General features: G+C 44.0%; 8 protein-coding genes across 16 annotated transcripts; 2 read left to right on the top strand and 6 right to left on the bottom strand.

Annotated features, from left to right (window-relative positions):
- Window positions 1–3,749: 3,749 nt before the first annotated feature.
- mapk12a (mitogen-activated protein kinase 12a) lies at window positions 3,750–26,430 on the bottom strand. Its single transcript, XM_041890638.2, has 12 exons — window positions 26,177–26,430; window positions 9,155–9,284; window positions 8,712–8,770; window positions 8,219–8,330; window positions 8,068–8,097; window positions 7,848–7,895; window positions 7,132–7,246; window positions 6,713–6,784; window positions 6,356–6,435; window positions 6,189–6,267; window positions 5,807–5,980; window positions 3,750–5,319 (listed from the first exon to the last, which is right to left on the bottom strand). Exons 1-12 carry the CDS (start codon window positions 26,293–26,295, stop codon window positions 5,252–5,254), a joined length of 1,086 nt encoding a protein of 361 aa, XP_041746572.1. The 5' UTR covers window positions 26,296–26,430; the 3' UTR covers window positions 3,750–5,251.
- Window positions 26,431–28,721: 2,291 nt separating this feature from the next.
- selenoo1 (selenoprotein O1) lies at window positions 28,722–41,224 on the bottom strand. Its single transcript, XM_045223418.1, is given in 13 exon segments — window positions 28,722–29,251; window positions 29,483–29,639; window positions 33,030–33,215; window positions 36,415–36,483; window positions 36,485–36,581; window positions 36,801–36,990; window positions 36,993–37,009; window positions 37,012–37,127; window positions 37,182–37,250; window positions 37,775–37,972; window positions 38,110–38,313; window positions 38,511–38,643; window positions 38,646–41,224. Coding segments are annotated over 13 exon segments (2,055 nt in total). The 5' UTR covers window positions 39,085–41,224; the 3' UTR covers window positions 28,722–29,071.
- A 1,426-nt stretch (window positions 41,225–42,650) lies between these two features.
- On the bottom strand, window positions 42,651–51,675 carry trabd (TraB domain containing). Of its 2 annotated transcripts, none has more exons than XM_041891108.1 (10): window positions 51,611–51,675; window positions 50,594–50,670; window positions 50,161–50,230; window positions 49,651–49,817; window positions 47,499–47,639; window positions 44,820–44,930; window positions 44,464–44,603; window positions 43,987–44,159; window positions 43,498–43,594; window positions 42,651–43,347 (listed from the first exon to the last, which is right to left on the bottom strand). In XM_041891108.1, exons 2-10 carry the CDS (start codon window positions 50,615–50,617, stop codon window positions 43,167–43,169), a joined length of 1,104 nt encoding a protein of 367 aa, XP_041747042.1. In that variant the 5' UTR covers window positions 50,618–50,670; window positions 51,611–51,675; the 3' UTR covers window positions 42,651–43,166. The 2 variants fall into 2 exon arrangements, with proteins under 2 accessions (XP_041747042.1, XP_041747041.1); XM_041891107.1 differs by having other exon boundaries at window positions 51,635–51,675.
- A 4,644-nt stretch (window positions 51,676–56,319) lies between these two features.
- LOC121576987 (pannexin-2) lies at window positions 56,320–69,171 on the bottom strand. 4 transcript variants are annotated; one of them, XM_041890639.1, is made up of 7 exons: window positions 68,871–69,171; window positions 67,359–67,601; window positions 62,378–63,186; window positions 59,673–60,787; window positions 58,807–58,933; window positions 58,365–58,553; window positions 56,320–57,202 (listed from the first exon to the last, which is right to left on the bottom strand). In XM_041890639.1, the coding sequence occupies exons 3-7, from the start codon at window positions 62,604–62,606 to the stop codon at window positions 56,892–56,894; spliced, it is 1,971 nt and encodes a 656-aa protein (XP_041746573.1). In that variant the 5' UTR covers window positions 62,607–63,186; window positions 67,359–67,601; window positions 68,871–69,171; the 3' UTR covers window positions 56,320–56,891. The 4 variants fall into 4 exon arrangements, with proteins under 4 accessions (XP_041746573.1, XP_041746575.1, XP_041746574.1 ...); XM_041890641.1 differs by having other exon boundaries at window positions 67,516–67,601; XM_041890640.1 differs by having other exon boundaries at window positions 67,520–67,601.
- A 4,247-nt stretch (window positions 69,172–73,418) lies between these two features.
- mlc1 (modulator of VRAC current 1) lies at window positions 73,419–84,486 on the bottom strand. Of its 2 annotated transcripts, none has more exons than XM_041891109.2 (12): window positions 84,236–84,486; window positions 81,135–81,443; window positions 80,660–80,749; window positions 78,403–78,456; window positions 78,127–78,228; window positions 77,780–77,881; window positions 77,499–77,570; window positions 76,377–76,493; window positions 76,130–76,186; window positions 75,918–76,040; window positions 75,437–75,598; window positions 73,419–74,042 (listed from the first exon to the last, which is right to left on the bottom strand). In XM_041891109.2, the coding sequence occupies exons 2-12, from the start codon at window positions 81,366–81,368 to the stop codon at window positions 73,962–73,964; spliced, it is 1,194 nt and encodes a 397-aa protein (XP_041747043.1). In that variant the 5' UTR covers window positions 81,369–81,443; window positions 84,236–84,486; the 3' UTR covers window positions 73,419–73,961. The 2 variants fall into 2 exon arrangements, with proteins under 2 accessions (XP_041747043.1, XP_041747044.1); XM_041891110.2 differs by having other exon boundaries at window positions 81,135–81,433.
- Window positions 84,487–87,528: 3,042 nt separating this feature from the next.
- Window positions 87,529–247,903, bottom strand: LOC121576988 (ankyrin repeat and BTB/POZ domain-containing protein BTBD11-B). 2 transcript variants are annotated; one of them, XM_041890643.2, is made up of 17 exons: window positions 246,833–247,903; window positions 129,183–129,332; window positions 112,666–112,870; window positions 108,280–108,432; window positions 107,788–107,953; window positions 104,730–104,819; window positions 103,124–103,225; window positions 102,007–102,100; window positions 101,182–101,317; window positions 100,707–100,939; window positions 97,636–97,814; window positions 93,659–93,764; window positions 92,218–92,320; window positions 91,042–91,123; window positions 89,954–90,022; window positions 89,522–89,635; window positions 87,529–89,219 (listed from the first exon to the last, which is right to left on the bottom strand). In XM_041890643.2, the coding sequence occupies exons 1-17, from the start codon at window positions 247,698–247,700 to the stop codon at window positions 89,010–89,012; spliced, it is 3,060 nt and encodes a 1,019-aa protein (XP_041746577.1). In that variant the 5' UTR covers window positions 247,701–247,903; the 3' UTR covers window positions 87,529–89,009. The 2 variants fall into 2 exon arrangements, with proteins under 2 accessions (XP_041746577.1, XP_041746579.1); XM_041890645.2 differs by lacking the exon at window positions 103,124–103,225.
- A 3,727-nt stretch (window positions 247,904–251,630) lies between these two features.
- cry1b (cryptochrome circadian regulator 1b) lies at window positions 251,631–267,545 on the top strand. Of its 2 annotated transcripts, none has more exons than XM_041890646.1 (9): window positions 251,631–252,190; window positions 258,493–258,601; window positions 260,454–260,596; window positions 263,949–264,222; window positions 264,421–264,873; window positions 265,112–265,263; window positions 265,589–265,791; window positions 266,185–266,270; window positions 266,630–267,545. In XM_041890646.1, the coding sequence occupies exons 1-9, from the start codon at window positions 252,033–252,035 to the stop codon at window positions 266,648–266,650; spliced, it is 1,599 nt and encodes a 532-aa protein (XP_041746580.1). In that variant the 5' UTR covers window positions 251,631–252,032; the 3' UTR covers window positions 266,651–267,545. The 2 variants fall into 2 exon arrangements, with proteins under 2 accessions (XP_041746580.1, XP_041746581.1); XM_041890647.2 differs by lacking the exon at window positions 251,631–252,190 and adding an exon at window positions 257,952–258,380.
- A 4,641-nt stretch (window positions 267,546–272,186) lies between these two features.
- On the top strand, window positions 272,187–275,168 carry zgc:153031. 2 transcript variants are annotated; one of them, XM_041891113.1, is made up of 7 exons: window positions 272,187–272,291; window positions 272,439–272,523; window positions 273,025–273,074; window positions 273,353–273,461; window positions 273,682–273,808; window positions 274,113–274,228; window positions 274,437–275,167. In XM_041891113.1, exons 2-7 carry the CDS (start codon window positions 272,483–272,485, stop codon window positions 274,531–274,533), a joined length of 540 nt encoding a protein of 179 aa, XP_041747047.1. In that variant the 5' UTR covers window positions 272,187–272,291; window positions 272,439–272,482; the 3' UTR covers window positions 274,534–275,167. The 2 variants fall into 2 exon arrangements, with proteins under 2 accessions (XP_041747047.1, XP_041747046.1); XM_041891112.2 differs by having other exon boundaries at window positions 272,187–272,523; window positions 274,437–275,168.
- Window positions 275,169–288,358: the final 13,190 nt, after the last annotated feature.

The following is a 288,358-nucleotide window of genomic DNA, read 5'->3' as shown; positions in this document are numbered from 1 at the left end:
GACCTCAGACTGGAGAGAAGGTTCACCTTCCAACTGGACAACAACCCTAAGCACACAGCCAAGACAACGCAGGAGTGGCTTCTGGACAAGTCTCTGAATGTCCTTGAGTGGCCAAGCCAGAGCCTGGACTTGAACACGATCAAACATCTCTGGAGAGATCTGAAAATAGCTGTGCAGTGACGCATCCCATCCAACCTGACAGAGCTTGAGAGGATCTGCAGAGAATAATGTGAGAAACTCCCCAAATACAGGTGTGCCAAGCTTGTATCGTCAAACCCAAGAAGACTCGAGGCTGTAATCGCTGCCAAAAGTGCTTCAACAAAGTACTGAGTAAAAGGTCGGAATAAATTTGCCAACATTTCTAAAAACCTGTTTTTGCTTTGTCATTATGGGGTATTGTGTGTAGATTGATGAAGGGGGGAAAACAATTTAATCAATTTTAGAAAAAGGCTGTAATGTAACAACATGTGGAAAAAGTCAAGGGGTCTGAATGCTTTCCGAGTGCACTGTATGTACATGAAGGCAGGGTAAAGTGAACAGGCATCAGGATAGATAATAATAAGAGTAAAATAAAGAACAGAGTAGCAGCATATGATGTGTGTCGGTATGCGTATGTAGTGTATGTGAATGTGTGTGGGTTTTGTGTGAGAGTGTCAGTGTAGTGTGTGAGTGAGTGTGTATATAGTGTGTATACAGTATATAGTCTTGTGAGTGTGCATAGAGTCAGTCTTATGGCAATTTAGCAGTCTTATGGCTTGGGGGTAGAAGCGGAGGTGTTGTTGCCTGACCTCACCACTTGAGGCTGACCCATCTGGAAGTCCAGGATCCAGTTGCAGAGAGAGGTGTTCAGTCCCAGGGTCCCCAGCTTGGTGATGAGTTTGGAGGGGACTATGGTGTTAAATGCTGAGCTGTAGTCTATGAACAGCATTCTCACATACAGTGCCCTCCACTATTATTGGCACCCCTGTTTAAGATGTGGTCGAGGACTTCCAAAAATTCTCCTTTTTTTTTTAAACAACATAGAACCCAAATGCAAAAAAATAGAAAAATCCAACCTTTTATTTAAGTACATTACTTTGGTGGTAAAAAAAAAAATCACACATTTAGAAAAAAAAAACTTGAAATCATGTGTCCCACAATTATTGGCACCCCTAACAATTCCGCTGAAAATTTTAATTGATTTTTTTTAAAATATATTTTTCTGTAGTTGCTAAAGTTGGTCAGGGTATCTAGGAACTTTTAATTAGTAATACATGACTTCCTGTTTCCCTGGGGTATAAATATGACGTGACACAGAGGCCTAATTCTCTTACCCATTTGTCAACATGGCAAAGACAAGAGAACACACCATTCAAGTAAGGCAGATTTGTGTCGACCTTCATAAGTCAGGCAATGGCTACAAGAAAATAGCCACTCGCCTTAACTTGCCCGTATCTACAGTCAGAGGAATCATTAAGAAGTTTAAAACAACTGGAACAGTGACAAACAAGGCTGGAAGAGGTCCCAAGTTTATCTTGCCACAACGCACAGTGAGGAGGATGGTAAGAGAAGTAAAAAAAAGTCCTAAGCTCACTGTCACAGAATTGCATCAAAGAGTGGCATCTTGGGGTCACAAAGTCTCCAAAACAACCATCAGACGCTCTCTACATGCCAACAAGCTGTTTGGGAGGCATGCAAGGAAAAAGCCTTTTCTCACTAACACTCACAAACGTAAACGTCTGGAGTTTGCTAAGCGACACTGGGACTTCAACTGGGATCGTGTGCTTTGGTCAGATGAGACTAAGATTGAGCTTTTTGGCAACAAACACTCTAAGTGGGTCTGGCGTAAAACAAAAGATGAGTATGCCGAAAAGCACCTCATGCCTACCGTGAAGTATGGTGGAGGATCTGTGATGCTGTGGGCCTGTTTCTCTTCCAAAGGCCCTGGGAACCTTGTTAGGGTGCATGGCATTATGAACGCTTTGAACTACCAGGACATTTTAAATAAAAACCTGATGGCCTCTGCCAGAAAGCTGAAGATGGGTCGTCATTGGGTCTTTCAGCAGGATAATGATCCAAAACATGTGGCAAAATCTACACAAAAATGGTTCAGCAGTCACAAACTCAAGGTCCTCCCATGGCCATCTCAGTCCCCAGACCTCAACCCAATCGAAAACCTGTGGGGCGAGCTAAAGAGGAGAGTGCATAAGAGAGGACCCAGGACACTGGATGATCTAGAAAGATTGTGCAAAGAAGAATGGTCAAAGATCCCTCTCTCTGTGTTCTCCAATCTTGTGAAATGTTATAGGAGGAGATTAAGTGCTGTCTTGTTGGCAAAAGGGGGTTGTACAAAGTATTAACATAGGGTTGCCAATAATTGTGGGACACATGATTTCAAGTTTTTTTTTTTCTAAATGTGTGATTATTTTTTTTACACCAAAGTAATGTACTTAAATAAAAGGTTGGATTTTTCTTTTTTTTTGCATTTGGGTTCTATGTTGTTTAAAAAAAAAGGAGAATTTTTGGAAGTCCTCGACCACATCTTAAACAGGGGTGCCAATAATTGTGGAGGGCACTGTAGTTATTTCCCCTCTTGTCCAGTTGGGAGAGGGCAGTGTGAAGTGCAATTGAGATTGTGTAATCTGTGGATCTGTTGGGGCGGTATGCGAATTAGAGTGGGTCCAGGGTGTCTGGGATGATGGTGTTGATGTGTGTCATGACCAGCCTTTCAAAGCACTTCATAATTACAGATGTGAGTGCTACAGGGCGATAGTCATTTAGGAAGGTTACCTTGGAGTTCATGGGAACAGGGACAATAATGGTCAGCTTGAAACTTTGGGATTACAGACTGGGACAAGGAGAGATTGAAAATGTCAGTGAAGACACTTGCCAGCTGGTCTGCGCATGCTTTGAGAACGTACCCAGGTATTCCGGCGGCCTTGTGAGTATTAACCTGTTTAAAAGTTTTAACAAACATCGGCCACGGAGAGCGAGATCATACAGTCATCTGGAACAATAGAGGCTTTCACGCAAGACTCAGTGTCATATTCCTCAAAGCGAGCATAAAAGGCATTTAGCTCATTTTGGAGTTCTGCATCACTGGGCATCTCACAGGTTTCCCTTTGTAATCCATCTGCAACCCCTGCTACATACGACGAGCGTTGGAGCCGGTGTAATAAGATTCCACCTTCCTCCCGTATTGTCCTTTTGCATGTTTGATGTCTCGTCGCAGGTCATAACTGGCTTTCTTGTATGTGCCATGTCCGTGTCCCGTTCCTTGTAAGCGGTAGCTCTAGCCTTTAGGCCAGCGTGGAAATTGCCTGTAATCCATGGTTTTTGGTTTGGATATCTACGTACGGTCACTATGTGGACGACGTCGTCTATACACTTATTGATGAAGCCCATGACTGATGTGGTAAACTCGTCAATGATATCGGATGAATCACAGAACATATCCCAGTCTGTACTAGAAAAACTGTCATGTAGCCTCGTGTCTGCTTCATCAGACCACTTCCGTACTGAGTGCGTCACTGGTACTTGAGGGGACATACTGTAGGATCCTAGAGGTCAGGAAAGGTAAATCAAGACCACCTTGTTACATTCTGCAGTGTTGGTGGGAAATGTGAAATAATAGTAGTACCTATTTTACCAATCTTGAATGCCGGTTGTGCCGCAATACTGTGTACTGTAATAATCCCAGTCACTGTGCAACATTTCTAAATGCAATCTCAGTCAAATACAACTGTTTTGATGGCAATTATTGAACAGAGCGGAATCCCAGCTTTCCAGTGCTGTATGATTTATTTTTCAATTGGCAGCGTTTTACAATCTTGAGTGTCTGGCATGACAATTTAAAAAAGTAACCACGGGAAGCGTGTCAGCCATTCCAATGCATAAATGGTAGACCTATTATTCACTGTAAATACACAATTACACTGTATTAAACACTGTAAAAATCCCATGATTTTATTAGTGCCAGTGGGAGTTCTTTTTAGGACATTAAACAAGCAACAAGATCATATTTAGAGTCCGTTATCTAGCTAATGATTAGCCCACTGTGGTAAACAATGCAGAGGAGCAACCCCATTGCTTCAGCCATTTAGACACGATGCTGCATCAGACAGGTGACAATGCTTATTGCTAAAATAGCACACCTGCCTGAGGACTATGTACCTAAAGATATTGCTTTTCATCAATATGTTATTGGGCTCATTTCTAGAGGGGAACATTACATTTTAAACAGTTTAATATAAGCTATATGTCAACATTGAGAGGGGGGATGGTTTTATTTTGGTTTTCCAAACAATCAGTGTAAATATCCGATTTTATGGCTGGCTATAATATATGACACTTGTCCAGACTGCAAATGAAACATGAAATCACCAACAATTGAATATAACTTGCTTTGCTGTGATCCTGGTGTGCCACTGGCAAATGTACCTGAATGTCAAGACCTGGACTGGTACCCAGGCTAACTGCCTTCCATTTTTGAAGACATTGATTTTCATTGTTAGAGCGGCCACTTGAGTATCTGGTCAATAATGGATAATCTGTGGGTACACGCGATATCCCAATTTGGGGGGCGCTGCATCATTCATGGGGGACGACATGTTTATTGTTGCCTTGTTTTATTATAGGCAGAGCACTCACTGTATGTTCCCTTGTGACCGAAAATAAAACTTACTTTTCAATACATAAAAAAAAAGCAATATGGATTACATATTAGGGTTAGTAGCCTAATGGCATAAGATTTGCATAGAATTTTCTGGAACAAATGAGTTAATAAAAAATACATATCCAGTGTAAGGAAAATTACAGTAAATGGCAAATATACAAACTGTTTTTTTGCGCAACATTTTACAGGCTACAAATGTTTTTTATGTGTGTGCATTCCTTGGCACAAAAAGAATGTGAAATACTGCTTTTGTGCGTACCGTTTAGTAAATGGTTTTCAGATGTTGTTTGGCTGTATGCTATTGTTCTATCATTAAGGCAATAAGAGGGAATTATAAGGTTGAGGAAACATCAGTAGTGGTCACAGACACATTTAGACTACACAGCTACATACACAAGGAAACATCCTAGAATTTTTGTCAAATATGTCTTGACAAGGGCTTTATATAGGACGCAACAACACAGTGGTGTGAAAATGTCTGAAAAAGTACACACACACACACACAACATGATGGACTGAGAATGTTGATTGAACAGAGGATGACACACTTGTAAAAATGGTGGGAGGGGGGTTGTTTTCCATGTGCGATGCTTCATCTTACAGTGCGGTTTCCCTGGACTCTACCACTATGGGCTGGAATGACAGGATCTCTGTGAACGTGTGACCTGTAAACAAACAGAAGGAGGAAGAGAGAAAGAGAAGACAGATACATAACATGTCAGTGTTTACATACAGAAGGCTATCATTGCAATTCATGGAAGAGAATGAAATCCTGAAAATATGCGTATTGCAGTAGCTCATTGTAAAAACCATCAGCAACACATATAGCAAATGTAAGTCCCTGTTCCAGAGAGGCCTGACTCTGTCATACCAAACAAGAACTTGTCTGGATATCCTTTAAAAATGCCTTAAATAGTGGTTTAATGTTATAATGTTAACCAATGAAAACAAACTGGTCCCTGTTGACACCTCCTCACCTCTGTCCTGGGATCGTATTCATTAGGGCACACAGTAGCAAAACGTTTTGCAACAGAAAACGAGCGCTTCTAATGGACAAGTCCAGGTAATCCTCCCTGTTTCAGTACATTTTCTTCCATTTGGAGCCTAATGAATAAACCCTGGGTTTTGTCCCAGCCTTCCCCTCCTCCTTACGTTTCCACTGCTCCAGAGGCAGGTCAGAGTTGTCTACAGAGTGGTCGTATGGCTGGGCCTCAGTCTCCTCTTCTGGCTCTCTGTACTCTGAGAAGTATGGCAGGGCGAGGGCCTCTGCCGCCGTCACCCTACTCTCTGGGTCCAGCAGCAGCATGCGCTCTATAACTGTCACCGCTGGAGATGAAGGGGAAGGGAGATATAGAATAAAATCAAGTCAAATTTAATTTAAAGTGCATCATCAGAGTCTCAATACACCTAAGAGAGGGAATGCATACATCTAAACAGAGAGATAAAGACAGCAGACATAGGAACAGTAGACATTGTCATGACGATGGGATACTGCAGATTCACTATACATGACATATGATGGTAATAGTCTTACCCTGTGGGTTGACTTTGGAAAAGAGCGCCTGAAGGTCTTTCTTTTGCACTTTGGGAAGGCTTTTGACATAGTTTTTAGCCTGAGAAACAGAATGTCAGCATATTTAATCAGGGCCTATGTGCATGTAGACCTATAGTATGTGTTTGGCATGTAAGTACATTACTCACGTCCTGAGACTGCAGTTTGGTGATGAACTCCTGAGTGGGTGTCCCTGTGATCTTCATGATCTCAGTCAGCTGATCCAGGTCTGTGCTCCACAGGTCAAGGATCAAAGGTCAAACTACATACAAATGATATACTGAACATATCCTCATTGAGAAACACATTGCATCTAGAGTGAAAGTGAAACAAAACCACCTGGCCATGTTAAGGGTATAATCTGGTTCTAGTCAGTCAAACCGAAAAGTAAGAATGGAAGCAAGCATGATTCCAACATAAACAACATTAACCACAGTAATAGAGTTTCATATGTGTATTGTGCAACAGTGGATAGGAGGGCTCAGGGGCAGGTCAGATCAGGATACGGTCATTGCCTTTGAACAATGGTTTCCCTGACAGCATCTCTGCCATGATGCAGCCCACAGACCAGATGTCCACTAGGAAGAGAGGAAAGGGAGAGAATACTGTTAACTGATAGAAAGGACCTCCATTAACATGGCTGGCGTTTAAATCTGATAGAACCATGTTGAAGTGCATTTATCACTAGGCAAAATATACAGGCTAGAGCACCACCTTGTGGACATTCTACCATTCTCCATAGGCTTCAATGCATTCAGTTGACTCTGTCATCTATGCAGACCACTCAGATGAATTTACATCCTTATAAAACAGCTGATCCAAGATCAGTTGTCTGTATTCCAGTATTAGCCTTAACCATCAGTGGCTTAACAACATATCTGATCCTGGACCAGTTAAGAGGAGTGTTGCGTGGTGTGCTGCTGACCAGTCTGGGTGTAGTGCATCCAGCTGAGGATGACCTCTGGGGCTCTGTACCAGCGCGTCACCACATAGCCTGTCATCTCACTGTCTGCCTGCCGCGCCAACCCAAAGTCCAGGATCTGACACAGACACAACACACTCTTATTATTACTGGACATTACATTAGCATTTTAGTCATTAAGCAGATGCTCTCTGCATTCAACTAAGGTAGGTAAAACAACCACGTATCACAATCATTATAAGTAAAACATCCTTCAAAATAGCTCAGTCCCAGTAATCAATTGCACATCAATGGGACATTTCATGACAGCACTATACCGTTGTACCTACATCATACCAGCTATAACACTACAAAATACAATGGAAGTCATTATTGCTGCCAAACTGTGCTCATGCAGCAAACCATGACAACAAAGTCAACAGAGAGAAATGTTGTCTGTTGGTCTGTGCAAAGGCTATTAAAGATGCACTCTTGAGCTTTTGTATAATTTCAGCCAGTAGTTTTGAAAGTGGTGCTCACGAGCCAAAAGTTGTCCCTGTTTTTTTGTGTGCAATTCGTATAATATGTTACGAATCCAATTCGTACTATATGTTATGAATTTGTTGTGCTTAAGATCCTGGAGTGCATCTTTAAGCCACAGACTGAGTTATTGACAGTGGAGCTGAACACAGTGGAAAGTTTATTTAGGTTATCAGAGCACTGGGTGTGTGACTGTGTACCTTGAGCTCACATTCCTGGTTAACGGCCAGATTCCCTGGTTTGAGGTCCTGCAGATACAAACATTAAGTGGGTCATTTTGAGGGGCCACACACATGCACACACACTTGCATGACAAAGGCACTCACGCATGCATGCACACACACACACACACACACACACACACACACACACTCACACACATACACACAAACACACACAGGAAAAAGGAGATTCACTTACCCTATGAATTATGCCAGCAGAATGGATATACTGTAATAAAAGAATACAACAGGCATTTCCATCAATAAAATACAATATCAGGGTGTATACATATTTATATACATGTATGTATATAAGTATTTATGAGATTGTGTGTGGCTGTGAGACACACCTTGAGTCCCTTCAGCATCTGATAGACCAGGAACTGTACTTTGTCCTCTGAGAGCTGCTGTAACTTCATCAACTTCCCCAGATCGGTTCCCATGAAAGGCATCACCAGATAGCTGCGAGAGAGCGAGAGAGAGAGAGAGAGAGAGAGAGAGAGAGAGAGAGAGAGAGAGAGAGAGAGAGAGAGAGAGAGAGAGAGAGAGAGAGAGAGAGAGAGAGAGAGAGAGAGAGAGAGAGAGAGAGAGAGAGAGAGAGAGAGAGAGAGAGAGAGAGAGAGAGAGAGAGAGAGAGAGAGAGAGAGAGAGACAGACAGAGAGACTAAATGTCTACATATCTTCGCAATGACCAACCAACATGGAGAGGAAAGATGGAACTTTGACTTTGCTAAACATCCAGTGGTGTGGAATGTGGATATTGTGTCTCCAACTTCCGTATTTTCTTTACTTGAAGTTCCTGACCTATTGTGCCCAAATATGAAAACACAAAAGTGTACTCACAAATCATGGAATCTGTCTAAGGAGAGGTCAGCAGTGAATACATCCACAAGGCCAATCACCTAACCCCAGGGAGAGAATGAGGGAAAATAAACAACTTATATTAGGTTTTGATCAGGTTGTTACATAGCAGTTGGAGGGGAGACACAGTAAGACAAACACCCTATAGGCCTAGCTTACAGTATATTGCTAATAAGCCTAGTGTTTTTAGGGCAGGGATGCACAACTCTGGTCTTCGAGGGCCTCTCTGGTTTTCATCCTTGCCATTTAATCAGAGACTGTGTGTGGAGAGGATTACCCAAGGCAATCACTTAGGCTACTTGCTTGAAATTACTAAGTGTCACTCAGGGCGGAAAAAACCTTGAGGACTGCAACCCTTAAGGACTAAAGTAGTGCAATGAAATGGGATAAGGGTTGTTTTCGGACTACAGGCTTGCAAGTCTTACATTTTCATGTTTCATGTGTTTGAGCAGCCTCAGCTCCCGATAGGCCCTCTTAGCAAAGAGCTCAGACTGGAAGGGCCTGTGGAGCTTCTTGATGGCCACCTTGGTCCCTGTCCTGAAGTCCACTGCAGAGCTGGAGACAGACATGGAGATTGGGAGGAGGGTGAGTTGGAGGGAGAGAGGAAGAAAGGTACAAGGTCCTTTGGTTCTCAAATAATTTAAAACATACATTTTAGCTTTGAGTCCTATACAATTGGGGAATCAGGTTATTTCCGTTTTAACTACATTGGTCCCAGGCCTCCCACAGTGAAAAAGCTGAAATTCACTACCTTCTTTCATCTGTTTTACAATTTTCTTTTGCGGACAACCAGGGCTACAAGTAGAACAAAAAACAATTTGACATAAACAGTTGCATTCATGAGTTTTATTGACAAATGTCAATAAACAAATAAGGTCTGCCAAGCATAAGCCTGATAAAAAATTAAAAATAAGAATAAGAATGCTGTAAATACAGAAATTGTTTTCCACTGAGCAAACAATTTCTGTATTTACAGCATTCTTATTATAATCAGGCTTATGCTTGGCAGACCTTATTTGTTTATTGACATTTGTCAATAAAACTCATGAATGCAACTGTTTATGTCAAATTGTTTTGTGTTCTACTTGTAGCCCTGGTTGTCCGCAAAAGAAAATGGTAGTCAGTGACAACTGTGTGGAGTTTGGAGTTTGTGACAGAAACTATGTGAGCTTATTACAGTATTATAGGCACTATGTCCTGTCCTATGATCTTCTATGTAGAATAACCTCTTACCTTCTAACGACTATTTTGTGGCTTGTGATTGTCATAGAGCAAACAGTGCATGTTTGTGAGCATTTCAGCTCTTCATAGATGGCTCATAATAGTTTGTAGCTCAAACTGTTCGGACTTTACAGACGTTTTTGTGAGATGAATCATTTTCGGGATCCGCCCTTGTCTCACAAACATCGCTCTAGCTCTAACCTCGATTTGGATGAAGATTTCTACTTCAATGAGTAGGCGACACTCTGAAGAGAAAGAGACGGCGATATAGAGCCTGACGTGCGGGCACCCTGATGAAACTACGGAGGGGAGTAAATAATCCGCCTCAACCCTCTGTTCTATTGGCGGATGGAAAGTCGTGGTCAAAAGTTTTGAGGATGACACAAGTATTGGTCTTCACAAAGTTCGCTGCTTCAGTGTTATGAGATATTTTTGTCAGATGTTACTATGGTATACTGAAGTATAATTACAAGCATTCCATAAGTGTCAAAGGCTTTTATTGACAATTACATTAAGTTTATGCAAAGAGTCAATATTTGCAGTGTTGACCCTTCTTTTTCAAGACCTCTGCAATCCACCCTGGCATGCTATCAATGAATTTCTGGGCCACATCCTGACTGATGGCAGCCCATTCTTGCATAATCAATGCTTGGAATTGTCAGAATTTGTGGGTTTTTGTATGTCCACCCGCCTCTTGAGGATCGACCACAAGTTCTCAATGGGATTAAGGTCTGGGGAGTTTCCTGGCCATTGACCCAAAATGTCGATGTTTTGTTCCCCGAGCCACTTAGTTATCACTTTTGCCTTATGGCAAGATGCTCCATCATGATGGAAAAAGCATTGGTCGTCACCAAACTGTTCTTGGATGATTGGGAGAAGTTGCTCTCGGAGGATGTGTTGGTACCATTCTTTATTCATGGCTGTGTTCTTAGGCAAAATTGTGAGTGAGCCCACTCCCTTGGCTGAGAAGCAACCCCACACATGAATGGTCTCAGGATGCTTTACTGTTGGCATGACACAGGACTGATGGTAGCGCTCACCTTGTCTTCTCCGGACAAGGTGTTTTCCGGATGCCCCAAACAATCGGAAAGGGGATTCATCAGAGAAAATGACTTTATCCCAGTCCTCAGCAGTCCAATCCCTGTACCTTTTGCAGAATATCAGTCTGTCCCTGATGTTTTTCCTGGAGAGAAGTGGCTTCTTTGCTGCCCTTCTTGACACCAGGCCATCCTCCAAAAGTCTTCGCCTCACTGTGCGTGCAGATGCACTCACATCTGCCTGCTGCCATTCCTGAACAAGCTCTGCACTGGTGGTGCCCCGATCCCGCAGCTGAATCAACTTTAGGAGACGGTCCCGGCGCTTGCTGGACTTTCTTGGGCGCCCTGACGCCTTCTTCACAACAATTGTCAGATGGCAGATGGGGCGGCAGGTAGCTTAGTGGTTAAGAGCGTTGTGCCAGTAACCGAAAGGTCACTGGTTCTAATCCCCGAGCCAACTAGGTGAAAAATCTGTCAATGTGCCCTTGAGCAAGGCACTTAACCCTAATTGCTCCTGTAAGTCGCTCTGGATAAGAGCGTCTGCTAAATGACTAAAATGTAATGTAAATGTAATTGAACCTCTCTCCTTGAAGTTCTTGATGATCTGATAAATTGTTGATTTAGGCGTAATCTTACTAGCAGCAATATCCTTGCCTGTGAAGCCCTTTTTGTGCAAAGCAATGATGACAGCACGTGTTTCCTTGCAGCTAACCATGGTTAACAGAGGAAGAACAATGATTTCAAGCACCACCCTCCTTTTAAAGCTTCCAGTCTGTTATTCTAACTCAATCAGCATGACAAAGTGATCTCCAGCCTTGTCCTCGTCAACACTCTCACCTGTGTTAACGTGAGAATCACTGACACATTTACATTAACGTCATTTAGCAGACACTCTTATCCAGAGCAACTTACATTATATATTTTTTCATACCCCCTGTGGGAATCGAACCCACAACCCTGGCGTTGCAAACACCATGCTCTATCAACTGAGCTACATCCCTGCCAGCCATTCCCTCCCCTACCCTGGACGACGCTGGGCCAATTGCGCACCGCCCCATGGGTCTCCCGGTCACGGCCGGCTACGACAGAGCCTGGATTCGAACCAGGATCTCTAGTGGCACAGCTAGCACTGCGATGCAGTGCCTTAGACCACTGCGCCACTCAGGAGACTATGACACGATGGCAGCTGGTCCTTTTGTGGCAGGGCTGAAATGCAGTGGAAATGTTTTTTGGGGATTAAGTTCATTTTCATGGCAAAGAGGGACTTTGCAATTAATTGCAATTCATCTGATCACTCTTCATGACATTCTGGAGTATATGCAAATTGACATCATCAAAACTGAGGCAGCAGACTTTGTGAAAATTAGGATTTGTGTCATTCTCAAAACTTTTGACCACGACTGTACAATCACTGGAGAAGAAACTGGAAGAGCTCTGTTCGAGACTATCCTATCAACGGGACCTGAAGAACTGTAATATCCTATGTTTGTCGGAAACTTGGCTGAACAAGGACATGGATAATATTCAAACTGGTTTTTCTATGCATCGGCAGGACAGAATCGCAGCGTTGGGTAAGCTCAAGGGGAGTAGTGTGTGTCTCTTTGTTAACAACAGCTGGTGCGCAGGAAGTCTCGAGGTTCTGCTCGCCTGAGTTAGAATACCTCATGATAAGCTGTACACCATACTATTAACTGAGAGAGATTTCATCCATTATTTTTGGGGGGCTGTTTATTTACCACCACAAACCGATGCTGGCACTAAGACCACACTCAATGTGCTGTATAAGGCCATAAGCAAACAAGAAAATGCTCATTCAGAGGCGGCACTCCTAGTGGCCGGTGATTTTAATGCAGGAAAACTGAAATCCGTCTTACCTCATTTATACCAGCATGTCACCTTTGCAACTAGAGGTGAAAAAACTCCAGATCACCTTTAGTCCACACAAAGAGACACATACAAAGCTCTCCCTCGTCCTCCATTTAGCAAATTTGTCCATAACACTATCCTCCTGATTCCTGCTTACAAGCAAAAACTCAAACAAGAAGTAACAGCTCAACACGGAAGTGGTCAGATGAAGCGGATGCTAAGCTACAGCACTGTTTCGCTAGCACAGACTGGAATATGTTCCGGGACCCATCCAATGGCATTGAGGAGTTTACCACATCAGTCACCAGCTTCATTAATAAGTGCATCGACAACATCATCCCCACAGTGACTGTACGTACATATCCCAACCAGAAGCCATGGATTACAGGCAACATCCTCACTGAGCTAAAGGCTAGAGCTGCCGCTTTCAAGGAGCGAGACACTAACCCGGACATGTATTAGAAATCCCGCTATGTTCTCCAACTAACCTTCAAACAGGCAAAGCATTACAGGACTAATATCGAATTCTACTACACTGACTGACGCTCGTCGGATATGGCAGGGCCTTCAAACTATCACGGATTACAAAGGGAAACCCAGCCACGAGCTGCCCAGTGACGCAAGCCTAACAGACTAGTCATGGTAACCTGTCTAAATGTCTATCACATCGTAGCACTCACATCTGTAGCCATGAAATGGTTTGAAAGGCTGGTCATGGCTAACATCAACACCATCATCCCAGAAACCCTGGACCCACTCCAATTTGCATACCGCCCCAACAGATCCACAGATGACGCAATCTCTATTGCACTCCACACTGCCCTTTCCCACTTGGACAAAAGGAACACCTACATGAGAATGCTATTCATTGACTACAGCTCAGCGTTCAACAACATAGTGCCCTCCGAACTCATCACTAAGCTAAGGACCCTGGGACTGAACACCTCCCTCTGCAACTTGATCCTGGACTTCCTGACGGGATGCCCACAGGTGGTGATGGTAGGCAACAACACATCCGCTAGGCTGACCCTTAACACAGGGGCCCCTCAGGGGTGATTGCTTAGTCCCCTCCTGTACTTCCTGTTCACCCACGACTGCGTGGCCACGCACGACTCCAACACCATCATTAAGTTTGCAGACGACACGCCGGTGGTAGGCCTGATCACCGACGACGATGACACAGCCTATAGGGAGGAGGTCAGAGACCTGGCAGTGTGGTGCCAGGACAACAACATCTCCCTCAACGTCAGCAAAACAAAGGAGCTGATCATGGACTACAGGAAATGGAAGGCCGAGCACGCCCCCATTTACATCAAGGGGGCTGTAGTGGAGCGGGTCGAGAGCTTCAAGACTGGCTGCATCACCGCTTGGTATGGCAACTGCTTGTCATCCGACCACAAGGCGCTACAGAGACTAGTGCGGACCGAGATCCCTGCCATCCACGACCTCTATACCAGGCGGTGTCAGAGGAAGGCCCTAAAAATTGTCAAAGACTCCCACCACCTATGTCATAGACTGTTCTCTCTGCTACCGCACGGCAAGCGGTACCGATGCACCAAGTCTGGAACCAACAGGACCCTCAACAGCCTCTACCTCCCAGCCATAAGACTGCTAAATAGCTAACCAAAAACTACCCGGACTATCTGCATTGACCCTTTTTGCACTAACTTTTTTGACTCATTACATACAGTTGAATTCGGAAGTTTACATACACCTTAGCCAAATACATTTACTCAGTTTTTCACAATTCCTGACATTTAATCCTAGTAAAGATTCCCTGTCTTAGGTCAGTTAGGATCACCAATTTATTTTAAGAATGTGAAATGTCAGAATAATAGCAGAGAGAATGATTTATTTCAGCTTTTATTTCTTTCATCACATTCCCAGTGGGTCAGAAGTTTACATACACTCAATTAGTATTTGGTTGCATTGCCTTTAAATTGTTTAACTTGGGTGAAATGTCTCGGGTAGCCTTCCACAAGCTTCCCACAATAAGTTGGGTGAATTTTGGCCCATTCCTCCTGACAGAGCTGGTGTAACAGAGTCAGGTTTGTAGGCCTCCTTGCTCGCACACGCTTTTTCAGTTCTGCCCACAAATGTTCTATAGGATTGAGGTCAGAGCTTTGTGATGGCCACTCCAATACCTTGACTTTGTTGTCCTTAAGCCATTTTGCCACAACTTTGGAAGTATGCTTGGGGTCATTGTCCATTTGGAAGACCCATTTGCGACCAAGCTTTAACTTCCTGACTGATGTCTTGAGATGTTGCTTCAATATATCCACATAATTTTCCTTCCTCATGATGCCATCTATTTTGTGAAGTGCACCAGACCCTCCTGCAGCAAAGCACCCCCATAGCATGATGCTGCCACCCCGTGCTTCACGGTTGGGATGGTGTTATTCGGCTTGCAAGCATCCACCTTTTTCCTCCAAACATAACGATGGTCATTATGGCCAAACAGTTCTATTTTTGTTTCATCAGACCAGAGGACATTTCTCCAAGAAGTACGATCTTTGTCCCCATGTGCAGTTACAAACCGTAGTCTGGCTTTTTTATGGCGGTTTTGGAGCAGTGGCTTCTTCCTTGCTGAGCTGCCTTTCAGGTTATGTCGATATAGGACTCGTTTTACTGTGGATATAGATACTTTTGTACCTGTTTCCTCCAGTATCTTCACAAGGTCCTTTGCTGTTGTTCAGGGATTGATTTGCACTTTTCGCACCAAAGTACGTTAATCTCTAGGAGACAGAACGCGTCTCCTTCCTGAGCAGTATGACGGCTGCGTGGTCCCATGGTGTTTATACTTGTGTACTATTGTTTGTACAAATGAACATGGTACCTTCAGGCGTTTGGAAATTGTTCCCAAGGATGAACCAGACTTGTGGGGGTCTACCATTTTTTTCCCTGTGGTCTTGGCTGATTTCTTTTGATTTTCCCATGATGTCAAGCAAAGAGGCACTGAGTTTGAAGATAGGCCTTGAAATACATCCACAGGTACACCTCCAATTGACTCAAATGATGTCAATTAGCCTATCAGAAGCTTCTAAAGCCATGACATCATTTTCTGGAATTTTCCAAGCTGTTTAAAGGCACAGTCAACTTAGTGTATGTAAACTTCTGACCAACTGGAATTGTGATACAATGAATTATAAGTGAAATAATCTGACTGTAAACAATTGTTGGAAAAATGACTTGTGTCATGAACAAAGTAGATGTCCTAACCGACTTGCCAAAACTATTGTTTGTTAACAAGAAATGTGTGTAGTGGTTGAAAAACTAGTTTTAATGACTCCAACCTAAGTGTATGTAAACTTCCGACTTCAACTGCACGCTGCTACTACTGTTTACTATCTTTCACTTTATTCCTAGTTATATGTACATACCTACCTCAGTTACCTCGTAACCCTGCACATCAACTCGGTACTGATACCCCTTGTATATAGGCAAGTTATTGTTTCTCACTGTGTAGCTATTATTATTTGTATTATTATGTGTTTTACTTTTCTATTATTTCTCTATTTTCTTTCTCTCTACATTGTTAGGAAGGGCACGTAAGTACGCATTTCACTGTTAGTCCATACCTGTTGTTTTACGAAGCATGTGATGAATAACATTTGATTTGATTTTAAATATACTAATACAGTACAATTCAATAACCCAGCAGTCTGTAGCTCAAAGCCCTTCCCACCACCTATACACTTGGCCCTGCTGCCGCCAGATGGCACTATTATTCCTTAGGTCTTTTGTCATTTGGAAATGGACAAAAATGACAAAAGATGTAAGAAATAATAATGCCATCTGGCGCCAGCAGGGCTACTATACACTATTTCCCGGGCTACTATACACTATTTCCCAGCCAAACCTAGAAAGCGATGTAGTAGAACCAGTGACTTTATATATGAATGGACAAAGCCATCGATCACGTGACACCATTCATTCCTATGTGAAGACTCAATAGCGCATTGAAGCCAAATTAATGCGCAGTTTGAGCTACTCCAAGAAGTGACGTTGCAGGCTAACTCAGTGCTGCTCTCTCATTGAGTAACCTCGGTACTGTAGGCTGCCATCAGTAACTAAATTATCCTTATAACTTCTTATGTGTGCGATTTTTTTTAAATAATTGGTTCAAGGACATACATCTGGTGTATTACAAGCAATTATTGGTACCATGATTGTCTTCGAATTTTTTATTTATTTACATTAAGATTGCCAATTTTCCATTCACTATAATGAGGGATTCTGTTTTCTGCAAACAATGCATGCTGTACTGCGGTCAGCCTTTAACTTCCGTGGCTTCATTTAGGTTGTGGGCTCACATGAAATCGTGATGTGTCTATGTAGAATGAAGGTATAAATACGACAGCTGCATATGCATATTAGCCAATACATATGGAATAGCCTACACATATAGCATTCCTTGCAATACAATCTTCTCTAAAAACTGTTGTACAATGTGCTCTGCAATAAGATAACCCGTTTGATTTCTAAACCAGATTAGTTCTCAAATAGCAGCTGCCCAATACCATGGTGGGCATGCATAATATTGGATGCATTGGAATATAAGGTATGGAGAACGATAAAGAGCCTGTAGGATTATAGGAAAAGCAGTTGGGAAATTAATGTGTGTGTTTCAAATACTAAATGTTAAGTAAATGTGACTATATGTAGGTGGTTTAATTTAACTAACCTTCTAAAAGTTGACAGTGCCAAAATCTTGCTAATCCATTCATTATTCTATAACTATGACTGAGTGCGAGATGTTTTCTGTAACGTACGTTTCATGTGCAAGAGGGTTGGTTACGTTGCCACTTGACACTGCAGAAATATGTATTTGATGTTTATGTATTCTAATTGGTTGGTTCAAGTCAGATGTCAATAAAGTGTTATGCCATTGGTCATGCTTGCAGATAGGAAGACATCGCAAACATGAATTCTTCCCAGTCTGAAATTGACATGCATGTGTTAGGTCACATTCTGAAATACTGTATTATATTTTCATATTTACAATGTGTACGAGTTCACCATGTACATGTCCTGATGTGTGCATGTATATACAGTGCAATCGGGAAAGTATTCAGACCCCTTGACTTTTTCCACATTTTGTTAAATTACAACCTTATTCTAAAATTGATTAAATTGATTTTCCCCTTATCAATCTACACACAATACCCCATAATGACAAAGCAAAAACAGGTTTTTATACATTTTTGCAAATTTATTTTAAGAAAAACAACTGAAATATTACATTTACATAAGTATTCAGACCCTTTACTCAGTACTTTGTTGAAGCACCATTGGCAGCGACTACAGCCTTGAGTCTTGGGTATGACGCTACAAGCTTGGCACACCTGTATTTGGGGAGTTTCTCTTATTCCTCTCTGCAGATCCTCTCAAGCTCTGTCAGGTTGGATGGGGAGCGTTGCTGCACAGCTATTTTCAGGTCTCTCCAGAGATGTTTGATCGGGTTCAAGTCTGGGCTCTGGCTGGGCCACTCAAGGACATTCAGAGACTTGTCCCGAAGCCACTCCTGCATTGTCTTGGCTGTGTACTTGGAAGGTGAACCTTCGCCCCGTCTGAGGTCCTGAGCACTCTGGAGCAGGTTTTCATCAAGGATCTCTCTGTACTTTGCTCCATTCATCTTTCCCTAGATCCTGACTAGTCTCCCAGATCCTGCCGCTGAAAAACATCCCCACAGCATGATGCTGCCACCACCATGCTTCACCGTAGGGATGGTGCCAGGTTTCCTCCAGACGTGACGCTTGGCATTCAGGCCAAAGAGTTCAATCTTGGTTTCATCAGACCAGAGAATCTTGTTTCTCTTTGTCTGAGAGTCTTTAGATGCCTTTTTGCAAACTCCAAGTGGGCTGTCATGTGCCTTTTACTGAGGAGTGGCTTCCATCTGGCCACTCTACCATTCAGGCCTGATTGGTGGAGTGCTGCAGAGATGGTTGTCCTTCTGGAAGTTTCTCCCATCTCCACAGAGGAACTCTGGAGCTCTATCAGAGTGACCATCGGTTTCTTGGTCACCTCCCTGACCAAGGCCCTTCTTCCCCGATTGCTCAGTTTAGCCAGGCGGCCAGCTCTAGGAAGAGTCTTGGTGGTTCCAAACTTCTTCCATTTAAGAATGATAATAATATGCCATTTAGCAGACGCTTTTATCCAAAGCGACTTACAGTCATGTGTGCATATATTTTTACGTATGGGTGGGTCCCACTGTGTTCTTGGGGACCTTCAATGCTGCAGACATTCCCCAGATTTGTGCCTCGACACAATCCTGTCTCGGGGCTCTATGGACAATTCCTTCGACCTCATGGATTGGTTCTTGCTCTGACATGCACTGTCAACTGTGGGACCTTATATAGACAGGTGTGTGCCTTTCCAAATCATGTCCAATCAATTGAATTTAACACAGGCGGACTCCAATCAAGTTGTAGAAACATCTCAAGGATGATCAATGGAAACAGGATGCACCTGAGCTCAATTTCGAGTCTCATAGCAAAGGGTCTGAATACTTATGTAAATAAGGTATTTCTGTTTTTTTATTTTTCATAAATTAGCAAACATTTCTAAAAACCTGTTTTCGCTTTGTCATTATGGGGTATTGTGTGTAGATTTCTGAGGACATTATTATTATTTTTTAATCCATTTTAGAATAAGGCTATAACGTAACAAAATGTGGAAAAAGTCAAGGGGTCTGAATACTTTGCGAAGGCACTATATATATATATATATATATATATACACTAACGGTCAAAAGTTTTAGAACACCTACTCATTCAAGGGTTTTTCTTTATTTTTACTATTTTCTACCTTGTAGAATAATAGTGAAGACATCAAAACTATGAAATAACACATATGGAATAATGTAGTCACCAAACAAGTGTTAAACAAATCAAAATATATTTTATATTTGAGATCCTTCAAATAGCCACCCTTTGCATTGATGACAGCTTTGCACACTCTTGGCATTACTAAATGATTCCATATGTGTTATTTCATAGTTTTGATGTCTTCAATATTATTCTACAAGGTAGAAAATAGTAAAAATAAAGAAAAACCCTTGAATGAGTAGGTGTTCTAAAACATTTGACCGGTAGTGTATATACAGTGGGGAGAACAAGTATTTGATACACTGCCGATTTTGCAGGTTTTCCTACTTACAAAGCATGTAGAGGTCTGTCATTTTTATCATAGGTACACTTCAACTGTGAGAGACGGAATCTAAAACAAAAATCCAGAAAATCACATTGTATGATTTTTTAATAATTTATTTGCATTTTATTGCATGACATAAGTATTTGATCACCTACCAACCAGTAAGAATTCCGGCTCTCACAGACCTGTTAGTTTTTCTTTAAGAAGCCCTCCTGTTCTCCACTCATTACCTGTATTAACTGCACCTGTTTGAACTCGTTACCTGTATAAAAGAGACCTGTCCACACACTCAATCAAACAGACTCCAACCTCTCCACAATGGCCAAGACCGAGAGCTGTGTAAGGACATCAGGGATAAAATTGTAGACCTGCACAAGGCTGGGATGGGCTACAGGACAATAGGCAAGCATCTTGGTGAGAAGGCAACAACTGTTGGCGCAATTATTAGAAAATGGAAGAAGTTCAAGATGACGGTCAATCACCCTCGGTCTGGGGCTCCATGCAAGATCTCACCTCGTGGAGCATCAGTGATCATGAGGAAGGTGAGGGATCAGCCCAGAACTACATGGCAGGATCTGGTCAATGACCTGAAGAGAGCTGGGACCACAGTCTCAAAGAAAACCATTAGTAACACACTACGCCGTCATGGATTAAAATCCTGCAGCGCACGCAAGGTCCCCCTGCTCAAGCCAGCGCATGTCCAGGCCCGTCTGAAGTTTGCCAATGACCATCTGGATGATCCAGAGGAGGAATGGGAGAAGGTCATGTGGTCTGATGAGACAAAAATATAGCTTTCTTTGCTTCTTTTTTTGTGTTTCGAGGAAGAAGAAGGATGAGTACAACCCCAAGAACACCATCCCAACCGTGAAGCATGGAGGTGGAAACATCATTCTTTGGGGATGCTTTTCTGCAAAGAGGACAGGACGACTGCACCGTATTGAGGGGAGGATGGATGGGGCCATGTATCGCGAGATCTTGGCCAACAACCTCCTTCCCTCAGTAAGAGCATTGAAGATGGGTTGTGGCTGGGTCTTCCAGCATGACAACGACCCGAAACACACAGCCAGGGCAACTAAGGAGTGGCTCCGTAAGAAGCATCTCAAGGTCCTGGAGTGGCCTAGCCAGTCTCCAGACCTGAACCCAATAGAAAATCTTTGGAGGGAGCTGAAAGTCCGTATTGCCCAGCGACAGCCCCGAAACCTGAAGGATCTGGAGAAGGTCTGTATGGAGGAGTGGGCCAAAATCCCTGCTGCAGTGTGTGCAAACCTAGTCAAGAACTACAGGAAACGTATGATCTCTGTAATTGCAAACACAGGTTTCTGTACCAAATATTAAGTTCTGCTTTTCTGATGTATCAAATACGTATGTCATGCAATAAAATGCAAATTAATTACTTAAAAATCATACAATGTGATTTCCTGGATTTTTGTTTTAGATTCCGTCTCTCACAGTTGAAGTGTACCTATGATAAATATTACAGACCTCTACATGCTTTGTAAGTAGGAAAACCTGCAAAATCGGCAGTGTATCAAATACTTGTTCTCCCCACTGTATGTGTGTGTGTGTGTGTGTGGTACCTGTTAGATATTGGGGGCAATCTGGGATGTGCTTGTGTATGTTATTGCTGTAAGAGTGAGTTAGCTAGCATGCTCTAATTGTAGTGGTCGCATTAGCTCCCTGCTAATTCAGTTATTTCCATGCTAACAGACGAATCATTAATCTACAGCCGTCAACATACTGTTGTCCTGCACATCTAATATGCTTCCTTGTGTCTATCATCAGGTACTTACATTTATTGTATTGTGTACCATTTTTGGCCTTGTTGTTTGACTTGCATATACATTTGAATAAAGAACACCATCACAAATAGTGCTTCACCATTTATTGAGTACAGACACAAATAGCAAAGGCAGTATTTGAAGTATCTAAATATAGTGTAATCTACCAATCAATGTATATCAAGTCCCGTGGAGGGCACAATCTTACAATGTTGCAGTCCAGAAATGACAGCTTTACCATCTACACCAAAAGCCTGGGCTTCTGATGGAGACTGTAGTACTGTCATCAATGCATGCTTCAGTATTCCCTAGGAGCATTTGTGTGTCCAGGCCCCATAAGCGTATCAAAAGGATCCCACCCTGGTCACCAACGTAGCTGACCAATGTAGAGAGAGACAAGTTCCTTAGCAGAATGCAATCCAAAGCTTGTGCGGTCCAGAGATAAGAACTCTACCATCTATGACAAAAGCCTGGGCTCCTGACTGGGACAATAGAATTCTCACCACTGCATGTTAATAGTAAAATAATATGTTTGTCACCTGTCAAACCGATTCTAAATTCTATTTGGTATTTTCTGATGCACTAAAACAAGCACGTGTATCTGTAGTTGGTGTTCTTCAACTCTGAAATGTACTAGACTGTTTAAGATAAAATCCACAAAGAAGAGACAACAGGCAAACGCATATGTGGTCATAATGTTTAAATAGTGACAGCAGGGCTACTTCAAACTGCAGCAGGATGGTTCTCCTCATGCTTGGTGAATAGCCCTTGGTTGACCTATGGGAGCAGGACACAGGAGAGCAAAAGTGAGATACAGAATGAATCAAATAAATAATCACAAGTAATGTAGTTTGTGAGCTAGAAAATGAACATCCTGACAATCTGAGGCAGGGTGCTCTGCCTCAGATTGGATGTTTGTAGTGCTTGCAAACAAATCTACTTGTTATAACTAGCTAGCAAGCTAGCTACATTACTAAGCTTGTCGGGAGTCATTTTACAGGTTGCATTGATGGTATCACGTTTCTATAACTAAATAGTTAGATTACAAATAAATAAAAAATACTTTACCTGATAGCAGTTTTTGTCGGATGGAGATCTCGCTCGAGATGTCGCCAACTGTTTACTACCTTAGGTACGGATAACGTGATTGGCAGACGTGATCAGCAGAGATAGTACCATGGATAGTACACAAGTATTGATTGGTTTACAGTTTAATACTCGGCAACGTTTGCCTGTCCAGCTAGCGAACATAAAAATAAGTATTTTGTAAAAAAGTGCAAGAAAAGTGCAACCTTTCAGTATGGTATCAATACCATGATACAATGAGCTGAAACGAGACACCTACAATTCCCCACATGGTAGCTTGTCATTTTTGCTAGCTATCTAACCTTGCAGAATCATAACACCAATAATTTCATACAAGCGCCTTTTCGTCCACTTTCCCTCTCCTCGCCGCCTCTCCTTACCTTTGACCTTTATCAAAAGTAGGCAAGAGGACGGAGTAGATGACGGATCTCTTCTTTACTAATTTGTATTTTGACCAATCAGATCAGATCTGAAAAATATCAGACGTCATTGGTCAAAATAACAATTAGTGGATAAAAATATCAGAATTGCCTGTGTAAACGCAACCTTTGGAACGCTGAGTTGATCATGTGTTACAAATTGGCAATCACCCAGGGTTAGTACTATTCGGGTTCCTTGGGACGTCCATACCCTAAACCCTACCCTAAGAGGCAATTTATGCTTGATCTGAAAATGTGGTCGGAGGAGCGGTATGGATGGTGTGACTCAATTGCGAAGTCTCTGGAGAAGCGCAGAGGCCAAATTGAGCTGCGTACCGCATAGCCATGCCTCTCAAATTTTGTAACAATGTGGAGGGCTCCATATAGCATGGAGCGAGATAGCTGCCGAAAGGTTGAATGTATGCATCATTAGATTCATAAGAAAATCAATTCGTAAATGGTTAGGATTGTAAGAAAAGCCATGCATGAAACATGAAACGTACACGTTAAATTAGATCTGTAAACATACAAACCATATGTTATGACTATGAATTAACATTTACACATTCAATTCTTATTTTACGTCTCCCTTTACTCGGTTACAGATATTGTTTTTATACTTACAAACTTGTGGCAGTAATGTGGCATCTGTATTTATGATTTAGGCTAGGCCTATTCCGCTATCTAAATATACCATGCTGTTGTGCTATTTTATGCCCATATAATTGCATCAATTATTTTTATAGCCATGTGGGGCTACTGTGGTGATCATGTAACCTAATAAATCACACTTTTTCCAGTATTTGGGAGCACGGACTGTAGGCCTTATATTAGGCATTTTGACTGTTGTATTAGTGAATTCCACTCTGTATGTAGGCTTGTTATAGCCATTTGCGTTGCACAACCCCATCACGCAGAGGCTATAACCATATCAATAAATGAGACAAAACAAAATATTGATTAAGTCTTAGCTATAACCTGTCCTGAGCGAAATAGCAAAGGGTCCCAAATGGTCATAGCCTATTCATATTGACAGATCTGTTTTCCCTATCAGCCACTGCACATGCTTCTTCAACTATTTTGTTTAAAATTCATTTAGAGGCTATATTTAGAGGCCTGTGAGCTAGGGTCTCTTTTTAAGGGGAGCCCTATAATAAAAACAGTTATAAAACACAAATAGAGTTCTAAAATTATTCAGCATGACACCAGTACCCAAAATGATAGCCCAAATTGCAATGCCTACAAGTTGAAGGACTATTTTTTATTTGGATAGACCTAAATTAAACATTGAATTATTAAAGTCATAGGCTAAAGATCTTTGGAGAATTTCGATAATTTTGAATACACACATGGATTTCAATAAACAAATGGATAAGACTGTTCTATTCTCTTTGATTGAGTTCCTATTGCAACTCAGACAACTGACTGAATGGATGACATACTGACAGACTGAACTGAATGAAGGATGAATTAAATGCTTAAATATGTTGGAATGACGAGTTGCACGCATCATGCATGTTCTGCACTTTATTTGGCTAGTAGGCAAAATGACTCTATGGCTGTATGCCTCCAGAAGGGCATCTTCTGAGGCTGAGGGGTGATTTTCTGAAGGCGCATGGTACTGTGGTGCTGCATGGAGATCACAAGCTCTTCAACTGGGCGGCAGTGTCGCGATGGAGGGAATAGCCTATATGGAGACTATCTAAGACCACTGCAACAGAGTTATTGTAAAGTGTGGGAATAAGCTTATGCCAGACTTAGCCTACATTTAACCCCTCTCTTGTTCATTTCACAGTCCATATGTTCATGACCTGATTCAAATAAATAATGTCAAATTATTTTCAATTCATATTAACCCCTCCTACAGAATATGCTTTGGCAAGATTTTGAGAGATGAAATAAATATCCCAACATTCACTCATGGCTTTTCTTACGATCCTAACCATACCTACGTTCAACCTTTTGGCAGGTATCTCGCTCCATAGTATAGCTCCGCATTGACATGATTGGTTGACGGTAGGTAGGGGCGGGAGGTCCTGTATAAACACAAACTCACTTCCTTGACAACTTCCTTCACAACAGCTCTGTGCTGATCCGCGAAGTGCAAGAAGTATGAATGCCCTGACTTCTGCAGAGGCCATATCACGTCAATACTGCACGGCCAATGCAGACGTCGGAATGACCATGCAGCGCATTTTACCCTTACCATTTTAAATGTTAACTTCAATGGGGTTAACTAAGGGCGTCCCAAGGATCCCAGATTGCAAAGACCATTCAGCCAGCCGACACAACTCTGGATCCGCCCACAGAGTTAATCATTGATAACAACAATGTAACGACCTCATGCTGTGAGCCACACAAAAGTATTGTGTCTAGAGTGCAACGGCAATGGCAAATGATTTATAGCACATCTATTTCCGAGCGTTTATGATTATGTAAACTTTTGAGTTATGTAATAATAATAATACACGCTTAATTTAGTTTGAGAGTATCATACATATTGTCATTCTATAGGCATACATTACATGAGTAGGCCTATTGCAAAGACCAGGGAGGTTAGTCACAAATCAAAAGGCTGTGAAATTTCAATATGGGTTGATATGATAGAAATATTCACCATTAAATATTTCCCTTAAATAAGGAAGTGGCCCTCTCTTTTGTGTGAAACTCGAGAGGAGCTATAGCTTTTCTCTCGTTTTGTTCTACTGCGAAAAACCAAACCTTTACTAAATCAGGTGCGCTAGATTAGGTTTGGAGTGAAAATCTACAGGACGGTAGCTCTCCAGGAACAGGGTTGGAGACCCCTGCACTAAGCTATGTCAAAGTGAACCAAACATGTAGCCTACAGTTGTGACATCTCTTCCCACCCCAGTTGCCACGACACTTACCAGACTGTACCGTACGCCCCTGTCCCCACCTGTTTCAGCTCCCGGTACCGCTCCGGTACCTCCCAGGTGGTTTTGTTCACGTCCTGGCGACAGTAGCCAGGTCTGGTCCGGCTGGACATCTTATTTGACCTGATTTAACAAATATAGTACGTATCCCAAGAAGTGATTTCCCAGTTTCGTTTACACACCCATTGTCCTACCTATGCGTTCTTGAATTCATTCTCGTCACCGAATGCGCAGCGCGTCGACTGCGCAGCTTGCGCAGCTATAAGACGCCGCCTGGGGTCAACCACAGCACAGCCACTCCCGAGTCTCATGAAGTGTAGTGTATCAGGACATCCACTAACTGAAAAGGGACATGCATATATAGACCCATGCTGTATGCACAATATAAGTGCTGATTAGTGTTGTATGAGTTCTATTTGGATAAATAACTCAGACAGTGACAAGTTTGTCATTTTCAATTGTCTGCAGAGTAGAATATATTGTCAAGAAGGCACCCTAATCAATTCCTATTATTAGATAACTAGATCACCTGGAAGATCAGAATATCAATGGTATACAACAAGGATCGAATACAAGTACAATTGTGTGTAAGATGAATCATTACAGGCCTGCTTGTTGTTGCTACTGCTCCCTAAATGGCTTTCTGCATTGGGCGTTTTGAGATGTAGAGAAACCACTGTGTTCAGGGCTTGCTGGGACCTGTGCATTGAGGAGGCCCCAGGGGTACAGACATTCCTCACACTGCTCTGAGGCTGGTTTGGGAGAATCGCAATGCTGTGTGTAGGCCAGTTAGTGCGTGAGGAAGATACGAGATACACAATACCCTCGCACAAACATGGCAACAATTTTGGAAAATTAAGTGAAACAGAATTCTTGAAACACTGTCAAATCAAATGGCCTCAAGTCTATTTTCGGAATATTTTATGGTAGGTTTGGTGGGCTCTAGTATTTACTGTTTAACATGAGCAACATCAATCCTTCACATGCAAGGTTATGGAATCCAGGCATGAAGAGACTAGCTAGAATATAATGTCAATGAAGGATATACTGTTGTGCATGTGTAGGCCTATGCATGGGTGTGCACACAAAAAGACAGAATAATAGCCAACATAGATTTTTGTATAACTTTTTAATCGACTATGATTCACATTTTGAGAAAGCTCTCAGAAGATAATACATTTCATATCATATGTACATTAATAATAAATAAAAACACCACAGGTTATAACTGTTCTATTATAAACAATGTTTTTGCTGATCAATATGAACAGACTTACCATCTGTCACCTGACAGAGGTCCCTCTTTTCATCATGGTTTGACATGCTTTGAAGGGGGTAATGATAGAGATTTGTGGTGGTGGTCACAGTGGTTGAAATGTTCATTTATGAGTTTGATTCATATATATCTCAGAGAATTTACCTGGAGCCCAAGAGAAGCCGTTTGAGTAGTGCACATTGTTTTCCTTTTTCCTTCACAAAAATTGCCATAAGTAAAACCTTCTAACTTAAAAAACTAGAATATTTAACAATACATTACATTTAAGTTATGAATAGCTCAACTTTATGCCACAATATTACAGTTTCAAAGAAATTCAAGTGGCGCAGTGGTCTAAGGCACTGCATCGCAGTGCTAGCTGTGCCACTAGAGATCCTGGTTCGAATCCAGGCTCTGTTGTAGCCGGCCGTGACCGGGAGACCCACAATTGGCCCAACGTCATCCAGGGTAGGGGAGGGAATGGCCGGCAGGGATGTAGCTCAGTTGTTAGAGCATGGCGTTTGCAACGCCAGGGTTGTGGGTTCGATTCCCATGAGGGGCCAGTATGAAAAAATAAAATAATGTATGCACTCACTAACTGTAAGTCGCTCTGGATAAGAGCGTCTGCTAAATGACTAAAATGTAAATACGCTATAAAAGCAATTTCCTTAGCGTCATGACATCTCATTTGCATATCAATTCATTAAATTATTTATCCCAAGAAATTAAAAAACAACAATTTCCCAGGATTTCTTTGGCTTATATTTAGTTGACAATGGCAGTTTTGAAGCTTCCTGGAAAATGTATGCAATAGATAGAATGTTATCATGACCTACACGATGCAATGTGGTGTAGTAGTATTTGTGCAATGAAGCACCAAGTGGTCAGTGTTACAGTTGCTTTGACATAATGTTGACATTTATGTTATGTTATACTTGTGCGTGAAGTCCTTCGCGGCTCAATCAGTCACACACACATTATGTGAATCATTCTGTACAATTCAGATGATATGTAAATCATGTACATTCCCTTTCACACACACAATATTTGGTACATTGCGGTGATACTCAGTCTCTCGGACTCAGACAGGTCACTGTAGGACTGGACGTCTGGGACGTCATTCATAACCAGACAGCCAATAGGCTACACAGATCTACAGAGAGATCTGTATAAAGAGTATAGATCAGTGTTCTTCAATTCCGGTCCTGGAGGGCCAAAACACTTCTGTTTTCTATTTCTACCTGGTAGTTAATTGCACTCACCTGGTGTCCCAGGTCTGAATTAGCCCCTGATTAGAAGGAGAGGATGAAAAACAGAGGTGTTTCGGCCCTCCAGTACCGGAATTGAAGAACCCTGGTATAGATCAACTGAAGACAAATGATGATATTTCCATAAATGTAATTATCAGTTGGATCAAAAGTTGTTATTTCAGATTTCTGGGGTATCTATAGGCTGACTGGTTGACATAGGAGCATCTTACCTCATTAAATGTACCTTCCGTGGCATTACCCACCGAAGTAAAGAGAGTATGAGGAGAGAGGTAAAGGTATAGGTAAACAGAGGAAGGAAAGACTGAGTGACAGTCTCTATTGTACATATGGGTGGGTAGACTGTCAGGGAAGGGACTACGAAAATCAGGTGACACAGATTTCATTGGTCCAAACAGGGGGCTTGCTGTCATAGGGAACACGCATTCGGGATGCTGCCGCTTCTGCCCCCTGCTGCTCCGCCCCCCCCTGGCCCAGCCATCTCGGTTGCTCCAGACCTGGCTGGGTAGAGAAAGGCTTCTCCAGAACCTTCAAGACCCGCTGGACCTATGGAACAGATCACAGAGCGATGGGAGAAAGATAAAACTATGAGATGGAAATCCAGAGAAGCAAGTTAAGGGAGAGAGAGCATGTTTTTTCCATTGTGAGAATGCTTCTGTAATGGTGACATCGTTGTTTGGAATAATGCAAATGAAAGTCAAAAGGGAAGCGGTATTGAAAGTTTGGTCCCTATTACAGAATAACGAAGAACACGTGGAGAAAGGATCGGAGCCTGACCTCAGAGAAGTCTCCGTTCTCGGCTGCCTCTATTGCATTCTGGGCGATGTAGTTCCTGAGGACGTATCGTGGGTTGGTGCCGTTCATCACATTCACTCTCTCCTCCTGCAGTGCCTGGACGTCCCTTTGGCCCTCAACCTCCCCAGCCAGACGCTTCCTGCACCAGTCACAACACAGACCTGGATGACTCAGATAACAGGCTGGCACAGAATAAAAACACCTCTAGTGCAAACACTAGACCAAACTGCTCTTCTCCATGCCTAGAATTTCTCATTTACATTTAAGTCATTTAGCAAACGCTCTTATCCAGAGCGACTTACAAATTGGTGCATTCAACTTAGGATAGCCAGTGGGACAACCACCACTGGGGGAGGGGGGGTGAAGAAGGATTACTGTTAGACTATTCCAGGTATTCCTTAAAGAGGTAGGGTTTCAAGTGTCTCCGGAAGGTGGTCAGTGACTCCGCTGTCCTGGCGTCGTGGGGGAGCTTGTTCCACCATTGGGGTGCCAGAGCAGCGAATAGCTTTGACTGGGCTGAGCGGGAACTGTGCTTCCGTAGAGGTAGGGGGGCTAGCAGGCCAGAGGTGGATGAACGTAGTGCCCTCGTTTGGGTGTAGGATCTGATCAGAGCCTGAAGGTAAGGAGGTGCCATTCCCCTCACAGCTCCATAGGCAAGCACCATGGTTTTGTAGTAGATGCGAGCTTCAACTGGAAGCCAGTGGAGTGTGCGGAGGAGCAGGGTGACATGAGGGAACTTGGGAAGGTTGAACACCAGACGGGCTGCAGCGTTCTGGATAAGTTGTAGGGGTTTAATGGCACAGGCAGGGAGCCCAGCCAACAGCAAGTTGCAGTAATCCAGACGGGAGATGACAAGTGCCTGGATTAGGACCTGTGCCGCTTCCTGTGTAAGGCAGGGTCGTACTCTGCGAATGTTGTAGAGCATGAACCTGCAGGATCGGATCACCGCTTTGATGTTAGCGGAGAACGACAGGGTGTTGTCCAGGGCAACACCAAGGTTCTTTGCACTCTGGGAGGAGGACACAATGGAGTTGTCAACCGTGATGGCGAGATCATGGAGCGGGCAGTCCTTCCCCGGGAGGAAGAGCAGCTCCGTCTTGCCGAGGTTCAGCTTGAGGTGGTGATCCGACATCCAAACTGATACAGTGAGGGAAAAAATTATTTGATCCCCTGCTGATTTTGTACATTTGCCCACTGACAAAGAAATGATCAGTCTATAATTTTAATGGTAGGTTTATTTGAACAGTGAGAGACAGAATAACAACAACAAAATCAAGAAAAACGCATGTAAAAAATGATTTGCATTTTAATGAGGGAAATAAGTATTTGACCCCCTCTCAATCAGAAAGATTTCTGGCTCCCAGGTGTCTTTTATACAGGTAACGAGCTGAGATTAGGAGCACACTCTTAAAGGGAGTGCTCCTAATCTCAGCTTGTTACCTGTATAAAAACCACCTGTCCACAGAAGCAATCAATCAGATTACAAACTCTCCACCATGGCCAAGACCAAAGAGTTCTCCAAGGATGTCAGGGACAAGATTGTAGACCTACACAAGGCTGGAATGGGCTACAAGACCATCGCCAAGCAGCTTGGTGAGAAGGTGACAACAGTTGGTGCGATTATTCGCAAATGGAAGAAACACAAAAGACCTGTCAATCTCCCTCGGCCTGGGGCTCCATGCAAGATCTCACCTCGTGGAGTTGCAATGATCATGAGAACGGTGAGGAATCAGTCCAGAACTACACGGGAGGATCTTGTCAATGATCTCAAGGCAGCTGGGACCATAGTCACCAAGAAAACAATTGGTAACACACTACGTCGTGAAGGACTGAAATCCTGCATCGCCCGCAAGGTCCCACTGCTCAAGAAAGCACATATACAGGGCCGTCTGAAGTTTGCCAATGAACATCTGAATGATTCAGAGGAGAACTGGGTGAAAGTGTTGTGGTCAGATGAGACCAAAATCGAGCTCTTTGGCATCAACTCAACTCGCCGTGTTTGGAGGAGGAGGAATGCTGCCTATGACCCCAAGAACACCATCCCCACCGTCAAACATGGAGGTGGAAACATTATGCTTTGGGGGTGTTTTTCTGCTAAGGGGACAGGACAACTTCACCGCATCAAAGGGACGATGGACGGGGCCATGTACCGTCAAATCTTGGGTGAGAACCTCCTTCCCTCAGCCAGGGCATTGAAAAGGGGTTGTGGATGGGTATTCCAGCATGACAATGACCCAAAACATACGGCCAAGGCAACAAAGGAGTGGCTCAAGAAGAAGCACATTAAGGTCCTGGAGTGGCCTAGCCAGTCTCCAGACCTTAATCCCATAGAAAATCTGTGGAGGGAGCTGAAGGTTCGAGTTGCCAAATATCAGCCTCGAAACCTTAATGACTTGGAGAAGATCTGCAAAGAGGAGTGGAACAAAATCCCTCCTGAGATGTGTGCAAACCTGGTGGCCAACTACAAGAAACGTCTGACTTCTTTGATTGCCAACAAGGGTTTTGCCACCAAGTACTAAGTCATGTTTTGCAGAGGGGTCAAATACTTATTTCCCTCATTAAAATGCAAATCAATTTATAACATTTTTGACATGCATTTTTCTGGATTTTTTTGTTGTTATTCTGTCTCTCATTGTTCAAATAAACCTACCATTAAAATTATAGACTGATCATGTCTTTGTCAGTGGGCAAACGTACAAAATCAGCAGGGGATCAAATACTTTTTTCCCTCACTGTATGTCTGCCAGACATGCAGAGATGTGATTCGTCACCTGGTTATCAGAAGGGGGAAAGGAGAAAATTAATTGTGTGTCGTCTGCGTAGCAATGATAGGAGAGACCATGTGAGGATATGACAGAGCCGAGTGACTTGGTGTATAGAGAGAATAGGAGAGGGCCTAGAACTGAGCCCTGGGGGACACCAGTGGTGAGAGCATGTGGTGCGGAGACAGATTCTCGCCACGCCACCTGGTAGGAGCGACCTGTCAGGTAGGACGCAATCCAAGAGTGAGCAGCGCCGGAGATGCCCAACTCGGAGAGGGTGGAGAGGAGGATCTGATGGTTCACAGTATCAAAGGCAGCAGATAGGTCTAGAAGGATAAGAGCAGAGGAGAGAGAGTTAGCTTTAGCAGTGTGGAGAGCCTCCGTGACACAGAGAAGAGCAGTCTCAGTTGAATGACCAGTCTTAAAACCTGACTGGTTTGGATCAAGGTCATTCTGAGAGAGATTGCAGGAGAGTTGGCTAGAGACGGCACGCTCGAGAGTTTGAGAGAGAAAAGAAAGAAGGGATCCTGGTCTGTAGTTGTTGACATCGGAGGGATCGAGTGTAGGTTTTTTGAGGAGGGGTGCAACTCTCGCTCTCTTGAAGACGGAAGGGACATGCTATATTTCTAGAGCAGGTGAGTGCTAGGGATATACACACTGGTGGTGGAGGGGTGAGTAAGTCGCCTAGTGTCAAACACTGAGTTTGAGAAAGGGGTATGTTATGTAAGACTAAGTATGTAATTAAGACTACATTACTTATTTCTGACCTGTAGGAGGTGACCCAGGTGGCCCAGTCCTCCCTGTGCTTGGCCTTAACCACCTCCTCGTCGGCCTCTAGCAGCTCCTTCAGCCGGCCCAGCTTCTCCAGCTGCATGGCCATCGTCCTCCGTTCCGAGATCATCTGGAACAGGGGCGAGTTGTTCTGGGCCAAATGCAGCAGCATGGCCAACTCACTGAAGGGAGAGTGGTGTTTCAATGCAAAATGTCAATAAAAATGTGATTAAAAAATTTTCTAGAAGGGAGAAGCAGAGAGGAAAGAGAAAGAGAAGGAAGAGGCAGAGACTAAAGAGATACAGTGCATTTGGAAAGTTTTCAGACCCCTTGATTTTTACCACTTTGTTACTTTACCGCCTTATTCTAAAATGTATGAAATAAATAAAAAAATCTCATCAATACCCCCATAATGACAAAGTGAAAACAGGTTTTTATAATTTTTTGCAAATTTATAAAAAATACAAAAAGAAATACCATATTTACATAAGTATTCAGACCCTTTGCTATGAGACTCGAAATTGAGCTCAGGTGCATCCCGTTTCCATTGATTATCCTTGAGATGTTTCTACAACTTGACTGGAGTCCACCTGTGGTAAATTCAATTGATTGGACATGATTTGGAAAGGCACACACCTGTCTATATAAGGTCCCACAGTTGACAGTATATGTCAGAGCAAAAACCAAGCCATGAGGTCGAAGGAATAGTCCATAGAGCCCCGAGGATTGTGTCGAGGCACAGATCTGGGAAAGGGTACCAAAACATTTCTGCAGCATTGAAGGTCCCCAAGAACACAGTGGCCTCCATTATTCTTAAATGGAAGAAGTTTGGAACCACCAAGACTCTTCCTAGAGCTGGCCGCCTGGCCAAACTGAGCAATCGGGAGAAGGGCCTTGGTCAGGGAGGTGACCAAGAACCCGACAGTCACTCTGACAGAGCTCCAGAGTTCCTCTGTGGAGATGGGAGAACCTTCCAGAAGGACAACCATCTCTGCAGTACCACCAATCAGGTCTTTATGGTAGAGTGGCCAGACTGAAGCCACTCCTCAGTAAAATGCACATGACAGCCCGCTTGGAGTGTGCCAAAAGGCACCTAAAGGACTCTCAGACCATGAGAAACAAGATTCTCTGCTCTGATGTAACCAAGATTGAACACTTTGGCCTGAATGCCAAGCGTCACGTCTGGAGGAAATCTGGCACCATACCTACGGTGAAGCACGGTGGTGGCAGCATCATGCTGTGGGGATGTTTTTCAGCGGCAGGGACTGGGAGACTAGCCAGGATCAAGGGCAAGATTAATGGAGCAAAGTACAGAGAGATCCTCAATGAAAACCTGCTCCAGAGTACTCAGGACCTCAGACTGGGGCGAAGGTTCACCTTCCAACAGGACAATGACCCTAAGCACACAGCCAAGACAACGCATGAGTGGCTTCGGGACTAGTCTCTGAATGTCCTTGAGTGGCCCAGCCAGAGCCCAGACTTGAACCTGATCGAACAGCTCTGGAGAGACCAGAAAATAGCTGTGCAGCGACGCTCCCCATCCAACCTGACAGCGCTTGAGAGGATCTGCAGAGAAGAATAGGAGAAACTAGCCAAATAAAGGTGTGCCAAGCTTGTAGCGTCTGAATACCTATGTAAACGTGATACTTTTTAGTTTTTATTTTAAAAATGTCTAAAAACCTGTTTTTGCTTTGTCATTATGGGGTATTGTGTGTAGATTGGTGAGGGGGGAAAAAACTATTTAATCTATTTTAGAAGAAGGCTGTAATGTAACAAATTGTGGACAAAGCAAGGGGTCTAAATACTTTCCAAATGCACTGTATAAGACTAACAGACAAACACTTAGGTCAGTGGACGACGTCCATCCAATGGATTATAGGGATGTGACAAATGGAAACTTTTTCTTTATGTTTAGACCCTGCTCCTGAGTGGCGCAGTGGTCTAAGGCACTGCATCGCAGTGCTAACTGTGCCACTAGAGATCCTGGGTCGAATCCAGGCTCTGTCGCAGCCGGCCGCGACCGGGAGACCCATGGGCGGCTCACAATTGGCCCAGCGTCGTCCAGGGTAGGGGAGGGAATGGCCGGCAGGGATGTAGCTCAGTTGATAGAGCATGGCGTTTGCAATGCCAGGGTTGTGGGGTTGATTCCCACGGGGGGCCAGTATAAAAAAATATGTGTATTCACTAAACTGTAAGTCGCTCTGGATAAGAGCGTCTGCTAAATGACTAAAATGTAAAATGTAAATGTAATGTTTAAACAGCCATTTTCTGTGGGGTGGGGGGGGGGGGTTCCCCTTAAAACGATAAGAAAAATTCTTAAAATTCCACATGAATTTACAATGCTGTTGCCAGCAATGGTGTGGGTCTCACGGTGCGTCCCTTTCAGATGGTTAAGCGTTGCACCTGTAGTACCATTAATGTACTACAATTCCACCTCACAAAGTTTGTATTTCCTTCTCATTTAACTTCTCAAAGTATTGTCATACAGGACTTCACTGCTGTCACTTGCCTTTCTCTGCCATTTTTCCAACAGTTAACGACGATGACATAGTGGTGGAGCGTCGACTCCAAAATAATTGATTATTTGACTCCTTGCACATCGACTCCCATTGTCGACTCCCATTTCCAAGTGTCAAGATTAGATTCAGCTAGGAATCGACTCCTAAGATTCAGTATTTTTGGAACGGAGGATACTGATTAATTGCGTGACTTCCGAGAACACAAACACTCACATCTTTCATTGCGAGCTAGCAAGGGACAGAGAGGGTATAGGCAGGTCGGCCACCAGGCTGACAGAGTCAGAACCGTGCACTAGGCCTATTTATCGGCAATCAAAAGCTGTACAGTATCTCGCAATGGAATGATGTATCTCGCAATTTCTTGGCTTGCAATGTCTCGCAACCAGTGAAGAAGGGCCTATCATCAATGAATAGGCTAGGATACTGAGATGAGCGAGATGCAACACTCCGCTCTCACACAGTATCTGCGTACGTGCACAGGTTCGCTTCAAGCTGTTCAGTGTGGTAGCCAGGGCACCAACAAACAGCTGAGAAATTGAGCCTCGTGCTTCAATGCTCTTAGTTGTTGCGGAAATTGACTATAACACAGAAAATAATTTGTTTTGTGATAACTGCACTGTGATTTAATTTATTTGGGGGAGGAACAAACATTGTTTTTCAGTTACGGATTTTTCTTAACGTTAAGGATCCCAATTTCCTTTTAAACGTTCACACCCCTAATGCCCACTACTGCATTATTGACCAAATAGTTTTAGTCTACAATGAGAATGTCCCGCTACTCCAACATCAACGACCCAAGATCAAGTCAGCTTCAAACAAACCATTAACTGTTCTCACTGCTCATGTCAATCTATTCTCTCACTGTGTGTCCATGCTGGGCTTGTTGGCATCCTTGAGCTCCTCCAGAGAGGCACACTGCTCCAGGAAGAGGTATTGCCATTTTGATGACTCCTTCCTCTTCCTCCGCGTTGCCCTCAGTGGGAAAGGGAATCTGGCTCAGACAGCAAAACATGTTAGTGAAGTCTGCACCTACAATGGGGAAGGAAGGAAATGATCAGAGATTAAATCAGTCATGCTTAGTCATAGTGTAGTGTCAAAGCTGTTTTGTGTGAATGGTGTTACTGTGAGTCTCCTTTTTATGCATCTGTGTTGAGTGTACTGCGGCACATCCCTCAGTTCTCTTTGTCCCTCCTCATTCCCCTTAGCTTTGTTATGTACAATGAGTATGTAGTGTCTTTCTCTCCCTACCTGTGTTGTACATGGTCTGCAGCAGCTCAGTGATCAGCATCTCATCCTCTGGCTCTTCCTTCCTCAGCAGACCCAGCTTCCTCCTCATGTTGTCCGGGTAGAAGGTGTTGTAGAGGGGCAGGTACTCATCCAGGACAGACTCCGCCCGGCCTGAGGGCAGCTCTGGGTCCAGGGCCTCGGCCAGGTGAGGTGAGCCAGGTTCCAGCGGAGATGGCCGGCTGGGCCTGATAGGTGTAGCGGCCTGAGTTATCTGAGGCGTTGCAGATGAAGTCAGGATCAAACCTGCAGACAAGCGAGAGGAAGAAATAGACAGTGTAAAGCCAGATCCTTGTTTGAAATAATGTGGATCTAAGATGATCCTGTATACAGTATGTTAGGTACTGTAAATTACTGTACCTGTCCATGAGGACTCCATGGCAGAAGCCCACACACTGCCACTGGGCCACCAGCACGCAGCATCACCTACCACCAAGACACAGACGCACACAGAGAAGTGTCAGACTGGACAAGAGGAGAGGACTTGAGTCTACTGGTTTCAGTCATATCTTGCTTAGGTGATGGGTTAGGCAAAAATATTTTGGGATCGTATGCTGTGCTTTTGATAATCTTGACGAGGGATGTGAATGTGCTTAGCAATGCATAGTTAATCGCAAAACAATAACATCTTACATGTTACTACTTTGTTAATACCATTTAGCATTAGAGAAGATAATGAATTAATAGCAGTGTGTGCTAAGGCAGTCACACTCTCACTGTATTATGACTTCCTGTCACAGCAGGGATGAACAGGATAAGAGGATAGCAGTGTTCTTGGCTCCACAACAAAAAGGTGAAGGATAGAGAGAGCTCCAATGTAGGCCTACAGTTTGCTTTGACACAAAGTAGTTTCACTGTCAGAAAGGATAGCCATATTCCTTCAAATTCGTATCAGAGCATTATTGTATTCAGAATGAATGATTGATGCTTCACTGAATCTAGTGGTGTCCATGATTACCTCTCTGAAGAATGACACATTCCTCTCCACTCTGTCTGTGTGGTTCTGCTGGATCTCTGAGTAGAAGCTCTCTATGACATAATCCATCATCTGACCTCTGATCTCATCATGGCCATAGCTGGGTCCCTGCCAGCCTGTGTTCTCATCAGCCACCTTAAAGATCTCAAAGGACCCGAATCTGCACACACACAATGATCAGTGACAAATGTCCATATTGTTCATGTAATTTTGTCAAAACTGGGAATCACTCTATCAACACTTTGTTTTTGTTTTTAAACCTACTGCAGTGGCCAATGGATAGGATGTGATAGTAACCTGATAAAGGTGGGTGCGATGCGGAGGACCACAGAGCACCTCTCTTTGGTGGGGTACCCGCTGTAGTACACGTCTCGTACCACCTTGCTGTCGGAGGTCACCAGTGACCCTGCCCTGGTAGTGGGCACCCCCAGAGCGAACACCGCCTCGCTGAACAGAAACTCTCTGATACTGGAGCACAGCACCTTACGGCCGTCAGCTTGTCTGGGAATGAGAGAGAATTAATCATACAAACGTGTATTCATAATTCCATATACTGTGCTTCCAGAATGTGCACTGCATATGAAGAACAATATAGGCCAAGACACAATGCTAGCCAAAAACTGAGGAAATAGACTGAGGAAACAGATTTCATTAAAGAAAGTCATGCTTATCATGCAATACTGTGTAAACTGCCCCACCTGGAGTAGGGAGTCAGACCAGCTCCCTTGACCTGAATCTCCCACCCGCCACTGGGGTTCTCCCGCAGCAGCTCTGGCCTCTGGTCAGCTGGAGCCTTTACATCACCCAGATAGCAGGCTGCCTCGTCCCCTCGTGTCTGGCGAACGAGCCGAACTGGTGACCGCAGTAGCAGGCAGGCTCGGACCCTGCCATTACTTTGGAGCCACTCAGATACTTTGGGCCAAGCGGGTCGTTCAGAACCTTCTCGGCGTTCAGCCCAAGCAAAGCCAAAGCGTCATTAGAGACAGCCACGAACCTAGGCTTGACCACTGGCTGCGGCTTTACTCGGGAGAAACAGGCTCTTTCCACCCTTCACGGTCCAGGCTCTTCTGATGTATCCAGCAGAAGTTTCTTGAGTACGACGTTGTCAAACTCGAGACGCTCTAGCGGTGAACGACTGACCGCCAGAACCATGCCGTCCATCCCGACAGTGGAGAAGTATCTAACTACGACGAAAATAGCTGAGCGAAGAAAATTAGACCGTGCCAGACGAAATTTTAAAGCAGCCATCCAACTAAGGTCATCTGACGTCATTTACCATTTCATAACAAGACACGACGCTGTCCCAGCCAGTGGTCGCAGCACTTAACTACGGATATTTGTCTAAAATATTGTGCTACTCTATTATTGGTCCTACCGGAAACTTAGACGGAATTACATTGGTCATTGCATCCAAAAGAGATAATACAAAAATAAATTGAAACGTATATATTTTTTTTATATATATAATTTTTTTAATTTAAAAGTTGTATAGTTCAATACAGAATTTAGGCTTCAATATTTGGCTTGTTTACAATGATACTAGATTGAGGATGGGAATACAGATTGTCATTCACACACATCGTTTTCACTTGTCAACATACAAACACAAACTACACCAATACTGACAGAATGGTGCGGGTGATATAGGACCGCTGCATGCCCCCATACACATCAGAAACTACAGTATGTCGGAACATCTAGATATTAAATTATTGTGGTGAATGACCCAACAATTTTCTGACAGTGGTTTCCTTATTGGCTCAGCGTAAACTCAAACTGAAGTCTTAAATACACCCGCTGAGATAATCGATTGAGCTACAGCGGTAGGCTAAATTCCCAATATATTTCAATTATAAATTCTAAATGCATTGTAAGGGGCGATGGCTGAGATATGTAAATGTAACATGGCATTATCTCCCAAAAGTATATCTATCAGATAAACATTTCATTTTTGGGGAAACAGAATCCACAACCCTTTGTCTGAGGGTGTCACCCAACCTGGTCCTATCCAGCAGACCCAGACATACAGTATGAACAGACTGAGACAGGGAGACACAGAACAATGGAGGACAGAGAGAGATGAACAAGTCACAGCTGCAGCAGAGGCAGGCAATCTACAGGTCCAAGGCAGAATAAGGCGACAGCAGAATAAGGCGTTAACCACAACCAACCCTTCCCAGCTCCAATCGAACATAATCCCCAACATTCTCCATTCATTCCAAGGGATTAGGGAACAATCGGGCAATCGGCTGTACTAAAATCATGCATGTCGTAGAAGCATGTAGTCTGAAATGTCAGATGTTCCTGTACAAAGAGAGTTCATTGATGGCTTGTCGTACAAAGTGCATATTTTCTGATCATGTCCAGTATCTACCACCATCACGCAGAAAGTGGCAGTTTATGTTTTACAGCATACATGAAGGTGCCTCATTGCAAGTAAAGTCAAATATACAAAATGCCTCCATTTAAAATGCATTGCTTGCTTTGAGGCAATTTTACTTCGCCATCCTCTGCATATCTATCGTAAAAAATATCCCACATTAGCCCTCTGTTAAATGAAGTATGTAATAAGAGTTGGGGTCATGGTATTTTACCCTTCCAACTACAACCAATCCAAAACACACAACTGATCTGCCAGCATGCAGCATTCTTTGAAAAAAAAATAATAATAATAATAAATATATATATATATATATATATATATATATATATGCAATTCAAAATACCAGTACAAATTTGAGTTGGGCATTGCCTTCTACAGTACAGGTATTTACAACACACGTTGAAGCATTAGGTTGTACTGTCTGTATCAATCAGTATGGCTGGTTGTGTGTAACACCAACCAGCACAGATCAGTTTGCTTTGAGGAACAGTATATTGTGTGACCAGAGGAGAGAGGTAGTCACTATAACAGCAGACATAGCCTAGTCCCTGTGTTTACTTTCCTCAAACCTACCATGAGCCCTTTAAACAGCGATGGAGGAACTTAGGTGTCCATGTAGGGATAGCGCAAATACAATTTCCTACTAAAACCTTCTGTCTCTTGGCTAGGGAGAGAACTTTACCACAGCAGTGTTTTTGTTTGGGAAACTACAATGTAGTCAGTTACATACGTTATTTGGTAATATTTTACTTTTTGACTTGATTTTAAATGGAGTTAATTTGTTGAATTCCTTACTAGCCATGGGTGGAAATCTGTACCCAAAAACGTATAAAGTGCTGGATTTAAACATGGTCATTGTTAAAGCCTAGATGGTCCCATGTAGGTCCTGGATCCAGGATTAAGAGACCATATGAGAATGAAAAGTCATTAGTGGGGCGGTAGCTCTATGCTTCAACTATTGGGGTCCATTACTGTGCATTCGGAAAGTATTCAGACCCCTTGACCTTTTCCACATTTTGTTACGTTACAGCCTTATTCTAAAATTTATTAAATAAATAAAAATCCTCACAATACCCCATAATGACAAAGCAAAAACAGGTTTTTAGAAATGTTTGCAAATGTATTTACATTAGTATTCAGACCCTTTGCTGAGACTTGAAATTGAGCTCAGGTGCATCCTGTTTCCAACTTGATTTGAGTCCACCTGTGGTAAATTCAATTGATTGGACATGATTTGGAAAGGCACACACCTGTCTATATAAAGGTCCCACAGTTGACAGTGAATGTCAGAGCAAAAACCAAGCCATGAGGTCGAAGGAATTGTCCGTAGAGCTCCGAGACAGGATTGTGTTGAGGCACAGATCTGGGGAAGGGTACCAAAACATTTCTGCAGCATTGAAGGTCCCCAATAACAAAGTGGCCTCCATCATTCTTAAATGGAAGAAGTTTGGAACCTCCAAGACTCTTCCTAGAGCTGGCCGCCTGGCCAAACTGAGCAATCGAGGGAGAAGGGCCTTGGTCAGGGAGGTGACCAAGAACCCGATGGTCACTCTGACAGAGCTCCAGAGTTCCTCTGTGGAGATGGGAGAACCTTCCAGAAGGACAATCATCTCTGCAGCACTCCACCAAACAGGCCTGTATGGTAGAGTGGCCAGACGGAAGTCACTCCTCAGTAAAAGGCATACGACAGCCCGCTTTGTGTTTGCCAAAAGGCACATAAAGGACTCTCAGACCATGAGAAACAAGATTCTCTGGTCTGATGTAACCAAGATTGAACTCTTTGGCATGAATGCCAAGCGTCACGTCTGGAGGAAACCTGGCACCATCCCTACGGTGAAGCATGGTGGTGGCAGCATCATGCTGTGGGGATGTTTTTCAGCGGCAGGGACTGGGAGACTAGTCAGGATCGAGGGAACGATGAACAGAGCAAAGTACAGAGAGATCCTTGATGAAAACCTGCTCCAGAGTGCTCAGGACCTCAGACTGGGGCTAAGGTTCACCTTCCAACAGAACAACGACCCTAAGCACACAGCCAAGACAACGCAGGAGTGGCTTTGGGACAAGTCTCTGAATATCCTTGAGTGGCCCAGCCAGAGCCCGGACTTGAACCTGATCGAACATCTCTGGAGAGACATGAAAATTGTTGTGCAGCGATGCTCCCCATCCAACCTTCCAGAGCTTGAGAGGATCTGCAGAGAAGAACGGGAGAAACTCCCCAAATACTTGCATGCCAAGCTTGTAGCATCATACCCAAGAAGACTCGAGGCTGTAATCGCTGCCAAAGGTCCTTCAACAAAGTACTGAGTAAAGGGTCTGAATACTTATGTAAATGTGATATTCATTTTTTGTATTTTATACATTTGCAAAAATTTATAACAACCTGTTTTTGCTTTGTCATTATGGGGTATTGTGTGTAGATTGAAACAATTTCATCCACTTTAGAATAAGGCTGTAACGTAACAAAATGTGGAAAAAGTCAAGGGGTCTGAATACTTTCCGAATGCACACATACATATATATATATATATGCGCTTGGGGCAATAATATCTCAAAAACCTCAAAGACAATGTGCACCAAAATCTCCAACTTCAATGTTACATCAATTGGAATGTGGGGGATAGCAGATGTAATATAAATGGAAAAACATTTGTAAACCTTACCAAAATCCTTCTGTTGCCATTTTTCTTTTTAAATATACAAAAAGAAAAGAATAAGGGTACTGTCATGGTTTCTTTGGCAGTACTGTTCTGTGTTCCACAGGGACAAGGAGGAGAGGAAGGAAGGAAGGAAGAAAGAGAGAGGGAGGGCAGCTCAAGCCCTCGGACCCCTTACATCCATGTAAGTTCATAGGGTAGGAGGTGAACCTTTACCTCTAACCCCTCCTCCTGTCGATAAGGCCATTGGTGGTAGATGCATTGTTTTCGTATTAGAGGGGATCGTTCATGTCACAGGTATAGGAGAGGGGGCGGGGTCAAGCCGCTGCTGGGGGCAGTGGTCGCAGGTTGTCCAGTAGTGATTGGACAGCGGGTAGGGACAAAAGAGCTCTCCCCATGCCCCCTCCTGCACGGTAGCAGGCATATCCCAGAACTCCTATCACCCCAGCCTTCAGCACCGTGCGTAACATCCAGCCAAAACGAGACGGGGGCGCAACACTGACAGTCACACAGAAAAGCAAAAGAAAGAGGGTCAATATTAACTCATAAAAGTTAGAAGATGCCGAAATACAATGATTCTACTGCTCTATAAACATTACTAATAACTTGGTCTAGACTGCTAAGAAAGACCCACTCTCACACACACACCTCATGATCTCCTGAATGTTGAGCTCCTTCTCCCAGTTCCTCTCGATGCCAGGGACGTGGCCCATTCCCACCACTCCCACCACCACAGCAGGCACTTCTGTCACAAGAAACAGAGCAAATTGATCCAGCTGAAATGGCATCCATGTTCCCAAAATACATTGGTCTGTAACAGTCCATCTATTATGCATGGATACATTAGGAGTTTGAGGTAAAACTTAATTGCCATCATAGGCAGTGTGCAAAACACAGACACAATAACCCAGCTCGGCCATCTTTCAGAGTAAGGGTCCATTCAAACTGCTCACGGAAAACTATGCCAGAAAGTAAGCCTTTTCATTGGTTTAATTGCAATCTTGCGCAGACTACAACCAATTACCGTATATGGTAGTGTTTTTCCCACGAGCAGTGTGAACAGACACTAATGGAGAAACTTTTCTGTGGACTTCCTCAGGTGTAAAGCGAAACAGGCAGAGATGCTGCGATACTCACTCTGAGCATTGGGGGGCGCCTCCACACAGTGTGCGGCCTGGCGGAGTGTGTGTGTGAGGTAGATGTCTCGCTCGGCCACAATGGTCTGGTGGAGAGCGGGGAACTCGCCGATCATCTCTAGCATTGTCTGCTCCAGCAGGTCCTTCTGTTTGCACTTCTCCACATCCTCCTTACTGACACACAACAAACATATTACAATAACAAAAGCACAACAGCATTCTATCCACTAGGTTTAACCAATTCCCCAAATTAAATCCCAATAACTTATCATTTGTATTCAGGTAAATCAATTAAGCCCTATATAAATTAAATATATTATTAAATTGGATATTACTAAATACAGTACCACAATAGTAATATTTCTGCTCTAATCTTACTACATACTAGCCAAAGGAAATACTGAGAGGAAGTGTATAGTGGAGTAAGCTGTGGACTTAATCTAGACACTAGAGAGTAGTAACTGTCAGGTTAGTGTACCTGATGGGGTCTGACAGAAAGCACAGGCCCCATGCCAGTCTGGCTTTCTGCCACAGACTGAGAGCAGCGATGGCCCGCTTGAATGTCACCGGGATGGGCCGGTCCCCCAGGTGGAACCTGCAGAAGGGCACCCGGCCCGCCTGGGTGGAGAGAAGAGAGAGGGAGGGTCTTTACATAGAACCTTACTAATACTGTACACAGTGGGTAACATGTAAGAGGGTGTTAAGTTCAGTATGTTATGCTATGTGAGATAAGAACATTAGTGTGTATTTGAAAGTATATGTGTGACCTTCACCTGACACCTTCTGCGAGAACAAACCTGTGACCCTATTTTAGTGAGTGCGTGAGTGTCTCACCTGTTTGAAGGCCTCCCTGAACTCCCCTCCAGGAGCCATGCCCAGCTGCTCTGTGATGTGAGCCGACACTTTGAGCAGCAGGATCTGCATCAGGCCAGACATCACTCCATTCTGTGATGACATAATAAAGAGGGGGAAGGACAGATGGGAGGAGAAAGAAACAGGATATTAACTTACAGTTCTGGCTTGTGTATCTGTATACATAGACTTGTCAAAGGTGTTTCACACTGTGGACCATACTGTCTTGGTGCAGAAATTGAAGTGTATTGGGATTACTGGTCATGCTCTGGAGTGGTTTGTGAACTACCTGTCAAATGGAACCCAGTGTATTAAGGCAGATGGTTGTAAATCGGACACCATAGAGAGTTGTGCCTCAAGGATACATTTTAGGTTTATTATCTACATCAACAACATTGGGAGACATTGAGACAGTATACTACAAAGCAGGTTCAATGAGTTAGCCAGATAACTTCAATAAACAAACATAAATATATATTGATTTTCTGGATCATTAAGAGAGATAAACTTAGAGCTATTTTTGGTTGTTGAGTCAATTAGACCATGCCCATTTCATGCATATCTTTCTAAATAATGTAAAGTTATTCAATAGTATTTAGGCAAGTTAGCTGGCTAACTCGTTGATCCTGCTTTGTAGTATACCCCTCTGATGTACATTTTTATGCAGATGACACTGTTCTTTACTCAAGTGGCAGCAGTTTGACTTTCGCTTTTCAAAAAGCTCAAACAGCTTATAACATTATAAAACAGAATCTGGGCGATTTGAAGCTTGTTCTGAATTCCTCTAAAACAAAATGCATGGTATTTTCCAATACAAAACACTATGAAAATCATGTAATTACTACCTTGGAAGGACATTCTATAGAGCAAGTGAAGATGTACAAATATCTGTGAGTTTGGGTGGATGAGAAGTTGAGCTTCACCACCCATGTAGAGAACCTTGTCAGGAAACCCAAGCTGATTATTGGGTTTTATTACCGGCACAAAGCTTGTTTTTCCTTTGCTGCTAGAAAATAGTTGATTCGTTGTACTTTTCTCTCTGTGTTGGACTATGGCGATACTATGCACAGTGCATTCAGAAAGTATTCAGACCCCTTGACTTTTTCCATATTTAGTTACGTTACAGCCTTATTCTAAAATGGATTACATTTTTAAAAATCCTTGTCAATCTACACACAATACCCCATAATGACAAAGCGAAAACAAGTTCTTAGAAATGTTTGCAAATGTATTAAAAATAAATAACAAATACCACATTTACATAAGTATTCAGATCCTTTGCTATGAGACTCGAAATTGAGCTCAGGTGCATCCTGTTTCAATTCATCATCCTTGAGATGTTTCTACAACTTGATTGGAGTCCACCTGTGGTCAATTCAATTGATTGGACATTATTTGGAAAGGCACACACCTGTCTATATAAGGTCCCACAGTTGACAGTGCATGTCAGAGCAAAAACCAAGCCATGAGGTCAAAGGAATTGCAAGTACATTTCTGCAACATTGAAGGTCCCCAAGAACACAGTGGCTTCAAACATTATTAAATGGAAGAAGTTAAGAACCACCAAGACTCTTCCTAGAGCTGGCCGCCCGGCCAAACTGAGCAATCGAGGGAGAAGGGCTTTGATCCGGGAGGTGACCAAGAATCCAGAGTTCCTCTGTGGAGATGGGAGAACTTTCCAGAAGGACAACCATCTCTGCAGCACTCCACCAATCAGGCCTTTATGGTAGACTGGCCAGACGGAAGCCACTCTTCAGTAAAAAGGCACATGACAGCCCGCTTGGAGTTTGCCAAAAGGCACGTAAAGGACTCTGACCAAGCTTGTAGCATCATACCTGTAATTATGTCATGTCATAGTATTGTGTGGACCAGGGAAGAGTTACTAGATAAGTGGTTTGGGGCCATGGAGTCTATATTCCTTATGTCAAAGGAGATTAGTGATGTTTAGGATAGCATGATGGATGGACAGGATATACTGACTTGGGGCAAAGGGTAATAGCAACAGAGAAAGGGAGTGCCCATGATGGTTGCCAGATGTATGTGAAAGGAAGGATAACCAAGAGTATAAAAGCTGTGAGATTTGTGTGTGTGGGCAGTTCAACTGACAATGGGGGCAAGGCTATGTCCGTTTGTTAGATGAACCCACGAGCTCGTGATCAAATAAATACTTGGTAAAATCTCCACAGAATGTCTAAGTAAATTCTTGCATCCTCACTTCTCAATACTAGAAACTCATCATAACAATACCCAAGAAGACACAAGGCTGTAATCGCTGCCAAAGGTACTTCAACAAAGTACTGAGTAAAGGGTCTGAATACTTATGTAAATGTGATATTTCCATTTTTTGTATTTTATAAATTTGCCAACATTTATAAAAAACTGTTTTTGCTTTGTCATTATGGGGTATTGCGTGTAGATTGATGAGGGGGGGAAAAAACAATTTAATCCACTTTAGAATAAGGTACTGAGTAAAGGGTCTGAATACACATGTAAATGTGATATTTCCTTTTTTTTTTTATATACATTTGCAAAAAGTTCTAAAAAACTGTTTTTTGTAATCCATTTTAGAATAAGCCTGTAACGTAACAAATTATGGAAAAAGTAATGGGTTCTGAATACTTTCCGAATGCACTGTGTGTGCAAGCCTCCCCATAGTCGTACCTGTTTGATGGCCTGCTGGACCTTGTCCAGATTAATGTCCTTGGCCTCCTTCAGCAGCGTCTTCTCGTCCATCTTCAGCATGGACACCCTGTACTGGCACAGCTCCACCACCACAACGTCTGGCTGCACTGCACGGATCGTCTGAGGGAGGGAAGAGAGGGGGGAGAAGAAGGCAAGCAAGGGGGACAGGGGAGAAAGGGGGAGGAGAGAGTGGGAGGATAAGGAGAGGAGGAAAACAGGGAAAGGGGGTAGAGGGAGAGGACAGGAAGGGGAGAGCGGGGAGAAAGGGCGGTCAGAGAGAGAGAAAGCCAAAGGCAGAAGTACAGTGGGGAAAAAAAGTATTTAGTCAGCCACCAATTGTGCAAGTTCTCCCACTTAAAAAGATGAGAGGCCTGTAATTTTCATCATAGGTACACGTCAACTATGACAGACAAAATGAGAAAATTAAATCCAGAAAATCACATTGTAGGATTTTTAATGAATTTATTTGCAAATTATGGTGGAAAATAAGTATTTGGTCAATAACAAAAGTTTCTCAATACTTTGTTATATACCCTTTGTTGGCAATGACACAGGTCAAACGTTTTCTGTAAGTCTTCACAAGGTTTTCACACACTGTTGCTGGTATTTTGGCCCATTCCTCCATGCAGATCTCCTCTAGAGCAGTGATGTTTTGGGGCTGTCGCTGGGCAACACAGACTTTCAACTCCCTCCAAAGATTTTCTATGGGGCTGAGATCTGGAGACTGGCTAGGCCACTCCAGGACCTTGAAATGCTTCTTACGAAGCCACTCCTTCGTTGCCCGGGCGGTGTGTTTGGGATCATTGTCATGCTGAAAGACCCAGCCACGTTTCATCTTCAATGCCCTTGCTGATGGAAGGAGGTTTTCACTCAAAATCTCACGATACATGGCCCCATTCATTCTTTCCTTTACACGGATCAGTCGTCCTGGTCCCTTTGCAGAAAAACAGCCCCAAAGCATGATGTTTCCACCCCAATGCTTCACAGTAGGTATGGTGTTCTTTGGATTCAACTCAGCATTCTTTGTCCTCCAAACACGACGAGTTGAGTTTTTACCAAAAAGTTCTATTTTGGTTTCATCTGACATTCTCCCAATCCTCTTCTGGATCATCCAAATGCACTCTAGCAAACTTCAGACGGGCCTGGACATGTACTGGCTTAAGCAGGGGGACACGTCTGCCACTGCAGGATTTGAGTCCCTGGCGGCGTAGTGTGTTACTGATGGTAGGCTTTGTTACTTTGGTCCCAGCTCTCTGCAGGTCATTCACTAGGTCCCCCCGTGTGGTTCTGGGATTTTTGCTCACCGTTCTTGTGATCATTTTGACCCCACGGGGTGAGATCTTGCGTGGAGCCCCCAGATCGTGGGAGATTATCAGTGGTCTTGTATGTCTTCCATTTCCTAATAATTGCTCCCACAGTTGATTTCTTCAAACCAAGCTGCTTACCTATTGCAGATTCAGTCTTCCCAGCCTGGTGCAGGACTACAATTTTGTTTCTGGTGTCCTTTGACAGCTCTTTGGTCTTGGCCATAGTGGAGTTTGGAGTGTGACTGTTTGAGGTTGTGGACAGGTGTCTTTTATACTGATAACAAGTTCAAACAGGTGCCATTAATACAGGTAACGAGTGGAGGACAGAGGAGCCTCTTAAAGAAGAAGTTACAGGTCTGTGAGAGCCAGAAATCTTGCTTGTTTGTAGGTGACCAAATACTTATTTTCCACCATAATTTGCAAAAAAATTCATTAAAAATCCTACAATGTGATTTTCTGGATTTTTTTTTCTCATTTTGTCTGTCATAGTTGACGTGTACCTATGATGAAAATTACAGGCCTCTCTCATCTTTTTAAGTGGGAGAACTTGCACAATTGGTGGCTGACTAAATACTTTTTTTCCCCACTGTACAAGACTGACAATAGAATGGATTTCGCTGAACGAACTCAAGAGGCCAATCCAGGAGATATAGACCCATGACAATCATTTAAGGCCGGTTTCCCAGACACAGATTATACGCCTCGTTCAAAAATGTATTTGAATGGAGATTCCTCATTCAGCATACTTTTTAGTAACTGGCTAGGTTAATCTGTGTCAAGGAAAACAGCCCTTAATGCTTGCATGTCAGATTTGTTGTGCTCACCGTGGCCACGTCCTTCTTGCTGCTGTCACTGAAGTGGGCGGTGCCTACCAAGTAGAGCAGGCTGCCGTCTGGGGCAGTCAGCCGGGTGACTGTCTCAGGGAGTTCTGGGGAGGACTGGCGCCGCTGGGCACGCACCTGCCATAGCAGCTCCACCGCCTCAGAGTCCGCTATGGAGGAACCAGCCAGGGAGAGGTGGAAGGGGAGGGGGAGAGAAATAGAGCAAGTAAGAGAGAAAGAGAAAAACAAGAATGGAAAGAACCTTTAGTTCCTGCATCACTGAATTGGATGGCAGGAAAGACAACATACTTCGATATGCCAAAGGAAAGTGATTGTCAGATTTGGGTAGGGTACATGTTGTAGCCTACTGAAATAAAGAACACAAACAAGTTAGAACAGTAAAGGACAGTTCCCCTTTTTCTCTCACATGGGCATTGTGAAACAATATGAGCTTTTGGTGACAAGCAGAGGGAGAGGACAGGAAATAGATTTTAGGTAAATAAGGGCGCTCACAGAGTCCAGGGGGACGACTAGGCAGTGACTCATCTTCAGACGCATCTTCAGAGGGACCTACCAACTCATCCTAAAAAAAAAGTCAAAAAGCATATGTAGTCATTAAGTCAGATATAGTAATTCTAAAACTTTAAATGTCTACACATTTTTTGGTCAATGTGCTCAAGGGCTTAGTAGACAGATTTATTGCGACACTGATTCTTAGGCGATTAATATCTAGGCTAAGTACAAGAGCAGGACAAAATTCTAAGAATGTTTGTTTGTTTTGCCTAATGTATTATGATCAGCATAGAGCTGTGTACTTCAAAGATCACAGCTGTATGGACCATAACAGACGTGTGTGACGCTGTACTGTGTGCCTTTTTTAAATTATCAAAATAACAGCTGTCAAAGCATTTTGCAGTGAGCCATGTCCAGCAGTCCCCAAACTGACCTCTGAGTTGTTGTCTTGGTCCATTATTTAACCTTTGAGAGCTGGGCAAAAACTAAAGCGATGTCTCACTCTCCTTACTGAAATGGAAAGCAAAACAGGAGGAAAGAGTATGGTCAAATGTATTAATGCATTTAGCCAAATTCATCAAGTAGGTTTGTTGACCATAATTGCTTTTCTCTGCAATGCTGTCAGCTGTGTTGCTTATTTTGTGACTTAGCTAAAGCCCCAGGCCCCAGTTCAAGTTCCCCAATTGCTGACGTTTGCTAGCTAGATAACGTTATATGTGCAGTCTACCAAACCATAAACAAACAACCCATTCTCACTAGTTACTAGCTAGCTACCATCAACATGTATGGCGACATAGTTGGAAAATAAAACCGGTTAGCTAACGTTACCTGTCACAGGTAGCTAATTCTAGTAGCTAAGACAATTTGTGAGACAGGTTTTACTGTGACAGTAACGTTATAGTATATAGCCAAATATCATGAGCAAACTGCCTAACGTTAGCTTAGTGGTCCCTTTTTAGAGCCCGGTCTTGGCTAAACGCTCTCCTGCTGCATGTAGCTGCGTACTTCAACACGATTACATCATCTCCACACAAGTGTGTTGACATAGCTAGCTAGCTATCTTGCTAGTTAGCTAACCACATGCTACCAAGTCACGTTAGCTAGCTAGCTAAAGCTGTCAAACCTGCTAGCTAGAGACAAAAATGGACACGCTTAGCTAACATTCCCTTCGTTTCCACATATTATCTAGCTAGCTAGCCAAACTAGCTAATTAGCTAACATTATTCATTAAGTTAGCTAATGTTAGCAAGTTGGCCCAAATTAGATAGCTTACTGCTCAACGACTAGCTAGCTGACTGTTAGCTAGCTAACTAACAGCTGGCATATCGGTTAGTTGGCTAACTGCTGCTAACTACTTGGTAAACAAGGTTATATCAATGTGTAATCAAAATATAATAACTACAGTTTACAATGTTATATGTTAATACAATAAATACAAAATAAAACTTACAAGCTAGCCAACCTGTGCTCTCACCTGCAATTCGACCAATGTCAATGATGTGTTCGACTCGTCCGTTAACGTTGTCTGCTGGTACTTGTAGTTCAATTGAGATTTGAGTGCGTTGTTGCAATATGGATTTGTAGTTCTTATAATTTTGTTGTGTAAACTAAAGGCCATATAATTATATTTCTATGCATATGCTATTAATTACAGAAACATTTATACAAAGAACTCTTGTTCAAATTTTATTTTAACAAAAAAAGTTTATTACTCAGACTACATCATACAGTCACAGACAACTTTTGACTCCATCACCAGAAACACCACCCACCTTGCCTCAAGAAGTAGTGGGATCAAGTTGCACTGATTTGAAGTCAGTTTTGTGTCTTTCCCCTGTTTTTCTGGGACTAGGATTTGGGGTGGATAGACTGTTGATAGATCTGTGCCCAAGGGCATCTACCCAGACAAAGCCTCCAGGAACAAAACAGTTTCTTTCCCCAATCTGAGGTCACCAGAAAAAGTGTGAGGAGGAGCACTGCTCTATCAACATGCTCACACTCATAAACTTGTGCTACATATTTAAAGTGCCTTTGAATGCATTAGTGTGCTGAGTACATCAAGGGGATAGTGCGCCACAGGTCATGAAATTAATGTAATGTTTGTAATTTCTTATTAGGTAGACTACCCAGGCAGGTAGTTTCCCAAACCATGTATTTAGTGCATTTTAGACTGTGAACATAACAACACATCTATCTCATTGGAAAGTCAACTTTGCATTGTCACAAACCGTGTTAGCACAACATTTGTATTATAATTGTTCTAAGCCTTCTTCTCGTCACATACCAGTGAGATAGTAATATTATAAGGTTTCTAATCCTTTTTACATGCACATCATATGGCCCTTTTATACAAAGACATGTTTTATTGCCCAAGATGAAAGATTCACAGCATAGAGGAATCCTCAGATGTTCATTCAGAATACATGCGTGCTGTAGATTGTTCTGCAATCACTGTTCAGTTTAGGTTACCAATTGCTCAGACATACGGTTGATCGTGGTTGCTGCACATATCCCCTTGTTTACTGCATCATACCTGGTGAAAGGTGCTATTATATCCTAATAACAATTCTACTAACTACAGTACTCTAGTTTTCATTCGTTAATTTCAGGGGGCATTGTCTTTGGTGAGTAATGAGACACCACAATAACCAAGTGTTACTGATGTGGCATTGGACATGGGGTGCTGTTGTTGCTCTCAATGTGGTGGCACGTGGCAACGTAGGCCTATGGTGAAAAGGTAGGACAGTCAAAAGCAAAGCATTCAGATGCTGTACATTTTATTGTGTACAATGCTTTCTACATCTACGTATCACTTCACTTATTCTTCATAACTTCCACGAGAAGAGCTGGGGATGACTGCAATGTCCAGCACTCTCCCCGAATGAGTCCAGGTTTCAGTTGAAATGCAGTGATGGCGTAAAGACCACTGCACCTTGAAAGCTCATCAGTTCAGAGTAACTATCAGAGTCATCAGGGCACATAGGGACAATTACCTTGCCTGGATCATCATCGTCAAAAAAACAGTCACTTCCACTGACATTGAGAGGTGGAAGGTTTGGAAAACATTTCGTAGATCCATAGCAAGGAGGTTTTAACTTGAATGTTGGCAATAATGCATATGCTTGCCTATATTAATTAAAGTGAAGGTGTTTCTGAATTTGACATTTTTGTTTACACATGAAAATCCATCCTATGACTTCCCTAGTGAATGGATCAGCCAACCTCACCTAATAAGTGCACTAGTGGTGTGAGAGGAACCCATTAAAGGTGCAATCTGTAACTTTCATTCCCAGTCCAAAGTACTGCCTGTGCACTTGTTTGTAAACTAAAGAGGAACTTAAACGAATGCAACCATTTGTTTTTTGTTTTGCTTCTGGGCTAAATGTGCAACTGGTAAAACGTAAGTTGCATATTGCACCTTTAAGGAGCCCAATCTTTTATAAGGTAGGTGCATTCTCACTTTGCCTCTCTCTGTCTTCTGTGTGGTCAAATGACACTGATTAACTAATGGAACATTTATGTGTGAAGCACACCACAACAACCAAGATAGGGCTACATACAGTCTACAGATGATTTATGGTATGTAAAATGTTTTACAACTTATGCGCGTATATATTATTGCCACAAACAACATTATGTGATCTTTTGCATATATTGCAGTGCAGATTTTAAAAGAGTGTATTGCATTGGCTTTCAGTATACTTGTCTAGAGGGACAATAAGCAATAATATGAATGTTTTATGAACATGTTCTCATTTACATTTCTTTTACATTTTAGTCATTTAGCAGACGCTCTTATCCAGAGCGACTTACAGTTAGTGAGTGCATACATTTTTCATACTGTAGCTGTTGGTGAAGCAGTCTTTATGGAATTCTATACTGAACAAAAATATAAACGCAACATGTAAAGTGTTGGTCCCATGTTTCATGAGCTGAAATAAAAGTTAGCATAATTTTTCCATACGCACAAAAAGCTTATTTCTCTCAAATTTTGTGCACAAATTTGTTTACATCCCTGTTAGTGAACATTTCTTCTTTGCCAAGATAATCCATCCACCTGACAGGTGTGGCATATCAAGAAGCTGATTAAACAGTATGATCATTACACAGGTGCACCTTGTGCTGGGGACAATAAAAGGCCACTCTAAAATATGCAGTTTTGTCACACAACACAATGCCACAGATGTCTCAAGATTTGAGGGAGCGTGCAATTGGCATGCTGACTGCAGGAATGTCCACCAGAGCTGTTGCCAGAGAATTGAATGTTCATTTCTCTACCATAAGCCGCCTCCAACGTTGTTTTAGAGAATTTGGCAGTACGTCCAACTGGCCTCACAACTGCAGACCACGCGTAACCACGCAAGCCCGGGACCTCCACATCCGGCTTCTTCACCTGTGGGATCGTCTGAAACCTGCCACCCGGACAGCTGATGAAACTGAGGAGTATTTCTGTATTTAATAAAGCCCTTTTGTGGGGAAAAACTCATTCTGATTGGCTGGGCCTGGCTCCCCAGTGAGTCGGCCTGGCTCCCAAGTCCGTGGGCGTGGCCCTGCCCAGTCATGTGAAATCAATAGATTAGGGCCTAATTTATTTATTTCAATTGACTGATTTCCTTATGAACTGTAACTCAGTAAAATCATTGAAATTGTTGCATGTTGCGTTTATATTTTTGTTCAGTGCATTCAGACCGCTTTACTTTTTCCACATTTTGTTACGTTACAGCCTTCTTCTAAAATGTATTACTTTTTTTTTTCTTATCAATCTACATACAATACCCCATAATGATAAAGCAAAAACAGGTTTTTAGACATTTTTTCCTATTTATTTCCAATTTGAAACAGAAATATATTATTTATATAAGTATTCAGACCCTTTGCTATGAGGCTCGAAATTGAGCACAGGTGCAACCTGTTTCCATTGATGTTTCTACAACTTGATTGGAGTCCACCTGTGGTAAATTCAATTGATTGGACATGATTTGGAAAGGCACACACCTGTTTATATAAGGTCCCACAGTTGACAGTGCATGTCAGAACAAAACACCAAGCCATTAGGGCATAGGAATTGTCCGTAGAGCTCACAGACAGGATTGTGTCGATGCACAGATCTGGGGAAGGGTACCAAAACATTTCTGTAGCATTGAAGGTCCCCAAGAACACAGTGATTCTTAAATGGAAGAAGTTTGGAACCACCAAGACTCTTCACAGAGCTGGCCGCAAGGCCAAACTGAGCAATCGGGGGAGAAGGGCCTTGTTAGGGATGTGACCAAGAACCCAATGGTCACTCTGACAGAGCGCCAGAGTTCCCCTGTGGAGATGGGAGAAACTTCCAGAAGGACAACCATATTTGCAGCACTCCACCAATCAGGCCTTTATGGTAGAGTGGCCAGACGGAAGCTTCTCCTCAGTAAAAGGCACATGACAGCCCGCTTGGAGTTTGCCAAAAGGCACCTAAAGGACTCTCAGACCATGAGAAACAAGATTCTCTGGACTGGTGAAACCAAGATTGAACTCTTTGGCCTCAATGCCAAGCGTCACGTCTGGAGGAAACCTGGCACCATCCCTACGGTGAAGCATGGTGGTGGCAGCATCATGCTGTGGCAGGGACTGGGAGACTAGTCAGGATCGAGGGAAAGATCAACGGAGCAAAGTACAGAGAGATCCTTGATGAACCCTGCTCCAGAGTGCTCAGGACCTCAGACTGGGGTGAAGGTTCACCTTACAACAGAACAATGACCCTAAGCACACAGCCAAGACAACGCAGGAGTGGTTTTGGGACAAGTTTCTGAATGTCCTTGAGTGGCCCAGCCAGAGCCCGGACTTGAACCCGATCGAACATCTCTGGAGAGACCTGAAAATAGCTCCCCATCCGATCTGGAAGAGCTTGAGAGGATCTGCAGAGAAGAATGGGAGAAACTACCCAAATATAGGTGTGCCAAGCTTGTAGCGTCATCCCCAAGAAGACTCGAGGCTGTTATCTCTGCCAAAGGTGCGTCAACAAAGTACTGAGTAAAGGGTCTGAATATTTATGTAAATGTGATATTTCTGTTTGTTTTTTTATACATTTGCAAACATTTACAAAAACCTGTTTTTGCTTTGTCATTATGGGGTATTGTGTGTAGATTGATGAGGGGGAAAATCTATTTAATCCATTTTAGAATAAGGCTGTAACATAACAAAATGTGGAAAAAGTCAAGGGGTCTCAATACTTTCCGAATGCACTGTAGATGGTATTTTCTAAAATGTGTTTAAAAAGCTTCAAACTGTATGTCTTCCCTATTCTTTTTCATTAAGAGCTGCTTCCTCTCCAAGTCAACAACATGAGCAACAAATGCTCCATTCAACTGTGCAGGATCTACAAAGGTAGTGCTCCTGTCTGCATTTCAGTGAAGTCTTCTTGCTGCCCCACCCTGGACAAATCAAGTGTGGAGAGAATAAGAGCAGTCAGATGACTATGGGTAGATCAGAACACATTGAACCACTCTTATGCTCCATCTTGTTAAATCTTCATCACTCCAGCTACAAATTCTGGTTCAGCACCATCAGCACTTTCACTCAGTGCCTTCACCAGAGGAGTAGTGAGGTATGAGCACAGCATAACTGTGTGGTCAGAGGGACAAGGTGGCTTTAGGCAGACAGTGCTTGGCATGTGGAGGCATGGTAGTGGTGAGCGACATACATGTTGCTGTGTTGGGTTACATATTTCGAGGCGGGACGTGTGTGTCTTCTCCTCAGCACTCCCCAGCAGAGATCAGTTCCCCCCCGGGTCTCTCAGCTAGTCTGGCCCCCTGTCCTCTAGCCTCCTCTTCCTCCATACTGAGTAGCTGGTGCATACTGAGCAGCTGGTGGGAAGGGATCCGAGTGAAAACTGCAGGCTGGGCATCTTCAGGCTCCTCTTGCTCGATCAGGGGCTCTGTAAGGTGGCGGTCAGCGAGAAAGGGTGGGTTGGGGCTGGGAGTGGCACCGTTCATATAGGTGCTGGTGGGGACGGTCATTGTAGAGAAGACTGTGTTGGTGGACTCTGGAGTGCGACCTTTCTTTTCTAAAGAGAGAGAGAGAGAGAGAGAAAACAGAACAGTACACAGGCCCAGACTTTTTCCAGACCACATGACCTAACCCGGAAAAAACTTTAGACCCTAGTTATAGCCTACTTCTACACTCTTAGAAAAAAAGGTGTGATCTAGAACCTAAAATGGTTATTCAGCTGTCCCCATAGGAGAACCCTTTGAAGAACCCTTTTGGTTCCAGGTAAAAAAAAAAAAGGTTTCAATCTGGAACCTAAAAGGGTTCTCCTATGGGGGACAGCCAAGGAACCCTTTTGGAACACTTTTTTCTAAGAGTAGCCCAGGGATCATCAACTAGATTCAGCCGTGGCCCAATTTTTTCGTAAGCTGATGGTCGGGGGCCAGAACATAATTACATTTGTAGACTGCAAATTGACCACAAGAAGCCCAATCAGATATAATGTTTGACTAAAACATAATCATTTCAAACCTTGCTTACATTTGTATACGATCATTTTTGTCTCTATTATGCGTGGGAATACTTGGGAACAGATTTCTTTAATTAAAATCACTGATTTCCTGGTCTTTTATGTCCAACAATGAAAATTCTGCACACAATTATTATTTATTATTATTTATTTGCATTAAGTTAAGCATTCTGTTAGAGTGGGCTATTTTTCATATTTTTCTCCTTGATCTAAAATGTCAACAAGAATCAGGGGACACATTGTCACGCCCTGGCTCTGGGGACTCTTAAATGTTGAGCCAGGGTGTGTATATTTCGTGTTGTGTTTATTTCTATGTTTAGTTTCTAGATCGTTTAGATCTTTGTTGGCCAGGGTGGTTCCCAATCAGAGGCAGCTGTAGCTCGTTGTCTCTGATTGGGGACCATACTTAGGCAGCCTTTTGGCACCAGTCAGTGGTGGGATCTTGTTCCGGATAGGTATGTTATTTAGTCTACCTAGGACTTCACGTATCGTTTGTTTGTTGTTTTGTCATGTGTTAAGTACGTTAAATAAATATGTACGCTTATCACGCTGCGCCTTGGTCCGTCTCGTACGTAAACGATCGTGACACACATTTACATTTATATTTCAGTCATTTAGCAGACGCTTTTATCCAGACACATAAGTAAATATAGAATATGGTTTGGTTGCCTTGGTGACAGATCCCTCCTGAGATTGGGCATGGCAATCTTACCTGTGATAGAAGCGGAGACATGGACGATGGTGTGGGTGCCCTCGATGAACACCGCGTCCAGGGTGTGGTCTGGTGGCAGAGGCTCTGTGCTGACTGTCTCTACTTTGGTGGGCTTACGGATGGTCAGCATGTACGGGTGGACATCCAGGGAAAAGTTGCGACTATGCTTTTTCTCCATTGTGCTCATATCTGCAGTCGGCATTCAACAGATATGGTCAGCGGAGATAGAACACAACAGCAGGACCGAATAGTGCACACGTTGCACAACTTTATGTATAGCATGTGACATTCCAGAAGCACCTTTCTATGCAAAACCAGAGGTAAAAGCAGTTTTAGTCAAATATCCAAAATATAGTATTTTAGCAAAATTCTGAGTAACCATAAACGTTACCTTCCATTACCCTAATTTTCTACAGTAATGTCACTGCTCTCAGTACAGTACCTTTAGCAGAGTACTGTGTGCTCTTGCTTAAAGGAGCGACGTAGTTCTCTGCCACTGTTTTCCTCCTCACCGGTTTGGGCTTCTCAGGCTTAATGCTGTTCTCCAAACGCGTCATTGTCAGAGGTTCCTTCACAATGGACATGGACAGTTAGTAGAATTAGATTATTAAAGGGATAGTTCACTTTTTTGAAGTTTTCTTTACCTAAGGTTTTTCCAACTTAGTAAGGGTTAACTCGGGTTTTAACAAATTTAAAAACGGTTTGGATGAAACGACATCACCCTAATTAATGTGCAAAAAAGCTCAAACTTAAAAAGTGAACGATCCCTTTAACGGATATAACATTGTTAGATATGATTGAAATAGGTCCTCTGCCTTTAGAGATTGAATAAATTGAATAAACTCTGTGCTATCTCTTGCTGAGAGCCTCATTTCTCTATGGGCCTTTCAATCAGAAAAGGCCCATGTCAAGTCTTCTCAATAAACGCTGATATGAATATTGCTGATATTGCTCTTGTCCACTGAGTACAACCCACTGTACAGTAAGTGGTGCTTTGGTTTTTCAGCACAGTGGGTGAAGACTATTTTACTGCTTATATTAATTTACATGATTATCCTCAGGTATTAACCTGAAGGAAATCCACAGGTGTCTTGAGGCCGAGCAAGTGACAAGATGAATCAAGATAATTTGGGTCTAAAATCTGGAATCTCATTTTTTTCATGTGGTGGTAATTAGTCATAACATAAATAGACTTACTAGGTGTAATTTACCTTTAGACAAACATATGTCATTTCCAGCCCATTATAAGTGGCCAAAATATGCAGACCTTTGACAGGCAACATTTAGGCCTAGTGTATGGGGTCCTACCTTAAAGGGCTGGGGAAGAGGGTTGGAGCTGGGGATCCACTTCATCTTCTTGCGTGGTCGTTTGATGACCAGCGGCTCCCCTCCCAGCTCCCCTACCCCCAGGAGAGAGGGGTCCATATTGGGGTCTAGGGTCTGAATGCCTGAGTCCCTCACAGTGGGCGTGATATCTTGGTTAGACTGGGCCAGCGCGGCCAACAGCTGCCTCACCACGTTGTCATACATGAGGTCGCTCTCGTTGGTGATGAAGTCCAGGCGGTTGAGTGACTTGATGTGGTCACGGTTCTCGTTACAGAACATGGCCAGAATGTTGATGTCGCAGAACTGGGACTTCTGCCAGCGCCTCCGCGTCTTGATGCCCACCTTGTGCAGTTTGTCGAACACAAAGTTGGACTTGCGCACCACAAACAGGTGCAACAGGTTGACCAGGATGACGAGGTTCATGGTGCTCAGCAGGGCGATGTCCACGGCGGCCATGATGCGCTGCAGCTGCACGGCCGGCAGTTTGCAGTTGACGCTGAGCCTCAGCTCTGGGATGCTGCTGGAGTCTGGAGGCTCCCCCAGGGCACAGCTGAACTCGTTCTGGCGCTGGCGGTGCCAGTAGGCGCTCAAGTAGGAGATGGGGATGGAGCTGAGGCAGATGATGGCCAGGTGGCGCCCCAGGTACAGCTTGGCCAGGAAGTTGCTCTGGCCTCGTCTCTCCAGGTACTTCTCAAACAGGTTCTGCTCGGGGCTCTTCTCTTTCTCCGCGTTCTCGATGATCTCGCGTCTCTCTTTCTCAGTGATACCCGGTCCTTTGGACTGGATCTGCTTCTCAATTTTAGGGGCCCGGCCCTCGGCCGCCCGGTGGTAGCAGTTGTCGATCTCGTGAAGCAGAAAGTTGAGCTCGGAGGTAAGTCTTGTGGAGGCCATGAACTCCCAGCCCAGAGCAGGGATGTACATGATGCCAGCAAAGGCCAGCAGGGCGTAGGGCAGGAACTTGTGCTCGAACAGCGAAGGTCGAAGTTCAGGCTCCACCCCGGGCACGGCGTCATGCAGCTCTGTCCAGCAGTAGCCTCGCGCGTACAGGGCCTGGTCACGGGTGAAGTTGTGAGGCGTGTAGCAGTAGATCGACTCCTCTGAGAGGGAAAATATGGAGAGAATTAGTCGTCATAATGAGACAATACAACATGACTGATGGTTATGTACGTTTGTAATCTCTTTATAGTAAGTGAATGAAATGAATAAAGATTAGTTAAATTGAACTGTCAAACTTTTTACAGTCAGTCCTTATAATAATAATGTTCATTCTATAGATGTTTCCTATGTGGGGGAAAATACCATTGATCCATTTCATCCATATGTCTGAAGAGCTCTCAGGTTTCATTCATCTCTAGACAAGGACTACCTTGTTCATCTGATACCGATAGTGCTGATTCATGGTATAAAACCGAATGCAGAGGAGAATGAGGAGGAGGCACTTCAAGCGACACTTGTATTCCATCCACTCTTTCCCTGTTATGCTGAGCACGGTAGCAGCAAGGCCATTTGGCTGTCGACTGCCAAGGTCTGGATGGTTCAGGGGCAGATCTGTCCCTGAGGTGTTGGACCGAGCATGAGAACATTGCACACTGACTGCAGAGCGCTGAGTCAGGTGGCTGGGGGACGGGTACTGTGTCTGGGAAAAGGCTGTTTTTGAGGCTTGAGAAAGTTTATTTTATTGTTCTTTATTGTTCTTCTACTTATTTTAGGAGAGTTCAATCCACCAGAATGTGTACAATTTGAGGGCACTAACCAAGGACATCAATACAATAAGAATTCCATTGTACTTAAATGTAAGATAGTGCACATTGCACTGCTGTCATCGGTTGCTGCCATGGCACTTCAGAGGTTTAATCTAATGAGTCACATGGGTAACCCATGTTTTTGAGTTTTGGGGAGGAGCAGTGCAGAAAATGCAGAAATGGGCTCCCACCCTCCAATCCCATCCTATCCCGGATGGTCCTGCCCGCCCAGCGCTAAGTGAAATGCTCAATCACAGCTGGTTGGTGTTGCTATGCAGACAGCCTGACTCAGCATTGAGCTACCCCCCCCACCTTCCTCTCCTCTCCCTCTCCTTTCACCAGAGTGGCCCAGCCTAATGTCTGCACTGATCTTTCTCACATCAAACACCAAATACACTGCATACTTAACCCTCAACTCCCCAGATCTCTCTAAAAATTAACATAGAGCACCATAACATCCTGCTATGTTAGACATTCTGAATGCCAATGTTGTTGGGGCTTTGTCTGTGAGAGCAACCTTTGTTGTTGTTTTTTCAATATACCAATGTCATATTATAAATAACATAAAGCTACTACAGCTGACTACTTCAGTATCTGTGCTGTGTTCTGGTTCAGTGTTAAGTGATGAGACAACAACAACACATTAGGACAGAAAGTTCCCTTCCCAGCCTGCTGTGTGTGCTTGGTGTTTACAGCAACAGCACGGCACTGTCACAGTCCCCTCTACTGGCACTCTGCCAGACCTGGGTTCAAAAACTATTCTAAATATTTTAAATACTATTAGCGTTTGCTCTGGTCTGCCTGCTGTGCCAAATGGGTGGGGTTTGCAGGTTTGCAACTATTCTACTGGTTCAATTGCCCCAGACAAGGTCAATCAAGCATAGTATTTCAAATTATTTCAAATAGTATTTGAACCCAGATCTGCCGTCTGGCCGACCCACTGACCTGCAAAGTTCCTTGTGAAGACGAGGGTGACAAGCAGGATGGGGATAATGACGGTGCCGATGGTGACGACGCGGTCAAATGGTAGCTCTAGTTTGAGCTGGACCATGAGGCCGGCCAGCATGCCTCCCTTCTCATCCTGGGAAGAGCCAGGCAGAATCAACTCCTTCAGCTTCTCCCCCGCCAGCAGAGCCGTGGCCATGTCTAAGTTCTGCTCGAGGATGTTCTGCATCCGGCCTGAGAAGACAACAGGCTCCTCCTCCTCCTAGCTACCTCCACCCACTCACACACACTGGGCTACTTCCACACACACAGGACTGGCTGTCTCCGGGCCAGACCTGGTTATGTGGCTATGTAAAGTCAGTAATGGCTGGGTCTTGATGGACAGTCTCTTGGGTGTCTTGGGATCTTCACTGACTGTGAGTGGGACGTCCCGCCTTCTGCCCCCTCCTCCTAGCTACCTTTACTCACACTGTCACCACTCACACAGGACTGGCAGTCTCAAGGCCGGACCTGGTCACGTGGCGGCGCCAGGAACAGCTGGGTTTTTGATGGACAGTCTTGGGTATGTTCACTGACTGTCTCTTCCCACATTGAGAAAGGGCGTTAAGTTCAGTCAGTGGTTTACAGTGTGTTCCAGTTGTGCTGTGTACATTCTGTGCTTTTGTCCTCTCTCACCTTTACCTGGCCTCAGGTTGAAGAGAGGATATATGATCTTTCTCTCAGTTCTCAAAGAGTGTGGTTCCTGGCGGATGAGTTTGTAAGTTTGTACTGTATGCCCAGATCAACAGGGATACCTCATGTCCTTCCTCCTGCGAAAGACAGATTGGCAATTAGTTTCATTTAAACATTCAAAATGTTGGCCTTTTTATCTCAAAAAGAGACTGAAAAAATAAAACACAAAAACACAAGCTTAGTGAACATGAAAAATAATTGAAGTAAGTTATCTGGTTAGGTACCGCTTGCCGTGCGGTGGCAGAGAGAACAGTCTATGGCCTGGGTGGCTACAGGCTTTAACGATTTTCCGGGCCTTCCTTTCACACCGCCTGATATAGAGGTCCTGGATGGCAGGGAGCTCTGCCCAAGTGATGTACTGGGCTGTCCGTACCACCCTCTGTAGCGCCATGCGATTGTGGGCGGTGCTGTTGCCATACCAAGCAGTGATGCAGCCAGTCAAGACGCTATCAATCGTGCAGCTGTAGACCTTTTGAGGATTTGAAAAAAGTAATCTGAAGGGCGAAGTCACCCTCTCTGATGAGAAAGAGGACCTTGGAAAGCCTTACAAAGCTTGTCTGCACCAATGAGTACAAGGGCATGCGATTATTCACAAACGTGTTACAAAAAAAGGATTTGGTTCCTGGCTGAGTCAATCAATATTATCAGATTCCGATTTATATCAGTGATGTTATTGTTAGTCATATGACATATGCTCATGTTCTGCTCATTCAGTGTGACAGCAGAGAGAGCATGCCCCCATCCACATCGAGGGGGCCGCATTGGACAGGGTCAAAAGCTTAAATGACAACCTGAAATGGTTCCTTCACACAGACAGTGTGGTGAAGAAGGTGCAGAAGCGCCTCTTCAACCTCAGGAGGCTGAAGAAATTCAGCTTGGCCCCTAAGACCCTCACAAACTTCTACAGATGCACCACTGAGAGCATCCTGTCGGGCTGCATCACCGCTTGGTACTGCAATTGCACCGTCTGCAACCGCAGGGCTCTCCAAAAGGTGATGTGGTCAGCCCAACGCATCACCGGGGGAACACTGCCTGCCCTCCAGGACATCTACAGCATCCAGTGTCAAAGGAAGGCCAAGAAGATCATCAAGGACCTCAGCCACCCAAGTCACGGCCTGTTCACCCCTCTACCATCCAGAAGGCGGAGACAGTGCAGGTGCATCAAAGCTGGGACCGAGAGACTGAGAAACAGCTTCTATCTCCGCCCAGTACCCTGCCCTGAACCTTAGTCACTGTTCTAGCCAGCTACCAGCAGGTACTCTACCCTTCACCTTAGAGACTGCTGCCCTACAGTGCATTCGGAAAGTAGTCAGACCCCTTGACCTTTTCCACATTTTGTTACGTTACAGCCTTATTCTAAAATGGATTAAATTGTTTTTTCCCCCTCATCAATCTAAACACAATACCCCATAATGACAAAGCAAAAACAGGTTTTAAAATGTATTTGCACATTTAAGTATTCAGACCGTTTACTCAGTACTTTGTTGACGCACCTTTGGCAGAGATAACAGCCTCGAGTCTTCTTGGGGATGACGCTACAAGCTTGGCACACCTGTATTTGGGTAGTTTCTCCCATTCTTCTCTGCAGATCCTCTCAAGCTCTTCCAGATCGGATGGGGAGCTATTTTCAGGTCTCTCCAGAGATGTTCGATCGGGTTCAAGTCCGGGCTCTGGCTGGGCCACTCAAGGACATTCAAAGACTTGTCCCGAAGCCACTACTGCGTTGTCTTGGCTTTGTGCTTAGGGTCGTTGTCCTGTTGGAAGGTGAACCTTCACCCCAGTCTGAGGTCCTGAGTGCTCTGGACCAGGTTTTCATCAAGGATCTCTCTGTACTTTGCTCCGTTCATCTTTTCCGAGATCCTGACTAGTCTCCCAGTCCCTGCCGCTGAAAAACATCTCCACAGGATGATGCTGCCACCACCATGCTTCACCATAGCGATGGTGCCAGGTTTCCTCCAGACATCATGCTTGGCATTCAGGCCAAAGAGTTAAATCTTGGTTTCATCAGACCAGAGAATCTTGTTTCTCATGGTCTGAGAGTCCTTTAGGTGCCTTTTGGCAAACTCCAAGCGGGCTGTCATGTGCCTTTTACTAAGGAGTGGCTTCCGCCTGGCCACTCTACCATAAAGACCTGATTGGTGGAGTACTGCAGAGATGGTTGTCCTTCTGGAAGGTTCTCCCATCTCCACAGAGGAACTCTGGAGCTCTGTCAGAGTGACCATCCGGTTCTTGGTCACCTCCCTGACCAAGGCCCTTCTCCCCCGATTGCTCAGTTTGGCTGGGCGGCCAGCTCTAGGAAGAGTCTTGGTGGTTCCAAACTTCTTCCATTTAAGAATGATGGATGCCACTGTGTTCTTGGGGACCTTCAATGCTGCAGACATTTTTTGGTACCCTTCCCCAGATCTGTGCCATGACACAATCCTGACTCGGAGCTCTAGGGACAATTCCTTCGACCTCATGGCTTGGTTTTTGCTCTGACATGCATTGTCAACTGTGGGACATTATTTAGACAGGTGTGTGCCTTTCCAAATAATGTCCAATCAATTGAATTTACCACAGGTGGACTCCAATCATGTTTTAAAAACATCTCAAGGATGATCAATGGAAACAGGATGTACCTGAGCTCATAGCGAAGGGTCTGAATACTTATGTAAATAAGGTATTTAAAAAAAAAAAGATTATACATTTGCCAAAATGTCTAAATACCTGTTTTTGCTTTGTCATTATGGGGTATTATGAGAACATTTTAGAATAAGGTAGTAACGTAACAAAATGTGGAAAAAGTCAGGGGGTCTGAATACTTTCCGAATGCACTGTATGTACATAGAGTCACTGGTTACTTTTATAATGTTTACATACTGTTTCTTCCACTTTATATGTATATACTGTATTCTAGTAGCTCATACTACATAACTTATTTTTTTATTTTTCTGGATTATGTGTGTATTGTTATTTATTTATTTGTAGGTCTTTTTTAATTGCTAGGTTTTACTGCACTGTTGGAGCTAGAAACACAAGCATTTCGCTGCACTTGCAATAACATCTGCAATTCTGTGTACATGACCAATAAACATTGATTTGATTTGAAATCATCCCCCTGGAGCTGTGAGACATCATTATCTTTATTGAACACTATGTCTAACCTGGGGATGTCAAATGTTAGACTCCAGGACACCTGTCGTCGATGCTTCTTAATGCTTTGTGTGTGTGTGTGTGTGTGCAGATGTGCATGTCTGTGTGTGTGTATGTGTGTGCAGATGTGCATGCCTGTGTGTGGGTGTGTGTGTGCAGATGTGCATGCATGTGTTTGTGTATCCCATTGCCACTGCTGCACTCGGCAAGTGAGGAAGGGGTTGCTTCTGCTGCATGCTCACTACAGGAAGGTTACGTGAATGTCCTTCGAGAGGATTGTGATCACATCATCCCAGCTCACCCCACCGCAAACATCCCTCCCCTCTCTTTCTCTCCATCTTACTCTCTCTCCCTCTCTTTCTCTCCATCTTACTCTCTCTCCTTCTCTTTCTCTCCATCTTACTCTCTTTCCCTATCTTTCTCTCCATCTTACTCTCTCTCCCTCTCTTTCTCTCCATCTTACTCTCTTTCCCTCTCTTTCTCTCCATCTTACTCTCTTTCCCTCTCTTTCTCTCCATCTTACTCTCTTTCCCTCTTTCTCTCCATCTTACTCTCTCTCCCTCTCTTTCCATCTCTTGCTCTCTCTATCTCTTTCTCCCTCTTCATTCTCTCTCAATCAGGCATAAATAACTCTATTCCCTGAGCCACACAGAAGCAGGCCCATTCAGTCTGCAGATAGAGGGGAAGAGAGACTGTAATGATTACATTGTGCAAGGACAAAGGGACGGGAAACCTGTCTACTAACTGGATTGTTTGAATCATGACTTACTCCATAAAATGGCTTCCCGGACCATCCCCTCCCTGCCCCTAGCTGAGACCAATCATTAATATTATGACAATATGGTTTTCAGAGAATTATGCTCTATTATGCCCTCCAATAATACCGTTTCTGCTTTTTTACTGTTGAATGCACTCAAGCATTACATTTTTCAGCGTATGCATGATACAATTCATGATGACAAATGGAATATATCTGAGCATGACATACTGCAATATGTAGAATAGAATGAAGTTCATCTACTGTAAAAGTATCTGAAATAAATCATTGTTAGATAAACTGTCAACTTGTCAAGCCGCTAGTAATGAAACATTAGTCATATGTAGCGACAGTACTGACCTGTAAGGATGAATAGATAACACCCTTTTACTAAGTTTGAAGATATAGGTGTAGGGTGAAGTTGCCCCTAGATGCTGATCTGGGGTCAGTTTAGCATTTTCCCCACTAATAGCTAAGGTTAGGATTGGGGGACGGGAAGTTGATCTTAGATCTGTACCTACTAGGGGAAACTTCACCCCGGAGCGAAGATGCAGAGCAAAGGTCCATCTTTGTTGGACCCTTGGATCACGGAAGGAGAAAGCCCTGAGACAGAGGTGAAAGGGCTGGTTCAACTTGCGCACAAAAATGTCCTTAACATAAAACAATATTTTCTTTAGGCTACAGGTGTAGGCCACATTTATGGCCTGATGATTCTGGTAAATGTTTGTCCCACAAGTCCAAATATCTGGTTTACAACCAACAGTTGCCAATTGTAAATCAATGTAGTCTTGTAGGGGACAATATCACATTTCAGACACTCAGCTTCTGGCAGTGGTGAGCCCTTGGCAAAAGTCCTACAACAGTTTATGCCCCACAGTTGAACAGTGTTTAAAAGGGATACCCACATTCACTAGCTACAGTAAACCACATGTTTGGTTATAGCTGTCCCTGTTCTATAGACAGACTCTGTTGGTGTAGACTCACTTTTGCTGAAGTGGTTAACACAATTCACTGTATGTATAAAGGAAAGTGAGTGGAACTGTGTGATCTTTCAAGTACTCTCACCGGTCCTCATCATTTTGAGCATTAGTGAACATCCATTCCGAGTGTGATCCTGAATTTATAGATTGGCCTCCTTCCAAAAACCCCAGAACAAGCTACTCTTCTTGTAAAGTGAGCATGGCGAATGGTGTAATCTTACATCAACAATCCCCGGTATTTAACTCTAATTCAATCTGTTATAGGCTAGCCTTCTTCAAGTGCACAAAAAACAGGTTGAGCAAACTTAAAAAGACAGTTAGCCCTGCAAACAATAGCGATTAGGCTACCCATACTACACCGAATGTAACTCCCTTGCTAAACAAAAGGCTCCAATAACATAACAATGAAGCCATTGTGGTTATGCTTATATGCTACCTACAGGCTATCATATGATATTATAGGGTTTCCTCTACTAGTCTAGTGACATTTCCCAAGAGTCATTCTCAAACATGCCGCACTGTTGGTTCGACTAGTCCTCCACAGGCTATTGGCTACTTTACATCAAAGGAGCAGTGCACAAAACACTCTGCTGTAAGTCAACTAATGTGCACGCCGTTTCAGCACTTGGAGCGGTGGACAGCTCCTGAAATGTAGATAGGATGCTGAAGATCTGAGTGTGTGAGTCTGAGAGGGGTGTAGTAAGGACTCGTACTAGACTTTCAGATCTGTGAGATTCAATAGGATACCTGTATTAGCTGCAGTCCATCTGTCCATATTGGTGACATGCACTGGGAATTCAGGGTCCATCCATAAGGAAAATACATCAGCCCGAGAATCCACTGTGGATTCAAATTCGGCCATTTACACAAAGAGAGGAAATAATGTACTCACCGGTCCTGTGCATCCTCGGCGTGCTAAGAGTTAATCTGCAGTGCGGGCGAGTCGCTACAGCGTCTATCAGGGCACACCGGTTTGTTCTGCCTTCACCCCTCCTCACCCTCCCCTCCCGGTTTTGTCTCTCGCCTCTCTTCAGAACCAAAGATGCAATAATGCATTAGGATTCAAGTAATTATTGCTTCCACGCTCCTTGCCTAAATTGAAACGACAAATCCTGATTTAGATGTATCGTTGACTGTGTTGTGAAAACCCGGACAACGGGTTGTGATCTTTAGATAGGGAAACAAACGCGACACCTTGGGTGTTGTCTAAACGGGATCCTTGGGACGTCCCAACTCTGACGTCACCCCATTGAAGTTTAAATTTAAAACGGTTAAGTTTAGTTTAGTTTATCAGGATCAACATTAGCTACTGCACATGTAGCAGCTACTCTTCCTGGGGTCCACATAAAACGTAGGCTACAAATACATGACAAAGTATATTATAGACAAGAACAACATAATATATTACATTAAATTCCAAATAAAATGTTTAAATAAGAGTTATTTATTGGAAAGACTCCAAGAGACAACAAAAATACTATTTACACACAATTCATATATGCATATTCATATTCTTATATGCAGTACACTTAAATTTGATCTTTAGAATTAGGAGAGGCGCTGTGAAACAATATGTTTTTTATCTGTTTTCTAAAGCTAAACTTGCTTTTTGCTCAAGTAACCTCTGGTGGCAGAGCTTTCCATGATAACATGGCTCTATATATAACTGAGCAATGCATGATATCTTTTTTGGTTTGGGTATGGTGAAGAAACCATAGTAGCATGTCTGGTGGGGTATGTATGTCTGTTTGAAGTGTATGCAAATAGATTGTACAAGTGGTTAGGCATTTTCAACACACAAATGTTTCTTCAAAAGAATAGAAGAGAAGTAGTCAATTTCTCCTCAACCCTCAACCATGAAAGACTATCATGCATGTTGTTGATGTTAGTTCTGTGTGTGCAGTTAAGGGCAAGGCGTGCTGCTTTGTTTTGAGCTCAGGTGTGTGGTGCGTCTGGCTATTATATGAAGGCAGTTTCTGGCAAGACTCCCGTACATGTCAGATCGATAGCAAGCCAGCAAGTGGCTCTGCGAACGCGAAGCCAAGCCTAGGCGGGCGCGTTCCGGACTCCGTTCAAGGACAAGTCAGGTTACTAGCCGGTTTTCGCCGGTTAGGTGGCGCTCCTCACGACTGCATCCAAATATAGGGTCTCCTCTCCGCCACTGCAGCGTCGCAATGGTGACCAAAGAGACTAATGTGTTGTCACAAGTGGCAGTTGCTTGAGGCAATGTTCTTCTTTTTTTATGGATTGGACTTTACATAAAAAGGCTTCATCTATGTTTTGATCCGCTGGTGAGAATTGCATGCACTTTTGATGAATAGGCTAGGCTATGTGGACAACTACAAATACCTAGGTGTCTGGTTAGACCGTAAACTCTCCTTCCAGACTCACATTAAGCATCTCCAATCCAAAGTTAAATCAAGGGCGGCAGGTAGCTTAGTGGTTAAGAGCGTTGTGCCAGTAACCAAAAGGTCGCTGGTTCTAATCCCCGAGCCGACTACGTGAAAAATATGTCGATGTGCCCTTGAGCAAGGCACTTAACCCTAATTGCTCTGGATAAGAGCGTCTGCTAAGTGACTAAAAATGTAAATGTAGACTCGGCTTCCTATTTCGCAACAAAGCCTCCTTCACTCATGCTGCTAAACATGCCCTCATAAAACTGACTATCCTACCGATCCTTGACTTCGGCGATGTCATTTACAAAATAGCTTCCAACACTCTACTCAGCAAATTGGATGTAGTCTATCACAGTGCCATCCGTTTTGTCACCAAAGCCCCATATTCTACCCACCACTGTGACCTGTACGCTCTCGTTGGCTGGCCCTCACTACATATTCGTCGCCAAACCCACTGGCTCCAGGTCATCTATAAATCTCTTCTAGGCAAATCCCCGCCTTATCTTAGCTCATTGGTCACCATAGCAACACCCACCCGTAGTCTGCGCTCCAGCATTTATATCTCACTGGTCATCCCCAAAGCCAACACCTCCTTTGGTCGCCATTCCTTCCAGTTCTCTGCTGCAAATGACTGGAACGAACTGCAAAAAATCTCTGAAGCTGGAGACACTTATCTCCCTCACTATCTTTAAGCATCAGTTGTCAGAGCAGCTTACCGGTCACTGCACCTGTACACAGCCCATCTGTAATTAGCCCACCCAACTACCTCCTCCCCATATTGTTATTTACACTGTTATTTATTTTGCTCATTTGCACCCCAGTATCTCTATTTGCACATCATCTTCTGCACATCTATCACTCCAGTGTTAATACTAAATTGTAATTATTTTGCACTATGGCCTATTTACTACATTTGCACACACTGTATATAGATTTTCTATTGTGTTATTGACTGTATGTTTAGTTTATTCCATATGTAACTCTGTGTTGTTGTTGTTTTTATCGCACTGCTTTGCTTTATCTTGGCCAGGTCGCAGTTGTAAATGAGAACTTGTTCTCAATTGGCTTACCTGGTTAAATAAAGGTGAAATAAATAAAATATAAAAATATAAAAATGTCCTTGGTGCTGAAACAACAAAGAGCATATCAAGTGGGAATAGGCTATGATTTATCCTGAACAAAAATATAAATGCAACATGTAAAGTGTTGGTCCCATGTTTCATGTGCTGAAATAAAAGATCCCAGAAATGTTCCATACTCACAAAAAGCTTATTTATCTAAACTGTTGTGCACAAATTTGTTTACATCCCTGTTAGTGAGTATTTCTCATTTGCCAAGATAATCCATCCACCTGACAGGTGTGGCATATCAAGAAGCTGATTAAACAGCATGATCTTTACACAGGTGCACCTTGTGCTGGGGTGTGCCCAAGAACACCAAAGTAACCTGCCTAAATTTCTACCGACCCATGGCACTCACGTCTGTAGCCATGAAGTGCTTTGAAAGGCTGGTCATGGCTCACATCAACACCATCATCCCAGAAACCCTAGACCCACTCCGATTTGCATACCACCCCAACAGATGACACGATCTCTATTGCACTCAACACTGCCCTTTCCCACCTGGACAAAAGGAACAGCTACGCGAGAATGCTGTTCATTGACTACAGCTCAGCGTTCAACACCATAGTGCCCTCAAAGCTCACCCCTATGCTAAGGACCCTGGGATTAAACACCTCCCTCTGCAACTGGATCCTGGACTTCCTGACGGGCCACCCCCAGGTGGTGAGGGTAGGCAACAACACGCTGATCTTCAACACGGGGGCCCCTCAGGCGTGCGTGCTTAGTCCCCTCCTGTACTCCCTGTTCACCCATGACTGAGTGGCCAAGCATGACTCCATCACCATCATCAAGTTTGCTGACGACACAACACTGGTACGCCTGATCACCGACAACGATGAGACAGCCTTTAGGGAGGAGGTCAGAGACCTGGCAGTGTGGTTCCAGGACAACAACCTCTCCCTCAACGTGATCAAGACAAAGGAGATGATCGTGGACTACAGGAAAAAGGAGGGCTGAGCACCGACGGGGCTGTAGTGGAGCAGGTTGAGCGCTTCAAGTTCCTTGGTGTCCACATCACCAACAAACTAACATGGTCCAAACAGACCAAGACAGTCGTGAAGAGGGCACGACAACAGGTCTACACCTGTTGTATTCGGCACATGTGACAAATAACATTTGATTTGACAAATAAAAGGCCACTCTAAAATGTACAGTTTTGTCACACAACACAATGCCACAGATGTCTCAAGTTTTGAGGGAGCGTGCAATTGGCATGCTGACAGCAGATGTCCACCAGAACTGTTGCCAGATAATTTAATATTAATTTCTCTACCATAAGCTGCCTCCAACGTCATTTTAGAGAATGTGGAAGTACGTCCCACAACCGCAGACCACGTGTAACCACGCCAGCCTAGGACCTGATGAAACTGAGGAGTATGTCTGTAATAAAGCCCTTTTGTGGGGAAAAACCAATTCTGATTGGCTGGGCTTGGCTCCTCAGTGGGTGGGTCTGGCTCCCAAGTGGGTGGGCCTATGCCCTCCCAGGCCCATCCATGGCTGTGCCACTGCCCAGTCATGTGAAATCCATAGATTAGGGACTAATTAATTTATTTCAATTGACTGATTTCCTTATATGAACTGTAACAAATTGTTGCATGTCGCGTTTATATTTTTGCTCAGTATGGATTAAAACAAATGGTACAGTAATTCACAGCATTTCCAGATATTATTGAAGGAAGGAACTCAAGTGTTAAGCAATTCCCCACCAACAACCAAATTTGTTTTCTCACAGTCGCATATGACACTGCTATTTGCTGAACATTGCATCCCAACTTAAAAAGCTGAGTTGAGTATTTTGTGTCATTCGTACATTCTGACCACAAAGACAAGTCAATAGCATAGTCTTCTTGGTGCTTCAGCACGTGCCAGCCAGAAAAGGGGATCGATAGATATGATCATTCATAAAATGGTGAAGTGACATGATGGTATATAAACAGTTTTATTTGTCTACATGACAGGAATACAATCAACAACTGTATCTAAAAGGCACAATAGTTTATAGTAGAAAACTAAATGTCTGTTGTATACTGTATACAAATCTCCATGTCAATATCAATTAGACCTATAGCCCTATGTATAAAGATAACTACATATAGACAAAGAATACTAAGCTGCAAATACAATACAAAGAAGCATAAGAGTACCCAATTGCCTACAGTAAGGAGATTGATATAGCAAGTTTTAAAATGTAGACCTCAGAGAGATGTGAATGCTTATGACATCACACACTTCCTTCTGTATCCCTCCTCTCCATTCTCTCACTCATTTGTCCTCCTCTCGTCCTTGCTCCCCCTTTCTCTCCCTTTTTCATCTTGCATTCTTTATTTTTCCTCCTTCCTTTTTCTTTTCTCTGACAGTGAAACTGACTACCGGTATTCATTATTTCTTTTTTCTTCCTCTCCCCTGTCTGTCTGTTTTGTCCTCCTCCTCCTACTCCTCCTCCTCCTCCTCCTCCTCCTCCTCTGTTCACTGTGCCATTTGGACCACGACCGCCTTCCAGGCCTTGTCTTTGTCAAAGTCCCGCAGTGTTCCGTTGGATGCTTGTTGCTGAGTGAACAAGATGGAGGGAGGGAAGAGGGGAGAGGGAAGAGGGGATGGATAGGAAAGGAGAGGAGAGAAGAGAAGTTGGAAAATAAAATTGAGAGACAGAGCAGAGACAGTTATACAGTACTTTGTCACTGCAGTCTACACGCCGTCAATGCACAACATACTGTTTCTCCATGAATGACCAGCTTAGATATAAGCCTCACACCTCCTCAGACGTCAGTGGCATTCCCAGAGAGCTGGTGCATCTCTCACCTCAGTATGTCAAAGTATCAGTGACTCTTCATCAGTGACTCTTCATCAGTGAACCTTCATCAGTGAGTCAAAGAGCACAACATCTCATCTGCTAAAGATGTGTGTGTGTGCGTGCGTGCGTGCATGCGTGTTTGAGAGAGAGGCAGCAAGAGGGAGAAAGAGAGCGAGAGAGAAAGAGAGAGAGAGGGGAGAGAGAGACTGTATGCAGTGTGTGCAGCGCAATAGGAGAGTGTTGGTCCTAGTTCATATCTGTGGGAATCTTCATGTCAATGGGAATCTTCATGTCTATGGGAATCTTCATGTCTATGGGAATCTTCATGTCTATGGGAATCTTCATGTCAATGGGAATCTTCATGTCTATGGGAATCTTCATGTCTGTGTGAATCTTCATGTCTATGTGAATCTTCATGTCTATGTGTTACAGGAGTGGGTCGCAGTTCCGGAGCGACCCACTAGGTGTCATCCTCCGACAACCATAGCCACCTCCTCACTCACAGTCGGGACTAATTATCTGCCTATTTGTGTCACCTGTGGCTATCTGATTCACTTGTGTATTTATGCCCTCACTTCCCTGTGTTCCCTTGCTCAGTTTTCTCTGCTAGTTCCTTGATGTCAAGCAGTACGTATCAGTGTCGGATCACGTGACGGAGTTACAGGTACTCGAGAAGTGTTCTAGCTGTGTCATTGTGTTTTTCCAGTCAGAGCTAGTATTTCGTATTGTTTGCTGTCAGCCTGTTTTTTGGAGACCTATATGCTCCTCATTTGTTTCGTGTATAGTCCGTTGTTTTGTATCCTGGCTTTTGGACCACCAGGAAAGATCCTTGTTTCACCATCGTTGCCTACTGTCTATCCTGCACCGCACCTGGGACATACCTCACACCGACCCTTACATCTATGTGAATCTGCATGTCTGTGTGAATCTGCATGTCTGTGTGAATCTGCATGTCTGTGTGAATCTGCATGTCTGTGTGAATCTGCATGTCTGTGTGAATCTGCATGTCTGTGTGAATCTGCATGTCTGTGTGAATCTGCATGTCTGTTTGAATCTGCATGTCTGTGTGAATCTGCATGTCTGTGTGAATCTGCATGTCTATGTGAATCTGTATGTCTGTGTGAACAGCATCTACTGTATGTGTGTGTACCTCTGAGTGGAGGGCTGGGAGCTGCAGGCTGTCATCCCACTCTGGAGCCCCCATGCGGAGCTGGCTCTTGTAGGAGGCACAGTGCACCACTGTGGCCAGAGTCAGAACTGCCTGCACCAGCAGCAGCACCATCAGAATTAGCAGCAGGATCTCATACGATTGCTAGGGATACACACATACATATTGTATTGGAACACCATCTGAGTTACAACCACAGAGCCATTCTTGAGCATGTTGAATGTCTCTTTCTCAAAACTTTGGATTCACTCACTATCTGAGTTACAACCACCACATGAAAAGCTCTGTATGATTTTACATTTCATTGAATTTCTAGATGGTCATTAGTTATATCTTTTCTCAAAAATGTTGGACTCACAAGTGACAATGACTTTGAGTTGGAGGCTGACCTGAGGCAGTCCTACTGAACTCATCCTATTTACACAGACTCTACCTACAGTATCACGAGCACTAGGCAGCTCACCTTGGCTGTAGGCACCTCATGCAGGAAGATGTCAATGAAACTGAGCACACTGCAGGAGAGAAAGCCTGAGGCTGAGAAGAGAAGCGGGGACGTCACACTGCTGATGGCAATCAGCATCTCCACCTGAGAGGCGGGGGGGGGATAGATAGTCTTCAGTGGGGCAATGGTTGAGCATGACGCCTGTCCAGAATACATAACCTTTAGAAACTTACCAGACACTTGTTGGGGTATTCTGCCACGACATGGCTGGCAATGGCACTGGGGAAACACTGCAGAGACAGGGACCAAAATAGAGGCACAGGTGATTCAGTCTTTCACCCATTGCTGAGTCAGGCAGACTATTGGGTCATGCATAAAGACTGGGATGTGTCTGGAAACAATTTGTCTCTTTGGTGGGGTACAAAACATTTTGGAACCACTGTTATATAGACCAATTGTAACACATGCAGCTTAACTCACAGCCACTAAGATCCAGAAAAAGGTGACAGACAGGTATGGGCCAGGGAGCAAGAGGTCCATGTTGAGAGCGATGATACCACCAAACACGGACGAGATTCCTACTATCACCTCAATCACCTGTCAGAAAACAGCAGTGACTATTGGGATGCCATATCAACACTAGTGTAAGTGATTCCTACTATCACCTCAATCACCTGTCAGAAAACAGCAGTGACTATTGGGATGCCATATCAACACTGGTGTAAGTGATGAACAACAATGTAGCCGGTGTATGTGTGATGTTTCAATGTACAAACATTATAAGCCCCATATACTACCCACCATTGTGACCTGTACGCTCTTGTTGGCTGGCCCTCACTACATATTCGTCGCCAAACCCACTGGCTCCAGGTCATCTATAAATCACTGCTGGGCAAATCCCCGTCTTATCTTAGCTCACTGGTCACCATAGCAACACCCACCCGTAGTCTGCGCTCCAGCAGGTATATCTCACTGGTCATCCCCAAAGCCAACACCTCCTTTGGCCGCCATTCCTTCCAGTTCTCTGCTGCCAATGACTGGAACGAACTGCAAAAATCTCTGAAGCTGGAGACTCTTATCTCCCTCACTAACTTAAAGCATCAGTTGTCAGAGCAGCTTACCGATCACTGCACCTGTACACAGCCATTCTGAAATTAGCCCACCCAACTACCTCATCCCCATATTGTTATTTATTTTGCTAATTTGCACCCCAGTATCTCTATTTGCACATCATCTTTTGCACATCTATCATTCCAGTGTTAATACGAAATTTTAAGTATTTTGCACTATGGCCTATTTATTGCCTTACCTCCATAACTTACTACATTCGCACACACTGTATATATATTTTCTGTTGTATTTTTGACTTTATGTTTTGTTTACCCCATATGTAACTCTGTGTTGTTGTTTTTATCGCACTGCTTTGCTTTATCTTGGCCAGGTCGCAGTTGTAAATGAGAACTTGTTCTCAACTGGCTTACCTGGTTAAATAAAGGTGAAATAAAAAAATAAAAATAAATATCCACTGTTAGGAGTACATAGCAGAATGTGTAATGATGTGTCTCGTTCATGAACACAGAAACTCAGTGTCTATGTACTCACAGAGTAGGCCTTTAGAAGTCGAGTGGGAAAGATGGCTGGGCTCAGAACCACAGGACCGTCATACATCACTGGCTGAGGGAGAGAAAAGGAGAGAGAAGGAGGGGGAACAAAGTGGGTGAGAGGGAGAATCAGGAAGAGAGAGAACATACAGTGCGGAGGGAGTGGGAGAGAGACATGCAGACAAACAATCCTACACAGCACAGTACAAAAAACAGTACAGCCAACACATGCACATACTATATACTGTTTCCCAGCTATAACAATAACACACACACACACACCTTCCTGTGGCTACAGCAGTCCTCTGCAGAGCGTGCAGACAGGATGACTGTACTGGCCATCAGCACCTCCAGCAGAATCAGCAGGATGAGGTTAAAGTTGATCTGAACAACGGCAGGCCATGGGAGGGAAACAGAGGAGGGAAGAGAGACTGTCAGAGACAGGGAGAGAGATTCATTCAACATCTGTATCCTACAACACACACGTGGGTGTGTGTGTGTGATTATAATACAAGTCAGGTGTTAGCGTATTATGCAAACAAACTATTGAAGCCCCTTAAAGCTTTGCCTTACGGCAACTATATCTAGGGTACACACAGATGAGAAAATCAGATCGGCTGTAGACTCACATTGACAGCAGAGGGACTCAACACCAGCTTACAGCCAAACCACACCAGGCAGGTGGTCGTCACAGCAAAGGTGGACACAAATACCACCTGGAAATCTGACACCTGTCAATCCAGATGTACAATATATTATTAGCACCTGTATCACGGACATGTTGACAGTATTAAGGGGACATGTTGACAGTATTAAGCACTAACTCAGTGGCCCCTGGACAACATTCATGCAACAAATACACATTTGCTCATTGAGTAGTGTAAGCCTATTTGTTGTGTACTCACTGCAACATGATGGTTTTTGGCAATGGCAAAGCTGACAACTGCTGCCGGGATACTCTGAAACAAAGACACACACAAATATTAATCTCACAGAGCCAGATGAAAGTTTCTCATAATATTGCATATACTACTCTGTAGCTTTCAAGTCTGGCACGCAAGATTACACAAATATAGTACATACACTACCAGTCAAAAGTTTTAGAACACCTACTCATTCAAGGGTTTTTCTTTATTTTGACTATTTTCTACATTGTAGAATAATAGTGAAGACATCAAAACTATGAAATAACTAATATGGAATCATGTAGTAACCAAAAAAGTGTAAAACAAATCAAAAATATATTTTATATTTGAGATTCTTCAAATAGCCACCCTTTGCCTTGATGACAGCTTTGCACACTCTTGGCATTCTCTCAACCAGCTTCATGAGGTAGTCACCTGGAATGCATTTCAATTAACATGTGTGTATACAGAAGATAGCCCTATTTGGTAAAAGACCAAGGCCATATTGTGGCAAGAACAGCTCAAATAAGCAAAGAGAAACAACAGTCCATCATTACTTTAAGACATGAAGGTCAGTCAATACAGAAAATGTCAAGAACTTTGAAAGTTTCTTCAAGTGCAGTTGCAAAAACTATCAAGCGCTATGATGAAACTGGCTCTCATGAGGACCGCCATAGGAATGGAAGACCCAGAGTTACCTCTGCCACAGAGGATAAGTTCATTAGAGTTACCAGCCTCAGAAATTGCAGCCCAAATAAATACTTCACAGAGTTCAACATCAACTGTTCAGAGGAGACTGTGTGAATCAGGCCTTCGTGGTCGAATTGCTGCAAAGAAACCACTACTAAAGGACACCAATAAGAAGAAGAGACTTGCTTGGGCCAAGAAACACGAGCAATGGACATTAGACCGATGGAAATCTGTCCTTTGGTCTGGAGTCCAAATTTGAGATTTTTGGTTCCAACCGCTGTGTCTTTGTGAGACGCGGTGTGGGTGAACAGATGATCTCCGCATGTGTATTTCCCACCATAAAGTATGGAGGAGGAGGTGTTATGGTGTGGGGGTGCTTTGCTGGTGACACTGTCTGTGATTTATTTAGAATTCAAGGCACACTTAACCATCATGGCTACCACAGCGTTCTGCAGCGATACGCCATCCCATGTGGTTTGGGCTTAGTGGGACTATCATTTGTTTTTCAACAGGACAATGACCCAACACACCTCCAGGCTGTGTAAGGGCTATTTTACCAAGAAGGAGAGTGATGGAGTGCTGCATCAGATGACCTGGCCTCCACAATCCCCCGACATCAAACAAATTGAGATGGTTTGGGATGAGTCGGACCGCAGAGTGAAGGAAAAGCAGCCAACAAGTGCTCAGTATATGTGGGAACTCCTTCAAGACTGTTGGAAAAGCATTCCAGGTGAAGCCGGTTGAGAGAATGCCAAGAGTGTGCAAAGCTGTCATCAAGGCAAAGGGTGGCTATTTGAAGAATCTCAAATATAAAATATATTTTGTTTAGTTTAACACTTTTTTGGTTACTGCATGATTCCATATGTGTTATTTCATAGTTTTGATGTCTTCACTATTATTCTACAATGTAGAAAATAGTGAAAATATAGTGTGGTATCGCGTCGAATGCTGGTGGGTATTGCTGTCAATCAAAGAATCCGCTTAGGCTGCACCGTGTTTTAGAGGCTTTTATTAATATCACGAGGTTACAGCATAAGTTACAGACCCGCGATGTCTGGAGAAGTCCCGTCCCAAATTAATCTGAATGCTTCTGACTTTTCCTTTGTCTAACCCATACTTATAAACAATGGCAATAAATGGGTTGCTCCCTTTTTCGTCCAATCACCGGTCTCCCCTGGAGCGTCACCCTCCCACTGCTACATTCAAACTAAGATAAACAGTTCTTCTTTGTCCCTCAAGACTTGTCATAATCTTCATACACGACAATAGAAAAACCTTTGAATGAGTAGGTGTTCTAAAACTTTTGACCAGTAGTGTACACTCAATATTGGCTTGCCTGCGGTGCTGTGCTGTCTCACAGGCACCAGGTCCTAAATGTTTTTGTAATTGGGGAGATTTGTCTTTGTTATAATGAACATGATTAGAATCATGTGTCTCTGCTCTTGTAAGGGTCTGTCAATGGTTATATTTTGAAGCTACTGTACAAGTAACGATGATGATCATAATCATAATAACGATCATGAGGATCAGCCTGTTTTCAGACTCTGGTCAGCTGATAGCCACTCACCGAGCCTGCAGCACAGCGCAGGTAGTCCATAGCAGCAGGAAACACATTGCCCAGGTAGAGTGAGAAGCCTGCTGTGACCAACAGACTGCTCTGTGAACCACACACACACACACGCACGCACGCACACACGCACATACACACACACACACACACACACACACCACACAGTGGTTAGCACGTAAACTGCCTAGAGGAGAGTTCACTTACCAAAAGGTTGTCCCCTGTTCTCTTTTCTCTCACCCCTGGGAGTATGTTGTACATTCCCCCCTTTGAGGGATGATTTTATGCTCTTGTTTTTCTGCCTTCAAATCAGAATGTGAATGGAATAACCAGGTGTGTGGGCTCTCTCTAACCAATCAATGGCATTGAGTAATCAATTACAGTAAGTGCCTAGGACAAACCAAAACAGCAGCACTGTGTTTTTAGAATACCAGAGTTGTCCAACCCTTTAACTCTTGACCTCCCGACCTCTCACCCCAATGAGGACGCTGTAGAGCCAGGTCCTGTAGCTGAGGCAGGGGTGCATGGGCTTCTCAGAGTGGGCAAGCTGCAGGTCACTGGCCCTCACGTCCACCGTGTAGCTCTCCGGCCGGTCCCTCTCCGCACACCCCCGCCGGCCCACCGTACCCCCGCCAACCCCTCTCTCCAGCGTGGGCATCTGGGTGTAGCTGAACTCCTCCATGGCAGACAGATCGTCCCGTTGCATCATGTTGAGAGATGAGTGACAGCGCCCCCAGATAGTCAAATGGGACGGTCACGTTGGGTCTGAGGAACCTGTGTGTGTCTGGCAGAGCGGACATTAACCTTTTACTGCAGTGGGTTAAATCAAGGTCACACAAAGTGTTTCTTGGTAGTCTTAAACAAATCTACTTAGAAACAAAAGTATACACCTCATACACATGGTAATGGGCTTACAAAAAAAAGACACCTTTACCATGTCAGATATGGAGTTGAAATGTGTTTCAATTTTGAGTTTGTATCCCAATATTACACTTTATATACATCACAGAAGACTGAAATATAACTAGACTGAAAAAAAAAATATATATTGTTAGGGATCCCCATTTGCTGTTGTCAAGGCAGCAGCTACTCTTCCTGTGGTCCAAACACATTAAGGCACTTACATTGCACATAAAACAAAATATAAAAAAGTACATCATATAACATTATTACACGACTACATATCTACAATACAATGTATAATACCCCCATACAGCGTTATTTTAATGTAGGTGTGTGTAGAATGTTAGCGTTTGTTTGCATATGCACATGTCTGTACTTGTGTGTGTGTCTCTTCACAGTCCCCACTGTTCCATAAGGTGTATTTGTATCTGTTTTTTAAAATCTGATTCTACAGTTACCTGATGTGGAATAGAGTTCCATGTAGTCATGGATCTATGTAGTACTGTGCGCCTCCCATAGTCTGTTCTGGATTTGGGGATTGTGAAGAGACCTCTGGTGGCATGTCTTGTGGGGTATGCATGGGTGACCGAGCTGTGTGCTAGTAGTTTAAACAGATACCTCTGTACATTCAGCTTGTCAACACTTCTTACATAAACAAGTAGAGATGAAGTCAATCTCTCCTCCACGTTGAGCCATGAGAGATTGACATGCATATCATTAATGTTAGCTCCCTGTGTACATTTAAGGGCCAGCCGTGCTGCCCTGTTCTGAGCCAATTGCAATTTTCCTAAGTCCCTCTTTGTGGCACCTGACCACACGACTGAACAGTAGTCCAGGTGCGACAAAACTGGGGCCTGTAGGACCTGCCTTGTTGACAGTGTTGTTAAGAAGGCAGAGCAGCGCTTTATTATGGACAGACGTCTCCCCATTTTAGCTACCGTTGTATCAACATGTTTTGACCATGACAGTTTACAATCCAGGGTTACTCCAAGCAGTTTAGTCACCTCAACTTGCTCAATTTCCACATTATTCATTACAAGATTTAGTTGAGGTTTAGGGTTTAGTGAATGATTTGTCCCAAATACAATGCTTTTGTTTTTTAAATATTTAGGACTAACTTATTCCTTGCCACCCATTCTGAAACTAACTGCAGCTCTTTGTTAAGTGTTGCAGTCATTTCAGTCGCTGTAGTAGCTGACATGTATAGTGTTGAGTCATCCGCATATATAGACACACTGGCTTTACTCAATGCCAGTGGCATGTCGATAGTAAAGACTGAAAAATGTAAGGGGCCTAGACAGCTGCCCTGGGGAATTCCTGATTCTACCTGGATTATATTGGAGAGGCTTCCATTAAAGAACACCCTCTGTGTTCTGTTAGACAGGTAACTCTTTATCCACAATATAGCAGGGGGTGTAAAGCCATAACACATACGTTTTTCCAGCAGCAGACTATGGTCGATAATGTCAAAAGTCACACTGAAGTCTAACAAAACAGCCCCCACAATCTTTTTATCATAAATTTCTCTCAGCCAATCATCCGTCATTTGTGTAAGTGCTGTGCTTGTTGAATGTCCTTCCCTATAAGCGTGCTGAAAGTCTGTTGTCAATTTGTTTACTGTAAAATAGCATTGGATCTGGTCAAACACAATTTTTCCCGAAAGTTTACTAAGGGTTGGTAACAGTCTGATTGGTCGGCTATTTGAGCCAGTAAAGGGGGCTTTACTATTCTTAGGTAGCGGAATGACTTTTGCTTCCCTCCAGGCCTGAGGGCACACACTTTCTAGTAGGCTTAAATTGAAGATATGGCAAATAGGAGTGGCAATTTCGTCCGCTATTATCCTCAGTAATTTTCCATCCAAGTTGTCAGACCCCGGTGGCTTGTCATTGTTGATAGAAAAATAAAAAATTGTTACAAAAGGGTTCTTCGGCTGTCCCCATAGGAGAACCCTTTTTGGTTCCAGGTGGAACCAAAGGATTCTACATGGAACCCGAAAGGGTTCTACATGGAATCAAAATGGTTCTACCTGCAACTAGAAAAAAAGGGCTCCAACACTTTGTCAGAAGTACATAATCAGTATCTGAATCAAATGATAATTTATTGTCTGACATTCAGACACTTTGAGAAATCAGAATTGGGATCAAACGATAACTTAATTATCTTTGGTCCTTTAGGGAGATAAAATGGCTGCACAAATGGAAATAATAATTTATTTCCGTAAATTATCAGTTGATAAATAAAGATTTTGCACAAAGTGTCATAACACAAAATTGTTTTCTGTACCATTAATCTTGATTTCTTGAATCTTCTTTCCAATAAAAATATATTAGATCAACAAGATGTATTATGAGTTATATTAATGAAAGTAGTTCAGACTAACCAAAATCTGAGAGCATTATATACCTCTGAGTGAAAATGGTGTGTAGTAAAAATAGGTATAACTTTGAGCGGATAGAGGATAAAAAGGGGATATCAAGGAACAAGATCAATACAAAAGGACGTACGCACAAATAAATGTTCACACATCAATGAATTCTACAGTATTTCAAGAACAACACCCACTCCTTCTTGCCCCCTCTCTCCTACATGTCTCATCTGACTCAACCCCCCCCTTTTCACCCTCTCCTTCCCCTCCTCTACTCTCCCGTTCCCTCGTCTTCCTCTCCCACTCACCTGTTTAGTTGTCCGTCTTGTAGTATCTCCCCAACGTATCTACCCACAAGTTCTCTCTCAATGGACACACAGCAATTTTATAATCCCATATAGAAGACAGTTGTTTTTGTTGGTCGGAAGAAGTTTCTTCCCTCTCCCCCTCTCTCTCCCTCCCTCTCCCACTCTCGCCCTCCCTCTCTTTCTCTCGCTCTCTTTAGAAGAGAGAACAAAATTCTGGAGCTAGCTGTTTTCAAAGAGGGGAACAAAAACACATGCCTCTCAGGCTGCCAGCGCGTTCTGTGCCAGAGGCATACAGCCTATGAATGACAAAGAGGGGAGAGGAGAGGAGGAAAGGAGAGGAGGACGGGAGAGGAGGAGGGGAGAAGGGGCTCGCGCCAGGGACAGAGATAGATAGGGCAGACCACCTTTCCCTTCCCTCCTTCCCCCTTCCCTCCTTCACTCCTCCCCTCCTTCCCCCTTCCCCCTTCCCCCCTTCCCTCCTTCCCCCTTCCCCCCTTCCCTCCTTCCCTCCTTCCCTCCTTCTCCCTTCCCTCCTTCCCCCCTTCCACCAATTCCCTCCTTTTTCCTTCCCTCCTTCACTCCTCCCCTCCTTCCCCCTTCCCCCTTCCCCCTTCCCTCCTTCCCTCCTTCCCCCCTTCCCTCCTTCCCTCCTTCCCTCCTTCCCCCCTTCCACCTTCCCTCCTTCCCTCCTCCCCCCTTCCTCCTTCCCCCCTTCCCCCTTCCCACCTTCCCTCCTTCCCTCCTTCCCCCCTTCCCTCCTTCCCAACTCCCTTCCTTCCCCCCTTCCCTCCTTCCCTCCTTCCCTCCTTCCCTCCTTCCCTTCTTCCCTCCCATCTCCTCACACACTGAGAACATACAAACACATACTTCAGCTAATATACACAGTCAGGCCAAGATACTTGGTCACACACACAGGGACACACACATAAATTCCATAAAGTATAGGGACAAACAGTCACATACTCTATACTGAATACACACACATACACATACACACACATCCCATACAAAACACACACATAGAAAGAATAATCTCATTGGTTTAGTTAAATAACTCTGGGTTCTCCCCCCTAGAAGTTCCCCTGCTCCTTGCCACTGCCTGACCAACAGTAGCTAGCTACACTTCACAGTCCAGTAAATCAAGCTGTCTAGCAGGGCTTTAGAAAAGAGGAGACAGAGAGGCGTTTGGTTCACGTGATTTCCTGCCACATCTGCCACAGTTAATCTGATGGAAGTTCATTCCAGTGTTTCACATCAGTTTCCCCATATTACTTTTCCCTGAATTACATCCTTTTGAATAGAATGAGTGCGTGTTTAAAGTGTTTGTGTATGTGTGTTTAAAGTGTGTGTGTGAGAGAGAGAGAGAGAGAGAGAGAGAGTGTGATTTGCCACAACCAGGGATTCCATTCAGACTCTGAACAAAGCAGTATACTCTCAGCTTAATATTGTTCCTGGACAGCTGTTACCATGGATACTCTTCAACAGCTCGTCCACCCCTCCACCTTCCTCCGTCCCCTCTACACACACTGGACAATGCAACAAACGCAATACACTGAATGGCTGCTCAGTCTCAGTAAAGCATAGGCCTGTAGTGCAATACAGTACCATTCTGTATCTAAGGTCATAGCCGAGCACAGAGTTGTCGATCTGTCATGTCTGGGTTTTTAAGAAGTTTGAAACAGTGGAGAGTAGAATAGAATATTTTACATTTTAGTCATTTAGCAGACACTCTTATCCAGAGCGACTTACAGGAGCAATTAGGGTTAAGTGCCTTGCTCAAGGACACATCGACAGATTTTTCACCTAGTCGGCTCAGGGATTAGAACCAGCGACCTTTCGGTTACTGGCACAACGCTCTTAACCACTAAGCTACCTGCCGCCGAATATCATGTAATTGAATCCTTAAATGCCCCATAGGTGAATTTGCATGGCAACATAAGTAGACCTACATACATCTTGTGGGAGAGGACAAGTTCCTCTTAAAAACCTATCTATCCTGCAAATAGAAAAACATGCAGAGGAAACTAACCTGGGGTGTCATCATAGTCCTGTCATGTTGTACACATGAGGAGTAATGGTTTTATTGTGATTCATCATGTTGTTTGGCAGGCCAGATACACTTGGCTGCTGCTACTGACAGACAGGCAGACAGACTGGCAGCCAGCATGGTGGTCTCAATTCCATAACAAATAACTTCCAACTGCATGATTAATCTGAACAGTCTGTCACATAGATAAACAGCCAAGGGAGAAAACAATGTGGAGATGGACAAGAATAGAGTTTGAAGTCCATTATACAACAGTTCATTTATGCTAGCACTGTTCTGTACAGTAGAATCACAGATTCTTGACTAGAGAAGAGTAGAGCAGAGGACAATGATAAGCCTGTTTTCTCTGCACTGCTGTTACAATGGCATTGCTTCTCTCTTCTCCCTTTTATACTCCATCTCTCTTCTTCGTCTGAGTGTCTCTCTCTCTTCTCTCTGATTGGCTGCCTCTCACTCTCTTTTTCTCTCCTTCTCTAATGCTGACTACCTATCTCTGACCACTTGTATTCTCTCCCTCTAGACACAGGGCTACATGGCTAATAATATCACAATCCTGTTTGTATACTGCATTATTTACACTGTGCATTGTATGTGTTCCCAGCATTGAGCCCTGTATATTGGGCTCCAGCAGTGCTCTGCAGGCATTCTAGGCCAGAATCCAAACTGATATGCCCCCTTTCATGGAGTGAGACAATAGTGAAACGGATCATATCATGTTGGAGACCAGGCTAAAGGCATTCACATCTAATGATCACAGATGGGTTGAACAGTAGCAGCAAGACAACGTTGTCAGGATTGTAGTCTAAGGCTACATCCCGATTTTCCAACCTTCTCCCAAAATGTGCACTTGCACACGCACTGTCATGGATTTAAAACCATTGGATTGCCATAAGCATTGGCTGGAGGCAGTTTCCACCACTTTTAAATCCATGACTGGAAGACTGCAAGTGCACACTTTGGGAGAAGGGTGGAGAATTGGGATGCAGCCTAAAACTCATTAATTGTCTGTAGTACAGCTTGCTAAGTGTGTCGTTGTATCACAGAACCAACTCCTCAGCTTGGATCGAAGACAACCCTCCAAACCTTCCGCCATGGGGGATCCAGCTAATGACAGAACAGCAGAGAGTAAATCCACAGGTTCCAACAACAACTGGAGAACATTTACTCAGGTTTGAAGGTTTCACAGCAGGAAAAATAGTTGAGATTGTTGTCGAGCCAAGAATTGTACCAGTCGAGAGAGCATTCATATAATTCTTTATATTAATCTTTATAGAGGAAACAGATATTAAGTCACACATTTACATGTGGTTTCACAATGTCTGGAAAACACAGAAGACGCTTCCCCGGTTTAAGATTTAAGACCGGTTTAAGACCCTGTTAATATTTTGAACTAGGCCCCTAACCTTAAAGTGTCTCAGAGTATGTGTGCTGATCTAGGGCCTATTTGAGCCTTTTAGATCATAATGAATAAGATTAAACAGACAGGGGGGCCTGATCCTAGATCAGCACTCCCACACTGAGACACTTTTTTAATACAGGTCCAGGCCCTTTGTCGTTCTCTCCTGAAATGAAGACACCAGTACACTTCTACACATTTAGAGACGCATGCTGACAGTATCACTCCTCTACCCCTCCCACTCACTCTAACAGTCTCATGCCACTCTTAAACCAAACTGAACATAAACAAAACAGTCATTCTCGTGACATGCAACTTGAAACATACAGAACGATAACACATTGAAAAGAAGAGCGTTTTCTTTACAGCAATATCCAATGGTGAGACACATGAGAAGAAGAAACATCTGTAGGATATATACATTAACTTACAGGAAGAGCCTTAGCTCTGTGTTTTATTCACAATATTTACACATTTCTAACAGCGGATGAAGGAAGGAAATGTGTTCCTGTGTTCTCCAGCTTTCCCAAACGCAGTTTGAAGAATTTCCCAATACCTCACTCCTTCGCATGACTCCCTTGAAACATATAACCACATGACATACAGTATGTCCATATATCACTCTTACATTTAACAGACCTAGGTTCAAATACAATTTGACATCAAATACTTTTAAATACTGGGCGATTGACCTTGCCTGTCGCAATGGAACCAATAGATTAGTCGCAAAAGTGCAAACCCCACCCATCTGACACTCCAGGCAGACTAGAGCAAAAGCAGAAATTATTCGATTTCAAATAGTATTTGAACCCAGGTCTGCTCTTATGTTTAGTTTGGCTAGGTCCAGTCATAAATAGACTATAAAGCTATGTAGGATTGCAGAACAATTCTAAGAAAAGTACCAAGAATGATTCTGTCCAGAATACAAGTGGACAATGGCAGGTACGACTGCAGTCTGGAGACTAATGTCAAGGAGCGAAGCAATGTTGACTGGAGCTTTACAAATGATCCCAGATACACACACTCTTCTCACTGGGTCTCAGGGATATATATATATATATATATTGCTGTGATCAATCAGCTTTATTACAGCTCTACGGAAATGTAATTTTCACCATTTCTGAGGTTCCAGCGTTGTCCACTTTGCCTAACTGCTCGGACCTAGGCTCAGTAGGCTGCAGGGGAATGGCGATGACGTGTGTCAGCACAGCAAGTGATTCAACAGCATTTCTGCTGAGTGTGGTTCAGTACAGGTATGTATTGTACTGGGGACAATGGTGACAGATGGACAATTCCAGTCCCAGTAGCAGCTCAATCAATCAATCAACCAATCAGACGATGGAGCCCTTGGAGGAGGACAGGTGGATGGACTGTATGCGGATGCCAAGGGTCTTCTCCAGATCCAGGAGTACGTCCGTGGCGGGGCTGCCTGGGGGCGTGTCGTACAGCAGCGTTTTGAAGGGCTCCAGCTCGATCAGCACCACCATGTTCTTCAGGAAGTAGCCCTCGATGTAGGCAGCCAACTCTGGGGTGTCCAGGAACTGATAGAGCAAAAGGTTGGAGAACAGATGAGTGTTGCCTAGTTTGAGATGTATGCCTAACCTATACATGTTTGTTCACACGCACACACATGCCTATAGTGCATACTGCAGCAGCACAGACAAACACAGAGACACCTAGCAGGCAGGCAAGAACAGGCAAAGATATTTACACATGATCACACACACAAACGCACACCTACGGCCTCACACATGCATGGATAGACAGTAGACACGCACATGCAGACCCACAAACCCACCCATCCACATATACATACATTCTCAACTCAACTTGACCCACTCACCTTGGTGTGGGTGTAGATCTCCACACAGGTTTCTGTGTTGATGTTCTTAGAGCAAATGACCTCACAGTGCCTCTGCAGCGCCTCCAGCTGGAAGAACTTGGCCGCTGACAGCAGCTGCACACACCAGAAAAGAGGACAGTTATGGCCTGGTAGCAGATCTATTTGTGCTGCCTTAACTCCTGACCTATGGTCACAATGACACAGATTTGGGTCCAGGCTAGGAAAAGTATTAAACGTTGTTGGACATATTGTATTACTGCTTCTCACTAACTGTGACAGATAGAATATTAATCTTCTCATATCAGGAAGTATCTACATTGTACTTGTATCCACATTGACACATCCATATCAGTCTAGGTATCACTGCATCTTAGAGGTTATGACTCAGTATGACTGACAATGTCCAGAAGTGAGCCACTGTAACAGTCTTACCTCCATAATCTCTGTGTTTCTAATGTGCAGATGCTCCGTCCCACCGCAGTACAGGTATTGCATCACCAGCTGTAACAGTAGTGAGAACTGACGTTTACACAACGTTCACACAACATAGACTCAGTCAACCTGGAAATGGATTTGTCATGGGAAATAATCTGGGTTCTTTTTTTGTATGAATAGTCCCTTTTGAGAATGTATCACAATGTTATATGATATATGCAGTCCCATGCATAGACCTTTTGCGGAGCAGGTGCTCAAACAACAAAAACGGCACCCAAAAAAAGAATTTCTGCACGACCCGGTCACAGACTCGTTGAGCAATTATGACTTTGATTATTAAGTTACATAAAAGCAATAGACAGCCAAATCTTAATGGCTAATTAAACGACCAGTGACGGGGAGTAGTGAACTACACATAGTTCAACTAGTAATTGAACTACATTTTGCAGTAGCTTGGTGGTTGTTGAACTAAATTAAAATCTTGGTAGTGTTTTCAGTAGTTAATAACTTTTTTGCCATGTAGTGGTGTAGCTAACTACTGGAACTAGAAAAATATGGGTAAAGTAGGTAAGAATGTACTTTCTTTTTCAGCATCAGACCTACCTAATTCTCACTTGAAACATAGTTTTTGTGTTTAATAGGCTAAATGACACATTCTGTTAACATTTGACCCAAAAATGATCTGTTCTTGCAATTTGTAGTCTACGACATTTCAGATTTAGATATGATAATTTATCACAAAGTAGTTTGGATGTAGTGAACTACGTTTTCAAAGTAACTTTAGTTAAGTAAACTATATGTTTCTTAAGGGTAGCTTTAGTGTAGCTTAACTTCTTCCAGTGTGAAGTAATTGGTAGCATGGTAAACTATATTTTCAGAGTAGCTTCCCCAACACTGTAAATTACACATATTTTTCCCGAAAACAAAAGGGCACTTTAGAAACTGGAAGGGAAAAGGGGCATGTGCTCTGCACAAGTAGAGCTCTATCTGTGCACATGTCTGGATCTATGTATATATATGATTAAATTGTAAGGAGAAAACAGATGTCTAAGTAAACAGAATGGTTGTTTTCTCTTTGAACATACCAGGAATATGTTGTATTTGACGTGGCTGATTTCAATACATGTGTTTTCAGCAGCTGGTCTGTTTGCCAGAAGAGACTTAAACCTTGAGGAGGGGAGAGAGAAAGTAAGAGATAAATACAAAAGAGATAGAGAAAATGAGGAATTAGATACCTTATCTTGGTTGATATTACCGTAATAAACCTTGATTCACAATTGTTCCATTCATGGTCTTTACACTTCACCAATGAAAACCGTAATCACTGTTGTGATCAAGTCATACACTGTATTCTATGTTACAGAGTAAAACGTAATCACTGAAAGAAAATGGTGTATTTTACGGTATAGATAAGGTAATGGTTCACATCCATTTAAATGGGTTTTTACAAGGCCCTTGACACATACCACCAGATCTCCAGAACACGTCAACAGAGCATCGTCAAGGACATCAACCATCTTGTGACAAGCCCTCACTCACTGTATGACCCATCGGGTCAATCATCCTTAATGCCATGTGACAGGATCTGAAGTGAGAGTATTCTTAGGGTCCCAAAGGCCAGAAAAAATGACATTATGGATCAACACACTGACAATATTGACGCAGTCTCAACATATCTGCAGTCAGTCATATTTTTCATCATTGTGTAGCCAATGTGCAATCGCTAACCAGTTAGCTGTGTGTGTGTGTGTGTGTGTGTGTGTGTGTGTGTGTGTGTGTGTGTGTGTGTGTGTGTGTGTCAATGGTGTAAGCAGAGTACAGATGGCCCAGTATCCAGATCTATATGGTGAAACACAAACACATGTAAAATATATAGATCAAATGACCTCGACATGAATGATTTTCAGTTATGTATGGATAGTTGGGGACAGGAGTTTAGTGGCCTGATCAGGAAAAGCTCTCACTTGCCCTCAGATAGATTGGGTGGAATTTATACCATATCGCTTACATTTATCCAATCATTTCAGATCTAGGGGCTAGGGGCTAGGGGAAATGTAGGAATATGCCCAGATGCAGTTTAAGCCTATCCTAGATTAGAAATCATGAATGGAGAATCTCCATTGAAAGTGTGTTTTAGTCCAGGACTAGGTTAATCTGTGTCCGGAAAACTTGCCCTGTGTGTCTGTTGTCTGTGTGTGTGTGTGTGTGTGTGTGTGTGTGTGTGTGAGAGAGAGAGAGAGAGTGCAGTGCAGTGTTCTGACCTGCCGGAGGCAGTGAAGAGCAGGACTTTGTGGGCGTAGAAGGGCTTCCCCTCCACTAGGAAGGTCACATCTGACATATCCTTGTTGTTCAGGAAGTGAGGGTCTGGAAGGCATACAGATTCATCATGTATTCCAAGTCACTTCTCAATGTCCAGTTTATTACTATCTTTAGCCACTATGGCACATGTCTCTCTGTTCGTGTGAATCAGTGCAGTGTGATACCCTATATATTCAAAAGTATGTGGACACCCCTTCAAATTAGTGGATTTGGCTATTTCAGCCACACCCATTGCTGACAGGTGTATAAAATTGAGCACACAGCCATGCAATTTCAATAGACAAATATTGGCAGTAGAATGGCCTTACTGAAGGGCTCAGTGACTTTCAACGTGGCACCCTTTCCAACAAGTCTGTTCGTCAAATATCTGCCCTGCTAGAGCTGCCCCGGTCAACTGTAAGTGCTGTTATTGTGAAGTGGAAACGTCTAGGAGCAACAACGGCTCAGCTGCAAAGTGGTAGGACATACAAGTTCACAGAACGGGACCGCCGAGGGCTGAAGCGAGTAGCGCATACAAGTCGTCTATCCTCGGTTGCAACACTCAGTACCGAGTTCCAAACTGCCTTTGGAAGCAACGTCAGCACAAGAACTGTTCACCGGGAGCTTCATAAAATGGGTTTCCATGGCCGAGCAGCCGCATCCTAGCCTCAGTTCACCATGCGCAATGCCAAGCGTCGGCTGGAGTAGTGTAAAGCTTGGACTCTGGAGCAGTGGAAACATGTTCTCTGGAGTGATGAATCACGCTTCACCATCTGGCAGTCCGACAGAAGAATTTGGGTTTGGCGGATGGCAGGAGAACGCTACCTGCCCGAATGCATAGTGCCAACTGTAAAGTTTGGTGGAGGAGGAATAATGGGCTGGGGCTGTTTTTCATGGTTCGGGCTAGGCCCCATAATTCCAGTGAAGGGAAATCTTAACTCTACAGCATACAATGAATGCTATTCTAGACGATTCTGTGCTTCCAACTTTGTGGCAACAGTTTGGGAAGGCCCTTTCCTGTTTCAGCATGACAATGCCACCGTGCACAAAGCGAGGTCCATACAGAAATGGTTTGTCGAGATCGGTGAGGAAGAACTTGACTGGCCTGCACAGAGCCCTGACCTCAACCCCATCGAACCCCTTTGGGATGAATTGGAATGCCGACTGTGAGGCCTAATCGCACACAACATCAGTGCCCAACCTCACTAATGCTCTTGTGGCTGAATGAAAGCAAGTCCCCACAGCAATGTTCCAACATCTAGTGGAAAGCCTTCCCACTCCATATTAATGCCCATGATTTTGGAATGAGATGTTCGACAAGCAGGTGTCCATATACTTTTGGTCATGTAGTGTATATGTAGAGCTATTGCTACAAAGTGTTAAAATCATCATTCTAGTGCTCACCCAGGCGTGAAGTCTGTTTCCTTTTGATCTCTGTGAGTTTGGGGATGGGGTATGGCCCGTAGCACTGGGTGAAGATCACTGACAGCTGCTGGCTGATCACCTCATTCTAGAACATAACAGACAGGAGGGGTTAGACATCAGGCAGGTTTTATTCGCTCCATACCCACAATATATGTGTACTTAGATACAACACTCCATACCTGGACCCGTACAAATCAGCTGGGCTAGACAATCTGGACCCTTTCTTTCTAAAATGAGCCGCCGAAATTGTCGCAACCCCTATTACTAGCCTGTTCAACCTCTCTTTCGTATCGTCTGAGATCCCCAGAGATTGGAAAGCTGCCGCGGTCATCCCCCTCTTCAAAGGGGGTGACACTCTAGATCCAAACTGTTACAGACCTATATCCATCCTGCCCTGCCTTTCGAAAGTATTTGAAAGCCAAGTTAACAAACAGATCACCGACCATTTCGAATCCCACCGTACCTTCTCCGCTATGCAATCTGGTTTCCGAGCTGGTCATTGGTGCACCTCAGCCACGCTCAAGGTCCTAAACGATATAATAACCGCGATCGATAAAAGACAGTACTGTGCAGCCGTCTTCATCGACCTGGACAAGGCTTTTGACTCTGTCAATCACCGCATTCTTATTGGCAGACTAAATAGCCTTGGTTTCTCAAATGACTGCCTCGCCTGGTTCACCAGCTACTTCTCAGATAGAGTTCAATGTGTCAAATCGGAGGGCCTGTTGTCTGGACCTCTGGCAGTCTCTATGGGGGTGCCACAGGGTTCAATTCTCAGGCCGACTCTATTCTCTGTGTATATCAATGATGTCGCTCTTGCTGCTGGTGACTCTCAGATCCACCTCTACGCAGACGACACCATTTTGTATACATCTGGCCCTTCATTGGACACTGTGTTAACAAACCTCCAAACGAGCTTAGAATAGAATATGTGGACAACTACAAATACCTAGGTGTCTGGTTAGACCGTAAACTCTCCTTCCAGACTCAATGTTAAATCTAGAATCGGCTTCCTATTTCACAACAAAGCCTCCTTCACTCATGCTGCTAAACATGCCCTCATAAAACTGACTATCCTACCGATCCTTGACTTTGGCGATGTCATTTACAAAATAGCTTCCAACACTCTACTCAGCAAATTGGATGTAGTCTATCACAGTGCCATCCGTTTTGTCACCAAAGCCCCATATACTACCCACCATTGTGACCTGTATGCTCTCGTTGGCTGGCCCTCACTACATATTCGTCGCCAAACCCACTGGCTCCAGGTCATCTATAAATCACTTCTAGGCAAATCCCTGCCTTATCTTAGCTCACTGGTCACCATAGCAACACCCACCCGTAGTATGCGTTCCAGCAGGTATATCTCACTGGTCATCCCCAAAGCCAACACCTCCTTTGGACGCCATTCCTTCCAGTTCTCTGCTGCAAATGACTGGAACGAACTGCAAATATCTCTGAAGCTGGAGACACTTATCTCCCTCACTATCTTCAAGCATCAGTTGTCAGAGCAGCTTACCGATCACTGCACCTCTACACAGCCCATCTGTAATAAGCCCATCCAACTACCTCATCCCCATATTGTTATTTACATTGTTATTTATTTTGCTCGTTTGCACCCCAGTGTCACTCCAGTGTTAATACTAAATTGTAATTATTTTGCACTATTGCCTATTTATTGCCTTACCTCCATAACTTACTACATTTGCACACACTGTATATAGATTTTCTATTGTGTTATTGACTGTACGTTTTGTTTATTCCATATGTAACTCTGTGTTGTTGTTGTTTTTATCACACTGCTTTGCTTTATCTTGGCCAGGTCGCAGTTATAAATGAGAACTTGTTCTCAACTGGCTTACCTGGTTAAATAAAGGTGAAATAAATAAGCTAAATAAACCTAGTCTCTCCCAACACCTGCAATCCATTAGCAGGCCGGAGGTCAGCATTCATGCGAGAATTTGGTTCTGGGTTCCGAGATTACTCCATACCCACAATTTAAAAGGCATATTCATGTATAGATATCCACTACCACATTCACTCCCACATTTTCAAATATCACAAGTCACAGTAGCTCACAGTCAACCATTAATAAAGGCCACTTGCAGACATCAGGTGATCCACCCTTTATCTGTGGACGGGGTGAATATCACACTGATGTACAGTAGCTATAATGCTGTTTTCTGTGCTGTATACCCACACGACTATGATAAACATAATATGTCAGGCTTGAGTGTGAGACGTCTCTGGGGACAGAATGGGCCTCTCCTATCGTAGGGTGTGTCTGAGTCACTGTGTGTGGTACTAGGGCCTATGGGAGAGAAGGGAGAGGGGTAGTAGCATGCACACACCCGCTTCACACACGCGCACGCACACACACACGCGCACATACGCAACGGACCGGTGCGCTTTATAGAACAATTCCCCTGTGTATTCAACAAATCCACGCTAGCATGACGCCTCCAACATCAATTACCAGCCACTTCACTCCACAAGGAGGTTAATGTGTTTTTCTACTTTCCAGACACAGGTTAAGCTTGCGTAGTTGTACAAACAAAAGCTATTAAAATGTGTCACACGAATACCTGATGTATACCCTCCTGAGAGACACAGTAGAACTACATTTACATTTTTGTCATTTAGCAGACGCTCTTATCCAGAGCGACTTACAGTAGTGAGTGCATACATTTTTATACAACATAACACAGGCAAATTCTCATATCACATCATGAACAGAAAAACAAATGTACAAATGTTCTCTGTGTCACTCACTCTCTGTTGTGCGTCAGCCTTCCCTTGTGTGTGTTAAACAAGGAGGTGTGAACAGACCGGCACACACTCAGTCTGACTAGAGGAAGATGAATGTTCTCTACCTTTAAGTCACACATCATTAGCGGGGATATGACAGAACAAACAGTGACGGGGGTCCCTGGGGTCTCAGAGAGATGGGGTCACTGCCTCCGCCATAGATCAACCCTGACAGGGACAAGGGCGGCTGCTGGAATGGGACAGGAGAGGGCAATGTGTGTCTGTGTGTGTGGGCATGTTTGTGTCTGTGTGTGTCCACGAGAGTGCTCATAAGTGTGTGTTTGTGTGTGTGTGAGAGAGTGTGTGTGTGTGCGTAAGTGTGTGTGCGTAAGTGTGTGTGATTGCGTTTCTGTGTGAGTGTCCACGTGCATGTGTGTGTTCATCTGCTCTCTCTCAGCAATAATGCACAAACCCTACTACATGACAGGCCAAAAGTTAGACTGGAAATAAAATAAAAGGCATTCTATGGTTATACTTAAGATAGGAGAGTCTAGTTATAATATATTATTGAGATATTCTGTTGGATCTAATGCTGCAGTGAATCTTGAGGGGATAAAGAGAGAAGGGTGGGTTTTTCAAGACTGGGTACGTAAGTTAGAACCGGAGGGCATAAATCATAAATCAACGCACTAATTGAAATGGATTGGGCCTGCGTGATTCTGTCAGTCACTGTGAAGCTGAGGGCTGTATTATATAATCACAGGAAGACAAATAGGATGAGTTCCAAATGCCACCCTATTCCCTATTTAGTGCACTACGTTTGACCATGGCCCATAGGAGGAAATTAGAATAACTATAGGTTATTTCTTAAGGGTTGTGAAGCAGAGAGAAGACATGATTATCTTCACTGTCAGGAGAGAAAAGGAGACAAAGAGGGGGTTATGGGGATGAAGAGACACGGGACAGAGAGGGATTGTGTGTTGGGATCTGTCAACTTTCAAATATGGTTGAAAGTTGACAGAAAGTGGGATGTGGATATGGAGAAAAGCAGAAGGCAGATGGTGACATTTGCGCCTGACTCAGAGTAAGAGTGCTGATCTAGAATCACTTTTGCCTTTAAGATCATAATGAATAAGAGGGGGGGACCTGATCCTAGATCAGCAATCGTCTGAGACACTTTTTGAATAGAGGCCTTGATATTCAGTCACCTTGCTGGCTCGTAGGATCTGAAACAAGAGTGGCAGGCCATGGGTGATGAGCTCCTGTGTGTACTCCTCCTCCTCGATACAGCTGAACTCCTTGAGCAGGCCCTGGATCAGTGGTCTCCGGTGCTGCAGGAAACACGTCCGCAGAGACTCCAACCAGGTGTGCAGCGTCCATGGGACTCCTGAGACACACCAAGAGGCATTATGTATACACTCTTAGAAAAAAAGGTTCCAACATGGTTGTTCGGCTGTACCCCTAGGAGAACCCATTTTGGTTCCAGGTAGAACCATTTTTGGTTCCATGTAGAACCCATTTGTAGAAAGGGTTCTACCTGGAAGCCAAAAGGGTTCTACCTGCAACCAAAAAGGGTTCTTCAAAGGGTTCTCTCTTATGGGGACAGCTGAAGAACCATGTAGCCCTTTCCTGCAGTCAATGACCAAAAGCGCCCTCTTTGGAAACGAAAATCCTGTGTTTCTATGTCAAACAGTTTTGTTATATTTCAGTATTCTGTGATGTATATTAAGTGTAATATTGGGATGCAAACTCAAAATTGAATACATTTAAACTCTATATCTGACATGGTACAGGTGTCTTCTTTTTTGTGAGCCCATAACCATGTCTGTGAGGTGTATACTTTTGTTTCAATGTAGATTTGTTTAAGACTACCAAGAAACACTCTGTGTGACCCTGATTTAGCCCACTGCAGTAAAAGGTTTTAAGGCTCTAGATTGCACCTTGTTTTCTAAGAGTGTACATCCACAGACATCCACACACACATGAGACATCCCACCAATTTTGAGAAAAAACACTTTATATCAGAGTTCCCGCCTGCGCACAGGTTGACATTTATTGGGATGAATCTTGTCCTGGAGGCAGAGCTGAGTGATTGCCACTAGATGGGCCAGCTGCAAAGTCAAAATTGCCTATATATTGTAAAAATGCATGAATTTTTTGTTGTTGCTTTTTGGTCTTAATTTAAGGTTAGGCATAAGGTTAGCAGTGTGGTTAAGGTTAGGGTAAGGTTTAACATCTGATTGTATGAGTTTGTGGCTGTGCCAGCTAGTGACTACCCTGTACAGCTGCCTCAAGTACATGAGTCATCCCAATAAATTCCAACCTGCACCTGCTTCCAACTCCTCCCACCTGTCTACACTGATTCCTATTGTTAATATTGGCAGTCATCTTGTCAATAAACTATAATATCTTTGCTCAACGGTATAGGCTTTATGTGGCTTAAGTGAGGGTGATTAAAGTGAGAACACACTACCAGAGCTCAGTGCAATTAGGAGACAAAATGACAAAAAACACAAGGTTGTTACACAAACAGCCAGGCCTTCATTCAAGTGGAAAAACGACAACAACACAGGTAGAAAATCTATAGCTAGCCTCATGTGACTGGGACGCAACCTAATGACCCCGGCTATATGGATCTCTTAGATTACAATGTATAGGGTGAACATGTATATCTAGTATACTGACAAAGGCTGCACATACAGTGGTGTGAAAAAGTGTTTGCCCCCTTCCTGATTTCTTATTTGTTTGCATGTTTGTCAGACTTAAATGTTTCAGATCATCAAACAAATTTAAATATTAGTCAAAGATAACACAAGTAAACACAAAATGCAGTTTTGAAATGAAGGTTGTTATTATTAAGGGAAAACAAAATCCAAACCCACATGGCCCTGTGTGAAAAAGTGATTGCCCCCTACAACCTAATAACTGGTTGGGCCACCCTTAGCAGCAACAACTGCAATCAAGCGTTTGCGATAACTTGCAATGAGTCTTTTACAGCGCTGTGGAGGAATTTTGTCCCACTCATCTTTGCAGAATTGTTGTAATTCAGCCACATTGGAGGGTTTTCGAGCATGAACTGCCTTTTTAAGGTCATGCCACAGCATCTCAATAGGATTCAGGTCAGGACTTTGACTAGGCCACTCCAAAGTCTTCATTTTGTTTTTCTTCAGCCATTCAGAGGTGGACTTGCTGGTGTGTTTTGGATCATTGTCCTGCTGCAGAACCCAGGTTCGCTTCAGCTTGAAATCACGAAAAGATGACCGGACATTCTCCTTCAGGATTTTTTGGTAGACAGAAGAATTCATGGTTCCATTTATCACAGCAAGTCTTCCAGGTCCTGAAGCAGCAAAACAGTGAGGCCTGCAGCTCTTTGGATGAGTCGTCGCTGCGCTCTTAGGGTAATTTCGGTCGGCCGGCCACTCCTGGGAAGGTTCACCACTGTTCCATGTTTTCGACATTTGTGGATAATGGCTCTCACTGTGGTTCCCTGGAGTCCCAAAGCTTTAGAAATGGCTTTATAACCTTTTCCAGACTGATTACTTTCTTTCTCATTTGTTCCTGAATTGCTTTGGATCTCGGCATGATGTCTAGCTTTTGAGGATCTTTTGGTCTACTTCACTTTGTCAGGCAGGTCCTATTTAAGTGATTCCTTGATTGAGAACAGGTGTGGCAGTAATTAGGCCTGGGTGTGGCTAGAGGAATTGAACTCAGGTGTGATAAACTACAGTTGAGTTGTGTTATAACAGGGGGCAAACACTTTTTCACACAGGGCCATGTAGGTTTGGATTTTGTTTTCCCTTAATAATAACAACCTTCATTTCAAAACCTTCATTAAATATCTTTGACTAATATTTAAATTTGTTTGATGTTCTGAAACATTTAAGTGTGACAAACATGCAAACAAATAAGAAATCAGGAAGGGGGCAAACACTTTTTCACACCACTGTATCTATACTGTAATTACTGTGAAGGCCTACAGAATGTACATCTATTGATCATTTCCTGTTGCAAGTTCACAGACATGCAATTGACATGTTACTGATCTGGCCTATTGATAGTTTACTGAGCCTCTATACCAGAGGAGGCTGGTGAGGGGAGGACGGCTCATAATTACAGCTGTAATGAAGTGAATGGAATGGAAACCATTTGTTTGATACCATTCCATTCAGTCCATTCCAGCCATTAGCCTGTCCTCCGACTTAAAGTGCTACCAGCCACCAGTGATCTATACCATATAGATGGACTATCCCAATAAAGTGTTACCAAAGTATGTACTCACCCAGGCTGCGTATGTCGATGGTGATATCCACGTGTCCGTGTTCAGAGCTGTGGTACATGGCCTCTCTCAGGGCCTTGAGCTTGGCCTTGCCCGTCCGGACCAGGTCCAGCTGGGAGGGGCTCCTCTCCTCCAGGCCCCTCTCCTCCTCTGTCCCCTCAGCCAGGATCTCCTCCAGGGACAGCACGTCCCCCTTCCCCTTCTCTGTCTGGGACAGCAGCTTACGGAACACGTTCCTTTACAGGGAGGATAGCAGACAGATATATTTGTTAGTAGTGATAGTGGCGATAATGTAAGGTATGATGATGTCAATACAAGTAGATGCAATGTGCATGTGTGGGGGGTGTCCGGTGTGTGCGTGCACACATGCGAAAGAAAGAGAGATAGGCAGAGAGACAGAGGCGCAGAAAGAGAGAGAGCAAGAATGAGAGATGTGTTTTCTCTGTAAAGTGTTTTGCTCATACTATTTAAGTGTTACCTGTGTCCATGTGCTGCGGCTAGACTGTAGGAGTTCATGTCTCCCTGAGGGGCTGTAGAGATGCCATTACGGTACATAGTTCCCACCATGGGGTCTGCTCCCCTCTCCAACAGCAGACTGACCAGCTCAAAGTTACCTAGGGGAGGAGAATGTTGCAGGTCAAGTTCCGGGTCAAGTTGAGCTGAGAATGTGTGTATGAGGGTGGTTTGTTGCAGATGTTGTGTGCGTGTGTCAATCCATGCATGTGTACATGAGGCCGTAGGTGTGCGTTTGTGTGTGTGAACATCTTCGCTAGTGTGCCTACAGATGTAGGATCTTAATTTTATCACTTTTGTTGCTGAGAAGTGTGCAGGAAATGCAAACTTGTAGTGTATTCAAGGTTTAAAAAGGCTTTTAAAGTTTGTAATTTCCACTTAAAAATGTCAGAATTTACTTGCCCTAATGAAAAATGTATCAACCCCTACAAAAAATGTCCATTAATTGTAATCCACATAATAATTCACATTTCCTGTTGCTGCAGGATTATTATTTTCCTGCTGTAGCAAACTGGATCAAATTAAGATCCTACATCTGTATACCTGCAAGGTGTCTGTGTGTGTGTGTGCGCATGTGTACGCTAGATCTCCCTGAAAAACTAAACTGAATTATTTCCCCAATTTAGGGTCCTGAGATTTCCCTAGTCAGGTGGTCAGGCAAAACTCCAGGGCCTATTCATAACATCCCACTGCATCTTGTGGTTATTATCAGCAGTGCCATGATGTTGTCCAGGTTGGTTGTGCAAGGTCGGCTGCAGGCTGTCAGAGGCATGCTGTTCCAGCAGTGTACCTGCAGCGGAGGCCAGCTGTAGTGGGGTCTCTGTGTAGTTCTCCATGCCATCCTGTAGGGAGCCCTCTACGTTGGCCCGGGCATCCAGTAGCAGCTGTGGAAGGCAGGGGGTGAGGCAGGGGTAAGGCAGGGGGGAGACACGTGGAGTCAGACTTATCTTCACTCTCTGAAGGGTTGGTATGAGCATCAGTGGCCCATCACCAAGATAGACTCAGATAGTACAACCTGAACCACATACTGGATAGTACAATATTACAGCCTGGCAGAACAGATGGCTTGGGAAATGGAGTGTGAAATTATGAAACTGAAAAGCCCCCAACCAAATCTGACTGAACATTACAGGTGCTTAGAGAAAGTTCTACCCGAAAGAGCCTGGACACTAAATCTGCATTTATTCAACCACAAATCCTGTTTTTCTTCTTTCCGCCCAAGTGATTCCCATGTACTTCCGAAACCCCTTGATGAGGCTGTGGAAAAAGTCCTGCTACACCTTTTAATTTAAGAAGTAGAGCTAATTAGTTCTAGCAATTCCGTGGAAAGATCATTTCAATGTTGATGTATTGTGTTTGATAACCATTAGCAACGTGGACAAACAGATTGTCCTGTTTCCACTAAGTTAATGCAGTGTGTGCCACGTGCACTTAATCAGGAGGAAGTAGAGAATGACACAATCGTTCAAACTAGTACTTTTCTGACAATAAAATGGGACACGTTTTGGGACAAACACTCCTAAACATATTGAGTGTTTCCATTTCAACCAGTTTCCATTGGGTTTTCAAGCTCAGGTCACTTAGCATTCAATGACATTCAATAGACATAGAATTAGGAGAAAACACATTTGAGCTGTTATTATCACCATTTATGTCATGATAATAATAACCATGACACCAAGATTGGGGTCAATTCCATTTCAATTCAGTCAATTCAGGAAGTAAACCAAACCTCTAATTACAATTTTTCTCAATGCTTTTCAATTAGAAAAACAAAAATTCTGTTGACTTCCTGAATTGTCTAAATTAAATGGAATTGACCCCCACCCTGCATGACACTATATGATGCACAATGAGAGGTGAACAGACAGAAAACACAATGAGGTGAGAAAGGATGACATCACTACCTGCATAACAGGGACATGTCCATGTAACACGGCGAAAGTGAGAGGTGTCCCCTGGCGCGTTTCGGGGTAGACTGAGGGGTGCTTGTGCACTGTGTTTGGCACCTGGGAAGTCATCAGGGAGGTTCAGGGAAGAGAGATATAAAGCCATTAAAATTCTAGTCTATGCAGCAAAGACAAGCAGCTAAAGGAGGGAGTCTAAAGGAGAGCTGAATCGTATTTATTAGGCACCAAACGGGGGGGGTTGTTGTGATTGAAACAGGGAGGGTCTACTTGGACTTAAAGACAATAAAAAAGCTAATTTCTGTCTTCTGTTGTAAAATGTTTTAAAACGTTTTCCGTTGCATGACCTAATGAATACGACCCATAGGTAATTAGCTAGTTAGCCTGCAGCAAAAGCGGACATCCTGCTGGTTTTGTTGCTAAACCAACTCGATCGATTCTGTCTAGTTCTGCTTAATAGTGTAGTACTCAAAGATACTTTCCACTTTCCACTCTTTTCCAGCCTTGGTCTGTCTGTCTGGAGTCCAAGGCTGACCTAAGTTCACCTCAGTAACTAGACCACATCTCCTCTCAGGCAAACAGTCAATCAGGGGCTGAGACAACAACTGGGAGCACATGAATGTGAGGCTGTGAGCAGAGACCCGTGAACAAAGCACACACAATTCCCTCGAGCATCTCTCAGAGTCTCTGAAGCGGACACTCATTTCGAGCTTTTCTCTAATGGACTTTTCTCTAATTTGCTTTGCTTTAATTTACTTTTCCTGACCTTAATTACTCAGAGGATACGCAGAGGCAAAAGTAACACGTTTAATATTTTTGACCTGCTGTGTGCAGTGCTTCAGAAATATTGGAAGCAACAAACAGTGTCCTGTTGCCTAATCAATCACAACAGTCACATGCTCCATTTAACTTTATTTAGATGAATCATTATAACCTCAAAATAAGCAATTACATAATCCATCCTCAGCCTACTGGAGTGTTGTGTTGAGTGCTTTGTTCTAGGGTTACCACTATCATGGCCGACATTAACTCTGACGTGATGGCTGGTGGGTTACACAGTCATGAGATGACTCAACAAGACTAGGACCAACAGGCATAGGCCACCATTACTGTAAGTAGGCTACAACCAAAGATCCCCCAAAGCTTATCAGGGGCTCCTTGAGAAATGCCTCAAACATATTAGTATAGTATTTAATGTTCTCTTATCATTCTTCGTACCAAAGGCATAGCTAAAAGGTAAGCTTACAGTTATGTCTGTGTAATGAAATTGTAAACAGTGTGTCATTGAATTGTGTACAGTAAACAGTATTGTGGCCCGTGCCTCATGATTATGACCGTACCCTCTTCTCACTATACATACAGCATGGCAACAGGAGAGGAGGAGTGGGGACAGATGAGGGACAGCACAATCTGGGTTTTCTCCTGTCTCACACCACATAAATTAGAATGATCCCAAATCTGTTTGTGCTGACTTGTCAACTCATATGGTCATTGTCACGCCAAACGAGACAATGACCATGGGAGTTGGCAAGACAACACAAACAGATCTGGGAACAGGCTACATACAAATCATTCTACACAACATGGTGTTGTCATCATCACTGACCTCACTGTTGATGTCTGCTCCAGCGTCCAACAGCATCTGGACCATGGCCTCGTCCCCTCTCACACAGGCGTACATCAGAGGGGTCATCCCCTGATGTACATCAGAGGGGTCAGGGGTCAGAATATACATTGGTCACATTACAGTTAGGGTTTTGTTTGACAGATAGTCCAGATGTTCAGGGTTATGTGAGTTGAATAAAGCAGATATGAAGCAGATGTCAAGGATATCGTTTTTGTATGACAGTGGATGGTTGCTTTACACTGTCTTTACACTGTGAGTTTGATCATCTGGGTTCGAAGACGTACAGTATCTCCTGTGCCCCACAATGCTGTGTTAGCTCGCAGAGCTAAAGCCTAGGCATTACCTCGGGGAGCTAACACAAGTCTTCAGGTCTTAGACAAGGTTACTACTCATCATGCGAGTGTGGTTCACTGAACTACCTCCGTTACATGAGCACAGGTCAAAGCCATCAACACATGGCAACAATCCTCAGCTTGACCTGTATCTGACTTCTTGGATATGCTTACAGCACACTTGGACACCATGTTTGACATTTCTCCCTCCAGCCACTTTGATTAACTACAGTAGCGTGTGGCATCGGTCATGGAAAACTCAGAGGAGTAATGTTCTGCAGCTCCCTAAGGCACTGGGAACAGCCAGTGTGTTTCCACTGGGCTCCTCATTCAGTCTAAACATCAAAGACAGGAGGCAGTCTGGAGGGAATGAGTTGCGTTCCTCAGCTCAGAACAGCCTCAAACTAAAAACTGAAAAATTAATGTGGCTGGTACACTAGATGTGTGTGTGTGTGTATACACGTTTGACTATACTTGTGAGTACCAGAAGTCCTCACAAGAAGAGTAAACCAACTAAAATTCAGAGAAGTGATGACATTTTGCCGGTCCTAACTATTTTAGTCTTAGGAGTTGGGTTTAGGGTTAGGGTTAGAATTCTGGTTAGGGTTGGAATTAGTTGTCTCAATTGCAATGGTGCCCTGAAGACAAACATTCCATCAACACAACAACTAAAATATAAAAACTATAGACAGCTATAAACACATTACATCAGGTTATTACAACAAGTAATAATATGCCATTGTTTCCATGGCTGCTCGGCCATGGAAACACATTTCATGAAGCTCCCGACACTTCTGGTGCTGACATTGCTTCCAGAGGCAGTTTGGAACTCGGTAGTGAGAGTTGCAATCGAGGACAGACAATTTTTACACTCTACGCGCTTCAGCACTCGGCGGTCCCGTTCTGTGAGCTTGTGTGGCCAACCACTTTGCGGCTGAGCCGTTATTGCTCCTAGACGTTTCAACTTCACAATAACAGCAACTGGGGCAGCTCTAGCAGGGTAGAAATTTTACGAACTGACTTGTTAGAAAGGTGGCATCCTTTGACGGTGCCACGTTGAAAGTCACTAAGCTCTTCAGTAAGGCCATTCTACTGCCAATGTTTGTCAATGGAGATTGCATGGCTGTGTGCTCAATTTTATACACCTGTCAGTATAGTGTATGTTGGAAGCTTGTAGAGCAGAGCTTTGTAAACAAGAAGGGAGTAATGACGTGTTCTACGGGACTTTAGAGAGGTCCAGCCGACCTTCTGATACAGGATGCAGTAATGATTATTAAAACTTCTTCCTTCTGTTCATGGTGAAGCAAGATCTATTTCTAAAACAGAAGCCCACATTAAATCTTAGCTTTTTAACTAACTCATCAGTATGTTTTTTAAATGTTAGATTTTTATCAATCCAGACACCCAGATATTTATTGGCGGGAACGATGAGAGAGCCATCCAATGAGTGAATATGTAGCCCATCTGAGAAATTTTTCAGTGAATTAGAGAAAAATAATATATTTAGTTTTGCCCGCATTAAGTACAAGTTTAAAATCAACAAGGGCTTTCTGTAATTCAACAAAATCAGATTGCAGCTCTAACAACGCCTGGTCTACAGTTGGGACAATGGCATACATAACAGTATCGTCTGCATACAGATGAATATTACAGGATTTAATACATAGACCAATATTATTTATATAAATAGTAAAGAGAACAGGTCCCAATACCGACCCCTGCGGTACACTTTTCGTAATATTGAGGAAACTAGACTTGACACCATCAGAAAGCACACATTGTGTCCTGTCTGTTAGATAGCTCTTAAACCATTTGCAAGACTCCTTGTCCAGGCCCATTTCAGACAGTTTTTGAATGAGTAGGGAATGGTCAATGGTGTCGAATGCCTTGGAAAGGTTTATAAATAGGGCAGCACAATGTTTTTTATGATCTAGGCAATTTAACACATCATCTAAAACCAGACTAGTGCATGTTTAGAATAGCGTGAGAAGTTAAAAAAGTTATTCGCTGGGAGTTGGTCAGGGATTGTAGTACCTTGGCTTCGCAAAATAACTTGGGAGTTTGGGCAGTAATTATGTAAGTCAGAAGGATCTCCGCCTTTATGTAGGGGGAGGACGTGCCGCTTTCCAATTCTTAGCGAAAACACCAGCAGCAATTGTCAAGTTAAAAATACAGGTTAAAGGTTCAATAATGAGTGGGGCAGGGTTAGGGTTAAGTTTAGAGTTAGAGGTTAGGGAAAATAGGATTTTGAATGGGAATCAATTGTTGGTCCACAAAAAGTCCTCACAAGTATAGTAAGACATAGCTGTGTGTGTGTGTGTGTGTGTGTTGTCCCAATGGACTGATATGTGTAGGAGAGAGTGGGCAATACTGAGTTTCACACGTTCACCACAGAGAAGAAAAAAAGTAGCAGGTCAAATTGAGTTGAGAACATGGGTGGGTGGTTGTGGGTGTGGGCATGTATGTGTGTGTGTGTGTGTGTATCCATCCATGTGTACATGAGGCCGAAGGGGTAAGTTTATGTGTGTAAGTGTATAAGCATCTTTGCCAGTGCTTGCCTGCCTGCAAGGTGCCCGTTTGGTTTTGTGTTACGTCTGCTCGATGTACTGTGTGTGTGTGTGTGTGCGTGCGCGTGTATGTGCTTGCATGCATGCATTTGTGTGTGTGTGTGTGTGTGTGTGTGTGTATGTGTGTGTCTAACTAACCTGTTCACTCATGCTGTTGATGCCATCAGGCCCCAGCAGATTGACAGCCTGTTTCACCAGGTCGGTCCGGCCACAGTTGAGCATGCGGAAGCCCAGGTCCTGGAGGAACTTAGCCTCTGTGGAGGCTGCATCCAGCTTCCGGGATGCACAGAAACAGTCATCCGTCCTGGTAGGGAAATCACAGGTAAGGAAATCAATTAGCTGAATTTAGAGTGTTACACTGATTCTGGACAGAGATGATGTGTGTGTTAACTGATTTGTGTCAATGTGAGGACAAATAACAACTGTATGAGAGGTGTGTGTGTGCGTGCGTGTGGTTTTGTGTGTGTGTGTGTGTGTGCGTGTGTGTGTGCGTGAGCGTGCACATGCGTCCATACGTGGTAGTGTGCGTGCATGTGTGTGTGTCTGTTTGAGTTCATATTGTTGAGTGTGGGTGTTTCGAGCCTGCATGCGTGCCTGAGTGCCATGTGTGTGTGTGTTTCCATGCCGTACTTGAGCTGGCGTGGTTCACAGTCCACCCCTGGCAGCAGCAGCCTGGCGGCCTGCCGGACGTCGTCACTGTCCACTGAGAAGCTGCGGCGGTGCTCCGCATGGGCCACCGACACCCTGATCCACTCCATCAGGGGAGGCAACACCAGGAAAGGCCTGCAGGGGGAGACACCCCCCCCACACACACACACACACACACACAACGCACACACACACACACACACACACACACACACACACACACATACAGGAGTCATCAATATCAGCTATGGGCTGAATGGTACCGGTAGAAGTTGTCCTGGTTTAGGTACAGATCTTGGATCAGCTTAGCTTACACAAATTCTAACCATTATCATTCAAGGGATGGTGGGTAGGGGAACGCAAAACTGAATTGAGATCAGTGTCTTGGAGCAAAGTTATGCTATTCCTCCTACTCCTTTAGTCAGAGACCCTAACAGCTGGTTCCCATTTAAAGGACAATTGTATTTGTTCCATAGAGGATGGAAACACATATGAATATGTATCTGCACCTGTCTGTCATAGACATATTCTTATTATTAATATGAATATACATGTAATGTTAATATTGAATAATACTGATGTGACTCTAGATCACTGCTAATTATCTCACACAAAATAGCTCAATGCCTTGAATGTCCTTGGCCCCAGCATCACTCCTACATGTACACTAGCAGTCAAAAATGTGGACGTACCTACTCATTCAAGGGTCTTTCTTTATTTTTGCCATTTTTACATTGTAGAATAATAGTGAAGACATCAAAACTATGAAATAACACATATGGAATCATGTAGTAACCCAAAAAGTGTTAAACAAATCAAAAATATATTTTATATTTGAGATTCTTCAAATAGCCACCCTTTGCCTTGATGACAGCTTTGCACACTCTTGGCATTCTCTCAACCAGCTTCATGAGGTAGTCACCTGGAATGCATTTCAATTAACAGGTGTGCCTTCTTAAAAGTTAATTTGTGTAATTTCTTTCCTTCTTAATGCGTTTGAGCCAATCGTTTGAGCCAACATTTTAAGCTAAGCATTTTAATCTGTTGCATAACAGATCAAAACGTTTAGCTTAAAATGTTGATAAACTAATAGGCTATTTCTTCACATTATAAGCACAGCAATGCGCACACAGCAGTAGGCTATAAGTGCGAATGTTCCAAAATGCAATCAATTAGCGGGAAAACACCATTCTCAAAAGTGACCGCAAATGTGATTATGCATGTAATGCTTTTGTTACAAAGGTGCATTTTTATGGTCAAAATTATCTTCCCCAAACTTGAAACTCACGTGCTCCGTATGTATGCCAGTTAGGCTCTACACCCGTTGTAAAGCGGATGAATGTGATTAATTTTAAGAAGTTATTTGGCCACTTTAGTTGTGATACAAACCTTATCAAAACATATAGCCTATGGGCTAGGCTACATGAGGTGTGAGACTATGATTTGAAAAAGTGCAAAAAAAAAGGCATGCACTGTTTCTTGCCTTACTGCACAGAAGCTGAGCATCATTCACAAGTGATAATATATCATTCACAAGTGATAGGCTAATATTGTCACCCATCAGACTGTTCTTGATTTAATCTTGCACAAAATAATATATGTGTGAAATGTGTTTTGATTTAGAATGGACCATTATCATGCACCTGTCTAGAAAAAAATACATGTCATCTATGCACTTAAATAGCAAATGGAGGACGCTTTTTCCGTGGTTCATTTTCATGCCAGCCAGGTAGGTTATACTCCTGTTGTAAAGAGAAGCAATGTGCTTGATATTAGGAAGGTTGAGAAATAAATATAGTAGGCCTAGCCTATAGAAAGCTGTAGGGATCCTCCTCTTTTTAATAGAGGCCATCACTTTGTTCTTTCACGCAATTGCATAGCCTATAGAAATGTTGCACAACATGAGCTCATGGGCTCTCATTAAGTGTTGATTAGATTTTTGAATACATTTGCATTGATGTCAGAGGGATTAGAGGGACCATAGAGTGCTGAGTACCAGGCAGTTTGCAAGTTTGGTAGGCTACTAATGACCATCAAACGCATCAGAGCTTGGAGAAGCCTAATTTCAAGAACTTTGAAAGTTTCTTCAAGGGCAGTCGCAAAAACCATCAAGCGCTATGATGAGGACCGCCACAGGAATGGAAGACCCAGAGTTACCAGCCTCAGAAATTGCAGCCCAAATAAATGCTTCACAGAGTTCAAGTAACAGACACATCTCAACATCAACTGTTCAGCGGAGACTGTGTGAATCAGGCCTTCATGGTCGAATTGGTGCAAAGAAACCACTACTAAAGGACACCAATAAGAAGAAGAGACCTGCTTGGGCCAAGAAACACGATCAATGGACATTAGACCGGTGGAAATTTGGAGTCCAAATTGGAGATTTTTGGTTCCAACCGCCGTGTCTTTGTGAGACGCGGTGTGGATGAACGGATGATCTCTGCATGTGTAGTTCCCACCGTAAAGCATGGAGGAGGAGGTGTTATGTTGTTGGGGTGCTTTGCTGGTGACACTGTCTGTGATTTATTTAGAATTCAAGGCACACTTAACCAGCATGGCTACCACAGCATTCTGCAGCGATACACCATCCCATCTGGTTTGGGCTTAGTGGGACTATCAATTGTTTTTCAACAGGACAATGACCAAATACACCTCCAGGCTGTGTAAGGGTTATTTTACCAAGAAGGAGAGTGATGGAGTGCTGCATCAGATGACCTGGCCTCCACAATCCCCCGACCTCAACCCAATTGAGATGGTTTGGGATGAGTCGGACGGCAGAGTGAAGGAAAAGCAGCCAACAAGTGCTCAGAATATGTGGGAACTCCTTCAAGATTGTTGGAAAAGCATTCCAGGTGAAGCCGGTTGAGAGAATGCCAAGAGTGTGCAAAGCTGTCATCAAGGCAAAGGGTGGCTATTTGAAGAATCTCAAATATAAAATCTATTTTGATTTGTTTAACACTTTATTTGGTTACTACATGATTCCATATGTGTTATTTCATAGTGTTGATGTCTTCACTATTATTCTACAATGTAGAAAATAGTAAAAATAAAGAAAAACCCTTTTGTGTTCAAACTTTTGACTGGTACTGTATATCTGTCATATATCTGTCACACTATGACACAATTTGTACCAGCGTTTCAAAAGACACAACCCCACATCATGAAGTAGTGTATATTTTGTTGACCAATATATTCCACTACAAAACCAACAGAAAAGCTACATAGTTCACGGGCTAGCTTGAAGACGTGTTTCCGACCATTCTCTTTGAAGATTTGCAATTAAGTGTAGACCTAGGCAAGGTTTTAAAACGTGATCACGCAGCATTCCCAATTCGTTAGGAACCTATCTTCGTGGTGCTCAGAGCTGAAGCAGACTGGGGAAGGAGACCTGGAAGACACATTAGCAGTTAGCTCTCCATTACAGGGCTGTAAAGTCTGGAGCCCCGGAGGAGGCCTGCTCTGCATCAACTGCCAGCTTATTCACCCATTTCCCCTTCCCCTGACAGAGGTTCCACATAGCCTCAGGACATTCTGGGCCGGTGAGGTTATATAATGTATAGGAGCTTTTCCTCACCAGGTGACTTGGCCAGGAAAAACTCCAAGCCAGTGTTAATATGTACAGTGTAGATAGATAGGTATTTGCCATAAATTCATTAAACACATATTTACTGTAAGATATATTGTGTATAACTGTAAGAAGAAGAAAAATTTTACTGAATTTGTAAGCAGGATATTCCCATAGGGTATATCTGAGCAACATTTCTTGTAATGACGTCAGTTTCGCAGTTTTACCGCACGGTAAGAGTTTGACCAAATTCTAAGGTATAGGAGGGATCTCAGAATCAACATCATGTAAATGTTGGGTAACGCATAATACCATTCTAAAACATGGACTCCATACAGCCTATAACTTGTATTGAACTGTAATGACTATGTCAGTTAAAGTAATTTAGTAAAGCCATCAATTTTGGCTGTGCTCATGTTTCAATAATAATTTCCTGCTGATTGTTAGGGTTTACTATACCATGCACAAGCTGTCAATTGACTCCATTAAAATATTTTTCCTCTATAGGAAACCATCTGGTTAAGGGATGTGTGGGAGACATTGGAGGCTCACTGTTAAAGCTGAATACAGGAGGTGTGTGTCGCGTACTTCAGAATGGCTTTGGTTCACTATAGAATGAGTACTACTATGACATTTGTGTCTTACCCGTCTGATCAATGGATGAATATGAATCCTAACTGTCTATCTACACCATCAACATAACAGCCCATATATATAACAGTCTCCCATGAGGTGTGTGAGTGCGTCCGTCACTGTGTTCCTGCTTGTGTGTGTTTGTGTTTGTTTCTGTGTGTGCGTGTTACCTCTCTGTCTGCAGGGTAACCTTGGAGGGTTCTACGTTGGGGTTTTCCCACTCCATCTGTGGACAGTGCATGAAGTAGCAGAGGGTGTAGAGTGCCTCAGGCTCCCAGTGTACTGAGCTGCTCTTCTGGTGGATGGGCGTCCCGTTGCTTTGGTTCTTCACATGCAGCGGCTGGAGGTGGTGCATGGCCCGGGAGACCAGGTCACCTGCAGGACACAATGAAAGGATGAGGGGTTATGCGCATCAAAAATAATATCAGGAGCTGGACAAAAATAAGGTAATCAAGAAATGGAGGGAATGTCGGCTCGGTTTCACACTTGCATGCACGCACGCACACACACACACACACACACACACACACACACACACACACACACACTAGAACGCATACATGCTACACACTGTCAGGGGCGATAGATAATACTGGGAATGTCAAGACCCCATGGTGAAGAAACACCATAAACACAGACAGACAGGCAGACAGACAGACAGGGTTCATACCTATCCTCTCTAAAGGAGCTTTCGTTGAGTAAAAGCATAGCCACGACTGGTTTCTATGAAATATGAAAATTTATATTCATAATACTCTCCTTGCTATTTACTCATGCTCTGCATAATCCACCAGTACTTTAAGGGCCTGCAGTGGCACTCAAACTCTCTGCTTAAAAGGATTTCCTCATAACATTAGAATATTCTCCAGATGCTTAGTATGCAAACACAATTTGCCAAAAACTGTTTTCCACAAACTTTTTACTGAGCTGAAGGGACACGACATATTGCCTTCTAATGCCCCGCAGACGTGGAAGCCAGACAACGAGACAGCTGGGCCCAGATACAATCCCACTGAGCCTCAGTAAAACTGTACGAGGTTTTCAAAGTCTGCAGTATTTATCTCATTGACACAACAAGTATTACTCCTCACACTTTTGCTACTGTATAGGGCAGAAAAACACATTTTATATATTACTCCGCATTAGAAACATACTGTAGGCTATATACTTCTACATCTCTATCATAGCATGACATTCTGAAACACTTGGGCCCTATCAGCCCGTACACTTTTGTTACTATATATATATATATATATATACACTGCTCAAAAAAATTAAGGGAACACTAAAATAACACATCCTAGATCTGAATGAATGAAATAATCTTATTAAATACTTTTTTCTTTACATAGTTGAATGTGCTGACAACAAAATCACACAAAAATTATCAATGGAAATCAAATGTATCAACCCATGGAGGTCTGGATTTGGAGTCACCCTCAAAATTAAAGTGGAAAACCACACTACAGGCTGATCCAACTTTGATGTAATGTCCTTAAAACAAGTCAAAATGAGGCTCAGTAGTGTGTGTGGCCTCCACGTGCCTGTATGACCTCCCTACAACGCCTGGGCATGCTCCTGATGAGGTGGCGGATGGTCTCCTGAGGGATCTCCTCCCAGACCTGGACTAAAGCATCCGCCAACTCCTGGACAGTCTGTGGTGCAACGTGGCGTTGGTGGATGGAGCGAGACATGATGTCCCAGATGTGCTCAATTGGATTCAGGTCTGGGGAACGGGCGGGCCAGTCCATAGCATCAATGCCTTCCTCTTGCAGGAACTGCTGACACACTCCAGCCACATGAGGTCTAGCATTGTCTTGCATTAGGAGGAACCCAGGGCCAACCGCACCAGCATATGGTCTCACAAGGGGTCTGAGGATCTCATCTCGGTACCTAATGGCAGTCAGGCTACCTCTGGCGAGCACATGGAGGGCTGTGCGGCCCCCCAAAGAAATGCCACCCCACACCATGACTGACCCACCGCCAAACCGGTCATGCTGGAGGATGTTGCAGGCAGCAGAACGTTCTCCACGGCGTCTCCAGACTCTGTCACGTCTATCACGTGCTCAGTGTGAACCTGCTTTCATCTGTGAAGAGCACAGGGCGCCAGTGGCGAATTTGCCAATCTTGGTGTTCTCTGGCAAATGCCAAACGTCCTGCACGGTGTTGGGCTGTAAGCACAACCCCCACCTGTGGACGTCGGGCCCTCATACCACCCTCATGGAGTCTGTTTCTGACTGTTTGAGCAGACACATGCACATTTGTGGCTTGCTGGAGGTCATTTTGCAGGGCTCTGGCAGTACTCCTCCTGCTCCTCCTTGCACAAAGGCGGAGGTAGCAGTCCTGCTGCTGGGTTGTTGCCCTCCTACGGCCTCCTCCACGTCTCCTGATGTACTGGCCTGTCTCCTGGTAGCGCCTCCATGCTCTGGACACTACGCTGACAGACACAGCAAACCTTCTTGCCACAGCTCGCATTGATGTGCCATCCTGGATGAGCTGCACTACCTGAGCCACTTGTGGGTTGTAGACTCCATCTCATGCTACCACTAGAGTGAAAGCACCAAAAGTGACCAAAACATCAGCCAGGAAGCATAGGAACTGAGAAGTGGTCTGTGGTCACCACCTGCAAAACCAGTCCTTTATTGGGGGTGTCTTGCTAATTGCCTATAATTTCCACCTGTTGTCTATTCCATTTGCACAACAGCATGTGAAATGTATTGTCAATCAGTGTTGCTTCCTAAGTGGACAGTTTGATTTCACAGAAGTGTGATTGACTTGGAGTTACATTGTGTTGTTTAAGTGTTCCCTTTATTTTTTTGAGCAGTGTATTATTACGTATCAGACAAACATACTGTATATTGTCCTGATATTGAATGACATTGTGCTAGTCTTTGTCAATCAAGTAATAGTGTAATGGCACGTTCCATTGGTTTCACATTCACACAAGGGTCTGTTACACAATCACAACACATTGCATTCAATTAAAGACTAAAGAGTGTTTTTCAGAGTGATCTATTTCTCACCAAACTCATTCAGTGGAAACAACAACTAGCAGTCGTACCAATAAAGGGATGCGTCTAAGGCGACAGTCATTCAAAGAGAAAAACTGTTTGTTTAGCATCATAATTGTGCGGCTTGACTGCCAAGATTCCATTTTGCTGTGACAATGAGAGAATGGAGGCATCACTAAAAGAGGGGAATTGGATGCTTGGAATCAACAGTCTATCTTTCAGCCAGCAAACCTGGAAGATGTCAGTGCTCGACTGATAAGAGAAACAGTGCAGCATTGTATGGAACAGTATGATGACATTGCACATGCATGCACGAAAGCATGCACACACACACACACTAATTGTATCAATGGGAATACAGTGTAATAGTGCCCTAGTCTTGGTACCAGTCTTTTTGGCTAACATTCCACTCCTTGACAAATGACAGGAGTGGCGAGGAGTGGAATGTAATAGCTGAACAGAGACGGCAACCAGGCTAATAGTGCCCTCATGAGCAATGGAAGGAGTGGGGACTGAGGTGGGCAGCTTAGGGCGATTGGGTAACAGCCATTCTCATCTCTTATTGATGCTGGCATGTGACATTTCCTGGAGTGGGGTGGCGGGCAGGCAGGCAGGCAGGCAGCCGTCAGGCTGAGGGGTGAGATTACTAAACCCAACAACCCAACAGCAATACTGTCTGGCACAGCACAGTGCCATAGGCTTCACAAAGACAATGAGCTTCTTCTAGAAGTACAGAAAACAACCACCCATCTGTTACAGATGGCTCAAAGTGGAGGAGAGCTTGACTTCATCACTACTTGTTTTTGTAAGAAGTGTTGACAAGCTGAATGCACTGAGCTGTCTGTTTAAACTACTAGCACACAGCCCGGACACCCATGCATACCCCACAAGACATGCCACCAGAGGTCTCTTCACAACCCCCAAGTCCAGAACAGACAATGGGAGGCACACAGTACTACATAGAGCCATGACAACATGGAACTCTATTCCACAAGAGATAACTGATGCAAGCAGTAGAATCAGATTTTAAAAAACAGATACAAATATACCTTATGGAACAGCAGGGACCGTGAAGAGACACACACAAAGGTACAGACACACGCGCTAGCACACACACTCTACACACACGTACATTGTAATATTGTTGTATGGTGGTATTATACATTGTATTGTAGATATGTAGTGGTATAATAATGTTATATGATGTACTGTTTTATGTTTTATTTTATATGTAATGTAAGTGCCTTAATGTGTTTGGACCCCAGGAAGAGTAGCTGCTGCTTTGGCAACAGCTAATGGTGATCCCTAATAAATACAAATACAAATACAGATGGGAATAATGAAACTAGGAGAAACTGCTAGCTTTGTCATGTCCTCTAATAAAAGCTACCATTTCACCATGGACACTGGACTGTCCGTTGTGTTAGCCTTAAGAGCTAGTCTACAATGCCATTAGTCTATTCATGGGATTCAAGCTACTGCTAGTAATCAATATCTCATCCAACCAAGCTCATTCTTTACATCAACAATGAGCCCAGAGGTAGGAGACAGACATGCAAGAGATAGCAATAGTCTATTCAAAATAGTTTTTTAAAGTGTTCAACAGGGCACCATCCCCTTTGTCTACAGGCTCTCTCTCATCAAAAGAGAATTGCCTAAGACCTGTTCATCTCGTTCGACTTCTCAGGAGTACAATCGCACTGCTTATATTTACAAGGGGGATTTATGAGTGTTGGCATCTGAGGGGTCAGTTACCAGATATTCAGTGCCCACATAACAGCCAAGCTCTCATTCAAGCGTATTGTGTAATGAGTGTTTAATGGGGTAGAGGCTGAGTACATCTCACTGGAGCCATGACCAAACTATTCATTTACTAGTACTAGCTAGATACAAAGTGTAAATGGCATTGGCAATAGTTTGTCTACAACTTCTAATCACATGTGGTCTTTACAGTTGGAGAATGTGTAGTGTAGTCTACAAATTTGCGCAGGGGAAGTCACAGCTATTTTGGAGGATTTGCTGTCAATCAGCCATGATCGTGTTTAATCGTGAGTGGCCTGTGTAGGTCCAGGACGCTTCTCTCCAAGGCTCTGATAGAAGCAGAGGAACATAGCAGGTTAAACTGTGGGTTTGATTTGCCAGAATCAAGAAAACATTTCAGTAGAGTAAATCAGAGCTCATCATCATAAATGATCCTAGTCATAATGGGCACCACTACATCACAGATTACAGTCCTTCCTTAAATGCTCTTGGGCTGAGGAGTCATACTGCAGGCTTTGAGAAGGGAACAGAGTGACCTAGCACTGGCCGTCTGTAAATCCCTCAGAGACCTAAAATCACCATGCCACAGCGCTATAGATTATAGATTAACACATTTCCATTTCATGCATGCGTACAATTTCACTTGTGTGAAACAGGACAAATATAAGCACCCACCAAATTATTATTATTATTATTATTATTTTATTAGTGCATGCAGCTGAATGCAGATACAGACATACCAACATATTGTTGCACAAGAGTGAATAGAAGCACACACAGTGCATTGAGTGCAAGCAGAGAGGGACCCGGGACATAAATTCCTACATGTGTTAACCAACAGATGGTTCTGCCTATTAGAGATAAAAATAAGATTAAAAGAAAAGAGAGGAGTGATTGCTATCTTGACAGTACAGCTGACAAACATACTGATATAATCAAGATGAGAATTTCGGTGCTTATCTGTGCCTGTGTGTACAGTACAGGAAGAATGCCAGAACATTCTCAGTGAGAGCAACCTTCAGTGCTCAAGTGTACACATGAAAAATCCTACAGTGCAATGACGCTCTGCTGCCAAAACGATTTTTTTTCTTTTCTTCTTTCTGTTGAGGTCTTGGCTTTGCATTCACATTCAGCACCCTATAGCAAGAAGATGACCATCGTCCTGGTATGACTTGTAACTCCCAACATAACACTTGCTCTCTCAATTCAATTCAATTCAAGGGGCTTTATTGGCATGGGAAACATTTGTTTACAGTGAGGGAAAAAAGTATTTGATCCCCTGCTGATTTTGTACGTTTGCCCACTGACAAAGAAATGATCAGTCTATAATTTTAATGGTAGGTTTATTTGAACAGTGAGAGACAGAATAAAACAAAAAAATCCAGAAAAACGCATGTCAAAAATGTTATAAATTGATTTGCATTTTAATGAGGGAAATAAGTATTTGACCCCCTCTCAATCAGAAAGATTTCTGGCTCTTTTATACAGGTAACGAGCTGAGATTAGGAGCACACTCTTAAAGGGAGTGCTCCTAATCTCAGTTTGTTACCTGTATAAAAGACACCTGTCCACAGAAGCAATCAATCAATCAGATTCCAAACTCTCCACCATGGCCAAGACCAAAGAGCTCTCCAAGGATGTCAGGGACAAGATTGTAGACCTACACAAGGCAGGAATGGGCTACAAGACCATCGCCAAGCAGCTTGGTGAGAAGGTGACAACAGTTGGTGCGATTATTCACAAATGGAAGAAACACAAAAGAACTGTCAATCTCCCTCGGCCTGGGGCTCCATGCAAGATCTCACCTCGTGGAGTTGCAATGATCATGAGAACGGGGCGGCAGGTAGCTTAGTGGTTAAGAGCATTGTGCCAGTAACCGAAAGGTCGCTGGTTCTAATCCCCGAGCCGACTAGGTGAAAAATCTGTTGATGTGCCCTTGAGCAAGGCACTTAACCCTAATTGCTCCTGTAAGTCGTTCTGGAAAAAAAAAATATATATATATATATATAACGGTGAGGAATCAGCCCAGAACTACATGGGAGGATCTTGTCAATGATCTCAAGGCAGCTGGGACCATAGTCACCAAGAAAACAATTGGTAACACACTACACCGTGAAGGACTCAAATCCTGCAGCGCCCGCAAGGTCCCCCTGCTCATGAAAGCACATATACAGGCCCGTCTGAAGTTTGCCAATGAACATCTGAATGATTCAGAGGAGAACTGGGTGAAAGTGTTGTGGTCAGATGAGACCAAAATAGAGCTCTTTAAAATCAACTCAACTCGCCGTGTTTGGAGGAGGAGGAATGCTGCCTATGACCCAAGAACACCATCCCCACCGTCAAACATGGAGGTGGAAACATTATGCTTTGGGGCTGTTTTTCTGCTAAAATGACAGGACAACTTCACCGCATCAAAGGGACGATGGACAGGGCCATGTGCCGTCAAATCTTGGGTGAGAACCTCCTTCCCTCAGCCAGGGCATTGAAAATGGGTCGTGGATGGGTATTCCAGCATGACAATGACCCAAAACACACGGCCAAGGCAACAAAGGAGTGGCTCAAGAAGAAGCACATTAAGGTCCTGGAGTGATCTAGCCAGTCTCCAGACCTTAATCCAATAGAAAATCTGTGGAGGGAGCTGAAGGTTCGAGTTGACAAACATCAGCCTCGAAACCTTAATGACTTGGAGATGATCTGCAAAGAGGAGTGGGACAAAATCCGTCCTGAGATGTGTGCAAACCTGGTGGCCAACTACAAGAAACGTCTGACCTCTGTGATTACCAACAAGGGTTTTGCCACCAAGTACTAAGTCATGTTTTGCAGAGGGTCAAATACTTATTTCCCTCATTAAAATGCAAATCAATTTATAACATTTTTGACATGTGTTTTTCTGGATTTTGTTGTTGTTATTCTGTCTCTCACTGTTCAAATAATCCTACCATTAAAATGATAGACTGATCATTTCTTTGTCAGTTGGCAAACGTACAAAATCAGCAGGGGATCAAATACTTTTTTCCCTCACTGTACATTGCCAAAGCAAGTTAAATAAATAATGAACAAAAGTGAAATAAACAACAAAAAATGAACAGTAAACATTACACTCACAAAAGTTCCAAAAGAATAAAGACATTTCAAATACAGTGTTGTAATGATGTGCAAATAGTTAAAGTAGAAAAGGGAAAATAAATAAACATAAATATGGGTTGTATTTACAATGGTGTTTGTTCTTCACTGATTGCCCTTTTCTTTTGGCAACAAGCTCTCTCTCTCTCTCTCTCTCTCTCTCTCTCTCTCTCTCTCTCTCTCTCTCTCTCTCTCTCTCTCTCTCTCTCGCTCTCTCTCTCGCTCTCTCTCTCTCTCTCTCTCTCTCTCTCTCTCTCTCGCTCTCTTTCTGCTAATGGCCTTTCAGTAAACCCACACAGAGAGTTTACTGAAAGGCAATTAGCAGTGTGAACTGTGGACAACCTGCACTGTCAGAGCTCTGGTAAATCAATGCCTGGAAGAAACATACTGATTTCATCAACTGTGACATCAGGACAAAGAAAAATGATAGAAAAAGGCCTAGGATTGACGTTGACGTATCTGTATGTCCTGTGATGAATTTTTAAATGACAAACATGACAATTCCATAAGGCGTTGGCAAGAGAACAGAAACAGACTGGCACCCGGGCTAGGGCAATACAGTATATTGACTGTAAACGCCATTGCCATGATGATTCTGGATGGCAAACATACAATAACATTTGGATTTGATGTCATCCAAATCAAATCTAGTCACTGTACTCCATGGTCAATGTTTTTTTTAAATATGACTCTGCATGAAATTACAACTACATTAAAACATGATGACATCACACAATCAAACCAAACAATTAGGTAGAATGTTGGAATTAGAATGTTTGGTTGATAAGAGCCTGTGTTTATTGAAACCCATTGCCATGGTGATTCTAAGTTATAAAAATACATTTACCTTTGAATATAAGGATATCACAATTGAGTACAGCATGTTTTGAATATAGAATGCCTGGTTGGAACTCAGTTTTGGTGGCAACTAGGGCTGTGGCGGTCATTACATTTTGTCAGCCGGTGAGAGCCTACAAGCCACTGATGCAGACCTTTGGAACATCTACATTTAAAAAAGTATAATAAATCCACGTAATATAGCCTACAACATCACAATAATTCCATTATTAATTTTAGACAGGTGTAAAGAAACATGATATGAAGAAAATGTAGTCTATTTCAGAAGAACAGAATAGCACACTCTGAGTTAGCATACTCCTTGTGTTAGGCCCTGATCTGGCTATGCCATATGGCTGTGGGCTACACTAGTTCATTTAGCAGACAAGATTTTCTTAGAATTCCATGGCATTATTTTATAGTATGAAGAATACAATTGAACACAGCTGAATAAATAGAAAGGATATTTTCCCCAAATGATTTGAGGGAGTGCGCACATGCGGCTAGTCTGTGTTGAGCGGTTAACAGGTCCTCCTATATGCTTAATTTAGAGTTATTTATCCAAGATATTGGAAGAACTGTCCACATTTACTTTTCGTCAACCAACAAGATGAGTAGGCCTAATGAACAGCAAAAGCACTAGTCTAGGTCAATCTACTATCCCCCATAGTACAAAAGTTGACCTATTCTATTCTGTGGGATAAATAAATATTCCAAACATAGTCTGGGACAGTTGTGGGATTCGATAGATCCCAAATTAATACAACCACCAGCATCCCAAAAACGTTTTTAAGCAATGAGGCTTGAAAACCTACTCATTCAAGGGTTTTTCTTTATTTTTACTCTTTTCTACACTGTAGAATAATTGTGAAGACATCAAAACTATAAAACAACTCATATGGAATCATGTAGTAACCAAAAAAGTGTTAAACAAATCAAAATAGCCACCCTTTGCCTTGATGACAGCTTTGCACACTCTTTGCATTCCCTCAACCAGCTTCATGAGGTAGTCACCTGGAATGCAATGCAATTAACAGGTGTGCCTTCTAAAAAGTTAATTTGTGGAATTTCTTTCCTTCTTAATGCGTTTGAGCCAATCGTTTGAGCCAACATTTTAAGATAAACGTTTTGATCTGTTGCACATTAGCTTAAAATGTTGATAAACTAATAGGCTATTTCTTCACATTATAAGCGCAGCAATGCGCACACAGCAGTAGGCTATAAGTGCGAATGTTCCAAAATGCAATCAATTAGCGGGAAAACACCATTCTCAAAAGTGACCGCAAATGTGATTATGCATGTAATGCTTTTATTACAAAGGTGAATTTGTATGGTGAAAATTATCTTCCCCAAACTTGAAACTCACGTGCTCCGTATGTATGCCAGTTAGGCTCTACACCCGTTGAAAAGCAGATTAATGTGATTAATTTTAAGAAGTTATTTGGCCACTTTAGTTGTGATACAAACCTTATCAAAACATATAGCCTATGGGCTAGGCTACATGAGGTGTGAGACTATGATTTGAAAAAGTGCAAAAAAAAGGCATGCACTGTTTCTTGCCTTACTGCACAGAAGCTGGGCATCATTCACAAGTGATAATATATCATTCACAAGTGATAGGCTAATATTGTCACCCATCAGACTGTTTTTGATTTATTCTTGTCTTTACATATACTAAATAATATATGTGTGAAATGTGTTTTGATTTAGAATGGATCATTATGCACCTGTCTAGAAAAAAATACATGTCATCTATGCACTTAAATAGCAAATGGAGGACGCTTTTTCCGTGGTTCATTTTCATGCCAGCCAGGTAGGTTATACTCCTGTTGTAAAGAGAAGCAATGTGCTTGACATTAGGAAGGTTGAAAAATAAATATAGTACATTTTACATTTACATTTTAGTCATTTAGCAGACGCTCTTATCCAGAGCGACTTACAGTTATTTTTAATTTTTTAATACAGTCCCCCCATGGGAATCAAACCCACAACCCTGGCGTTGCAAACGCCATGCTCTACCAACTGAGCTACATCCCTGCCGGCCATTCCCTCCCCTACCCTGGACGACGCTGGGCCAATTGTGCACCGCCCCATGGGTCTCCGGTCGCGGCCGGCTACGACAGAGCCTGGATTCGAACCAGGATCTCTAGTGGCACAGCTAGCACTGCGATGCAGTGCCTTAGACCACTGCGCCACTCGGGAGGAGAGACCCAGAGTTACCTCTGCTGCAGAGGATAATTTCATTAGAGTTACCAGCCTCAGAAATTGCAGCCCAAATAAATGCTTCACAGAGTTCAAGTAACAGACACATCTCAACATCAACTGTTCAGAGGAGAATGTGTGAATCAGGCCTTCATGGTCGAATTGCTGCAAAGAAACCACTACTAAAGGACACCAATAATAAGAAGAGACTTGCTTGGGCCAAGAAACCAGAGCAATGGACATTAGACCGGTGGAGATGTGTCCTTTGGTCTGGAGTCCAACTTCGATTTTGGGTTCCAACCGCCGTGTCTTTGTGAGACACGGTATGGGTGAATGGATGATCTCCGCATGTGTATTTCCCACCGTAAAACATAGAGGAGGAGGTGTTATGTTGTGGGGGTGCTTTGCTGGTTACACTGTCTGTGATTTATTTAGAATTCAAGGGACACTTAACCAGCATGGCTCCCACAGCATTCTGCAGCGATACACCATCACATCTGGTTTGGGCTTAGTGGGACTATCATTTGTTTTTCAACAGGACAATGACCCAACAGGCTGTGTAAGGGCTATTTTACTAAGAAGGAGAGTGATGGAGTGCTGCATCAGATGACCTGGCCTCCACAATCCCCCAACCTCAACCAAATTGAGATGGTTTGGGATGAGTCGGACCGCAGAGTGAAGGAAAAGCAGCCAACAAGTGCTCAGCATATGTGGGAACTCCTTCAAGACTGTTGGAAAAGCATTCCAGGTGAAGCTGGTTGAGAGAATGCCAAGAGTGTGCAAAGCTGTCATCAAGGCAAAGGGTGGCTATTTGAAGAATCTCAAATATAAAATATATTTGATATATACATGATTCCATATGGATTATTTCATAGTTTTGATGTCTTCACTATTGTTCTACAATGTAGAAAATAGCAAAAATAAAGAAAAACCCTTGAATGAGTAGGTGTTCTAAAACATTGACCGGTAGTGTATATCTACACTGACTAGAATATAGGCTGCCACACTTCTGGACATCACAGGTCGTTTCTTGGTTAGTCAGCTGAAATTAGCTGAGGACACGCATTCAACCCCACTCTCAGACTGAACTGTATGTCTCTTCAAATTAAGGGGCCACTCACTCAACCCAAAAAATGTCAGACGGACTACAGTATATTGGAAATGCCAGGGGAAGAGATACAGTAGAGTGTATGGGCCTAAGAGCATTATACAAGAGCTCACTATTCTCAAGTGGAAAAAGTTTACACAAGAAAATATATAAATGCAACATGTAAAATGTTGGTGCCATGTTTCATGAGCTGAAATAAAAGATCACAGAAATATTCCATACGCAAAAAAATTGTATCTCAAATTTTGTGCACAAATTTGTTTACATCCCTGTTAGTGAGCATTTGTCCTTTGACAAGAAAATCCATCCACCTGACAGATGTGGCATATCAAGAAGCTGATTAAACAGAATTATAATTAAACAGGTGCACCTTGTGCTAGGGACAATAAAAGGCCACTCTAAAATGTGCAGTTTTGTCACACACACAATGCCTCAGATGTCTCAAGTTTTGAGGGAGCCTGCAATTGGCATGCTGACTGCACGAATGTCCACTTGAGCTGTTGCCAGATAATTAAATGTTCATTTCTCTACTATAAGCCGCCTCCAATGTTGTTTTAGAGAATTTGGCAGTAAGTTCAACCAGCCGACAACTGCAGACCACGTGTAACCACGCCAGCCCAGGACCTCCACATCCGGCTTCTTCACCTGTGGGATCGACTGAGAACAGCCACCCGGACAACTGATGAAACTGTGGGTTTGCACAACTGAAGAATTTCTGCACAAACTGTCAGAAATCATCTCAGGGAAGGTAATCTGCGTGCTCGTCGTCCTCACCAGGGTCTTGACCTGACTGCAGTTCAGCCTCGTAACCGACTTCAGTGGGCAAATGCTCACTTTCGATGGCCATTGGCACGCTGGAGAAGTGTGCTCTTCACGGATGAATCCCAGTTTCAGCTGTACTGGGCAGATGGTAGACAGCTAGTATGGTATTGTGTGGGCGAGTGGTTTGCTGATGTCAATGTTGTGAACAGAGTGCCCCATGGTGGTGGTGGGGTTATGGTATGGGCAGGCATAAGCTATGGACAACAAACACAATTGCATTTTATTGATGGCAATTTGAATGCACAGAGATACCGTGACTAGGCCTTTGTTGTGCCATTCATCCGCCATCATCACCTCATGTTTCAGCATGATAATGCACGGCCCCATGTCGCAAGGATCTGTACACAATTTCTGGAGGCTGAAAATGTCCCAGTTCTTCCATGGCCTGCATACTCACCAGACATGTCAGCCATTGAGCATGTTTGGGATGCTCTGGATCGATGCGTACGACAGTGTGTTCCAGTTCCCGCCAATATCCAGCAACTTTGCACATCATTGACGAGGAGTGGGACAACATTCCACAATCAACAGCCTGATCAAGTAGAAGGAGATGTGTCGCACTGCATGAGGAAAACGGTGGTCACACCAGATACTGACTGGTTTTCTGATCCACACCCTTACCTTTTAAAAAAAAAGGTATCTGTGACCAACAGATGCATAGCTGTATTCCCAGTCATGTGAAATCCATAGTTCCTAATGAATTTACTTCAATTGACTGGTCTCGTGTGGCTCAGTTGGTAGAGAATGGTGCTTGCAACACCAGCGTTGTGGGTTTGATTCCCACGGGGGACCAGTACGAACATGTTTGCACTCACTACTGTAGGTTGCACTGGATAAGAACATCTACTAATTCACTAAAATGTAAATTATTTCCTTATATGAACTGTACGTTCATATTTTTGTTCAGTGTATTAATTTGACAAGGTTTGTTGACTGAGAACACATTCTCATTTACAGCAGGGACCTGGGGAACAGTTGCAGTAATTTTTCACATACAGTACATATAACAGTTCAATAGATTCATTGAACACTGGTCACTTTAATAATGTTTACATACGGTTTCACCCACTTTATACGTACACTCAGTGGTTGGTTTATTAGGTACACCCATATAGTACAGGGTAGGACCCCCTTTGCCTCCAGAACAGCCTGAATTCTTCAGGGCATGGAAACATTGCTCAATTGGTATCAAGGGAGCTAAAGTGTGCCAGGAAAACATTCCTCACACCATTACACCACCGCCACCAGCCTGTACCGTTGACACCAGGCAGGATGGGGCCATGGACAGACAGATGGCCTGACATTATCCTGTAGAATTCTCTGATACAGAGCAGAATTCATGGTTCCTTCTATTAAGGCAAGTCGTCCAGGTCCTGACGCAGTAAAGCATCCCCAAACCATTACACTAGCACGATCATGCTTGACCGTTGGTATAAGGTTCTTACTGTGGAATGCAATGTTTGGTTTTCGCCAGGCATTATGGGACCCATGTCTTCTGTGAGCTGAAGGTGAAGCACAGCTGGGTCATGCAGCGAGACAATGATCCAAAACACACAATCAATCTACATGAAAATTGTTAAAAAGCAACACATTTGATGTTTTGGAATGGCCTAGTCAAAATCCAGTAATAATCCCAATTGAGATGTTGTGGAAGAACGAGCAGTGCTTGCTTGAAAACTCACAAATGCCGCTGAGTTAAAGCAGTTCTGCATGCAAGAGTGGTCCAAAATTCCTCCACAGTGATGTGAGAGACTGATCAACAACTACAGGAAGCATTTGGTCCTGAGTGGCGCAGTGGTCTAAGGCACTGCATCGCAGTGCTAACTGTGCCACTAGAGATCCTGGTTCGAATCCAGGCTCTGTCGCAGCCGGCCGCGACCGGGAGACTCATGGGCGGCACACAATTGGCCCAGCGTTGTCCAGGGTAGGGGAGGGAATGGCCGGCAGGGATGTAGCTCAGTTGATAGAGCATGGCGTTTGCAACGCCAGGGTTGTGGGTTCGATTCCCACGGGGGGCCAGTATAAAAAATAATATAATAAAAAATGTATTCACTAACTGTAAGTCGCTCTGGATAAGAGCGTCTGCTAAATGACTAAAATGTAAATGTTGCAGTCATTGCAGCTAAAGTTGGCTCTGGCCACTGAGTGTACAGTCGTGGTCAAAAGTTTTGAGAATGACACAAATACTAATTTTCACAAAGTCTGCTGACTCAGTTTTGATGATGGCAATTTGCATATACTCCAGAGTGTCATGAAGAGTGATCAGATGAATTGCAATTAATTGCAAAGTCCCTCTTTGCCATGAAAATGAACTTAATCCCCAAAAAACATTTTCACTGCATTTCAGCCCTGCCACAAAAGGACCAGCTGCCATCATGTCAGTGATTATCTCGTTAACACAGGTGTAGTCCCCTGTAGCTCAGTTGGTAGAGCATGGCGCTTGCAACGCCAGGGTTGTGGGTTCGATTCCCACGGGGGACCAGTATGAAAATGTATGCACTCACTAACTGTAAGTCGCTCTGGATAAGAGCGTCTGCTAAATGACTAAAATGTGAGACTGTTGACGAGGACAATGCTGGAGATCACTCTGTCATGCTGATTGAGTTAAAATAACAGACTAGAAGCTTTAAAAGGAGGGTGGTGCTTGAAATCATTGTTCTTCCTCTGTTAACCATGATTACCTGCAAGGAAACACGTGCCGTCGTCATTGCTTAGCACAAAAAGTGCTTCACAGGCAAGGATATTGCTGCTAGTAAGATTGCACCTAAATCAACCATTTATTGGATCATCAAGAACTTCAAGGAGAGAGGTTAAATTGTTGTGAAGAAGGCATCAGGGCACCCAAGAAAGTCCAGCAAGCGCCAGGACCGTCTCCTAAAGTTGATTCAGCTGCGGGATCGGGGCACCACCAGTGCAGAGCTTGCTCAGGAATGGCAGCAGGCAGGTGTGAGTGCATCTGCACGCACAGTGAGGCGATGGCTTGGTGTCAAGAAGGGCAGCAAAGAAGCCACTTCTCTCCAGGAAAACCATCAGGGACAGACTGATATTCTGCAAAAGATACAGGGATTGGACTGCTGAGGACTGGGGTAAAGTCATTTTCTCTGATGAATCCCCTTTCCGATTGTTTGGGGCATCCGGAAAACACCTTGTCCAGAGAAGACAAGGTGAGCGCTACCATCAGTCCTGTGTCATGCCAACAGTAAAGCATCCTGAGACCATTCATGTGTGGGGTTGCTTCTCAGCCAAGGGAGTGGGCTCACTCACAATTTTGCCTAAGAACACAGCCATGAATAAAGAATGGTACCAACACATCCTCCGAGAGAAACTTCTCCCAACCATCCAAGAACAGTTTGGTGACGACCAATGCCTTTTCCAGCATGATGGAGCACCTTGCCATAAGGCAAAAGTGATAACTAAGTGGCTCGGGGAACAAAACATCGACATTTTGGGTCCATGGCCAGGAAACTCCCCAGACCTTAATCCCATTGAGAACTTGTGGTCGATCCTCAAGAGGCGGGTGGACAAACAAAACCCCACAAATTCTGACAAACTCCAAGCACTGATTATGCAAGAATGGCCTGCCATCAGTCAGGATGTGGCCCAGAAGTTAATTGACAGCATGCCAGGGCGGATTGCAGAGGTCTTGAAAAAGAATGGTCAACACTGCAAATATTGACTCTTTGCATAAACTTAATGTAATTGTCAATAAAAGCCTTTGACACTTATGGAATGCAACCAGCTTCATGAGGTAGTTCCCACACACATAAACACAACATATGTAAAAGGTAGTGTAAAAACCCAATCTAATTCTGAGTGTACTCACTGAGTTCAGAGATGCTGCCCACGTGTGTGGCTAGCAGACACTGCTCGATGGAGCGCAGCTCCGACTGACTGTAGGTGTGGCCCTCCCCACTCTTCCCTGACCGCTGCTGGTCCCGATGCAGAGTCAGGCTCTCTGGTAGGCTGAGCACACCTGGAGGAGGGAGAGAGGGAGAGGAAGGAGAGAGAGAGAGAGAGAGAGAGAGAGAGAGAGAGAGAGAGAGAGAGAGAGAGAGAGAGAGAGAGAGAGAGAGAGAGAGAGAGAGAGAGAGAGAGAGAGAGAGACAGAGAGAGAGAAAGAGAGAGAGAGAGAAAGAGAGAGAGAGAGAGAGAGAGAAAGAGAGAGAGAGAAAGAGAGAGAGAAAGAGAGAGAGAGAGAGAGAGAGAGAGAGAGAGAGAGAGAGAGAGAGAGAGACAGAGAGAGAGAAAGAGAGAGAGAGAGAAAGAGGAGAGAGAGAGAGAGAGAGAGAGAGAGAGAGAGAGAGAGAGAGAGAGAGAGAGAGAGAGAGAGAGAGAGAGAGAGAGACAGAGACAGAGACAGAGACAGAGACAGAGAGAGAGAGAGATAGAGATAGAGATAGAGAAAGAGAGAGAAAGAGAGAAAGAGAAAGAGAGAGAGAGAGAGAGAGAGAGAGAGAGAGAGAGAGAGAGAGAGAGAGAGAGCAGAGACAGAGACAGAGACAGAGACAGAGACAGAGAGAGATAGAGAAAGAGAGAGAAAGAGAGAGAAAGAAAGAGAGAGAGAGAGAGAGAGAGAGAGAGAGAGAGAGAGAGAGAGAGAAAGAGAGAGAGAGAGAGACAGAGAGAGAGAGATAAAAGAGAGAGAGAGAGAGAGAGAGAGAGAGAGAGAGAGAGAGAGAGAGAGAGAGAGAGACAGAGACAGAGAGAGAGAGAGAGAGAGAGAGAGAGAGAGGGAGGAGGAGGAGGAGGAGAGAGGAAAGAGACAGGTGGTTAAGAACAGACCAATGCGTAAACACAGTAAACAGTCTCATGATGGATCAATATTTATTGGATCACGAAATGTAAAATAAGCTAAAAGTAGAAAGTTACAATAATCCTATGCAGGAAGAATAATACAGCACGAGTGGGTACTATTTTATTGAGGATAAGTTACTTTTTCATTGCAGGAAAGCCTAATGTTCTTTAGATATGTCGGTATGTATTGCACTGCAACAGATGAACGGTTTGGCCCAAAGCTCATGGTCAGCCATCTTTGTGGAGGGGACATCTTGTACTGTATTGTGTTTCTGTCTATGCAAGCAGTCGCTGTGTGTGAGGAACAACACCTGGCAGTCGATGAGCTAGGGTGTAATTGTTTGTTGTTTACAAGTCGAGGCATTGGCGCAGGGAGCGGATAGACTTCATCCCCTCAATTTCAGAAATGTCCCATTGATTAAGAGTATTATTGCTTAGAGATAAAAAAATAAAAAATAAAATATATTATTTGTTACGATGCGGCTTGCTGCCTGCTTTGATTTGACTGTCTACCAGGTACAGTGCCTTGCAAAAGTATTTATCCCCCTTGGCGTTTTTCCTATTTTGTTGCATTACAAACTGTAATTTTTATGGATTTATATTTGGATTTCATGTAATGGACATACACAAAATAGTCCAAATTGGTGAAGTGAAAAACGCATGTCAAAAATGTTATAAATTGATTTGCATTTTAATGAGGGAAATAAGTATTTGACCCCTCTGCAAAACATGAAAAAAAACACCCCCAAAGCATAATGTTTCCACCTCCATGTTTGACGGTGGGGATGGTGTTCTTGGGGTCATAGGCAGCATTCCTCCTCCTCCAAACACGGCGAGTTCAGTTGATGCCAAAGAGCTCCATTTTGGTCTCATCTGACCACAACACTTTCATCCAGTTCTCCTCTGAATCATTCAGATGTTCATTGGCAAACTTCAGACGGCCATGTATATGTGCTTTCTTGAGCAGGGGGACCTTGCGGGCGCTGCAGGATTTCAGTCCTTCACGGTGTAGTGTGTTACCAATTGTTTTCTTGGTGACTATGGTCCCAGCTGCCTTGAGATCATTGACAAGATCCTCCCGTGTAGTTCTGGGCTGATTCCTCACCGTTCTCATGATCATTGCAACTCCACGAGGTGAGATCTTGCATGGAGCCCCAGGCCGAGGGAGATTGACAGTTCTTTTGTGTTTTTTCCATTTGCGAATAATCGCACCAACTGTTGTCACCTTCTCACCAAGCTGCTTGGTGATGGTCTTGTAGCCCATTCCTGCCTTGTGTAGGTCTACAATCTTGTCCCTGACATCCTTGGAGAGCTCTTTGGTCTTGGCCATGGTGGAGAGTTTGGAATCTGATTGATTGATTGCTTCTGTGGACAGGTGTATTTTTTACAGGTAACAAGCTGAGATTAGGAGCACTCCCTTTAAAGAGTCTCAGCTCGTTACCTGTATAAAATACACCTGGGAGCCAGAAATCTTTCTGATTGAGAGGGGGTCAAATACTTATTTCCCTCATTAAAATGCAAATCAATTTATAACATTTTTGACATGCGTTTTTTCTGGATTATTTTGTTGTTATTCTGTCTCTCACTGTTCAAATAAACCTACCATTAAAATTATAGACTGATCATTTCTTTGTCAGTGGGCAAACGTACAAAATCAGCAGGGGATCAAATACTTTTTTCCCTCACTGTAGTTAAATGAAGTCCACCTGTGTGCAACCTAAGTGTCACATGATCTCAGTATATATACACCTGTTCTGAAAGGCCCCAGAGTCTGCAACACCACTAAGCAAGGGGCACCACTAAGCAAGGGGCACCACCAAGCAAGCGGCACCATGAAGACCAAGGAGCTCTCCAAACAGGTCAGGGACAAAGTTGTGGAGAAGTACAGATCAGGGTTGGGTTATAAAAAAATATCAAAAACTTTGAACATCCCACAGAGAACCATTAAATCCATTATTTAAAAAAATTGAAAGAATATGGCACCACAACAAACCTGCCAAGAAAGGGCCACCCACCAAAACTCACGGGCCAGGCAAGGAGGGCATTAATCAGAGAGGCAACAAAGAGACCAAAGATAACCCTGAAGGAGCTACAAAACTCCACAGCGGAGATTGGAGGACAACTTTAAGCCGTACACTCCACAGAGCTGGGCTTTACGGAAGAGTGGCCAGAGAAAAGCCATTGCTTAAAGAAAAAAATAAGCAAACAAGTTTGGTGTTCGCCAAAAGGCATGTGGGAGACTCCCCAAACATATGGAAGAAAGTACTCTGGTCAGATGAGACTAAAATTGAGCTTTTTGGCCATCAAGGAAAACGCTATGTCTGGCGCAAACCCAACACCTCGCATCACCCCGAGAACACCATCCCCACAGTGAAGCATGGTGGTGGCAGCTTCATGCTGTGAGGATGTTTTTCATCGGCAGGGACTGGGAAACTGGTCAGAATTGAAGGAATGATGGATGGCGCTAAATACAGGGAAATTCTTGAGGGAAACCTGCTTCAGCCTTCCAGAGATTTGAGACTGGGACGGAGGTTCACCTTCCAGCAGGACAATTACCCTAAGCATACTGCTAAAGCAACACTCGAGTGGTTTAAGGGGAAACATTTACATGTCTTGGAATGGCCTAGTCAAAGCCCAGACCTCAATCCAATTGAGAATCTGTGGTATGACTTAAAGATTGCTGTACATCAGCGGAACCCATCCAACTTGAAGGAGCTGGAGCGGTTTTGCCTTGAAGAATGGGCAAAAATCGCAGTGGCTGGATGTGCCAAGCTTATAGAGACATACCCCAAGAGACTTGCAGCTGTAATTGCTGCAAAAGGTGGCTCTACAAAGTATTGATCAAATGATACAAACCCCCAAAAAATCAATTTTAATTCCAGGTTGTAAGGCAACAAAATAGGAAAAATGCCAAGGGGGGTGAATACTTTGGCAAGCCACTGTAAACTCTACCTGTTGCCGAATTTATGTCTAAACATTTGCTATTATGCTGCGTCCCACATTAGCTTCCTGGTCCTAGGAGGGGGGTATGCGCTGGATTGGGCGCTGATTTATACCTGGTTTGGAGGCGCCAATTAGGGCACAGGGGTTTACTTTCTTCCTATTTTGTTATTTTGATAAAACTCTGTACATTAAGAGCGCTGTATTATTTTGAGTTGATGAATTGTATGGCAGTTGGTTATATGCTGATGAATTTATGAATGCCATTGCATTTATTATGAGTGTAAACAGGCTACTGTGATGTATTTTAGAGAGATAATGTCACTTCTCTAGTTAAGTGAGTTGGTATGACCCAATCCAGGTGAGACAGTTACCAACTGGTATTAATGGCAGTCTGTTTCAGGAAGGGGGTAGACTGCTGGTGATAGTTACCTCCCTGTCTCCGTCTGCCATTTTCAATACAAGATGCTTGTTGTGAAGCATTCTTAAGTGCAGCTCAGTGGTAAATAGCTGTAATATACTGTATAGAGTGTTTGCTAAACAGTTAAATAATCTAGCTTTTCTTGTTTTTGTGGATCAATTCTGTATATTCATGTCGACTTCCATCATGGCCGTGAGACACCTTACTTTATCACATGATTCCACACCTGCTTATTGTGTTCTTTTATTAAGATTTCAACCATCAGGTGGCCATGTTAAATTGTAGTTCCTCATTTAAAATATGGCTATTTAGCTCTGCAGAAATGAGGGTATGCGCTTATATTTCTATGTTGGAACTATCCGTCTTCAGTTTGGCTCAGCTGGAGCGTTGGACCTAAACTAATATCGTGGAGGCAGTTTCATTACGGCTGCCGCCACAAAGCATATTAGTCATTCTCTCCTGCTCAAGGGATGATGAGGCAGATTGCTTTACTTCCCATTTCAGACTTCCACATGTCCTATGTTTCCACAGCAGCGCAGTGCTGCTACTGCTTCACCCCACTCACCACTTACGCCTGCAGTGTGTCAAATTAAGAAATGGCTGTAACCAATGGCTCTATACTCCCCAGGCAGAGGGGAAAGTAGCTTTGGTTTGAACAATTCCTCATTCTCAATATGCAGCTAATTCAGTTGACTTGCTGGCTATCTCTGCAGTATACAGTACACTAGTCATCAGTCTCCAAGGAATAAACAGGCTTTAAGGGAATTTAGTAATCCTCCTCTGACCCATTGGACATGATTAGGCTAATGTGTTACACATATTCAATGAATAGAGGCCTCTGTTCTGAGAGTCCAACATTCCTTATTTTTTTGCTTTTCTACTTCAGGGTCGCGAAGGTCAGAATATTGAACTGATGAGATGGAGGGCCAGTTGGCGGTGACTGGTTGCTGAGACGCGGGGAGAACAGGTGTTGTGTGATGCAGACCCACAGTGCACTGCTCAGTGTCTGTGACCCCTCCTACTGTACACCTCAGTCAGGTACACTACAGGGGACCACGTACCATCTAACAAAGGACACTAGACCCAGTAATCTGCTATAGTAGGATAGGGTCAGATGTCGGATACAGCACCAGCCAAACCTAACTTTACAGTACCAACCAATGCCTTGGTAGAAGACACTTACAGGTAGCCTGGTCCCAGATCTGTTTGTGCAAAGCACGACAATGACTGTAGGTGTTGGCAATACAGCACAACCAGATCTGGGACCAGGCTACCTTACAGTAGACCAATGGCAAAGAAACAACCGATTTTCCTTCAACAACCACCTAGGCATATCATGGATTTCTCTGAAACACCTCTTTAATATCTTTCTAGAACCGCAGCGTGTGCAGAGCTCCAGGTAATCCAGCTTTAAGCACTTAAAGCAGCAGGGGGCTGTCTTGGCATCTCTCCCCAAGCCTGTGCCCCCGCCTGCCACCACTTTCACACCATTATATACAGTACCTGGCTAAATGGGGATCACAGGGAGAGCTGTTAGACTACCACATGTTCCTCCACCTTTGACGTGCAGTGATTTATCAAAACACCAATCATTTGTGTGGGGAGAGTAACAACAGCTGCATTTTTCTGGAGGTAAGTTTATAGCATCGTGCCATACTAAAACCTAGAAAAGGCAACACCAAGAGGACTCAGGGGTATGCTATGAGTTCCAACAATACTGAAGTGCCACCTTGATTCCCCATAAGCTTGGCTGGGCTGGCTGGCACCATCTTCCCAGAGGACCACAACATGCAGGACATGACCTGAACATCCACTTAGCCCATGGGTGCCCAGCCTGTGCCAGACCTGAGGCTGGAGGGAAGAGAAGGAGGAAGGAGAGAAAAGGGCCAGACATACAGATGAGCGAGACTCCTTCCTGTTCTCTCTCGGCTCCCTCTGTCTATCTCTCCATCCCTTGGCCGTCTTTCAGTCAGACCAACACAGTTCTGCTGGAGCTGGACAGGCTTTACTCAGAAGATCACTGAAAAGTCAGGATTACCAAGCTGCTCTAGAGAGTTGTTTACTGTGAAAATTGGCCAAAGCAAAGACCCATATCAAGGTTCTGAAGCAAAAATGTGTTTTATTCAGTTTTTGAGCCTGTAATTTTCCTATGTCCTCAAAATGTATTAATTGATTTATGTGTAGGAGTATGTGCTTGAAAAACACCTTGCAAATGTGCACTTTAGCTTTTGGAAGTACCTTCCCCGACTTTACTATGACGCAGGGTACAGAATCATGCAGTGATGGTACAGCACCAGCTGACAGTGAAGTGCAGGCTGCTCACAGGCTTGGCTGGGGCAAGGTGACTCACTGCATTCTAATGCAAACCAGTGAAGCCACTGCCTGCAGGGAATATATGCTGGAGTTCTTACACACACACCAGCCACAACCACAGTACAGTACCCACTCTATCTCTCTGTGACAAAAAGTCAAGCCAGCACTCCTCTCCTGATGATGTCCCTGTCACTGTGCTGTGGTTTAAACCTGGCAATATTCAGCCATCGGAGAGCAGATGATTAACTTAGATGATTAACTTGTATTGTCTGAAGTTGTTGTTATACAAATGCATGTGACAGAGGAATTCGTTTTGAAATGACAGAGGTCCCTCTGACATTTGGTGGCAGCGATGGGATCCAGTAACCGCAGGGTATCACCTGTCCAGACATTGTGTGTTATTGGTTTGAGAAACCAGGCATTTGAAAAATACATTTCAACCTTTGAATCTATTTGCCTTTAACTACACTCTTTAAAAAAAAAATTCTGAAAGGGTTCTTCGGCTGTTCCCATAGGATAACCCTTTTTGGTTCTAGGTAGAACTCTTTTTGGTTTGAGGTAGAACCCTTTCCACAGAGGGTTCTACATGGAACCCAAAAGGGTTCTACCTCAAACCAAAAAGAGTTCTACATGGAACCAAAAAGGGTTCTACCTGGAACCAAAAAGGGTTCTTCAAAGGGTTCTGGTATGGTGACAGCCGAAGAACCCCTTTAGGTTCTAGATAGCACCTTATTTTCTAACAGTGTACCTGTGCCAAGTGTCTGCTATTGCTATTAAAATTATCCACATGTGTGAGCAACTGAGTCATGAGGTTTAATGCATAAGAGAAAGAGAGAGAGAGAGAGAGAGAGAGAGAGAGAGAGAGAGAGAGAGAGAGAGAGAGAGAGAGAGAGAGAGAGAGAGAGAGAGAGAGAGAGAGAGAGAGAGAGAAAGAGGGAGAGAGAAAGAGAGGGAGAGAGAGAGAGAGAGAGAGAGAGAGAGGAGAGAGAGAGAGAGAGAGAGAGAGAAAAAGTGAGAGAGAGAGATCCTCCAGGCAAGCCACTCTTTACTGAAGGATGAATAAAATGATGTATACAGGAGGAGCCCCCCATTCAGAGCTCTCTCTATGATGAATGCTTAGTACTCAATAATAGGACTAAATAAAGTGGACAGTCTCATACAGCCTCATAGAAAAGATCTGGGTCATCAAAAGCAATGGTTTGGAACAATGAGTATGTTCTACTGCAACTGGGAGTACATAGTAGTTACAGTAACTTTTAAATGTAAAAAAAACTATTACTGTTTACTTTGCCGATGTCGCTGAAACATTGACTATGAAACTGTCTTAGCTGTCCTATCTGTGTTGTCTATCTCTGCCGCCCCCTGTCTATAGGGCTGAATGCCTAGCATGCAGGGGCAGGCCCTGCCTCTCTGACTTTCCCAGACTTGACTGTTGGGAGTTGTGGCCTCGATGTGGCTTTACCCTGCACTTAAATCTATTTTAGAGGGACGCACAGTGCCTGGTTCTTCCCCAGAAAACTCTGCAGGTCCATGGGACTAGTTTCCCTAGGTTTCTCACAGAGCAGGGACACTGAAATAGAGAACTCTGTCTGCTAAGTCACTCTGTCCTCTGTGTACTGTGTTGTACACAATGTTGCAGGGGATTTTGAAGATTAATAATGTAACTTGTAATAATGTGAATTGTTCATGTGACTTGAACAAACTAAAAAGAGATAGAGAGAGAAAGAGAGAGAGGGAGCAAAAGAGAAATGTCTATATGTAAAAACACATGAAAAAATAAGAATAAGGTAGAGAGAGAGAATGACAGAGAAAAGAGAGAAAGAGACAGAGAGACTCTTTCCTATTCTACCTTTATATCAGATTCAAGGCCTAATAAAATCTGTGAAGCTGAAAACACGGACGAAATCACGGAATCCAGACATTAAAACGTAATTCAACAATATTCAAAAATGTATTGAACTTTTTAGGAAATCTACTAAATGTATTGAACTTAATACAAAAAAATTGCCCAAGATTATGATAAGACAAAATGCATACAGTGGGGGAAAAAAGTATTTAGTCAGCCACCAATTGTGCAAGTTCTCCCACTTAAAAAGATGAGAGAGGCCTGTCATTTTCATCATAGGTACACGTCAACCATGACAGACAAAATGAGAATTTATTTCCAGAAAATCACATTGTAGGATTTTTTATGAATTTATTTGCAAATTATGGTGGAAAATAAGTATTTGGTCAACAACAAAAGTTTCTCAATACTTTGTTATATACCCTTTGTTGGCAATGACACAGGTCAAACGTTTTCTGTAAGTCTTCACAAGGTTTTCACACACTGTTGCTGGTATTTTGGCCCATTCCTCCATGCAGATCTCCTCTAGAGCAGTAATGTTTTGGGGCTGTTGCTGGGCAACACGGACATTCAACTCCCTCCAAAGATTTTCTATGGGGTTGAGATCTGGAGACTGGCTAGGCCACTCCAGGACCTTGAAATGCTTCTTACGAAGCCACTCCTTCGTTGCCCGGGCGGTGTGTTTGGGATCATTGTCATGCTGAAAGACCCAGCCACGTTTCATCTTCAATGCCCTTGCTGATGGAAGGAGGTTTTCACTCAAAATCTCACGATACATGGCCCCATTCATTCTTTCCTTTACACGGATCAGTCGTCCTGGTCCCTTTGCAGAAAAACAGCCCCAAAGCATGATGTTTCCACCCCCATGCTTCACAGTAGGTATGGTGTTCTTTGGATGCAACTCAACATTCTTTGTCCTCCAAACACGACGAGTTGAGTTTTTACCAAAAAGTTCTATTTTGGTTTCATCTGACCATATGACATTCTCCCAATCCTCTTCTGGATCATCCAAATGCACTCTAGCAAACTTCAGACGGGCCTGGACATGTACTGGCTTAAGCAGGGGGACACGTCTTGCACTGCAGGATTTGAGTCCCTGGCGGCGTAGTGTGTTACTGATGGTAGGCTTTGTTACTTTGGTCCCAGCTCTCTGCAGGTCATTCACTAGGTCCCCCCGTGTGGTTCTGGGATTTTTGCTCACCGTTCTTGTGATCATTTTGACCCCACGGGGTGAGATCTTGCGTGGAGCCCCAGATTGAGGGAGATTATCAGTGGTCTTGTATGTCTTCCATTTCCTAATAATTGCTCCCACAGTTGATTTCTTCAAACCAAGCTGCTTACCTATTGCAGATTCAGTCTTCCCAGCCTGGTGCAGGTCTACAATTTTGTTTCTGGTGTCCTTTGACAGCTCTTTGGTCTTGGCCATAGTGAAGTTTGGAGTGTGACTGTTTGAGGTTGTGGACAGGTGTCTTTTATACTGATAACAAGTTCAAACAGGTGCCATTAATACAGGTAACGAGTGGAGGACAGAGGAGCCTCTTAAAGAAGAAGTTACAGGTCTGTGAGAGCCAGAAATCTTGCTTGTTTGTAGGTGACTAAATACTTATTTTCCACCATAATTTGCAAATAAATTCATAAAAAATCCTACAATGTGATTTTCTGGAATTTTTTTCCTCAATTTGTCTGTCATAGTTGACGTGTACCTATGATGAAAATTACAGGCCTCTCTCATCTTTTTAAGTGGGAGAACTTGCACAATTGGTGGCTGACTAAATACTTTTTTCCCCACTGTAAGTGTTTTGTAATTTTTCTGAAGAGGCAACGGCATAGGAATGCATCGAGGCCCTGTCTGTGTATGCACGTTTTTCTACCACTTTCTGTAGACGTTTGCGATGATGCTAATGTGATGACTGATAGATGGAAAGGCTTTCCCAAAGACAATCTCAATTAAATGTTACCTACAAAGTAATCTATGCCTACCTGGCAGAATGATATCATGATTATTTGCATCAATCCAGTGGTGATTTGTTTAGCAATCTCTGCAATCATGTGTGCTACAGAAACACCTCTAACCAAGCGAGTCTCTTCAAACGTATCTACACCCAAAAATGAACATTTCGTAGATTTTTTACCCAGATCTCAAAAGTGGTTTAATCATTGATGTCAACTTAGAACATCCAATTTTGTTGTTTTTCTATTAGAAAAGTGTGATTTTGAGAGCGAAAACTTGAAAAACAGGGGAAAATCTCAAACCAGGAAAAACAAAACAGAGGAACTGAATTTAGGAAAAAACAGAATTGTGCAAAAAATAAAACAGATTTTATATGGCCCTACAGATTGTACTGTACCATGTACTGTACCAGGTACACTATATTACCAAAAGTATGTGGACACCTGCTCTTCAATCATCTCATTCCAAAATCATGGACATGAATATGGAGTTGGTCCACCCTTTGCTGCTATAACAGCCTCCACTCTTCTGGGAATGCTTTCCACTAGATGTTGGAACATTGCTGCGGGGACTTGCTTCCATTCAGCCACAAGAGCATTAGTGAGGTCGGGCACTGATGTTTGGTGATTAGGCCTGGCTTGCAGTCGGCGTTCCAATTCATCCCAAAGGTGTTTGATGGGGTTGAGGTCAGGGCTCTGTGCAGGCCAGTCAAGTTCTTCCACACCGATCTCGACAAACCATTTCTGTATGGACCTCGCTTTGTGCACGGGGGCATTGTCATGCTGACACAGGAAAGGGCAGCCCCAGACCATTATTCCTTCTCCACCAAACTTTACAGTTGGCACTATGCATTCGTCCATCGGACTGCCAGATGGTTAAGTGTGATTCATCACTCCAAAGAACGCGTTTCCACTGCTCCAGAGTCCAATGGCGGCGAGCTTTACACCACTCCAGCCGACGCATGGCAATGCGCATGTTGATCTAAGTGGATCTGTGACGTTGCTTCCAGAGGCAGTTTGGAACTCGGTAATGAGTGTTGCAACCGAGGACAGATAATTTTTACGCACTATGTGCTTCAGCACTCTGCAGTCTCGTTCTGTGAGCTTGTGTGGCCTACTACTTCGCGGCTGAGCCGTTGTTGCTCCTAGACGTTTCCACTTCACAATAACAGTACTTACAGTTGACCGGGGCAGCTCTAGCAGGGCAGAAATTTGACGAACTGACTTGTTGGAAAGGTGGCATCCTATGACAGTGCCATGTTGAAAGTCACTGAGCTCTTCAGTAAGGCCATTCTACTGCCAATGTTGGTCTATGGAGATTGCATGGCTGTGCTCGAATTTATACACATGTCAGCAACGGGTGTGGCTGAAATGGCCTAATCCACTAATTTGAAGGGGTGTCCACACACTTTTGTATATATACTGTAGTGTATGTCTGTAAAGGGTTAACCCTGATACTGAACGTTGTCTACATTGGGATCTGGAGCTGGCCCACTCTGGGTTCTGACATCGCCCTGCCAGAACAGATGGTGGCCATATGTATACAGAGAGGGATCAGACATGATGGAGCTAACCTGAGAAACAGTGATGTAGAAAGTAAGAGAGAAGGGAAAACAGAACATACAGTGCAGTAGATGACAGCTTTATTCACTCGCATGCATTGATATTTGTAGTGATAGAAATACAACAGTGAGTGAAATGTCTAGAGTTGGATCTGAGTTAGAGGAGAGGAGAGGAGAGGAGGGGGACACATGCCTGGGATGACTGTACAAGTGCTGGAGTATGGTCTTGGTCTGGGATACCCAGCAACCACAGTACCGTCTATGACGGCCACCGACCACAAGTCTTTAATGGGTTAGTACCGTACCAACCACAGGGATGTGTTGGGAGTTGGAGGCTACAACCACTCTGACAGCGTTAGATCACACAGTCCCTGGGAGAAAAGATCTACACATGCACGTGTCTGCTTGGATAAGTAATAGAACATGGTCTAGGGAGAGAGCATGTCAACACGCTATCAGCCACACACATTGTAAACACGCACATACTGTACATGCACATGTTCACAAGCACACACACATTTACACGCAAGCACACACACACACGTATGCACACACAAACACATGCATACTACACGCACATCCATGACAGCACACACACAAAGAAACATAGACTACGACACAGAAATAATTATGCATCAAACTGTGCATAGCAGTAGTCTATACATCCCTGTAAGGAGAAGATTTTGGAATTTTTGCTTACAGTAACACGTTCATTCGAAACTTCCATTTAGATTTCAACCAACCAGGATCTCACACAGACACACACAAAGGGTACTATCTGCACATGCACAAACACACATCAACAAAACCTAATGAATTCCATCTGTCAAGCATTCAAAGCTTTCTGCCTCTTTCAACCTTGTTGCACTGGAGGTGTGGGTTGCCACCTGGAGAGAGCCATGCGAATGAAAAATACATTGAGTCCTTTGTACCCGTTTGCAAACCAGTACAATTTCCATTACATCTGAAAACTACCCTACTGCTCAGTGTATAAAAGGCCAGGAAAGAAACACAATTTTGGGAATTGTGTAGCTCTGAAAAAAGGAACTTCCAATGTGCCCTTGTGCTGACATGAATGGCAAAGGAAATCAGAGTGCATACATGTGTAACAATTTATATTCCAAAGGAATTCCACCTGGCTACCCCTACCCCGGCCACCAGCTCAGCACCCTCCGCTGCAACTTGCCCATGCCCCCCCCTCAGATAGCTGATGTTCTGAAAGAGCTGCAAAATCTGGACCCCTACAAATCAGATGGGCTAGACAATCTGGACCCTTTCTTTCTAAAATTAGCCGCAGAAATTGTAGCAACCCCTATTACTAGCCTGTTCAACCTCTCTTTCGTATCATCTGAGATCCCCAGAGATTGGAAAGCTGCCGCGGTCATCTCCTTCTTCAAAGGGGGTGACACTCTAGATCCAAACTGTTACATACCTACAGTGGGGAGAACAAGTATTTGATACACTGCCGATTTTGCAGGTTTTCCTACTTACAAAGCATGTAGAAGTCTGTAATTTTTATCATAGGTACACTTCAACTGTGAGAGACGGAATCAAAAAAAATGCAGAAAATCACATTGTATGATTTTTAAGTAATTAATTTGCATTTTATTGCATGACATAAGTATTTGAACACCTACCAACCAGTAAGAATTCCGGCTCTCACAGACCTGTTCGTTTTTCTTTAAGAAGCCCTCCTGTTCTCCACTCATTACCTGTATTAACTGCACCTGTTTGAACTCGTTACCTGTATAAAAGACACCTGTCCACACACTCAATCAAACAGACTCCAACCTCTCCACAATGGCCAAGACCAGAGAGCTGTGTAAGGACATCAGGGATAAAATTGTAGACATGCACAAGGCTGGGATGGGCTACAGGACAATAGGCAAGCAGCTTGGTGAGAAGGCAACAACTGTTGGCGCAATTATTAGAAAATGGAAGAAGTTCAAGACGACGGTCAATCACCCTCGGTCTGGGGCTCCATGCAAGATCTCACCTCGTGGGGCATCAACGATCATGAGGATGGTGAGGGATCAGCCCAGAACTACACGGCAGGACCTGGTCAATGACCTGAAGAGAGCTGGGACCACAGTCTCAAAGAAAACAATTAGTAACACACTACGCCGTCATGGATTAAATTCCTGCAGCGCACGCAAGGTCCCCCTGCTCAAGCCAGCACATGTCCAGTCCCGTCTGAAGTTTGCCAATGACCATGTGGATGATCCAGAGGAGGAATGGGAGAAGGTCATGTGGTCTGATGAAAAAAAAATAGAGCTTGTTGGTCTAAACTCCACTCAGTGTTTGGAGGAAGAAGAAGGATGAGTACAACCCCAAGAACACCATCCCAACCGTGAAGCATGGAGGTGGAAACATCGTTCTTTGGGGATGCTTTTCTGCAAAGGAGACAGGACGACTGCACCGTATTGAGGGGAGGATGGATGGGGCCATGTATCGCGAGATCTTGGCCAACAACCTCCTTCCCTCAGTAAGAGCATTGAAGATGGGTCGTGGCTGGGTCTTCCAGCATGACAACAACCCAAAACACACAGCCAGGGCAACTATGGAGTGGCTCCATAAGAAGCATCTCAAGGTCCTGGAGTGGCCTAGCCAGTCTCCAGACCTGAACCCAATAGAACATCTTTGGAGGGAGCTGAAAGTCCGTATTGCCCAGCGACAGCCCCGAAACCTGAAGGATCTGGAGATGGTCTGTATGGAGGAGTGGGCCAAAATCCCTGCTGCAGTGTGTGCAAACCTGGTCAAGACCTACAGGAAACGTATGATCTCTGTAATTGTAAACAAAGGTTTCTGTACCAAATCTTAAGTTCTGCTTTCTGATGTATCAAATACTTATGTCATGCAATAAAATGCAAATTAATTACTTAAAAATCATACAATGTGATTTTCTGGATTTTTGTTTTAGATTCCGTCTCTCTCCGTCTATGATAAAAAGTACAGACCTCTACATGCTTTGTAAGTAGGATATCCTGTTAAATTGGCAGTGTATCAAATACTTGTTCTCCCCTCTGTATATCCATCCTGCCCTGCCCTGCCTTTTGAAAGTATATGAAAGCCAAGTTAACAAACAGATCACAGACCATTTCAAATCCCACGTACCTTCTCCGCTATGCAATCTGGTTTCCGAGCTGGTCATGGGTGCACCTCAGCCACGCTAAAGGTCCTAAACGATATTATAACCGCGATCGATAAAAGACAGTACTGTGCAGATGTCTTCATCGACCTGGCCAAGGCTTTCGACTCTGTCAATCACCGCATTCTTATTGGCAGACTAAATAGCCTTGGTTTCTCAAATGACTGCCTCGCCTGGTTCACCAACTACTTCTCAGATAGAGTTCAATGTGTCAAATCGGAGGGCCTGTTGTCTGGACATCTGGCAGTCTCTATGGGGGTGCCACAGGGTTCAAATCTCGGGCCGACTCTATTCTCTGTGTATATCAATGATGTCGCTCTTGCTGCTGGTGACTCTCAGATCCACCTCTACGCAGATGACACCATTTTGTATACATCTGGCCCTTCATTGGACACTGTGTTAACAAACCTCCAAATGAGCTTCAATGCCATACAACACTCCTTCCATAGCCTCCAACTGCTCTTAAGCGCGAGTAAAACTAAATGCATGCTCTTCAATCGAACGATGCTTGCACCCGCCCGCCCGACTAGAATCACTACTCTCGGCGGGTCTGACTACTCTCGGCGGGTCTGAATATGTGGACAACTACAAATACCTAGGTGTCTGGTTAGACCGTAAACTCTCCTTCCAGACTCACATTAAGCATCTCCAATCCAAAGTTACATCTAGAATCAGCTTCCTATTTCGCAACAAAGCCTCCTTCACTAATGCTGCCAAACATGCCCTCGTAAAATGGACTATCCTACCGATCCTTGACTTCGGCGATGTCATTTACAAAATAGCCTCCAACACTACTCAGCAAATTGGATGTAGTCTATCACAGTGCCATCCGTTTTGTCACCAAAGCCCCATATACTACCCACCATTGTGACCTGTATGCTCTCGTTGGCTGGCCCTCACTACATATTCGTCGCCAATCCCACTGGCTCCAGGTCATCTATAAATCACTGCTAGGCAAATCCCCGCCTTATCTTAGCTCATTGGTCACCATAGCAACACCCACCCGTATTATGCGCTCCAGCAGGTATATCTCACTGGTCATCCCCAAAGCCAACACCTCCTTTGGCCGCCATTCCTTCCAGTTCTCTGCTTCTAATGACTGGATGGAACTGCAAAAATCTCTGAAGCTGGAGACTCTTATCTCTCTCACTAACTTTAAGCATCAGTTGTCAGAGCAGCTTACCGATCACTGCACCTGTACACAGCCCATCTGTAATTAGCCAACCCAACTACCTCATCCCCATATTGTTATTTATTTTGCTCATTTGCACCCCAGTATCTCTATTTGCACATCATCTTCTGCACATCTATCACTCCAGTGTTAATACTAAATTGCAATTATTTTGCACTATGGACTATTTATTGCCTTACCTCCATAACTTACTACATTTGCACACATTGTATATAGATTTTCTATTGTATTTTTGACTTTATGTTTTGTTTACCCCATATGTAACTCTGTGTTGTTGTTTTTATTGCACTGCTTTGCTTTATCTTGGCCAGGTCGCAGTTGTAAATGAGAACTTGTTCTCAACTGGCTTACCTGGTTAAATAAAGGTGAAATAAATAAAAAAGAGAGTCATTTGACACTTCACCAGCCATTTGATTACCATAGTTATGGCGTCAGTTGACTTAGATGGAAAGCCTCTCTATACTTCTATACTGTCTGATCCTAGTACACCATTCACCCAAAGCATGTTTATCTAGTCTCCTCTCGCATCTTGACTAGCCTGGTTCTAGATCTGGTTGTGCTTTCTTGCCAACTCCTATGGTCATTGTCACACCAAACAACGGCCATATGAGTTGGCAAGACGGAACAAACAGATATGGGGGCCAGACTACCTCTTGACAGCATGTTGATGAGATATCCTTCTGTTTCAATTAACAACATTACTGCGAGAAGGTTATCTAATGAGTTTTCTGTGGGATATCAATACCTCATTGCATCTAATATAATTAGCTATTCATCTTCAAAATGAGAACACAAAACAAACAAGCTGTATCTATATTAAATGACTGGGCCTGGGTGTGCGTGCATGCGTAAATGACTGAGCCTGACTGAAGGATAACCAACGTGTAGAGAGATAGAGAGGCTGACAGATAGAATGAAGGGAGATGCATTAGCATGAACAGAGCAATCCCAGGTCCCAGAGCAGATTGGCCACAGCCCAGGGTGGATGGCATCACACAGAGACAGCTGACAGCCTGAGATAAACCATGAGCGTCATGATACTGACACACACACACACACACACACACACAATCACACACACACATAGGAGGAAATGAGGACGAGGTCTGACTGACACACAACAGGGACACAAACCCAACCGGCATTACGCAATTGCCTCCAATCTGAGGAAAACCAGTTTTCCATAAGCCATGTTATTTTATACTGAGGTAATAGCTAACTTGTTCTCTGTTATTCACCTCTTTTCATCCCATTTCTTCTGTCAAGGGTAATAACCTTGTGCGTAATATACATGAGTTGCATGCTCCCTGCAGGATGCTTTCCAGACAATGCTAGCAATCAGAGGCAGCAGAGAGAGTACCAGAAGGAAGTCACTGAGCGGGTACTATGCTCTGATCATTCCTCTGTGACTGTATCTACCCCAAAGCATGCAGATACAGCTAGTCCTGTCCTGGCTATTCTTTCACTTGACATCAACCACATCTGTTTTATCAGAGTGGACAAAGGGGGTGGACAAAGGCCAGGATGTGTGTGTGTGTGTGTGTGTATGCGTGTGTGTCCGTGCTTGTGTGTGTGTGGTGAAAGCATTGTTATATAAAATCACAGTCCCGATGACTAAAACATATGTCTTTGAGAGGACAAATTAATCGTTGACAAATGCACTTTGCAACCCATTTTACGACATTTAACACAACACTGTGCTATAGTAATTGCTCATGTTGCTCCAGAGGCTCTGGTGCAATTAAAAATATGACTAATATCATAAAATGAGATTTGCTGCAGGGGGATATTTTCCTCTGGGTCATTGTACACTGAAGACATCATATCCAGACGCTTGTTAACATTGGGAGCATTCAAGTCCCACTTGAATCCATGCTGTATATGAAAATAAAATATGAATGCGAAACAAAAAAGTCAATTTTAATGAACAATGGAAATACAATCCTTGTGGCAGTGCAGTGTGTACACAGTCGAGGGAGTGGGATGAAGCTTGAGGGCTGAAGTCTAAACTGGTCTACTCATCCAACCCAGCATAAAAAGAAACCTGGGCAGTAACTACAGCACGATACTAAAATATGAATGTGAATGATACTGCTGGATTTACTCCTAGGACCTAAATGATGTTCTCCTAAAGGAACAGTATAATTTCAAATCAGATCTAATCTAATTCTATTAGTCACGTACACATATTTAGCAGATGTTATTGCGGGTGTAGCGAAAGGCTTGTGTTCCTAGCTCCAACAGTGCAGTAATATCTAACAATACACAACAATACACACACATCTCAAAGTAAAGAATGGAATTAAGAAATATAGAAATATTAGGACGAGCAATGTCAGAGTCAGGAGTGTGATGTATAGACATTAGGGACATTAGGGACAGTATGTGGATAGAATATGTAGTATATCTGAAGAATACGTGGGATAGAATAGCGTATGTACAGAAATAGTTGAATAGGATGGCCTTGACTAGAATACAGTATATACATATTAAATTAGTAAAACAGTATGTAAACATTACTAAAGTGACCAGTGTTCCATTATTAAAGTGACCAGTGTTCCATTATTAAAGTGACCAGTGTTCTATGTCTATGTACATAGGGCAGCAGCCTCTAAGGTGCAGGGTTGAGTCAGCTAGTGACAGTGACTAAGTTCAGGGCAGGGTACTGGGCGGAGGCCGGCTTGTGATGGCTATTTAACAGTCTGATATCATGACAGGTGTCCAACCTCTTTATTCCTCTTCTATGCCGTGTCGCTATTGACTAAATGTCAGAGCAGATAGCTCAGGGTCGACAATGGAGAGAAACCCCATCAGGAGGAGATAGAAATCAGAGGGGATGGTCCGGTGACTCAGACCCAGCTAGAAAGACCACCATGTGCTGGAATGTGAGAGTGGGACGAACATGACAGGAAGAGATTAATTTGTTTGGTGCCAGATGCTCCTCTGTGATAGTGACAGTGTCAGAAAATGGGCAGTATGGGGTTCTCTCTCTCTCTCCCTCCCCTCTCTCTCTCCCCCTCTTATGTCTCTATCCATCTCCTTCTCTCTATCTCTCCCCTTCTCTCCCCTCTATCATACACAGGCATCAAGGGTTAATGGAGTTGAAAATGAGAACTGGATAGAGGCACAATAAAAAGTAATTCCCTCACGCAGTTTCTTTATACTATAGGCCTATCCCTCTACCTCTCACGGATATGGTAAGAGAACATAGAAACCCTATTCACACACACTGCAATCTATAATTGAGATGAACAAACTATGGCATAAGGGGACGACGAGCGCATAAGAGGCAATCTGTAATTTCGATTAAGACATTAATGAGCGAGCTAGGACGGACGTAGTCAATATAACTATTTGTTCAGCACTTTTGAAATGTACAGCGACAGAATTCAGAACATGGGCCATTCTTACAGTATTCTTCCTGTACACCAAGTCAGAACTGTAGGATAAATAAAGGGGGGATATAAGCAGACAATGAAAGCTCTTACAATATTCGATGATGACATTTCTCTAAAATAGGCTATAGGCTACATGTGCACCACCAAGTCAGAACAGTAGGCTAAGTTATAAGGGGGAAAGGGACCAAATGATTAGGGTGAGGCACATGGGCTACTAACAGCTTACTACACAACATACACTTAGTATTACTTTCTTAGCTACAGTATACATATCTCCCTGGCATATTACATCATTTATGCAGCAGCATACAAAACATTTTTGGACTCACCTTGTTGTGCTATGCTCACTTGAACAAGAAGGTGGCGCGGCGGTCCTTCGTGGGCAAATTTTGTCATCAAACTTTGTCATCAAAGTCACCTGTCATGTGGATGGATTATTTTGGCAAAGGAGAAATGCTGACTAACAGGGATGTAAAAAATGTGTGCACAAAAGTTGAGAGAAATAAGCTTTTTGTGCGTATGGAACATTTCTGGGATCTTTTATTTCAGCTCATAAAACATGGGACCAAGACTTTACATGCCGTGCCACCGTGATTGCTTTGCAACCCTTGCAGTTAGACACTGATTCCTTCCAAACCACTCATTGTTGAATTTGCGATTTCCAACTTGTTGTGTAATGTTTCTGTCCAATGGCCGATGAGCACCGATACGTTTTATCTATAATTTATCTTCATATGACAAGGATTGAAAAGGATTTGCCAGTAGATTGTCGACTTGATTCACGATGATGACTGCTTGTCTATCTTGCTAGCTAAGATTTTGAAAGTATGATGTTGACATGATGAGTCCAATCAAAGCTACGGTAGATTTGACGGCATTTTATCTGTGGCCAATGACCTTGAGCCTTCTTGGATGGGCACTTCTAATGTAACTCTATGGCAGCACCCAAGGGGCTTGAATTCTTTACCTCTCTCCGTAGATTTTGCGGTGATGTAGTGTCCCCATGAGTGACAGAACACTGAGCCAATCACGGCGCAACTATAGAACATTACCAACCCCTACGCTCCGTATTTTCCGCTGGCTGCCCCACCACCACAGAAAGCACTGAGCTAGGCTGAAACACCTGCATTTTGGAGCTGCCTTACTCAAGAAAGCAAAAAAGAGACCATGTTTGTATGCGGCTTTATTAACACAATGATTTTTATTTTTTACATTGTTTGCAAACTGATATGTGACACGTATTAATGCCAAAATAACATGCAAAACAGGTGGGGCTCAGCCCTGAATGACGGGTCACCACTGATCAAAGGTCAAATAGGGGGTGCTTATATTTGTCCTGTTTCACTGCATGTAAAAGTGGGTAACCTGTATGAGTGTGAGGTGTGGAAATGTATTTTTTGATTATCCCAACTCCCCCTGACACACCCTCAGAGAGCGGGGTCACGGCCAGGGATCAGCAATTATTGACAGCGACCCTGGTGTAATTAGGGTTAAATGCCTTGCTCAAGGGCAGATCGACAAACTTTTCACCTTGTCGGCTCCGGGATTCAAACTAGCAACCTTTTGGTTACTGGCCCAACATTCTAACCACTAGGCTATCTGCCACCCTAACAATTTGTTGTCAACAGAGCGGAACGGCGGGCTGTCAAGCTCTCGCCGATTCCTCTCTTTAGATTAGTGGATACATCATGTTATTTGAATAAGTGTTTTTTCTCAAAGTTGCCGGGATGTCATGTGCATCACACTTATCCTGAACAAAAATATAAACGCAACATGTAAAGTCTTGGTCCCATGTTTCATGAGCTGAAATAAAAGATCCCAGAAATGTTCCATACGCGCAAAAAGCTTATTTCTCTCAACTTTTGTGCAAACATTTTTTACATCCCTGTTAGTCAGCATTTCTCTTTTGCCAAGATAATCCATCCACCTGACAGGTGTGCCATATCAAGAAGCTGATTAAACAGCATGATCATTACACAGGTGCACCTTGTGCTAGGGACAATAAAAGGCCACTCTGAAATGTGCAGTTTTGTCACATAACACAATGCCACAGATGTCTCAAGTTTTGAGGGAGCGTGCAATTGGTATGCTGACTGCAGGAATGTCCATCAGAGTTGTTGACAGATAATTTAATGTTAATTTCTCTACCAACGTCGTTTTAGAGACCATGGCAGTACTTCCAACCGGCCTCAGAACTGCAGACCATGTGTAACCATGCCAGCCCAGGACCTCCACATCCAGCTTCTTCACCCGTGGGATCACCTGAGACCAGCCACCCGGACAGCTGATGAAACTGAGGAGTATTTATGTCTGTAATAAAGCCCTTTTGTGGGGAAAAACTCATTCTGATTTGCTGGGCCTGGCTCCCCAATGGGTGGGCCTGGCTCCCAAGTGGGTGGGAAATGACAGAGCTCAACTGACTGACAGTCAAAACATCTAGAAGAGAGAGGGTCTTTCCTGAAATCATTTTTATCATAGAGTATTATCTTTAAAGATTATTTTTTTCTTTCCCTCTTAAGAGTGTGGAATCATTAGTCTTCTCCGAGTTGTTTCGGGAACCGAGAGGTAATTTGTGAGCGAGCGAGGTCCAAATTGCTCGGTAATTGTTTAACTCACCTAGGGTAATCTATCATTTTGATTGTGCAAAGTAGCTGGATGTAATATTGTGGACAGTGGAAGTGGGCCACATTGGCAGAGAGTGATGAGACTGGGGCCTTGTGTTGCCGTTCCGTACCGCGGTCAACTTCTCCATGGAACGACCCCGACTGTTATGGACCACTTCACCCCAATTCTCTGTTACTTTTATAATGGGAGAACACCATGTGAAGGTGGGAGGGTCATCTAGATTCAACACGTCAGAGAATTTAGGTGCAATTTCAGAGGAAGAGCCTAGGTCAACATCACTCTTTTGACAAAGACATTTGGAAAATGTTGCCACATAGAGGAACAATGTCCTCGTTGTTTTCGGGTTGACTGAATGATTGTACCGGATCTTAAGATGATGATACACATCAGCTCATAGTTTTAATAATGCAGTTTGAAGTTTGCTTTTCATATTGGTTTCAGTAGTCACACAACGCATGACAGCTGGTTACAGTATTGACCTCACTGTCCTTCCAACAAGTATTTCACACTGACACCTTCAACTGTACAGTACACATGCAAAGTAATTGGATGGGGGATGCATAGCACCAAGAGAACAACAGTAAACGTCAAACAACGACCCACACAAGTTTCTCTTTCTACAAAGGACTACATAGTCTAATATATACAACCAAACCACGATTGTTATTACAGGTTAAAACCATCCTCCCCAACTGTAGCCAAACCAAATATTGAAAGTATCACATTTTGGGAGCCTGCCCTGTCTTGACTACGGTCAGCTGTGGCGGCAGGTAGGTAGGGTATTTTCCCCCACATGTTTTCCCAGCCTCTCCCCCAGGGCATACTGGCTCTGCTATGGGAACCAGGTACACTGGCACAGTGGAGGAAACTGGCTGGGAAGGGCCCAGGCATACCCAAACACACACACACACACTCATGCGCGCACACACACACGCATGCACACACACATTTATATGTCTACACACACTTGCATGTGCATGAACGCACGTACGCACACACACACCCTCTTCCTTAGCCCTGTTATTGCTTCACTTTACACAGTGCACAGTTCTACTTTGACTAGAATACACACACCCATGGAATATGAATGTCAAAAGGGAGTCATTGTTGAACTGGTTGTATAGGCCCAGTGTTGGACTAGTTCATTGGGAGTGGTGCTCCTTTTAAAACAGCAGAGGGTGGATATACTGGACTCTTTGAGACTTGTAGCCTAGTGACTGAATATCAACAGTAACACATACATTTTTCATTAAATAAATGTGCTCTCCAGTGACAAAAACGTGCTTGAAAAGGATTCTATAGTTGTAGTTCAGGTGTAAAACTACTGAACTTTCTCATGGCTACAGCTTCAACACTACTGAAGTGCTACTGAAGTCACACGTCTATCAACTACTATCATCATCATCATCATCATCATCATCATCATCATCTTCATCTTCTTCATCTTCATGGATGTACATGTATAGTCCATCATTATCATCATCAGGCTAAGGGTCAAGTCATAAGATGTAATTAACAGTGGTCCAGACCCCAGGCTGCTCTAGGCATTGCTAGCCCAACGTGGCCTAATAACCCTGCATGAGCAGAGACGGGGATCTGCCAGCTCAACAGAGTTAAGCATTAAAACCTGACCTTTCAAAATGAGGCAGAGCCGTTTCAAATGCATGAGGCTACAACTAAATAGTTTTTCTGTGGGTTGGAGAAGTTGGGAACAGTCTTGAGGTCGCCTATTGGGTATTTGGCAAGGTCTTTTTTTTTTCTCCAAAACATCAAGGCAGTACTACGGTATGTAGGCTATGATACTGAAGCCCTTTCCAAATAGGAAAAGTTTGGTACAGTCAAAAACAATGTTACAATAGTACCATTGTTACTCTAACCAATAGTTCTAGCATAAATGAAAGTTGACCTCATATTTGATGTTTTTGCAGGGACTGTAAAGCACTAGTATCCTCTCCAGGGTCCGGAGAGTCAGAGCTCCATGTAGTAGAAAAGTGCTTAAAACCATTGGACACAAATAGATTAAGCGTTAACTTGTTTTCCAAATGTTCGGCTTGCCTCATTCCACTGCTCTCGGCCAACTACCCACATAGTACGAAACTGGGTGAGGTTTATATAAGCTATTTTGACTGGATGTTCAACACAGAATAATTTCTAGTAGTTGCCAAGGATGGACGTCATTCAATGCTTGGCTGCTATTATACAAATGTTATACAATGAGCTAAAGTATGATATGACATTGATTTAATGTGAAATAAATGAGCGTTAGATACAGGTCATTGTACGAGTAAATTACTGTGAAGAGTGGAAATGGGAAGGATATTCACTGGCACATGACAGTCAGACAGACACTGATCAAGGTGAGTCATTCTGAAGATCACTGACATTTGAAGGCCTTGAGTGGTGCAGTGATACCTGGCTTCAGATCTATCAGAATAGAATAGTACCATAACAGCTCTTCTTTGAGGTAAAAAGTAAAGGACTTGTGACTTTGATCAAACCACCCTTCCTTTTTCATTGAGGGGCTTGTTGTTCTGCTTGGTCATAATTATTTCCGTAATTGATTTTCTCTGTTTGTGTTATTCATCTTAACCCATTAAAGCAGTCTCTTGCCTTTTTCACAATAGACACACAGATGCATTATATAATGCTGAGTCGGCTGCCAGAGAAATTACAGCCAAGCTCTTGACGGAGGCTATGCTTATGAATAGAGGGCCTCCGCCTCAAAGCCAAAGGCAGCCAGCCTTCTAGAAGGGTTTTCCAAAACACTTAGCTGCCCAATCCAATCAGACGTGCATACGTGAGTGCTTGTGTGTATGCGTGTCTACATAATAATCTGAGTGTGTTTCCATTCCAATTTACAGATGGGCACGTGTCCATGTCCAAAGTTGCAAAATGTCGTTCACTCTCCTCATGTAGATTGATACTCACTGCCTTATATGCACCATTTGTTATCTCTAACTACTTTTTCATTTTTCTGAACTTGTTAAGACACACATACTGTAGTCATTTCAGTTCTCACAGCCTTGTCTTATTAGTGAATAGATGATGACACAGCCTGTAAAACTGTCACGGCCCATCAATATGGCATCTTCTCTCTCACCACAAATCAACCCAGACAGACAGGACGACAAGGCTTCCTGAACTCCACTATTTGAAGCAGCAAAGTTCTCTGGTGCTTTGTCTAATACACTGTCCCATTTGGGAGCTACCATACATGGCTTCAGACAAAAATAAAAACCACTTCAGACAAGCAGACAATGTGATCTGAAGGACACAGTAAAGCGGAGATAGAGGTATTGAGTAACACAGACACCTGTGGGATGGAGATAGCTGCTAACTACAAATACAAGCTCTAGCTGTGCCCTGCTGTACTCAGTCCTCAAGGTGAAGTAGACATTCCCACAAGACCTTGGAACAAATGTTATAAATAGGCTCGAATTTACTTAAGTATTTTGAGCATTTCTCTGGCTTACTCTGTGACACAGATTTGATTGTCTTGCTTGAGGACACATCTCTTCTTATTCTGCCCACATATATTCAAAAGCATCTGATGAAATCTATGTTCTGAATATCACACACGATCACCATTTCAGTCAATTCAACCCACTCACGCAGGAGGGAACAAATTGTCAGTGTTTGAAAGTCGGAATATTACCTAGTGACTTAGGAATGTATCGAGCAGCTCTTTCTTCCATGTCTCTCCTCCCAATGTGTTTTATGACCGTTTAGTTCAGTCTTCTGTGAGGCCATGAAGATTGAAACTCAGCAGGAACCTTCCTACACAACGGAGGATCATTCATATATCTCACATATTGTTTGCACATGTAATTTTATACCAATACATGTTATCTTACTATCAAAATGCAACATTCTTAAGAATGATGTTCCTGAGGAATACAGACTTATATAAAAAAACTCAAAACATCCTGTAGACAACACATTAACCCTTTACACTCGTGGGAATTGGCCTATATGGATTAGGGCTGGGAATTGCCAGGGACCTCACAATAAGATATTATCATGATACTTAGTTGCCGATTCTATATGTACTGCGATTCGATACTGCGATTTTATTGCGATTCGATTTTCCAAACATATTGCTCACCGTATGTCTGCTGCTGTCACGCCCTGATCGAGAGAACTCTTGTTGGTTGGGTCAGGGTGTGAGTGTCGTTGGAGATCTATGTTATTAGATTCTGTATTTATGATCTAGTATTTGTATTTCTATGTTTGGCCGGGTGTGATTCCCAATCAGAGGCAGCTGTTGCTCGTTGTCTCTGATTGGGGATCATACTTAGGTAGTCTGGTTGAATACCTTAGTTGGTGGGATCTTGTTTGTGTTCCTGTTAGGCTTGTTGTGTGTATAGCCCATAGGACTTCACATTTTCGTTGTTTTGTTATTTTGTCAAGTGTTTATTCGTCTTAATAAATATGTACGCATATCACGCTGCAACTTGGTCTGACCCGTCTCTCAACGATCGTGACAGAAGATCCCACCAAACAAGGACCAAGCAGCGTGCCCAGAAGGAGCAAACGCCTGGGACTCAACGGGAGGTAACCTTGGTAGATGTCCTCCTCGGTTGGGGGGAAATTACTGAGGAGGAGGCCGTCCGTTACCGGGAGGCAATGAAGGAGAGTGTAGCCAATAAAGGACCCTGGGCAAAGAGGATCCCGGGTAGGAGAGGATCAACGGCGACTTAAAAGGACTCGGTCACGAAGACAGCCCGAGAAGCAGCCCCAAGAAAATGGTTTGGGGGGGGCACACAGGGTGGACATAGAGGCAGCAGGAGGCCGTGAAAGGGCTGACTGTAGAGGAGGAGGACGCTATTTTAGAGGTCCTCCAAGACCTGCGGATCTACAGTTTAAGAGAGGAGGCCACCACATTACGGGGTCTGATAGGGAGAATAGAGCAGGAGCGCTCCCTTAAAGAGGAGGCGCTGCAGGAGGCCCATAGGGAGAAGGAAGTGGTGGATGCACGGAGAGAGGAGCTGGTCAGGCAACAAAAGGAGCGTGTGTTCATTGAGGAACCTAGGTATGCGGAGATACGCACTGTGTCGTCAGTGCGCGTTCACAGCCCAGTGCGTCGTGTGCCAGCGCCCCACACGTGCCGTGCGAAAGTGGGCATCCAGCCAGGACGGGTTGTGCCAGCTTTATGCTCCAGACCTCCAGTGCGCCTCCACAGCCCGGTACGGCCTGTGCCAACTCCTCGCACCAAACCAGTGGTGCCTGTCGCCAGCCTGGTACGCCCCGTACCTGCTCCCCGCACCAAACCAGTGGTGCGTGTCTCCAGTCCGGCATGACCCGTGCCTGCTCCTCGCACCAGACCAGTGGTGCGTGTTCCCAGTCCAGCTCCGGTCAGCTGCTCCACTCCGGAGCCAGAGCAGTCCGCTCCACCGGTTCCCAGTCCAGCTCCGGTCAGCGGCTCCACTCCGGAGCCAGAGCAGTCTGCTCCACCGGTGCCTAATTCAGCTCCGGTCAACGGCTCCATTCCAGTGCCAGAGCAATCCGCTCTACCGGTGCCTAGTCCATCCCCGGTCAGCGGCTCCAGTCCAGTGCCAGAGCAGTCCGCTCCACCAGGGTCCAGTTCAGCTCCGGTAAGCTGTTCCACTCCGGAGCCAGAGCAGTCCGCTCCACCGGTGCCTAGTCCAGCTCCGGTCAGCGGCTCCACTCCGGAGCCAGAGCAGCCTCCGAGGCTGAATGCTCCCCTAATGAGTCAGGTTGGTGTGGCCGGAGTTGGTGTGGCCGGGGGGTACTGATTGGGGATCATACTTAGGTAGCCTGGTTGCCAACCTTAGTTGTGGGATCTTGTTTGTGTTCCTGTTAGGCTTGTTGTGTGTATAGCCCATAGGACTTCACGTTTTCGTTGTTTTGTTATTTTGTCAATTGTTTATTCATCTTAATAAATATGTACGCATATCACGCTGCACCTTGGTCTGACCCGTCTCTCAATGATCGTGACAGCTGCTAAGGGACAAGAGAGAGAGCCATGAGAAAACGAGTTGTGATCAGTCATGGAAATAAAAGTGCTGAAAACAAATTGGCTGCCTATTTAATGAGAAGATGGAGAACAAGCTATGAAGGAAAGATACTGGAGTTTTGGTGCAGGTATAGCCAAGGAGCGCAAAAATAATATTGCAATATTGTCAAAACGATACGATACGATATATCGTTCTTCGACGAACCATCAAACAGGCAAAGTGTCAATACAGGACTAAGATCGAATCCTACTACACCGGCTCTGACGCTTGTCGGATGTGTCAGGGTTTGCAAACTATCAGAGATTGCAAAGGGAAACCCAGCAGAGAGCTGCCCATTGACACGAGCCTACCAGACAAGCTAAGTGCCCTCTATGCTCGCTTCAAGGCAGGCAACACTGAATCTTGCATGAGAGCACCAGCTGTTCCAGACAACTGTGTGATCACGCTCTCCGTAGCCGATGTGAGTAAGATCTTTAAACAGGTTAACATTCACAAGGTCGCAGGGCCAGTCGCAGGGCCAGACGGATTACCAGGATGTGTACTCAGAGCATGCACTGACCAACATTTTCAACCTATCCCTGACCCAGTCTGTAATACCTACATTCTTCAAGCAGACTACCATAGTCCCTGTGCACAATAATGCCAAGGTAACCTGTCTAAATGTCTATCGCCCCGTAGCACTCACATCTGTAGCCATGAAACGCTTTGAAAGGCTGGTCATGGCGCACATTAACACCATCATCCCAGACACCCTGGACCCACTCCAATTCGCATACCGCCCCAACAGATCCACAGATGATGCAATCTCTATTGCACTCCACACTGCCCTTTCCCACCTGGACAAGAGGAACACCTATGTGAGAATGCTGTTTATTGACTACAGCTCAGCGTTCAACACCCTAGTGCCCCCCAAGCTCATCACTAAGCTAAGGATCCTGGGACTGAACACCTCCCTCTGCAGCTGGATCCTGGTGGGGAGGGTAGAAAACAACACATCCACCACATTGACTCTCAACACGGGGGCCCTTTAGGGGTGCGTGCTTTGTCCCCTCCTGTACTCCCTTGTTCACGGCAACACCTCTTCCCCCTCAGGAGGCTGAAAAGATTTGGCAAGGGCCATGAGATCCTCAAAAAGATCTACAGCTGCACCATTGAGAGCATCTTGACTGGCGGCAACACCACTTGGTATGGCAACTGCTTCGTATCCGACCATAAGGCGCTACAGAGGGTAGTGGCTTCTTCTTTTATCTGTGGTATTACATTACAGTTAGCCAAATACTCAGTTTCCTTACTCTCCTGACACTCAGATGGGCAGATAGGCACATTGAGATGAAGAGATCAACAGGAGAAAATGCAGACAGACATGTATTGATCACCTTCCTCACGGTTGGCAGTTCTCTCCACCCACTCCTAATAAAACATGGGATTACCCTGTCAGACAGACAGAGCGAGAAGACAGCCCAGTTTCCCACAGAGACAATTAATGAAAACCCATGAGGCACAGGTTGATTTAAAGCATGCCAGGGTGAGAAACACAAGTTCTGCCTTCCCTGCTATCTGTGGATAAATGTTATGTGTGTGTGTGTGTGTGTGTATATGTGTGTGTGTATATGTGTTGTGTGCAGCTAGACTGATCTAGCTGACAGGGCCTAAAACCCCACTCTGCCCCTCTGCAGAACAATGCTCATACAGAGACTGGTGCTAGTTCGCCAAACCATTCAGGATTAATCCATTATGGCCCACCACTAACACTCTGTTAATGGCTTTTCATTTGACTGATGAAGAAAACAACCAAAGAAGGAGCAGAGAGTGAGGCATTAAAAGGCCCTCCAAGACAATTTACTCTTAATGATGTTTTGATTATGATTGAGAAGGTCTGCCTTCCAGAATGAAATAAGACTACACACACACTGCAATGCATTGCTCTTACTGAGACATTACTATAATGACATTCCAGCACAGTTGAGAAAAAATGTTGGCCCCAAAAATGTTTGTTATTTGGTAGAGCATAACGCTTGTACCGCCAGGGTTGTGGGTTCGATTCCCGGGGCCACCTATACGTAAACATTTATGCACGCTTGACTGTAAGTTGCTTTGGATAAAAGCGTCTGCTAAATGGCATACATTATTACCCCTATGTGTTTATTGTATAGATAGTATGCAGGCAATATGTGGTAATGGAGAATAACACGAGCAGTTATGGGGTGTATAGTGCTTTAAATGATACCCAACTTCAGTCCCTGGTCCTTTCTCTAGTGATCAATAAAGTTCATTTAGAGACAATGACTCTCTAAGCTGCCCCTGTCCATCCATATCCTGAAGCAGAGAGGGAGATGGAGTCCCGTTAATATCTGTACCAGTGGTTCAGTGAGTCATGCAAAGGCCATTGTGAGAGAAGACTCTCTACAAGGGCTCTGTTCATAGCACACATACAGTGCCTACAGAAAGTATTCACACCCCTTAACTTTTTCCACATTTTGTTGTGTTACAAAATGGGATTAAAATTGATTTAATTGTAATTTATTGTAAACGATCTATACAAAATACTTTGTAATGTCAAAATTCTAAATTTGTAAAAAATTCATGAAAAATAAAACACTAATATATGTTCATTAGATACAGTGGGGGAAAAAAGTATTTAGTCAGCCACCAATTGTGCAAGTTCTCCCACTTAAAAAGATGAGAGAGGCCTGTAATTTTCATCATAGGTACACGTCAACTATGACAGACAAAATGAGTTAAAAAAATCCAGAAAATCACATTGTAGGATTTTTCATGAATTTATTTGCAAATTATGGTGGAAAATAAGTATTTGGTCAATAACAAAAGTTTCTCAATACTTTGTTATATACCCTTTGTTGGCAATGACACAGGTCAAACGTTTTCTGTAAGTCTTCACAAGGTTTTCACACACTGTTGCTGGTATTTTGGCCCATTCCTCCATGCAGATCTCCTCTAGAGCAGTGATGTTTTGGGGCTGTTGCTGGGCAACACGGACTTTCAACTCCCTCCAAAGATTTTCTATGGGGTTGAGATCTGGAGACTGGCTAGGCCACTCCAGGACCTTGAAATGCTTCTTACGAAGCCACTCCTTCGTTGCCCGGGCGGTGTGTTGGGATCATTGTCATGCTGAAAGACCCAGCCACGTTTCATCTTCAATGCCCTTGCTGATGGAAGGAGGTTTTCACTCAAAATCTCACGATACATGGCCCCATTCATTCTTTCCTTTACACGGATCAGTCGTCCTGGTCCCTTTGCAGAAAAACAGCCCCAAAGCATGATGTTTCCACCCCCATGCTTCACAGTAGGTATGGTGTTCTTTGGATGCAACTCAGCATTCTTTGTCCTCCAAACACGACGAGTTGAGTTTTTACCAAAAAGTTCTATTTTGGTTTCATCTGCCCCATATGACATTCTCCCAATCCTCTTCTGGATCATCCAAATGCACTCTAGCAAACTTCAGACGGGCCTGGACATGTACTGGCTTAAGCAGGGGGACATGTCTGTCACTGCAGGATTTGAGTCCCTGGCGACGTAGTGTGTTACTGATGGTAGGCTTTGTTACTTTGGTCCCAGCTCTCTGCAGGTCATTCACTAGGTCTCCCTGTGTGGTTCTGGGATTTTTGCTCACCGTTCTTGTGATCATTTTGACCCCACGGGGTGAGATCTTGTGTGGAGCCCCAGATCGAGGGAGATTATCAGTGGTCTTGTATGTCTTCCATTTCCTAATAATTGCTCCCACCGTTGATTTCTTCAAACCAAGCTGCTTACCTATTGCAGATTCAGTCTTCCCAGCCTGGTGCAGGTCTACAATTTTGTTTCTGGTGTCCTTTGACAGCTCTTTGGTCTTGGCCATAGTGGAGTTTGGAGTGTGACTGTTTGAGGTTGTGGACAGGTGTCTTTTATACTGATAACAAGTTCAAACAGGTGCCATTAATACAGGTAACGAGTGGAGGACAGAGGAGCCTCTTAAAGAAGAAGTTACAGGTCTGTGAGAGCCAGAAATCTTGCTTGTTTGTAGGTGACCAAATACTTATTTTCCACCATAATTTGCAAATAAATTCATAAAAAATCCTACAATGTGATTTTCTGGAGAAAAAAAATCTCAATTCGTCTGGCATAGTTGACGTGTACCTATGATGAAAATTACAGGCCTCTCTCATCTTTTTAAGTGGGAGAACTTGCACAATTGGTGGCTGACTAAATACTTTTTTTCCCCACTGTAGGTATTCAACCCTCTGAGTCAATACATGTTAGTATCACCTTTGGCAGCGATTACAGCTGTGAGTCTTTCTGGGTAAGTCTCTAAGAGCTTTGCACACCTGGATTGTGCAACATTTATCAAATTCTCCAAGCTCTGTCAAATTGGTTGTTGATCATTGCTATACAACCATTTTCAAGTCTTGCCATACATTTTCAAGCAGATTTAAGTCAAAACTGTAACTCGGTCACTCAGGAACATTCAATGTCGTCTTGGTAAGCAACTCCAGTGTAGATGTGGCCTTGTGTTTTAGGTTATTGTCCTGCTGAAAGGTGAATTCATCTCCCAGTGTCTGGTGGAAAGCAGACTGAACCAGGCTTTCTTCTAGGATTTTAGCAGGATTCTAGCAGGAAGAGGCGTAAACCCAGATGTCCATAGCCAAGGTGGGCCACCAGTACTTCTCAGTCAGGCAGGCGATGGTACGGCCTATCCCAGGATGACCCGACATAGGCGGCGTGTGCGACTAGGAAAGGCCATATGACGGCGTCCACGTCCCACACCACTGGCGTGATGATATGAAACAGAGGGACGATGGGGGTCTCCTCTCCCTGCCTCTCCTCTGCGTCATAGAGGCGAGACAGGGCGTCCGCCTCCAGGTTCTTCGAGCCTGGCCTGTCATCTCCTCGCCTATTAGTGGATAGAGGGCAGGTCGGGGAGAAATGACCCCTTTCTCCAAAATAGGAGCAGAGGCCCAGATTCCTCCTTCTCCTATGCTCTGCCTCGGGCAACGTGCAGAGCCCACCTCCATCGGCTCTGGCCACAGAGCAGGTGTAGCCATGGGCTCCGGATTCGGCGCAGGTCTTCGTCGGGACCTCAGGAGGTTGTCCAACCAGATCACCATGCTGATGAGCTGGTCGAGTGACAGGTTGTCATCACGGCAGGCTAACTCCATCTGTACCTCCTCCTGCAGTCCGCTGAGGAAAACGGTGACCAGAGCCGACTCGTTCCACCCGGTGGAGGCCGCGATGGTCCGGAACTCCAGGGCGAAGTCTGAGGCGGTCCTAGATCCCTGGCATAGTTGGAGTAGCCGACCGGAAGGGACAGGGGCTCACCCTCCTCTCGGCCCTCCACAGGATGATCAATCACCAAGCGGAAGAGGAGGGTGAAGTGCTCGTAGGACTCGACCTCGGGTCCGCCTGTTTCCCAGACCGCGGCACCCCAATCCAGGACCCTTCCGGTCAGTGCCGAGATGACTGTGGCAACCCTGTCTCTCCCGGAGACAGCCTGAGCGTAGCGAGCGAGGTACAGGTCGCATTGCAGAAGGAAAACCTTGCATCTCGCTGGCGCACCGTCAAAGCGCTCTGGGAGGGACAGGGGTATTCAAATGAGACTGAGGCAGGTAGTGGTCGTGTTGGGGCTGGTGCCGGAACCGGTACTGGAGACTGGAGGGACTGCACTTTCCCCTCCAACCGCAGGATGGTTGCCAGCATGCTGTCCATGGCGCTGCCGAGTCTGGAGAGACAGTCCTCGTGATGCTGGACTGTCTCTACGATGGTCATCAGCTCTGCCTTTCCCACTGTCTCCATTTTTATGGGTTGATTATTCTGTCACGTTGTATACTGATAGAAGACAGGCGCAGGAATAAGTAATATGGTTTTTATTACTCAACCCAACATAAGGTACGTCATGGAAACCGACGTGGACGAAGCCCAAAATAAACACGTATATATATATATAACACAGGGCTGTAACCCAAACAAAAGAGCGAGGTGTAAACCTCTAAACAATACACGGGACGAGACCCGTAATAACAAGTGCATAATTACTCGGCATGTAAACTGGAATACAATGTACTCACGAGACCAACGGACATGGGACAATAATCGACAAGGACAATGGGGAACAGAGGGCACATACAAATCAGGGGGAATGGGAACCAGGTGTGCGTAATGAGACAAGACAGTCTGGGGTTGGTGGTAATGAACCAGGTCAGTGACGCCTAGAAGGCCGGTGACGTAGACCTCTGGAGCTGGTGAACGGAATGAGCCGCAGTACCAAGGGGATCATGACTATAGACCTAAGACATGAGGTCTTACAAGATATTCAATGCTGCAGGACTGCTTTGAGAATACTGATTGGAATATGTTCAAAGATTCATCCACCCAGGACTCATCCATCAACATTGAAGAGTATACATTGTCAGTCACAGGCTTCATTAGGAAATGTGTTGATGATTGTGAGAGGAGAAGACTCTCGCCTTTATCCCATTACTCAACAATATGAAAGCAGACCTAATTAAATGGAACAATCTTCCCATAAATCTAACCGGTAGAATAAACCTATTCAGAATTGAACGCTCCCAAAGTTTTTATACTTGTTCTCAAAGTTACCCCACCAAAGACATTCTTTAAAAAAGTATACTTGGTCATAATAAACTTTATACGGGCAAATAAAACTCATAGAATAAAAATATTTTTTTTACATCTTCCTAAGTCTGAGCGTGGTTTTAACCATCCAGACTTGGAATTGTATCAACCTGCCACCCAAGGCTTTTACTTGATACATACAGTGCCTTCGGAAAGTATTCAGACTCCTTGACTCCTTCTATATTTTGTTACGTTACAGCCTTATTCTAAAATTGATTACATCTGGGGGGTTTTCACAGCAATCAACACACAATACCCCCTAATGACAAAGCGAAAACAGGTTTTTAGATTTTTTTGCAAATGTATTAAAAATAAAAAACAGAAATACCTTATTTATATAAGCATTCAGACCCTTTGCTATGAGACTCGAAATTGAGCTCAGGTGCATCCTGTCTCCATTGATCATCCTTGAGATGTTCCTACAACTTGATTTGAGTCCACCTGTGGTAAATTCAATTGAGTGGACATGATTTGGAAAGGCGTAACACACCTGTTTATATAAGGTCCCACAGTTGACAGTGCATGTCAGAGCAAAAACCAAGCCATGAGGTCAAAGGAATTGTCCATAGAGCTCCGACACAGCATTGTGTCGAGGCACAGATCTGGGGAAGGGTACCAAAACATTTCTGTAGCATTGAAGGTCCCCAATAACACAGTGGCCTCCATCACTCTTAAATGTAAGAAGTTTGGAACACCAAGACTCTTCCTAAAGCTGGCCGCCCTCCAAACTGAGCCATTGGGGGAGAAGGGCCTTGGTCAGGGAGGTGACCAAGAACCCGATGGTCACTCTGACAGAGCTCTAGAGTTCCTCTGTGGAGATGGGAGAACCTTCCAGAAGGGCAACCATCTCTGCAGCACTCCACCAATCAGGCCTTGGTAGAGTGGCCAGACGAAAGGCACATGACAGCCCCCTTGGAGTTTGCCAAAAGGCAGCTAAAGGACTCTCAGACTCTCAGAAACAAGATTCTCTGGTCTGGTGAAACCAAGATTGAACTCTTTGGTCTGAATGCTAAGCGTCACGTCTGGAGGAAACCTGGTACCATCCCTACAGTGAAGCATGGTGGTGGCAGCATCATGCTGTGAGGATGTTTTTCAGCGGCAGGGACTGGGAGACTAGTCAGGATCAAGGCAAAGATGAACGGAGCAAAGTACAGTGAGATCATTGATGAAAACCTGCTCCAGAGCGCTCAGGATCTCAGACTGGGGTGAAGGTTCACCTTCCAATGCAGGAATAGCTTCGGGACAAGTCTCTGAATGTTCTTGAGTGGCCTAGCCAGAGCTCGGACTTCAACCAGATCGAACATCTCTGGAGAGACCTGAAAATAACTGTGTAGCAACGCTCCCCATCCAACCTGACAGAGCTTGAGAGGATCTGCAGAGAGCAATGGGAGAAACTCCCCAAATACAGGTGTGCCAAGCTTGTAGCGTCATACCCAAGAAGACTCAAGTCTGTAATCGCTGCCAAAGGTACTTCAACAAAGTACTGAGTAAATGGTCTGAATTCTTATGTAAATGTGATATTTCCGGGTTTTCTTTATTCATAAAAAAAAAAGTGCTTTGTCATTATGGGGTATTGTGTGTAGATTGATGAGGGTAAAAAACTATTTAATCAATTTTAGAATAAGGCTGTAATGTAACAAAAGGTGGAAAAAGTCAAGGGGTCTGAATACTTTCCGAATGCACTGTTTTCCATATTGAAGATGTGCATGCTCAAGCCCAGAATATGTCTCTATTTTCAAAGGCAAGAGCCAAGAACATTAACAACTTCATAGTTAACAACATGGAAGAAAATGAAACATATTCTACAAGAACCAATATCATTCCCTAAAAACACAACCCTATGGAACAATCCTTGGATAGCTTTTCAGAATTCACAGATAAATTGGTCCACATGGTAACTAAAGGCATAGAAACCGTAAATGACTTGTTAATAGTATTGTATATAACATGTATTTCCATGACAGAATTCAAATGTAATTTTGGACTGACCAATGTAGATATTTTGCATGCAACTTAAAGGTTTTATATCACAAAATGTATATTTGAAATATTTTGGACATCAGAGCAATCTTGAGGGAATCAAATTTGAGTCAGAAAAGGATATTCATATGATAGGTGAGCTATACAAAACCTTGCAGAGAGAGCCTATCCAACTGAAAATGTATGCCAAATCCAGTATAAACTAATGAATAGAATAGTATTATATAAGAGACAACATTCACAAATTCTATAGCACAACGGCAGAGTCATTTCTTAAGTGTAAAACTAACAATGACTCAATAATCCATGCCTTCTGGGAAAGTCCAAAAGTTATGGGTGGAGAAGTTTACTTTTAAATCCGTCTGTCTGCATATTTTAAGACATGGCATATGAGGGTGTAGTGTGATACCCGATGGGTGGGACGATTCTTTTCTCGTCAATCATCTTGAAAAAACGTATACTTAAAAACTGGAAATGAACAAATCCTCCGTCGTTAACACAATGGAAAGGTAAAAAAACGTGTTGATGATGTTGTACCTACAATAACAATCGGGACATACCGCATCCAAAACCCTGAATGAACATATTTCCATACCATGCTGAGGGCCCATACTGCAGCATTCAATGTCAGCCGAACGAACACTAATGACTCAGTGGCGCCTACAAGGAAAGCAGGTACGAGCTCCGAAAACCATAAGGGATGAAAAAGACAATACAGACTCAAACTTGAATTGATGTTTGACAACTCAGACTTGCGAGGCATGTGGCAAGGACTACAGTCTACTGCAGACTACAAAGGCAAATCCAGCTGTGTGGTGCCCACCGAAGCCTCCATCCCAGCCGAGCTTAACACATTCCATGCTCCCTTCAAGGCAGACAATACAGAGCCATCCAGGAAAACTCTTGCTGCTCCAGACGACCAGGTGCTTTCGCTCTCCGAGGCTGACATGAGGAAAACTCTCAAAAGAGTGAATACTCATAAAGCCTGACTGTGTCCTTAGTGTGTGTGTCTGACCAGCTGGCGGGCGTCTTCTCTGACATCTTCAACTTGTCCCTGTCCCTGGCTGTAGTTCCCCACCTGCTTCAAGGAGACCAAGGTGACATACCCAAATTACTATCGCCCCGTCGCACTCAACCCGGTCATCATGAAGTGCTTCGAGAAGCTGGTCATGGCCCACATCAAGGCCAGCATGCCAGGCACACTGGACCCTCTCCAATTTGCCTACCGCTCCAACAGATCCACAGAAGATGCCATTTCCATCACTATTCACACAGCCCTAACACATCTGGACAAGAGGAACACCTACAGTACAAGTCAAAAGTTTGGACACACCTACTCATTCAAGGGTTTTTCTTTATTTTTACTATTTTCTACATTGTACATGGTTCTCCTCAGACTTGACTGCCCTTGACCAGCACAAAAACATCCTGTGGCGTACTGCATTAGCATCGAATAGCCCCTGCGATATGCAACTTTTCAGGGAAGTTAGGAACCAATATGCACAAGCAGTTAGGAAAGCAAAGGCTAGCTTTTTCAAACATAAATTTGCATCCTGTAGCACTAACTCCAAAAAGTTTTGGGACACTGTAAAGTCCATGGAGAATAAGAGCACCTCCTCCCAGCTGCTTTCCTCCTGGCTACAACTACCCCGGCCACCAGCTCTGCACCCTCCGCTGCAACTTGCCCATATACACAAGCAGTTAGGAAAGCAAAGGCTAGCTTTTTCAAACAAAAATGTGCATCCTGTAGCACTAACTCCAAAAAGTTTTGGGACACTGTAAAGTCCATGGAGAATAAGAGCACCTCCTCCCAGCTGCTTTCCTCCTGGCTACAACTACCCCGGCCACCAGCTCTGCACCCTCCGCTGCAACTTGCCCATGCCCCCCCCTCCCTATAGTATGTGGACAACTACAAATACCTAGGTGTCTGGTTAGACTGTAAACTATCCTTCCAGACACACATTTATATTTTTATTTATTATTATTAATTTATTAAGCATCTCCAATCCAAAGTTAAATCTAGAATCGGCTTCCTATTTCGCAACAAAGCCTCCTTCACTCATGCTGCCAAACATGCCCTCGTTAAACTGACTATCCTACCAATCCTTGACTTCGGCAATGTCATTTACAAAATAGCCTCCAACACTCTACTCAGCAAATTGGATGTAGTCTATCACAGTGCCATCCGTTTTGTCACCAAAGCCCCATATACTACCCACCACTGTGACCTGTACGCTCTTGTTGGCTGGTCCTCACTACATATTAATCGCCAAACCCACTGGCTCCATGTCATCTATAAATCACTGCTAGGCAAATCCCCGCCTTATCTTAGCTCCTTGGTCACCATAGCAACACCCACCCGTAGTATGCGCTCCAGCAGGTATATCTCACTGGTCATCCCCAAAGCCAACACCTCCTTTGGCCGCCATTCCTTCCAGTTCTCTGCTGCCAATGACTGGAACGAACTGCAAAAATCTCTGAAGCTGGAGACTCTTATCTCCCTCACTAACTTTAAGCATCAGTTGTCAGAGCACCTTACCGATCACTGCACCTGTACACAGCCCATCTGTAATTAGCCCACCCAACTACCTCATCCCCATATTGTTATTTATTTTGCTCATTTGCACCCCAGTATCTCTATTTCACATCATCTCTTACACATCTATCATTCCAGTGTTAATACTAAAATGTAATTATTTTGCACTATGGCCTATTTATTGCCTTACCTCCATAACTTGCTACATTTGCACACACTGTATATATATTTTCTGTTGTATTTTTGACTTTATGTTTTGTTTACCCCATATGTAACTCTGTGTTGTTGTTTTTTATCGCACTGCTTTGCTTTATCTTGGCCAGGTCGCAGTTGTAAATGAGAACTTGTTCTCAACTGGTTTACCTGGTTAAATAAAGGTGAAATAAATAAAATAAAAATAAACATCAAAACTATGAAATAACACATATGGAATCATGTAGTAACCAAAAAAGTGTTAAACAAATCAAAAATATATTTTCTATTTGAGATTCTTCAAAGTAGCCACCCTTTGCCTTGATGACAGCTTTGCACACTCTTGGCATTCTCTCAACCAGCTTCACCTTCATCTGCTCAGAGACAGTTTCTGTCTACAAGCCATCAGACTGCTGAACACTTGAACTAGACTGACCACCTGCACTGACTCTCCGCACCTTAGCACACATGCACACACACACACACACACACACACACACACACACACACACACACACACACACACACACACACACACACACACACACACACACACACACACACACACACACACACACACACACACACACACAAACATACATTCATGCTACACACATCACAACTGCTGCTACCAGACTCTTATTATGATTGCTAAACACTGCATAATTTAAACACTTGCCCCCCCCATCCCCCCCCTTCCCCAAAACACGTGTAAATATTGGACTATAAATTGTGCCTTCCTATGTTTTACTTATGCTAAAATGTTTATTCTAATCTACTGAGCCATTACTTTATGTTCATATTCTTATCTTTTAATATTTCTTATTGTTTGGGACCCTGAGTTGTTCTGACCACATGACCTGACTAGGAAAAACTGTGGGCCCTAGTAATACTGTATATAAAGCAAAAAACGAACAAATGTACCTGCGCTCTAATAAAACAGGACAACTTTATGATCTGTCTATAATATTTATGGTCTATTTATATAATCCACTTGTATTTTCATGGTACGAGTAGCAACAACAGTAGAAATCTCTCAAGGGTTAAAACTAACAGACAGACCTCATTGGCACACAACTGCAGCAGGATTCTAAGTCTCCACCTGTGTCATCAGAGACTGTTATCTCATGAATGACAGGTAAGCCGACACCTCGGAGGAAAACGGTTCTCCACCAGAAGGCAACCACATCACTCGGGGCAGGTGTTTGTTTGTGTTTGTTTGTATGTGTGTGTGTGTGTTTCTACTCCTGTTCCTACCTTCTGATAGAAGGCCCTCCCAAAGCTCTGAATGATTCACTTAGGGATGAAACTACTCTCTCTCCCCCTCTCTGAAACGTATCTTCTCTTATTTTCAAGCAAACATCATATTCAGCAGTTTGCTTTATCCAAATCCTAATTTATGCATGCACGTACTGTGCCGCGAGTGTTCCGGCACAGTCCTGTACGTCCTGTGCTAGCACCACGCACGTGTCGTGCAAAGATGGGCATTCAGCCAGGACGGGGTGTGCCGGCTCAACGCTCGTGGTCTCCAGTACGCCTCCTCGGTCCCGTATATCCTGCGCCAGTGCCACGTGCTGTAGCGCCAGTACGAGTGCACAGCCCCGTACGTCCTGTGCTGATGCCTCACACGTATTGTGTGGAAGTAGGCATTCAGCCAGGACGGGTTGTGTCATCTCTTCGCTCCAGACCTCCAGTCTGCCTCCACAGTCCGGCCCGGCCCGTTCCGGCTCCCCGCACCAAGCCAGTGGTGCGTGTTCCCAGTCCAGTCCGGCCTGTTCCTGTCCCTCGCGCCAAGCCTGTGGTGCGCGTCGCCAGCCCGGTCCGGCCCGTTCCTGCCCCCCGCACCAAGCCAGTGGTGCGCGTCGCCAGCCCGGTCCGGCCTGTTCCTGCCCCTCGCACCAAGCCAGTGGTGCGCGTCGCCAGCCCGGTCCGGCCTGTTCCTGCCCCTCGCACCAAGCCAGTGGTGCGCGTCGCCAGCCCGGTCTGGCCCGTACCTGCTCCCCGCACCAAGCCAGTGGTGCGCGTCGTCAGCCCGGTCCGGCCCGTTCCTGCTCCCCGCACTAAGCCAGTGGTGCGCGTCGTCAGCCCGGTCCGGCTTGTTCCTGCCCCTCGCACCAAGCCAGTGGTGCGCGTCGCCAGCCCGGTCCGGCCTGTTCCTGCCCCTCGCACCAAGCCAGTGGTGCGCGTCGCCAGCCCGGTCCGGCCTGTTCCTGCCCCTCGCACCAAGCCAGTGGTGCGCGTCGTCAGCCCGGTCCGGCCCGTTCCTGCTCCCCGCACCAAGCCAGTGGTGCGTGTGTCCAGTCCGGCACGGCCCGTGCCTGTTCCACCGGTGCCTGGTCGGCACCGGGTCAGCTCCACTCGGAGCCATAGCAATCCGCTCCACCGGGGTCCGGTCCAACTCCAGTCAGCGGATCCACTCCGGAGCCAGAGCAATCCGCTCCACCGGTGTCCAGTCCAGCTCCGGCCAGCGGCTCCAGTCCGGAGCCTGTACGGTTTGATCCACCGTCGTCGGGTCCAGCTCCAGTCAGCGGTGCCAGACCAGATCAGGGGCGCAACGGGGAGGTGGAGAGAAAGTGGTGGTCACGCCCGGAGCCGGATCCGCCTCCGAGGCGGAATGCCCACCCGGCCCCTACCCTGTTGTGTTTGTGTGGCGCGGTCGCAGTCCGCGCCTTTGGGGGGGGGGGTACTGTCACGCCCTGGCTCTGGAGACTCTGAAATGTTGAGCCAGGGTGTGTCGTTTTCGTATTGTGTTTATTTCTATGTTGATGTTCTAGATCGTTTAGATCTATGTTGGCCAGGGTGGTTCCCAATCAGAGGCAGCTGTATCTCGTTGTCTCTGATTGGGGACCATACTTAGGCAGCCTGTTTGGCACTAGTCGGTGTGGGATCTTGTTCCGTTAAGGTTTGTTTTGTGTAACCTAGGACTTCACGTTTCATTTGTTTGTTGTTTTGTCGTGAGTTAAGTACTTAATAAAATGTACGCTTATCACGCTGCGCCTTGGTCCGTATCTTCAGTAAACGATCGTGACACCTAAATAAGTTCAGGAGTAAAAATGTGATTAACAAGTCAGTGGTGCGCGTCGTCAGCCCGGTCCGGCCCGTTCCTGCTCCCCGCACCAAGCCAGTGGTGCGCGTTGTCAGCCCGGTCCGGCCCGTTCCTGCTCCCCGCACCAAGCCAGTGGTGAGCATCGTCAGCCCGGTCCGGCCCGTTCCTGCTCCCCGCACCAAGCCAGTGGTGCGTGTCCAGTCCGGCACGGCCCGTTCCTGTTGGCAATGACACAGGTCAAACGTTTTCTGTAAGTCTTCACAAGGTTTTCACACACTGTTGCTGGTATTTTGGCCCATTCCTCCATGCAGATCTCCTCTAGAGCAGTGATGTTTTGGGGCTGTTGCTGGGCAACACGGACTTTCAACTCCCTCCAAAGATTTTCTATGGGGTTGAGATCTGGAGACTGGCTAGGCCACTCCAGGACCTTGAAATGCTTCTTACGAAGCCACTCCTTCGTTGCCCGGGCGGTGTGTTGGGATCATTGTCATGCTGAAAGACCCAGCCACGTTTCATCTTCAATGCCCTTGCTGATGGAAGGAGGTTTTCACTCAAAATCTCACGATACATGGCCCCATTCATTCTTTCCTTTACACGGATCAGTCGTCCTGGTCCCTTTGCAGAAAAACAGCCCCAAAGCATGATGTTTCCACCCCCATGCTTCACAGTAGGTATGGTGTTCTTTGGATGCAACTCAGCTTTCTTTGTCCTCCAAACACGACGAGTTGAGTTTTTACCAAAAAGTTCTATTTTGGTTTTATCTGCCCCATATGACATTCTCCCAATCCTCTTCTGGATCATCCAAATGCACTCTAGCAAACTTCAGACGGGCCTGGACATGTACTGGCTTAAGCAGGGGGACATGTCTGTCACTGCAGGATTTGAGTCCCTGGCGACGTAGTGTGTTACTGATGGTAGGCTTTGTTACTTTGGTCCCAGCTCTCTGCAGGTCATTCACTAGGTCTCCCTGTGTGGTTCTGGGATTTTTGCTCACCGTTCTTGTGATCATTTTGACCCCACGGGGTGAGATCTTGTGTGGAGCCCCAGATCGAGGGAGATTATCAGTGGTCTTGTATGTCTTCCATTTCCTAATAATTGCTCCCACCGTTGATTTCTTCAAACCAAGCTGCTTACCTATTGCAGATTCAGTCTTCCCAGCCTGGTGCAGGTCTACAATTTTGTTTCTGGTGTCCTTTGACAGCTCTTTGGTCTTGGCCATAGTGGAGTTTGGAGTGTGACTGTTTGAGGTTGTGGACAGGTGTCTTTTATACTGATAACAAGTTCAAACAGGTGCCATTAATACAGGTAACGAGTGGAGGACAGAGGAGCCTCTTAAAGAAGAAGTTACAGGTCTGTGAGAGCCAGAAATCTTGCTTGTTTGTAGGTGACCAAATACTTATTTTCCACCATAATTTGCAAATAAATTCATAAAAAATCCTACAATGTGATTTTCTGGAGAAAAAAAATCTCAATTCGTCTGGCATAGTTGACGTGTACCTATGATGAAAATTACAGGCCTCTCTCATCTTTTTAAGTGGGAGAACTTGCACAATTGGTGGCTGACTAAATACTTTTTTCCCCACTGTAGGTATTCAACCCTCTGAGTCAATACATGTTAGTATCACCTATGGCAGCGATTACAGCTGTGAGTCTTTCTGGGTAAGTCTCTAAGAGCTTTGCACACCTGGATTGTGCAACATTTATCAAATTCTCCAAGCTCTGTCAAATTGGTTGTTGATCATTGCTATACAACCATTTTCAAGTCTTGCCATACATTTTCAAGCAGATTTAAGTCAAAACTGTAACTCGGTCACTCAGGAACATTCAATGTCGTCTTGGTAAGCAACTCCAGTGTAGATGTGGCCTTGTGTTTTAGGTTATTGTCCTGCTGAAAGGTGAATTCATCTCCCAGTGTCTGGTGGAAAGCAGACTGAACCAGGCTTTCTTCTAGGATTTTAGCAGGATTCTAGCAGGAAGAGGCGTAAACCCAGATGTCCCTAGCCAAGGTGGGCCACCAGTACTTCTCAGTCAGGCAGGCGATGGTACGGCCTATCCCAGGATGACCCGACATAGGCGGCGTGTGCGACTAGGAAAGGCCATATGACGGCGTCCACGTCCCACACCACTGGCGTGATGATATGAAACAGAGGGACGATGGGGGTTTCCTCTCCCTGCCTCTCCTCTGCGTCATAGAGGCGAGACAGGGCGTCCGCCTCCAGGTTCTTCGAGCCTGGCCTGTCATCTCCTCGCCTATTAGTGGATAGAGGGCAGGTCGGGGAGAAATGACCCCTTTCTCCAAAATAGGAGCAGAGGCCCAGATTCCTCCTTCTCCTATGCTCTGCCTCGGGCAAACGTGCAGAGCCCACCTCCATCGGCTCTGGCCACAGAGCAGGTGTAGCCATGGGCTCCGGATTCGGCGCAGGTCTTCGTCGGGACCTCAGGAGGTTGTCCAACCAGATCACCATGCTGATGAGCTGGTCGAGTGACAGGTTGTCATCACGGCAGGCTAACTCCATCTGTACCTCCTCCTGCAGTCCGCTGAGGAAAACGGTGACCAGAGCCGACTCGTTCCACCCGGTGGAGGCCGCGATGGTCCGGAACTCCAGGGCGAAGTCTGAGGCGGTCCTAGATCCCTGGCATAGTTGGAGTAGCCGACCGGGAAGGGACAGGGGCTCACCCTCCTCTCGGCCCTCCACAGGATGATCAATCACCAAGCGGAAGAGGAGGGTGAAGTGCTCGTAGGACTCGACCTCGGGTCCGCCTGTTTCCCAGACCGCGGCACCCCAATCCAGGACCCTTCCGGTCAGTGCCGAGATGACTGTGGCAACCCTGTCTCTCCCGGAGACAGCCTGAGCGTAGCGAGCGAGGTACAGGTCGCATTGCAGAAGGAAAACCTTGCATCTCGCTGGCGCACCGTCAAAGCGCTCTGGGAGGGACAGGGGTATTCAAATGAGACTGAGGCAGGTAGTGGTCGTGTTGGGGCTGGTGCCGGAACCGGTACTGGAGACTGGAGGGACTGCACTTTCCCCTCCAACCGCAGGATGGTTGCCAGCATGCTGTCCATGGCGCTGCCGAGTCTGGAGAGACAGTCCTCGTGATGCTGGACTGTCTCTACGATGGTCATCAGCTCTGCCTTTCCCACTGTCTCCATTTTTATGGGTTGATTATTCTGTCACGTTGTATACTGATAGAAGACAGGCGCAGGAATAAGTAATATGGTTTTTATTACTCAACCCAACATAAGGTACGTCATGGAAACCGACGTGGACGAAGCCCAAAATAAACACGTATATATATATATAACACAGGGCTGTAACCCAAACAAAAGAGCGAGGTGTAAACCTCTAAACAATACACGGGACGAGACCCGTAATAACAAGTGCATAATTACTCGGCATGTAAACTGGAATACAATGTACTCACGAGACCAACGGACATGGGACAATAATCGACAAGGACAATGGGGAACAGAGGGCACATACAAATCAGGGGGAATGGGAACCAGGTGTGCGTAATGAGACAAGACAGTCTGGGGTTGGTGGTAATGAACCAGGTCAGTGACGCCTAGAAGGCCGGTGACGTAGACCTCTGGAGCTGGTGAACGGAATGAGCCGCAGTACCAAGGGGATCATGACTATAGACCTAAGACATGAGGTCTTACAAGATATTCAATGCTGCAGGACTGCTTTGAGAATACTGATTGGAATATGTTCAAAGATTCATCCACCCAGGACTCATCCATCAACATTGAAGAGTATACATTGTCAGTCACAGGCTTCATTAGGAAATGTGTTGATGATTGTGAGAGGAGAAGACTCTCGCCTTTATCCCATTACTCAACAATATGAAAGCAGACCTAATTAAATGGAACAATCTTCCCATAAATCTAACCGGTAGAATAAACCTATTCAGAATTGAACGCTCCCAAAGTTTTTATACTTGTTCTCAAAGTTACCCCACCAAAGACATTCTTTAAAAAAGTATACTTGGTCATAATAAACTTTATACGGGCAAATAAAACTCATAGAATAAAAATATTTTTTTTACATCTTCCTAAGTCTGAGCGTGGTTTTAACCATCCAGACTTGGAATTGTATCAACCTGCCACCCAAGGCTTTTACTTGATACATACAGTGCCTTCGGAAAGTATTCAGACTCCTTGACTCCTTCTATATTTTGTTACGTTACAGCCTTATTCTAAAATTGATTACATCTGGGGGGTTTTCACAGCAATCAACACACAATACCCCCTAATGACAAAGCGAAAACAGGTTTTTAGATTTTTTTGCAAATGTATTAAAAATAAAAAACAGAAATACCTTATTTATATAAGCATTCAGACCCTTTGCTATGAGACTCGAAATTGAGCTCAGGTGCATCCTGTCTCCATTGATCATCCTTGAGATGTTCCTACAACTTGATTTGAGTCCACCTGTGGTAAATTCAATTGAGTGGACATGATTTGGAAAGGCGTAACACACCTGTTTATATAAGGTCCCACAGTTGACAGTGCATGTCAGAGCAAAAACCAAGCCATGAGGTCAAAGGAATTGTCCATAGAGCTCCGACACAGCATTGTGTCGAGGCACAGATCTGGGGAAGGGTACCAAAACATTTCTGTAGCATTGAAGGTCCCCAATAACACAGTGGCCTCCATCACTCTTAAATGTAAGAAGTTTGGAACACCAAGACTCTTCCTAAAGCTGGCCGCCCTCCAAACTGAGCCATTGGGGGAGAAGGGCCTTGGTCAGGAGGTGACCAAGAACCCGATGGTCACTCTGACAGAGCTCTAGAGTTCCTCTGTGGAGATGGGAGAACCTTCCAGAAGGGCAACCATCTCTGCAGCACTCCACCAATCAGGCCTTGGTAGAGTGGCCAGACGAAAGGCACATGACAGCCCCCTTGGAGTTTGCCAAAAGGCAGCTAAAGGACTCTCAGACTCTCAGAAACAAGATTCTCTGGTCTGGTGAAACCAAGATTGAACTCTTTGGTCTGAATGCTAAGCGTCACGTCTGGAGGAAACCTGGTACCATCCCTACAGTGAAGCATGGTGGTGGCAGCATCATGCTGTGAGGATGTTTTTCAGCGGCAGGGACTGGGAGACTAGTCAGGATCAAGGCAAAGATGAACGGAGCAAAGTACAGTGAGATCATTGATGAAAACCTGCTCCAGAGCGCTCAGGATCTCAGACTGGGGTGAAGGTTCACCTTCCAATGCAGGAATAGCTTCGGGACAAGTCTCTGAATGTTCTTGAGTGGCCTAGCCAGAGCTCGGACTTCAACCAGATCGAACATCTCTGGAGAGACCTGAAAATAACTGTGTAGCAACGCTCCCCATCCAACCTGACAGAGCTTGAGAGGATCTGCAGAGAGCAATGGGAGAAACTCCCCAAATACAGGTGTGCCAAGCTTGTAGCGTCATACCCAAGAAGACTCAAGTCTGTAATCGCTGCCAAAGGTACTTCAACAAAGTACTGAGTAAATGGTCTGAATTCTTATGTAAATGTGATATTTCCGGGTTTTCTTTATTCATAAAAAAAAAAAGTGCTTTGTCATTATGGGGTATTGTGTGTAGATTGATGAGGGTAAAAAACTATTTAATCAATTTTAGAATAAGGCTGTAATGTAACAAAAGGTGGAAAAAGTCAAGGGGTCTGAATACTTTCCGAATGCACTGTTTTCCATATTGAAGATGTGCATGCTCAAGCCCAGAATATGTCTCTATTTTCAAAGGCAAGAGCCAAGAACATTAACAACTTCATAGTTAACAACATGGAAGAAAATGAAACATATTCTACAAGAACCAATATCATTCCCTAAAAACACAACCCTATGGAACAATCCTTGGATAGCTTTTCAGAATTCACAGATAAATTGGTCCACATGGTAACTAAAGGCATAGAAACCGTAAATGACTTGTTAATAGTATTGTATATAACATGTATTTCCATGACAGAATTCAAATGTAATTTTGGACTGACCAATGTAGATATTTTGCATGCAACTTAAAGGTTTTATATCACAAAATGTATATTTGAAATATTTTGGACATCAGAGCAATCTTGAGGGAATCAAATTTGAGTCAGAAAAGGATATTCATATGATAGGTGAGCTATACAAAACCTTGCAGAGAGAGCCTATCCAACTGAAAATGTATGCCAAATCCAGTATAAACTAATGAATAGAATAGTATTATATAAGAGACAACATTCACAAATTCTATAGCACAACGGCAGAGTCATTTCTTAAGTGTAAAACTAACAATGACTCAATAATCCATGCCTTCTGGGAAAGTCCAAAAGTTATGGGTGGAGAAGTTTACTTTTAAATCCGTCTGTCTGCATATTTTAAGACATGGCATATGAGGGTGTAGTGTGATACCCGATGGGTGGGACGATTCTTTTCGTCAATCATCTTGAAAAAACGTATACTTAAAAACTGGAAATGAACAAATCCTCCGTCGTTAACACAATGGAAAGGTAAAAAAACGTGTTGATGATGTTGTACCTACAATAACAATCGGGACATACCGCATCCAAAACCCTGAATGAACATATTTCCATACCATGCTGAGGGCCCATACTGCAGCATTCAATGTCAGCCGAACGAACACTAATGACTCAGTGGCGCCTACAAGGAAAGCAGGTACGAGCTCCGAAAACCATAAGGGATGAAAAAGACAATACAGACTCAAACTTGAATTGATGTTTGACAACTCAGACTTGCGAGGCATGTGGCAAGGACTACAGTCTACTGCAGACTACAAAGGCAAATCCAGCTGTGTGGTGCCCACCGAAGCCTCCATCCCAGCCGAGCTTAACACATTCCATGCTCCCTTCAAGGCAGACAATACAGAGCCATCCAGGAAAACTCTTGCTGCTCCAGACGACCAGGTGCTTTCGCTCTCCGAGGCTGACATGAGGAAAACTCTCAAAAGAGTGAATACTCATAAAGCCTGACTGTGTCCTTAGTGTGTGTGTCTGACCAGCTGGCGGGCGTCTTCTCTGACATCTTCAACTTGTCCCTGTCCCTGGCTGTAGTCCCCACCTGCTTCAAGGAGACCAAGGTGACATACCCAAATTACTATCGCCCCGTCGCACTCAACCCGGTCATCATGAAGTGCTTCGAGAAGCTGGTCATGGCCCACATCAAGGCCAGCATGCCAGGCACACTGGACCCTCTCCAATTTGCCTACCGCTCCAACAGATCCACAGAAGATGCCATTTCCATCACTATTCACACAGCCCTAACACATCTGGACAAGAGGAACACCTACAGTACAAGTCAAAAGTTTGGACACACCTACTCATTCAAGGGTTTTTCTTTATTTTTACTATTTTCTACATTGTACATGGTTCTCCTCAGACTTGACTGCCCTTGACCAGCACAAAAACATCCTGTGGCGTACTGCATTAGCATCGAATAGCCCCTGCGATATGCAACTTTTCAGGGAAGTTAGGAACCAATATGCACAAGCAGTTAGGAAAGCAAAGGCTAGCTTTTTCAAACATAAATTTGCATCCTGTAGCACTAACTCCAAAAAGTTTTGGGACACTGTAAAGTCCATGGAGAATAAGAGCACCTCCTCCCAGCTGCTTTCCTCCTGGCTACAACTACCCCGGCCACCAGCTCTGCACCCTCCGCTGCAACTTGCCCATATACACAAGCAGTTAGGAAAGCAAAGGCTAGCTTTTTCAAACAAAAATGTGCATCCTGTAGCACTAACTCCAAAAAGTTTTGGGACACTGTAAAGTCCATGGAGAATAAGAGCACCTCCTCCCAGCTGCTTTCCTCCTGGCTACAACTACCCCGGCCACCAGCTCTGCACCCTCCGCTGCAACTTGCCCATGCCCCCCTCCCTATAGTATGTGGACAACTACAAATACCTAGGTGTCTGGTTAGACTGTAAACTATCCTTCCAGACACACATTTATATTTTTATTTATTATTATTAATTTATTAAGCATCTCCAATCCAAAGTTAAATCTAGAATCGGCTTCCTATTTCGCAACAAAGCCTCCTTCACTCATGCTGCCAAACATGCCCTCGTTAAACTGACTATCCTACCGATCCTTGACTTCGGCAATGTCATTTACAAAATAGCCTCCAACACTCTACTCAGCAAATTGGATGTAGTCTATCACAGTGCCATCCGTTTTGTCACCAAAGCCCCATATACTACCCACCACTGTGACCTGTACGCTCTTGTTGGCTGGTCCTCACTACATATTAATCGCCAAACCCACTGGCTCCATGTCATCTATAAATCACTGCTAGGCAAATCCCCGCCTTATCTTAGCTCCTTGGTCACCATAGCAACACCCACCCGTAGTATGCGCTCCAGCAGGTATATCTCACTGGTCATCCCCAAAGCCAACACCTCCTTTGGCCGCCATTCCTTCCAGTTCTCTGCTGCCAATGACTGGAACGAACTGCAAAAAATCTCTGAAGCTGGAGACTCTTATCTCCCTCACTAACTTTAAGCATCAGTTGTCAGAGCACCTTACCGATCACTGCACCTGTACACAGCCCATCTGTAATTAGCCCACCCAACTACCTCATCCCCATATTGTTATTTATTTTGCTCATTTGCACCCCAGTATCTCTATTTCACATCATCTCTTACACATCTATCATTCCAGTGTTAATACTAAAATGTAATTATTTTGCACTATGGCCTATTTATTGCCTTACCTCCATAACTTGCTACATTTGCACACACTGTATATATATTTTCTGTTGTATTTTTGACTTTATGTTTTGTTTACCCCATATGTAACTCTGTGTTGTTGTTTTTTTATCGCACTGCTTTGCTTTATCTTGGCCAGGTCGCAGTTGTAAATGAGAACTTGTTCTCAACTGGTTTACCTGGTTAAATAAAGGTGAAATAAATAAAATAAAAATAAACATCAAAACTATGAAATAACACATATGGAATCATGTAGTAACCAAAAAAGTGTTAAACAAATCAAAAATATATTTTCTATTTGAGATTCTTCAAAGTAGCCACCCTTTGCCTTGATGACAGCTTTGCACACTCTTGGCATTCTCTCAACCAGCTTCACCTTCATCTGCTCAGAGACAGTTTCTGTCTACAAGCCATCAGACTGCTGAACACTTGAACTAGACTGACCACCTGCACTGACTCTCCGCACCTTAGCACACATGCACACACACACACACACACACACACACACACACACACACACACACACACACACACACACACACACACACACACACACACACACACACACACACACACACACACAAACATACATTCATGCTACACACATCACAACTGCTGCTACCAGACTCTTATTATGATTGCTAAACACTGCATAATTTAAACACTTGCCCCCCCATCCCCCCTTCCCCAAAACACGTGTAAATATTGGACTATAAATTGTGCCTTCCTATGTTTTACTTATGCTAAAATGTTTATTCTAATCTACTGAGCCATTACTTTATGTTCATATTCTTATCTTTTAATATTTCTTATTGTTTGGGACCCTGAGTTGTTCTGACCACATGACCTGACTAGGAAAAACTGTGGGCCCTAGTAATACTGTATATAAAGCAAAAAACGAACAAATGTACCTGCGCTCTAATAAAACAGGACAACTTTATGATCTGTCTATAATATTTATGGTCTATTTATATAATCCACTTGTATTTTCATGGTACGCAGTAGCAACAACAGTAGAAATCTCTCAAGGGTTAAAACTAACAGACAGACCTCATTGGCACACAACTGCAGCAGGATTCTAAGTCTCCACCTGTGTCATCAGAGACTGTTATCTCATGAATGACAGGTAAGCCGACACCTCGGAGGAAAACGGTTCTCCACCAGAAGGCAACCACATCACTCGGGGCAGGTGTTTGTTTGTGTTTGTTTGTATGTGTGTGTGTGTGTTTCTACTCCTGTTCCTACCTTCTGATAGAAGGCCCTCCCAAAGCTCTGAATGATTCACTTAGGGATGAAACTACTCTCTCTCCCCCTCTCTGAAACGTATCTTCTCTTATTTTCAAGCAAACATCATATTCAGCAGTTTGCTTTATCCAAATCCTAATTTATGCATGCAGTACACATAGGGTTGCAAAATTCTGGGAACTTTCAATAAATTCCCTGGTTTTCCAGAAATCCTGGTGGAGGATTCAGGATTTACTATTTATTCCCTCCTGATTCCGGGAATCCTCTAACTGGGAATTTGAAAAAAACAGGGAATTTATTGAAACTTCACAGAATTTTGCAACCCTAAATATACATAAAGTGCCTTCAGAAAGTATTCTCACCCCTTGACTTTTCCCACATTTTGTTGTGTTATAGCCTGAATTTAAAATCGATTAAATTTGTGTCACTGGCTTACACAACATACCCCATAATGTCAAAGTGGAATTAGGTTTTTAGAAATGTTTACAAATTAATAAAAAATGAAAAGCTGAAATGTCTTGAGTCAATAACTATTCAACCCCTTTGTTATGGCAAGCCTAATGTCACGCCCTGGCTCTGGGGACTCTGAAATGTTGAGCCAGGGTGTGTAGTTTTCGTGTTGTGTTTATTTCTATGTTGATGTTCTAGATCGTTTAGATCTATGTTGGCCAGGGTGGTTCCCAGTCAGAGGCAGCTGTATCTCGTTGTCTCTGATTGGGGACCATACTTAGGCAGCCTGTTTGGCACTAGTCGGTGTGGGATCTTGTTCCGTTAAGGTTTGTTTTGTGTAACCTAGGACTTCACGTTTCGTTTGTTTGTTGTTTTGTCGTGAGTTAAGTACTTAATAAAATGTACGCTTATCACGCTGCGCCTTGGTCCGTATCTTCAGTAAACAATCGTGACAGAAGATCCCACCAAAAGAGGACCAAGCAGCGTGTCCAGAAACAGACAGCCTTGACCTGGGAGGAGATCCTGGACGGGAAGGGATCCTGGACTTGGGAGGAGATTCAGGCCGGAATGGATCGCCGTCCTTGGGAGGAGACTGTGGAGGCGCGCTATAGAGAGGAGCAGCGGCAACGCAGAGGGTACCGGCCGAGGAGGAAGCCCGAGAGACAGCCCCAATATTTTTTTTTGGGGGGGCTAAAAGGGTGGTTGGCGGAGCCTAGGGTTAGAGCAGAGCCAACTCCCCGTACTCAGGCTAGGAAGCGTGTGACTGGGCAGGCTCCGTGTTATGCGGAGCCACGTACTGTGCCGCGAGTGTTCCGGCACAGTCCTGTACGTCCTGTGCTAGCACCACGCACGTGTCGTGCAAAGATGGGCATTCAGCCAGGACGGGGTGTGCCGGCTCAACGCTCGTGGTCTCCAGTACGCCTCCTCGGTCCCGTATATCCTGCGCCAGTGCCACGTGCTGTAGCGCCAGTACGAGTGCACAGCCCCGTACGTCCTGTGCTGATGCCTCACACGTATTGTGTGGAAGTAGGCATTCAGCCAGGACGGGTTGTGTCATCTCTTCGCTCCAGACCTCCAGTCTGCCTCCACAGTCCGGCCCGGCCCGTTCCGGCTCCCCGCACCAAGCCAGTGGTGCGTGTTCCCAGTCCAGTCCGGCCTGTTCCTGTCCCTCGCGCCAAGCCTGTGGTGCGCGTCGCCAGCCCGGTCCGGCCTGTTCCTGCCCCTCGCACCAAGCCAGTGGTGCGCGTCGCCAGCCCGGTCCGGCCTGTTCCTGCCCCTCGCACCAAGCCAGTGGTGCGCGTCGCCAGCCCGGTCCGGCCTGTTCCTGCCCCTCGCACCAAGCCAGTGGTGCGCGTCGCCAGCCCGGTCCGGCCCGTACCTGCTCCCCGCACCAAGCCAGTGGTGCGCGTCGTCAGCCCGGTCCGGCCCGTTCCTGCTCCCCGCACCAAGCCAGTGGTGCGCGTCGTCAGCCCGGTCCGGCTTGTTCCTGCCCCTCGCACCAAGCCAGTGGTGCGCGTCGCCAGCCCGGTCCGGCCTGTTCCTGCCCCTCGCACCAAGCCAGTGGTGCGCGGCGCCAGCCCGGTCCGGCCTGTTCCTGCCCCTCGCACCAAGCCAGTGGTGCGGTCGTCAGCCCGGTCCGGCCCGTTCCTGCTCCCCGCGCCAAGCCAGTGGTGCGTGTGTCCCAGTCCGGCACGGCCCGTGCCTGTTCCACCGGTGCCTGGTCCGGCACCGGTCAGCTGCTCCACTCCGGGAGCCATAGCAATCCGCTCCACCGGGTCCGGTCCAACTCCAGTCAGCGGATCCACTCGGAGCCAGAGCAATCCGCTCCACCGGTGTCCAGTCCAGCTCCGGCCAGCGGCTCCAGTCCGGAGCCTGTACGGTTTGATCCACCGTCGTCGGGTCCAGCTCCAGTCAGCGGTGCCAGACCAGATCAGGGGCGCAACGGGAGGTGGAGAGAAAGTGGTGGTCACGCCCGAGCCGGATCCGCCTCCGAGGCGGAATGCCCACCCGGCCCCTACCCTGTTGTGTTTGTGTGGCGCGGTCGCAGTCCGCGCCTTTGGGGGGGGGGTACTGTCACGCCCTGGCTCTGGAGACTCTGAAATGTTGAGCCAGGGTGTGTCGTTTTCGTGTTGTGTTTATTTCTATGTTGATGTTCTAGATCGTTTAGATCTATGTTGGCCAGGGTGGTTCCCAATCAGAGGCAGCTGTATCTCGTTGTCTCTGATTGGGGACAATACTTAGGCAGCCTGTTTGGCACTAGTCGGTGTGGGATCTTGTTCCGTTAAGGTTTGTTTTGTGTAACCTAGGACTTCACGTTTCATTTGTTTGTTGTTTTGTCGTGAGTTAAGTACTTAATAAAATATACGCTTATCACGCTGCGCCTTGGTCCGTATCTTCAGTAAACAATCGTGACACCTAAATAAGTTCAGGAGTAAAAATGTGATTAACAAGTCACATAATAATTTCCATGGACTCACTCTGTGTGCAATAATAGTGTTTAACATGATTTTTGAATAACCTCCTCATCTCTGTACCCCACGCATACAATTACAGTGTCTTCAGAAAGTATTCATACCCCTTGACTCATTCCACATTTTGTTGCATTACAGCCTGAATTCAAAATTGATTAAATATATTTTTTTCTCACCAATCTACACACAATACCGCATAATGACAAACTGAAAACATGTTTTAGAAATGTTTGCAAATTGATTGAAAATGAAATACCGAAATATCTCCTTTACAAAAGTATTCACACCCCTGAGTCAATATGTGTTAGAATCATCTTTGGCAGCAATTTACAGCTGTGAGTCTTTATGGGTAAGTCTCTAAGAGCTTTGCACACCTGGATTGTACTATATTTGCACATTGCTCTTTTCAAAATTATTTTCAAAGCTCTGTCAAGTTGGTTGTTGATCATTGCTAGACAGACATTTTCAAGTCTTGCCATAGATTTGCAAGCCGATTTACATCAAAACTGTAACTAGGCCACTCAGGAACATTCAATGTCGTCTTAGTAAGCAATTTCAGTGAATATTTGGCCTTGTGTTTTAGGTTATTGTCCTGCTGAAAGGTACATTTGTCTCCTAGTGTCTGTTGGAAAGCAGACTGAACCAGGTTTTCCTCTAGGATTTTGCCTGTGCTTAGCTCTATTCTGTTTCTTTTTAGCCCCAAAAACTCCCTAGTCCTTGCCAATGACAAGCATACCCATACCATGATGCAGCCACCACCATGCTTGAAAATTTGAAGAGTGGTACTCAGTGATGTGTTGTGTTGGAATTGCCCCAAACATAACAGTTTGTATTCAGGACATAAAGTTAATTTCTTTGTCACATTTTTTGCAGTTTTACTTTAGTGCCTTGTTGCAAACAGGATGCATGTTTTGGAATATCATTATTCTGTACAGGCTTCCTTCTCTTCACTCTGTCATTTAGGTTAGTATTGTGGAGTAACTACAATGTTGTTGATCCATGCTCAGTTTTCTCCCATCACAGCGAAATAAACTCTGTAACTGTTTTAAAGTCACCATTGGCTTCATGGTGAAATCCCTGAGCGGGTTTCCTTCCTCTCCGGCAACTGAGTTAGGAATGACGTCTGTATTTTGTAGTGACTGGGTGTATTGATACACCATCCAAAGTATAATTAATAACTTCACCATGCTCAAAGGGATATTCAATGTCTGCTTTAAAAAAGAAAAACATCTACCAATAGGTGCCCTTCTTTGTGAGGCATTGGAAAATCTCTCTGGTCTTTGTAGTTGAATCTGTGTTTGAAATTCACTGCTTGACTGAGATAAGGGGAGAGAGAGAGAGAGAGAGAGAGAGAGAGAGAGAGAGAGAGAGAGAGAGAGAGAGAGAGAGAGAGAGAGAGAGAGAGAGAGAGAGAGAGAGAGTAAGAGAGAGATAGAGGAGATGGAGAAAGAGAGGGAAATATGAAGAAAGAGAGAACGGATGAATGAGGAGTGGTGAAGTGCCAAGGAGGAAAGAGTGAGTTGAGAGCAAAAAGGAAAATCAATGAGGTGAGGGAGAGAGTGATGGCCAGTTATTAAGCATATACAGTAGAGTGAGCCAACACTGGCATAGATTTGACAGAGTCACTTTCCCTGACATTATACTGTAATTCATGGAGATCTAAAATGACAGGCAACGTGATTGTTAATCAGTCCCAGATCTCAGTCGATGTCTCAACTCCCTCCACACAGCGTCTCCTCTAATGACCTTGGCAAGAAACAGGCAACTGAAGAAAAGACAAACCGATACGATCTACAGCATGGAACTGTGTGTCCGCAGCCGAGTGCCTGATGCCCTTTGGTGGAAAATGTGATAGTCTGCCCATAAGAAAGGAGGCCAGAGGCTGGTTGCAGGATTATATGAAATATAATCAGACCTTCGTCAGCTCCCAGCTCCATGCTAGTCACTATCAGCAGGTTCTACAGCCCATCAACTCCAAAATAGGCCCACGGTAACAGAGTGACGCCAAGACTCACCTTTTTACTTTAAAATATGAAAAAGTAACTATTGGCGAACAGTACAGTATAGTACAACACAGAACAGTACAGTATAACTCAGTAGAGTACAGTACAATAGAGTAAAGTAAAGAAAAGTAGAATAGAGTATAGTTCAGTACAGTATAGTAGAGTAGAGTAGAGTACAGTCCAGCATCGCTAGTTGGCCCTGCTCTGAAGCAGGGTTAGCATCAACTCTTGGGGCTCTCCAAACACAGTTTGTGATCATTTGTTTTGGTTAGTGTAAAACAAGCTAGCCCTAGGACGGTTTAAATCTAGGTTTAACAATTGCCACTGAACATTTTACTAAAACACATTTACTTTAGGAACAGTGCAGATGCAAATTTGGTAACAGAATGACAGTAAAATCGCCCTCAGTTTTTTATGTGAGCACATTTTCCAAAAACTCTGTTAAATACATCGAATTAAGATTCAAAGATGTCTACAGAAAGAATGGGGTATCAGATATGACACCTTGAGTTTGAAAACATCTCTTTTGGTTATTGAACTACAGTAAGTGAAGTGGATCAACACCCGGTAACAGAATGACGGAAACAGAATGATATCATGGGAGACAACTTCTGCGTTGTCTCCGTGCTGCTGTGCTGTTCATTGCTACTTGGCTACCTGCCAAACGTTCTCGATTTTTACTTTTAATAACCATTTAATCAAATTCTGTATTTAACAAGTTTACCAACATCTTAGTTTTGTCCTCACTCAACTATTTTCACCCCGGACGCTTTATCTGGCATGGATCTGCAGGGCCTCCTCCAGCCGAAAAAGCTAAGTAACATTATGCCTTGTCTTTGCAGTCACTGTACTCATAGTATACAGCAGAACTATCACCTTAAGGTGAGGATAACCGAGTTGCAAGCCCGGCTTCAGACGCAATCATTAGGCAAGGGCAATTTAAGTGTAGGAAAGCAAGAAACAGCGTCTTTGCCACCAGTAAATACAGGTATTAGTGTAAATGCCCCTGCACAGTCCCCACAGCCAGACAATTTTCTCACGGCTTCTGGAAAGAAATGCTGTCGGCATGCTCAACCGGTGTCACTCATTCAGCCAATAGAAACTTTTAACCGGTTTTCCTCACTAAGCAACAAGTCTGAATCAGAGTCCGAGCCTAACCAGGTCTCTCCTCCACCCGTTACTGGGTCTGAGCTGCCAAAGCCTCCCACCATTAGCTCTGACAAATTGAAAAGCCTAGTCATTGGCGACTCCATTACCCGCAATATTAGACTTTAAAATAATCAGAGCGATCATACATTATTTACCAGGGGGCAGGGCTACCAATGTAAAGGCTAATCTGAAGATGGTGCTGGCTGAAGCTAAAACTGGCCCTCTTTCTGGGACTCACCCATAAGCAGGACCATGTCTGGCCTGCTGAGGAGTGACATACTCCAACCTAGCTGGAGGGGTGCTCTCATCTTATCTATCAACATAGACAGGGCTCTAACTCCTCTAGCTCCACAATGAGATAGGGTGCAGGCCAGGCAGCAGGCTGTTCGCCAGCCTGCCAGCTTGGTGGAGTCTGCCCCTAGCACAGTCAGTGTAGTCAGCTCAGTTTTCCCCATTGAGACCGTGTCTGTGCCTCGATCTAAGTCTGGCAAAACTTAGCAATCTTCTCATCCTCATCCAATCCTGTCATTATTGAAAGAGATTGTGATAATACCTCACATCTCAAAATAGGACTACTTAATGTTAGATCCCTCACTTCCAAGGCAGTCGTAGTCAATGATCTAATCGCTGATCATAAACTTGATGTGATTGGCCTGACTGAAACATGGCTCAAGCCTGATGAATTTACTGCGTTAAATGAGGCCTCTCCTCCTGGTTACACTTGTGACCATATCCCCTGTACATCCCGCAAATGCAGAGGTGCTGCTAACATTTATGATAGCAAATTTTAATTTACTTCCAAGGATTATCAAGAGCAATGCTATAAATTCTCGGACAATGCAAAGATTCCTAAATTAGATGCCCTTCCAGACTACCTCCACCTATCAAAGGACGTCGGAGTACAAAAATCAGTTAACCACCTAACCAAGGATCTAAATGTAACTTTGCGTATTACCCTAAATGCAGTCCCACCGCTAAAAAACCAAAACATTTGTCACAAGAAACTAGCCCCCTGGTATAAAGAAAATACAGAGCCCTGAAACAAGCTTCCAGAAAAATGGAACGGAAATGGCTCTCCATCAAAATGGAAGTCTTCCGACTAGCTTGGAAAGAGTACCGTGCAATATCGAAAAGCCCTCACTGCTGCTCGATCAGCCTACTTTTCCAACCTGATTGAGGAGAATAAAAACAATCAAAAATAAAAAAAAGTATACTGTCGCAAAGCTAACTAAAAAGCAGCATTGCCCAAGTGAGGATGGCCTTCACTTCAGCAGTGATGAATTCATGAACTTTTTCAACAAAAATATCATGATCATTAGAAAGCAAATTACAGACTCCTCTTTGAATATGCGTATTTCTCCAAACCTCAGTTGTCCTGAGTCTGCAGAAAACTGCCAGGACCTCGGATCAATTGAGACACTCAAGTTTTTTAAATCCTGTATCTCGACACATTCACAAAAATAGTAATGGCCTCTAAACCTTCCAGCTGCCTACTGGACCCTATTCCAACTAAACTAATGAAATAACTACTTCCTGTGCTTGGCCCTCCTATGCTGAACATAATAAACAGCTCCATATCCTCCGGATGTGTACCAATCTCACTAAAAGTAGAAGTAATAAAGCCTTTCCTGAAAAAGCCAAACCTTGACCCAGAAAATGTAAAAACTATCGGCCTATATCGAATCTCCCATTCCTCTCAATAATAAAAAAAAAAGCTGTTGCTCGGCAACTCACTGCCTTCCTGAAGACAAATGATGTATGCGAAACGCTCCAGTCTGGTTTTAGACCCCATCATAGTACTGAGACAGCACTCGTGAGGGTGGTAATGACCTTTTAATGGTGTCAGACCAAGGCTATGCGTCTGTCCTTGTGCTCCTAGACCTTAGTGCCGCTTTTGAAACCATCAATCACCACATTCTTTAGAAGAGATTGGAAAACCTAAAGTTCTTGCCTAGTTTAGCTCTTATCTGTCGGAAATATACAGTATCAGTTCGTCTCTGTGGATGGTTTGTCCTCTGACAAATCAATGGTAAGTTTTGGTGTTCCTCAAGGTTCTGAAAAGAGGACCACAATTGTTTTCACTATATACATTACAAGGCCAGATGTATGTGGACACCTGCTCGTCGAACACCTCATTCCAAAATCATGGGCATTAATATAGAGTTGGTCCCCCCTTTGCTGATATAACAGCCTCCACTCTTCTGAGAAGGCTTTCCACTAGACAGTACAGTACAGTACAGTACTGTAAAGAAAGTATAGAGTATAGTTCAGTACAATACAGCACAGTACAGAACAGCACAGAACAGTACAGTAGAGCACAGTACAGTAGAGTACAGTACAGTAAAGTAAAGAAAAGTAGAGTAGAGTCTAGTACAGTAGAGTACAGTCCAGTCCAGTAGAGTAAATTATATTATATTACATGATACTGTGCTCTACTGTAATGTACTGAACTCTACTTTAATGAACTATACTCCCTTTTTCTTTACTGTACTGTACTCCACTGTGCACTACTGTACTGTGCTCTACTCTACTGTACTGTGCTGTACTGTGCTCTATTGCAACTGTGGTTTGTGACTACTATGATTTCCCATTGTAGCCAATTCAATTGCAGTCATTCTGTTACTGATTTTGTGGTCACTCTGTTACCGTTAGGTAACAGAATGACGTGTTTTAATCACTTATTAATTCACCTCTGTATCTAAGTAAATGGTGCAGTGGGGGATAGTTTGGGGAATAATACAAGCTTTTCACACAGTGTTGGCTTAGCCCAGAGCTAAGGGAACTCTAATCCCAGGGCTAAGCGATGTATCACACAAAGTTGAAAGGATAACACCAACCTAAGCCCAGGGCACAGCTAGCTAGCCCTGCTCTGGAGCAGGGTTAGCATCAACTCTTTGGACTAGCCAAACACACAGTTTGTGATAATTTTTTGGGTTAGTGTAAAACAAGCTATGCCTAGGACAGTTTAAACCTAGGCGAAGGACAGCCCAGGGCAAAAAAAAAGTATTTTGGAACTACTATTGCTAAAATGTTGCAATTATTCTTTGCAAAACTGCTGAATATTACAAAAGGTTTAATAATAATATGCCATTTAGCAGACGCTTTTATCCAAAGCGACTTACAGTCATGCGTGCATACATTTTTATTTTTTTTGTGTATGGGTGGTCCCGGGGATCGAACCCACTACCTTGGCGTTACAAGCGCCGTGCTCTACCAGCTGAGCTACAGAGGACCACATTACGTTATGTAATCAGAATACTTTTATGAGTAACGGAGTAAAGTAATGCCTTACTTTTTCAAATTGGGTAATATTATTACAGTTATTAACATGTGTAGTACTTCCAGAATCATCTCTACCGGGTCTGTGTTTGCATAATCCAATCTCGAATTGCTTCCTCATTTAGTTCTCGAGCAAGCAGAGAAATGTTGTTTGGAGAAATGTCATGACAGCAGGCTCCATAAAAATGTATAGAGGGCACACCTCTCATCTTTGCCATTGATCGCTTCTGTGACAGGAAAGCCGATAGAGAGCTTTCCTGTCTAGTGGCAAGTGTGCCCTCTATACATCTCTATTGGTCCGTGTAGCCTACGTGCGGTCTATAACCAGAACTGGAGCCTCGAGAGAAAGATTTTGAAAGAAAATATATGATAGTGTAGCATTTGTAGACGAGCAAGGCATCGCCACAGATGAAAGGAGAAACTAGTGATCAAACCTGAGTTAGTAAGTAGCCTATCTTTGGTAGGGCGCACGCGGTTCACCTTGCTCCCTCCGACAGTCAAACAAATGGTACGATTTTAACATTTTAATTAAATGTAACGCAAAGTAATATAAGGGGTTACTTTCCACGCAAAGTAATATTGCAAAGTAACGCATTACTTTTGTTAACTGTAACGAGTAATATGTAATAATTACTTTTCCAAGTAACTAATCCCAACACTGACTTTGGTTACAAAATAACATGGATAAGCACGTCTTGAGGGTGTTGACACCACTAAAGACACTATGACCTCACTGGCTGGAGGCCTTCCCAAGGGTTGGCCCACAGCTGTCCATTTAGAGGTAACCATCGCTCTCCACCACTCCAACCAATGCCTTGATGAACTGAAGGGATGACTTCAACACAAAGCCAACTCCTCTATCAGAATTGCTGGCTAAAACACCTACCGACCTGGGACCAGGCTACTGTTTGACCAGTCGTAAACATAACAACAAGGTGTGGAACTGGCGGGGCAGAGAGCAGTCCGAGAACCACATGTTGGACTGACACAAGAGCGTAGGCCAGAAACCTCATCACACAGCTTAAAGGTTTAGTTTGGGATTTGGCAAAAAAGCCCTTTATCTATTTCCCCAGAGTCAGATTAACTCTCGGATACCTTTTTTATGTAGCTGCATCCAGCATGAAGGAAGTTAGAGGTAGTTTCGCAAGCCAATGCTAACTAGGATTAGCGCATTGACTGGATATCTACAGTAACAGCTAGCACTAACGCAGCGACTGGACGGGGAAACATAATTTTTTTTATCCACAAGCAATGTTCCCTTTAAGCTGCACAGGTGTGCGGGCGCACAGCTCTCTAGGACTGCCGCGCAGAAGAAATATCAGCCTGTGCAGAGAAGCACGAGATTGAACTTCACTCAACTATCTAGAGTTTTCCCCCTTAGTTAACACTATCAACGTTTCCCTTTACTGTGGGAATTGTGATCGAATCAACGCAATATTAGCCACTTTCAATGCAACATACCGAAACAAAAGAAACTATGGAAGACTTAGTATGCAAAACTAACTATGAAAGAGATGATGTTGTAGGCAGAAAACATTGGAGTAGGATTCTATTGCATTGACACGCACTACTCAGCCCATACTCTACACAGACCGGTGCGGCATAACCAATCAGAGCTGCAGTAGGCCTACAGTGCATTCGGAAAGTATTCAGACCCCTTGACTTTTTCCATATTTTGTTACGTTACAGCCTTATTCTAAAATTGATTAAATAAAAATGTTGACTCATCAATCTATACACAATACCCCATAATGACAAAGCGAAAACAGATTTTTATACAATTTAAAAAATACATATTTACATCACTATTCAGACCCTTTGCTATGAGACTCGAAATTGAGCTCAGGTGCATCCTGTTTCCAATGATCATCCTTCAGATGTTTCTACAACTGGAATCCACCTCTGGTAAATTCAAATGATAGAACATGATTTAGAAAGGCACACACCTGTCTATATAAGGTCCCACAGTTGACAGTGCATCTCAGAGCAAAAACCAAGCCATGAGGTCGAAGGAATTGTCCGTAGAGCTCCGAGACAGGATTGTGTCGACGCACAGATCTGGGGAAGGGTACCCCAACATTTCTGCAGCATTGAAGGTCTCAAAGAACACAGTGGCCTCCATCATTCTTAAATGGAAGAAGTTTGGAACCACCAAGACTCTTCATAGAGCTGGCCGCCTGGCCAAACTGAGCAATCGGGGGAGAAGGGCCTTGGTCAGGGAGGTGACCAAGAACCGGATGGTCACTCTGACAGAGCTCCAGAGTTCCTCTATGGAGATGGGAGAACTTTCCAGAAGAACAACCATCTCTGCAGCACTCCACCAATCAGGCCTTTATGGTAGAGTGGCCAGACGGAAGCCACTCCTCAGTAAAAGGCACATGACAGCCCACTTGGAGTTTGCCAAAAGGCAGCTAAAGGGCCATGAAAAACAAGATTCTCTGGTCTGGTGAAACCAAAATTGAACTCTTTGGCCTGAATGCCAAGCGTCACGTCTGGAGTAAACTTTGCACCATCCCTACGGTGAAGCATGGTGGTGGCAGTATCTTGCTGTGGGGATGTTTTTCAGCGGCAGGGACTGGGAGACTAGTCAGGATCGAGGGAAAGATGAACAGAGCAAAGTACAGAGAGATCCTTGATGAAAACCTCCAGAGCGCTCAGGACCTCAGACTGGGGCTTCACGACCCTAAGCACACAGCCAAGACAACACAGGAGTGGCTTCGGGACAAGTCTCTGAATGTCCTTGAGAGGCCCAGCCCGAGCCTGGACTTGAACCCGATCGAACATCTCTGGAGAGACCTGAAAATAGCTGTGCAGCGATGCTCCCCATCTAACCTGATAGAGCTTGAGAGGATCTGTAGAGAAGAATGGGAGAAACTCCCCAAATACAGGTGTGCCAAGCTTGTAGCGTCATACCCAAGAAGACTCAAGTCTGTAATCGCTGCCAAAGGTGCTTCAACAAAGTACTGAGTAAAGGGTCTGAATACTTATGTAAATGTTATATTTCAGTTTATTTTTAATACATTTGCAAACATTTCTAAAAACCTGTTTTTGCTTTGTCATTATGGGGTATTGTGTGTAGATTGATGAGGGGAAAAAACAATTTAATCAATTTTAGAATAAGGCTGTAACGTAACAAAACGTGGAAAAACATTGAAAACCACAAATTGGCTGCTACTGTGTGCTGAATGATAGAACAGCTATTTCCATGTAAAAATGTTATGGGACGCATGTTTTGTTTTTGATGGTAGGCCACTCTGGTAGGCTTACATTATGATCAAATAGCCAAAGTAGCCTAATTTACCACTATCTGAAACTGTAACTTAAAGTGGGTACAGCCTCAGTGTTTACAGTAAATGCGCGCTGGAAGTTGCACCGAATTTTCACAACGTTCAAGTTTGCGCTGAGCAGACCTGAAATTTGCTCAGTGCCTAATAAAATTAGAGGGAACATTGTCCACGAGTTCGTCTGAATATGGGGAGGTAGATAAAGGGCCTCATTGCCAAAATCCCAAACCATCCCTTTAATGGGTACAGCATGCAGACTGTGTGGTGTAGGGGGCTATCTGATCAGTTCATGGGAAAATCTGACTCTGTATGGTACAGGAATCTCTGCTGCCTGTGCTCACACTGCAAACAGAAACATTTCCAAATCTTCGAAAAGCAGATACGTTTCAGTTGTAGGCCTGTCTATTTGAGAATAAATCTAATCTCCCGTGAATTGTGTCAAACTTTTAGCTAGCAAGCTCAATTTAAGATAGCTAGCTAGTTGGTTTTGGGTTCTGAGTTTAGAATAAATGAAAGAAAATCATGCAAATGCAGAGAGAACAGTTACTGTAGCTGATGGGTGACCTTTCAGACAGATTCTCAACTCTCAACTGTGAAATTGAGCACTGCAACAAAAAAAAGTCCCAGGAAAGGAACATGATATCTGATCCTGGTCATTATAGCTACCTGTCTGGGGTAGTTGCAGTGCTCCCACTGAACCAGCTAAAAGGTAAGAATGTTCTCACAAAAAGACAACATGGGAAAATAGGACAGTTCAAAGGGTTACACACTCACTCTTTAGTCCACTTTGTAGAAGGGTACGGTTTCTGACCTCCAGGTATCCAAGGCCATAAAACACAACTCTGTGCATAAATCACATTTAAAAGGGAAAAGGGGAATGCCTGCCTGTTAAAAGTCTAGCATTAGGTAGGTTGCATCAGGTCGTTAACACAGGTGGGAGGTAGTAATATTGTGTACTTCCATCTGGTCAAATTAAAAACATACCACAATTCCAAACGTACAGAAAGTACTCTACTCACTGCCATGAATATCATTCTTTTGGTCAATTTTTTTTATTTAACTAGGCAAGACAGTTAAGAACAATTTCTTATTTACAATACCGGCCAAACCCGGACAACGCTGGGCCAATTGTGCACCGCCCTATGGGACTCCCAATCACAGTCGGTTGTGATACAGCCTGGAATCGAACCAGGGGGTCTGTAGTGACGCCTCAAGCACTGAGATGCAGTGCCTTAGACCGCTGCGCCACTCGGGAGCTTAGGGTCCCTTCACACTACTTGTGGTAAAAATCTATGCCAGAAAGTAAACCAATGAATCGCAGCCTTGCACAGACACACCTCATATTCTGCTGGCTAGAACCAATTAAAATGGCTTATTTTCTGGCATTGTTTTTTCCGCAAGCAGTGTGAAAAGACCAAGCTTGTTCCTCTTTTTTATATGAGTAATGGTAGCTCACCCTCTATATCAGCAGAAGTCAAATTCAACATTGTGGGTGGGCTGGGATCCTCTATTATAGTCTCCATGATTTTATACTCTGCTTTGTTATTGTTGTTCTGTACCTCACTCTGTCCCATTGTACTGAACAGAGAGTATTGAATGGCCACTGTCTGCCCATACTGCCCTAGGATAGAGTTAGTTATTGTACTGTTAAAGTGGCACGTGGCCTGCCTGTACCGCGCATGTCCCCACATGTGACCTCACATTGATCAAACCACACTGCAATACACATGGACTGCATCTGAAGGCCCTTCACCCTCTGGACATAGTAGCCATTTGAGTGGTTAGACATCCAAATAAAAGTTTAATCGTTGACGGTGGATCAATCTTTTCTATTGGGTTTTTGAGGTATGTAGTTGGCCTGGCTGTGACTGTGTGAGAGTTTAAAGGGAAACATTTAGATTAAGAGAAGCACCAAGAGACATTAACCCATTTGGCTGTTGTGGTGTGCAGCCAGCAGTTGAACTCATGGCTCTGATTGAATCCACTGCACAAAGGCTCAGAGAGTGGCTCTCCGGCATGAATTTAAAGCCAAACAAATCACGTTTTTATTGATTCTAAAACTACTCCCAGGTGCCGCATTCAAATGAGTCCCTCATGGCAGAGCAGGGCAGAAAGCGAGAGAGAGAGAGAGAGAGAGAGAGAGAGAGAGAGAGAGAGAGAGAGAGAGAGAGAGAGAGAGAGAGAGAGAGAGAGAGAGAGAGAGAGAGAGAGAGATGATAGCACTTGCAACAGTGCAAGATTTCATTAGCTCTAACTCCAGGAGGCTACCACTATTTTAGTGTTGTGTGTTGTTCTGTACTAGGTCTGTTGCGCAAAGATAGTTCAGGCCATTAATGTGGGGACTATACTGCTGAACCCATAGAGAAGAAAACTGTATGTCTCTATGGCTGAACCAGCAATGAGCGAGCACAGGATTAAGGATCAGAGAGGCAGTGTGTCGCATTAATCTCCTTCCCCACAGGGAACACTAAGCTACAGGTGAGAGAGGATATGAAGGCTGTGGCTCTCTTCACAAGGACTGATGGAAACTCTTTGATTACATCTGAACTCTCTTCCTTTCTCTCTCCTTTACACTCTCTCTCTCACCATCTCTCTCTATCATCTCTCTCTCTCTCTCTCTCTCTCTCTCTCTCTCTCTCTCTCTCTCTCTCTCTCTCTCCCTTTCTTTCTTTCTTCTTTCTTTCTTTCTTTCTTTCTCTCCCCATCTCTGCAAGTTTTTATTTCTACATCGGCATAAAATGTAACTTGTGATAAAAGGTAATTATGAAATATGTTTGTGTCTGTATAGCCTAAATGTTTATTGTTTACATATAGGAAGGCCATTAACCAACAGTTCTTGAATGAACACATCACAAATATTTTCATTTTTTAATCCTCACTGTATGTGTTATTTCAAAATGTTCCCATTTATTGTTTGACTGTTTCAATACCGGCCATGAAACTCAAGTCTTTTTATTATCCGGACCTATAAAGAACAAAAACAGTCCCGTATTAGCCCGTGTTTGAACAATTTACCAGAGTACGACATCAACATATCCAGTCAAACTCAATAAATACTCTGTTGTTTCTTCTAACAGTTCACATCCAAAATTACAGCGTATAGGCCTGGCATCAGCAAATTGACTGCTGTCATCACACACAGTGTGCTTGAGGGGGTTCTTGCTTGCGGATAAGGGAATGTTGTTCTCATAATGACCCTTTGCTTTATGTGGCTCAGTGCCATATTTCCTTCATTATAACAAGGGTCTGAAAACCACCAATGCCAACGAGCACACAAAACAAGCCACCAAGCTTGTGGGACCCCTCTGTTGCCCCCTCCCAGATCCCAATAGGTCCAGGGGCCACTGTGCACCAGGAACTGGCTATCTTATCCATAGCACAGCATATTCATCAGGAAGCTATCCATCTTGTCAATTATAGCAAGTTATCAACTAATCATGCACCTCAAGTCATACCCTAAGAGCACTGTAATCATTAGCTGTACTAAACACATAAAATAAACTAGTGCTTAGGAATCCTGCTCTGTTTTCAGAGCAGTAAAAGAGTGGGGAAGAGTTTAGTAAAAGAGCAATCTAATTATTTGACATCACTGATAGAGTTCTAGAGGAGCTACCATTCCTGTGAATGCCAAATATCCCTCCCTCTTGGAGAGCATTCATTATGACATCACTGTGGTTTTGGGTCTTCTCAGACTTCCCACTCCCAGAGATGGGCTGTAATACTCTTTTAAAGACCCATCATTACGAGCAATGGAGCCATCCACTTCAGAATCAAAAGCCTATTTAATGATGCTATAAATCTGTGTGGGGTTTGCTGAGCATGGCTAACAAGGATAGAAAAACATCTCAATGAGTCAAAACACTGAGGCACGCAAAACACAGTAGGATGGTCTGGAGTGGGCTACCCAACTGTGTTTGTTTTGAATGTGGCGAGAGGTGATGATGTCATTTTGTTGGGTGTTTAAGGGGGATTCCTGAGATAGTTTCCAGTGACTGTGATGTACTCAAAGCATGGGTTGGGCATTACCAGTGTTTAACCACTGGGCAAAAACTGGTTGAATCAACATTGTTTCCACATCATTTCAACCCAAAAAATCTATGTGATGACGTTGAATCAACATGGAAAACTGATTGGATTAGCAAAAAGTCATCAACATATAGGGATTTAGGCATTATTTTCACCCAACTTTGAAACAAAATCCAATGACAGTTTTGTTGATTTCACGTTGTAAATCAAAACTAGACATTGAACTGACATTTGTGCCCAGTGGGTACAGCTTAGAAGGTGACTGACTGGGGCATGTTCCATATGGCAATATAGCCATGCTGTTAAACTACTTATGCCTTCTGAGACTTCTGTCATGAAACACATTTCTTTCAAGGAACTAGCATACTCATAGCTTGCTTCATATATTGTCATTAGCTTTGTTGCTAAGTGTGACAGTATCTAAAATAAGGCAAAACACTAGAACCAGAGACATTAGTAGTATACTTTCCCTTCAAAGGCAAATGAAGTGGATTGAATTTTCAAATAAAGCATTTCTTAATGGCTCCTTAATGGCGGTTGAACTCCATTGAGGCTCTGCCAGTGGCACAGAGTGAATTCAGTGGAAAGTAAAGAGCTTAATGGGCCTACTGGGCAAATCTTGAGTCATTTTCCCATGATGCCTTATGATGCCTTACACTTGGCTGAGGAGATACAATCTATGATCAAAGAGAGCAGCCCATATGAGACATGATTTCAGAGAGGTATTCCATATCGTCAATCCTCGTATGCATGCATCGTCATTCAAAATGTCATCTAGGTGAACCCCCTGCCTCTCAGAGGCAATAAAAGCTTTAGAGTGGTTTATTTTTGGATGGAGAGAGACAGGGCAGCGCTGGGAAATAAAGATCAATGTAATGTAATGCACAGCAGTCACAACGTAATGGATGGAAATAAAAAAATACTGTGTCGTCTCATATTTCTCATGTTTTCTACAATGTTTCCAGGAAAGAGATTCCATGTTCAGAACCAGGACAAGTCAAGCTGTAAAACATTGTGCAGCTGCCCTGAAAAAACAACATACTGTATACCTACCAGATTCCAGAGGTCTTTGACAAGACTGTATTGATTCAGTTCATATAGGTCTACTGTAGCAGTCGTTCTTATCTCTGTTTTACTGCATCTCGACAACACCAACACACAGGAAAGCTACAACTGAAAAACACACTATGATAGTTACATACCCCAAAGGCAAAAAATTATGAAAAAACAACTTGTACTGTATTTTCATAGAAAGCCCAACTTCCAGCGTTACTCTACCACAGGTGGAGATCTGTGGTGCAGAGATAAGTATGTATCTGCTTAAGTACCTCTGAATGAACTTTTAGCTTGTGAGGTTTTTCTCTCACTAGACACGGTTGGGCGTAGTGCTGGGTGAGTGCACCAGAAGTGAACTGAGCTTGGCCGAGCGTCCCAGGACACAGTTGCTGTCACTCTGATTGATTTTCACTTCATCAAACCCTATCATCTGGGACTGGATGGCTGTGCTGGGGAGGGTTTTTTGCAGGCCTCCAACCACAAAATGTACTCCTGGGATTCTGAGGTGCCAGAAGAAATGTATAATAACTACCCTCCACACCACGAAGTGTAGCTACTTTAGAGGAAATGCGTTGACAATATCTCACTATCACACCCAGAAGGATAATAATTACTTAGAAAGCCTGACTGCTATCTTATGCCATAATGGTTATGACTGCCTATGACAGATGCTATAATGTCTTATGTAGCTGTTATGAAGGCTTTATAAATGTCCTCTGTAGCTCAGCTGGTAGAGCAAGGCACTTGTAACGCCAAGGTAGTGGGTTTGATCCCCGGGACCACCCATACACAAAAAAAAAAATGTATGCATGCATGACTGTAAGTCGCTTTGGATAAAAGCGTCTGCTAAATGGCATATTATTATAGCTTTAAGTGTTACCCTACCACTTGGACTTCTGAACCCCTTATTTAGGAGTTTAACTTCGAGTTTTTGTAGATCCTGTCTAGGTTGATTTTCAACTGTCACTATTTCTGATGAGAATGGATGGTGAATGTAACTTTGCCAGCTGGAGGGGCTGACGTAGAGTGATTTATCTGTCTAAGGTCCCTGAACAGATCAAAATCATCCTCTGCTACTTTCTCATTTTTCTCCACTGACAATCAGGCCTTGAGGGGCAAAGCTCTTGTGATAAGACATTATTTATTTGTAGAAAACTGAAACCCGAGGATTCAAATCCAAACACAAATTGCCCAGCTCATGGTCTACGCAGTAAGATTATATACACAATGACCTTCTCTGGGGGCATATAAATCTCTGTAAACACACTCTCAACCTTCACAGCTGCCCTAAACAATGTCTGGAGCACAGGCAATTCAGTTATTCCTCACATCAAGAATCCAATACGCATTGTGATGATAACAGACAGGATAGTAGGCTATGCTTTCATATTTCTTCAGCCTGCCCAGGACTGACATGCAAATTATCTTGTTGTGCATTGAATTGCAGCCACTAACCCTTTGAAAAAACATGTTACAGCAACATCAGACAAACCTATTTGATACCTCCTGGGTATTGGGACCATGCTACTGATAGTTACAATGTACTGTATTTCTCATGAAAATGCTATGTGGCTCTCACAATTAAATTCTACAATTTATTGGATGAGAATCAAAGAACGTCTTGATATAAACAACATGACCACTTCAGCCACGCTCAAGGTCCTAAACGATATTATAACCGCGATTGATAATAGACAGTACTGTGCAGCCGTCTTCATCGACCTGGCCAAGGCTTTCGACTCTGTCAACCACCGCATTCTTATTGGCAGACTAAATAGCCTTGGTTTCTCAAATGACTGCCTCGCCTGGTTCACCAACTACTTCTCAGATAGAGTTCAGTGTGTCAAATCGGAGGGCCTGTTGTCTGGACCTATGGCAGTCTCTATGGGGGTGCCACAGGGTTCAATTCTTGGGCCGACACTTTTCTCCGTGTATATCAATGATGTCACTCTTGCTGCTGGTGACTCTCAGATCCACCTCTCACGCAGACGACACCATTTTGTATACATCTGGCCCTTCATTGGACACTGTGTTAACAAACCTCCAAACGAGCTTCAATGCCATACAACACTCCTTCAGTAGCCTCCAACTGCTCTTAAACACTAGTAAAACTAAATGCATGCTTTTCAATCGAACGCTGCTGGCACCCGCCCACCCGACTAGAATCACCACTCTTGACGGGTCTGACCTAGAGTATGTGGACAACTACAAATACCTAGGGTGTCTGGTTAGACTGTAAACTCTCCTTCCAGACTCACATAAAGAATCTCCAATCCAAAGTTAAATCTAGAATCGGCTTCCTATTTCGCAACAAAGCCTCCTTCACTCATGCTGCCAAACATGCCCTCGTAAAACTGACTATCCTACCGATCCTTGACTTGGCGATGTCATTTACAAAATAGCCTCCAACACTCTACTCAGCAAATTGGATGTAGTCTATCACAGTGCCATCCGTTTTGTCTCCAAAGCCCCATACGCTACCCACCACTGTGACCTGTACGCTCTTGTTGGCTGGTCCTCACTACATGTTCGTCGCCAAACCCACTGGCTCCAGGCCATCTATAAATCACTGCTAGGCAAATCCCCGCCTTATCTTAGCTCATTGGTCACCATAGTAGCACCCACCCGTAGTCTGCGCTCCAGCAGGTATATCTCACTGGTCATTCCCAAAGCCAACACCTCCTTTGGCCGCCATTCCTTCCAGTTCTCTGCTGCCAATGACTGGAACGAATTGCAAAAATCTCTGAAGCTGGAGACTCTTATCTCCCTCACTAACTTTAAGCATCAGTTGTCAGAGCACCTTACCGATCACTGCACCTGTACACAGCCCATCTGAAATTAGCCCACCCAACTACCTCATCCCTATATTGTTATTTATTTTGCTCTTTTGCACCCCAGTATCTCTATTTGCACATAATCTCTTGCACATCTAGCATTCCAGTGTTAATACTATTGTAATTATTTTGCACTATAGCCTATTTATTGCCTTACCTCCATAACTTGCTACATTTGCACACACTGTATATATATTTTCTGTTGTATTTTTGACTTTATGTTTTTTACCCCATATGTAACTCTGTGTTGTTTTTATCGCACTGCTTTGCTTTATCTTGGCCAGGTCGCAGTTGTAAATGAGAACTTGTTCTCAACTGGCTTACCTGGTTAAATAAAGGTGAAATAAATAAATAAATGACCGTTTAGTAACGAAGTACAGTGGGTATCATAAGTATTCACCCACCATTGGATTTCTTCACATTTAATTGTGTTACAAAGTGGGATTCAAATTGAATACATTTTCATTTTTTGTCAATGATCTACACAAAATACTCTGTAATTGTCACGCCCTGGCTCTAGGGACTCTTTTATGTTGAGCCAGGGTGTGTAGAGTCTATGTTTTGTGCTCTTTGTTTTCCATTCTAGGTCTTGTATTTCTATGTTGGCCAGAGTGGTTCCCAATCAGAGGCAACGAGTGTCAGCTGTTGCTGGTTGTCTCTGATTGGGAACCATATTTAAACAGTCTGTTTTCCCTCAGTGTTTGTGGGATCTTGTTCCGTGTTCCTAGTAGGTTGTGTTTGAGCTAGCTAAGGACGTCACGTTATCGTTTTGTTGTTTTGTTTCGTGTTATCTTTCAGATTAAATAAATATGTTTGCATTCAACGCTGCGCATTGGTCCTCTGTTCCCGACGATCGTGACAGAAGATCCCACCAAAACTGGACCAAGCAGCGTGTCCAGGAGCCATCGCCAGGGGAATCGCTAGCGGATCTCCGTGGCAACTTCGACTGGGTCAAGCCTAGTGAAGAGCAGAGAGGGTGGACTTGGGAACAGTGGAGGAAGAGTCTCGACTGGGTCAAGCCAAATGAAGAGCAGAGTGGCTGGAGTTGGAAGCAGAAGAGCGAGAGTTGGGCGAGAACTATAGAGGCCTGGCCCACGGGGAGGAGAGACCCCCAGAAATGTTTTATGGGGGGGCTCACGCCGTGGACGACGGGGCAGCAGGAGGCCGCGATGGAGCGGTCCAGCGGGTTTGCAGAGGAGGCCGCCAGGTTAAGGGGGCCACTGGTCACAGAGGAGAGGGAAAGTGTGGAGGCACGGCGAGAGGTACTGGGGTGTGTTACCAGTCCGGTCCAGCCCGTTCCTGATCCCTGCATAGGGCCAGTGGTGTGTGTCCCCAGTACGGTCCGGCCTGTTCCTGCTCCCCGCACCAAGCCTATGGTGCGCGTCGCCAGCCCGGCCCGGCCTGTTCCTGCTCCCCGCACCGAGCCTATGGTGCGCGTCGCCAGTCCGGCCCGGTCTGTTCCTGCTCCCCGCACCAAGTCAGTGGTGCGAGTCGCCAGCCCGGCCCGGTCCATTCCTGCTCTCCGCACCAAGACAGTGGTGCGCTTCGTCAGCCCGGCTCGGCCTGTTCCTGCTCCCCACACCAAGCCAGTGGTGTGCGTCGTCAGTCCGACACGGCCCGTGCCTGTTCCACCGGTGCCTGGTCCGGTACCGGTCAGCTGCTCCACGTCGGAGCTAGAGCAATCCGCTCCACCAGTGTTCAGTCCAGCTCCGGCCAGCAGGGCCAGACCGGACCAGGGGTACTGTGGGGGGTTAGAGAGGGAGTGGGGATCATGCCCAGAGCCGGATCCGCCGCCAAGGCGGAGTGCCCACCCGGTCCCTCCCTGTGGTGTTCTGTTGGCGCGGTCGGAGTCCGCGCCTTTGGGGGTACTGTCACGCCCCTGGCTCTAGGGACTCTTTTATGTTGAGCCAGGGTGTGTAGAGTCTATGTTTTGTGCTCTTTGTTTTCCATTCTAGGTCTTGTATTTCTATGTTGGCCAGAGTGGTTCCCAATCAGAGGCAACGAGTGTCAGCTGTTGCTGGTTGTCTCTGATTGGGAACCATATTTAAACAGTCTGTTTTCCCTCAGTGTTTGTGGGATCTTGTTCCGTGTTCCTAGTAGGTTGTGTTTGAGCTAGCTAAGGACGTCACGTTATCGTTTTGTTGTTTTGTTTCGTGTTATCTTTCAGATTAAATAAATATGTTTGCATTCAACGCTGCGCATTGGTCCTCTGTTCCCGACGACCGTGACAGTAATGTCAAAGTGGAAGAACAATGTTTTCCTTTTTTTAAAGATATTTTTTTTTAAATAACACTAATATACCTTAAATTGGATAAGTATTCAATACATGTTTTGCAACGATTACAGCTGTGTGTCTTCTTGGGTAAGTCTCTAAGAGCTTTGCACACCTGGATTGTGCAATATTTGCCAATTATTATTTTCAAAATTCTTCAAGCTCTGTTGGGGATCATGGCTAGACAGCAATCTTCAAGTCTTGCCATAGATTTTCAAGCAGATTTTAAATCAAAACTGTAACTTGACCACTTAGGAACATTCACTGTCTTCTTGGTAAGCAACTCCAATGTAGATTTGGCCTTGTGTTGTGGGTTATTGTCCTGCTGAAACGTGAATTCCTCTCACAGTGTCTGGTGTAAAGCAGACTGAAGCAGGTTTTATTCTAGGATTTTGCCTGTGCTTAGCTCCATCCCGTTTCTTTTTATCCTGAAACACTCCCCAGTCTTTGCCAATACCACCATGCTTGAAAATAAGGAGGCAGTTACTCAGTGACGTGTTGTGTTAGATTTGCCCCAAACATAAGGCTTTGCGTTTCGGCCAAAAACTGTATTCCTGTGTCATGGTTTTTTTGCAGTATTATTCTGTATATTTTTATTCTTCCTTTCACTCTGTCATTTAGGTCATTATTGTGGAGTCATTACAATGTTGTTGAGTCATCCTAAGTTTTCTCCCATCACAGCCATTGAACTCTGTAGCTGTTTTAAAATCACTAATGGCGTCATGGTGACATCCGAGCAGTTTCCTTCCTGTCCTGCAGCTCAGTTCAGAAGGACGCCTGTATCTTTGATGTGTCTGGCTGGTTTAATACATCATCCACAGCATTATTATTAACTTAACCATACTTAAAGAGATATTCATTGTCTGATTTGTTATTGTAACCCATCTACCAATCACTGCCCTTCTTTATGAGCCTTGCGAAAAGCTCCCTGGTCTTTGTACTAAACTGAGGGACCTTATGTATAAGGGACAGAGGAAGGAGTAGTCATTCAAAAATCATTCAACCCCTACTATTTCACAGAGAGTGAGTCCATGTAATGTAACTTATTATGTGATTTGTTTTGCCAAAACAAAAGGGGTGAATACTTATGCAACAACTATATTTTAGTTATAAAACATTTATTAATTTGTAAATATTTGTAGAATTTCTTTTCACTTTGACATTATGGAGTATTTTGTGTAGATCAATGACAAAACAATCACAATTAAATATATTTCAATCCCACTTCGTAACGCAACAAAATGTGAAAAGATTAAAGGGGGGTAAATACTTATCTTATACTTGTATCAGTTTTCCTCCCTTGTGGCTGGGTGAGGAGGGGGTAGTTGGAACAATGGCTTCACAGCCACCTTAGCCTATCCCTCTGGGCAACAACAGTTGTCTTTCTTTAGCGGTTTGTCTTTCTCTAGTTTTCTCTGGTCTCTAGCTTTGCTTCTGATTGTTGGCCTATCAATATTGACTATGGCCAGAGGGCCTGACAGGCATCCATCACAGCGAAACTGAGCCCATCGTTCTCTCCATTAGAGCAGGAACTGGTCTGAACATCTATTGGACCGTTCTATTCTGAGGTGTGGGACAGGGTTACAGTATGAATCTCATGCTGTGGAATGTTAAATAATTGAATCGAGTATGGATCCGTTCACTTCCTGGGGGCACGAGGTTGGTGACTCAACACCCCCCACCCCACCGCATGTGGTAGCCTCCGCGGGTGTAATGGACACAGTGAGGTCCACGTGACAACACGGGACCCCCGGGAGAGCGAAGAGAGAGCACAGGAGTCAACATCAATCGTCCGCCCTAAGGATCCTCCGCCTTTGTTTTGGTTATCACACAGCTGGAGGTGCTGAGAGAGGACAGACGGGGCTGAGGGTCTATCACAATGCTCTCACACCCCATTAACACAGGAAACTGCCCTGTGGCTATGACTGTGCACACCCATATACAGGGTGTCACAATGCATCACCATCCATCCGCAGCCTATAGGACAATGTGATGACAAGATTACATAAGAAGCATAAGACTACATGGTACTAGTATTAGCCTGCAGCCATACATTTCCAATGGTATTTTTTGCTCACTTCTCGAGCCATTGATGTAGTAGAACACAACCAGTTTAGTAGCTACCACAAGCATAAAACACCATACCACACAACTTAGCATTATTTAACAATGTGGGCTGGTTGGCTGTAGTAGCCTAATAATAGTACTGCAATCCCTGTCTCATTTTGACTTATATTTAAGGACCTTCTCAGTCGCAGCCCTGTGTCCTGCCCTTCCTGCCAGACCTCTTGTCCTCCTCCTTGTCAAGTGCAGGACTGAGCTTGTGCAGTCATTTTGGCAGCTCTGCTTTTAGGCATAGGCTGGCCTACTTTTAGCCACAGATTGCAGCGCAAATAGACCAAATTCCCCCCGCCAGCACGCTGCAGACAACCCCAGGAGATCACTCCAGGGCACAGGGCTTGGTGCTCTTCTTTCTGTCTCTCATTGTCTCTCTCTTCCTTTCGCTCTCTTTCCTTCTATCTCTATCATCCTTTCTGTCTCTCTCCTTCACTCCCCCTTCTCTCTCTGTTTCTGTCTGCCTCCCCCTATTTATCTCTCAGCTCTGGATCTAGTTGCAATGCGATTCATGCACCAACCAGTCAAAGTCTGTCGCTCTCTGACTGCAGTTGTGAATGAGATTACAATCTAATCAAACCAAATCAAATTGTATTTGTCACATGCGCCGAATTCAACAGGTGTAGACCTTACAGTGAAATGCTTACTTACAAGCCCTTAACCAACAATGCAGTTTTAAGAAAAATAAGTGTTAAGTAAAAAATTGATGAGTAAAAATAAAGAAATAAGAAAAATAGAAAAATAACAAATAATTCAAGAGCAGCGGTAAAATAACAGTAGCGAGGCTATATACAGGGGCACAGGTTAGTTAAGGTAATTGAGGTAATATGTACATGTAGGTAGAGGTAAATTGACTATGCATAGATAATAAACAGAGAGTAGCAGCAGCGTAAAAAGAGGTGATGGGGGGGGGGGGGCACAATGCAAATAGTCCGGGTAGCCATTTGATTAGCTGTTCAGGAGTCTTATGGCCAGTGTGGAGTGCAATAGAGATTGCATCATCTGTGTATCTGTTGGGGCGGTATGCAAATTGGAGTAGGTCTAAGGTTTCTGTGATAATGGTGTTGATGTGAGCCATGACCAGCCTTTCAAAGCACTTCATGGCTACAGACGTGAGTGCTACGGGTCAGTAGTCATTTAGGCAGGTTACCTTAGTGTTCTTGGGCACAGGGACTATGGTGGTCTGCTTGAAACATGTTGGTATTACAGACTCAATTAGGGACAGGTTGAAAATGTCAGTGAAGACACTTGCCAGTTGGTCAGCGCATGCTCGGAGTACACTTCCTGGTAATCCGTCTGGCCCTGCGGCCTTGTGAATGTTGACCTGTTTAAAGGTCTTACTCACATCGGCTATGGAGAGCGTGATCAAACAGTCGTCCGGAACAGCTGATGCTCTCATGCATGCTTCAGTGTTGCTTGCCTCGAAGCGAGCATAGAAGTAATTTAGCTCGTCTGGTAGGCTCGTGTCACTGGGCAACTCGCGGCTGTGCTTTCCTTTGTAGTCCGTAATAGTTTGCAAGCCCTGCCACATCCGACGAGCGTCGGAGCCGGTGTTGTACGATTCAATCTTAGTCCTGTATTGATGCTATGCCTGTTTGATGATTCGTCAGAGGGCATAGTGGGATTTCTTATAAGCGTCTAGGAGGTGTGCAGGTGTGCAAAAGGTTATGGGGCAGAGACAATTTTTTCACCATCTATCATAGTCTTCTGGGGACCAATAAAATATAATAGAATGGAATAGAATAAAATATAATAATTTTATTGAATAGGGAACTTCAATATAGAGGAGTATTGAACAGGCGTCTTCAGATCTGAATGTGACATTTACTAGAAAGCTATGGGAGAGAAGTACGGCGGTATTGACATTTCAACACAGTCCCTAGTCCCTTATCCCTGGGCCCCCTGCCATCCTGCAAGGAATAATATTACCATAAGAAATTAGGAGGAACGTTCCAGAACCACTGGAGTTCCACTGGACTAGCTAAGCTCCTTCCTTCAAACCTAAAAAACTTGTTTGAGCATTCATCACCGTAATTAGCTTGCCGCTCTTCGCATGCTTCCAACACATTGTCTTTTGTCTTCACAGATGAGCCAGCCAGACACAGCAGTCAGCTCCACGCCCCTCAGTCAGGGACTCCATGAGAGAGAGCTTCAATAGTTTAATCATGTGACTCTAGAGTTTTCTTCCCAGTGACTGAGCTTCACACACACATGGCCACTGACAGACACAGGGACAGGAAATCTGATGAAGTTGTTCATTCATTTGGGGGACGTGAGTTAGAAAGGCTTTAATAGAGGAGTTTGTGTGTCTAATTATTCAGTTGATAATTAAAACAACTGCACTTATTATGGCTTATTATGGCTGATAACACCATGGTAGCAAATACTGCATAAGTAAAAACAACACAAAGTCACTGACTGCTCCTTTTTCACTGGTTTCCAAATAAGATTTTTGCCTCTCAAGAATAAACTATACAGTGAGGGAAAAAAGTATTTGATCCCCTGCTGATTTTGTACGTTTGCCCACTGACAAAGAAATGATCAGTCTATAATTTTAATGGTAGGTTTATTTGAACAGTGAGAGACAGAATAACAACAAAAAAATCCAGAAGAACGCATGTCAAAAATGTTATAAATTGATTTGCATTTTAATGAGGGAAATAAGTATTTAACCCCCTCTCAATCAGAAAGATTTCTGGCTCCCAGGTGTCAAGGCAGCTGGGACCATAGTCACCAAGAAAACAATTGGTAACACACTACGCCGTGAAGGACTGAAATCCTGCAGCGCCCGCAAGGACCCCCTGTTCAAGAAAGCACATATACAGGCCGTCTGAAGTTTGCCAATGAACATCTGAATGATTCAGAGGAGAACTGGGTGAAAGTGTTTTGGTCAGATGAGACCAAAATCGAGCTCTTTGGCATCAACTCAACTCGCCGTGTTTGGAGGAGGAGGAATGCTGCCTATGACCCCAAGAACACCATCCCCACCGTCAAACATGGAGGTGGAAACATTATGCTTTGGGGGTGTTTTTCTGCTAAGGGGACAGGACAACTTCACCGCATCAAATGGACGATGGACAGGGCCATGTACCAACAAATCTTGGGTGAGAACCTCCTTCCCTCAGCCAGGGCATTGAAAATGGGTGGTGGATGGGTATTCCAGCATGACAATGACCCAAAACACACGGCCAAGGCAACAAAGGAGTGGCTCAAGAAGAAGCACATTAAGGTCCTGGAGTGGCCTAGCCAGTCTCCAGACCTTAATCCCATAGAAAATCTGTGGAGGGAGCTGAAGGTTCGAGTTGCCAAACGTCAGCCTCGAAACCTTAATGACTTGGAGAAGATCTGCAAAGAGGAGTGGGACAAAATCCCTCCTGAGATGTGTGCAAACCTGGTGGCCAACTACAAGAAACGTCTGACCTCTGTGATTGCCAACAAGGGTTTTGCCACCAAGTACTAAGTCATGTTTTGCAGAGTCAAATACTTATTTCCCTCATTAAAATGCAAATCAATTTATAACATTTTTGACATGCGTTTTTCTGGATTTTTTTGTTGTTATTCTGTCTCTCACTGTTCAAATAAACCTACCATTAAAATTATAGACTGGTCATGTCTTTGTCAGTGGACAAACGTACAAAATCAGCAGGGGATCAAATACATTTTTCCCTCAATGTATATCACGTCACCACTCTAACTCCAGCCTGGTCTCTAGCTCTGCGATCCTGTTGGAAACTTGTTCTTAGTGAACTTCCTTCCTTGATCTGTAACTCCTTTGAAGAGGACACTTCAACAGTGCAGGAAGTGAGTCAGACTTTCTCTTTCACACACACACACACACACACACACACACACACACACACACACACACACACACACACACACACACACACACACACACACACACACACACACACACACACACACACACACACACACACACACACACACACACACACACACCTGTCTGGCTCTTCTGGCTCACACAGGGCGACATGCTGAGACAAGGCCTGACACACCTGTCACAACCTAACCTGTCACCTGCTCTCCCAGTCCCGGTGAATCACTGTACACATTCCATTTCTGTGTCTGTCTGACGAGTGATACAGAGAAATCATGACAATTGACACGTCATCTCATCTAGCACAGTGGTGTGTGTCCAATAATCAGAAATATCTAGGGAGCTCTCTCTGTCTCTTTCTGTCTGTCTCTTTCTCTCTTTCGCTCATTCTTTCTCTCTTTCTCTAGCCTACCTGTGTGCCAGAAATCTGGCTTTGTATGAATACCCCTTTACAGTCTCTCTTGAGTCCAATTATTGTCATTTCTGGACTCTGTTGAATAGATGAAGTTACCACATACAACTGCACTATATTTACTTCCCTTATTGAACATGTCCATGTAAAGCACTGATATTCTCAAATACTCTTTATTAAATGGATCCCCTGACGTGGTTAGCCTCAGTTGCTGGGACCTCTATACTGTATCTGTCCAGGGATCCTGCCAACCAAAAGTTTGAAGAGCTGCTTGGCTTAGCAGCTAGCTTAGCTGCTAACTAGCTATCAAGCTAGCAAGGTTTCCTTGACAGCTTGAACACAGCCTGCGATGTGGTTAGCCCTTGTGGTTGGGTTAGGCCTTTGGCATCCAAAGTCAAAGGTGGGAGTCATGGAGAGGACAGTGTTTCTCTATCACAGGTAAAGGATCTTTTAAACTAACAAAAATATTTCTACAAGCAGTTGTTACAACAAAAGGAAAATAGCTTCAAGAGCTTTGTCCAAATACTGATGGATTCAACTAACAAAAGTATGGACGATCTGACCAGTGAGGTCCAGGACCTTAAGAAAGAGACTTGCTGCAAGATGACAACAAACTGTAAGTCCTCTCGAGATGACATCAGCACTTTCTGTGAATCATTATTAACAATGACTGGGAAAACAGACTATCTAGAGGGACAATCCAGGAGGTATAACATCATTGCGGATGGCATACCAGAGCCTTCACATGAGAGCTGGGCCGAGGAGAAAGTTAGAAAAATGATCACTGAAAAGCTGCAATCACACGAAGATTGAGGTGCCCACAGGTCTGGAAAACATATAACCAGCCTAGGAGACAGACCCAGGCCGATAGTGTTCAAGTTCCTGAGGTTTAAGGACAAGATGGCTGTTCTGGAGAGAGCCAAGAGCTTGAGAGGAACCAACATCTTCCTCGACTTCTCTGAAGCTGTGCGCCAGAGGCGCAAATAACTTATCCCAGCTATGAAAGCTGCCAGAAAGCATGGGAACATTGCTTACATCCACTACGACAGGCTGGTAGGAATGAGAGAGCCTCAGGGTCAGTAGCTTCAGCCCAACATCACACACACACACACACATATTTATTTATTTTGTCTTATCTCCGATAAACTACTAAGGAAAGGGCTAAGAATAGCCCATATTAATAAATGAAGCCTTAGAAATAAAGTTAATGAAATTTACATTTACATTTTAGTCATTTAGCAGACGCTCTTATCCAGAGTGAGTGCAAACATTATATACATACTGGCCCCCCGTGCTAACTTGCTAACATTCATATATACTGGCCATCTCTGGAACTCACTTAGATAATTAATTTGATGACACAGCAGTAGCAATACAGGTATATAATATCTACAGAAAAGACAGGAATGCCTATGGGGGAGGTGTTGCTGTATACATTGCATTCAGAAAGTATATAGACCCCTTGATTTTTTCCACATTTAGTTACGTTACAGCCTTATTCTAAAATTGATCAAATTAATGTTTATCCTCATCAATCTACACACAGTACCCCATAATGACAAAGCGAAAATAGGTTTTTAAATTTCTTTGCAAATGTATACAAATAAAAACTGAAATACCTTATTTACATAAGTATTCAGACCCTTTCATATGAGAATCGAAATTGAGCTCAAGTTCATCCTGTTTCTATTGATCATCCTTGAGATGTTTCTACAACTTGATTGGAGTCCACCTTTGGCAAATTCAATTGATTGGACATGATTTGGAAAGACCTATATAAGGTCCCACAGTTGACAGTGCATGTCAGAGCAAAAGCCAAGCCATGAGGTCGAATGAATTGTCCGTAGAGCCTCGAGACAGGATTGTGTCTAGGCACAGATCTGTGGAAGGGTACCAAAGCATTTCTGGTAGCATTGAAGGTCCCCAAGAACACAGTGGCCTCCATCATTCTTAAATGGAAGAAGTTTGGAACCACCAAGACTCTTCCTAGAGCTGGCCGCCCGGGCAAACTGAGCAATCGGCGGGAGAAGGACCTTGGTCAGGGAGGTGACCAAGAACCAGATGGTCACTCTGACAGAGCTCCAGCGTTCCTCTGTGGCAGTTTGCCAAAAGGCACCTAAAGGACTCTGACCATGAGAAACTAGATTCTCTGGTCTAATGAAACAAAGATTGAAGTCTTTGGCCTGAATGCCAAGCGTCACGTCTGGAGGAAACCTGGCACCATCCCTACGGTGAACCATGGTAGTGGCAGCATCATGCTGTGGGGATGTTTTTCAGCTACAGGGACTGGGAGACTAGTCAGGATCGAGGGAAAGATGAACGGAGCAAAGTACAGAGAGATCCTTGATGAAACCTGATGTGGTCCTCTGTAACTCAGCTGGTAGAGCACGGCGCTTGTAACGCCAAGGTAGTGGGTTCGATCCCCGGGACCACCCGTACACAAAAAATAAATAATGTATGCACGCATGACTGTAAGTCGCTTTGGATAAAAGCGTCTGCTAAATGGCTTATTATTATATTATTATTAAAACCTGCTTCAGAGAGCTCAGGACCTCAGACTGGGGCGAAGGTTCACCTTCCAACAGGACAACGACCCTAAGCACTCAGGCAAGACAACGCAGGAGTGACTTCGGGACAAGTCTCTGAATGTCCTTGAGTGGCCCAGCCAGAGCCCGAACTTGAACCCAATCGAACATCTCTGGAGAGACCTGAAAATAGCTGTGCAGCGACGCTCCCCATCCAACCTAACAGAGCTTGAGAGGATCTGCAGAGAAGAATGGGAGAAACTCCCCAAATACAGGTGTGCCAAGATTGTAGCGTCATACCCAAGAAGACTTGAGGCTGCAATCGCTGCCAAAGGTACTTCAACAAAGTACTGAGTAAAGGGTCTGAATACTTAAGTAAATGTGATATTTCCATTTAAAAAAAATTTAATACATTTGCTGAAAATTCTACAAACCTGTTTTTGCTTTGTTATTATGTGGTATTGCAGGTAGATGAATGAGGGGAAAAAACAATGTAATCCATTTTAGAATCAGGCTGTAACGTAACAAAATGTGGAAAAAGTCAAGGGGTCTGCATACTTTCCGAATGCACTGTATGTTTAGTGCCATATGTGACTTGTTTCAGGAAACTAGGCGTATGTCGCACATCACTACTTCACAGGAGAGGCATTTGAACATAAACATTTTGTTTTAACCAAAATGCGTTTTTGGGCAGAAATGCCTTCTGGAACTCATGTGCCTTAATAACAAACTTGTATGCCATCTGTAAATACAAATACATGTGTTAAATTACCAGCCTAGTTGGTTTAGCCACGGAAAAAGACAGGAACCTTCCCGCTAGCCATGATTGGCTGAGATAATGGATGGGCTGGACATGCCGAGAGATGAGTTCGGATTGGTCTGCCATGTAGCATGCTTCTGTCTATAACATGAGCTGCTCAGTATGTGTAGGTAATCCTTTATGTTTTATTTTTATTTTTATATCACGAAGAACTGCAAAAAACACCTGTTTCCGGATTACATCTTCAAACTAAGGGCAACCATGGCATCCGTGACAGAGATGGAGAAGCGTTCATCCATGTATACGGGTAAGAGAGTCTAGCTAGCTACATTTTCAGGTATTATACGTTTCTAATTTTGTCCGAAAGTTGTTTTCATTGCAAGTTAAAGCGTACTGTTAGATAGCTAGCTAATGTTAGCTGGCTGGCTGGCTCGCTAGCTAACGTTAAGTGTATGATCTGTGTAGTAATATTTGTTGTATCTCAGAGCCATTTGCATTGCTAGTTATAACCTAATGTTAGCTCGCTAGCTAACATTGAACCTTGTTGGTTAGCTTTAGCAACCTGTAGATTCATGCAGGGTAGTAACATTATGCATTGGGATTGTGGTTCATTGTTTAGCTAGCTAGCTACATGTCTAAACAAAATACTTCACTGTGCAAGTAACCTTTTCACTGTACCATTTACACCGTCTGTATCCTGTGCATGTGACAAATAAACGTTGATTTTACTTGATATAGTGTGTTTACCAGAGACGGTAATGTGAAGAACAACATGACCTGCACCAAAGTACAATTAGTTACTTTTAGTTGCCTGGTTTGCTAGATTGACATATACTAAATTAATTTTTAAATGGATGGGTTTATTGGTGTTAAAATACACCAGTTTTGCTATTTTGGACCACCTGGCTACTGATGTCATGCAGCCTGTCGATTTTGAGTTTATACTTTTTCATAATGACAACGACAAGTTTGATGTCAGATGACAATAGAATGTTCATGATGTCACTGTGGGAATTGTATACAGACATGTCGATAGATGTAGTATAAACCAGCCTTTAGTCTTGAAATCTTTGGCTGTTTAGTTCACTACCGTAATCTCTCTGTTTAGCACATGGCCTCACATGTGAATCCTTAAAGAGATGGGTGGGGCTAAGGCTTAAGAGGGTGTGAACGATGCTCAATGGGTGTAGACAAAGAAGAGCTCTCCAGTAGGTGTACCAAAAGATGCAAGGGCCATGTTCTCAAAAGTGGGGTTATAAATTTATCAACTTTCAAAGCAGAATTACTTTCCCATTGTTACTCAACTGTAGTGTATGATATATCATTTTCTAGCTCAGAGTCTCTACTTTTATCCAATGTAAAAAACACAATTTCACATATTCAGAAACACCAGTCACATACATTTAGGGGCTTCATAGCAAAAGGGGGTGAATACATATGCACGCACCAATTTTCCGTTATTTATTTTTTAGAATTTTTTGCAATAAGTAATTTTTTTCATTTCACTTCACCAATTTGGACTAGTTTGTTTATGTCCATCACATGAAATCCAAATAAAAATCAATTTAAATTACAGGTTGTAATGCAACAAAATATGAAAAACGCCAAGGGGGATGAATACTTTTGCAAGGCACTGTAAGTGTCACATGAACTGTCACATGATCTCAGTATATATACACCTGTTCTGAAAGGCCCCAGAGACTGTAACACCACTAAGCAAGAGGCACCACCAAGCAAGCGGCACCATGAAGACCAAGGAGCTCTCCAAACAGGTCAGGGACAAAGTTTTGGAGAAGTAGAGATCAGGGTTGGGTTAAAAAAAAATATCAGAAACTTTGAACATCCCACGGAGCACCATTAAATCCACCCACCAAAACTCACGGACCAGGCAAGGAGGGCATTAATCAGAAAGGCAACAAAGAGACCAAAGATAACCCCGAAGGGAGTATCTGTCCATAGGACCACTTTAAGCCGTACACTCCACAGAGCTGGGCTTTAAGGAAGAGTGGCCAGAACAAAGCCATTGCTTAAAGAAAAAAATAAGCAAACACGTTTGGTGTTCGCCAAAAGCTATGTGGGAAACTCCCCAAACATATGGAAGAAGGTACTCTGGTCAGATGAGAGTAAAATTGAGCTTTTTGGCCATCAAGGAAAACGCTATGTCTGGCGCAAACCCAACACTTCTCATCACCCCGAGAACACCATCCCCACAGTGAAGCATGGTGGTGGCAGCATCATGCTGTGGGGATGTTTTTCATCGGCAGGGACTGGGAAACTGGTCAGAATTGAAGGAATGATGGATGGCGCTAAATAGAGGGAAATTCTTGAGGGAAACCTGTTTCAGTCTTCCAGAGATTTGAGACTGGGACAGAGGTTCACCTTCCAGCAGGACAATGACCCTAAGCATACTGCTAAAGCAACACTCGAGTGGTTTAAGGGGAAACATTTAAATGTCTTGGAATGGCCTAGTCAAAGCCCAGACCTCAATCCAATTGAGAATCTGTGGTATGACTTAAAGATTGCTGTACACCAGCGGAACCCATCCAACTTGAAGGAACTGGAGCAGTTTTGCCTTGAAGAATGGGCAAAAATCCCAGCGGCTTGATGTGCCAAGCTTATAGAGACATACCCCAAGAGACGTGCAGCTGTAATTTCTGCAAAAGGTGGCTCTACAAAGTATTGACCTTGGGGGGGGTGAATAGTTATGCACGCTCAAGTTTTCAGATGTTTTGTCTTATTTCTTGTTTGTTTCAAAATAAAAAAAATATTTTGCATCTCCAAAGTGGTAGGCATGTTGTGTAAATCAAATGATACAAACCCCCCAAAAATCCCTTTTAATTCCAGGTTGTAAGGCAACAAAATAAGAAAAATGCCAAGGGGGATGAATACTTTCGCAAGCCACTGTATGTTCTGCGTTTTTGACACATAAATCAACTGTACTAGTTGTTCAGGCTCTTGTCTTGTCCCATCATGAAACCGGTAATATGGTCAAGTGCAGCAAAGAAAGACCTAGCAAAGCTGCAGCTGGCTCAAAACAGAGCAGCACACCTTGCCATTAACTGCACATACAGAACTAACCTCAACAACATGCATGCCAGTATTTCCTGGTTGAGGGTTGATGAGAGATGAACTGCTTCTCTTCTAGTTTTTATGAGAAATATTACTGTGACAAAAATACCAGATTGTCTGCATAATCAAATAACATTCAGCTCAGACAACCAGACATACTCCACAAGACATGCTACCAGGGGTCTCTTCACAGTCTCCAAAACAAATTCACAGCAATGCACAGTTTCATACAGAGCCATCATCGCATGGAACTCCCTTCCATCTCCAATTACTTAAACAAACAGCAAAATTACCTTTAAAAAACAGATTAAAAAACAACCCATGGAACGGCGGGGACTGTGAGGGGGCACACAAAAAAACACAGACACACTCTAACACACACATTATTTTTTAGTTGTATTCTTTGGAGAAAAAAAATGCATTGTTTGTATATCATTGTATTTTAAATTTGTGTGACTTTCCTTGTCTTTCAGTGTATGACTGTTTTGTTCCTTGTCACGTTTAGTTTTTTGTGGACCCCAGGAAGAGTAGCTGCTGCTTCTGCAAAAGCTAATGGGGATCCAAATAAACAACCAAATAGAGTCTATGTTAATGACTAAACCATAAGGCAAATATAAGGCAAAACATACAGTAAGCTGAGCGGCTTTATTTAGGTTATTTAAGACAAATATAAATATAATCTTAAGTGTCCTTCCCTCTACCCTAGGGGGACACATGGATGTACTCAACTTACATTTAAAGCTGTTGAGTTGGTTGAGGAATGCAGTGAAAGGCAGGAGAAGTGCTACCGTCTCCTATATAACTACATGAAGGGCTGTGCTGTACCTGCTCTCCATCTGTTTCACCACAATGAGTCTGTTATTCAGTCTCTCACTGATTCTCAGCAAGGGTGAAATAAGAGTCACGCAGGAACGAGCATGTGTTTGCAATAAAAAATATCATGAAACAAAAAAGACATAAACCTTCCAGGAGTAATACGTACCATATGTCCGCGGTACTGGACAAGGCTGAGCTGAGCTACTCAGTGTCTAAGAGTGAGGGGGGAAGAGAGCTCCCTGCATGAATAGGGTTTCTGACAGGCTTTCACTTTTCTTATTTTGTGTGTTTGTGTGAAAATGATATTTCTTAGCCTGACAAAGGGTCAATCCACACACACAGACCCACATACATGCAGACTCACACACATGTCCACAGACCCACAATAACGCAAGTTGTTTTTCTCTCACGCACGCACACAGACACACTAAACCTAGAGATTGAAGCTGGATAAGGGGATATCTGTCAAGGCCTAGGCACATCTGTCTGTCTCTCAGTGTGCAGACTGCAGGGTTGAAGGGAGGAATGGGTTCCCAGCAAAGCCCTCCATGTCTGGACTGACAGCACTATTAGAACTCCGCCAGACAGCCAGGACAGGACAAGGTCACCCAAACTCAGGGTTCTATTCATTAGCGAACACAATATCAAAACATTTTCCAATAGACAATAAGTGTTTATTATTGGACAAGTTCAGGTAGTTTCTCCCTGTTTCAGTCCATTTTCTTCAGTTTGGTGCCTAATTTAACTAAACTCAATAGATCTTTAATTAATATGACCCAGCTTTAATTAATACTCTGAATCAAAGCAATGACATAAAGGTGCCTCATTATGAATGCATTGAGAAAGGAGAGAGATATATCCTCTCTTTTCAGGATTAATCTTATGGAAGTCATCCGACTAGAGTGGAGGGAGGTTAGATGGTTTTCGGACTGAAGCAAGGGCCAAGGCTGTGAGAGCTGTTATAGGCAGAGGGAGGAAGTGCAGACACACAAACACACACACACATCTGATGTCACCGTTCTGATATCCCAATGGGATAGCGGTCCTTTGGAGCAGAATAATCAGTTCCACTGGGCTCTAGGAAGTGACCCAGCAAAGAAAAGTATAATTATGTGATTTATGCTTTCTCTCTCAAACAAACACATACACACAGAGCATGTCTACAGTGACATCGTCACTAGGTAGAATAAATTGCTTTAATGTTGTTCACCGTGCCCTGAACCGTCTCTACCTACGACAACACTATAAATCAGAAATCACATGGGAATGTTTATTTCTCTGAGACGGTGACATGGCTGGAGCGGAGATGTTTATCTTCTATATGAACTACATCAGGCCCTGTGTTGTACAGCTGATACGTAATTTATTTCCACTCTGCAAGGGAAGCACACATAAAATGGTTTACAAAAGGCTAGAATAATAGTGTCCTTATACCTTTATTTCACAAAGCCACAAGACAGAGACCCATTGCCATAGCCGAGGATTACTGGATGTACAAAACATTAAGAACACTGAGTGTACAAAACATTAAGAACATCTTCTTAAAATCCTTCATTAACCTGTCTCCTCCCCTTCATCTACACTGATTGAATTGGATTTAACAAGTGACATCAATAAGGGATCAGAGCTTTCACCGGGTCAGTCTATGTCATGGAAAGAGCAGGTGTTTATAATGTTTGGTACACTCAGTGTATATTAGTGCTCCCATTGGCATTTCATACCAGCAAACAACATGCTGTAAAAGGTTAAGAACACCTCAGGATGTAGCAAAATATATGATAATGAAGTAAATTATCCTAAACCAATCAGTGGTGTCAATTAGGTTTCTCATCATCTTTATTTCAGTCAATTGGTTTCAACCATCTCTGTTGTTATTGGTCTGTTTACAACTCTCTCAACCAGTCTTGAGCTCCCACATTCATGAAGTATAAATACAAGGCTGCAAACAGCTGCATCCTTATAGAAGTGACTGGATGATGTAACATAGTTTAGCTAGCATTGCAAATCATCCCAGCTATCTTTGGATAACGCATGGGTGTTCTGTAGAGATAACCACCACACACACACACACACACACACACTCCCTGATTCTCTGACTGATTGACCTCGGCTGGTGCAGGGGTGGTCCGGGTTGAATGGAGTCTGCTACGCCAGCATGCTCCACTTTAGGTTTAGCACATGCTCTGAAGAGTTTACGCATAAACCTGCTCTCTCCCCAATCAAACACAAACCATCACATAACTGTTGATGGGTTTAATGGGTCTCTGATTATCATCGAGTCTATTGACACCAAGGAGACAGTGAATCAGGCCTAATTGTATGGAACTGAACCAGTGGTGTATTATGTAGTAATGGGGTATTGGGCTGGCAGTGCAGGTCCTCACTGTGTATTTGAATGGTTAGAAATAGTGTGGTGGATTTGTTGTAATCAAGACGATCTGTTGGTATCCTGGAAGCAGAGGTGGGACCAAGTCACTATTATTCGAGTCACAAGCAAGTCTCAAGTCACAAGGTCCGATTCTCAAGTCGAGTCCCAAGTAGAACAAGTCGAGTCTCGAGTCAAGTCCAAGTTTTTTCAAGTCAAGTCTCAAGTCAATTTAAAAAATGTATCTATACATACAAATCAAGTACAAATCTTTGTCTATTTATTGAGGCTACCAGACAACCCTTTTAATTATTATGTCCACAACACGTTTTGATTATGTAATTGTAAAATAGGGAGCTGGTAGCGGTCTTATGGGCATGAAATCAGCAGAAGGCAAGGCAGGTTGACGTGCTCAGAGTGCAGATTTATTTACGGGTCTTGGTGTTCCAATAATGAAAGTGCAGGACCACCAAGCTTTCACCATTGAAAAGCGCAGGTCATACAAAATACGCAAGTAGATTTACCAAACATACATGGGAAATAGCCCAAAGGAAATAGCCTCTGTATCAGCCTTAACCTTTCCTATCTGAACGGACACAGATGAGCTGTGTTTACACAGGCAGCCCAATTCTGATATTCTTTTCACTAATTGGTCTTTTGACCGATCAGATCAGCACTGAAAAAGATATGATGTGAAAATATCTAATGTGATTGGTCAAAATACCAATTAGTGTAAATATATCAGAATTGGGCTGACTGTGTAGACGCAGCCTTAGAGGGCAAGACTGCACAGCCTCCTCTTGAAAAAACAAATTTAATCTGTCTAACAGTAGCTCAAACAGGTACATATGCATCTCCCAGGACCATACAATTACCCGATTGGCAATTAAAATGTAAAATGCAATTTCCACATCCATTTTTACATTCCTCTTAATCAGACATTGATTATTAATGATATTTCATCACCATTCAAACATGGAACAATAATTGTCAGCCTACTGACTCCAAAGCATGGCGCACTATTACGCACAACCAGAATGACAAAAGACACATACACACGGAACTATGAACAAACTATCGACATAACCTGGGAAATATAAACAAAGGAAACCATACATTGAAATAAATAAAAATACCTCATGAGTCTTGCAAACGTTCATGTGCACAATAAATATCGCACCCACTAAGACGGTAAGAAATGGTAAATGAAAACAAGGGCGCAACTTTCACTGGGGATGGGGGACATAAACCCCCCCCCTCCACATTCTGAAATTGCATTTTTGTCCCCCTCAGTTTTATCATTGGAATGTGATACAAAACGAGGCAACGGTGTGCTTTAGGACCATACGGACACCTCCGAGTGGTCGGGTAGGCTGTTTGGAGTGTTTATCCGACTGGATTAAAAAATTGAAAAAAATAATTATGTCCCCTTCTAAAACCAAAGTTGCGCCCCTGAATGAAAATTTTTCATATCAAACATGAAACAGAAATGTCTAAGTGTTGCAATAAATGGTTCAGAGATGGAATGATGAAACGCTAGCAATTATTGTAGGATTAGATGGAATATAGATGTACCACATATGCATTTAAATGTGTGAAAGCAACAGCAAACATTTCAACAAGAGAACAAAGCTCTCTCCACTGGTGGGAGTTTGGAGAGCGCAACTTGTGTCTATGGTGTGCCGTCGCAGAATAATAATTAACCCCCACGATGAAATCGGGGAGGGGACTATGGATTTGCAGTATTTACTTTGAGGATTAGGAACTAGAACAGTATAGTAATTTAATAGGCTCAATGGTCTGGACCAACAAAAAAAACATTGCTTAGCAACCGGATATCAATGGGCTCTGTGGAGAGAAAAAAGTGATAGGAGTTCCAATATTTGGATAATCGTTGTGATTTGAGGATAGCTGTGAGGGTGATCGAATCAGGATCAAATCCTCTGTTCTCCTCGACCTCATTAATGATAGAAGGTTAATATTTAAAGATAGCAGAAAGGTGCTGCATCATTCCTGTGGGATGACATGTTTACTGTTGCCTTGTTAATTTTAACAACAAATTCCAATTGCAAGCTTCATAAGTAAATTATACATTTAAAGCAATTTTGACATACAGGGATGTAGTGGAGGGTAAACCCTTGTAAATGCGGTTTACGCACCTTTTATTTGAGAAATAGCATTTACTCACCTTTTTATTTAGCTAATTTTCGTTTACCCACTTATTATTGCGTTCCCAGCGTTGATCAACGGTCACAACGCTAATATTCTTTGATCTGAGTTCTAATGTCGCCTGTCTATCTGCGAAGGAGTGGAATCATGATTCAGGTGTGCTCGTTATGTTCGCCTGCTACCCCCGGATTTGCCTTGTTAGCAGCGCATTCATTCACCACTCTGTCCAACAGCAAACTCCACCCATGGCACAGGCCGAGAAGTGAAACGAACTACCTCAGCCCAGACCAAAGCTGGCAAGTGGTAGAGAGACACCGCTGACAGTGGTCTTGCAAGATGACGGACATAAGCAGTGATGTAAAGTACTTAAGTAAAAATATTTGAAAGTACTACTTAAGTAGTTTTTTGGGCTATCTGTACTTTAATTTACTATTTATATTTTTCATACCTTTACTTCACTACATTCCTGAACAAATTATGTACATTTTACTCAATACATTTCCCCTGACACCCAAAAGTATTCGTTACATTTTGAATGCTTAGCAGGACAGAAAAATTGTCTAATTCACACACTTATCAAGAGAATATCCCTGGTCATCCCTACTGCCTCTGATCTGGCGGACTCACTAAACACATGCTTCGTTTGTAAATGATGTCTGAGGGTTGGAGCGTGCCCCTGGCTAACCATACATTTTAATATAAGGAATGTGAAAAGATGTATACTTTTTTAAAAACTTTTGATACTTAAGTATATTTGAGCAATTACATTTACTTTTGATACTTAAGTATATTTAAAATCAAATACTTTTAGACTTTTACTTAAGTAGGATTTTACTGGGTGACTTTCACTTTTACTTGAGTCATTTTCTATTAAGGTATCTTTACTTTAACTCAAGTATGACAATTGGGTACTTTTTCCACCACTGGACATAAGGCAATTATTTGAACGTCCCTCGTCTCCTGCCTTGTCAACAGGCTTCCCCCGAACAGAAAAACCACGACTCTCAGAGAATGAATGTACAACTGGTAAATATTTGCTGATATTTCAGTCAGATGGCTAGCTAGCTAGCTCAAGGGCTCTGGCTACTGTTAGCCAGGGAGCTAGCTAGCTAGCTAGCTATTACTAGCTGGCTAGAAGGATGAAGTTAGAGCCTGACCTCAGCAAGAGCAGTTGATTGAAATTAAGCTAACTAAGCTGCGCGCACCCGTGTAGCTCAGCTGGTAGAGCATGGCACTTGCAACGCCAGGGTTGTGGGTTCGTTTCCCACGGGGGGCCAGTATGAAAATGTATGCACTCACTAACTGTAAGTCGCTCTGGATAAGAGCGTCTGCTAAATGACTAAAATGTAAATAACAAAAGATAGGCTACTTAACGTTGCTTTACAGAGAGTAGTGAGACAGACAGTGATGAGGCAAAGGAGACACACACAGGGGATGCAAGCAGAGAGAGAGGTTTAGCATTTTCATTCAATAGACCTGAATGAAAATGCAATCAAACAATACAGTTCAAAATGTAATATGTTTTGGTTCATATCTGTGGTTGTTCGTCTTATCTCAATCGCCCACTGGAGTTTATAGTTTACCCACCTTTTTTTTTACCATTACATCCCTGATACCAAAAGAACAGTAGGCCTATGCTAGTAATTGTTGCTTGATGCCCCATTGCTGTTGAGCTTGCAAAGTAATGTTTTGGAGCTGAATATTTATTTATTATGGCAACCTCTCTCCCTACAATTTGACGTTTGCGCTGCACCCGATCCTATAGCTGTACAGCAAATTAAGCAATCTGTTCGCTAGCTCACCCGACATGTATTGATTGACAGTTTGCTGGTCCAATCAGAGGACAGAGTGTGCGTTTCAGTAGTCAATCTGCTGCACGTTTCTTTTTGCAAGGGCGATGCTGTGGCTACTGTCTCTGGCTGCATGGAAAGTAATCCATGGTGACTCTGTGCCACAAAATGGGTGACAATACCTTACAAAACCTGGCCATCAGTCTCAAGTCAAAGTCGAGTCCCGAGTCTTGAGGCTCCAAGTCCAAGTCAAGTCTCAAGATTTTATTTTCTATTAAGTTGAGTCAAGTCATCAAATTTGTGAAACGAGTCAGACTCGAGCCCAAGTCATGTGACTCGAGTCCAATGTTCCCTCTAAGCTGCGCGCACCTGATTCAGCTGCCCTGCGTGCTGGGTAGGCAAATTGTTGCCATTTTGAACCATTTAATGTGTCTTAAGGTACAAACTCTGCCTTCCCGGTGGGCCCAGAGAGCAAATCAAGTGCACTATAGGCCTACCGCTGGCGAATCGAATGGCTCAAATGACCATGTCTGCAGTAACGTAGCAGGCATAAAAGAAAGCTACAGCAAAGTTGATACTGTGAGACTTCAAAACGTTTAAAACCATGACTAGAGAGAGACTGTCAACGAATATAGCAAAGAGATGCTGTTTTTATGAGTGAGTTCATGTTTAAGTTCTTACTCAGCACTGTCAACACTTTGTATACAACACTTTTATAAGCCATAAAATGCGTGTTCTTCCTATTTCCACACAGCGCTACAACAAGCAGTGCAGCAGCAATGAATGAGTAGGGAAGTGTATCTATAGGCTTACGTTGTTGTTATTATTAGCGGCTTGGGTCTTTTTTAATATCGAGGAATATTTCACTTTCTCTGTTCAATTGGAGTAACAACATGAATTTGTGCATGAGGCAGAGGTGCGACCCAAGTTGAGGGATGTTGAGAGGCGGACGCTCAGTCTGCTGCTCTCTCCCTCCGCTGAGACTGACCATCAGATGCAGGCACAAAAATATAAACGCAACATGCAACAATATCATTTATTTTACTGAGTTACAGTTCATATGAGGAAATCAGAATTAAAATAAATTCATTAGGCCCTAATCTATGGATTTTACATGACTGGGAATACAGATTTGCATCTGTTGGTCACAGATACCTTAAAAGAAAATGGGAATCACAATGGGCCTCAGGATCTCGTCACGGTATGTTTGTGCATTCAAATTGCCATCGATAAAATGCAATTGTGTTCGTTGTCTGTAGTTTATGTCTGCTCATACCATAAACCCACCGCCACCATGGGGCACTCTGTTTACAAACCACTTGCTCACATGACGCCATACACATGTGGTCTGCGGTTGTGAGGCCGGTTGGACGTACTACCAAATTCTCTAAAACAACGTCGGAGGCGGCTTATGGTAGAGAAATGAACATTCAATTCTCTGGTAACAGCTGTGGTGGGCATTCCTGGAGTCAGCATGCCAATTGCACGCTCCCTCAAAACTTGACTTGTGTTGTGTGACAAAACTGCACATTTTAGAGTGGCTTTTTATTGTCCCCAGCACAAGGTGCACCTGTGTAATGATCATGCTGTTTAATCAGCTTCTTGATATGCCACAGCTGTCAGGTGGATGGATTATCTTGGCAAAGGAGAAATGCTCATTAACAGGGATGTAAACAAATGTGTGCACAACATTTGAGAGAAATAAGCTTTTTGTGCGTATGGAACATTTCTGGGATCTTTTATTTCAGCTCATGAAACATGGGACCAACACTTTACATGTTGCGTTTATATTTTTGTTCAATGTATTTCAATGTATGCTCACTCAGCTGTCCCTCACAAGTAATACAACAACGGATCTATTACCAGCACCTCCAATTTTGAAATATAATTTTAAAAAATGTCCCGAACAACAATGCATTGGCAGGGCAATTCAAGCAAAGCTAATATGCGGTGATAAAGTATTGGGTCTATAGATTACTGTACAAACCTCATTGCTACAGTAATGTTTTTAATTGGTTAATGTTGCATAGGCTTACGTTTTTTAAGTCATGTAAAAAAAAAATATGAGCGATAGATCTCAGCTTGCATTTTGACTCAGAAAGTGATCTTAACTCAGAAAAGGTTGGTGACCACTGTTCTAAAGTTTTCCCTGTTAACACGATTAAAGTTGACCTTTACTGTGGCAATTGTGATCGAATCAACGCAATATTAGCCACTTTCAAGGGAACATACCGAAACAAAACAAACTATGCAAGAGATTTTGTTGTACGCAGAACGCATCGGAGTAGGATTCTATTGCATTGACAAGCACTACTCAGCCCGTACTCTACACAGACTGGTGCGGCATAAACAATCAGAGCTGCAAATAGGCCTATATGCAAATAGACCATTGCCATATATGGATCTGTGCCATTTACTTTGAACTGGACTGTGTTTACAGTATGAGCGGTAGTGAGTAGATGCACTTGTTTTGAGATCAAAGCGAGAGATGCATGTAGCCACGTGTGCACATTTTGTTAATATCCTTTGCTAGTTAGTGAGTTATTAGCCCAGTTATAGATTTGTAGTCAGCAATAGGGGAGTGATTGCTTTCTAGAAGAGCACAAAACGTGTACATTTCTAGACATCTTTGAAAAGCAGGTCAAGTAAAATAGCTTTTTTTTTGTCTTAAAGGGGAACTATTGTATTTTGAGACAGGCTTGAATAAGCTAAGTAGCCAATAGGCAGAGGGTGGCATAATTTATCTGATTCTCTGTAATGATGGTATGGGAATAATAATGCATTTTATTTTGTAAAGTGGTGTCTTGCATCAAACAACACAACAACATTTCCAGTCACCACCTTGTCTGAAGGACAAGTGGATAAACAGGTTAATGTCAATCCCTGCATGTTTTTTTCAAAAGTCTCATGGAATGTAGGCCTACATTGAACACCACACATTGGCTGCTACTGTGTGCTGAATGATAGAACAGCTATGTCCATGTTAAAATGTTATGGGATGCATTTCCTCCATTGTTTTTGATGGTAGGCCAATCTGGTAGGCCTACATTATGATCAAATAGCCAAAGTATCCTACATGGCCACTGTTAAAACTGTAACTTAAAGCGGGTACAGCCTCAACGTTCACAGTAAACACACGCTGGAAGTTTTCACAACGTTCAAGTTTGAGCTCAGCAGACCTGAAATTTGCTCAGTGCTGAAAAAAATGACATTGCTCGAGTCCACAACTGCCTGAAAGCCTTTCTGTTGATGTTGATCTTTAACCAGATTAGAGGTCTTATCTGACTAAATCTGGTGTTGGTTGAGGGAAACATTAACATAGCCGAGAAAATACAAGAGAGAGAGAATGTGTGTGTGTGTGTGTGTGTGTGTACACAAATATTACTGAGAACCATTAATCATGGTTCACTTATCATGAATCAAGGAGCAGAAACCTAGAGTCTTGCCCCAACATGCCACACTATCTGAGTAAATTTGAGCTCCTCTCTTTCCCATAGGCCTCAGCAAGATGAAATACACATTGTCACTGACAATAAGCCTACAGCAGCGTTGTAGTAAAAAGTAAATGATAACATAAACATTTATATTCCTTTTAAAATATATAATATAAGCAAGTTCATTTAATTTATTTTCATGCAGAACAAGTTTTCAACCAAAATACCTTTCTGCATGCTGAACTAGACTGTGCCTCCAAGCTACAGAAGTAATCACTAGAAGCAAGGCAATACAGAATGAGTGTGTGTGACAGCACAGCTTTGTCTGACTAATCCACGTTGCCACTTGTGGACCCTGACTTCCTCCAGCTACTGTATATTCAGAAGTACCGATTGGTGGTTTACTTCCTCATGCCAAAGCCTCTCTAAATAAATTCCAGATTTTCCACACACCATGAGCCATTCACTATGGGTTGAATCCTAAATTAGTCAATGGGTATCAATGCAATATCAATGGGAGGCTACGTGAAAGTTTGACTTAAGGGGAAGTAAGGATTCCCCCAAATGTCTCAAATCACTGGAGGATAACTAATGTGGTCTCCCTCTTGCATTTAATTGCTTGCTGGTATAGCACTGCAGACTGCAGGTTTTTCAAAGGATTATACACTGAGTGTACAAAACATTAAGAACAACTTCCTAATATTGAGCTGCAACCCCCGCTTTTGCTCTCAGAACAGCCCAATTCGTCGGGGCATGGACTCTACTAGGTGTTGAAAGCTTTCCACAGGGATGCTGGCCCATGTTGACTCCTATGCTTCCCACAGTTGTGTGAAGTTGGCTAGATGTCCTTTGGGTGGTGGATCATTCTTGATACACACAGGAAACTGTTGAGCGTGAAAAACCCAGCAGCGTTGCAGTTCTTGACAAAACCAGTGCTCCTGGCACCTACTACCATACCCCATTCAAAGGCACTTAAATATTTTGTCTTTCCCATTCACCCTCTGAATGGCACACACACACAATCCATGTCTCAATTGTCTCAAGGCTTAAAAATCAGTATTTAACCTGTCTCCTCCCCTTCATCTATACTGATTGAAGTTGATTTAACAAGTGACATCAATTTGGGATCATAGCTTTCACCTGGATTCACCTGGTCAGTCTATGTCATGGAAAGAGCAGGTGTTCTTAATGTTTTGTCCACTCAGTGTATATCCAAGCTCTTCTGGGATACAATGGTGCTGATGCTCAGTTTCTATCTGTCTGGTGCACAGTGACTCCGCAGTCGCACTGGCTCCCATAGACTCTGACTGAGACCGAGTGTAACTGTGCTTAGTGTCAGTCTGCCAGCTGCATGTGTCATCACGCAGTGGATGAGAAAGGGAGCTAAATGTTTTTCAGAAATCCTCCAAGGCCTGTGAATAATGTCAAAGATAAACTTTAGACACACAATCCATCTCCACCTTGGGTTCTGTGTGAGGAGTTGGCTGGTTTTGATCACGTCTTAGTGCTTGATCATCTGAAGTAAAGTTGGCAAAAATCCCTCCTCGCCTCAAACGTCTGTGAAACCACAGTACCACACACCATGTAACATTAACATTGCCTACACTCATTATTAAATCCAGTGCTGCTCTCTAAGCAAGGGGCTTGTGTGTGTGTGTGTGTGTGTGTGTGTGTAGAAGTTCCCACAAGAATAGTAAACAAACAAAAATTAGACCAACTGGGGACAGTTTGTTAGTCCCTACAAGGTCAAATGCTATTTCTAGGGGGTTTAGGGTTAAGGTTAGAATTAGTTTTAGAATTAGGTTTAGGGTTAGTTTTAGGGTTAAGGTTAGGATTTGAGGTTAAGGTTAGGGTAAGGGTTAGGGCTTAGGGAAAATAGGATTTTGAATGGGACTGAATTGTGGGTCCCCACAAGGTTAGTTATACAAGACTGTGTGTGTGTGGGTATGTGTGTTTTTCTATGCCACAGATATCCCAGCCCCAGACATTACAGGGTCTGGTAGAGGCTGGTACCATAGCAAACCCCTCTCATTCCTGTTAGACCACAACAGCACATGTCATACTGTGGGCGACAGGCACCAACCTCACAGGGAAATACTGGATAAGGCACAAAGGAGCCCTGAATGGAACCCCTGAATGGAACTTCAACCTACACATTCTCTCACATTGGTTGTGGGAAAGAAGCTATACGTTTCCTGACAGGTAAAACTGAACGTTTAGGTTGCAGGGAGGTTCTGAGATTGTTTTACTCTGGTTCCTTAACAGTTTTACTGGAGGTTTTATTAACGCTATGAGAACGGAAATTATAGGTTAGGTTTTTGAATAACTTCCTTAAAACTTTCATTGAATGTTTTAATAAGACTTTTAATAACACTGCTAGTTTATTTTGGGTTACATTTTTTAAACTCCAAGCACAGATAGGGCATATGGAAATTACCTTCCTGTCACGCCCTGGCTCTGGGGACTCTAGTATGTTGAGCCAGGGTGTGAGTTTTCATGTGTTGTACATTCTAGGTTAAGTATTTCTATGTTGGCCAGTGTGGTTCTCAATCAGAGGCAACGAGTGTCAGCTGTTGCTGGTTGTCTCTGATTGGGAACCACATTTAGACAGGCTGTTTTCCCACAGTGGTTGTGGGATCTTGTTCCTTTTGGTTTGTACCGTAGGACTGCACGTATCGTTTGTTGTTTTGTTCGGGTGTTTACTCTATTTAATAAATATGTTCACCTTCAACGCTGCGCCTTGGTCCTCTCTTCCCGACGAGCGTGACAGAAGATCCCACCAAAACTGGACCAAGCAGCGTGTCCAGGAGCCATCGCCAGGGGAATCGCTAGCGGATCTCCGTGGCAACCTCGACTGGGTCAAGCCTAGTGAAGAGCAGAGAGGGTGGACTTGGGAGCAGTGGAGGAAGAGTCTCGACTGGGTCAAGCCAAATGAAGAGCAGAGTGGTTGGACTTTGGAGCAGTGGAGGAAGAGTCTGGCGAGAGATAGGGAGGCTTGGTCCACGGGGAGGAGAGACACCCAGACATTTTTTAGGGGGGGGGCTCACGCCGTGGACGACGGGGCAGCAGGAGGCCGTGATGGAGCGGTCCAGCGGGTTTGCAGAGGAGGCCGCCAGGTTAAGGGGGCCACTGGTCACAGAGGAGAGGGAAAGTGTAGAGGCACGGCGAGAGGTACTGGGGTGTGTTACCAGTCCTGTCCGGCCCGTTCCTGATCCCTGCGTAGGGCCAGTGGTGTGTGTCCCCAGTACGGTCCGGCCTGTTCCTGTTCCTCGCATCGAGCCTATGGTGCGCGTCGCCCGGCCTGTTCCTGTTCCTCGCATCGAGCCTGTGGTGCGTGTCGTCAGCCCGGCCCGGCCTGTTCCTGCTCCCCGCACCAAGCCTATGGTGCGCGTCGCCAGCCCGGCCCGGCCTGTTCCTGCTCCCCGCACCAAGCCTATGGTGCGCGTCGCCAGCCCGGCCCGGCCTGTTCCTGCTCCCCGCACCAAGCCTATGGTACGCCTAGTCAGCCCGGTCCGGCCTGTACCTGCTCCCCGCACTAAGCCTATGGTGCGCGTCGCCAGCCCGGTCCGGCCTGTTCCTGCTCCCCGCACCAAGCCTATGGTGCGCGTCGTCAGCCCGGCCCGGCCTGTTCCTGCTCCCCGCACCGTGTGGTGCCGCCCAGCCCGGCCCGGCATCTGCTCGACCAAGTCATGGTGCGCCGTCAGCCCGGTCCGGCCCGCTCCTGCTCCCCGCACTAAGCCTATGGTGCACGTCGCCAGCCCGGCTCGGCCTGTTCCTGCTCCCCACACCAAGCCAATGGTGTATGCGTCGTCAGTCCGGCACAGCCCGTGCCTGTTCCACCGGTGCCTGGTCCGGTACCGGTCAGCTGCTCCACGCCGGAGCTAGAGCAATCCGCTCCACCAGTGTTCAGTCCAGCTCCGGCCAGCAGGGCCAGACCGGACCAGGGGTACTTTGGGGGGTTAGAGAGGGAGTGGGGATCATGCCCGGAGCCGGATCCGCCGCCAAGGCGGAGTGCCCACCCGGTCCCTCCCCTGTGGTGTTTGGTTGGCGCGGTCGGAGTCCGCGCCTTTGGGGGGGGTACTGTCACGCCCTGGCTCTGGGGACTCTAGTATGTTGAGCCTGGGTGTGAGTTTTCATGTGTTGTACATTCTAGGTTAAGTATTTCTATGTTGGCCAGTGTGGTTCTCAATCAGAGGCAACGAGTGTCAGCTGTTGCTGGTTGTCTCTGATTGGGAACCACATTTAGACAGGCTGTTTTCCCACAGTGGTTGTGGGATCTTGTTCCTTTTGGTTTGTACCGTAGGACTGCACGTATCGTTTGTTGTTTTGTTCGGGTGTTTACTCTATTTAATAAATATGTTCACCTTCAACGCTGCGCCTTGGTCCTCTCTTCCCGACGAGCGTGACACTTCCTTAGCTTAGGCATTAATCATGCAAACACATTTCTTTTTTATTGTGAGATTCAAACCTATAAACTTCTGTTCTCTATCCATGGAATTAGTCCACTGCGCCACCAGCATGGAGCTAGAGTGCCATGTTTTTTTTTACGCATACAAAGCTGTTCATTTTAGTCTATTCAAACAGACCCCATTTCAAAGGAAACAAGCACTCATTAAGATCAGGTGTGGCCAATTAGTGGGTTTGGCCAACACAACTGAACACGCTTAACAAGATAGAGGATAGAGTTTTTTTGGGGGGGGAATGGATCAGCTTAATATTGCAGATAGATTGTATCTTCTATCAATGTAATTGTCTGCATCACTTCCAATCCCCCATGTTTATTTTTATTTTTTATATATATATTCCCCTTTATTACTTTTCAACCCCACCATCCTTTCCCTACTTGGAGTAAATTAGTGAACAACAACGCCCAGGCCTCTACTTCCGGTCTATACTTACTATCTACACCTTATGGACAGAGTTAATTTTACAATAATTCTATATATATATATATATATATATTTTTTTATTTTTTTTGCTCCTGAACTTCTTCTACTCTCAACCTCTCCGATCATTTTCATGATGTCCATCCGGTTTGCTTCTAAATGCCATATCTTTCTAACTGTGCTCTTTCCCAAAAGCTCCCAACATACAACCTATATACTTATTATGGACACAGTATGCTTACATTATTAGCTATCTTTGTTATTATTTGTTGTTATTTGTTATTAGTCCCATCCTTCAACTCTATTCAATACCTCCCATCTATCTCTTAACACCATCCATATAGGATTTCTATTTGCCATATATATTTCAACCGTACTGTGATGTTTTACAAAAGTTCTGAACCTTTCTATTCTCATTGGGATCGGTACGTCAAAGATCTCTTCCCAACTATTTTGCAATGTATATGGGACGGCTGTCAATCCTTTGGTCCTTAAGTGAAACTGATATACTTTTTTATTTATCACAGTTTTCCTTAACCAATTATGTTCTTTAATGCAAGGCCGACAGACAAGTTCCTTACTTTCTCCCCCTTCAACTTTCCTCTTCCACTTTTGCGGTAAGGCTGCAATTATTTGGTTGTAATTTTGGGTAGAGCAGACATTTCCATTGTTTTTGTTAGCTGCATGTGCGACATAACTCCACCAGTCCTACCGATGATATCATTTACGAAGATTATACCTTTTTTAAACATTCTGTCAAAAAATAAAGGTTTTTTGTCAATTAGTATATTTGAATTTAATCACAATATTTGTTGCATTATTTGTTCTGTCGTTTCTGGAGGATTAAATTGAAATTGCAACCAACTTTCTATGGCTTGTTTTAGAAATAGTGACATTTGGGAGATTATTTCTTTTTCAAATAACTGAAAGTGAGAGAGTGTTTTGTTGATGCTGAGAACGTAATGTACACTGAACAAAAATATAAATGCAACAATTTCAAAGATTTTACTGAGTTACAGTTCATATAAGGAAATCTGTCAATTGAAATAAATTCATTAGGCCCTAATCTATGGATTTCACATGACTGGGAATACAGATATGCATCTGTTGGTCACAGATACTTTTTTTTAAAAAGGTAGGGCGTGGATCAGAAAACCAGTCAGTATCTGGTGTGACTACCATTTGCCTCATGCTGCGCGACACATCTCCTTCACATAGAGTTGATCTGCTGTTGATTGTAGCCTGTGGAATGTTGTCCCACTCCTCTTCAATGGCTGTGCTAAGTTGCTGGATACTGGCGGGAACTGGAACACGCTGTCGTACATGTTCATCCAGAGTTTCCCAAACATGCTCAATGGGTGACATGTCTGGTGAGTATGCAGGCCATGGAAGAACTGGGACATTTTCAGCTTCCAGGAATTGTTTATAGATCCTTACAACATGGGGCCATGCAGTATCATGCTGAAACATGAGGTGATGGCGGAGGATGAATGGCACGACAATGGGCCTCAGGATCTCGTCAGGTATCTCTGTGCATTCAAATTGCCATCAATAAAATGCAATTGTGTTCGTTGTCCGTAGCTTATGCCTGCCCATACCATAATAACACCACCCCCATGGGGCACTCTGTTCACAACGTTGACATCAGCAAACCGCTTGCCCACACGACGCCATTGACACTGTCTGCCATCTGTCCGGTACAGTTGAAACTGGGATTCATCCATGAAGAGCACACTTCTCCAGCATGCCAGTGGCATCGAAGGTGAGCATTTTCCCACTGAAGTCGGTTACGACGCAAAACTGCAGTCAGATCAAGACCCTGGTGAGGACGACGAGCATGCAGATGAGCTTCCCTGAGACTGTTTGGGACAGTTTGTGCAGAAATTCTTTGGTTGTGCAAACCCATTTTCATCAGCTGTCCAGGTGGCTGGTCTCAGACGCTCTCACAGGTGAAAAGGATGGATCTGGAGGTCCTGGGCTGGTGTGGTTACACGTTGTAGGCGGTTGTGAGGCCGGTTGGACGTACTGACAAATTCTCTAAAACGACGTTGTAGGCGGCTTATGGTAAAGAAATGAACATTAATTTTTCTGGCAACAGCTCTGGTGGGCATTCCTGCAGTCAACATGCCAATTGCACGCGCCCTCAAAACTTGAGACATCTGTGGCATTGTGTTGTTTGACAAAACTGCACATTTTAGAGTGGCCTTTTATTGTCCCCAGCACAAGGTGCACCTGTGAAATCATTTACATTTACATTTACGTCATTTAGCAGACGCTCTTATCCAGAGCGCCTTACAACTAGGTGCATTCACCTTATAGCCAGTGGGATCACCACTTTACAATGTTTTTTTTTTTTTTTTTTGGGGGGTTGGGGTTTGGGTTGGTGTAAGGGGGGGGTAGAAGGATTACTTTATCCTATCCCAGGTATTCCTTAAAGAGGTGGGGTTTCAAATGTCTCCGGAAGGTGGTGAGTGACTCCGCTGTCCTGGCGTCGTGAGGGAGCTTGTTCCACCATTGGGGTGCCAGAGCAGCGAACAGTTTTGACTGGGCTGAGCGGGAACTATGCTTCCGCAGAGGAAGGGGAGCCAGCAGGCCAGAGGTGGATGAACGCAATGCCCTCGTTTGGGTGTAGGGACTGATGAAGGTACGGAGGTGCCGTTCCCCTCACAGCTCCGTAGGCAAGCACCATGGTCTTGTAGCAGATGCGAGCTTCAACTGGAAGCCAGTGGAGTGTGCGGAGGAGCGGGGTGACGTGAGAGAACTGGGAAGGTTGAACACCAGACGGGCTGCGGCATTCTGGATGAGTTGTAGGGGTTTAATGGCACAGGCAGGGAGCCCAGCCAACAGCGAGTTGCAGTAATCCAGACGGGAGATGACAAGTGCCTGGATTAGGACCTGTGCCGCTTCCTGTGTAAGGCAGGGTCGTACTCTCCGAATGTTGTAGAGCATGAACCTACAGGATCGGGTCACCGCCTTGATGTTAGCGGAGAACGACAGGGTGTTGTCCAGGGTCACGCCAAGGCTCTTCGCACTCTGGGAGGAGGACACAACGGAGTTGTCAACCGTGATGGCGAGATCATGGAACAGGCAGTCCTTCCCCGGGAGGAAGAGCAGCTCCGTCTTGCCAAGGTTCAGCTTGAGGTGGTGATCCGTCATCCATACTGATATGTCTGCCAGACATGCAGAGATGCGATTCGCCACCTGATTCCCCATCTAGTGTTATCTAGAAGTATGAAAGACAGACTCCCTCTGTAGTCCAAGGCACTTCAATTCAAAACCATCCCTTTGTAACGTCTATGCTTCGGAGAGCATCCACCCTGTCTTCACTATAAGGACTGCACTTCTACCCACTGTCAGAGGGTAAGAGGTCATTCTGTGGTCCATAGCTTTGGTCCTTTAAGTCATCTTTTTTATTGCTTTTGTGCTTCTAGCTGTTCGCTGTAGTTGTCCTTCCTGTTGTAGTTTGGAGGCTGTGTAGTAGTCGTGACTGTTGTAGTTGCTTGTTATCACTTCTAGTTTGGAGGCTGTGTAGTAGTCGTGACTGTTGTAGTTGCTTGTTATCACTTCTGTTGTAATGGTTGTTTTGCAGTTGCGTAGCTGTCATTTCTTTTTGTGTAGTCCTACAGAAGCCTCTGGTTGAGAATCTCCCAGATCATCAGCTTCCTGAACAGGGACATGTGACACTGTCGGAAGTTGAGAGGCCGCCCCTGGGCGATGTAGTCGGCATATTTACAGGCAAACACTCCACAGTCACTGCCATTCTTCTGCTGAGGGATCTCGCTGGCCCTCAAGCTGCCCACTGTCCACTTGCACACGTCCAGATCTTGGTCCTTCCTGGCCTTGTGCTCCTCACTCAGGTACAGCAGTAAGAGGCTGCAGATGTCATCATGTCTCTGTCCCATAGAGTCATAGGACCTCAAGGTCCTGGAGTTAAAGTTTATCACAGCCAGTGACCAGTGGACTCCCAAGTGCAGCGGAACCAGGATGATGTCATACTGGAAGAGGTCCACAGCTTTGGTCCATCGCTTCACGGCGGCGTGCCCCCCTCCACCGTGTAGTTTGGGGAAGAAGAAAGTACTGAAGGAGTAGACCTTCAGCCCTCGCCCTTCACTACTGCTACGAGCCATCACTAGGGACAGGTAGAAGTTAATCACCTCATCGTTGAGCCAGCTCCCCTCCTGTAGTGAAGCCAGGTCTCTCTGTGTGATGCATAGCTTGAAGGCTGAGCTCAGGACCAGGTTAGGATCCCTATGGGACAGGGCACGACTCACCTCCACAGCCATCTCCTTGGTGAATCATCAAGTGTTTAATCAGCTTCTTGATATGCCACACCTGTCAGGTGCCTGGATTATATTGGAAAGGGAGAATTGCTCACTGACAGGGATGTAAACAAATGTGTGAGCAGAATTTGAGAGAAATAAGCTTTTTGTGCGTATGGAAATGTTCTGGGATCTTTTATTTCAGCTCTTGAAACATGGGACCAACACTTTACATGTTGCGTTTATATTTTTGTTCAGTATATATATTTTTAAATAACATTATTAGAATGTTCTCTGAACGTTACTAAAGTTTTCTTGTGTTTTTTATGGAACATTCTCGGAACAATTTGAATGTGTCCTCCATTATAGCCATGGCCGTTTATATCCCCCCTCAAGCCGATACCACGACGGCCCTCAAAGAACTTCACTGGACTTTATGCAAACTGGAAACCACATATCCTGAGGCTGCATTTATTGTAGCTGGGGATTTTAACAAACCAAATTTGAGGACTAGGCTGCCGAAGTTCTATCAACATATCGACTGTAGTACTCGTGCTAAAACACTCGACAACTGTTATTCAAACTTCCGGGATGCTTACAAGGCCCTCCCCCGCCCTCCTTTCGGCAAATCTGACCACGACTCCATTTTTCTTCTCCCGTCCTATAAGCAGAAACTCAAACAGGAAGTACCTGTGCTAAGGACTATCCAACGCTGGTCTGACCAATCGGAATCCACGCTTCAGGATTGTTTTGATCACACAGACTGGGATATGTTCCGGGTAGCTTGCGAAAATAATTTAGACGAATACACTGTTTAATTCAGGACGTGCAGCACTCTTGTCCTCGAGAGCCCGGTTGGAGACTGTGTCTCTTCCCTTCCCAAACCTTCAGCTCATCAGCTCCTCATTTGTTTCAGCTGCGTGGGAAGATTGGCCACAGAGGGTGGAGTTCCCGACCATACCAGCAGATGGAGCCATAGCTGTCTGGGTTTGCAGCCCCTCAGGGGGGATGTAACGTCCCTCCAGGACACAAGCCTCTCGTGACATCACACATCCCCCTCCTCGGGACCGACGTCCTCGTCGGGTAAAGGCAGCGAAGAAGGCATCACGCCGGGAGAGGGCGTCCGCATTGCCGTGGTGCTTGCCAGCCTGCTCTCTCTTCAACTCCTCCACCTCTAGGACCAGGGACTCAGCCTCCTGTTGTCTCTCCTTGAGTTTCTTACTGAACATCAGCCTTGGTTTTAGCAGAGTTTAGCTTCTGTTGAGCAGCTTTCAGTTCCTTCTCTCTCTCTGCCTCCGCATTCTTCATCTTGTTCTCCAACACCTTGTACTTCTCCTCTGCCTTCTTCTGGACCTCCTTACTACTGCGCAGGGTCTCCTCACACTCCTCGATGGTCCTGCGCAGCCTCTCCAGCTCCTCCTGTTGCTTAGGGAAGGAGCTCTGTTGGAGTTTAGCCTGGAGGATATCTAACTCTTCTGTCTTCATGTCTAACTGTTGCTTTAACAAACGATACCTCTCAGCGGTCCCCTTCCAGACCAGACAGTTCTTTGTCCAGATTCTGTAGCTCCCCGTCTCTGTGTCGGTCTGGGCACCTGCCATCCCTATCAGAGCCCGGGCGGAGTGAGTAACTCGGAGGATTGCACCGGAGCCTTCCCAGGATGAGTCTTGCCTCTCCGTTTCCGAGGTACTCGGGTTATCCTCTCCTGAGACTCTCTCCAGAGTGGGTAAAAGGCTGGGCAGTCTCGTCCAATTAGAACAGGGACGGGGAGGGAATCAACCACCCCCGCCGTCGTGTGTATGGTTCCCCGTGTGCTGGTCATTGTAAGTTCAGTAATGGGGTATTCTCTGGTGTCCCCATGGACACAGGAAACTGGGAGGACTTTCCCCGGGTCAGACACGTTGGGCCCACCAATCCTTACGCACCAGGGTGGCCCGGCTACCAGAATCCAGTAAGGCCTCCACATCATGGTGATTCACAGTTACCGGGCAGGTGGGGGGTCGATCTGGGCCGCCATCTCGACTCCCAAGAGCGAGGCAAACGGTGTGTGGGTGCTGAGCTGGAGGACTCCGCGTGGGCATAGGTTCATCGGCTGGTTTCCCACACTGCCAGGAGATATGTCCCATCTCCCCACACCGGTAACACTGTCGAGTTTCCCCCCTCCTGGTGTACTCTTCTTGGACCCGCCTGGTTTCTGGCTCCCCCTGGGCCGGGATGAATCCTGACGTGGCTGGGTTCGAGACCTTGGGGTCCTTTGGACGGGTTCTTCCCATTTGTGGTGGGGCCGCACTCCTGGGGTCTTTTCGGAAGCATTCAGCATCTCCGCTGTGGCCTGGTACTTTTCCACAGCTTCCACGGTCAGATCAGCCGTGGTCAAGGCCTGTTGACTGATGAACCGTTTTGCCTCATAAGGCAGGGCGCGTAGGTAACGATCCACCACAACGGCCTCCACCACCGCCGCTGCTGTATTCCTCTGCGGATCCAGCCATTTCCTTGCGGTTCGGACAAGTTCATGCATCTTCGCCCGAGGAGGTTGGTCTGGTTGGAAGGTCCAGCTGTGAAAGCGCTGGGCCATACCAAACTTTGTGAGTCCATATCTGCTGTGGATCTCAGACTTCAGGGCATCATAGTCAGTAACCTGGTCAGGGCCCAGGTCCCGGACAGCATTCAGCGATTCCCGGTTAGAAAGGGGGCTAACAGACCAACCCACTGTTGCTTGGGCCAGGCTTCCCCTAGTGGCCGTGGCCTCAAATGCATGCAGGTATGCCTCAATGTCATCGGTAGCTCCCATCTTAGATATAAAGTCACTTGCCTTTATTGAGGCGGGTATTTTGGACCACCCTCTGTCTCTGCAACTGCAATTCCTCTGCCTTCAGAAGGTTGGCTTTCTTTTGCTCCTCCAAGAGAGCCACGTTTGCTTGCATCTGGGCTTACTGGCCAGCAACAAGGGCTTTCAATATGTCCTCCATTTCAGTCGGCGGGGACCTACGGCCAACTCTGGAAAACTGGGTGATCAAACCTTCGGGTATCCTCCTCTGACATGCACTATTGCAGCTTGAGCGTGCCCGTATTCTCCACCATCTCTGACGTCACGAGAGGCTACACAGCTTCCAGCGGGATTGCTCAAGTAGTGCAAGGAGACAAGGTTCAAACAAAACAAGGATTTTATTATAGGTCTTGGGAAATTAACGAAAATATAACAAAATTCTGTTCTCTTGTGGCTCTTTAAGGGTTAACAGTTCAGGGATGTCTCTTCCACATCCAAAATCATAATTCTCACTCGCTCAGATAACTTTTCCCCAGCCTTACTGTAGTCCACGTTGCAGCTAGTGGCCAACCCAGCAAAAAGTCCTTCCAAATGTCTCTCACGTATTTCCACAGGTGCATATATCCAAAGGTGAGTATTTTTCCAAAGGTAAGTATCTCCAAATCCTTATATTCCTCATGGAAGTGGACGTGCAGCACTCTTGTCCTCCAGAGAGCCCAGGTTGGAGACTGTGTCTCTTCCCTTCCCAAACCTTCAGCTCATCAGCTCCTCATTTGTTTCAGCTGCGTGGGAAGATTGGCCATAGAGGGGTGGAGTTCCCGACCATACCAGCAGATGGAGCCATAGCTGTCTGGGTTTGCAGCCACCTCAGGGGGATGTAACGTCCCTCCAGGACACAGCCTCTCGTGACATCACAACTGATACGGTAACTGAGTTTATCAGGAAGTGTATAGGAGATGTCGTACCCACTGTGACTATTAAAACCTACCCTAACCAGAAACTGTGGATAGATGGCAGCATTCACGCGAAACTGAAAGCGCGAACCACTGCATTTAACCATGGCAAGTTGACTAGGAATTTGGCAGAATACAAACAGTGTAGTTATTCACTCCGCAAGGCAATCAAACAAGCAAAACGTCAGTATAGAGACAAAGTGGAGTCGCAATTCAACGGCTCAGACACGAGACGTATGTGGCAGGGTCTACAGACAATCACGGACTACAAAAGGAAAACCAGCCGGCCCAGACGGCATCCCTAGCTGCGTCCTCAGAGCATGCGCAGACCAGCTGGCTGATGTGTTTACAGGCATATTCAATCACTCCCTATCCCAGTCTGCTGTCCCCACATGCTTCAAGATGGACACCATTGTTCCTGTACCCAAGAAAGCAAAGGTAACTGAACTAAACGACTATCGCCCCGTAGCACTCTGTCATCATGAAGTGCTTTGAGAGACTAGTCAAGGATCATATCACCTCCACCTTACCTGCCACACTAGATCCACTTCAATTTGCTTACCGCCCCAATAGATCCACAGACGATGCAATTGCCATCACTCTGCACACTGCCCTATCCCATCTGGACAAGAGGAATACCTATGTAAGAATGCTGTTCATTGACTATAGCTCAGCATTCAACACCATAGTACCCTCCAAGCTCATCATTAAGCTCGTGGCCCTGGGTCTGAACCCCACCCTGTACCAACTGGGTCCTGGACTTCCTGACGGCCCGTCTCCAAGTAGTGAAGGTAGGAAACAAATAATAATATGCCATTTAGCAGACGCTTTTATCCAAAGCGACTTACAGTCAGGCATGCATACATTTTTGTGTATGGGTGGTCCCAGGGATCGAACCCACTACCTTGGCGTTACAAGAGCCGTGCTCTACCAGCTGAGCTACAGAGGACCACAAACAACACCTCCACTTCGCTGATCCTCAACACTGGGGCCCCACAAGGGTGCGTGCTCAGCCTACTCCTGTTCTCCCTGTTCACCCATGACTGCATGGCCAAGCACGCCTCCAACTCAATCATCAAGTTTGCAGACGACACAACAGTAGTAGGATTGATTACCAACAATGACGATACAGCCTACAGGGAGGAGGTGAGGGCTCTGGGAGTGTGGTGCCAGGAAAATAACCTCTCACTCAACGTCAACAAAACAAAGAAGATGTTAGGGGATAGTGTGGTGCACCCTCTGCTGTTTCCTGTTCGTGGACTTCAGGAAACAGCAGAGGGTGCACCCCCCTATCCACATCGACGGGACCGCAGTGGAGAAGGTGGAAAGCTTCAAGTTCCTTCGCATACACATCACTAACAAACTGAAAAGGACCACCCACACAGACAGCGTGGTGCAGAAGGCGCAACAGAGCCACTTCAACCTCAGGAGGCTAAAGAAATTTGGCTTGGCACCTAGAACCCAAACAAACTTTTACAGATGCCAATTGAGAGAATCCTTTCGGGCTGTATCACCGCCTGGTACGGCAACTGCACCGCCCGCAACTGCAAGGCTCTCCACCTCAGGGTGGTGCGGTCTGCACCACCGGTCAAAGTTTTAGAACACCTACTCATTCAAGAGTTTTTCTTTATTTTTACTATTTTCTACATTGTAGAATAATAGTGAAGACATCAAAACTATGAAATAACACATATGGAATCATGTAGTAACCAAAAAAGTGTTAAACAAATCAAAATATATTTTATATTTGAGATTCTACAAATAGCCTCCCTTTGCATTGATGACAGCTTTGCACACTCTTGGCATTCTCTCAACCAGCTTCACCTGGAATGCTTTTCCAACAGTCTTGAAGGAGTTCCCACATATGCTGAGCACTTGTTGGCTGCTTTTCCTTCACTCTGCGGTCCAACTCATCCCAAACCATCTCAATTGGGTTGAGGTCGGGGGATTGTGGAGGCCAGGTCATCTGATGCAGCACTCCATCACTCTCCTTCTTCGTAAAATAGCCCTTACACAGCCTGGAGGTGTGTTGGGTCATTGTGCTGTTGAAAAACAAATGAAAGTCCCACTAAGCCCAAACAAGATGGGATTGCGTATCACTGCAGAATGCTGTGGTAGCCATGCTGGTTAAATAAATCACCAACAGTGACACAAGCAAAGCACCCCCACACCATAACACCTCCTCCTCCATGCTTTACGGTGGGAAATACACATGTGGAGATCATCCGTTCACCAACACTGCGTCTCACAAAGACACGGCGATTGGAACCAAAAATCTCAAATTTGGACTCCAGACCAAAGGACACATTTCCACCGGTCTAATGTCCATTGCTCGTGTTTCTTGGCCTAAGCAAGTCTCTTCTTCTTATTGGTGTCCTTTAGTAGTGGTTTCTTTGCACCAATTCGACCATGAAGGCCTGATTCACACAGTCTCCGCTGAACAGTTGATGTTGAGATGTGTCTGTTACTTGAACTCTGTGAAGCATTTATTTGGGCTGCAATTTCTGAGGCTGGTAACTTTAATGAACTTATCCTCTGCAGCAGAGGTAACTCTGGGTCTTCCATTCCTATGGCGGTCCCCATGAGAGCCAGTTTCATCATAGCGCTTGATGGTTTTTGCAACTGCACTTGAAGAAACTTTCAAAGTTCTTGAAATTGTCCGTATTGACGGATCTTCACGTCTTAAAGTAATGATGGACTGTCGTTTCTCTTTGCTTATTTGAGCTGTTCTTGCCATAATATGGACTTGGTCTTTTACTAAATAGGGCTATCTTCTGTATACCACCCCTACCTTGTCACAAAACAACTGATTGGCTCAAATGCATTAAGAAGGAAAGAAATTCCACCAATTAACATTTAAGAAGGCACACCTGTTAATTGAAATGCATTCCAGGTGACTACCTCATGAAGCTGGTTGAGAGAATGCCAAGAGTGTGCAAAGCTGTCATCAAGGCAAAGGGTGGCTATTTGAAGAATCTCAAATATAAAATATATTTTGATTTGTTTAACACTTTTTTGTTCCTACCTGATTCCATATGTGTTATTTCACAGTGTTGATGTCTTCACTATTATTCTACAATGTAGAAAATAGTAAAAAATAAAGAAAAACCCTTTAATGAGTAGGTGTTCTAAAACTTTTGGCCGGTAGTGTATATATTCTTAATTCATTCCTTACTTAGATTTGTGTGTATTGGGTATATGTTGTGAAATTGTTAGATATTATTTGTTAGATATTACTGCACTGTCACAGCTAGAAGCACAAGCATTTTGCTACACCCGCAATAACACATGCTAAACACATGTATGTGACCAATAACATTTGATTTGATTTGATTTGAACATGACTTTAAATAGAACCATGAGGAAACCTGTAGGAAACGTTATGCTAAAGTCCTGAAATTCCAATAGAAGAACGTTGATTCTTAATGTTCTCAGAACAATTTGACAGGATACCACAGGCAGAGAGGGGAACCCAACACCTGAGCAGAATACCGAGGCAGTAGCTGCCTCGTGTGTGGGAGCAACGTTAACTCATGGGTAGACATAACATTGTAAACGTAAGTCAGGGACACTCCAATTAGTAGGCTATTCTACGCTTCGTAAGGTATGTATTAATTTGTGGATGTCCATCCATTTCATATGATATGTTATGAACTGCAATTTATATGAAATGTTATGAATTGCAATTCGTACAATAAATTACAGATTTGCAAAACGCATGATATGTTACGAATTACAATTTGTTGTGGATAACGTTAGCTAGTTATCTAGGCAGCTAACGCTAACGTTAGCTAGGTGGCTAACGCTAGCTAGGCTAGGTGTTAAGGTTAGGGTTAAGGTTAGGAGTTAGGTTAAAGTAGCAAAAAGTAGCAAGTATTTACAAAGTTGCTAATTAGCTCAAATGCAAAAGTTTTCAATGATGAGATTCGAACACGCAACCTTTGGGTTGCTAGACATTCGTTTTATACGCCTACCCATTCACCCCGATCAAGCACCCTATTCGTTTTTGCCTTAAGTAACCTGTCTTATGTAAACATACCAAATGTAACATATCATACTAATTAGAGTGTCCTGGATTTACAATTACTATGTTATGTTTAGTCTATGAGACCAGGCTGGTCGGAGGGGAGGGCAAGGGTTGCCATATACCTAATGTGCCAATGGAGAACAACTACCCACTGGGCAATTATTTTTGGATTTGCAAAAAGCCATCAACGTGAGGGCATTTTGTATTTTTTTCACCCAACTTTTTTCACCCAACCTAAATCCAATGACATGGTGACAATTTTTGTTGAAAACTAAACTCTGAACTGACATCTGTGCCCAGTGGGTAGTAGCTCAGTATACGTGAGAACAGGGGGAAGGAATAGGAGGAAGATATTTGTGTAAGCAGAAGTAGTGTGTGGTAGGGGTAATGGACCCTGTTGTGTTCCCATGGCTCCCATGACATAAAATGCTTACCACATACAGTACATTAATACACCTTTATTTCATACTGGAAAGTGGGAAATGTAGAGGATTGTATAATAATAGCTCTTTATGATAGCTATTTTATTTTGCTATAACATGCTGCTCTCTTGATCTAGGACATTTGAATAGTAAGGTGTTAACTAAAACTAGGTTCTAGTAGTATTTACTGACCACATGACCTGACAAGGGCCTCTGAGACCTTAGCCTATAAGGCCCAGAGTTTTTCCTGATCAGATCGCATGGTCAGGAAGAACACTGGTCCCTATAACAAATACACTTGCAAAACAGGTGTCAAAACAGGTGTCTCTGACCAAGGAGCCCACTCTGCCAGCACAGGGGGCCACTCTATGGCTTTAGAGAGAAAGGGAGGAGGGGATGGATGAAGAGGGGAGTGGGAGGAGGGGACAGGGAGGGGGAGTCATACTAAGTGCAAAAGAAACAGGGATATTTAATCACCACAATGGATTTGGATTTCTGTTTATGAAAATCACCAGCGAAGGAAAATAGCTATGGTTGCATTAGAGATGCTATAAAGATATGCATACTGAGTCTAAGAGAGAGCCCAACGTTACCATAATACTGGAAAAATCACCCCAATTACTCCTCCTAGGCAGAGAGAGAATGGCTGGAACAATATGAGGGGCTCCGGTTAGCATTGGGAAAAAAGGTCAACCAGCACACAGATATTTTATATATCGTTACAGATTGGAAATGAGAACGCTGTGAGGTAGGCTATATAACCTTCTACAGTTAGGCCACAGTGCATTTGAGGTCTTCTCTTGTCGCAATTGCAATGGGTGTGATGATGTGCTAAGGAAAGATTGTTTGGTTTTAGGAGCCACCACCTTTTTCACCATTGGCAGCACATTGAGCCATTTGACATGTCCTCTTTCTCCTACCCCTCAGCTCTCTTTCAAACAGCATCAGTAGGGACCTCTCCTCTGTGTCTTCAACTCAGTCCCATTCACATCACTCAGAATAACCCATGATAACACTTGCCCTGGGGCTCTGTATTACATAAACTTGTTGAAGTATGGAGCCACAGAAGCACTTTGAATGCATATATCACAGATGTAATAAAGCATGTTATTACATTAGGTTATTATTACATTAGATTATAACTGATGAAATATATTGCTGCATGGATGAGCAAGAGCTTACGTTGAAATGTGAATTTCTTTAGTTTGAGAAACATGCATGTGATGTCAGTGTCTGTTGGGACCCCTCTATGCTTGTACGTCAGCATAGGACATTTGAATACAGTAACTCAACAATAAGGTTACCCAGGACACAGGATGATCCTCCCACGTCAGACAGACACGGGAACAAATACATAATTCAGAGGGGATATGTGAGGTCGTGATTATCCCTCCATCCCTGTCCATCGGAAATGTTGTATGCGAGAGTGAACCGCTAACTTGATCATGACTATATTAGAGCCGGTGATATTACTTCACTGTGTTTTTGGCACAACAACAAATAATACATTAGAATTACGCGCAAGGTTGGTGCGTCACAGAACTTGTCAGGTACACAACTTACCACTCGCATTCTTCCCACAAATGAGGTGTTGATATTGCTGCAGGAACCCCCATAACTCCGAGTCGTTGTTGATGGCCTGTTCGAGGGACTCAACAGTGAACTTAGGGATCCCGTTATCTTTTTCCACGAGTGCGCTGCGCAGTGCCCGTGCGTACACCTCTCGGAAAAGACTCTCCATGCACCCTGTCAGGTAGATGGCCGCGTGCTCGTGGATCCTCACCGCAACCCGGCTGTCCACCATCCACCTGAAGAACTTCCCCACGTTGAAAATGAGTCCGCACCGGAGCGACTTTCCGCGGCTGAACTTGTCCTCAGTGCTCATGTTGTACATGGACAACGCACTGAGTGCCGCTGTGATGCAGTTCACCGAGACGGTCCAAGACATGACAACCTTTATGGCACTTTGAATCTCATATTTGGTGCATTTGGCATAGCGCAAACTCAGGCGCTGCGCTTCCTTCGCGACCCTCATGAGCGCACGGCTGATGAGGACCGAGAGCCTAGCCAGGATCTCCTGTGACACGACCCCCATCCTCAACTCTTCGTCCTTGTTTAGTGCGCTCTCTACTTCCCCGAGGCTCCATGGCACGTCCTCTAGCTCGGGTAGTTTAGCGCACTGTCCGAAGCACTCCAGGTTCTCGGCGTCTTCGACCAGGACGGTGTTGACAGTGTCCAGGCTGTTGTGTCGACTGTGCATGGAGTCGGTTAAATGCCAGAAATTCGCCCCATGCGCATACTGTATATGTGCCTCGGAACAGCACAGCGAAGCACTGGAAGACCTGAAGGAGTCCGCTGCTCCACCATAACCCGAATCAAGCGTCAAATCCTCCAGGGTCCTCGTAACTGACTTATCACTACTCCTTGCCATAACTGCACCTCATTCTGTAAAGAGGGCTTTGGAATTAATGGCACAAAACGTCCCGCAACGTCGCCTAATTAAATTAAATGAATGCAATTAAAGCCATAACCTTTTATCCTGTTGCCTTCAGTGAAAAAACATCAACTTGTTATTCCTCAGTTCAAACTAAAACTTCAAAGACGTTGCATCGTAGCACATCGTGCAGCTACAGTGGTCTGTGTTTTACGCAGTAAGAGCCTGATAGATGGAGGCGGGGCTATGGAGAATAGAGCGCTTTAAACGGCCAATACACTCTCTGGATAACTGAGTTTTTGAATTAGGACCGCCTCATACAATTTCATTTACATTAGGCTACTCAGTTCAATGTATAGCCCATACGAGGAGTTTATATGAAGTACCTTTATATTTATTACTTTATATTGCTTACTTTATTATTATTCATCTAATATTCTTTATTTTTTGTTAGCTTATATTGGAAAATATAACTTCATAAAGTAAGCTATGGTCGACTTCCCGTGCTCAGATGTTGCATGCATCAACCAATGGTTGCGTGCCACTTCATCGACTGTGTCATCGACTGACAGATTGCTATAACATATGATGTGGGTAGCTGATACCTAAAATACCTATCCAAGCGTTGTAAGATCTGGCATGCATCAGCAAAGCCTGGGCAGAGGAACACACCCAGTCCCTTAATTTGCTGTAATTTGAACATGAGGTCAAACATCAAGGCTAATGGTCTGATTGTAATGGACTGGATAAACTGGATAATGTGGTTATCCACATAGTGCAGCAAATGTGTCATGCTATGGATAGCAAAGTCCCTTATACATTTTTTTCTGGCAGCAATGATGGTAACATGACTCAAGAATATTAATAATGGATGACATGCATAATGTATCCCCTCTCTGTGGTCCCTGTCCCTTACATGGAGATAGCTAGAGCTCATTGAAAGGAAGACATCTGAATTCTTTGTCAAGGTCATACCTTATACTGCATCATATGCTAAAGATGCATCATTTGATTGACTGTGTGTGTGTGTGTGTGTGTGTATGTGCGTGTGTGCGCACGTGCGTGTGTGTGGATTGAGTCTTTGACAGGCTGAAAATTATAATTTTATAGGCACAAACAAACTGCATGTATGAGAGAGAGGGAGAAAGAGAGAGAGAGCGAGAGAGGTTGGCGACCATGTACATAACATATTATGTCAACATGTGTAACAACAGAAAATGTCCCTGAGCTGATTGATAGCCCTATGCCATAGATGGCTTTGGGTGCATCTTAATATCTCCTTTCTCCTGAAGAGTCCATTCCCACAAATGTAAAAGCATTGGATTGGTTGCTGCATGAGCTAGTGGGATGTTCCACTTGCCCGATGACTCACCCTGAATTTAATTCTGCTGCTCTATCGATCGCTACATACATTCAGTCTGAAACTGCCATTCTAGAAGTCGTTTGTGGGACTTCAAAATGAGGGGCGTTGTACAAAACAAATTCATCAGCGATTGGATCATCTCTAACAAATCTAACCAATCAGTGTGTCAAAGTTGATAACGTCATCAAAGAGTTTCTAAACCCAGAGGCCCAACATCGTGAGACTTCAGGGAACGCTTGCGAAACAGACCAAACAGACCAGCCCGAGGTTTGAGAAGTAAATGAGAGAAGTGAAAAATTCTTCCTTGGTTGTTAATTTTCTCAAAATATAAAGGCAAAACCTAGATTCAAGCCAATGTCTTAAGTGGTTTAAGTTGTTATTACTCCAACATCATGAGTGACAAACTGACACGTTTTCATTTTCGTTAAAAACAACTTTATATCAAAGGAGTGCATTTTGATTTGATGGCCTGCACATGCGCAGTTTGTCTCGAGACGACCGGTAGACACAATGACGTGTTTCTATGCATGAGTTTAGCTAGCCAACGTCGCCATGACATCGCCTACAAGTGTGATCGGAATTTCTATTGGAGAAGCAGTTTTAGCCTATTTTCATACTGTACTGTCTTTAACATCATCATGTTTGCCGGCTCTGGCCCAACCCATCTGTTTCTGGGACCAATCAGAACGGTCAGAATGTCTTCGCATTCTAGAAATCATCGGGGAGGGAGGAAAATCCAGACTCAACGTGGAGAAGTGTCAGTTGACCGGAGCGATGTGGATGGGTAGCCAGACAAATGTTCCACCATATTTCTTATACCAGTCATGTCCTTTCAAATCAGTGAGGGGAAGTAAACAGGCACACACTTTGGGAGGACAGAGAGATAATTGGGACATAGCCTATTTCTCATCTAACATTAAATCATCCTTATATGGGGCACTGTTGACCTCTGTGAGATTGAAGGCACATACACAGATAACAGTCAATGCTGCTGTTTATAATAATATAATAATATGCCATTTAGCAGACGCTTTTATCCAAAGCGACTTACAGTCATGCGTGCATACATTTTTGTGTATGGGTGGTCCCGGGGATCGAACCCACTACCATGGCGTTACAAGCGCCGTGCTCTACCAGCTGAGCTACAGAGGAGTATTATATACTATTTATTACACTGCATGACCAAGTCACAACAAACTTTTTATTTGTAAATTCAGTCCATTATTACTATGCATCCTACCTCTTCTATTACTTGTTATTTTTTACTTGACTCTTTTATTGTTTTATTGTTATTTTATTGTTATTATTGTTATTGAATGATATACTGCATTGTTGAGGATCTAGTACATTGCATTTCGCTGCACCTTTCATACCTGCTGTAAACTGTGTATGTGACAAATAACATTGATTTGATTTTAATTTGATTGCGGGAGAATATTGTTGGTACATTTGACTGTAGTTGTATGCTGCTTATCCCTGGAGCAACACTGAACCCTGGTGCTCAGTTTGCAAAACTCAATCATTATGTCAAAGATCTAGCCCCACCATATATTTCCAGACTAGGAAGGCTACTATAAAGTAATTCCCTTATTATTTTACATATTCAAAGTTCACACAGTCATGTTGTCGCTGAACCTTTCCTTGATAAAATGATGATCAACTATACAATAGGCAGCCTAATGTATGCTACTAAAGATGTTGTGTTGTTATTGCATGTTACAATTTAGTGTCTAGATATTCAAACTGCATGTTTCCTCACCCAACTACCCACCCATCCCTTGTCCCATGAATAAACTACTACAGTATGTAATTGTTTCACACAATCATCACCCACATGATGTTTTCACCCCTCATGCTTCAGGACAATGTAATTAAAGTGTAGGCCCTAGTAATGCAATACAGTGTAAATATTTGTTTTCCGCTCATTGAAAATTGGTTGCTTCTTTTAAGGTGTTTAGGCTACCTTATGATCATTGCTGAGAAGTTGTTGATTGAAATCTGATCTCATCTGACATTCTGCATTGGTAGGCATGCATAATATCTAGGCAATAGGCATTATTTGGTTTGAATCCATTTAGAAATGATAGCATTTTAACGTAAATACATAGTGGTACATAGTCTCACCGCAATACATAAAATAGAGTTTTTGAAATTCATCACATGCATAGACGTGTGATGGTGATGGGTTGCCCACTAGACCTACCGATACACTTGAAAATAATGTGTTCATCCGGGTCCTGCGTAATTTATCATGACGCGGGCAGGCAGCACACATTTTTGTCAACAACATCCTAAATAAAATCAATAATCCGACTATGGTGTTTAAAGTAAGCTGTAAATAACTGATTAAACATAAACCATTGTGTTTTGTGGATATTTACCTTGTATAAATGATGCCTGTGGAAAAAACAGAAGATAGTTGTAAGCACCTACAGAAAAGTGAGCGAGGTAACCTTACGTAACTGGTAACATTGACCAATCAGATTCGTTCATTCCTATCCGCGTACCTCATTGGGTGGAGTCGTTGTCAAATAAAGTTAATTTCAACTGGAAACATTCTACATTGCAAATGGGAATACATTCGAGTGAACCTGGAAGACAGATTAATTTCTCATTTCTGGTCAAAACGTTCTACCTGCTGTACTTTAGTTCACTCGCTCGCGCTTACTGAACCAGCGCTCTTCTTCCTTCTCTGGAAAATAGCTAGCTACAACAACGCAATTATACCCTTTCGAGCTGCTAGGCTAGCCAGCAGGTCGAACATCGTTTTTAATTGTTTTTTTTTACTTAATTGCTCTTTTTATCTAATACTATACATTATAAAACCACCTAGGCGACTGAACCTAAACTAAGTTTGGGCATGCAAGGGCTATTGTTTTAGCTCGTAAGTGTTTTGTTTTGACGTCAACGCAGCGCTATCACCAATACTCGAGTCGCGGACATAACTAGAAGAGACAGCAGGTGAAATGGTCGGCAACACGATCCACTGGTTCAGGAAGGGACTGCGGCTCCACGACAACCCCTCTCTGAAGGAGTCTATTCGGGGAGCAGACACCCTTCGTTGTGTTTACATCCTAGACCCCTGGTTTGCAGGGTCCTCTAACGTGGGCATCAGCAGGTGGAGGTATTAGAGCAGTGGTTCCTAAACGGGTAGTGCATCATCAGTTCCTCTTGTCATGTTAGTCATTTTTTTAGGCCAAATATCACATAATTACACATTAGACATGGCAAAATGTATAGAATTGTGTAAGAAAAAATTAGCTTCAAAACTGCAACATTTTCTTTGCACCCCATGATTTTTTTTTTTTGAATTGCAGGAAATAAGCTTTCAACTTGCAAAATTCTCTCCACCAACAAGAGGGGTGTGAACAGTTTTTGTGTCATGAACAGTGCTTGTGCCCATAGAAATAGATGGGGCGCGGGATGTTCCCCAATGGTGGAAGGGGCCCAGAGTAAAAAAGTTTGGGAACCCCTATATTAGAGGACGTTTTTAATTGAGTGGCTCATATTGCATTCACACACAACACAGATGTGTTTAGCGCAGATGTAGGTCACACAGATCCCTGCTTTTTGCATTCAGAAATGTTGTTTAAGTTCAAAGAAAGACTTGCCACATTTGTGAATTTGAGTCTCGTAGCCTAGGGGCTCTGATGGATCCGTCATGGTGACCTTTTTGATAGATTATGACCTTGTGCGCATGCCAGACATCGCTCATGCACTGTTGGTCAATAGGTTAAGGAAAACCAAATCTGGGTCATCATAACACCAGGAGGAATCCCAGTGCTGTAGGTGGTTATCGAATGACAGTGTGTGTGTGTGGTGTGCCGCCTTGGTAGGAAAGTAGGGCTTTCCTAGCGCCACACTTATGCACACAGCTATAGTAAATATCTGTGTGCAACACAGGAAATAAGGGCATTCCAGGGGACCAAGGACTGTTGAGATGACTGATTGAACTTGAATGCCCTCCCTTTCATTTAGCCCAGATACTATGTTGCTTTAGTTTGGCCACTTATGAGAATGTTCATTTAAAGCATAACCTCCTGTTTAGATCGAGACAAGGGGAGAATTACCTGACTGCATTACCCATGTAGAAAACATCCCTGTACGTGGGGCATTCTCAGTTGTTTCTATTACCATCGGGAGAGTAGGCCTACATTTCAGCTAGGGTTTAAGAACATGCATAGCAGTAAGGATTATGTAAGTCCCCCTCCCCGTCCTGGCTGAGTGTGTGCAGGCAGGGGAAATGGGGCACTGTGTCATTGGGGTGGTTATGACATTCTGCTCTCCAGTCCTAGCAGCTTTGACCTACATTTTACCCCCCACTCAACCACGCTTCCTCCAGAGAACTAGCCTCCTCTTATGGTAGCTGCCCTATTAGCCGGTGATTGAGCCGAGGTCAGCGCAGGCAACACACGTAGTCCAGGCAGTTTACATAGCTGTACCAGCCAGAACAGAATGGCATAGGCTGTCTTAGCTATAAGAAATTACACCGCTCCTCTGGGACCAGCACCAGCCTGCCAGAATATACAGTTGAAGTCGGAAGTTTACATACACCTTAGCCAAATACATTTAAACTCAGTTTTTCACAATTCCTGACATTTAATCCTAAAAAAAATCCCAGTTTTATGTCAGTTAGGATCACCACTTTATTTTAAGAATGTGAAATGTCAGAATAATAGTAGAGATCATTATTTATTTCAGCTTTTATTTGTTTCATCATATTCCCAGTGGGTCAGAAGTTTACATACACTCAATTAGTATTTGGTAGCATTGCCTTTAAATTGTTTAACTTGGGTCAAACGTTTCGGGTAGCCTTCCACAAGCTTCCCACAATACAGTGGGGAAAAAAAGTATTTAGTCAGCCACCAATTGTGCAAGTTCTCCCACTTAAAAAGATGAGAGAGGCCTGTAATTTTCATCATAGGTACACGTCAACTATGACAGACAAATTGAGAATTTTTCCAGAAAATCACATTGTAGGATTTTTTATGAATTTATTTGCAAATTATGGTGGAAAATAAGTATTTGGTCACCTACAAACAAGCAAGATTTCTGGCTCTCACAGACCTGTAACTTCTTCTTTAAGAGGCTCCTCTGTCCTCCACTCGTTACCTGTATTAATGGCACCTGTTTGAACTTGTTATCAGTATAAAAGACACCTGTCCACAACCTCAAACAGTCACACTCCAAACTCCACTATGGCCAAGACCAAAGAGCTGTCAAAGGACACCAGAAACAAAATTGTAGACCTGCACCAGGCTGGGAAGACTGAATCTGCAATAGGTAAGCAGCTTGGTTTGAAGAAATCAACTGTGGGAGCAATTATTAGGAAATGGAAGACATACAAGACCACTGATGATCTCCCTCGATCTGGGGCTCCACGCAAGATCTCACCCCGTGGGGTCAAAATGATCACAAGAACGGTGAGCAAAATCCCAGAACCACACGGGGGGACCCAGTGAATGACCTGCAGAGAGCTGGGACCAAAATAACAAAGCCTACCATCAGTAACACACTACGCCGCCAGGGACTCAAATCCTGCAGTGCCAGACGTGTCCCCCTGCTTAAGCCAGTACATGTCCAGGCCCGTCTGAAGTTTGCTAGAGTGCATTTGGATGATCCAGAAGAGGATTGGGAGAATGTCATATGGTCAGATGGAACCCAAAATATAACTTTTTGGTAAAAACTCAACTCGTCGTGTTTGGAGGACAAAGAATGCTGAGTTGCATCCAAAGAGCACCATACCTACTGTGAAGCATGGGGGTGGAAACATCATGCTTTGGGGCTGTTTTTTCTGCAAAGGGACCAGGACGACTGATCCGTGTAAAGGAAAGAATGAATGGGGCCATGTATCGTGAGATTTTGAGTGAAAACCTCCTTCCATCAGCAAGGGCATTGAAGATGAAACGTGGCTGGGTCTTTCAGCATGACAATGATCCCAAACACACCGCCCGGGCAACGAAGGAGTGGCTTCGTAAGAAGCATTTCAAGGTCCTGGAGTGGCCTAGCCAGTCTCCAGATCTCAACCCCATAGAAAATCTTTGGAGGGAGTTGAAAGTCCGTGTTGCCCAGCGACAGCCCCAAAACATCACTGCTCTAGAGGAGATCTGCATGGAGGAATGGGCCAAAATACCAGCAACAGTGTGTGAAAACCTTGTGAAGACTTACAGAAAACGTTTGACCTGTGTCATTGCCAACAAATGGTATATAACAAAGTATTGAGGAACTTTTGTTATTGACCAAATACTTATTTTCCACCATAATTTGCAAATAAATTCATAAAAAATCCTACAATGTGATTTTCTGGATTTTTTTCTTCTCATTTTGTCTGTCATAGTTGACGTGTACCTATGATGAAAATTACAGGCCTCTCATCTTTTTAAGTGGGAGAACTTGCACAATTGGTGGCTGACTAAATACTTTTTCCCCCCACTGTAAGTTGGGTGAATTTTGGCCCATTCCTCCTGACAGAGCTGGTGTAACTGAGTCAGGTTTGTAGGCCTCCTTGCTCGCACATGCTTTTTCAGTTCTGCCCACACATTTTCTATAGGATTGAGGTCAGGGCTTTGTGATGGCCACTCCAATACCTTGACTTTGTTGTCCTTAAGCCATTTTGCCACAACTTTGGAAGTATGCTTGGGGTCATTGTCCATTTGGAAGACCCAATTACGACCAAGCTTTAACTTCCTGACTGATGTCTTGAGATGTTGCTTCAATATATCCAAATAATTTTCCTTCCTCATGATGCCATCTATTTTGTGAAGTGCACCAGTCCCTCCTGCAGCAAAGCACCCACACAGCATGATGCTGCCACCCCCGCGCTTCACGGTTGGGATGGTGTTCTTCGGCTTACAAGAACCCCCTTTTTCCTCCAATTATAACGATGGTCATTATGGCCAAACAGTTTTATTTTTGTTTCATCAGACCAGAGGACATTTCTCCAAAAAGTAAGATCTTTGTCCCCATGTGCAGTTGCAAATCGTAGTCTGGCTTTTTTATGGCGGTTTCGGGGCAGTGGCTTCTTCCTTGCTGAGCGGCCTTTCAGGTTATGTCGATATAGGACTCGTTTTACTGTGGATATAGATACTTTTGTACCTGTTTCCTCCAGCATCTTCACAAGGTCCTTTGCTGTTGTTCTGGGATTGATTTGCACTTTTCACACCAAAGTACATTCATCTCTAGGAGACAGAACGCATCTCCTTCCTGTGTGGTATGACGGCTGCGTGGTCCCATGGTGTTTATACTTGCGTACTATTGTTTGTACAGATGAACGTGGTACCTTCAGGCGTTTGGAAATTGCTCCCAAGGAGGGAACCAGGCTTGTGGAGGTCTACCATTTTTTTGGCTGATTTCTTTTGATTTTCCCATGCACAGTCAACTTAGTGTATGTAAACTTCTGACCCACTGGAATTGTGATTCAGTGAATTATAAGTGAAATAATCTGTCTGTAAACAATTGTTGTAAAAATTACTTGTGTCATGCACAAAGTAGATGTCCTAACTGACTTGCCAAAACTATAGTTTGTTAACAAGATATTTGTGGAGTGGTTGAAAAATGAGTTTTAATGACTCCAACCTAAGTGTATGTAAACTTCCGACTTCAACTGTATATATAGGCCTAGTCAATATAAAGTTCCCAGTGTGTGTAATCTGCTCGGGGTGAGTGGCACAACTGATTCTCAGACAGAATTGAGCCTAGCCAACAATGTTTGCTTTGTGGTCACCTTGCATTACCCTGCTGTTCAAGCATATGCATGATGATGACATTGCTTGTAGGGCCGCTAGTCGTCAAGGGTTGCATAATAGGCTATATTACCTTTTCAGAGATCACATTTTAAACCCTGCTGCCTCCAGTGCTGCTTGGGCTAAACGCTCTACAAAACCTGTTTCATAAGAGTTCCAAGTACAGCAGTCACTGTGTGAATGGAGGAGCACAACCCAAAACAAGGACACCATTCTCAGATAAGGGTTTGGATGAAGTGATGCCTCCTTAACCTCATTTTATCAATTTTTGCCTAAAAACACAAATCTAACTCCCTGTAGCTCAGGACCTGAAGCAAGGATATGCATGTTCTTGGTACCATTTGAAAGGAAACACTGAAGTTTGTGGAAATGTGAAATTAATGTAGGAGAATTTCACACATTAGATCTGGTAAAAGAATACTAACAAAAAAAACATGTTTTTTCAATTTTTTGTTTTGTTGCATCACCTTTGAAATGCAAGAGAAAGGCCAGACATTGATGTAGGAATCTAGGTGTGATTTAGATTTTGTCCACAAGATGGCAGCATTGTGTGTGCAAAGTTTCAGACTGATCCAGTGAAGAATTACATTACTACACAATATTTTCTATCAAGTCTGCCAGGACTTTTCCCAAATTTTCCAAATTGGTCAATTTATACATTTTCAAGTACATAGCTGATCAAAAGCAGGGGAAGGGAGCTTAAAGGGACCAAATTCGGTCTCAATGACCAGTTTCCCCGGGAGATAAATGGGCTTAAAAACAAAGGTGTCCATGTATGCCGATGACTCAAGTTTTATATTAAGTCTGCAAGCTAGATCCCTGCAATGTCTCATTGAAGTTCTAGATAGCTTTTCTGGACTAAAACCTAATTATGATCAATGTACAATATTACGTATTGGATCTTTAAAAAATACAACTTTTATATTACCCTGCAGGGGGGGGGGGATCAAACCAGTTGCCGTGACAAGTGTTTTGTTCTTGTGCACTATCCTCAAACAATAGCATGGTATTTTTTTGCTGTAATAGCTACTGTAAATTGGACAGTGCAGTTAGATTAACAAGAATTTAAGCTTTCTGCACATATAAGACGTGTATGTCCCGGAAAGTTGGCGTTGTTTACAATGCCATTCTAGTCACATATCGCATATTGAGCAGCAACCGTCCCGGTATAGGGACACAGATCCCGTAGAGGTTAAAGGGACAGTTTAGTCACCCAACACAGAACACAACGTTTAGACAGTCACCTTCTCTTGACTTGGTTGATATCCAAGTTTTCATAACAAATTAGGCCTAGTTAAAGGGGTAATTTATTGGCTACATGATACAATGAGAAGCAGCTAACATTCCCATGATTGCAATTCCTTTCTACTAGCCTTCTTTTCAATTCAATCTCCACTTTACATTAACTTCAAAGGCTTTGTTGACATGAAGTAAAGCCGTTGATATGATGCAACTCTACTTACCATTGACTTTGTTGTCCTTAAGCCACGGCTCACATGATGGATATATGTATCATAATGAGAGCTGGAACATCCATCACGTGACCTTGGGATAATGTGAATACCATATAATGTAAATACCATATTTGCCTGAATACACGTAATAAGATCAGCGTTACATCTGTAGCCTATTTCCTCTCTGATATATGATCAGATCATTCATCATCTTCTCCGTTTGATTCCAGGTTCTTACTACAGTGTCTGGAGGACCTAGACGCCAGCCTCCACAAGCTAAACTCCTGTCTGTTTGTCATCCGGGGCCAGCCTACTGATGTCTTCCCCAGGCTGTTCAAGGTACAGTAAACACTGTCACATTTGTACTGTAGTAGTAAACCCATCACGCTACTGTATCATAGTTAACCCATCACACTTACAGTACTGCACAGCCACTGTGTACAGTACACGTCTGCCTCATAGAAGTACAGGATGCCCCATAGAAATACGGTCTCATATATGATTAAACTAGTCAGTTACTGTACCGTACTTCCGCTGTGTCATATCAGCTCAAATGTCTTGATATACAGTGCATTCGGAAAATATTCAGACCCCTTGGCTTTTTCCCAAAAAAAATTACGTTACAGCCTTATTCTAAAACTGATTAAATTGTTTTTTGCCCTCATCAATCTACACACAATACCCCATAATGACAAAGAAAAAACATCACATTTAAGTAAGTAGTCTGACCCTTTACTCAGTACTTTGTTGAAGCATCTTTGGCAGCGATTACAGCCTCGAGTCTTCTTGGGTATGACGCTACAAGCTTGGCAAACCTGTATTTGGGGAGTTTCTCCCATTCTCTTAAGATCCTCTCAAGCTCTGTCAGGTTGGATGGGCAGTGTCGCTGCACAGCTATTTTCAGGTCTCTCCAGAGATGTTAGATCGGGTTCAAATCCAGGCTTTGGCTGGGCCACTCAAGGAATTTCAGAGACTTGTCCCGAAACTACTCCTGCATTCTCTTGGCTGTGTGCTTAGGGTCTGAGGTCCTGAGCGCTCAGGAGCAGGTTTTTATCAAGGATCTCTCTGAACTTTGCTCCGTTCATCTTTCCCTCGATCCTGACTAGTGTCCCAGTCCCTGCCGCTGAAAAACACCCCCACAGCATGATGCTGCCATCACCATGCTTCACCGTAGGGATGGTATTGGCCAGGTGATGAGCGGTGCCTGTTTTCCTCCAGACGTGACACTTGGCATTCAGGCCAAAGAGTTCAATCTTGGTTTCATCAGACCATAGAATCTTGTTTCTCATGGTCTGAGTCCTTTAGGTGCCTTTTGGCAAACTCCAAGCGGGCTGTCATGTGCCTTTTACTGAGGAGTGGCTTCCGTCTAGCCACCATAAGGACCTGATTGGTGGAGTGATGCAGAGATGGTTGTTCTTCTGGAAGGTTCTCCCATCTCCACAGAGGAACTCTGGAGCTCTGTCAGAGTGACCATCGGGTTCTTGGTCACCTCCCTGACCAAGGCCCTTCTCCCCCAATTGCTCAGTTTGGCTGGGAAGCCAGCTCTAGGAAGAGTCTTGGTGGTTCCAAACTTCTTCCATTTAAGCATGATGGAGGCCACTGTGTTCTTGGGGACCTTCAATGCTGCAGAAATGTTTTGGTACCCTTCCCCAGATCTGTGACTCAAAACAATCCTGTCTCGGAGCTCTATGGACAATTCCTTAGACCTCATGGCTTGGTTTTTGCTCTGACATGCACTGTCAACTGTGGGACCTTATATAGACAGGTGTGTGCCTTTCCAAATCATGTCCAATCAATTGAATTTGCCACAGGTGGACTCCAATCAAGTTGTAGAAACATCTCAAGGATGCACCTGAGCTCAATTTCGAGTTCATAGCAAAGGGTCTGAATACTTATGTAAATAAGGTATTTCTGTTTTGTATTTTTAATACATTTTAGAATAAGGCTGTAACGTAAAAAAAGTGGAAAACGTCAAGGGGTCTGAATACTTTTTTGAATGTACTCTTCACATGATCTGTATGTGAAAACATTTGCCGTATTTGAATTCCATGGGAATCCATGGTATTGTCTATGATCTTCCTACGTGTTCCACTATCTTTACCAAAGTAAAGGTCCCCTATTTACCATGGTATTTACCATGGTGTCTTGACTGTGGCGTGACTGACCTTGTCCCTCTCTCTCGGCTTCCCAGGAATGGCAGATTAACCGGCTGTTTTACGAGTACGACTCTGAGCCCTTCGGCAAGGAGCGTGACGCCGCCATCCAGAAGCTGGCCAGCGAGGCCGGGGTGGAAGTCACGGTCAAAGTCTCCCACACGCTCTACGACCTGGACAAGTGAGTGGGTCATACAGATGCGCACACACACACAGTCAAGAGATCTCAACTCAGCAAATAAAGAAACGTCCCTTTTTCAGGACCCTGTCTTTCAAAGATGATTCGTAATAATCCAAATAACTTCACAGATCTTCATTGTAAAGGGTTTAAACACTGTTTCCCATGCTTGTTCAATGAACCATAAACAATTAATTAATGTGCACCTGTGGAACGGTCGTTAAGACACTAACAGCTACAGACGGTAGGCAATTAAGGTCACAGTTATGAAAACTTAGGACACTAAAGAGGCCTTTCTACTGACGCTGACACCAAAAGAAAGATGCCTAGGGTCCCTGCACATCTGCGTGAACGTGCCTTAGGCATGCTGCAAGGAGGCATGAGGACTGCAGATGTGGCCAGGGCAATAAATTGCGATGTCTGTACTGTGAGACGCCTAAGACAGCGCTACAGGCAGACAGGACGGACAGCTGATCGTCCTCGCAGTGGCAGACCACGTGTAACAACACCTGCAATGGATCGTTACATCTGAACATCACACCTGCGGGACAGGTACAGGATGGCAACAACAACTGCCCGAGTTACACCAGGAACGCACAATCCCTCCATCAGTGCTCAGACTGTCCGCAATAGGCTGAGAGAGGCTGGACTGAGGGCTTGTAGGCCAGTTGTAAGGCAGGTCCTCACCAGACATCACCGGCAACAACGTTGCCTATGGGCACAAACCCACCGTCGCTGGAACAGACAGGACTGGCAAAAAGTGCTCTTCACTGACGAGTCGCGGTTTTGTCTCACCAGGGGTGATGGTCGGATTCGCGTTTATCGTCGAAGGAATGAGCGTTACACCGAGGCCTGTACTCTGGAGCGGGATCGATTTGGAGGTGGAGGGTCCGTCATGGTCTGGGGCGGTGTGTCACAGCATCATCGGACTGAGCTTGTTGTCATTGCAGGCAATCTCAACGCTGTGCATTGCAGGGAAGACATCCTCCTCCCTCATGTGGTACCCTTCCTGCAGGCTCATCCTGACATGACCCTCCAGCATGACAATGCCACCAGCCATACTGCTAGTTCTGTGCGTGATTTCCTGCAAGACAGGAATGTCAGTGTTCTGCCATGGCCAGCGAAGAGCCCGGATCTCAATCCCATTGAGTATGTCTGGGACCTGTTGGACCGTAGGGTGTGGGCTAGGGCCATTCCCCAAAGAAATGTCTGGGAACTTGCAGGTGCCTTGGTGGAAGAGTGGGGTAACATCTCACAGCAAGAACTGGCAAATCTGGTGCAGTCCATGAGGAGGAGATGCACTGCAGTACTTAATGCAGCTGACTGTTACTTTTGATTTTGACCCCCCCTTTGTTCAGGGACACATTATTCAATTTCTGTTAGTCACATGTCTGTGGAACTTGGTCAGTTTATGTCTCAGTTGTTGAAACTTGTTATGTTCATACAAATATTTACACATGTTAAGTTTGCTGAAAAGAAACTCAGTTGACAGTGAGAGGACATTTCTTTTTTTGCTGAGTTAGCTACTGTAGTTCCTGGCCGACATACAGTGGGGAGAACAAGTATTTAATACACTGCCGATTTTGCAGGTTTTCCTACTTACAAAGCATGTAGAGGTCTGTAATTTTCATCATAGGTACACTTCAACTGTGAGAAACGGAATCTAAAACAAAAATCCAGAAAATCACATTGTATGATTTTTAAGTAATTAATCTGCATTTTATTGCATGACATAAGTATTTGATACATCAGAAAAGCAGAACTTAATATTTGGTACAGAAACCTTTGTTTGCAATTACAGAGATCATACGTTTCCTGTAGGTCTTGACCTGGTTTGCACACACTGCAGCAGGGATTTTGGCCAACTCCTCTATACAGACCTTCTCCAGATCCTTCAGGTTTCGGGGCTGTCGCTGGGCAACACGGACTTTCAGCTCCCTCCAAAGATGTTCTATTGGGTTCAGGTCTGGAGACTGGCTAGGCCACTCCAGGACCTTGAGATGCTTCTTACGGCGCCACTCCTTAGTTGCCCTGGCTGTGTGTTTCGGGTCGTTGTCATGCTGGAAGACCCAGCCACGACCCATCTTCAATGCTCTTACTGAGGGAAGGAGGTTGTTGGCCAAGATCTCGCGATACATGGCCCCATCCATCCTCCCCTCAATACGTTGCAGTCGTCCTGTCCCCTTTGCAGAAAAGCATCCCCAAAGAATGATGTTTCCATCTCCATGCTTCACGGTTGGGATGGTGTTCTTGGGGTTGTACTCATCCTTCTTCTTCCTCCAAACACGGCGAGTGGAGTTTAGACCAAAAAGCTCTATTTTTGTCTCATCAGACCACATGACCTTCTCCCATTACTCTTGATCATCCAGATGGTCATTGGCAAACTTCAGACGGGCCTGGACATGCGCTGGCTTGAGCAGGGGGACCTTGCGTGCGCTGCAGGATTTTAATCCATGACGGCGTAGTGTGTTACTAATGGTTTTCTTTGAGACTGTGGTCCCAGCTCTCTTCAGGTCATTGACCAGGTCCTGCCGTGTAGTTCTGGGCTGATCCCTCACCTTCCTCATGATCATTGATGCCCCACGAGGTGAGATCTTGCATGGAGCCCCAGACCGAGGGTGATTGACCGTCATCTTGAACTTCTTCCATTTTCTAATAATTGCGCCAACAGTTGTTGCCTTCTCACCAAGCTGCTTGCCTATTGTCCTGTAGCCCATCCCAGCCTTGTGCAGGTCTACAATTTTATCCCTGATGTCCTTACACAGCTCTCTGGTCTTGGCCATTGTGGAGAGGTTGGAGTCTGTTTGATTGAGTGTGGACAGGTGTCTTTTATACAGGTAACGAGTTCAAACAGGTGCAGTTAATACAGATAATGAGCGGAGAACAGGAGGGCTTCTTGAAGAAAAACTAACAGGTCTGTGAGAGCCGAAATTCTTACTGGTTGGTAGGTGATCAAATACTTATGTCATGCAATAAAATGCAAATTAATTACTTAAAAATCATACAATGTGATTTTCTGGATTTTTGTTTTAGATTCCATCTCTCACAGTTGAAGTGTACCTATGATAAAAATTACAGAGCTCTATATGCTTTGTAAGTAGGAAAACCTGCAAAATCGGCAGTGTATCAAATACTTGTTCTCCCCACTGTACATTAGATCTTATGAGAACACAACCCATGTTGACTAAAAGTAATGGGAATGTTATTACCTTGTTATTATTAAGTCTTCTAGTTGCTCAAATACGCAAACATTATGTATTAGCAATGTATTTGCAACATATTCATAAATTATGCCATAATGATAGTGTTATGTGATGCACTAAATTCCTTTATCTCTGTCCATGTGTTTCTGTAGGATCATCGAGCTGAACAGAGGCCAGTCCCCTCTCACCTACAAGTGTTTCCAGGTGCTCATAAGTCACATGGATGCTGTGGAGATGCCCGCCGAGACCATCACAGCTGAGGTCATGCGGAAGTGTGCCACGCCCATCAGTGACGACCACGACGACAAGTTTGGTGTGCCCTCCCTGGAGGAGCTTGGCTTTGAGACAGAAGGCTTGGCTACAGCAGTATGGCCGGGGGGAGAGACTGAGGCCCTCACTCGCCTGGAGAGGCATCTGGAGAGAAAGGTGGGAAGGAGTCCTTTCTTTATATCCCACCACTACTGGTGGACACATACAGTACCAGTGTTGGGGTCAATTTTCTTCCTGAAAATGTGACAATATTTGTAATAGAAAAATGCCTTTATTTCCTGAACATAGTGTGTCATGTGCCTGTGAGATAGACATGTTCCAATGTGGTCCTGACTCAAACCCTTTATGTTCCAGGCGTGGGTGGCCAACTTTGAGCGTCCCCGGATGAACGTCAACTCCCTGCTGGCCAGCCCCACGGGCCTCAGCCCCTATCTCCGCTTCGGCTGCCTCTCCTGTCGCCTCTTCTACTTCAAACTCACTGACCTCTACAGGAAGGTGAAGAAAAACAGCTCTCCACCCCTCTCACTCTATGGCCAGCTGTTGTGGCGCGAGTTCTTCTACACCACGGCCACCAACAACCCCTGCTTCGACAAGATGGAGGGCAACCTTGTGTGCGTGCAGATTCCCTGGGACCGCAACCCAGAGGCGCTGGCCAAGTGGGCCGAGGGGAGGACAGGGTTCCCCTGGATCGACGCCATCATGACCCAGCTGAGGCAGGAGGGCTGGATCCACCACCTGGCCAGACATGCCGTGGCCTGCTTCCTGACCCGGGGAGACCTGTGGATCAGCTGGGAAGAGGGCATGAAGGTAGATAATGGGGCATGGCGAGAGAGGAGATGACAGGGGAAAATCTGATGTATGTATGACTAGGGTTGCAAAATTCCAGGAACTTAAATAAATTCCCTGGTTTTCCAGAAATCCTGGTTGGAGGATTCCGGGGTTCAGGAAAACCAGGGAAAGTTCCCAGAATTTTGCAACCCAATGTATGACTGTTTATCGTTGTTCTGTTTGTATCTCAGCATGTGTGTGTTTATGTACCTGTCAGGTATTTGAGGAGCTGCTGCTGGATGCAGACTGGAGTGTGAATGCAGGCAGCTGGATGTGGCTCTCCTGCAGCTCCTTCTTCCAGCAGTTCTTCCACTGTTACTGCCCCGTGGGCTTCGGCAGGAGGACAGACCCCAACGGAGACTACATAAGGTGAGAAGACCTTCCCTGCACCCAGTTGTCCACCCCACCGCTATGTTTAACCAGTGTGGTACACCGTAATATACCTTAGTGTTTTATTTCACCATGCTTGTGACAAGACATGTAGAACATGCAGAATACTATGACAAACAATTCTGTGCATGACCTGCTAGACCACAATGTCTCATTATACATTCCATAGAGTATTGGTGAGATTTCCATGCTGTACCCACTAGAAATGTCATGGACAATTTTTCTCCATTGTTCATTGCAGAAGAAGTGTGTCACCATGGTCCTTTTTTAAAAACTGTGTATTTTCTCCATTTGGTTTTTCCAGGCGTTATCTGCCCATACTGAAGGGCTTCCCAGCCAAGTACATCTACGACCCCTGGAACGCACCCGAGAGCGTGCAGAAGGCGGCCAAGTGCGTGATAGGCGTGCACTACCCCAAGCCCATGGTGCACCACGCCGAGGCCAGCCGCCTCAACGTCGAGAGGATGAAGCAGATCTACCAACAGCTCTCCTGTTACCGTGGCCTGGGTGAGCACAGAGCACATGACCTGCCGAAACTACAGCTGATATCACAGAGCACACGACCTGCTGAAAGTACAGCTGATAGCACAGAGCACATGACCTGCTGAAACTACAGCTAATAGCTTTGAAGTCCACTTCAAATCAGCTGTTTTCAGATAATAAAGATTTCCATGATAAGCTATTCACAAAGCGTCTCAGAGTAAAAGTTTTGCCTTCTCAATTATAATGAATAAAGGGGGGGGGGGGTGCTGATCCTGGATCAGCACTCCTACTCTGAGATTGATTGTGAATACAGTGACTTTATTTTCTTTTATATTGTTATGTTACCATTATCAATGATTATCTATGGGGCTGTGGTGTGGTAGAGACTGACTGTCCAACTCTGTCTCCATTTCACAGGGCTGCTCGCGACAGTGGCTGCCAATCCTAATAACGGTGGACATGGTGCAGGGGTCACATCCAGAATGAGGGAGCCGCTCAAGCAGGTAACAATCCTCCTTAGTTCCTTCCTTGACTGCCACAGAGAAACTGGGCTTTTTCCAAAGATCAGTGTTAACCTTAATCTTATTTACACTGAGATTGACTGCGACTTCATCCATCTCTGATATGGGCTGTGGCATGGGTGGGAAAGGTGCGTCATGTGATAGTACTTGTCAGGCACGATGTTACTAAGGATAATAATAGAGGTTGCAAATGGGAATAGGCTTTTAATTTACCTCCCTGATTGAACAAAAGGTAGATAAGAATAGTAATCGAAATGTTTGCATTTTTCCATAACCAATTTCATAGGGAAATAATCAGATTATATGATAAAATATTTATTTTATCATTGTTTTTAATTCAGGCAGAGGAAAGGTCGCTGTGAAGCGTTGCAATGAGGACCTCACACCGGGCAGTAGCAACAAGGCCCGGAGGCAGACCAGCAACTAGTCCCTGAAGAGGAGAAGGAAGAGGGGATTCCAGCCACCCTGCTCTCCAGCAGAGTCGACCAGCGCCTCAACATTGCGTCCTCCTTCCCTGACTCTTCAACTCTACAGGAGCACATCTACCTCAGGGGTGTGAGCAGCAACAGGAATGGAAGAGGAGAGGAGACTGCAAGCATTCCACAAACTCTGCCAGATTTCTGTGAAGTCAGCCGGTTAAATGGAACATCAGACCACATGATGCCCAGAGAACTAATCGCAGCATCGCTGTCTGTGACCTTCAGCCTCTGTGGAGAATCTCAAACCCAATGCTCAAATCACAAGCCCACGGTGACACTGTCCCCAGTGTTACTAGAGAGAGGTAATGATGTCTCACAAGATTACTCTCTTTAACATGCACACCACCAAACTGTCTTGTATAGAAGTGTTGGCATCACTATAATTAATACAAAAAACATGGAGGCACAAGTTAGATTTGCTGGAAGAACACTGGGTGGTGGCTGTGTTTGAGCCTGAGGGCATGTTATATGTGCAGTATAATGTACAGTCTTAGTCATTGGGAATGGCATCAGCCTCAAGCTGATAACACGATTACCCAACTTGGAATTGTCAGGTCAAATGCCCCTAGTTATTCTATGGGGTATAATGCCGCCTTCAAGTGCTGTTGGAAATTCAGAAATCCAAGGTTCTGAGGAGCATTCAAAGGCAGCATAAGCAGAAGTGCATCATACGTTTTGTAAACACGTTTCCTTCTTATTACCCTTTGTAAATGTATTAAGGGAATGATATAACACTGTATATACAGTACCAGTCAAAGGTTTGGACACCTACTCATTCAAGGGTTTTTCTTTATTTTTACTATTTTCTACATTGTAGAATAATAGTGAAGACATCAAAACAATGAAATAACACATATGGAATCATGTAGTAACCAAAAAAGAGTTAAACAAATCAAAATATATTTAAAATTCTTCAAAGAAGCCACCCTTTGCCTTGATGACAGCTTTGCACACTCTTGGCATTCTCTCAACCAGCATCATGAGGAATGCTTTTCCAACAGTCTTGAAGGAGTTCCCACATATGCTGAGCACTTGTTTGCTGCTTTTCCTTCACTCTGCGGTCCAACTCATCCCAAACCATCTCAATTGGGTTGAGATTGGGTGATTGTGGAAGCCAGGTCATCTGATGCAGCACTCCATCACTCTCCTTCTTGGTCAAATATCCCTTACACAGCCTGGGAGTTGTGATGGGTCATTGTCCTGTTGAAAAACAAATGATAGTCCCACTAAGCGCAAACCAGATGGGATGGCGTATCGCTGCGGAGTTCTGTGGTAGCCATGGTGGTTAGGTGTGACTTGAATTCTAAATAAATCACTGACAGTGTCACCAGCAAAGCACCCCTATACCATCACACCTCCTCCTCCATGCTTCACTGTGGGAACCACACATGCGTCTCACAAAGACACGGCGGTTGGAACCAAAAATCTCAAATTTGGACTCATCAGACCGAAGGACAGATTTCCACCGGTCTAATGTCCATTGCTTGTGTTTCTTGGCCCAAGCATGTCTCTTCTTCTTATTGGTGTCCTTTAGTAGTGGTTTCTTTGCAGCAATTCGACCATGAAGACCTGATTCACGCAGTCTCCTTTGAACAGTTGATGTTGAGATGTGTCTGTTACTTGAACTCTGTGAAGCATTTATTTGGGCTGCAATCTGAGGTGCAGTTAACTCTAATGAACTTATCCTCTGCAGCAGAGGTAACTCTGGGTCTTCCTTTCCTGTGGCGGGCCTCATGAGAGCCAGTTTCATCATAGCGCTTTATGGTTTTTGCGATTGCACTTTTTCCGTATTGACTGACTTTCATGTTTTAAAGTAATGATGGACTGTCGTTTCTGTTTGCTTATTTGAGCTGTTCTTGACATAATATGGACTTGGTATTTTATAAAATAGGGCTATCTTCTGTATACCACACCTACCTTGTCACAACACAACTGATTGGCTCAAAAGGAAAGAAATTCCGCAATTAACTTTTAAGAAGGCACACCTGTTAATTTAAATGCATTCCAGGTGAATATCTCATGAAGCTGGTTGAGAGAATGCCAAGAGTGTGTAAAGCTGTCATCAAGGCAAAGGGTGGCTACTTTGAATAATCTCAAATATAAAATATATTTTGATTTGTTTAACACTTTTTTGGTTACTACATGATTCCATATGTGTTATTTCATAGTTTTGATGTCTTCACTATTATTCTACAATGTAGAAAATAGTAAAAATAAAGAAAAACCCTTGAATGAGTAGGTGTGTCCAAACTTTTGACTGGTACTGTAATTGTGTGTGTGAGGGAGTGATTCAACTCACAATTTGTACAGTAATAATTTGATATTGCATGTTTTTGGTTTCTTTTTCTTGTAACCCAATTGTTATTTTTGTGCCCATTTTGTGTATTTTTGACTGTTCTTAATGTACAGTTGAAGTCGGAAGTTTACATACACCTTAGCCAAATACATTTAAACAGTTTTTCACAATTCCTGACATTTAATCCTAGTACAAATTCCCAGTTTTAGGTCAGTTAGGATCACCACTTTATTTTAAGAATGTGAAATGTCAGATTAATAGTAGAGAGAATGATTTATTTCAGCTTTTATTTCTTTCATCACTTTCCCAGTGGTTCGGAAGTTTACATACACTCAATTAGTATTTGGTAGCATTGCCTTTAAATTGTTTAACTTGGGTCAAATGTTTCGGGTAGCCTTCCACAAGCTTCCCACAATAAGTTGGGTGAATTTTGGCCCATTCCTCCTGACAGAGCTGGTGTAACTGAGTCAGGTTTGTAGGCCTCCTTGCTCGCACATGCGTTTTACTTTGGATATAAAAACTTTTGTACCTGTTTCCTCCAGCATCTTCACAAGGTCCTTTGCTGTTGTTCTGGAATTGATTTGCACTTTTCGCACCAAAGTACGTTCATCTCTAGGAGACAGAACGCGTCTCCTTCCTGAGCGGTATGACGGCTGCGTGGTCATATGGTGTTTATACTTGCGTACTATTGTTTGTACAGATGAACGTGGTACCTTCAGGCGTTTGGAAATTGTTCCCAAGGATGAACCAGACTTGTGGAGGTCTACAATTTGTTTTCTGAGGTCTTGGCTAATTTCTTTAGATTTTCCCATGATGTCAAGCAAAGAGGCACTGAGTTTGAAGGTAGGCCTTGAAATACATCCACAGGTACAACTCCAATTGACTCAAATGATGTCAATTAGCCTATCAGAAGCTTCTAAGGCCATGACATAATTTTCTGGAATTTTCCAAGCTGTTTGAAGGCACAGTCAACTTAGTGTATATAAACTTCTGACCCACTGGAATTGTGATACAGTGAATTATAAGTGAAATAATCTGTCTGTAAACAATTGTTGGAAAAATTACTTGTGTCCTGCACAAAGTAGATGTCCTAACCGACTTGCCAAAACTATAGTTTGTTAACAAGACATTTGTGGAGTGGTTGAAAAACGAGTTTTAATGACTCCAACCTAAGTGTATGTAAACTTCCGACTTCAACTGTATCTGCAGTAAAAGGTTAAAAAAATTTACACCGGCTCAAAGTAATTATTGTAGGCTGATGGTTTGCTTATGGCATGGACATGCAAATATTGGTTGTCTTAAGTTCAATGACCAACTCAGTGGCCTTGTGGTTAGTGTCCACCCTGAGATTGGAAGGTTGCGAGTTCAATACCTGGCCAAGGTCATACCAAAGACTAAAAATGGGACCTGATGCGACTGCTTGGCAGGCCTGCAATAGACTAGCGTCCTGTCCAGGGGGTGTACTTGTACATCAAGCTGCCTCACGCTACAGAAACAGGAGATCGGCTCCTGCCCTATGAGCCGTTCCAGCTCGCACAAGCCAAGGCTCGTGCAAGGCTACTTACTTCACATACTTAAGCTCAATAATAAAAATAGTATAAAGAAAATTCAGTAATAATGCAAAATACAATGAATCTAAAGTAACGGGGGGGGGCGAGCTAATTTCATGTAATTCTACACATTTCCATATGGCAGAGAGAAAAATGTGCAGTTTTATAGCTAATCTCATGCTATTCTACACATTTTGCAATGAGGCTGAGAGAATAGGTTTGCAAAATTCCAGGAAGTTTTACAGCTAATTTCCTGTAATTCTAAAATGTTTTGCCATGGCTTGTGACCTGTTCATATGCCACACTATATATACAAAAGTATGTGGACACCCCTTCAAATTAGTGGATTCGGCTTTTTCAGCCTCACCCGTTGCTGACGTGTATAAAATCGAGCACACAGCCATGCAATCTCCATAGACAAACATTGGCAGTAGAATGGCCTTGCTGAAGAGCTCAGTGACATTCAACGTGCCACCGTCATACGATGCCACCTTTCCAACAAGTCAGTTTGTCAAATTTCTGCCCTGCTGGAGCTGCCCCGGTCAACTCAGCCGAAAAGTGGTAGGCCACACAAGCTCACAGAACGGGACCGCCGAGTGCTGAAGCTCATAGCCCTTAAAAAGTGTCTGTCCTCGGTTGCAACACTCATTATCAAGTTCCAAACTGCCTCTGGAAGCAATGTCAGCACAAGAACTGTTCGTCAGGAGCTTCATGAAATGGGTTTCCATGGCCGAGCAGCTGCACACAAGCCTGAGATCACCATGCGCAATGCCAAGCATCGGCTGGAGTGGTGTAAAGCTCACCGCCATTGGACTCTGGAGCAGTGGAAACGCGTTTTCTGGAGTGATGAGTCACGCTTCACAATCTTGCAGTCCAACTGACAAATCTGGCCTTGGCGGATGCCAGGAGAAAGCTACCTGCCCCAATGCATAGTGCCAACTGTAAAGTTTGGTGGAGGAGAAATAATGGTCTGGGGCTGTTTTTCATGGTTCGGGCTAGGCACCTTAGTTCCAGTGAAGGAAAATCTTAATGCAACAGCATACAATGACATTCTAGACAATTCCGTTTTGGGAAGGCCCTTTCCTGTTTCAGCATGACAATGCCCCCGTCCACAAAGCGAGGTCCATACAGAAATGGTTTGTCGATCGGTGTGGAAGAACTTGACTGGCCTGCACAGAGCCCTGACCTCAACCCCATCGAACACCTTTGGGATGAATTGGAATGACTGCGAGCCCGGCCTAATCGCCCAACATCAGTGCCCGACCTCACTAATGCTCTTGTGGCTGAATGGAAGCAAGTCCCCGCAGCAATGTTCCAACATCTAGTGGAAAGCCTTCCCAGAAGAGTGGAGGCTGTTATAGCAGCAAAGGGGGAAACAACTCCATATTAATGCCCATGATTTTGGAATGAGATGTTCGACTAGCAGGTGTCCACATACTTTTGGTCATTTAGTGTATCTGGGGAGGGAGTGCGAACCCCAGTGCCTCTAATTGTTTCATAATCAGTGGTAAACATGGACAGCCCCTTTGGTCACGTTGCATCCAGAGAGAGCGGTTCCAGATGTGTCCGCAAATTCCAGAAGCGCATTCTCTCCACACACACAAACTTTGGATTTAACAAGCAAAATACTGACCCTCACCCTCCTGTCCACAGTTGCCTTTGGCTTTGGTTATACAAGGTAGAACAATTCAGTGGTTGTTATGCACTTAAATTATCCAATGCGTTATTAAGTCTGCCTGCTTATCTGAGTGCGTTATATGAACACTGTTAAACCAGCCAGTTCATATTGTACCTTCTAATGTATCGACGATGTTTGCGGACAAAGTACAGAGGAAACCGCTGCGGCTCATCGGCGCTGCATGCAACAACATGGGAATAGGAAAAGATGGACAATTGCCATGGGATTTACCGTAAGAGATACATTATTATTCATTTATATATTACGGATTTGATTTGATATATGCCTTACGGTTTCAAGTTTGGGCTATGTAAAAGCAAGCATTACAAGTTACATACTTGCGTGATTGTAGCATATTCAATGATAACAAGTCCTTTTTTATTTTTAATAGATTTAGGCTACAAGATATTTCTAAACATCTATACTTGGAGCATTAATTAATGCGCATACTACATTTAATTGTGTCCTAAATGCGTAATTACGCATTACATTCTGGCCAGTTGTCAACAGGTGGTATGTGAAGTCGGATCCCATTATGCTTTTTGGGATGGACACAGTTACTTGATAACATTTAATAACAGGTATAACACTTGTCTACATGTATTTCAATATAAATACATGTTTTCAAGTTTGTGGTTCTTGAACTGGTTTAGGTCCATACATAGGAGTATTTGGCAAGAGTTGATAGTATTGGTCCAATCGTAATCAATGTGTACAAATATTGCGTTCACAGGACAGAATTCAAATTCTTTTTGGACACTACAACAAATGTCTCCCTACCAGGTAATTTTGATTGATTTCCTTTCTGACTTAAAGGCTTTTAGCTAACAGTGCTCCAACTCAATGATGGAAAAGTAGAGAGCACAGAGAAATGCAGACAAACAAGCTGCGGTTGAAATGCAATAGAACCTTGCACTGTTTCTGTAATAGGTGTAGATACTACAACCTGAGTTATTCAGCTATTGATAGTTTGACAGCAACATTCACTATAAGGAATAAAATAGTAACTTTTTCCAAATGGTCTTTACAATGTAAGGTGAACTCGGTAAACCCTTTCACAGGAAAATTGAACATGATGGTGTGGGGCAGGGGCTGCTGGTTCTCCAACCCAGACAGTCTGTTCTCTATGCTGCCCAATGTCCTCCATGTGGTCCTGAGTACCACCCTGAGGTAAGCCGAAGGTCACACTACTACCAATCACACACACAGTCCACAACCTAACAAAATGTTTTATATACCTCAATGAGTCTTGTATTCAAAGTTGGCCATGTTAATAATTTCACTTAATTTAAACTTGAGTAATTTAAACATAGTCAAATATAGTCAACCGAGATTTAGAAAAGTTGGGTTTTAGAAATGATTGCTTGTTTTGGGTGTCACTCACTCCCAGCACTCTCCCGGAGCATGCCCACTTCCTGTGTCAAGATTTCGACAGCGGGATCGGCTTAGCCTTGCTGCGACCCTTCTGTGACCTGGTGGACACCATCTGGGTTGTGGGTGGGTCACAGGTCTATCAGGTGACTGTTGTGTCTCTATGTGGGTGGTGGGAACTTTGTGGCACAGTATGACCTGGCCCCGTATTTATAAAACGTCTCAGAGTAGAAGTCCTGATTTAGGATCTGTTTTGCCTTTTAGATCATAATTAATATGATTACATTGAAAGGGGGGACCTGATCCTAGATCAGCATTACTCTGAGATGCTTTATTAAAATGGCCCCAGGACTTTAATATGGGTTAGGAATTTTAAATGGATGGATTATAGGACAGTCCATCCACTATATTAGTCTATATCGTAGCTCATTACCTTTCCCTTGTCATCAGGAGGCCCTGATGCATCCCTGGTGTGAACTCATCTACCTCACTGACATCATGGCTGACTTCGACTGTGACGTCTTCTTCCCGCAGTTTGACCGAAGCATTTTTAGAAAACAAGAGAGGTAAGGAAGCATATTTTATTCTCTGCTCTCCTGGCCCTAGGCTGCAACACTGTTTGCTTAATCTTTGGACTGTTTTGATAAGTGGATCTATACTCTGTTCTGATTGGCCAAGTAACACACACACGTCAGGCCAAGTGTTTGAAAGCTCTTTGTGTCTTCATCAATCTGTCTAAGTTGTCCCTTTTTGTTTCCTTTAACTTCAAACTAGGTTTCCTGGAGTACCAAATGATATTCAAGAGGAGAATGGGGTTACATTTAAGTTTGAAGTTTTCAAGAGGGAGATCTGTGGAGCTGAGGTGATTTAAAACTGTAACTTACTGCATGAATGAAAACATTGACTATTCTTTGTCAGATCTTAGGTGCCTTTTTTGAACTATTCTGTTCTCCAGTGCAATTCGAATAGTTATCATTATCCAGTTGAACATTACAAATGTCCCACTCACTCTGCTTCATCTCATGTGCCTGTGACTCCATCAGCACAGTTCCATAACACTAATGAATTAGAAAAGTCAACAAGTCCATCCCATTCTGATTTGTGTTACTGTTAGTCATGTGTTGTCAGATACAGAAGGCTTTTCATGTTTGGCATAAATGATGGATCCACTGCTGTCCAATATAATAGCCTTCCTTGTTTGATGTATCATCCTTGCTATCCTTTCCCCTTATCTGTAATATTCTGCTAGGACCAAACCAATATGGCTCTGTCTGAGTCAGAGCTTATGTCAGAGCAAGAGTGGCCTGGGGTGACTCATAACAATGTGGGCACTAGGGATGGGGGGTTGTTCCCGATTTATGTCTGAACATTTCATATCATATGGCAATTAAAGTATGGAGTCGCCACCCAAAGCCTGGAAATCAGCCTGGAATGTTTTTTACATTTATAATTACGATGATATCAAAATCAATCAAATCAAATTGTATTTGCCACATGCGCCGAATACAACAGGTGTAGGTAGACCTTAGAGTGAAATGCTTACTTACAAGCCCTTAACCAACAATGTAGGACTGGTAGAGTTATGTCGCACATGCAGCTAACAAAAACATATGGAAATGTCTACTCTACCCAAAATTACAACCAAATAATTGCAGCATTACCGCAAAAATGGAAGAGGAAAGTGGAAGGGGGAGAAAGTAAGGAACTTGTCTGTCGGCCCTGCATTAAAGAACATAATTGGTTTAAGAAAATTGTGATAAATAAAGGATACCAGTTTAATTTAAGGACCAAAGGTTTGACAGCCGTCCCATATAGATTGCAAAATAGTTGGGAAGAGATTTTTGACGTACCGATTTCATGGCACAGTGTTTATGAACTTATACGCAAAACGACGCCGGATTCAAAAGTTATAATTTTTCAATTTAAATTATTATACAAAATCCTTGCTACCAATAGAATGTTATTTATATGGGGGATACAATCTTCCCAGCTCTGCAGATTTTTTGGTACTGTCCATTTGTAGCTTGTTTTTGGACACAGGTCCAGGAATGGCTAAAGGATTGCAATATTTACCTGGAGCTAACCCTGCAGATAGCACTACTGGGTGATCTGAAAAGTCATAGTCAATCGATAAATAATATAATAATACTTTTAGCAAAAAAAAATATTTTCAATGTACAATCTGTAGAAACAATGAGAATAGAAGGGTTCAGAACTTCTGTAAAACATCACAGTACAGTTGAAAATATATATATATATATATATATATGGCAAATAGAAATCCAATATGGATTGTGATAAGAGATAGATGGGTGGTATTGAATGGAGTTGAAGGATGGGACTAATAACAACTAACAACAACTAATAACAACAAGATAACTAATGTAAAGCATACTGTGTCCATAATAAGTATATAGGTTTTACATTTTAGTCATTTAGCAGACGCTCTTATCCAGAGCGACTTACAGTTAGTGAGTGCATAAACATTTTTTTCATACTGGCCCCCCGTGGGAATCGAACCCACAACAACTGAGCTACAGGAGGCAGCGAGCTTATAGGTTCTGAGCTTTTGTGAAAGAGCACAGTTAGAAAGATATGGCATATAGAAGCAAACCGGATGGACATCATGAAAATGATCGGAGAGGTTGAGGGTAAAGGAAGTTCAGGAGTAAAAACAAACATAATATAATTATTGTAAAATGTACTGTGTCCATAAAATGTATATAGTATGTATACGCTGGAAGTAGAGGCCTAAGCATTGTTGTTCACTAGCTTACTCCAATTAGGGAAGGTGTGGTGGGGTTGGAAAGTAATAAAGGAAATATATATATATTTTTAAAGGATATGTGTGTGTATATATATGTATTTATATGTGTGTGTGTGTGTGTGTGTGTGTGTGTGTATGTGTGTGTATATATATATATATTGTCGGTGATCAGGCCTACCACTGTTGTGGAGTCGTGCCTGGCCATGCATTCATGGGTGAAGAGGGAGTACAGGAGGGGACTGAGCACGCACCCCTGAGGGGCCCCCGTGTTGAGGATCAGCGTGGCAGATGTGTTGTTACCTACCCTTACCACCTGGGGGGCGGCCCGTCAGGAAGTCCGGGATCCAGTTGCAGAGGGAGGTGTTTAGTCCCAGCGCCCTTAGCTTAGTGATGAGCTTTGAGGGCACTATGGTGTTGCACGCTGAGCTGTAGTCAATGAATAGCATTCTCACGTATGTGCTCCTCTTGTCCAGGTGGGAAAGGGCAGTGTGGAGTGCAATAGAGATAGCATAATCTGTGGATCTGTTGGGGCGGTATGCAAATTGGAGTGGGTCTAAGGTTTCTGGGATAATGGTGTTGATGTGAGCCATGACCAGACTTTCAAAGCACTTCGTGGCTACAGACGTGAGTGCTACAGGTCGGTAGTCATTTAGGCAGGTTATCTTAGTGTTCTTGGGCACAGGGACTATGGTGGTCTGCTTGAAACATGTTGGTATTACAGACTCAGTCAGGGACATGTTAAAAATGTCAGTGAAGACACTTGCTAGTTGGTCAGCGCATGCTCGGAGTACGCGTCCTGGTAATCCGTCTGGCCCTGCGGCCTTGTGAATGTTGACCTGCTTAAAAGTCTTGCTCACATCGGCTACGGAGAGCGTGATCATATAGTCATCCAGAACAGCTGATGCTCTCATGCATGCTTCAGTGTTGCTTGCCTCGAAGCGAGCATAGAAGTGATTTAGCTCGTCTGGTATGCTCGTGTCACTGGGCAGCTCGCGGCTGTTCTTCCCTTAGATCGTAGGTAGGTAGTTAGCTGTAGTTAGGTACTGTATTTATTATAGGTTAGTATTGTTGTTATTGTAGGTTTCCGTAGGTAATTGCAGGTTAGTATCGAAGCACGAGGCTAGCTAGCTAGCGGGTAGCTACTGGTTTCGATTAGCAACGCTGGAGAGCTGTTTCCAAATGTTAATGTAGTCCTAGCCAACGTTTAATTTTTGCTGCGTTATGCGTTATGAAAGGAACTAGACACGGACTTGAATTATCTGTTTAGTGTGCTAACACACTCTTGGCAGTTTGTGTAACCAAGTATTGATGCTAAATTGTGTGCTAATGGATGCTAGCTTGCAGGTTAGCTACGGCGTTATAGCTAGGCATCGTGGGTTGTTGTGGGTAGTTACTGTGTCCTGGCAGTGCCGGCTGTAGCACGTAGCGAGCTACCTAGCCGTTTTTTCGAACTGAGTTAGAGTCAACACAATAGCCATTGTGTGCCGGGTGTAGCACCGAAGCTAGCCAGCTAGCCGTTCTTCAAACAAAGTCAACACAGTGGCCATTGCTAGCTGGATTAGCTACTACCAGCTTAACTGTACGGTGGTAGCTAAATACAATATACTTGTCCTAGCTAGCCAATGTCTAATCATTGCTGTGTCATGAAAGGAACTTGACACAGACACGAATGATCTGTTTAGTGTGTTATCACACTATTGGTGGTTTGTTGTGACCAAGTGTTGGTGCTATACGGTGTGTTATTGTTATTGGATGCTAGCTTGCTAGTTAGCTATGGTGTCATAGTTGAATAAAGTGGGTTGAGTCTATTCCTTTAAACATTGAACCGCTGTGGTTCACAACAATTCTGATTTCTAAAGGTGGAAGTTGGGAGAGTTTTTGTTCGGGTGGTTCAGTGAAACAATTTTAGTTTCTGAGGTAGAAGTTTTGGTGAGGGAGGTCCTGCTCTCTCCGCTCCCAGATGCTCAGCTCATTTCACTCCGATCTCCTCTGCATTTTTGTAGCCATTTGCTACAGCCTGTCAACCATGCCTCTGCCTATCCCTGTTCTCTCCTCTCTGCACAGGCTACACAAACGCACCACACCGCGTGGCTGCTGCCTCTCCAACCTGGTGGTCCCTGCACGCACCACCCACGTGGAGTTCCAGGTCTCAGGCAGCCTCTGGAACTGCCGTTCTGCTGCCAACAAAGCTGACTTCATCCCAGCCTATGCCAACCTCCAGTCCCTCGACTTCCTGGCGCTGACGGAAACATGGATCACCACTGAAGACACTGCTACTCCTACTGCTCTCTCCCTCGTCTGACCATGTGTTCTCACATACCCCGAGAGCATCTGGTCAGAGGGGTGGTGGTACAGGAATCCTCATCTCTCCCAAGTGGACATTCTCAATTTTTCCCCTAACCCATCTGTCTATCTCCTCATTTGAATTCCATGCTGTCACAGTCACTAGCCCATTTAAGCTTAATATCCTTGTCATCTATCGCCCTCCAGGTTCCCTTGGAGAGTTCATCAATGAGCTTGACGCCTTGATAAGTTCCTTCCCTGAGGATGGCTCACCCCCTAACAGTTTTGGGGGATTTCAACCTCCCCTATGTCCACATTTGACTCATTTCTCTCTGCCTCCTTCTTTCCACTCCTCTCCTCTTTTGACCTCACCCTCTCACCGTCCCCCCCTACTCACAAGGCAGGCAATACGCTTGACCTCATCTTCACTAGATGCTGCTCCTCTACTAATCTCACTGCAACTCCCCTCCAAGTCTCTGACCACTACTTTGTTTCCCTTTTTCTCTCTCGCTCTCCTCCCACACTACTCACTCTGCCCCTACACAGATGGTAATGCGCCGCCGCAACCTTCGCTCTCTCTCTCCCACTACTCTCTCCTCTTCCATCCTATCATCTCTTCCCTCTGCTCAATCCTTCTCCCTCCAATCTCCTGATTCTGCCTCCTCAACCCTCCTCTCCTCCCTTTCTGCATCCTTTGACTCTCTGTGTCCCCTATCCTCCCGGCCGGCTCGGCCCTCCCCTCCAGCTCCGTGGCTTGATGACTCATTGCGAGCTCACAGAACAGAGCTCCGGGCAGCGGAGCGGGAAATGGAAGAAAACTAAACTCCCTGCCGACCTGGCTTCTTTTCACTCCCTCCTCTCTACATTTTCTTCATCTGTTTCTGCTGCTAAGGCCACTTTCTACCACTCTAAATTCCAAGCATCTGCCTCTAACCCTAGGAAGCTCTTTGCCACATTTTCCTCCCTCCTGAATCCTCCTCCCCCCTCCTCTCTCTCTGTGGATGACTTCGTCAACCACTTTGAAAAGAAGGTTGACGACATCCGATCCTCGTTTGTTAAGCCTAATGACACTGTTGGTCCTGCTCACACTGCCCTACCCTATGCTTTGACTTCTTTCTCCCCTCTCTCTCCAGATAAAATCCTGCGACTTGTGACTGCAGGCCGCCCAACAACCTGCCCGCTTGACCCCATCCCCTCCTCTCTTCTCCAGACCATCTCCGGTGACCTTCTCCCCTACCTCACCTCGCTGATCAACTCATCCTTGACCGCTGGCCATGTCCCTTCCGTCTTCAAGAGAGCGAGAGTTGCTCCCCTTCTCAAAAAACCAACACTCGACCCCACTGATGTCAACAACTACAGACCAGTATCCCTTCTTTCTTTTCTTTCCAAAACTATTGAGCGTGCCGTCTTTAGCCAACTCTCTTGCTATCTCTCTCAGAATGACCTTCTTGATCCAAACCAATCAGGTTTCAGGACTGGTCATTCAACTGAGACTGCTCTTCTCTGTGTCACGGAGACTCTCCGCACTGCTAAAGCTAACTCTCTCTCCTCTGCTCTTGTCCTTCTAGACCTGTCTGCTGCCTTTGATACTGTGAACCATCAGATCCTCCTCTCCACCCTCTCCGAGCTGGGCATCTCCGGCGCGGCTCACTCCTGGATTGCGTCCCTACCTGACCGGTCGCTCCTACCAAGTGGCGTGGCGAGAAGCTGTCTCCGCACCACGCGCTCTCACCACTGGTGTCCCCCAGGGCTCAGTTCTAGGCCCTCTCCTTTTCTCCCTATACACCAAGTCACTTGGCTCTGTCATATCCTCACATGGCCTTTCATATCATTGCTACGCTGACGATACACAACTAATCTTCTCCTTTCCCCCTTCTGATAACCAGGTGGCGAATCGCATCTCTGCATGTCTGGCAGACATATCAGTATGGATGACGGATCACCACCTCAAGCTGAACCCCTGGCAAGACGGAGCTGCTCTTCCTCCCGGGGAAGGACTGCCCGTTCCATGATCTCGCCATCACGGTTGACAACTCCGCTGTGTCCTCCTCCCAGAGTGCGAAGAGCCTAGGCGTGACCCTGGACAACACCCTGTCGTTCTCCGCCAACATCAAGGCGGTGACCCGCTCCTGCAGGTTCATGCTCTACAACATTCGGAGAGTACGACCCTGCCTTACACAAGAAGCGGCACAGGTCCTAATCCAGGCACTTGTCATCTCCCGTCTGGACTACTGCAACTCGCTGTTGGCTGGCCTCCCTGCCTGTGCCATTAAACCCCTACAACTCATCCAGAATGCCGCAGCCCGTCTGGTGTTCAACCTTCCCAAGTTCTCTCACGTCACCCCCTCCTCCGCACACTCCACTGGCTTCCAGTTGAAGCTCGCATCCGCTACAAGACCATGGTGCTTGCCTATGGAGCAGTGAGGGGAACGGCACCTCTGTACCTTCAGGCTCTGATCAGTCCCTACACCCAAACGAGGGCATTGCGTTCATCCACCTCTGGCCTGCTGGCTCCCTTCCTCTGCGGAAGCATAGCTCCCGCTCAGCCCAGTCAAAACTGTTCGCTGCTCTGGCACCCCAATGGTGGAACAAGCTCCCTCACGACGCCAGGACAGCGGAGTCACTCACCACCTTCCGGAGACATTTGAAACCCCACCTCTTTAAGGAATACCTGGGATAGGATAAAGTAATCCTTCTAACCCCCCCAAATTGTAAAGTGGTTATCCCACTGGCTATAGGGTGAACGTACCAATTTGTGAGTCGCTCTCGCTAAGAGCGTCTGCTAAATGACGCTAATGTGCCCTTGAGCAAGGCACTTGACCCTAATTGCTCCTGTAAGTCGCTCTGGTTAAGAGCGTCTGCTAAATGACTAAAATGTAAATGTAAAAAATGTAGTCTGTAATAGTTTTCAAGCCCTGCCACATCCGACGAGCGTCGGAGCCGGTGTAGTACGATTCAATCTTAGTCCTGTATTGACTCTTTGCCTGTTTGATGATTCGTCGGAGGGCATAGCGGGATTTCTTATAAGCGTCCGGATTAGAGTCCCGCTCCTTGAATGCGGCAGCTCTACTCTTTAGCTCAATACGGATGTTGCCTGTAATCCATGGCTTCTGGTTGGGGTATGTACGTACGGTCACTGTCGGGACGACGTCATCGATGCACTTATTGATGAAGCCAGTGACTGATGTGGTGTACTCCTCAATGCCATCGGAAGAATCACGGAACATATTCCAGTCTGTGCTAGCAAAACAGTCCTGTAGCTTAGCATCTGTGTCATCTGACCACTTCCTTATTATCCGAGTCACTGGTGCGTCCTGCTTTAGTTTTTGCTTATAAGCAGGAATCAGGAGGATAGAATTATGGTCAGATTTGCCAAATGGAGGGCGAGGGAGAGATTTGTACGCGGCTCTGTGTGTGGAGTAAAGGTGGTCTAGAGTTTTTTTTTCCTCTGGTTGCACATTTAACATGCTGGTAGAATTCGTGCACCAGCTGTTGTTTACAAATATACACAGACCGCAACCCCTTGTCTTACCGGAGTCAGACGTTCTATACTGCCGATGTAGCGAATATCCCGCCAGCTGTATGTTATCCATGTCATCGTTCAGCCACGACTCGGTGAAACACAAGATATTACAGTTTTGAATGTCCCGTTGGTAGGATATCCTTGATCGTAGGTTGTCCATTTTTGTTTTCAAATGATTGTACGTTGGCTAATAGGACTGATGGTAGAGGCAGAGTACTCGCTCGCCGTCAGATCCTTACAAGGCACCCCGACCTACGTCTACGATATCTCTGTATCTTTCTCATGCGAATGATGGGATTTGGGCCTTGTCGGGTGTCTGTAGAAAATCCTTTGCGTCCGACTGATTGAAGAAAAAATCTTCGTCCAATACGAGGTGAGTAATCGCTGTCCTGATATCCAGAAGCTCTTTGGTCATAAGAGACGGTGGCAGAAACATTATGTACAGAATAAATTACATATAATGCGAAAAAACACACAAAATAGCACAATTGGTTAGGGGGCCGTAAAACGGCAGCCATCTCCTCCGGCGCCAAAAGAGTATAAGTGTGTATCATGTCAACTGGTGCTTTAAATGAGCTAGGAAATAAATAATGTATTCCAGATTAACAAAAAATGTCATGCATATTCTGAATTCTGTTTCTTGAAAGGTGTAGGAGAGCTGTCATTACATTTATTGTAAATGTTTACAGTTGAGACATCTCTGCAATGTAGTGATATACAGTCAGTTGTAATGATACTTAAATACTGTTCCTTTGGGGAAAACATGCATCTTGTATTGTAAATTCTTCAACTTGGTGTGATATTGCATTTGTTGTCATGGCTAATCGAATCAGTAAATATTCATTCAACTCCATCTTTCAGTATACAATGTTGGAGTAAACGATCCACTAGATGGAGACATAAGACAAGACATAGAGAACAAAGTCCCTGAAACCAATTTCCATTTTCCCTCCCTTACTACAACCATAAAAACATTTTCCAATGTCATGGATGTGGGTGGATGTGATGTGTGAACCAGTTTCTTAGAACTTGACTTTGCAAAAACGGTAAGACCGATTACTGTCAGACAGAAAGACTGATTACTGTCAGACAGATTATGACCTCGTCCTCTATATAATTGTGTATCAAAGTACTGAACAACATCCATTCAGACAGCTTTTTTATAACACAAAGAAAGTGACTATGGGGATGTTGTTCAAGATAGGAGACCCAAGAGTATTTAGTCTGTACCATTTGATTGAAAGCTACAGGTCTTGTCAGAGTACAGTATAATTCTTCTTCCCAAAAGAAACAGGGTAACCTTTACTGAGGGAAACTATGTGTGCTTCCCAAATTACACCCTATTCTCTTGCTTATATAATGCACTACTTTTGTCCAGAGCCCTATAGGCACTGGTCAAAAGTAGAGCACTACATAGGGAATAGGCTGTCATTTGGGAAGCACTTATGCCCGGGAGATCCTGGTATTATAACAGCTGAGGAGAAAGATTCTTAGCTGTGGTCACATTCATTCTCTAAGCCCTACTGACCCCAGACATGGAATATTTACCACCTTAATACTCTGCCGCAGCTGGTAATCATACATTTTAATTGCAGGTGTCATCTATTTTCATATTTTCCCTGAGTTATGCCCCATTAAAGCAATGTGTAACCCGGGCTAATAACACCCGGTGTCACGTTTGAAATGGAAAATAACAATTTATACTCCCTCTTATTAACCTATCCTGCTTTGGGAGATAATTCAGACTGACATAGTCACCTTAGAGCAGCAGACAGGGATCATCATGGAGGGAGGGAGGGAGGGAGGTAAAATGACTGGTGAAAAACAAATACTAAAGTAAAAGTAATTGAGTTATTTTTTAAATAAAAACATTGACCTTGATAATTAGCTACTTAGGTTACCTGAACGTTGTTACAAATGATAATTTTCATGCATTAAATTCAAAAAGCAAGAGAGGAAATGAATGTACAGTAGGAACTAAGGTCATTTATTTTGAATTGCAATAAGGCACATCTGTACATAAAAAAACCTACTAATTTCTCAAAAATATACTATTAACATTTGAAAATAAATGAAAGATTCAAAGCAATTTTTCACCCATTCAATCCCTCATTCACCGCTCTGTTAGTTGTTACTTGTCCATGAAAAGTTCAGGTAGTACCAATAGAGGTCAGTACTCGGTTTTAAAAGATTGCACCAATTTGGAGATTACTGAACATATCTTGGTGTGAAAATGTATGAGGGAGAAGTTACTGACATTGAAACCGACTGTAGAAAATGAAGTGAACCTTTAGGACTCCACTGTCCCCAAACATACCCTTATAGCTATCTTGTTTTGAAATTGTACATGACTCAGAAGTAAACGTAAATCTAATATCAATTCAATTAAAATATCCTTTGGAAAACCCAAAATTCATTAACATGTACTTATCATTTGGCTATTGACATGACTACAGGCCCATGCTGTTAATGATACAGGATATGGGGGAATGACGAAGAGGTCTTGTTACAGTTTTTTTTTATCGCTTTGGTGCAGTTTTCATAAGTATGTGGTACATTTTCACAACTCTCAGTACAAAACTCAAAACATATAATCAAAAAGGCAGTTGTTTCGAAAACTCTATGCACATTTTCAATTGACTAAGTACAACACACAAAATCATTGTCACTTTTTCACATTTTACATTTACATTTTAGTCATTTAGCAGACGCTCTTATCCAGAGCGACTTACATTATCTTTTTATTTTTCATACTGGCCCCCCGTGGGAATTGAACCCACAACCCTGGCGTTGCAAACGCCATGCTCTACATCCCTGCCGGCCATTCCCTCCCCTACCCTGGACGACGCTGGGCCAATTGTGCGCCGCCCCATGGTTCACCAAACTGAATCAGTGTTTCATAGAGAAATAAGTTTCACATTGCAATACATGTTCATGTAAAGTAATTGCCTTTTACAATGCAAAGCTCACATTACTTTTGATATAATTATTTTATCTTTTGTTAAAAGACATTGTACTATTACTTAATCCGAATGCTCTCAATTGATGATCACTTAAATGTTTGGTAAACCTATAGATTTTATATGGAAAATGGTTTGTCTGCTACAGATTTTGAGAACTACATAATGAAAATGTATGTCTGTAAAGTAGAAACATAAAAAAAGTATGATATATACTTCAATGTACTACTAAGATGATGACTATTATGATTTTACTTCACAGTAAATTAAAAACAAAATCTGATATTGACAAGATCAGATATGTAGTATGTAACACTGCTTTACTAAAATTGCATTGGCCAATACAGTTCCCTTATACCATAGTATATGCCATTTACGTAGCAGACACTTTTATCCAAAGTGACAACAGTCCACACATTTTGGTATGTGACCCTAGTGGGAATCAAATCCACAACTCTGGTGTTGCTAGTGCCATGCTCTTATGAACTGAGCCACATACAGGACCACTACAATGCATACGTACAATATAATACTGTAAAATACAATACAGGTGGAAGATGTATGATTGCCATCCCCATGAACGTACCACTCTTCTTCGGGCCATGGAGGAGGCATGCAATGATTTCAATCCAGACCGATGTCAGGCTTGGATTCGCCATTCCAAAAGGGTTTTCCCAAGGGGAATAAACAATTAGGATATTTACTGCGATTTGGATGAGAACCTATGGCCAAATGCTCAAGACAGGCTTGATTCAAACTAGTGCCTACAAAACATTATGTTTCCTTCATTTCTTTCAATTGATTACATTGTGAAAGATGTCTTCAATGATCACACCGAGAATGATCACACCTAGAAATGATGGACATTTGACCTACTGTCAAAAATTATTGTATAGCCTAATGTGAAAACAGTGTAATGTACTGTAATTTACAGTACGGTAACATACTACATTCAAAGGGCAATTTTGAAACATGTATCTTACAATTTTTGCTATTGGATTAACTGGTTGTTAAAATAAATACATTGAGAAGATATCATTTTGTTGTGTTTTGGTGATTAAACCAATGTACTCATTATATTTCATAGTACATTTATATTTGGATCACAGGTTGTGTGGTGAAAGATGTCTACAAACAAAATGAATACACAATTAAATGTATTGAATGTTAGACTGGCTGCATTACAAGTGTTACCAGTTTGGAGTTTTGTACTAAGAGTTCTGAAAATTCAACACATACGTGTGAAAATAGTATCAAAGCGTTTAAAATACGGTAAACTGTATCTCTCCCCCCTCTGGTCAGACTATGGCACAATCTGAAATGGCACCCTATTCACTACATAGTGCACTACTTTTAAACATGGCCCATAGGGCTCTGGTCAAAAGTAGTGCACTTTATAGGGAATAGGGTGCAATTTCAAACACTGCCCTTTCCCACCTGGACAAGAGGAACACCTACGTGAGAATGCTATTCATTGACTACAGCTCAGCATTCAACACCATAGTGCCCTCTAAGCTCATCACTAAGCTAAGGATCCTGGGACTAAACACCTCCCTCTGCAACTGGATCCTGGACTTCCTGACGGGCCGCCCCCAGGTGGTAAGGGTAGGTAACAACACATCTGCCACACTGATCCTCAACACGGGGGCCCCTCAGGGGTGCGTGCTCAGTCCCCTCCTGTACTCTCTGTTCACCCATTACTGCATGGCCAGGCACGACTCCAACACCATCATTAAGTTTGCCGACGACACAACAGTGGTAGGCCTGATCACCGACAACGATGAGACAGCCTATAGGGAGGAGGTCAGAGATCTGGCCGTGTGGTGCCAGGACAACAACCTCTCCCTCAACGTGACCAAGACAAAGGAGATGATTGTGGACTACAGGAAAAAAAGAGGACTGAGCACGCCCCCATTCTCATCGACGAGGCTGTAGTGGAACAGGTTGAGAGCTTCAAGTTCCTTGGTGTCCACATCACCAACGAACTATCATGGTCCAAACACACCAAGACAGTCGTGAAGAGGGCACGACAAAGCCTATTCCCCCTCAGGAGACTAAAAAGATTTGGCATGGGTCCTCAGATCCTCAAAAAATTATACAGCTGCACCATCGAGAGCATCCTGACTGATTGCATCACCGCCTGGTATGGCAACTGCTTGGCCTCTGACCGCAAGGCACTACAGAGGGTAGTGCGTACGGCCCAGTACATCACTGGGGCAAAGCTTCCCTGCCATCCAGGACCTCTATACCAGGCGGTGTCAGAGGAAGGCCCTCAAAATTGTCAAAGACTCCAGCCACCCTAGTCATAGACTGTTCTCTCTGCTACCGCACGGCAAGCGGTACCGGAGTGCCAAGTCTAGGTCCAAAAGACTTCTCAACAGCTTCTACCCCCAAGCCATAAGACTCCTGAACAGCTAATCATGGCTACCCGGACTATTTGCACTGCCCCCCCACCCCATCCTTTTTACGCTGCTGCTACTCTGTTAAGTATTTATGCATAGTCACTTTAACTCTACCCACATGTACATATTACCTCAACTACCTCAACTAGCCGGTGCCCCCGCACATTTGACTCTGCAACGGTACCCCCCTGTATATATAGCCTCCCTACTGTCACTTTATTTTACTTCTGCTCTTTTTTTCTCAACACTTTTTTTGTTGTTGTTTTATTCTTACTTTTTTTGTTTAAAATAAATGCACTGTTGGTTAAGGGCTGTAAGTAAGCATTTCACTATAATGTCTGCACCTGTTGTATTCGGCGCATGTGACCAATAAAATTTGATTTTATTTTATTTTATTTGTTGGTTGTCAGTGACCCCATCACCCACATTTTATCTGAGCTGGGGACTTTGAGACATAAAGTCATGACTTCATTAGCTGTGCTGCTCACTCCCCATTAAAAAGCACTCTGAGCATGTTTCAAGGGCTCCTGCAGGCTTTAGCACATTAAGAAAGGCCTTTAAAACAAGCTTACAGTACAGTATATGTTGCTAAGGCTTGGGGTACATGCTTAGTAAGGCTGCATATTGATTTTCACCGTGAAATAAACATGTGCACAGTAATATAAAACCACTCATATTTATTGTATGGCATGTGAAAAGCGGACCAAATTTGATTCTGCACATAATACATTCCAATAATTTCAATATAAGAGAAGATTGCA

Source organism: Coregonus clupeaformis, chromosome 11 (genome assembly GCF_020615455.1).
Source record: "Coregonus clupeaformis isolate EN_2021a chromosome 11, ASM2061545v1, whole genome shotgun sequence".
Lineage (NCBI taxonomy): Eukaryota > Metazoa > Chordata > Actinopteri > Salmoniformes > Salmonidae > Coregonus > Coregonus clupeaformis.
Note: the sequence above shows the minus strand (reverse complement) of the source record. Positions and strands in the feature narration are given on the sequence as shown.

Excerpts from the sequence above, each read along its gene's own strand:
- mlc1 (XM_041891109.2), bottom strand. The coding sequence starts at position 81,368 with ATGATGCAACGGGACGATCTGTCTGCCATGGAGGAGTTCAGCTACACC. Across the intron at positions 76,494-77,498 it reads GACTTCTAAAGGCCTACTCT|GTGATTGAGGTGATAGTAGG; the intron begins GTGAGTACATAG and ends GTTTTCTGACAG. Across the intron at positions 75,599-75,917 it reads ATGAGGTGCCTACAGCCAAG|CAATCGTATGAGATCCTGCT; the intron begins GTGAGCTGCCTA and ends GTGTATCCCTAG.
- cry1b (XM_041890646.1), top strand. The coding sequence starts at position 252,033 with ATGGTCGGCAACACGATCCACTGGTTCAGGAAGGGACTGCGGCTCCAC. Across the intron at positions 264,223-264,420 it reads AGAGGCATCTGGAGAGAAAG|GCGTGGGTGGCCAACTTTGA; the intron begins GTGGGAAGGAGT and ends TTTATGTTCCAG. Across the intron at positions 265,792-266,184 it reads CTCCTGTTACCGTGGCCTGG|GGCTGCTCGCGACAGTGGCT; the intron begins GTGAGCACAGAG and ends TCCATTTCACAG.
- LOC121576988 (XM_041890643.2), bottom strand. The coding sequence starts at position 247,700 with ATGGCAAGGAGTAGTGATAAGTCAGTTACGAGGACCCTGGAGGATTTG. Across the intron at positions 104,820-107,787 it reads TCAACAGCATGAGTGAACAG|GGGATGACCCCTCTGATGTA; the intron begins GTTAGTTAGACA and ends GATGTACATCAG. Across the intron at positions 89,220-89,521 it reads AGATCTACACCCACACCAAG|TTCCTGGACACCCCAGAGTT; the intron begins GTGAGTGGGTCA and ends TTGCTCTATCAG.
- trabd (XM_041891108.1), bottom strand. The coding sequence starts at position 50,617 with ATGGACCAAGACAACAACTCAGAG. Across the intron at positions 50,231-50,593 it reads ACCAAGACAACAACTCAGAG|GATGAGTTGGTAGGTCCCTC; the intron begins GTCAGTTTGGGG and ends CTTTTTTTTTAG. Across the intron at positions 44,160-44,463 it reads TTTCTGTCAGACCCCATCAG|TAAGGAGGATGTGGAGAAGT; the intron begins GTACACTAACCT and ends GTTGTGTGTCAG.
- LOC121576987 (XM_041890639.1), bottom strand. The coding sequence starts at position 62,606 with ATGCAGAACATCCTCGAGCAGAACTTAGACATGGCCACGGCTCTGCTG. Across the intron at positions 58,554-58,806 it reads CACACAGTACTCTGCTAAAG|ATATGAGCACAATGGAGAAA; the intron begins GTACTGTACTGA and ends TGCCGACTGCAG. Across the intron at positions 57,203-58,364 it reads TGTCTCCGCTTCTATCACAG|AAAAGAAAGGTCGCACTCCA; the intron begins GTAAGATTGCCA and ends CTCTCTCTTTAG.
- mapk12a (XM_041890638.2), bottom strand. The coding sequence starts at position 26,295 with ATGTCCAGCCGGACCAGACCTGGCTACTGTCGCCAGGACGTGAACAAA. Across the intron at positions 7,896-8,067 it reads CTGCTGGCATAATTCATAGG|GACCTCAAACCAGGGAATCT; the intron begins GTAAGTGAATCT and ends TTGTATCTGCAG. Across the intron at positions 5,320-5,806 it reads GCCTCTGGAGCAGTGGAAAC|GTCACACGTTCACAGAGATC; the intron begins GTAAGGAGGAGG and ends GTTTGTTTACAG.
- zgc:153031 (XM_041891112.2), top strand. The coding sequence starts at position 272,423 with ATGTTTGCGGACAAAGTACAGAGGAAACCGCTGCGGCTCATCGGCGCT. Across the intron at positions 272,524-273,024 it reads CAATTGCCATGGGATTTACC|GACAGAATTCAAATTCTTTT; the intron begins GTAAGAGATACA and ends TTGCGTTCACAG. Across the intron at positions 274,229-274,436 it reads ATTTTTAGAAAACAAGAGAG|GTTTCCTGGAGTACCAAATG; the intron begins GTAAGGAAGCAT and ends ACTTCAAACTAG.